General features: G+C 37.9%; 3 protein-coding genes across 8 annotated transcripts; 2 read left to right on the forward strand and 1 right to left on the reverse strand.

Annotated features, from left to right (window-relative positions):
* Positions 1-5,398: 5,398 nt before the first annotated feature.
* Positions 5,399-81,539, forward strand: PDE7A (phosphodiesterase 7A). Of its 2 annotated transcripts, XM_062568204.1 has the most exons (13): positions 5,399-5,547; positions 45,614-45,674; positions 53,599-53,682; positions 67,117-67,268; positions 68,616-68,679; positions 71,037-71,132; positions 74,117-74,217; positions 75,748-75,879; positions 76,176-76,267; positions 76,865-77,009; positions 77,927-78,023; positions 79,094-79,174; positions 80,564-81,539. In XM_062568204.1, exons 1-13 carry the CDS (start codon positions 5,410-5,412, stop codon positions 80,773-80,775), a joined length of 1,455 nt encoding a protein of 484 aa, XP_062424188.1. In that variant the 5' UTR covers positions 5,399-5,409; the 3' UTR covers positions 80,776-81,539. The 2 variants fall into 2 exon arrangements, with proteins under 2 accessions (XP_062424188.1, XP_062424187.1); XM_062568203.1 differs by lacking the exon at positions 53,599-53,682.
* A 3,105-nt stretch (positions 81,540-84,644) lies between these two features.
* MTFR1 (mitochondrial fission regulator 1) lies at positions 84,645-107,904 on the reverse strand. Of its 4 annotated transcripts, XM_062570325.1 has the most exons (9): positions 107,850-107,864; positions 105,020-105,090; positions 101,660-101,802; positions 98,877-98,975; positions 93,360-93,478; positions 90,340-90,569; positions 88,370-88,616; positions 88,034-88,196; positions 86,305-86,544 (listed from the first exon to the last, which is right to left on the reverse strand). In XM_062570325.1, the coding sequence occupies exons 3-9, from the start codon at positions 101,723-101,725 to the stop codon at positions 86,503-86,505; spliced, it is 966 nt and encodes a 321-aa protein (XP_062426309.1). In that variant the 5' UTR covers positions 101,726-101,802; positions 105,020-105,090; positions 107,850-107,864; the 3' UTR covers positions 86,305-86,502. The 4 variants fall into 4 exon arrangements, with proteins under 4 accessions (XP_062426308.1, XP_062426307.1, XP_062426305.1 ...); XM_062570324.1 differs by lacking the exons at positions 86,305-86,544; positions 105,020-105,090; positions 107,850-107,864 and adding exons at positions 84,645-86,289; positions 107,886-107,904; XM_062570323.1 differs by lacking the exons at positions 86,305-86,544; positions 105,020-105,090 and adding an exon at positions 84,645-86,289 and having other exon boundaries at positions 107,850-107,889.
* Positions 107,905-108,236: 332 nt separating this feature from the next.
* Positions 108,237-142,257, forward strand: ARMC1 (armadillo repeat containing 1). 2 transcript variants are annotated; one of them, XM_062570327.1, is made up of 7 exons: positions 108,237-108,763; positions 111,974-112,174; positions 117,112-117,203; positions 135,245-135,434; positions 139,181-139,297; positions 139,393-139,467; positions 140,047-142,257. In XM_062570327.1, the coding sequence occupies exons 2-7, from the start codon at positions 111,983-111,985 to the stop codon at positions 140,236-140,238; spliced, it is 858 nt and encodes a 285-aa protein (XP_062426311.1). In that variant the 5' UTR covers positions 108,237-108,763; positions 111,974-111,982; the 3' UTR covers positions 140,239-142,257. The 2 variants fall into 2 exon arrangements, with proteins under 2 accessions (XP_062426311.1, XP_062426310.1); XM_062570326.1 differs by lacking the exon at positions 108,237-108,763 and adding an exon at positions 109,569-109,748.
* The last annotated feature ends 146,101 nt before the right edge of the window (positions 142,258-288,358 follow it).

A 288,358-nucleotide genomic window follows, 5' to 3' on the forward strand; every position in this document is an offset into this window, starting at 1 on the left:
ATCAAACCATAAGCATGTCAGTAACAAAAAGGAATTCATTCTCTGGATGAAATAAAAAATAGTTAATTTTTAAGATATTGGCTGCATGATATTGATAAAAGTTCAACAAATAAACAGACTAGGAAACACCTTATGTTTATATAAACAGTAGTTCAAGTTTTTGGCACAGTAAATGCTACAACAATTGCGAAGTCAATTGTTGGCAAGTTATTTTAATATGGCACAGAGGTGGTATAATTTTGAAATGCAATTTTTCCAACCCCTACCTTGAGCTTTCCAACTTTGGCTCCACAACTTATCTCCCTGATCTTTCTTTTTCTTCCAAATTGCTTGAATGTTAATTTAAAATTCTGGTATCCCATACTGCATCTTCCGGGGGTAAAAAAAAAAAAATCAAATATAAGCCAGGTTGATAAAAGAAAAAAAGAACTTCTAAAACTGTGAAAATCTATTCTTTCATTTTTGTTGCCATGCTAATTAACATTACTGTAGTATTAATGTCAATGGTTTCTGTACAGTTTACCTGCATCTTGCCTGACTCATCCCACATTAGGAGAGGAATTTTCAGTATTCAAATGTCTTACAAAATTCTGAGATGAAAAAGCCACCAGGTACAGTTGCCTGCTATTCTTATGAATAAATCCCAGCAGATGCAAAATATCAGAAGAAACAGAAGAGCTTCTGGACAAGAACAAGGGAGAAAACAAACAGGAACATTTGAATAGTTGTAAGAGTATTCTGGACTGACTAGAATAAGAAAAGATACTGGGCATGACTCAAAAGCAGACAGTGATGTGAGAGAACACCATTGACTGTGAACTTGCACATAACTAGACTTTCTGTTTGGGACTGAACAGAAATTGCTTTCTCCAGCAATTTCTGTGATACACCAGACCTTATAGTGCTTTTTGCCCAGATAGTTTGAGCATGAAAAGAAAATATGTTATATCCAGAAAACACTACACATAGCCTGTATGCACAGGTCAACTACATAATACACCCAACAGGTCTGATGCTTCTTGTAAAGTCAAACTCATGTCCTGTGGACCGTACAATTCCTTTATATGAGTATATTCACTGTGCCTGGACCTCAATGTGCCAGATCTGTTGTACTTGTCCAGACCAGCTTTGCAATAAAATACAGTAAGATTAATTTACACATAAACAGTGCACATATGCAGATTATCTAAATGTTCTGAAGCTGGCACAAATACTTCAGCTGGGCTGCTAGAGGCTTGGAAGTCCTGTAGAAATATATCCTGAGTAGAAGAAAAAGACATATCCAAAGAAACGGCAGCACATACAAAAAAAAACCAACCAAACAAAAAAAACAAACAAAAAACCCCACAACAACAAAAAAAGCCCAAAACCAAAAAAACAAAACAAAACAAAAAAAAAAAAAAAAAAAAAAAAAAACAGTATACAACACTGCACCTACTCAGAGTGTAACAGAGAGGATTCTGGTCTATGTCTGGTCTACACTACAGATACAGATAAATCACCATCTAGGCCATCTAACTTTCTCAGGAAAGAAAAAAGCTACAAATTGTCTTGTTCGTATCTTGATCTTGTATCTGTACAAATACTACCTTCTTAAGTTACATGTGTGTTGCTACAGTCACTTTTTGGTTCTTATTTGTTACCTTTGGCAAACCAGCAGAATTAACATTTTAAAATCAGTTCTCCTCATTTTCTCTTCACACCAGGGCTCCATCTGATGGCCCTGACATTTTGTTTATTTAATTCCATTAATTAAACTGTATTTTTCTTCTCTAAATGCTGTTTTCGAAGTACATCCATGGTACATCTTTGAGAATTCTCATTTTCTGTATTGTACGGGAACTTGACTAAAGCATTCTCTTCTGTTCAAACTGTTCAGTTTTTCAGTGTTAGCTGGCTGTGCCCAAAAGTGACACTTCACTCAGTTAAGTTAGTCCAGCAATGTTTTGCTGAAGTAGTTGCACAATTTCATCCTCTTTTCATAATAATGCTGAAACTATGATTCTGTGATCTTCCATTTCACTGTTTTTGTAATTACTGGCCCCATTTATATTGGTGATAAAACCAGTCACCAGCAACGCTTCCTTCACTGCAGCACTGAAAATGACAGTGATGTGTAAAAGACAATCTATAAATGTGAAAGAAATCATGGAAATTTTATTAATGTTACCTACATTTCAATAGTTTCTGATATGCATACTAAAGACTACATCTGCTATGATAAACAAGCCACAACACACATGGCTTACAGATGCACTATGATAGTTTGTAGTACCCTATCATTCTTTTTAAAAGTGAAGCATCATGGTTCACATGGAAAATGACTTAATTTAAACAAAACATTGTGGATGAATTCTTTGGTGTTCCTGTATAATGATGAGAATAGATAAATCCCTCCGTGCTACAAACTCTTACCTTGCAATAGGGCAAGGTAAGTAGGCACAATAGGCAGAATGTAAAGCGCACAACAGTGTGTATTCTTTTATAGCTAACATATTTAGGCAAAAAAACATGTGATTTGGGCCATAACTGTAAGCCTTCTTCTATCCTCTGAGGGTAGGATTCTTATTAATAACTTTGTACAGGAAATTATTGCCCATGTAATGTTAAAAGCTTTGGTATTTATTAAGAATAGTAACATATGTTCTAAAAACAGAATGCTTATGAAATCAGTCACTGTCAGGAAAATCTATGAGTAATTTCTAAGAACATATTTTAAATTCCTTAAAGGTGTTTATATAATATTAACTAGATATCAAATGTAATTTGATTATTAGCAAGGGAGGGAAATAGAAATTCTGATTATGTTATTTAAGGATATACTGGTTCAGACTAAATGCTAGTATGACCTCAGAGGACCAGTTCCAACCAGTCAGATGGAAAATATGTAGAGCTGATAGGAACTGTAAACACATTATTAGTAATCTTTATTTAATAGTTTGACCTTGTGAGATCAAAATGTACACTATGTAAACTCAGCAAAAGTAAAAATAGATCTTTAATTTTATACAAAACATGACATATTGATTGTAAATGAATTTTAGGCTGACTAGAGTGCAAATGCATGCTACCTGAATACAGAAAACTATTTTGCTAGATTATTAGTAGGAAAGAACCAAAAGTAATTTTGAAAAATGATTGAGGGGAACTCCTGAGTCCACTGAAACTGACAGCATTTTGTCATTAGTTTAAACGGATCCAGGAGTTAATACAAGCAGACCAAATATGAATAAAATGTCAAAAAATGCAGAGTAAAACCTAATGTACCTTAATTAAGAAAGCCTGAGTATATTATTTTACTGTGAATTACTATATACTTACCACATATTGTGAATTATTATTACTGTATGCTTACATTATAATCTTATATGCTGTGAATGCCTGTGACATTTTTATCTGAACGAACAGGAGAAAAATAGCTTAAAAAGTTTGTAAGATGAGACAGCTGATCCACTGTCCTGCCTCATGTGTCCACGTCCTGTAGCTATCCACCATGAACTGTAGGAGAATAACTCTGCAAAAGAACAAAACAGGTTGCTCAATTGTTAATTCTGTAGCTCAAGGCAAAGCAAGCATTAGTTCACATCTATAAAACTTCCTTGTTTCTACAACTAGTTCAAACCCAACTATTCTTTCCAGAAGGGCTCTTCTAAAGCCATGTCATCACCTATAAATAAGTTATCATGTGGAATCTAAACCTTCTTGCCAGTAAGCAAGTGCTTAAAAGAACAATGTATTATGCCAAATTAAGTCATATGAATCATTTTACAAAATCTGATTTTAAGTGGGTACATACACTTCATGTATTACTCGAAGAATATAAGTGTTCCCTTACTTATCATGCTATATTTAGGATGTTTTTTATGACAGTGAAATAAAGACAGAAAAAGCAGCTTCAGGGACAGAGAAAATGAACTTTCTCTAAATTGTAGCATAGTTCTAGTTGTCCCATCTAGTGTGATGTACATAGCTATTACAGTGTATTGGACCAACGACTTCCTGAGTTATTCTAGTTCTTCCTTAAAGTCCAATTTCTGGTACTGTGTGATTCACCAAGTGACACTAAAAATGACATGATTTCATCTCTTCATGTTGGGAGGAGAAAAAAAAGCAAGCAAGCCTCCACACCCTGAGAGCCGAATTGCAAGGATTCAAATGCAAATGGGAACTCCTCCATGTATTGCTTTTTATAGATTATAATGATTTTCAAACGGGACTGTTCTTTCATAATCGATTTTTCGCACAACCTGAAGTTGGGCTTCCCAGGCGCTGCTGTGCTGCCCGGCCCCGGAAGAGAAGCGGCAGGTTCCCGCCGTGCCAGCGGCAGCACAAACCTCCGCTTCTACCTCAGGGGAGCCAGGACAACCGCCACCACAAACCCGGCTGCCCCAAACGCTGCTGCCGCTCGGGCCCTTCCGCAGCGCCGCCGCCCACCGGCCCCCGCACCGCGCCGCCATGTCCAGGCCGCGGCGCCTGCGGCCTCGCCGCCACCGGGCAGGGCCCAGCACGTGTTCACGCCGCCGGGTGACGGGCCAGGCTGGGCCGGGCCGGGCAGCGCCCGCCCTGCCCCCTCCCCTGGCGGCGCGACAGCCGCAGGGCGGCGCGGCCCAAACCGCCCCGCCGCCCGCCCGAAGGCGCGAAACGGAGCGCGCATGCGCCGCGGCGCGGCGCGCGGGGCCGCCGGGCGCCGCCGAGCCGCACTCCCGCGCGCGGCAGGCGGGGGGGGGGGGGGGGGAGCGGCGGGCGGTTACGTGATGACGCTTTGCGTGTCGCCAGTCGCGCGACCCACGCAGAGTCCGTCGCGCTTGTGCCTCCTCCTGGGCCCGTGCGCTCAGGGCTGTTCCGACCGGGGCGGGCGGGGCGGAGGCTTCCTCCGCGCTTCTCCTCCCTCCTCCTCCTCCTCCTCCTCCTCCTCCTCCTCCTCCTCCGCCTCCCGCCTCCCGCCTCCCGCCTCCTCGCGCTCCCCGTCTCCGCAGGGCCCGGCCCCTTCCCCCCGGCGGAGCGGGGCCGTGCGGCGGCGCCTCCTCCTCCTCCTCGTGCCGGACAATAGGGGCGAGCGCGGCGTGTGTCGCACCCAAAGCGGCCCCCCAGGCGCCCGCCGCGGCCTCGCATCCATGCGCGGCGCGGGGCAGCGGCGCTGACAGCGGCTCCCACCGGCGGCAGCGAGGCCGAGGCGGAGGCGGCGGCCGCGGGCTCCGGGCCGCCGCGGGCGCCGAGGGAGCGCGTCCCGCTTCCGCGCCGGCCGCCGGCGGCGCACAAAGGCGCGGGGCCCGGGGCGGCGCGGAGGCGCCGGGTTTCGCCGCCGGCTCCCGCCGCCGCGCTGCGGCGAGCCCCGCGCGGGCAGGTGCGGCGGCGGCGGCGGGCGAGGCCGCTGCCCGGCGGCGGCGGCGGCGCGAGGAGGCGTCTTCGATGGAAGTATGCTGCCAGCTGCCGGTGCTGCCCCTGGACCGGCCGGTGCCGCAGCACGTCCTCAGCCGCCGGGGGGCCATCAGCTTCAGCTCCAGCTCCGCGCTCTTCGGCTGCCCCAACCCCCGGCAGCTCTCGCAGGTAGGGCGCCGTGGGGGAGCCCGCGGCCTGGCCGCCGCCGGCTGTCACGTCGTGGCGGCGCGGCGGGGCCCCCGGCGTGGTGCTGCCGGGCGGCGCTTCCCCGCGCGGTGAGCTCGGGGGCGGGGGCGGGGGGGCTGCGCCGCGGGGCGCCGGGCTCCTGCGGGTCCTCTGGGGCGTTCAAGCTCGCGTGGTTTTCTGCCTCTCTGAGCTTTCTTGGAAGGGTCGAAGTTTCCTATGGAGTTGCCAGAAACCCTAATGACTTTGCGGAGATTACGAGCGTGCGCTGCGGTGTTTTGTTTGGGGTGTTACGCTGTTTTCTCCCTCTAAGTACTCAGACTTGGCTGCCTGGCTAGAAAGAGACAAAGATCGCTGGTTTTGCATTGGCATGGTATTGTTCCCTGCCCACATTGCACCGGCCACAGGACGAACTGTGCTGTATCTTGTTTCATCTCTTTGTGTTGGAAACGTTACAGACACGATCATTACAGGTGGTAGGATGATAGAGGCTTTTTTTTTTTTTTTTTTTTTTTTTTTGTGAATGCTGTCCCAAATCTCTGAATGTGTATTAGTATGCGTGTTAGTGTGCACGCGTGTTTTCCCAGCAAGCTGTAATAAATCTGTATTCTGGTGGAAGTGTTCTGAGGCAGGTTTGGAATTGTGGAGAAAAGCATGTTTTTGGTGGAAAGTCACCTTGGTTTTGGCTTCTTAGAATTGCTAACAACGTCTAGCTTGAGAGGTTTGTTTCAGTATCCAGAATTATTTTAGCATGTTAAGATGGTCAGTTTTGGTGGTTTTCATTTTTTTTTTTTGGCTTTGTCCTTGGTTAGATAGCAGAGAAGCTCTGTATCTGTGTATGAGTGTATGAGCATTAGTGATGTGTATGTCTGGGGAGGAAGAATCAACAAAATATTGTGTTAATGACAATTTAAGTATAGAGGAAAACCATTATTAGTAAGTAAATTAAGATGAGCGTACGTTGACACCACCCCCCCAGCATGAATGTAATACATTGTTGACAAAAACGTTGTTTTTATGACAAATCACCTTTCCAGGTAGAACTGGTGTAGGTCTTTTTGCATTTGTACCTCTGTCTGTGGTGTAGTTGGTGATGATGAATTTTCCATATTTACAAGTTGTCTTAAAAGTTCAGTCTAATTTAGCATGTTATGTCCTGTGCAAATGAGAGAAATCTCTCTCTTGTCAGAAGAGTTCATGGCCTTCTAGAAAAGGGCATAGTCAGAAGAGATACAATGACATACTATACTTAATGCTTTTTTTATGTGGTTTCCAGAGCAGGTAGCACATAAAGTGTATATGTAAGCATGTCAAATTAAATATGATTCTGACATTTAAATATTTTTTTAAACTTTAAAACTTCTCAATGTATTCCTTATTTTCTGACCAATATATTGCAGATATATTTAAGTGGATTAAAAATAGAGTTCTTGAATAACATATAAAAGGTGAGAATTGTCTGTATGGTTGACCAAGTAGTATTTCCTTTGAGTAAGCCTGAGAAAAAAGTTTATACATTAATAAAAAGGAATTAAGATTTTTAAGTGAAGAAGTCTTTGCCGATATAAACCAGGTGATTTGACTACAGTTCTGTCTTCATAGTCTTTAGATTATTATTTTTGTTTTGGAGTCTATTGCAGATAATAGAATATGCATATCTACCAGGTCTGCAGTCACAGACTGATGTAAATGATGGACTATGAAGCATCATCAGTGAGTTTAATGATTCTGTGTGATTCCTGAACTTAAATTCACCTTGGAACTGTCCTGGAAGACTCTGAGAATTCCAGTTCCTTTACTGTTCAAACAGGTCTGATTACCAGATTGTCATTTTCAGGCTTCTGCTTGGGATAGTTTTGAGCAATATGGGTGAAACTGGAGATGTATATCAACAAACTTGAGAAGCCAGTAGGTAATTTTACATTTCATGTGAATTTGGCAGTTTTTCTTCAAAATTTTAGATACTTCCTTGCTGGAAGGATAAGTCTAGAAGGATATATTATTATTGAAAACATGGCTAAGACTTGCCTGCTACATTAGATGTAGCATATAACTGTGATATTAACAACCCATATATTTAATTCTGTAGATTTATTAAGTTGAATTTTCATTTAATATTTTTGTTAAAGTTTCATTAAATGGGCTCAAAATGAGATGTATTTTTTTACAGCATAAATAAAGTAGTGCTGGAAATGACCCCAAGAATTCAGATCTGCTGCTGGCAGCCCCAGAAGGATGAGTTGTGCTTACAGCATTATTAGCAGATGTTTGCCTGATCTGTTTTTAAGTTACAGTCTTATGAGATGCACTGAGCTGACATAACTGATCAATCTGAAGGTCAAAGTCCTGACATCAGGCGCATATTCTTGCTACTTCCTTTATGCTGTCTCTGATGCTGGTCAGGTGTTCGCTGATTCAATTCACTAAAACAGCAGAAAACTAACACAGTCATGAAACTGGGTGGCTTTCTGACATCTCATTGAATAAAACAGACTTAGTGAAGATTGTCAGAACTGATTTAAATGAAAGGACAGTACTATTAGGCTTTTGAAACCATATACATAAAAACCTATAATAATGAAAATTATGCTCCCTCGCTAGACAATTTAACCGTTGTTAACGGTGCTTAACTGTTCTTGTCATTAAAAAATTCTTTCTTAATACTGAATTTAGATCTTTCTTGTGGCAGTTTACATCTGTTCCAATCTATCATCTATTACCTGCAATTTGTGATGTTTATTTTTCAAAGCGTATTTCTTTTGAATTCTGTTAATGTATATATGGGTTAAAGCCCAGTCAAATTAAAAGCTGTCATTGTGTGAGTTTAAACATTGTATTTAAATTAATTTTCTTTGATAAACACGAAATAATTTTAAATACTAGTGTTATAGGCTGTTTTTAAAGGCATTTGAATTGGTGATCATTAGAATGACTAGGACATCTCACACTTCTGAGATTGAATTTACAATCACAGCTAAGTCAACTGGATACTAAGTAGTTCCTTGGAGCATGCATTTAGGGTGTGTATTCCAGGTGTAACAAACTGACTTTTTTTTAAAAAATTAAATTGAGTTTTTGGAGGACAATTTAGGATTCTTTGCCTCATCTAGTTTTTAACTTAAATTGTTAAAGTTAGTTAAAAAAATAGAGAGTTTCTAAAGTTGTGTATGAACTTAAGTGTTCAATTTATTATTAATTTATTTTAATTAGTAAGGGTTTATAATGAAAACTGTTTTGAAGACATAGCTCTTAGCATTTTTAGATTACATGTCTTACATCACGCGTTTGGGATATTGCTTTTATGCCATATGAGCATATCAAAAATGAGTAAGAGAAAACTTGGGCTTAGCCTGTCATTTTTGACTCATTTCTATCCTTCTTCCTTTTTGTTGGTTTTGCAGACACTCTAGTGCCTCAAAAAATGGTATCAACAGTATCTGGTAGTAGATTTTCAATAAAAGGAAATGTGTAGTTTTGGCCTAACTGTCCTTAAGTATTTGAATTTGATGATGGTGAAGAAAGGTGTCTTCTAAGGATGGAATTGCATGAAGAGAGAGTGGAGCAAATAATGAAAGACTGAGTCTAAATCTCAAAAGTTCGGGCACTAAAACCAGACATTACCATGTATCAGGTAGTACCATGTCCTGCCTGCTATTTGATGACCTCCTTCAGATCCCTCATTACTGCATCTTCATTTCATGCCTTTACACAGTGTAGCTCCATGCTTTGCGACTCTGCATGTTTTTTTTTATATATATATATATATATATATATATACACACATACATACACATATCTATATATATTTATATATATATGATCACTAGACTGCAGATCATCTGTGTGGAATCCCAAACTTGACTTAAAAGAATATAGGGAAGAGGGAAAAAGTTGATTTAAGTGCTGGTGGATTCTTCAGTCAGAAGCTTGCTCTTTCCCTGAAAAACATTCCCCCAGCATCAGTCCAAGTGATATGACTCCTCTTGTCCATGTTTATTCATTACACCAGCTATGATTCAAACATGTTTTGCTCTGCATGCTAGAAGACACGGCATGTGTTTTCATGGTCTGAACTCTCAACACATGATTTATTGTAAGCGTTGATCTTTACTTTGGAAGTGTTGGCATGACCTATTTTTTTCCCTTGCAGCTGCTCATTTCTGCTCATGCACTTTCATGCCCTCTTTGTTGTGTTTTTAGATCAGCTTGTTTTTCAGCCAGTCCAACTGATTCATAGTGTAGTACCACAAATGATTGTGTCCCTTAGTAATAAGGAAACAGTGTGCTAGACCAGGAGTAATGAGCAGTGGGGGGAGAGAAGACATGCTTATGGTGGGAGCGCTACTGAATGCAGAACCTTACTTTAACTGCCTTTCTTTACATATCCACGTTTTTTTTCATAACCTTTCTTTTATACCTTTCTAATCCTCTCACCATTGTTTCTCAGTTGCTCTTTTATTAGCTTTCTCCTGCTGTTTCCCATATCTCTACTGCATGAATAATTAACAAGCTAAAATAATGAAATAATTTTCATGATGTGATTCCTAGCCTCTGGAGTTAATTCTTTGTGTTGCTGTTATGCTTGCCATTCCCTTCATCTTGTATTTATTGTGTCTGCCTGCTGAGATTGCATCTATTCATATGCAAGGCAGAGACTGGCTCTGACACAACATAGACAAGTTCTGATTGGGGATTTTATTGCAATTTTAAATGGCAGTTCATTTTAAAACATTTTCTGAATTTTATGACCAATTAACTTTTCCATACTGTTAAAAATTGTAGTGTAAAGCAATGTTGGTACTTTATTCTGCAAAAGGTCGAAGCTGTTTATTTCATGGCCTATAGTTGTAGTCATTGCCTATGTAAGATATATTTAGAATAAGAGTTTAAAGTCCTCATGAATTACAGTTTATCTTAAGTCACTGGAAGTCAGTTCTTTGCTACTACTTTGTTCAGATTGTATATTGGTATATTTTGTGGTTTTTATGAACCTCAAATTTTTGAGGATATCTTTAAAAAGAAATTGATTTGAAAAGAATGATTTTAATTGTGCTCCCTTGACTTACGAAATACTGAATTTTAACCAGAAAGCAGTTCTGCAAGAAATCAGTCAGTATATGAATATTATTCCAAGACAAATAATGATCTAATAATGTAGTCACTTAAGTATAAGATAGGTAGATAACAGGTAGTTTCATCTCCTTTATCTCTGATGTGCCTACTTGCCTGCTCTTTTATGTGTGTATATGCATGTACAGTTTGTTAGAATTGAGTGCTTTGTATGGGAGGTCTGTTTCAGCAACTTTTCTTCTTTAAAACCCTTTTTTAGGGTATTGATTTTTTTTTTAGATACTTGAGGAAAAGAAGCAGTAAGTATACAAGTTGAGTAAATTCTGAGTCAATATGGTAATATGCCCAATTATGAGATAAATTAGAACTTTTGTAAAAGATCATGTATGTTTCAGACATCTGTGTCATTCTGCTATTTTAGCATGTGAATGCTATTTGTTGGGGACATCTGCAATAGAACCCTTATTTCCTTTATTAGAATTCTTTTCTGCAAAGCCCATGGAAAAAAAAATCCTGGTAATAGTTATGATGTTACTTTGTTAGAACAGTTGTCTATTGCTCCCCCCCCCCCACACACACACACCATAGGCTTCTCTCTGTGCTCAGTCACTGTCTAGGATGGAGAATCTCCAGTTCGTGGCTGTATTTCTATGTCCTGTTAGACTCTCACATAAGAAACACCTTCTAGATAGGACAAAAATCTGTTGTATACACCTTTCTTAAAAATTCACCAAATCTGCATGCAAATTATGAATAATTTAGCAGCTCAAATTAGAAACAGTCTTTTTATAAGTAGGCAACCAAAGTAACTTGGTTGTTCTCTACCATATAAATTGTTGCTAACACATGTCAATACTTTCTGCAGGTGAATTTATACAAAGCTAGATTCCAGTAGTTGAGTGTCTTAGATATAAAGAAACGTATCTCATGATTTGAGATACACTCATTACAGGAGTAGTACAGCACTCTTGATATACCGTATTACAGGGATGTAATGTATTCTGTTAGAATATCCTTTCCTTGTAAAACTGAGGACAGATGCACTAAAAAAACTTGAAGAGTTTATCCTTAATCTCAGGAATCATACTAATAGTGCATTTGCAAATAGCTGTCTGTATGCATTTAAAGTGAAATAAAGTGTTCAATCCTATTTTAACTACTTCCACTGCTGAGAAAATTCTTTTGTACAAGCAAACTACAAATGCTTTGTGTGTGCATGTGCATGTACACATGCATATAGGGTCTTACAAGAAGCATATGGCTGGGACCAGGAGTTGAATTTAGACCTCTCAAATTTCAGTTTGGTCTTCTGCACAAAAAATCCTTGTAGTAATTGGGAAGAATCTGTGTTTCACTAGATGTGAACTTTTCCTCAGTTTCTTCTGTTTATATCATTAACAAGGAACTGCAGTGTAAATAAGCATCCAGTGTAATCCACCAAGGCAGCCTGCCAAAGACAAAATGTTTTATTATACAAATACAATTCTGAAAAAGCTGAATTTAAGGGATAGTTGAAGAATCATTTATTTATATGTTTATGTTGTAGGTGTAGTGTAGAAAACTTGTAACCAAATATTTTGATTTCTTTAAGGGTTGAAATAACTTCTGTGGCTGTTACCTTCCCTCCCCTGCCTTCTCCTTCCATACCCCAAGAATTTTTTACTCTTGCAGCAACAGTCTTAACTCCTGTCTTCCTCCCACTTTGTACACCTGTGGTATGACAATCTGATTTAGTCTTTTTCTCACTATGCTCTCATGATAGTTATAATTAAATAGATTCCAGAGTCTGCTTTTTATCACAAGATAGAAACCAAATCCTTTTTTCAGCTTTTAGCTGAAAGTGTAAAGGAGCCAAAATTTGCAGCAGGCCCTCCTTCTCTGCCTGCCTGAACACCAAAAGAACAGATAGTGGAAAGAGAATAATGAGGATAGCTGTGTATTAGCAGAAGATGTTACTATTTCTCCTTCTCTTTGGTGCAAGATGATTTGTGGAGAGACAGAGGCTGTTCCCTCCACTGGTGAGATTTTCTCTGCAGCAGATGTAGCTGGAAGCTACTTGGACTATTAAAATCATATATTTATTACATGTAAAAGACAGCTTATCTCCCACTTTAGGGCAAGGGGTCAGTTCTCTCCCAAGGCGAGAAGAAACGCAGGAAAAGATACAAGAACTTATTTCAAGACTATGAGAAAAAAGAGTATAATGGGTAGCCTGGGAGGTCAGTAGGTGAATCGGCCTCGGCACAAGGAAATTTTAGCATATTTGTATGCAGTCTTCATCTGATATGGTTCTTTTTGGTCTATAGATTAGAACAGAAATTGAGGTAAAGTGCTGGGATGCTGATAAGCAAGTGATTTCTAGAGGGGTTGAGTTATGTGTCTAGATCAGAAAAAGTTATGCTATTACAAAACTTTTTGGTTTTCGTAGTATAGTCCAGCAGTGGGTTTAATGTTCAGGGACTTCAGCTGTTATTGCAGCAATGATACTGTTCTTTGTTATTTCTTACTTTTTAGCTAATATACTCCACGTGTTGATACTGCAGTTGGAGGAGACGGTTTCATGTTTAGTCATGCACAACTTACCACTTCCTTTGTGCGTATGTGTGTGTATGAGCACAGCAATCTCTTGAAGCGTGTGTGAGGTGCAGTGTGGGTCTTGCCACTAGCTGTTTTAGCCTCTCTTCTGTAATGGTAGGAAGCCTGTAAAAAGTCAGTTTTCAGAAAGTCTGGCATACTTGATTTCCATGATTATCTGTAGATTTTTAAACTTTCGATTTCAATCATTTTAATAATTTATCTCTTTTTAGTATTGGATGAATAAAAATCCGTACAGATTCTTTAGCAGTTGCAAACGTGGTGTGAAGCTGCTAAATAGTGGATGGAAATAAATGTATAAAATTGCTTATCAAAAGAGATCTAGAGAATAACTTTATGGAGTTTTGTTCTGTTACTTCTTCTGTTGTAAAGCCTGAGATAAAGTTCCTTTAGCGATGGTGACAATAGAAATCTCTGCACTTTCCCCTGATCTTAGATAATATAAGGGCTTAGACGTGTATTTAGTCAGCCTTTCCTAGCTTGTTTTCATTTGAACAAAGAGCATTCTGACTACGTCTTAGTCCAGATAAAATGTACAATGTTTAGCCCACAAGCTGACAGAGGAAATGGTAGAATTTTATCTGTTATCTGAGCTGAAATAAGTAAGTAAGAACTTAGGCTTTTTAGCTTGAGGATCTGATAATGTCCAGATTACTTTCAGAGAATCTCATCTTCCCCAAGGTTTTTCTTCTTTCTCTTAAGAAGGATACTGGTTTTCTCCTGAATGTGAGCACCATGCTTATTTGTATTTCTTTCGCTTTAGATTATTATGATAATTTTGTGATGTAGCATAAATGAAATCAATTAGTACCTGCAAACTGCCAGTACTAAATTCCTTAAGTTTTGCTTGCAAGGAATGTGTTGAGCTTGTCATTGGCAATCTGTATTGAGCTGTAGGTGCTTTCAGGAAGAAAGGCTTCAGCTCCCCAAGAACGTGAATGGTTGAAGCTGCGGTTACCTTAATGTTTTTTGTTCCTTCACGTGATGTTGTGACATTATTTTTGCCAGTGTCCTGCAGCCCAAATTGCTGATTTGAGGCAGGAAGGAATCTTTTGTGATTTAATAGGAGGCCCTTAATTAAAAACCTTCCTGTACCACCTCTTGACACAGTAGAATTTAAGTGAAATAATCTGCTGTGTGCTGCAAGGCTAATCCATTTTCATGAGCTTTTGGGGAAAGATGATTTGAGGTGATTAGACAAAAAGTTATTATTCGTGATTGGTTGAGTAAGTAGAAAAGAGTATTATGATTAATGAAACTAAAGACTCTTTTTCTTTCTTTGGACATTACTGTATTTATACCAAGGGATAAGAAAGAGACCATATCTTAAAAGCTCTAGTTATATTGAAATCAATTTGGGAGCCAGGAGGTGAATTTTTTTTTTGTACTGAATGTGGCAGGGGGTCTGGTTTGGGGAGGGGAGGAAACAAAGATTGATTAAAGAATCTGTCACATAATGTAAGTTTCTAGTGTGGGTGCAAATATTACAGAAAATTTTATTTCTGCCACTTCTCAGAATAACATTATTAAAGGTGTTAAATACAACATTTTTTGAATTTAAAATAGCATCAAAAAACACAAGAACAATTTCTTTATTTCTGTCTTGTTTGACACTGTATGATGCTGTGCTTATGCTTGGAGAATCCTGGTTGAAGATTATTGTGTTGACTGGAGCCATAGTTTTTATTGCTATTATTATTTTAAACAGAAATTATTCTTTTGCAGAGTAGGGTTGTATGTAGTGTCTGCAGTCATAGTTCCAAGACTTTTCGTTAGATTTAAGTAGACTTTCACAGTATTGCTTCTAGCCACATATTTTTATTCATTCTCTTGTGCTTGCATTAGCACTCCTCTGACCCTACAGAAAGTCAGCAGAATACTCTTTCCTTTTTGTAGCAGTGATTTTTCTGCTGATGTAGCTCTGTAAACTGGCTCTGGGCAGGATCAGCGGAGTGCTGGTGCAAGGGGAAGGAGCAGGAACATGCAGTCGGAGACAGCATGAGCAGCAACACTGACTCAAATTGTTTCCACTGCAGCTGAAGGAATGTCCAGAACAGCTGACAATTGTGTGGAATCGTTTCACTTTCTCCCCAAACAAGAGTGGGTTGAACAGTTCTCTGTTGTTATTCAAATTAATTTATACAGTGTATTGTGCTATTTGGTGCTTTGGAGGCTGCATGTGTTGTACACGCCTTGTTTAGTATATGTTTATATTTGCATAACTTCTTCAGACAGTGTAACTTCATCTCTATTATTTAGATGAGTCCATGCTTCTGTATGTTTTTGGATAGATTTGACTTGATAAAATATTCTAAAAGGTAGGCTATATTAGCTTATGAATAAATGCTTGATATATAGTCTTCAGACTTATTATACTCTATTTCTTCTTACTCTTCCCCCCTTGTAGTTAAACATTCAGTCTTGAAATTATTATTAATAGATTTGGCAAAATATGAACCTTTTTTTTCTCATCTCTGTGACTAGAAATAATTAAAAATGGGAAGTATTTTCATGTGAAACTGAAATCTTTCCCTTCAACACCATTTAGTAAAAAGTAGCTATCCTTGTTACAGTTTATAAATTAAGTGTGTCAGAATGTGAAGGTCATTCTTGTCTTTTGTCTTTGGAGAAGTGCATAGAATATTAAAAGACTTGCTAGTGTGTGTGCATATATCTATATATGTGTGTGTATCTATCTATCTATCTATTTATAAATTAAAAGTGGTAGTTGAATGATGTGCTGGTGGATGCTGTATAAATTCAAACATGAGGAAAAAACAATGTACCATTCCATGCACTATTTGCTACTATGTTGTCTTGTCTGGATAGTCACAGGACAAAATCGTATTCTAAATATATTGATTTCTGGAAGTTCTTTTTTTTTTTTTTTTTTTGTTTTTATTTGATCTTTCTAAGCAAAAAGTATAAACTTAATAGATTGCTAACCTTTATCCTTTATAGTAAGGTTTTGGAAGCACTTGCTGAGAATAAACAATAGATAAAGACACATTAGTTTAGTGCCATTGTAAGTTAGCACTTCAGGATGATGTCAGATGAATGTTCTCTTTAGTGTGTCCCCCCCCCCCCCGCCCCCACGATTCCTAGCTGTTGTATATCTACTTTGAACCTTATAGAGCTTGCCCTGAAGAGTGTCTTAGGCCAAGGACAGTCATACCATAATAGCTGTTCTGTATGTTACTGAGTTGCCAAGTCAAACAAATTTGGATTGACTGAGTACATGTGTGCACAGTTGTTCAGCCATCCGTTTCTGCTGAATTTAGTAGAGCACACAGTATGCTGATTATGTTGATTGGCAGAATTATTTTAAATCCTTGCCTGAAGTGCATCCAGTCCCGTGGAGGTATTTGTGGGTGGGTTCGTTAAGGCACTGTGTGGAACCCAACCCTGTGCCCCGGCACAGCTAGAATGTGACAGGCAGGTCTGCCCTGCGCAGCACCACGAGAGCATTCCTGCACAGCCAGATACGGCAACTGTCAACCTATAGGCTGTAAGCTAGGCCATATTGCTGCTGCTGCTGCATTTGGTGGGTCATGATAAGAGCAGAAGCTACAGCAATAAATGTATTGACTTCTATTTTGTACATTGCTGACACTTGTGAAAAGAAAATTGATCAGTAACGAATGATTGTTTTGCAGCTGAAGTACAACATGAGGGGAAAAGTGGTGTTCGTGGACATCCTTTTTTTCAGAGGCTCTTCATATTTGCTGCAAAAGACACAATGAAAGGGTTTTGCTTGATGTGATCTTTCTCACATTTGTGAGAGCTGGAATTGATGATGACTGCATCCAAAAGCTGTGTTCTTAGTGCTTCCTGGGGTTTGTCCCACTTGGGAGAAGGTGAAGGCCACATAATTTGTGTGACGTGCTTGATGGAAGAATATTACTTCACGTCATTTTATGAGGTCATTTTGAAAGCAATACATTTTTGTTGAATGCACGCTTTGGCCTGGTTTGGTTGCTTTCTTCACATTCCTCACGTGATGGCCCAGGTACAAAAAAATACAGCCTTTCAAATCCTTTGCGGCAGACTCAGCTGTCTTTATGAGACTCAGTGCTTCCTTTTGCCCCCCCCCTTTTGATAATTAAGGGAAATGTTGAAAAAATGTGGAATATTTATTACCATAGTTTAGAATAAAGTTTTAAGTAGAACTCTGTCTGCTATTTATGAATTACATGGATTTTATTGGTGCAGGGAAAGAAAGAAGCAGCTCTGGTCAGTAGGAAGAAGCTGCGGACTTTGAAGGCTTCCACAGACACCTATTCCTTGTGTGTTGTCGTCTAGTGGTGGTTGCTCCTTGTGAAGTGGTGTTCTTTGCTGGCTATATGTCGTGCTATTACTTCTCTGCTGGAAATGAATAAAAGGATGGGTTGCAGAGACTGTAACAGCATATATGCAATGCAGAGATGCCTGCAATGGAGGTGGGTGGAAAAGGCAATAATTAGCTAGTTATGGTTTCCAGCATTCAGCTTACTTCTTGGTTGCCTTCTTAATGTGTCTGTGTCAATTTTCTCACCTCTCCACTCCCCTTTTCTCCCCCCCCCTTTTTTTTAAAAAAAATCAATCCCAGGTGTTCTACAGACTTCTGTTGTTTTACTAGTCCATAGTCTTGCTTTTTCTGGTTCAGAAGATACATTGTAAATTCATCAATGAATTTTTACTAATAAAGTTTCGGTTTAGCAAAGATAAGTGCTTTGCAGTGCTGAAGATGGATGAAGTTTGTGTAATTATAATGAGTATTTAGTGATGTGAATATGTTCCTTGGTTTTGCAACATGCAGATCTAAATATATTCATTTTACCTCACCTAAATATTTTATTTCAATTCACAGTTCTGAACTAGATTTTGTACATGCTAGCTAATTATAGTTATTTGGCTGAAATGTGCAATGATCACTGGGATTTTGAGTCTCAGTACTGTTACAAAAAATAATGTTATGATATAGTTGGGAATCAAAATACTATTAAATCTGTGCTCAAGGGATGAGAAACCCCTATGGTGACTGTAGATGAGAGAAGAGGCTCTGTGGTCTCTGCCCTATCTATGGAGACCTCTCACATCCTGGACAATCTGATTGAGAGGTGCTGTTGACACTTTCCACTCCTCTACCTTCTTTTGTCCTTTCTCAGATAAGTGAATCCCTTCACTTAGCTGTTTTGGAGATGTTTTCCTCCTTCATTCTTTCTCTATCCAGAACTTCTTGGGGGAGAGGGAAGTGTGCTTAAGGAAAAAGAATAGGTCAGCCTATGCTCTCACACTGCTAGAATAAACTATGCGCAGTCTCCAGCATAAGGCTATAGAAGACAATCAAGTAAGAAGACTATCAAGTAAATACACAGTGTTTAGGAGAACTGTGATCTGTGCCATTTGATGACAAATATGCATAGGTGAAGTACTTCCTGAGCAATGTGAGGAAGAAAAAGGTTGTTTGAATATGTAAAACTAATTGTAAAGATGGATAAAATGTATAGCAGTGCTTGTAATATTTAAAAAAAAAAAAAGTTTCTTTTTCTGGTGTAGAATTTTGAACTATTTGAGACAAGAATCCCTGTATAGTGGTATTTAAAACTATGCATATTTTGGTTTTGTCTTCTGATTCCTTGTGAGGGTTCAAAAGGTGGTCCAAAGTGCAGCCCTCTTCTGGTTTCTATTAATAGTAGTAAAGGGACAAACCAGTGAATTTTTGATCAACTAGTTTTTAGCTTTGGCTAACCATTATCTCCCTCTATCTCATGCACGCATACACATGCACTTCAAGAAATATATGCGTTTAAAAAGGTGTTACATCTGGATGGACAAGGCTTGGAATTGAGAATTTTTAACATTACTATGTTAAATTGTCCTGCAGTCATCTATTAAATCAGTTTATGGCAAGGGTGTGTTGTCTTGAAGAAAATTAAGGAGTTTTAAGTATTTGTAAGAGCAACTCTTGAAGCTTTGGGGTGCAAATTAATTCCAATTAGCCCATGGTAGAATGTGTCATTGAGGTTTTCAAAATGCTCTGTTTTATGAGGTAGATATCCCAGCATGTTTCTCAAGATGTCTCACCAAGTTAAAATCCGCATAACACCACCTGGAGGCTTCTACTTTAAATTGTCAGTCAGCTTTGTGATTTGTATCTCCAAAACCAGCTGACAACTCAAGCATTTGAACATCTGCAGGGACCACATTACATAAATGTGTTGGCACCAGTGTTAGCTCTTCCCACGCATTCGGATGAAGCTGGTATGGATGAACTGTATCTGCTTCATCGGCTTTGTCCAGTCATCTAGGTGATTTGTTTTTGGAAATGTGTCAGCTACTTAAGAACTTGTGGAACCTCACATGTTGGCAAGGAGAGTGTGGCTATAAGAAACTGAGCAGCAGAAAGAACGGAGGCTGAGGAAGTTGGTGATAAAGCTCCTTTCTGAAGGATGAGACCTGCAAAATATAATACTTTCAGTATTGTGATTCTTTTGCCAAATTTATTTCAGAGTATGCAGATTAAGTGAAAAATAACACTTTTTTTCCCCTCTGAAATGAACCACTAGGCTATTATGTTTGCTTTTTTTCCCCCCCCTTTTAAAAAACGAAGTAAAAATATTATGATGTTATGGGTAATGCTGGCTGCCTCAGTATTGCCTGGAATATAGTCATGGGTGGGTATTGAAAACCTAGGGACTAACATTCCGGAAACTTTACCTGTACTGACAAATGTAAACAAATCCAATTACAATTTGAATATTGTTATTTTTATCTCACATTTTCCAGATTCATATAAGCTGGCTAAGTTTTTTCCTTAAAAAAATTAGCTGTCTTGTAAGTGTAAATCATTCATTATAATTTTCTGATGCTGTTGATTTAAATCATTTGATTAATAAAATGCTTCATGCATCAGGACAAATAAAAATGATCTTTGTGTCTTGTTGCTTTCCTACTAGTACAATAGATGAAACATCGTAATTAAAGCTATTGGAATACACAAGTCTTTTGTTTCTAAGCTTTTATTTATATTAGTGGAGAGCACTAAAGTTAAGAGAATGCTCTCTCACTGTTCTTATTCAGCTCCTTTCTCTTCAGTTTTTATTTAAAGACTGAATTTGCAATAGCTCTTAAGACTTCTGGTTCAAATTCTCAGCAATTTTGTAACAATTACATTAACCATTTTTTATAAAATGGAAAAATAGCAAGTGCAAGTTTTATTTTAACATCTTTAAATTACAAACATTGAAAGATGTTGCCTCATAAAAATGGTGGGTACTTATTATGTTTTCAGGTGTTTTATGCTTCCTAAAATAGATTTTTATCTTGGATATTTTATTATAGCAAAGTATATTGTCTTGATAGTATTTTGATAAGGATTTATGGCATTTTGAAAGCAGTCTCTTGACAAGGGCTTACTATCAGTTTGAAGATCTGCACTTTTTGGGAAGGCAAGGAGGAATGAAAGATCCTTACTTATTAATATCTGACTATTTTTTCTTTTTGTGCTGTTTTAGCAAGTTCTTTGTATGGATTAATGAATATGGTTTCATCAACAGAGCATTCTCTTACCAGCACAATAAAGGACCTAATGGAAAGTCTTCATTAAAAGTCACACAAATCCAGAATCTGTCATTCTATGTGTCGTACGAAGCCTAAGACATCAAGGTGACATGTGAGTTAAGTTGCAGCCTGTTGGTATTCTGCAGAAGTCCAGAAAGGGATGCAATTTTTTTTTTAAGTAATTGATGGCATACCTGAGGAGGATTTTATAGATTTAGAAGGCATATAATCTAGATACTGAAGACAATTATAATTTTTTCAAAGATTTAATTGTCTTTATAGATAGTAAATTAGCCTTTTGTATCACCATATATAATAGGCATATAAACTTATTGCTATATCACCTCTGTCGTGGTTACCATTTAGATGTATCCCAGTTCTCGACTATGTGGAAAGCTTAGGATACAAATCTGTATAATACTTGACAGAAAACATTTTTTTTTCTAAATATTCATTCATTTGCCTTGGTAAGATGATGCTTTTAGTGTTGGGTACTTTTTGGTAGCTTTCCTGTTAAGAATCTCAACCCTGGATAAAAAAACCCTTCTTTTTTTTCCAGAAGACTGGATTTCCTCACTCACCTCCTTCCCTCTCCCCCCTCCCCTGAATGTTCAAGGAAATTTGAGTGTATTAATATCAGATATGGCAGGGGATTATTAGTATATCTAACTCCATCAGATCACATAAATATCACACCACCTATGTCCCTTTAACTGCAAATAATCTACCACACCTGAGTCTAAAAAAAAAAAAAAAGTCTTCCACTGATACTGAAATAGTACATGACTCATTTCCTCAATGTATGCACCTTGTCTGTATTTTTAAGGTTTCTATTAAAGAAAGTGGTTAGGAATTTAAGGAGTCTTCTGCACATGTATGCACTAAATCTGTGCATGTCAAAGCCTGCTACACATGCAGGCTGTTTCTGTGTTCGTGAGCTCGCCGAGTCTGCTGGCTCCTTGAGACCTCATCGGATAAAGTGAGCGCAGTGGCCTGAACATGCTGATTTGGTGTGTGTGATACAAAGTTGCTCTCTGAAGGATTTCCAAGTATCTAGCAGTTTGTGTTGACAAATGTCTCGGAAGGGCTAGTTACTTCTAAGCACTTTGTTCAAACTGGTGGAGTTTGTAGATGTGCTCTGCAGACGCATGCCAAAATAGAAACTGTGTGTGCGCGTGCGTGCGTGCGTGTGTGTGCCGCTTGTCGAGGGAGGCGGCGAGGCCTGGGTCCTCTTCTGGTTCCCTGTTTGTGTTCACTGAGAAGTGGAGTCCAAGCTGGTTACCTTTCTTCTAGATTAATCTGGTGGTGAGGTTTCAGCCCTTCACTGTGGTGAATTGCTACTGGGGGGCAGTTAGATCCATGGGCTTTTATTTTCTATTTCTTAGCATGCACTTGCAGTTGTGTACATTTATGTATTCAGAGATTCAGTCACTCCTTTTCTCTCAGGACCTGCCAAGATTTAGGCTACTTGTGACTTCAAAAAGTTTGCTCTTCTTATTTCAAATGAAGCTCTTATGCCTTATTATAAGCTGGAGGTGAGTTTCTCCAGGAATTTCTTTTTTTTTTTGACTCTTGGTGTCAAATTTTTTGAGTAGTTTGCAGTCCCTGATGAAAAAGACTTGTTTACAGCATTAAAGTTAAAAAACAAGAGAAACTAAATTATGTTGTTGAACAGGCCCTCTTTTTAGGGCTTGAAGAATGTTTATGTAAACTTCAAAAATTTGTAGGTTGGTTGTACTTTTGCTAGTGCAAGAAAAGGCAGGAAATGAAATCCATTGAAAGTGAAACTGAATAAACTGTTTTCAAATATATAGCATAGCCTGAAAAAAAAGACGAATACGGTGTTCTGAAAATTATTTCTGTCTCAATTTATACAAAACCCCTCCAGCACAGGTGTTTTCCATAGCTGAAGAGCAAGCAAAAGTGTTAAGAAGGGGTTCTGATATTCAGCTTTCTAACTTATTTTTAGTCTCATCTGAGGTGCAACATGGGTGGTTTCAGTTCAGTGTTTTTTGAAACAGTGTTTGTTACATTTCACCCCTTTGCATGTTCGAAATAACAAAAATGCTGCCAGTTATACAAATCATAATTCTTATTCAAGTTCTAAAGAAGGTTCTACAGAAATTTAAGATAGCTGTTTGGGGTAGGGAGGAATATCAAAGTGGTCCATCAAATGAGTTTACAATACAAAATGTCCAGGAAAAAAAAAAAAAAAAAGTAAAGTAAGTGTGGTGTGTTATTTTGGTAGAGGAGAAAAGTTAACTTAGTCTTCTAAGGGATTTGTGATAGATTTTTCAGCTCCCTCACCCCCTAAATCATATTTGTTTAATTTTGCATAAATTGTATATGGAATGATTTCCATGAAAATATAGCGGAACCTCCAGCTAATCTCACTTGCCTGTGGAAAATAGAGGTTTCTATGTTAGCTGCTTGTTGTCCCTTCAGTTTTGTGTAGGATGCATCTGCGACCTTTAAAAATTTTGCATGCAAAGAAATATTTTAGCTTCTAGATGTCTTTGTTTTTTTCTTATAAAAAATAAAATGCTCTAATATTGAAATAAAAATGCACTGTTTATGAAAACTGAAATTCATCTTGAGCATTTCACAGATATTTGCTGTTTATTAAACATAACAGTACCTTTCACTAATGCAAAAATTAACTTGACTTTCTAAACCTTGAAGAAGGTACATTCCAATTTCAAAACTGTCTTACAGTGATCAGTTCCAACATATGATACTAGAAACCTAACTGCAAAATAACTTTTTTTTGGCTCTAGTTCCTCTCTTCAGGAGCCCTGTATTGGTATGAGTAGTGTCTTACTACTACTTAGCATCTCTGGTATCAGTAAGGAGTGGAATAATATATATTGCCTTAAGGGAAGATGTGCCTTGGTGTAAGGATAAAAGGCGTGAGGTGCGACCAGAAAGGTTCCCATCTTCCTCAAGTGTGCTTTGGTGGCAATCTGTCAGTGTTATGCTTCTGCAGAACATGGGAAGCTGGAGCTAGAAAAGGGGTTCGGCTTTGTACTAGTACTTCGTTCTGTTTCTAGAATGTTAAGTGTTCTTATATTGAAACCTGCGTTGCAAAATTAGAGAATAAAAAGAAGACCTAATAATAAAAATACAAGTCAGCACCATCGCTGGGTTGTAGTACCCCACACGTGCCCAGCGTGCGTGTTGTAACAGGTGGCACAGCAATCTCGGTCAAGGTGATCCTGGAGTACTTAGGAGTCTTACAAGCCATACCCTGATGATGGCATGCATCCATTTTTCAGATAGACTGCTGGATTATTTAAATCCACCCTGTGGATTTAAAAGCATTAGACAATTATTTTTATTAAGCAAGGAAACTGAATTATAGAGCTGTTTAGTCTCATTGTGGTTATTGCTAAGGTTTTAGGAGGATCTTAAGCACTCTGCTGGGCCCTTGTGGCTATCCTGTCCAAAGCTTTGTGTAAGGTTTACAGGGTCAACAGCATTTCAGAATGAACTGTGCGCTTGATTATCTGTCCTCATCACTAAAGACAAATTGCTATATGGCTCTGATTACTGGACCATTTAAAAGTTTAGTAGGTATTGTGTATTAAACTGAGCTGTCCAGAGAAAACAACTTTGGAAAATTTCAAAACTTGTGAGTTTTTAATTAAAGACTTTATTGATTGAAAGTTTTTTTTTTTCACACAGGCAGCAAATGCAGTGTAGAAAGTTCAGTTATTCAGACAAGTATAAGTAGTTCCAGTTAAGGAGGATCAAAATCAGCACATATAACTGTTTTAATTCTTTTTCTTTCTTTCTTTTTTCTTTTTTTCTTTTCTTTTTTCTTTTTTTTTTTTTTTTTTGTATTGCATTGTACTGCTTTCCGTAAAGAGAAGTTGATTCTCACAGGTTCAGAACGATTGCTTCAAATTTATTAATTTGTTTCTGAATATAGCTTTCATGCTGATTTTATTTGTATGTCTTTACCCATATAAGAATTTATACCTCATGATACATTTTCTGTTTGTTAGTTTTTAACAAATTGATTTTGAATTATTTAATTTGCTATTGTTAGAATATGATGAATTATGTATTTATATTTTTAAATCAGCTGAAGTGACTGAGAGCTTTGAGATGAGGCTAGAGTTTGCAACTTTCCTGAGAAGCCATCTGGCTAAAGGTGTTGTGACATGATCGAATTTTCAGAGATGTTTTTGAGTAAAAAGAAAACAACTGTGACTTAACAGTTTTCTTTGCTTAAGGAGGTAATTCTAAAGAGAAGTGCCCCATTTAGGAAATAAGCATTTGAATTGTCAGTGCAATCCATATTAGCATCCTTACACCGATCCATTATGAGGTATTAATTTTGTTGATATTTTCAGGAAATCTCTGCCTCCCTTGTTACACAGAACATACTTGCTTGTGCTACCAGAGGAGTTAGAACCAGTCTTTGTCTTTTTGGTCAAAGAGGAACGGAGGATTGTGTGCACTCAAAAAGCAGTTAAGTGCTCCTCTGCAGAATAATATCTTTGCCGTACTTCCATCTCCTAGTTGCGTATTAGCACAGATATCTGTGCTACATAAAGCTTTTTCTAGATTGTGGTTGTGCATTCCTCATCTATTAAGTGCTTGAATTGAGATCTTGCAGACTTACTTGTCTTCCCTTCCCTCTGCTCCTCCCAAAAGAAGAAAAAAGCCAAGCCATGGAGTTATGCTAATGTAAGGACTATATGTAATAAAAACTGAAGAATACAGTTCTAGCGGTCTTAAACTGAGTGCCCAGAAGAAGTGATGTTTAGGCTCTAATCTCTTTTTACTGAGCTGGAATTTTGAAGCTGAATACTTGTGAAGTGCTCAGATAGTTTTTGATGAGTGATGTAGAGAAGCATCTTAGAAAATTAATTCTGCCTTCAGTCGGAGTGGTTGGCAGTATGTGAAGCCTATTGCCATTACAGGCCTTTCACTTTATTCTTCTTAAGTCAAGAGTGATGACTTAATTACATGAGTGTCATCTCCTTATGCCTAAATTGAGTTAGGAGCTCTGTGGAATAAGTCTCTAGTCTTACTCTTCATCTGCAAAAAGTTGTAAGAGAATTCAGTTAAGCTGCACTAATGTTTCTGTTTTTTATTCTCTTATTTTTTTTCCTTATAAAATTGAGGACCTCAAACGCATGGCTTATAAATAGCCGACTGTGTTGACTAATGATTTATTTCCATGAATAACTTTTAATACAGTAAAGATAAAATAATGTGGGTATTGTGGAAAATAAAATATTATTTGTCTGGGGTAAAGTGTCCAAAATGTTACTTAAAAAAATAAAACAAAACACGTGCAGTACTGATCTCTCTCAAAGCAGAATTCAGTGTTGAGAATCAATTGATCTACTGTTTTTTGGATTTGAAAAATCGTTTACTATTCACAATTTGTCAAGTGAATTAAAGACCAAGAGTGAGGCTTTTCACCAATGAATTACTGGAGAAGTTTTCTGGTGTGGAACGCCAAAGAGCTTGGACCAGGCTGGTCAGTCAGCCATGGTACGTGGCTCTCCTTTTCTCCTATGCTGTTATTTGGGGAGTATGAGGAAAAGAGGTGACAGTCTGATGAGAGTGAATTGTTTGATTGTATGTGGAAAGTTTTGTTTAGAGTTGTGAGGAGTAACTTGCAATTTTGTGTAGGAAGCAAGAGAGAAGAAGTTGGGGTAATTGATACACGTGGAGTGATATAGCATGGGAAACAAGGCTCTGCTGCCTACCTCACAATTTTTTTACTCTGCTGTGGGATCTTGAACTGCAAGCTGGGTTTCAGTTCTTCCTATGTTTTTTTTGGTAAGTCTTTGGGGCTAGGCTCGCTGAGCTTCCAGTACTGTTCCCTTCAGTAGTAATGACATCCATATTCAGTAACCATTTTAAAGCAAAGAGTGTTTTTAATGCTATTATGCTTTTGTTCGAATCTTTAATTCTGCATGTTCATCTATATTTCTATAAGGCTTAAAATTCCTTCATAAGGTGAGAAAGGCTTTAATTATATTGAAACTCATGTCTGTCTTCTGTCATCTTGGGAACAATAACTGACAGCAGATCCTCCTTCTCTCCTGAGCATGGCTGCAACGGTTCTGTACGCCTTGTGATCTGCAGGCTCCCACTTCTAACAGTATGATGAGATATTTCTCCTGGAGCCTGGAATTATGCTACAGTAGTGCAGTATTCCTTTCTTGCTCTTCCCTCGTTTCCAAATGTATTTCTTTCCAGGAGTCTCTTTATAAAATTAAATCAATACATTCATGAGGGAAATTATGATCATCTGACATACTTGACTTTCCCTTTGCTGCCTAAGTGATATAACATTGATAAAATGGTGTCTTAGTATTCTTAGTTTATTCACAAGCACAATTTTAGTACTGGGGGTAATCTCATAACTAGTTAAAATGACTTCTCAAAGAACAATGGAAGGGTTAATAAAACTGAATTTTAAGACCAAACTTGGGATCTGTTAATAAAAATTTATGTACTTTTTTTAATGTATCTGAAATATTATAATACTTCCAAATGTCCTAAATTGAACTTACTGTTCAATGTTCTTGGATAAAATGACAGGTTTTAACACTAGTTTGTATGCCAACAAAAAATATTGCAAGACAACTAAAACCAAGACTTTAATCAATAAATTCCCCTAAAGTGTCTAACTGTTGCCTTAATTAGATGTTGTTTCAAAGTGCATGGTAAGATTTTCCACTACAGCTTTTCATCACTTCCACAAGTTCAACATGCCCTATACAGATGCTTAATTTGTATGCTGGGCCCTGTGATAAAGCTATTTTTGTCGATGAGATTCCAAAATTATAGGCACTGATGTCAATGCAGATGAGGTTAGCCTAATTTGGTCAAGAGAGGGATATGTCATGCAAAATCTTCTTTACATGGGCACATAAAGGCCAGTGCCAAGACTGACAGGTGTCCAGTGGGTGGCAAGGAGCTTCAGAGATAAACGATCTTGTTGGTACTGCTAAGATTCTTGCTTCTTTAAGAAACAATACAACAATTGTGTGTCTTTTTTCTGTATCTGTGCTGGATAACTCAATAAAATAGAGATTTCACTTAATTTTACAAATGTAAATCTTCTAAATCCTATTGAAAGTTTTTTATACTCTATTCTTAAATTGAATTTCTATTTAATTTTAAACCTTGACTATGAAAGTACCATCTCATTACCTTCCAAAATGGAATATTAAATTCAAATGTATGCTGCTCTGAAATCCCTATAAAGGAGATTACTTAAAAGTGGTTTCTAATTGCAGGAGATTTTGGAATGTGGTATGAATTAAATGTAGAAAGGAAAATGTGTAATAATGTCACATTCAAGTTGAGTAATGAGGAGACTGTACAAGAATATTGTATTTTTGAGAAGGCTGTAGAAGGATATTAGTTGTAGTTTAAGAAGTCCCTCAGCTTTTTCTTCTAGTTTTCCATCTTTATTTCATGTCAATTTGTCAGCTGTGGAGTATATAAAGAAATTTATTAATCTGTTAAAGGAATGCTTATGCCCTTTTCCATACCTCTTTTAGCTTAGTCTGAGACTACATTCTTATATGGAATTTTTGCCTGAGAATTTGTCTAGATTAGTTTTCACCCATCTTTCTCTTAATACTGATTAGTCTTAAAATTAAAATTTTTTTTCTTTATGTTTGAGAAAGAGATTATTTTATGCTGCTGTCTCTGCAATAGAAGACTGAATCTTTTCAGTGTCTCACACACATGCTCCTTTTCAGTTTGATGTGCAGACATACGCCAAGACACAGTACTAATAATCTCTTTCTTACTGGTGCAGCTTTATCTTGCTAGTGGATGAGATGCTGAAATAAATGAGTAGGTTTTTGATGAAAAATTTTTGGAAGCACGAATTGCTGTCTCCCACATGCAAACAGAATATTAATGGTATGTAATAAATACATGATTTACAGAAAAGTAATAAGGTGTTCTATAAAAGATCAGTGTTGCATGAAAATACCATTATAAAACGTTAACAAGTCTTTAAAGAATTCACTGTAAAAAAGATTTCCATCTGTTAAAGGTTGGAGTAGGAGAGTTTGGGAGTGCATGAGCCAAGGATGTATGGGCAGTTTGATATACAAGGTGGGAAGCTGTCAGTAATGCACTGCAGCCTAGGAAGTGGCGTGAGGCATTGAAATGGCAGGCGTGGAACTGCGGCATTTGAAAAGTTAAGAGTTTACAGTGTGCAGCCTCAGGAGGGCTCTTCTGAGTTTTAGTCGTTCAGCTGAAATTGGTCTGCTTAACCAGTTCCATTAAAATTGGGCTCCTTAACTTTAATGGACTTAGGTTTAATTAGCTCTAGGGAAAAGTCATGAAAGGGAAAAGCATTTTTGGATATGGTGCCTGGGCAAGTTCTGAAGTATCAGCATTTAGCAGAGACAAGTGTCTGGGTGAATCTTCACTAGGAGGCTTATGCTAGCAGAAACCATAACACTGCCAGTGTATTTTTCACAAGCTTAAAATGTTAGATTTGTTTTTTTTGAGGTGAAAAGTTGAATGTAGTTGGCTAATTTATCTTCTCTTAACCTTTTTTACATTTCAGATAGTATATGTTGCTCCCTAGTTATATGATTTGCTTTTTTTGGTCATTCTTGGGAATAGCTAGTGTGATTTTTCTTGAATCTCTTTAATAATTAATGGAAATAGTCATTATAAAGCTTGCAAAGATTATTTTTCACTTGTGATGCCATTATATTATAAATAAAATGTTATATTGATCTATATTTGACAGCATATGGTAATACCAGTTTCAGTGATTGTCCTCTATATTCATTTGGATATATTAATGGAAATGATTGTATAATAGCAAAATAAAAGGAAGACTTGATTTGTTTCAGATATTCTGTTGCCTAGCTTTCCTTAATTTATTGATCTGAAACTTCCAGTTTTTGCCCTTTAAATACAATGTCTTCTGGCGCCATTTTTTAATATTCAAATAACCAGAAACAAAGATGATTTTATTACTGCCTTTTTAATGTAGATGTATTTTTGGAGCTTCAGCACATGTCTGTGTTCCTAGGGAAATACTGATTTTTTTTTCTATGAGAACCTTTAATTTTCGTTCTTTAATAAAAGATGAAATTTGTATCTAAAATCCATGTTTAATAAATGCAGTGGAGCCTGCGAAGACTCTCATAGATGTCAGTACTTGAATTCTGTGCAAACAACCCTGCAAATGCTCACTATGAAGTGAACAGAAGTGTGCACAGAGATGGATTTTGAGAGCATCTTCTGGCAGTGTTCAGAGTAGCAAATACTGGCTAGTAAGAACGAAGTCTTAGGCTTAGAGAGAAGGGAGCTCTCATAGATATGGTAGATTACCCATCCTTTGGGAACCAAATAAAAGCCATCAGTTTTTGTTGATCTGGTCCATTAATTTGTGATTCCTGTTCATGTCTGAAGGAGAGGAAGGCCAAGGAGAAAGTCAGAGTAGAGAATTGCAGCTCACATTATACCCTTCCTCTATCCATGCCCTTTAGCCTTCATCTGTTGCACTGCATTGCACTGTTCTTTGGGCTCATGGAAGAAGCAGATGTGTCAGTAGAAATTCGTGCATGTGGCTGCTGTCTGGGAAGCCCTGATGAGTCCTTTCCCACTACACTTCTAGCAATTCTGATCTCCTGCAGAGGGGAGTTAGTAGTATCTGTAAATATATACATAAGCATAAAGGTTATTGGAGAAACTGTTCTGTCAAATGGGAAAAAGAGTTTAAGTATTAAATTTAGAGAGCAAACCTCTTGAGTGCTTTTCACCTTCTATGGATAATTTATGAAAGATTATAATAAGATATAACTGCTGTGACTTAAATTCCTGCAAGTTTTTTTTATCTGGTGTTGTAATGTGTTGTCGGTTTTGTGATGTTGTTCTTTTTTGGGATTATAATGTCAGTATTTTTGATTTAGGTTTCCACTTAAATACAAGAAAGGTAGTAAGGTAGTCTTTCACAATTCAGATGATGTGCTTTCGAAACTGAACATAAATGTTTTATTACAAAGTCTAGATCATTGGCAGTTTTTTCTTGTTACATATTACTGTTCATCTGTTTTCACTTATATAGTCAGGCTAATTGCAATATGTCAGGTATGATGGAATTGAAATTACTTATCAGTTTCTTCTAGTATACAGCTCAGTATTTGTTAAGATACATTTGATAGTGAAACACAATCACTTAGAGCAGTTAAAACTTGAACTTCTTGCATCTCATCGTCAGAAGAGTCTAGTGAAAGGAGTACACACTCAGGCTCTGACTGTACTTCTGTTTTTGCAACAACTTTACTATCTTTTCCTCTTCAAAAGCATGAGCAAAGGCTCTGAAAACACGCTCCGATTTCTTGCTGTGCCACAGACCTTTTGTGAATGGGCAGATGACAGTGTCTGCAAACAGATGTAGATAGATACAAACTGGTGAAGGCCAGTCCTAGCTGAGCATCTGTGCAACTGTGCTACGGTTCTCTGCCCAAAGCCTCACTTACTCTCATGTCCTACAGACAGCTGAAAAATGAATGTTTCCTAAAGAAAATATGGGGGCTATATATGGGCAGATTGCCATTTTAATAACTTGTTAATAATCTTTTTTGCTTCTTTCAGGAAGATTTGGTAAAGGTGGAGTTTAGCTTCTCCTTACCAACATCTCTTCTCTGGAGAGAAGCAGAAATCTAAGCTCTGTGAATTGAAGAATAATATGTTTGACTTCATTAAGCTTCTGGGAAGGAAATACAGACTGGGGAACTAGAAAATGGGAGAACAGCTTAAATGAATCTTGAAATACTGTGCAAGTCTTCACTTGACTGGAGATATGACTAAACCAGAGTGCAAATTCACAAGTGGAACCTAGCCCACTAAGACTGAAAGATATTAACATGGGTATGGCTACGCTTACCACCCTCTGCTTCTCCCGGTAGATGGATATAGTTGTGCTTACTAATTGAGGACATATTTCTGATAAACTTAGATGAGCATTACTTAAAATAATCTTGGACATGGTGGTCTTTTTTGAGAGTACTAAGGTAAAGCATGTCATATCTAATGGCCCACTAAAAATAAGGCTTTTGGAAGTGTGTAGAAAAATACATTTAAATTGCAGCTACAGTGTTTTTCTACTCTTTTAAATAAGGATTTTTTTAAACCTTCTAGAAAGAATAACTCTAACAGGAGAGGTTACTGAGGTTTTGGACAAAGAAAAGAATAGAGATTATTTCCAGTAAGATATTTTAAAGTACCTTATGTTATGTATACTACACTATTATTGAAGTAACCTTTATTATTTTTAAAAGAGATTACTCATTCAAAAAGGTAAATCACTCTTGGAGTTGGAAGACAAATGCTGAAATAGTTCAGAAGACTGGTTTCAACACCCTTCCCTTATCAGCTCCTGTTTCAGAGGTCGTTTATTCACTTTTCACTTTTTTCTTCTAAGGTGAATGCCCTGCTAAAAACATAATTGAAAGTGAGCAGCCTCAGAAAACCAAGTGCCTGAAAAAATTGAGAAAGAATAGAACTTTTGTCTAAGAAAAAACTTCTCCAAGATTGAGTAAGCTAGTACTGTGAACAGATACTAATTGCAACATGTGTACAGTGGTCCATCTCCTGTACTATAGAATATCAATTCTTCAGCTAGATATGATTTTTGATAATGTCAAAGATTTTTATAGTACAAGCAGGTACAGTCATTGCCCATTTCTAGTGGGTTTTAAATCTGTAAAGATATGATTTTTGTAGAAATTCTGAAATTTTCGGCATTTGGTAAAGCAAATCCAAGATTAACTAAAATTTATTATATGAGAGGCACTAAGAGTTTATTCTAATTTGTATTGCAAAAGAAGCATTTTAGAATGATGTACTTTAAAAGTTCAACCTTATACACAGAAATTAAATGGCATTCTCATCTGCTCCTCAACTGAGATGCATACCTTTTTGCCTAATCACTTTCTCAGTGTTACACAGGGACATTTCTGTTAGCTTTCATAAATGTGACTTGGAGCAAATAAGAGGAAAGGTTAAAAACAGCCATCAGAAAAGTCTAACATTTAAGAGCATGCTTGGAAAAGATTTGTGATTTGTTTACCAAAATACAGAATATCGAGATATCCTGTTTGGAAATGATGTCTACAGTGTTCACAGGATGATTCTTGACGGTTTTCTATTGCTATTTTGAATAATCATAATGGTACAGAAATTTAAGGTTATTATCTTTCATGGAGCTACTGGAGAAAGTCCAGCAAAGGGCTACACAGATGATCCCAAGCAAATGCAAAAATTGTAGCAGAAAACTGCTTTGAATGTCTGCAATACCTCATAACATTGCTTAAATTAACTTGATTGGGTTGTTTATGTGTCTTTGTTTACAAACTGTAAGAGACACCAATTGCGCTTCTATATTTGAGCTGATGGTAAGAACAGAGAAACTAGATAATAGCTTGTATGCTATAATTTGATTGTAAGTACTAGAAATCTTGGAATTGTCAAACATGGCATCTCTACATGCACTGAAAAATGTATTTTAGGGAATCTAAATACAGAATTTATTAAGTAGTATGGCCTGTGGGTGGATTTTGTTTGCTTTTAAGGAAGAAAGGAAAAGACCCCCCCCAAAAAAAAAAAGGAAATGGAATAGCCTTATGAATGTCCATATTTTTTAGAAGAAATAGAAATAATATATGGTAACTGTTCTTTCTAGCGTGCTAGCTATTTCATTTCAGGATGGTTATATCAGCAGCCCAAGTGTCTTTGATAGGACTCCTAGAATTTGGATTGTGTTTTCAGTAATATGTTAACACAGAGGGAATTCAGGACCATCATATTTTTATGTAATCTTTCACATGAGCCTTTACCATACTTGCTATAATTTCTTTCATACACTCGTAGATGTCATTTATTTCTCTTTTATCTCAGAATTGTTAACAAAACTCTTCAAAGCAGTATTTTCTCTTGTCTGTTCTCTTCAGCTTTTCTGCTGATGTTCTCATAGAAATCTTACAAATCAGTGCACTTCTTGGACTTCTTCAATCCCCAAATTTAAAATCCCATTACTGAAAAAGTCTTTGGGTTGCCAATCCAAAGTTAAAACAAATAATATTAAGAGGCAATTCTTTTCTGTGTGCTAGTTTTAAATTATTGTATTAGACAATATCTTTAAAAAAGTTCTCAATGAGAAGAAATTAATAAGCTAGACCACTTACTGATGATGTAAGAACAAAGGGTTTTTACTTTCTTTTGTAAGATAATACTGTGTTTTGATTGTAAGAGTGGAAGAAGGAATCACAGAATGGTTGATTTTGGAAGGGACCTCTGGAGATCATCTAGTCCAACCTCTCTGCTCAAGCAGGATCACCTAAAGCATGTTGCACAGGATTGTGTCCAGGCAGGTTTTGAGTATCTCCAGAGAAGGAGACCCTACCATCTCTGGGGGCAACCTGTTCCAGGGCTCTGTCGCCCTCACGATAAAGAAGATTTTCCTCATATTCAGGTGGAACTTGCTGTGTTTCACTTTGTGCCCGTTGCCTCTTGTTCTGTCACTGGGCAGCACTGCAAAGAGTCTGGCCGTATCCCATCCTCTTGACACCCTCCCTTAAGGTATTTGTAGACATTGATAAGATCCCCTCTCAGTCTTCTCTTCTCCAGGTTAAGCAGGCCCCGCTCTTGCAGCCTTTCCTCATAGGGCAGATGCTCCAGTCCCCTAATCATCTTTGTAGCCCTACGCTGGACTCTCTCCAGTAGCTCCATGTCTCTCTTGTACTGAGGAGCCCATAACTGGACGCAGAACTCCAGATGAGGCCTCATGAGGGCTGAATAGAGGGGCAGGATCACCTCCCTCAACCTCTCCGCTGGCAACGCTGTTCCTAATGTACCCCAGGATACCATTGGCCTTCTTGGCCATAAGAGCACACTGGTGTTTCATGGTTGACTTGTCCAGCAGGACTCCCAGATCCTTCTCCCCAGAGCTGCTTTCCAGCAGGTCAGCCCCCAGCCTGTACTGGTGTATGGGGTTACTGCTCCCTCAGTGCAGGGCCCTGTGCTTGCCCTTGTTGAACCTCAGGAGGTTCCTCTCTGCCCAGCTCTCCAGCGTGTTCAGGACAGGCAGCACAACGTTCTGGTGTATCAGTCACTCCTCCTAGTTTTATATCATTGGCAAACTTGCTGAGGAGGCACTCTGTCCCTTCATTTGGGCCACTGATGAATAAGCTGAACAAGACTGGACCCAGGACTGACCCTTGGGGAATACTGCTAGCTACAGGCCTCCAACTAGACTCCACACCACTGATGACGACCCTCTGAGCTCTGCCACTCAGCCAGTTCTCAGTCCACCTCACTGCCCACTTGTCTAACCCACAATTCCTGAGCTTGCCTAAGAGAACGTTATGGGAGACAGTGTCGAAAGCCTTGCTGGAGTCAAGATATACAACGTCCACAGCTCTTCCCTCATCTACTCAGTCAGTCATGCCATCATAGAAGGCTATCAGATTGGTTAAGCTTGATCTTCCCTTGGTGAATCCATGCTGACTACTTCTTATCACCTTCTTTTCCTCCACATGCTTAGAGATGATATTTAGCGTGAGCTGTTCCATCACCTTTCCAAGAATCAAGGTGAGGCTGACTGGCCTGTGGTTCCCTGGGTCTTCCTTCTTACCCTTTTTGAAGACAGGAGTGACATTGACTTTCTTCCAGTCCTCAGGCACCTCTCCAGTTCTCTGTGACCTTTCCAGGATGGCAGAGAATGGCTAGCAGTAACCCACAAGCTCCCTCAGGACTCATGGGTGCATCCCATCAGGGCCCATGGATTTGTGTCAAGTTTGCCCAGAAGATCTCAAGTCCTATCCTTCTCAATCAAAGGAAAGTCTTCCTTCCTCCAGACTTTCTCTCTTGTCTCCAGGATGTGGGATTCCTGAGGGCTGTCCTTAGCAGTAAAGACTGAAGCAAAGAAGGCATTCAGTAACTCTGCTTTCTCTGTATCCTTTGTCAGCAGGGCACCACCCCATTCAGCAGCATGGCCACATTTTCCGTAGTCTTCCTTTTCTCACTGAAGTATTTGAAGAAGCTGCTCTTCTTGTCCTTGACATCCCTTGTCAGATTATATTCCAAATGGGCCTTAGCCCTCCTCTTCACGTCCCTGTGTACTCTGACAGTGTTTCTATATTCCTCGCAGTGGCCTGTCCCCTCTTCCACATTCTGTGTACTTTCTTCTTCTGTTGGAGTTTTGCCAGGAGCTCCTTACTCATCCATACAGGTCTCCTGCCTCCTTTGTGTGAATTCTTACTCATAGGAATGCATCAATCTTGAGCTTGGAGGAAATGATGCTTGAATGTTAACCAGTTCTCTTGGACCCCCTCTCCCCTTCCTTCTAGGGCCCTAACTCATAGGATTTCTCCAAGTAGTTCCCTGAAGAGGCCAAAGTTTGCTCTCCTGAAGTCCAGGATTGCAGTCCTACTTATTGCCCTGCTTCCTTCACTCAGGATCCTGAACTTCACTGGTCACTCAACCAAGGCTGTCCCTAACCTTCACACCTCCAGCCAGTCCTTCTTTGTTGGTTAGTACAAGGTCTGGCAGCACACCTCTCTTTGTTGGCTCCTCCACCACCAGCTGTGTCAAAAAGTTATCATCACTTGCTCTGCAGGAACCTCCTGGACTGCTTGTGCCTAAGTGTTGTTTTTCCAGCAGAGCCTCACTCTGTGCCCCAGGGATAAGACTACATACTCACTCCATGGACATCTTTATACATTTTGTGACAGGAAAACAGAAGATTGATCAGGAATTAAAAACAGTGGCAACAGGGGGGAGTGTGTCCTACCAAAGAATCTAAGGCTGTGTCTGTGTTAGTATTTTGAACTGGAGTTGGTTCAGTTTTGAACCAACTCACTTCATTGTCCCTATTTATCATACCCACTGGCTTGATTTTTAGAGTGGTTTTGGTATGTGCAAACTAGGCTCCTTTCAAAGGAAACTAAACCATTCCACTCCTTGTATGCATCAAATGTCCTATAACCCTTCATAGCGACATAGGGATTTGACCAGTTATTGGTTGTTTTGGCAGCTTCAATACCTCGTGGCAGAGTCTTGTTCAGGAAGCTGAAGTAAGTTTAGCTTTAAATAAAAATCCTAAACATCATATAACGTAGATGCAAGAACATCAGCACAGCTGTGTTTTGATCTGTTCCAGTTGTTCCAAATGGCTAATGTAGATATAGCCTGATGCCATTTATTGATTAAAAAAAAATAAGTTACCAGCTGGTAATGACTAATTGTCAGGGGTTCTTACCCTCATCAAGTGTTTGGAGATGGTAGTGTTTTCATATCTACTTCCATGACAGCTTATATTTTGGTGCAACTTGAATACAGACCTTTAAATAAGTGCTGCATTATTAGGTGAGGTGCCTTAAGGTGCATTTTGAATGTTCTTGCCTATGTTTTTGGTCTGACTGATTCTAAAGGGCAAGGACGGTGAGGGAACAGAAGATACAGCTTGGGAGTGTACTGGTGCTGTAGTTAGCTTCATCTGGTGCTGAGATTATGATTATACTTCAAAAGCCCAAACAAATATTTTATAGTATGCCTAATAACAAAAAGAACCCAATCCATATTGGTCTTTTCCTTTTTTTGTTCAGGAAAAGTCCACTCAAGTGTCTCTCCCCCTTTCCTATGAATAAGAGGGAACTCATTTCTCAGTGCTGAAGTTGCTCCTTTGCTAAATCTGCTAATATTTGGATGTTGTGGTCATGCTTGAATTTGCAATACAATCTTGTTACAATAAAAATTAATTTCTCAACAACAGAATATTATTACCATTTTTTTTTCAATGACTCAACTTCATCATCTTTAACTCCTTGATATCTGACTCTCTGTTTCTTGGAGTCCTTTATTACCTCTGTATTTATTTATGTATATATTTATTAGCTCTGTTTTTTTTCCCAAACTATTTGAGATTTCTATTTACTTCTGAAGTTAACATTTTAAACCATCTTAATCACAAGCTGCACCAAATACATAGGACTGTTTGGCTGAATCATCAGCACTCTTAGAGGAAATTAGTCTACTTTCTAAACCTTGAAAAATGATGGGGCAAAGCTGTGGACAGGTTCAAACATTTGAGCAGTAAAATGAAGAACATGCTGGTTCAGGCATAAGTAAGATTATATATAGCTAAAAAGGTAGTGTAAGGGATTTGGTATTTAGTGGACGTAAGAAATTCGAGAACCGTGATTATTTTTCATGATTGCATGTAGTCAGTGCATTAACTCAATGGTGTTCTTTATAGTAATGTGCTATAAAGGCAATCTTGAAACCTTGAAGTTGAGTTTGTAATAGCTGCTTCACCAGGTGGCAGAGATAAAGGAATTTGTGAATATCTGCTACACTGAAATGTGTTGGAAAAGGTGCTCCGTAAAATTTAAAGGGAAGACAGAATCCTGAATTATCTTAGCTTTTTGAGTACTGGTATTTTTATAAGTACTTCATATAATATTTTGCTGATCTTGTAGTCTAGCTGGTCTTGCCATATTAAAGTATATTACCAAGAAAAAAAGAAATCGAGCTTGTTTTTTTCATTTTCCTCTAGAATTTCTATAGGATTTAGCAAAGTCCTCTGGTTGTAAATCCTTCCTGTTCAGTAAGTACTTGGCAGGGCGACATACAGGGCAGTGCGAAGGACTGGGGCTGTCGGGTGACGGTAGCGCCCCGGCAGCTGCCTGCCCCGCGGCCGGTGCCCCGCTGCCGTCCCCGCGCTGGTTATTTGTCGGGCGCTGAACGGCTCCGGCAGCTTTCGGTACTGGCGAGGCTCAGCGAAGAGATTGCACTGCAGCTCGTCTGGGTGATCCGATGGGAATCGCCCTGATCTGGTGTTTAGCTCTGATCCTTATCGAATGGATTACTTCCAAGGTAGGCCGTTTTATTACTGTGTTTTGACTAAATGACTTTATAAGTAGCCTGAGAGAAAACAAACCATTAAGAACTTCTCTTTGCAAGTGCTTAATTTGCTTTTCCTTCTTTCTTATTATTTTTTTTAACTCTGATGTGTTTTGGAAATATTTACAACTTAACACTGTGTTTCTTAAGTGTTCATACCTGACTTTGTATCCACAATTTAGGAGGATTTTTTTCTTTCCTTGAAGTGTGAAGACTGTTAGGAGACTGGGAAAAGTGAGCCGAACTGTCTTCTGCAGGACAGCGGTTTTGTTTGCCTTCTTTCCCAATAAATCTTCAATTTTGTGGCACATTAAAGGCTTTGTGAAAATAAGGGGAAACAATTTTAAGCAAAGTGAGAATACTGCAGATCAGAGCGTGGGTTTCCTGGGCAGGATATCCTTTTTTGTATTGTTGCTTTCAGGATTGCAGGAGTGGAAATACCAGTTTTGTTTGCTTAGGTGAAATACCAGCTACTTCTCTTACTTTGTAGCCTTTTGATTTCAGGCGCTTTCATGCTAAGGAAAATGCGTGCTCATGTTAGACAAAATTAGGAGTTCTTGCTCTGTCAGTCTGAGGACAGTAAGGACTCACATAATGTATATTATGGTAGTAAACGCAGGTGACATTGCAGTCTGGAGAGGGACCATTCTCTTTGCAGAGTAGCCCACTGCCGAAGTTGGAGTTAATACTAAAAGGCATAATGACTTTGTGTAGGATCGTGAGGGAAAGCTGAAATCATTGGAAAGAATCAGGGAAACTGAAAAAAAAAAAATCAGAGTTCAAGTACTTATTTTTTTTAACTTATATACAGAATTTTAACATTTTTGTACAATTAATAAGAGCGTGAACAGACATGAATTTAAAATTGTTGTGAAAACAAGCTTTGCCAGGTATCTGTGCCCATACTCTTCAGTCAATACCAATACCAAAGTCCCAAAATTGCTAAAAGCAAAAAAGGTCAGACTTGCTAGTAACCTTCATCACATCAAGAAAAAGACCAGAATATGTTAATAAATGTTCAGTTGCAACTGGAGGCAGATCCTCACTAGCAAAGTTTTACAACTGATGTGCTAGCCTGGTATGTCATCTGCATTTTACTAGAATAGTTTTTTTAAACTTTACACAGAAAGCCAACTTATGAATTATGTCTGTAATTTAGTTTGTAAAAATTTGTAAATGGGGGAAAATTGGCAGTTCCATGCAGCTGACATAGTACAATAAAGCTTAAAAATCCTTGTTATTCATTGTTGTGTTTTTAAGTACACGAGGGACTGTTTCTTTTGAAGAATTGTTTTTTGTTGCCTTTATCCAGTCATCTCACTTTACTTTTGCTTTTGTGTCCTGCTTGCGTCCTGACTTAATTTCTAAAGATAATGCTATTATTTTTTCAGTCTTCACTTTTTTCTCATTATACTATACTTTCTTTTTGGATCAGTTTGCAAGCTTTCGTTTTGTATATTTTTGGTCAGTCTTGAAGTTTTTATGGTAATAAAACTTTGGGTAAATCTTCTGATGCTGCATGCTAGACTTAGAGGTGTACAAGAGAAAATAGTGATACCAGCTTTTAAAAATGATAGATAGATAGATATAACTACTGTCATTCAAACTATACCTAAGTTTATCAATGATTGTTTTCCATCTCAAGGGACTGATGATATGAAACAGCTTTATACAGAAGAAAATATTAAAATTAGGATACTCAAAAATTTTATATGGACACACAGCAAGCTAATCTTAGTGCTGAATTGCATTGCAAATTCCAGAAATTAAATACATTTTTTTATCTCTAGTTTGATAAACTTTCATAATGATTGATTTGAACTTCAGTGAAATATTTATAAAGTAAGACTTTTTTGCAGTGGCTTTCATCAGTTTAATGACAGTTTAAACGCTCTAAAGGGGCATTTTCTAGTACTTTACTGGAAAAAAAAATCTAGTTTTATCTTACGGAATGCTGAGGATCTTATGTTAACATGGGATTCCTAATTACTGAAATAATTCTAGGAATCATGGTAAATGACAGTCTCGCTTTTGAAATACAGTAATAGAGAAATCCAGTCTAATTAGTGTCTTATTCTAAGGGCTTATACTCAACTGATAATCTGTTTTATACAGTCTTAAATTGTATTCAGGTGTATGATGCAGAATAGTCAGAAAATTGCAGTTGCTGTAACAACTTATCCAAACTTGGTCTCATTTTTGCCTTCTGCGAACAGGTGGTGGCAAATAACTTAGAAAATCAAATAAGTAAAAATATCTGACTAGTTGTATTTCTGTCCTGTGATAACTTTCTTTTTTTTCTCTAGTATCTGAAGAAAAAACAGAATTACACTCCGCCAAAAAGCGTAGATTGTTTAATCCTAATGGGAAGCATTGAATTTTGAAGGCTGGCTGCTGTATTCATTTTTTTTCTGCTGTTGCGGGATGAAACCAGGAGTTGCTTTGCTTGACAGTCTTAGTGCTGGCTAGCTGACATTTGTCAAAATTAACTGCGGAACAGTAGTGCCGGTGCTCTGCTCCGGACTGGGTTAGGAAGTCGTTGTGATAAAACTGGTATCAAAGGAAACTTTTCTGTTTGGTCTGAACAGCAGCAGGTGCTCTGTTTCCAAGTGTTATGGGGTATATGCTGCACTGCCTAGTATCGCTGAAGTGGCTTCCTTCTGAAGACTTATCTGTGTGTCATTTTTACTGCATGGCCTTTAATTTCCTGATGAAAAGATTATTCAAGAAAGTACTGATTTTACATTTGTGTTAGTAGATATTCGCTTTGACAATTTGTGGGGAATGCTTTTATCATTGTAGTTCTTAAAGCATTAATGGATCTTCCACTTTATTCTGAACTTCCTCTATTCCTGTTCCATAAAGATATAATAAAACATGGGAGAATGTTCTTCCTGTGTCGTTTGGAAGAATAAATGCCGCTCTGCTTTGAAGCTGAGATTTAAGATGCGGTTTTCAAAGTGGAAGTTCTGTGCACCCAATTCTTTTTGACATCTGTCTTCAAAAGAGCAAAACAGCCCACACAGTTCAGAATTTTGTATTTGTGTTTGGAAAGGCCTGGAGGGGGTAAAAGCCTTACCAAATCATTTGAGGAATTTGTTGAATCACTTTGAGGATAACAGATACTTAGGATCAAGTTATCCTTGTGCTTGAAAGGGAAATCTACATGAACACATTAAAACCGAGCCCTGCTTGAGCACAAGTAATTCTCTCTGCCTGGTGCAGTGAGGCTTATTTGTCTGAGATTTGCATGGAGAGTCAAGGGCTTCAGCGTGCTCTTACAGTCAATAGACACAAAGCTTGAGGTAGACCAAAAAGGTGATAGAGCTCTAGAAATCCCATTTTACTCTAAGGGAATTCACACATTATTAATGAAATGGAGGAAGGTTGGTGAAGAGTAAAGGTAATTCTGGTAGAATAATTTGACAAAGATTTGAATTTAAGGATTGACTTTCTATAAATGTAATAGGAGTTAGAATTTCCTGGTTGAGAGCTGAGACCAACTAATTCTCATAGCCACTCAGCCCAACTCAGAGTGTTCATGTGCTTTTTGAAGGGCCATAAGTCAGATTTTGTCCTTCAAGTTTTTAGCCAGAGGTTTCTAAAAGTTAATAAAGCATATGCTACAGTCATTTTGACTGTGTAAGTAAGGTAAATGTTTAGTATTTAGTCCTCATATCTAAGTATAGGCTACAGAGAGTCTGACTCTCCTCATTAAAGGGAGGACTCATTTTTGATGATCATCAAGTGTAGAATCCTGGTGATTAAATTCTGTGAACTGTTACATACTTTACAGAAAATTTGTTTTCAAGACCTGTTTGCTGCATGGGCTGGTTCACATATCAGAAGATCAGAATCAAAAGTTAAATCTGAACAGCATATCTTAAAGAATTACAATCAGAATAGATTAAATGGCTTTTTTTCTTTCTGTGACCTGGTGCATTTTTCTGGAATAGCGTAGGGTAGTATAATGTAAATGTGCTGACAGTATAATTTAAAGCAGTAAAATTGGTGGTGTACTTCAACCTGCAGTACATCATCTGGTATAGTCTGTTACCTGTTGAGAACCTGATGGCTGGATTAGCAGTGTTATTTTATTTATCTTGTATCACAGATTGCTAAAAACTCAGAACCATTAGCTTCCACCTTGATCTCTATCTGCCCCCCCAGTACTGCTAATATTAGCTGAAATTGTCCTATTGCCTTTAAAGTTTCAAAGTTTTATTAGTGAGGCTTACATAATAAATTATCTCTCTTTTTCCTTAGGAAACCAAGCTTTGCAAGGTGCTTTTAAAAGATTATATTGGTCAAACATTCTTATGAGATCTTTTAGAAGCCTTGCAGAACTAAATGTTGTATAAATGAGTGGATTACGTTTTTAAAAATATGCTAATATGTTTGATATCATACATGGATTTATTATTTTAGCTAGCAAATAATATTTTAAAACTAACAAATCAGAAAGGATTTCTTTTTCAATTGATTTTCACATATTGTTTTCCTTCTCGGAAACTACTGTTCCAGTTGGGGATGGTTCTTCTATCTGCATGTGTGCTGAGCTTTGTCCTGTATTAGGTTACAGAACTGCACCGGCCATGTCCAGAAATCTATGTGATAGACAGGTGCACACTGCAAGTTAGCACTAAATTACATTACTGATTGTCCATAGTGAGTGATATGAAGTGTATGAGGCTGCTGAAGGTACATTCAGTTGAAACGCACTGAAATGCAAAGGTAGGCTACAGGAAGAAATTTGAAAATGTTAGTGGGAAATCAGCATCGTTCTGTGACTGAGGAGTTGTATTACCAACTTTCTCACTGGGACAGGCACGTTGCTCTGAGAAATGCTGTACAAACATATTTCAAGGGAAGGATTATTTGCATGGTTTATGATCTTCCAAGGAGAAACAGAACAAAAGTGAAGACAGCATGAAAGTGCTGTACAAGAAGTTCTTCCTTACAATCTTTACAACAGCTAGTATAATTGGACCCATTTGGAGTTAGATCTTTGGTCATTTCTATAATTAAAATTCAGACTTACCTTTGGAAAAACTTCTCTGACTTCAAGCGTGAGGTTTTTTTCTTGTTTTAACATGAAAAATGCTAAAACAATTACGTGTAACTTCTGGGCTTGGAGTCTAACGCATTGTCAGTTGTGCAGATCGTACTGATAGAGGTTATTAATCTCTAGTCTTGTGTGTATGCATTCAGTTTACTTTATAGATAGGTGCATATAAGTAAATCCCCCCCTCCCCGACCGATTTATTCCTTTCTCTCTTTTACTTCCTCTTAGAATTCTTCTCAATAGCCAACATCTATTTTTCTGTGTTGTTTCCTGCTGTGGTTTGGTTCCCCGTGGTCTCATCTCTTGCACTTGCACATTTCCAGGCTGTCACGTGTCCCTTGGGTTCCTGCTTTGCAGAGGGAAAAATGGGTGACCGCATTCCCCTCCAGGGTGGCTTTGGTTTGCCGTTCTTACAGGTAGAATAACCAGCCATGTGGCCCTCTGTGGTGTCCCTGTCCTTGATGTAAACAAACGAATTAGACAAGAAAAAGTCACAACAGTTTTTACAAAAATTTCTTGTTTCTTTGAAGAGCAAATGTGGGCTGGTAAAATTGAAGTCACGTTGTGAAGCTGATCCTTCGATGCCAAGGTTAAGAAATAGATAGAGAAAATACAGCAAAGGAAAGACAAAAAAGATATCTAGCTGAGATCTATGTTGTGCAAGCTTTGAAGACTATGAATTGAAATTAATGTTAGAGATAATGAAGGAAGAGTAAAATTAATCAAATAAATGTATTTTTTCTTACCAGCAATGCAGATCATCTTGTGTTTTCATTTTATGCTGACGGAAGGAGATGTGGAGTAGAAAGCAAGAGGTCGTAGTGTTTTTGCAAGAGGAAAATAAATTGTATTGTGGTTTTTCATACAGCCTTATGACGCATGAGGCCAGTGTTGTGTAACTGAGAGAACATCTCCTGTTTTTAGCTATTACAGGACCAGTTTACCATGCTCATGGGAAACTTCTTGAATTAGAACTGTTACACATTACCTTAAAATATATGGAACTATAAGGAATATTATGTGTAGATAAGAAATACATCCTACTCGGGAGTCTGTGTCCTGCACAGATATTTTGATAAATCTTTAAGACTTCTATTGTCAGATGTGAAATGCTTCTTGCTCTCTTGTTTTCAATTACCTGTACATATTACGGCCAGCTTTAATGGTGCCTTGATTTGCCTACAGAAAGTGCTGGGTGGAATGGAATTGCATGTACCAGCCAAGTCCCGCCTTTGCAGAATATACACTGAATTCCTAGGACAGCAGTTAAGGTGTCATTCAAGCTCTTTTACTTCTTTTCAAAGCTATTTCAGCTTTGAAAGAAGAGAATACCCAAGGGTAAAAATAAGTAAATCAATTAGGAACTACAAGTATTTAAGAATTACATTCTAGGAAGTCATAAGGAGCATATTTTTGCATCTGCTTAATCTTGTTTTGTGTTGTTTGGGAAATGATTGAGGAGCACCTGAAAAGAAATTGTCTGTGGGTATTATTTCCGCACTCAATACTACTACACCTGTTTCTCATAATTTCTTTACTCTCAGTTCCTGTCCTTCCTTTGTCACTCCTGTAACATTCAGTAAGCGGAATATGCCCTGAACATAAGAGACCTTATGAAAACCTGGCCTTATGAAAGGCAGTGGCTAATTTCCTACTGTTTTCAATATAATAATTATTTGTCATTATGGGAAACATGGAGTACATATTTGAAGGATGCACCATCAATTTTCAAAATTAATTTTGATAGTTAAATTGGAAATGAACAATTGATACTATACTCTGTTTTAGCTTAATTTAAAAATGAACTGGTTTCAACTTGCATAAAATACTCACTTTCTGTTTGTTTGTTGTTTTTTGTAGAGACGTGGAGCAATTTCCTATGACAGCTCCGATCAGACTGCGTTGTACATTCGTATGCTAGGTAAGCGTACCAGTTTCTATATTGTAAAGTTCTAACATTTGTGACTGTTTTAGAATTATTTTTTATTATATTTAAATATTTATATGTTGTACTCTTAGACATATCTTTGTTTTTCCCCTGGATAATATTTTGATTAGATTCTTTAGAAGTTTTTATTTCTTTTTGTGTTGATTTTGAGGTATTCTGGTTTGTTTGACTTCTTTTTTGTTGACCATTGCATCTGATATCTTTCTCATACACACACATACACGCACACATATATATATAATATAAATCTATTATTCTAGTAATTAATCTTGTAATTAGTTTCCCCAGTGACTCTAATTTAGAATGAGACTCATTATGAGAAAAGGCTTGTATTTGAGTAAGAACTTATTTTTACCTTAACAAAATATATTGTCACTGTTTAATGTATATTGACAATATCATGGCATTTGTTTCTATTGCAGTGCTGTTCATCGTTTATTCATGATGTATCTTTGTTTGTATTATAGAACTTTTTATCACCTCTGCTTGATATTATTCTAGTTAAAACTGTATAGCTTAGAGAATATTTCTGTGTGAGAATTACCATGCATGTTGAAAAATATCAGTACTGAAATGATGAAATGCTCAAGGTATTCTTAAAATAATAATATGGTTTAAAATTATACTTCTCTTATTAATTCTCAACGATAACTTGAGAAGGGAAAGGCAGCCTGACAGAGTCAGTATTTAGCAGGTAGTGGAATGTTTCCACAGTAGTAGTTAGGTAAAAAGTAAGTCTGATTAAAGTGGAAAGGACAGTATTGGGAGCAGCAGTCATCAGAGACTCTCTACAGTCCTGAGTGCACAGAGGAAGGAGCCAAGGTTAGTGTTTGGGAAGAGGCAGGTGCAGAGCTCCTGCAGGTCTAGCTGCTGGGCTAAGCAGGTACTGCTCCTCTTCTGGAGGCTGCTGTTGGCACGGGTAGTGTGAAGGACTGTGCAAATGCTCTAAGTCTGTTTCACTGCAAAATCATAGTACTTAGTTTAAGCCACCGTCAGCTGTGAATTTGTGTTGAAATGAACTATGAATGATTGCATGTCCCACGCAGCTCAGAGAACATAAATAACTAGCAATCATAAATTTTTAACTTGCTCCAACCAGATCAGCATGAATACATCTTTCTGGGGCCATTTTTTTCCCCCGATTTCATTGTATAGTGTGTGTATTGGGAAGAGTGCCCAGAAATTCATAGCTAATGTTCTACGAATTCGTGGTCATAAGCTATACGTATAAGTATGTATACATGTAGATATATAGACAAAGCTATATATGTAGGCATACACATGTGCATGTAAATATATATGTGCATATGTATATGTGTGTGTATATATATGTATACACACACACACACACATATATATATATATAAAAATTTGACTTAGCCTCTTACATTTTTATTTTTCGATTCTTTGTTCTTTTAAGTTTGTGAAGTTAATACTGTAGGAATGACTATCCACTGAAGAATTTTTGATATGAGAATGTAATTACTTTAGAGACTTGTTAACTGGAGATGGATGGAAAATGCTGGTTTCCAAATGTTTATTGAAAAAAGGTGCTAATTTGATTGTTTTTCTGGTTAGGAGTGGGTTCATTTTGTTTTCAAGTCAAAATAACTCTTTTACAATCATCCTTTTTGCAGGATAAACAGTAGAATTTTCCAAAATATGATTGGTTCTTCTGCTCTAGTCATAAGAGTAAGAAAGCAAATTCAGGTCTAAGGTAGTTTGTTTCCTTGATTTTTGTGATTCTCGTTTTTTATGTAAGTTTATTTTGTGTTATAAGTAGGAAACCTCCCCAATTTTCTGCTTCACAATAATAGAAATCGAGCACTTCTTATCTCTCAACAAGGGAAATATGTATTAAGTTCCTAAAAAGCTTTAATATGTTTGAATTAAAGGTACTGTATGTTTTATCAGGTACTGTAAGTATAGTTTTTATCACTTTAAAGCTAAACTGTTAATAGTAAAAGGTCAGCTTGTAAGAAGATAATTGTTAGTATGTGGGGAGAAGAATCTTAATTTCTGTTTCTTTTGCTAATTTGGGAGTTTAAATTAGTTGTTTCATGAAGTAGGTTATTTCTTGATTTTTGCTGAAAAGTTTTGCAGTAATGCTCAAGTAAATTTAAAGGAAAGCAAAGCATGACTTCCTGTGGTTCTTTGTATATATATATATATATGTAATCGAACTGAGGAAAAAAAAATATTTGGTTTGAAATCTTTCTTTGTTAACCGTTCTAATAGGCAGAACTGGAATATATTCAGAAAATGTGTATGCAAACATATAGAGTAAATTGAATCTTCTCTTGTTCTCTGATTAACTTACGAGGTTATGTGATTTGAACTTGTTGTGAACAGCATAACTTGCTGGTATTCTTGTTTAATAACGCTAGCAGTTCAGAGATAGTAAGTCTTCATAAGAGTTGACGTTTTCTAGCTTCTGCTGGAGGGAGGAGGGCACAAACAAACAAACAAAAAAATGCTCATTAGATGTTTGAATTAATCGTAAATACATGTTATTCTCTCACTTGTTAGCGATCACTTTGTATTCCAAATGTTAACTGCACTATGCTGTACAAGTCAGCAGCTATTTACTTTCTTTAATTGTGATTGCATTTATAAATGGATTGTAAAAAAGACCGTCCTGAAAGCTGAACAGTTGGATGAATAATTATGCAGAAGAGTTCTTATCCAAGTAGACTCAAAAGCACATATATTTGATTAGAAATTGTTTGGGTGAGAACTTTGAAATGTTGCGTTTCCCATAGAGTACTCTCCTGTAGTACACTTCAGCAGTGTAAGCTGTGGGAAATCTTCAGCTGTAACTTAATGGAAATCTAGGCTCAGTCCTTTTACTTGATCGGTCATTATTCCAAACAGACCAAAGCTAAACTGTGCCTGGAAAAGGTGTACAATTTAGCAGATCAAAAATGTAAGACTGAGGTTACCTAGGACACCTCCGTCTGGCTCTGTTTAGTTGCACTGGCTGGAGAGTTGCTTACTTCACAGTTTTGCAGGCTGTTCAGGTGGGAATCCAGTGGCAGCTCGTTGACACCAAGTAAATAGAAATTACTGTAGCATGGCAGGGTTTACGGGTTCAACTTAAAAGATCAGATTTTAGAGGCATACAAAGTAAGCAACAAACTCTTAGCTGCCTTTATCAGTGTCAATATAAGCAAACAGTGTTGACTCTAATGACTCCTCTCTCATACCCCATTCCTAAAACATATCCTCAGCCACTCCTAAATGAATGACTTACTGTTTTAAAATATAGATACAGATGCAGCATTGTAGAATTTTTCTTGCAAGATCTTGGAAGCAATAATATATCTGCATCTCCTCAATCAGCTGCTACTCTCAGCAACTAGGAGGAATTCTCCAGATATCTTATAAGTTACCTTTGTGGAATTGTAACTCTTTCTTCCTTTTCTCTCTGCTTTTCTGATTTTTTTTCCTTTGTGTTGCCTGAAAGTTTTGCTGCTGGCATGGGCTGGAAAAAGTGGGGCACTGCCTGCCTGCATTGGTGAGTGTGCGCTTAACTAAAATGTGAGCGTTGCACTCTGTTTGTAAACATCTTGATCAGAATAGAAATTTGAGTAGAAACCAGTGGAGGCAAACAAATGTGTAATACAGGTACCCACTCTTCTCTGGTACAGTTACTGTGTTGTATTCCTTTTGCTTTAATTCCAGTATACTCAGCTCACCTGTCATCTGTTTCTCCAACAAGCTTAGTCTGAACTTAACCTATGAAGCTAGTTATTCTTTCTGGAAATCCTGCTCTTTGCGACTTCGTGGCTTTGCCTTAAGCGTGGGTGGTTTACCTTGAGGCGACTGTGGCAGTTGCTGCTCCCAGCTGCCCGTCGTGGCTGCCGCCTTCTTCCCGTTTCAGGCCGGGAAATTAGGGTAGCCTGAAATCCGTGCTGCGTAACCCTCCCGTGCAGCCATGCAAACTGTGGCACTGCCCAGCTGCCAGCCACGCATCAGAGCTGCCCTTGCAGCACGGGCAGGCTCCGGAGAGAGGCAGAGCAGCTCAGCCAGCTGTCTGCAGGTAAGTTTTGCTAAAGCCCGGGTTGTTTTTTCAGCTTGCGGTCGTACCCGTGAACCTCCGTCGTGCAGCCCTGCTGACATTACTCGTTCAGCCTTCCGATGAGTTCCTCTCTGTCACCCCTGTCCGCGAACGGCAAGCCGTCCTGGTCGCAGGGGACCGGGCCAGGAAAACTTATAGCTGACTCCAGAGCCAACAGAGGTTTTGTCACATCTGTGTGCAAAATCAGAGCTTGAAGTGAAGGCTTCACCTTTTCTGTTCTGCTGACCAGAGCGCAATTTCTTTTTATCTTTCTCTTCTTAGTTCTTTGGATTCACTGAAACTCTCCAAGAGAATAAAATTAATTTTGGGAAGTCCCGTATAATTAAGATGGTGGATTTGAATTTGTTCCCTTAAGAAAATACAGGCACTATTTCAAGGAATCCAGTTTGATTTTTAGGAGAAATGTTTCCTTTTTTCCAACATGACTGAGTTGTAAACTTCAAACTAAGTGGTTAAATAAGAGACATTTAAGATAAAAACTGTGAAGCAGGTAATTGCCTTCTTAGGTCAAATCTGCTAGTTTGTTTAGGTGTATCAACTTTCTGTTCCACCAAAGGAAGTATTACATGTAAGCAAACAGAGCGACCTAATCATTTCAAAGGAATCTCCAACCCCTTTGAGATCTTAAAAAGGGCCTAAATAAATAAAAGTTTTTCATAACTTCTCTCCAGGCATTAAATTTAATTATCTTTTCACTTACTAAAACAATAATTTGACCCCAATGCTATTTTGAGAAATTACATAATAGTACCCTTTTATTTGATAAAAGTAATTTTGAATCTGAAGTCTTTTATGCCTTTCTTTTTAAAGTGGGATGACAAACATGTTTCTTTCGTAAGATTAAATTCTGTCACTCACCAGGCACAGGGTTACAAAACCTTGTGCAGGATTTCTCAAGCAAATTAGTGTGAATATGTTACGTTCTGTGCAAAAGCGATAGAGTGGATGCATCTGGCATATATTGATATTTGCAGATTTAATCAGCTGGACAGTGGATGCATACTGATGGCCTGATATTTCTGCTTTGGACTTAACTACACACGTGCAGTAGATTTATTCTCACTATGCTACTGTGTAGCGCATGACTTCAGTATGTGCAAATGTGCAGTCAGTTTGGTGCTATTCCTCTTTATGCTTCTGTACCTGTTAGAAATCCCAGCCATGATGTATGGAGTTTTCCAATTCCACCTGAATAGATTTTTTTCCACTTTTTTTTTTTTTTTTTTTTTTTTTTGTCAGAAATCTGGAGCAGTGCAGTAGTCGTACACCACAATAACAGAGATGGGTCTTCTGCCTTCCTTTGGGGCCAATAGGAATTTCTGCTTTTGTTTACTGAGACAAATTCCAGTGGAAGAATTATCTTTTTTCCAGAATTCCAGAATAATTCCAAGTGTATTCTAAAATGCTGCCTATTGTTAAGAACTCAGTTCTTAAAGAAAAATAAATTTCATTTTCTACCACAATCAAGAAAAGACTATTTAGTTTAACAACTAATGAAAATATTTTGCTTTCCTTTGCTGAGAACTTTTTACTTCATACATATGCAAATAAGTCATTTAATTTTACCTGCATCTTTCTATTACCACCTTTTTTTTCCATTATCTACTGTCTGCATTTTTAGTATGTCATTTCCTGTTTAACTGTTCCTGTAAACATGTATTTTTTATAATTCCTGTCAAGTGCAGTTTATGTAGTTGTACTACATTTCACTTATAGTCAAGTCAAGTCAAAATCCACTACATTGTGGACATTTCAAGAGAAATAAGCACATTGTCTTTCTGCCTGCACTATTACACTAGGCCCTTAGGAAATTAAAAAGCAGAATAAAATTTTCTGGATATCACTTGTCAGATAAACGAGTCTTGTTTTTGTTGTTCAGGTATATTTTCTGAACTGTCTCCTTTATTTTCCTAGCTTTTTCTATTCTTGACATTATTGCTCACCAAACCATGGTTGTAGGTTGATTTACAAAAGTTGTATCATCTTTGCTGTCAAAAATTAAACAAATAACTAAAAAGCTAAATACTCAACTAAACTCCCTTTATCTATTTATTTATTTATTTATTTATTTATTTTCCTCGGTTCAGCTGGTGAACTGAAAGCTCTATCAGTAACACAAGCTGTAGTTACGACTAATTTGGCAGATAAATATAAGTTAAGAGTGGTGGATAAGGCAAAGTTGCGTTTTCCTATGGGGAAACTAATACTTTCATACACAGCTACTAATGCAGTTACCTCCCATTTCCCCAAATTTCCTCCCTCTTCCTTTTTAGTCATTATTTTGTAAATAATATTCACCCGTTGTCTTTCTGCCGAAGCAGAACAGTTCTACAAATTGCTGCCTCTGTATTGTCTATAGAAAAGACAAGCCTCCAGCACTCTGCTCATAGCAATGCCCGAGAGCTTTACAATTTGATACATTGTCAGTGATCAGAAAAGGTTATAGATAATAATTGGGTTACTTACCCTGGCAGCTCTGTTAAGTTTTTCAAAAACAAAAGGAGCAACTGAAAACCGCATGCACTTGGTATGTTTTTACTGGTATGAAATGTTCTGATATACAGGGAACCCTGAGTCTATTTATCTTTTGTGGTACTTTCAGTGTGCCTCACAAGATAACATTCATATGAAGTGTGTCACCATAGAAATGTCTGTGTTTATAGATATCTATCTCTAAAAACATATGTGTTAAGTGTTAAAAGTATTTTTTTTTTTTTTGCAAAAAGTTGTATCTTCAGCTCTTCTTCTGACTGGAGTATTCTGCTCTTTGTTTTGGTGATACGCTTTAGCGTTACAAATTAACAAGTTGGAGAAGAAAATAAAAAAACTAACATACTAGAATAGTTTCTGGAAAAGAAATAATTGTATTTTTCTTTTCTCACAAGTTCAGTCTCTGTTCCTTACATTAAATTCTTAGTTTTGATTCATACTAAAATAACTGTGTTTGATGAGTATAATAGAAATTTCACAGATAGAAACAAGAATATTTTCACATGTTAAATTTGACTTTGTTAGAGTTTGGGGGGTTGGGAATACTGTGCATTTGATCCTCAAGGATTTGCCTAAATTTGTAATCACTAAAGGATTTCAAGCAAAAGCTTTTAATCAAAGTGAACTACTTATATTAATGTATATAAATAACTAATGAAAGAACACTGATCAGCTTTCAGTTGGTAAAAGGCATAAGTAGAAATCAGCTAGCATGGTAAAAGATTCAGGTTGAAGCTAATTGCAGTGAAAAATAGTGTTATAAAATTTTAATACTGAGTTTTGGTGTTTTAATAGGCTCTTGTGTAATATTCAAACAGCTGAGCACAAGTAAGTAAATGCTAGTGGGAAATGTTTTATTTTGTAATATAAAGCCATATTATAACTAGCTTATTTGCTAAGAGTTACCATTTCTAGAAGCCAAATCTTTTTTGAATGACAACTGTTAGTGTTTTATGTGTGTTATTGAGGAACAAATCAACTTTAATGTTCTTGTTTGCTGTCATATTCAGGTGCATTTTTACCATACTGGTGTAGCAAGCTGTTCCTAATTTCATCTGAATGCTTATCACATGCTTTTGACAACCTATGCTTAGGCAGGAGAGATTTTGATTAAAAAAAAAGCATGCAATTGCATGTTTAGCGAGTCTTCAAACTTTGTTTTGAATTTCACCTCCTTTAAAACAAAAAAGCACTGAAGTAGGCCTATTGTTTGAATAACCCTACTCCATTAAGTACATGAATCTTTACCCCTCCAGGCTATGTTCATTTGCATTTTATCTCTGCCACTCTTCCACACTTGTATTTCACTCTTGACCCTGTTTCTAGGAGATGTGCGAGTAAGAAGTCGGGCAGGATTTGAAACAGAGAGAAGAGGTTCTCATCCATACATTGATTTCCGTATTTTTCACTGTAAGTATTTAAAAGCAGATAAATGACAAATAAACAAGGGCTTCCAGTAATTTTAACTACCGAGCCTCTAAAAATAAAGTTAGCTGCTTATGCAGCAAGACCATATTTGTACTTCTTAGGAAAATCTTCCATGCTACTTAATTACCCCAAAATACAGTAGTAAAACCATCACTGCTAAATTTTTATTTCTAAAAATAGAGTTTAAACTCTCATTTATAGAATTTAGACCTGACTTCCTATGGAAATGAAGACTATTCTATATAGAACTACTGATGTGTGTGCTGAGTACTTACTTGGAAGACACAATCAGTTGAGAATAGTACTTTCCTGCTTTTATAGAGCAGCAGAAGGACCTGCTGCAAGATGATGTTTGAAGAGAATTGAAGTAGATTTCAGTATTCTTGACCAGTTAATAATCACTCAAGTTTATGTTTACTCAAACGTGTAGTTAAGCCTTAAACTTTTCAGAGGTAGATAAATCTAAAATAAAGATTAAAGTGTTATAAAGAAGAAAGTAGATTTTAAATTTTATTAATTATGTGCTTTAGGAAACACTTTCTCAGAGAAGCGTTACAATAAGAATTTTTTGGATAATTTCACCTTTTTTCAGTACATCTATATTGTTATAACTAAATATGCTAGTACTACTCGTAATATAAATGTTGCAGTAACCACCACACCTGAATAAACAACAAAAGCGCAAGTATTTAAATCTTATTTTAATGAGACCATTAAAATTTGTGTATTGAGTGTCATCTTAACATATCTATACCAACATTACTTGTATCAGTACAGTTCTGAATATTCTGAACGGAGAGATGTAGAAAGAAGATTTCATGGTAACAAGTGTGGTTGTCGTAAATACATTACGAATAAAAATGAGTGGCAGAAACTATGATAATTAATATTCTGATCTTAACTGAAGTTATTCATTTTTAAAGTAGATCATGATTTAAATGTAAAATTTAAACTCTTCGTTTCTTCAAAAGGTTAGTTTCATAAAATAGGTGAGAAAACAAAGTTTGAAGAGTATGATATACTGAATTCTTCAATAAAGAGGCTAAGGATTCTATCTCAACAGTCCTTTCAACAGCTTGTAATTCTATTGAGTATAGTAAAGTACTCTTTAAAAAACAGCATACAATTTATGAATTATATAGGAAAAATTGACAAGCTTATGTGTTTGACAAACTAATATCATGCTGATGTAGGAAAATAGGTATCAAATGAATTGTATGTATTAGAAAGCAGTCATGTATGATATTTATTGCCATTGTCAAATGAACTGTATTTTTTGTGGTGCTCATCATGTTCTTTCTATTCTGATGGTTGTCCAGCAGGCAAATCATAACTAATAAGGAAAAGGATTTCTCACACCCTTTCTTCTTGCCTCTACTTGTTCAGGCATGGGCATCAGCTTTTAGCAGCATCAACTGCGGTTACTGATGACAACAAAGAATGTTGCCAGGAAGCCCAAAAATTCTTTGGCTAAAACTTTTTTTCTTAAGTCAGCTGCTGTTGCAGTTTTCAGAGTGGCCATGTTATAGCCATATTTTCTGTACCTCAGGATTGTAGCCATTTGCAGTGTTGCTCTCTGACTTCAGACCGCTGCTACTTGTAGAGAGTTTCTTTCTTAGTAAATATTTACTTATAAGAAATAAGAATCCCACCCGGCATCAGAAGCCATAAATGTAACATTATCTATTCATTTGCAGAAATAGTAAAAAAAAAAAAAAAAAAACCCAAGAAACAAACATAACCCCATACTGAAACCAATAAAATCTTTTTTTCTCTCTACAATGCTAATTTAATGCTGGTTGGAGATTCCTTAGTTGTTTTAAACAGCAGAGTTTTAGTACTTTACTGTCAGGCAGGAGGGAGAGAGAAATTGTGGGACTCATATTTGACCTCATTCTTAGGATCCTTATTTTTGTCCTTTGGTAACTCCAGAAGGATTTTGCACATAAAACTAAATGCCTGATAAACGTTCACCTGTATGACCAATAGATGGCTTGTGAGCAGTCTGCCAGCTTCCCATTTCTTTGCTTGGAGCAAAACCTGGACAGAAAGGGTCTCTTCTGCAGCTGAAGCACCTGAATGCTTTCTTTTTTTTCCATGACTGCTGAATACTGAACATCAGTTACGCATGGATATGCCTCTTTCAGGGTGTTTATAAAGTTTCACTGTAACTTTCTTCTGCCGTTGAACAACTTTATTCTGTAATTCTAAGTATTTTGCAATGATCATTGCTTACTTATTTCCAAATCATTAATATGTGTTAAATACACTGGTTATTGTTCACAGTGTTGGCGCATTATTGCCATTTTGTGTTTTGCCTAGCCAGTTTGTTGTTTTGCCATATTTTCTTTTTCTCTCAATGACATATTTGAAGAACTTCAAAGTCTTTTCAGGAAGTCCAGCTACTAACTGTTGACCAGTTCTCTTATTCTAGTATTTCATTGATAGACAAAGAATCCAATGGTTTATTGATAGGTTTGAAGAGTAATTAATTTTAAAGACATTATTTTCAGAAAGCTACTTTTTTTTGTGAAACAATCACTGACGTTTCTCAATTTTGTCTTTATTTGCAACTTCAACTACTATAGCCAATTACCAAAGTAAAGTTTGTTAACATTTTGTTCTTACACTTCTGTTTCTTCATAAGGATTGAAAGCTCAATGTCTGTATTTTTCCTCCCGTTTCTGCATCTTCATTCCAGAATTCCGTAAATGGCACATGAATATTCACGTTCCTAAATTAGTTAGAAGTATTCCCAGACATAACTCCTTTTTAGGAAATTCAATTTTAAAATGATTATTGGAAAAAAGTCTCTTTCTTATTAGAGATAGTTGTATGAGAGTCAAATATGAGGATTATTAAATTAAAAATTTGTCTGATAATCAGACTAAGTTTGGGTTGTAATTTTCCTTTTACCTTACCCACTATTCCAGAAGCCACATTTTGATATGTCATTGCAGGAACTAACCAGAAGAAATAGCTCAATAAACAGATTTTGTTTGAATAGGACTACATGCTGCTGAATGGGGAAAAATAGGATTGTATTCTTCATGTTGGTTGGTAGATGGTTAACATTGGGACATCAATTAGTGGTTATCTGTTACTGTAGACTATAGATTATTTCTGTTTTGGTCCAGAGGAAAAAGCTTAATTTGCTAGCTAAAAGCCACCATTTGTGGAGAGGAGAGAGCAGCCACATAACTCTCCTCCTCAGAAGCTACCTCTTACTTTTAATATAACTGCATGTTTGTAAACAGACTGCACTTGACCTAATTATGTTCAATTTTTTTTTCTTTTTTACATTACTTAAAGATAATAATTCAGTCTGGAATCTTTTGATAGATTATATTGATAAGATACTAATGCAAAACAAAATCTTTGCAGAAGGATTGGCAAATAATAACGTATAAATGTTCTCTGTTTTCAGAAACAGCAAACTGGAAATAAAATTTTAGGATTTGGTTTCTTGCTGTTGAGAGGTTATCAGTAATGTCTGTTGTTGTTATATATGTGCTTAACCCCTCCCACTCCAAATCTCCTGTTGATTAGGTTTGTGAAAATTTTCTAGCATGCAAAACTGAAAAAATACATAAGGTACCCCAACCACTCAGTTTCACCTAAAAAAAAAAATCAGCTGAAATGCCCAGTGATATCTGGGTTACAGCAGTTTATTACAAGAGGAAATGAAGCCAGAAGATCCTGAAAAGAAGAATTAAAATAAAGAATGGCAAAAAGAATTTGGGGAAATGTCTAGTGCAGATGCAACTGAAATGAATACTCTTAAACTTGTTGTATGTTAGGGAAAGATTGTTGGATACAGCCTGGAAGAACTGTATAAAAACACATACTTAAGTCTTGTGGAGAGGAAGCACTTTGTCTTCTGGCCTTTCCTGTTGTGCCTGCATCAGAATAGATAAGATCTTGTCAAAAGGCTTTTAAAATTCTCTGGTACTGCTGTTGTCTGAACATACTTCTGCTGGATGGTGGTAATGTTGCCAACACGTGTGGCTCTACTTTCTGCTTTATAGCAGAATATGTCACATCTGTGAGTTAAAGCGTGTTAGCAATAAGAAGAGTTTTTTTGAGTTAATCAGTGCAGGAATTACTCGAATTTGAGTCAAATTGGCACTAGCAAATTGAGAACTACATACCGGAGAGAAAATAATCTGATAGGAACCTCATTGAGGTAGGTTTTTTTTCTTCATCTCCTTAGTTATGTATGGAGGAGCCTTTTTAGAGAAAGGAAGGAAAGGAAAGTTGAGTTGAGGTGGCTTTTCATTGGTGACAGATAAATCTTATTTCTCTTAGAAACAACAATACAAACATATGAAGAAACTGCAGAGTTTACTTCTGGTGTAAAACTTTCAGACTGCTTGCTTGGAAATTCCAGTTTACAGAACATTTTATCTACTACTCTGAGATCTGGCAGCCTCTGCTGTTCACAATGTGATTTTGAACTTTCTCGTTCTTAGCGCACAGATCATTGAAAAAGACTGGCCTTGGGCAGTGAAGTTAGTCTTCATTAAGATGAAAGGCCAGAAGTCAAATAAGAAAGAAGGAGGGTTCATTTCAAGTCCAAGTTCATTGCCTTAAACAATTTGAGATATCTTTGTGTAACAGCACCCAACTGTGCTTTTGAATATGCTCTCTAGAGGCTGGGATAAAATGAGCGTAGTCCGGATGAAGCTGGATGCACTGTTTTGTTTCAGTAAAACAGAAGAATGACGTAGCAAAATCTTTGTAAGGGTAACTGTTTTTCCTGTTCAGCATTCTATTGTAAATAAAGCTGAATTTTGTGATGAATAAAATCATGCAAGAAGACTTTTGTGTGATCAGAGGTTGAATGAAGCATTCATTTCCCTCCTAAGATTCCAGTACTTAGGAGTGAAATGCTTGTACTCAGGAGATTTCTCTAACGGCTGCCTTTCTGTGAAGGGTGCATTTTGAATTTGTCATCTAATTATTCATAATCTGGATTATTAAAATAATTTTCCTCCTCCATAGGAGAGGAATTTTGACTTTTGTTTAATGCAGTGGATGCAGTCATACGTGAGGAAGTCACAAAAGCCTGTTCACAGAAAATGTTATAAATAGAGCTCTGGCCAAAAAAAAATAAAAAAATAAAAAAAACACAGCTAAGTTAAACTTGAAGCAAAAATATTCCTGAACTTCATTAAGGAAGATTTCAGGGCAAAAGCTTCCAATTAAGAATACAGGACAAGTATTGTATGTTTTTGTCTCTCTCTCTCTCTCTCTCTCTCTCTTTTTTTTTTTTTTTTTTTTTTTTTTTGCTTACCTAGATGGCATTTTTTTTCCCCTACAAACTTCTTTTCAAGTTTCTGCAAAATAGCATGTGTGATTTGGAGTCTTGTACTAGTACAGTTTGGTGGTTTCTGGCTGAGGTGACTTTGACTGTGCAAGAGGACATAGCCACAGAATCACAGAATGGTTGATTTTGGAAGGGACCTCTGGAGATCATCTAGTCCAACCTCTCTGCTCAAGCAGGATCACCTAAAGCATGTTGCACAGGATCGTGTCCAGGCAGGTTTTGAGTATCTCCAGAGAAGGAGACCCTACCATCTCTGGGGGCAACCTGTTCCAGGGCTCTGTCGCCCTCACGATAAAGAAGATTTTCCTCATATTCAGGTGGAACTTGCTGTGTTTCACTTTGTGCCCGTTGCCTCTTGTTCTGTCACTGGGCAGCACTGCAAAGAGTCTGGCCGCATCCCATCCTCTTGACACCCTCCCTTAAGGTATTTGTAGACATTGATAAGATCCCCTCTCAGTCTTCTCTTCTCCAGGTTAAGCAGGCCCCGCTCTTGCAGCCTTTCCTCATAGGGCAGATGCTCCAGTCCCCTAATCATCTTTGTAGCCCTACGCTGGACTCTCTCCAGTAGCTCCATGTCTCTCTTGTACTGAGGAGCCCATAACTGGACGCAGAACTCCAGATGAGGCCTCATGAGGGCTGAATAGAGGGGCAGGATCACCTCCCTCAACCTCTCCGCTGGCAACGCTGTTCCTAATGTACCCCAGGATACCATTGGCCTTCTTGGCCATAAGAGCACACTGGTGTTTCATGGTTGACTTGTCCAGCAGGACTCCCAGATCCTTCTCCCCAGAGCTGCTTTCCAGCAGGTCAGCCCCCAGCCTGTACTGGTGTATGGGGTTACTGCTCCCTCGGTGCAGGGCCCTGTGCTTGCCCTTGTTGAACCTCAGGAGGTTCCTCTCTGCCCAGCTCTCCAGCGTGTTCAGGACAGGCAGCACAACGTTCTGGTGTATCAGTCACTCCTCCTAGTTTTATATCGTCGGCAAACTTGCTGAGGAGGCACTCTGTCCCTTCACCCTGCTCAGCAGGGTCACCTACAGCATGTTAGACAGGGTTGCATCCAGGCGGGCCTTGAGTATCTCTAGAGAAGGAGACTCCACAACTTTGAGCAACCTGTTCCTTCTGTGCTCTGTCCGGATGAAGTAAAGAAGTAAAGAAGTTTTTCCTCGTATTCAGGTGAAACTTGCTGTGTTTCAGTTTGTACTCTTTGCCTCTTGTCCTGTCACTTGGCATCACTGAAAAGAGTCCAGCCCCATACTCTTGACACCCTCCCTGAAGATATTTGTAGACATTGATAAGATGCCCTCTCAGTCTTCTCTTCTCTAAGCTAAACAGGCCCCGCTCTTGCAGCCTTTCCTCATAGGGCAGATGCTCCAGTCCCCTAATCATCTTTGTAGCCCTACATTGGACTCTCATAACCACATTCTAGCTTTTTCATTTCTTCTGAACCTCTCAACTGTGTTCTTCCTGAAAGTGGTTTATTTTATAAATTTTTTATGGTTGACATCGCGTTGGCATAAAATATGTGAGCATTTTTTTTTCATCTCTGTTCATGGTTAGACTTTTCTACTGATAGTTGTACAGCCCTTTAAAGGATCTTCTACTTTGTCTGTCAACCATAGTTTGTTACCCTTCAGTTCTTCCATTTCTTGGGGGGTAGGGGATGAATGGTCAAAATGGATTACTTGATGATTTTGTAATTCCATCATCATAGGACTGGAGAATTTCAGAACACCAAAGAACTGTATTTTCTTGGAAGATGTTATGGAAAAAAATCTAGTGATGGTCTGCAATTTTCCCCTTGCTTTGGGAAAGGAGTTGCTGAACTATTATGTATCATATGTGCTTGACTGTTCTTTGAGAACATCCATATCTTGACTGAAAATGGAGAGACTTCGGGATAACCCATTTTTTGTGATAAAAATACATGTATTCTGATGTTATTCCTCTAAATATTTTGCTTCAGTTGTTTTTTAGTTCAGACTGTGCTCTGGTGAACTACAGATGTGCCTTGCCCAGTCAGTGGAGTCGTGTCAAAGAAAGCACAAAACTAAAGGGTGGCTAGGGTTATGATTCATAAATTGGCAGGAAAAGAGCATATCTTATAAATACTATTTCCTAGTCTTATAATAATTGCAAAATGTTCTGCAGTTCAGTACAGGAGATTCATTTTTCCACTTGCTTAATTTTGTGTCCTTCCTCAGGAAATGTTTACAGAGAGATCTAGAGGAGTTAAAATTCAAATGAATTACAAGGATAGAGACCTTTAGATACTTTTTTTTTCAGTGTTTTCTTTACATTTTTGATGATGTGTTATTTAAGGATTTTAGTAGCATAAAATGACATAGGAGAATTGGCATTTAATTCCTACTGAAGTAGTGTAATCCCTGCACACTGAATGATTTCTCTCAATTTAGCTGTGCTATAGGCAGAGGGATGGACCACAGGACTTCCAGATGTCTCTTCTGACCTAGATTATTCCACTCTTCTGTGGTTCTATAAATAGCTACTGTGATATCTCACTCTGTAAGATCCTTTAGGAAGGGAATTGTCTTTGGTGGTCGTGATTCCCAGCAGTGGCCTTCAATCAGGGAAGATGTGTAGGTACCACCACAGTACCACTAGTAGTTAAGTGTTAACAACTAGTGTTAATTTTCATGAAACTTAACAATATTTTTTGGCTGATTCCAATCAGACAGAAGATACTTCAAAGCCCTATTTATTTCACCACTCTGTAATCCATGGTGTCATTTTCAGTGCTTATTATTAAAAAGGGTGTGTATGAATGTGTGTGTATAAATACATTTTTATGATACTTTGAAAATAGAGTCCGCCTTCATAATTTTTTCTTCTAAGAAGAATTGGGGTTATAGCATCTTATATCCAGGCTCCAGATAGAGTGATTCTAAACAAGAGAGGAAGTATAATAGGGTAATTTAAACAAACTAGTAGTCTTTATTTATAACTTTCAAATCCTTACTGACCTTGTATTTTCCAAATAAAGCTTTAGGGCATTCAGTATTAGTATTCAGTCGTATCTGAAACCACTTTAAAATGCAAATCACAAAAGCAAATAACTTCTAAAGAAGAGCTAAATAACAAGACTCTTTTTTAAATATGCATTTATTAATATAATATGTTTCATAATGGGTTTTTGGGAATAGAGGTGAAATTAGAATGCTTATGGGTCCCTCTAGTGGTGTGAAATGGGAGAATAATACATTTCTTCATAAATATAAAATGATTTGTGTACTGGAAGGCCTTAGAAGTACAGTTCTAGTATTGAATATTTCTTTCAAATCTATGTATTTAAAGGTGATGGGAACTTTCTGATATTACTCCAAGTTTGGTGATAATATCTGCTATGTGAAAATGATAACAAAAAAACAGCTAAGCAAACATGTAGTTGGCTTATTATGGAAAGTTTGCAAGAAATTGCTTCTATAAAGAGAAAAAAGATTCCCTCTTGTTCATTTTTCTTACTGTTTTAGAAGAGAAGCAACTCCTCTGGTGGACCTGTGCGCATTAAACTTCAGTTCTCAGTTCAAATATACAATAATAAAGGCCCATCCTCTCAAATATTCTTCTGTTCCTTTTTCTGTTAATGGCAGTCATATCTAAGATCCTAGGCTAGCACTTTTTATTCATAATAGTAGTAAAGTCAAATAATTTCTATCATAGATAATTTCTTATTTATCTTTTTGATCTGTAACAGAGAAGAAATACAAGGTAAAGTTCTTATCCTGGATATCCTTGTTTTGAGGAGGAACCCATCTGAGGCTGAGGGTCTTGCTGTGTTTTAAAAGAAAGTTGAAATGTTTCACTAGGGTTTAAGATTTTTTTATAATACCCCCCCAACTTGTCATTCTTTCATTCATTATCATTCCTTACTATTCAAAAGATGAAAACAAATCTGAAAATAATATTTTATGCTTTCATAGGCAATGATTTTGACTTTTCCCTAGGTTTTGTATTTTTATTTGAGCATGAGAAAAACAGATATTTAATATCCCTGTGCAGTGCAACAAAATTGCTTTCCTTTAGCTTTTCATGACATGCAATACACTTAATAAAAGACTGGAGGCGGGATAAAGAGATTAAAATAGAATTGAAATCTGTTGCCTTAAGACAATTTCAGTTGCTTTATATCCTTAGTGTACGCATAACATTAATTAAAATACCTGAGATTTATAAACAGAACAATTCATTTTTCTTTATTTTAGAGAGACATTTTTTGTCTCATACTAGCATCTTATTTAAATAAAAATAATTTGAAAGTTAAAAATATGTTGGATTCCAACTTTAAGTAGGGAGCAAAGAGTTAAGAAAGGAAGAAGTCCTAGTAGTGTTGCTACTGATGAGGCACAAAGATCTACAGTTTGTCTTCTGGTTCCTTGTGTCTCAGCCACTTCCAAATCTTGTAGCTTCCTTCTTAACATTTTCAACATCCATTATTTGCTTTCATTTCAGTTCTTAAGGGTGTAAAATGTCATACGTATTTGTTTATTTTCTCTTTCTAGATTGTCCATAGAGTGCCCTTGACATTTGAGCATATAGTCAATATTGCACACTATAAAGGTGTTTAGCACATTGAAAACTCCAAATAAAATGAAGGACGTTGGGGGAAAGTATTTTTATGAAGCATATTTTGTTTTAGCAACCGTAAAGCAGTCTTTACCTTCATCTTGCCATTATAAATATGTAATTGAACCTTGTTTTTTATAAGGTCTCTGAAATTAGGAACAAGTTTCATGAGTCATGATAGAGGAGGTTAGGTTGACAACTTCTTATTAATCATGTATTTAAAAGGAATAAGTTTACTGCTTGTGCCGGGAGGTTTTCATTGCACACACTGCCTCATTGAGTTTACCAGTCCTTCCCATGAACTTGGCTTTGCTGGTCTGCCAGAATTTGGTTTTGGTATCCTTTATGCTAATTCTCCCTCTGAGGAAAACCGTAGGCATGGACACTGTCAGTGTTTTGGCAGCCTACGAACCTCTTTCTCTGAAAGCTAGCTATTTTCTTTCTCAGCCTCCTTTTTAAATTAATTGCCTGTCAAACCTCCACATCTGACTCACCTATCTTGAGCTGTCTTTAGCAAATATTTATATGTTGAAGAGAATAATTTCCTTCAGGATTGGTGTAATCTGCCTGAATAAGGTGTTCTGCAATTGCAGGATCTGGCAGGGCTGTATGAACATCTCTTTTCTCATTTGGAAGTTATGCTAATCATTGCAGATCTACATGACAAAACAGTTTGGCCAAGCTGTTATTATTTACACTCAAACTTGGGATATACATGTGGAATAAAAAGCAGTGGGCAGCATTGCTGGACAGCATTGCTGCCCAGAAAGCTGGAATGAAGTAGGCTTTGTTCTTGCTTGTTTGTATTACACCAGCTGCAACAGTACTTTTTTTAACATGGAGGAGGAAAAATAGGATTACTATGTAAGGGTAGTAGTTTCTGAACTACACAAATTGATGATTTATAGAATTAAAAGAAATTTAAGATGAATGTCTCATAATTTTTTTATGACATAAAGCAGGACTGTACTGCCCAGTGATCACACTTTCTTTGTTGTGGGCTTAGGTGACAAAATCTGTTGTTTTGCTTGTATTACCTCTAGTAAAGGTTTGTAAAAGACTGCTTATGATCAAGAAAAATTGTTTTTATGTCCAAAAGAGTGCTAATTTCTCCTACTAATGTGGTTTGTTTTGATGAGACTTAGAATCTGGATTTTGTATTTGAACTTGGGGACTTCTTAGGTGGGTATCTTCTATTATTTAATTTCAAGCCTTCAGTTCTGAAATTTAGATTTAAAGGGATTGGGTAGAAATTGGGGGGACAGGGCAGATTCTTAGCTGAAACCTTCCTTCTAATAGCAGGAGCAGGTATATTGCATTTCTTTTTTCTTCCTGTGTTCTGTGGGATTGTCTGTGTCTTAAACTGTAAACTACTGATAGCAAATTTGATTAGAAATACATAGAGTAACGCAGCATGACAGAACCTGTTTAGTTGCCTACTGGATGTGAGAATGTTGTTTTATAAGCAAACTTTTATCATGTGGTCCACCTGTTTGCATAACTGTGATATATATGTATTGCTATCAGTCTCTTCAGAAGAAATGTCCTTGACCTTAACTGCAATGACTTGGAAAAAAAATACAGTTGAAGTTGTCTATGTTACCTCTTTGAAATGGTTGGGAACTTTGATGTCTTGGTAAACAGCCTAATGTGTTTCAGGCACGTCTGAAAGATTATTCCAATTTTGGTAATATAAGTACTATTAATGCAGACTGTTAATGAGGAATGTCACTGCATTTTATTTGATGTTGTATGTTACCATAGTTGATCTCAATTCTATTCAAAGACATTTTGTTAGTGTAGACAGGAACTAAATGTATTAATGAGAAGGTGTAAAGCAGTAAGTACATGGAAGCTTTTGCCAGAGTAAGAAATTTTAATTGATAAAGTTTCATCTTAGCTAATGTGGAACCAAACTGCTCTTACGGGAAGTCACTGAAGTTCTTAATTCAGGTTGTTATTAAGCTATTTACTGAGTGGACAACTCTGGAATAACAGGTCCATTGAGCTTTTCTTGTGCTTATCTTTGATACATTTGGAAGGGTCAGATCCAGGGCACTGGGCTAAGGCTTAGAGCTAGAAGGGCACCTTACGGGCTCTGTCCCTTGTTCTGCCTCTGTTGTCGGAGTTATGGCAAGTTTTAAAGGGTTAAAAACTTCATCCATTCCATTTTTTTTTCTTTCTTTCTTTTTTCTTTTCTTTTTTCTTTTTTTTTTTTTTGGTAAAGGGGGAGGGTGAAAGTGCAATTTAGTTTGTTTGGCAAAGAAGCTGCTTAATTGAAATTTTAAATTCTTTATGCTGTTTCTTTTTTTTTAAAAAAAATAATAATTACTTTTTTTGGATTAGAAGTTCTATTTCCAACAGACCAGAGCCTACTTGGGTAAAGTAATTGCTGGTATGTAAAAACTAGTTGGCTTTTTAGATTAAGTGGCTTAATAATTGAGGGCCATACCTTCAGATGTAAAATAACTGCTTCAAACACAGGTTTTAATTTTAAAAATCAGTCTATTTCATCTGTTTCTAATACCTCTTGTTCTCGGAGGGTGAGAGCTTCGTATTTGTATTACAAAGCTGGGCTCATGCTGGTTTTGAGGGTATATATTTTTGGATAAAAGCATGGTTGCATCGATTTCCATAAATGTAGATAATGTCTTAACTCAGTCTTTATTAATGTGACACTATTTGGGCAGAATGAGGAAATATCCAGTTTATTAACTGTTCATTATATAAAATCGCTGCTGGGAGTATAACAAGTGAAACTAATATAATAAGCTAGTATCAGTCTCTTGAATGGAGAAACTGGTTAACTTATTAAGGGTGCAGTAAAATATTTGGACTGTTCTTTGAGAACAGGCTAAAAGCTTTCTGTACCGATTTCACTGTACTGAGAAAGGGAATTGTGTGTGCTGTGAAAGCAGATGCAGTGCTTGTTTTGCAGAGGGGAGCTTCCAAGGAAAACTATCTGCAAAATCCACAAAATCACTTGAAGGTTTTTAAACTTTGCTAGTGCTTTTTAAAAATCTGTATACAAGTTATTTGTGGATGCTGAAAACATTTTTATAACTCCTGTATGTCCATTTGTTGATACTCTGTTGCTTGTGTATATATCTTATGTGATTAGCCAGGAACATGGATTGGACATGTGTACATGAGAGCATTTTTCCAAAAAGAACTTGTTTGCAATACTGTGTTATACAACTTCCATTATAATTCTGTCTTAGCAATAACAGTGTTCCCTAGAATTATATCTTTTAGTTATAATTTATGTATTTGTTTTTCTTCACAGGAAACTTAAGTAGAAAACTTTTGTTTATAAGCCATGGCTCAGTACATATTATTAAGAAAGATCTCTGTATTTGGTGCTGAAAGATTGGATTCACCAATATTGGTATTGGTAAAAATAAATAAATAAAAAGTTACAGTGCCTTTATTTTACCAAACTTCTTTAAATATTCTTTCTGAATAGAAGTATTTCAAAAAGCTGTTCATTTTCTTGTTTTTTCTAGCAAATTCTGAAATTGAGGTGTCTGTGTCTGCAAGAAACGTCAGAAGGTTGCTTAGTTTCCAGCGATACCTGAGATCTTCCCGTTTTTTCCGTGGTATCACTGTTTCAAATTCTTCAAACATTTTAGACGATGATTACAATGGACAAGCAAAGGTTGGTTACTTGATTTTTCTTTCCTAAAGTATGTATGTGTGTATATACATACATATGCATATATGTATACATATACACACAAACACACACACATATGTATATAACAAATATAAAAAACATATATATGAAATAAGCCTAATCTTAAAGTGATTTCTGACAAATTCCTTCCCTTCCCCTCAGGGTTATTGGGAAAATCTTTAGACTGTATGTGGCTAGCATCTTCTAGAAAAGAAAAGTATGATAGCTGTAGTATACCTGTGCTACAGTGAAGTTTTTGATATAGCACCATACTGAGAAGATAGGCAGAATAAAAGAATTGTTAGTTGACTAAGAGGCTAGCTAGGTACATGGAGACCGAGGATGGATAGTGCTGCAGTGAGATCAGCAGGGAATTGTTCACAGGATCCTGAAGACTGTTTCTTCACTCTAGTGAAACTATAAAGAGGGCAAGTATTTATTATAGAACATGCTGACAAGTATTTCTGATAGAGGTAGGGGAAGCAAAGATTGTCACTGTTAATCACTGGTGAGACCTAGAATATTGTTTGTGGTTCTTGTTCACCCAGCTTGCAGAAAGTTCATGTGGAGCAACTGTGAAGAAGTGCTAGTTGGACAAGGTGGAGAGTGAAAAGCCTGTTTCTCAAGAAGAAATTAAAAGCTTGTCTTATGTGTGTAGTAAAACATGTAGATTTATTGCTTTTGTATAAGCAAAACAAGAAAGAGAAATTAAGATAAAGGGCAACACATAAACTGGCCATTAATTAATTGAAAAGGTTAGAAAGTAAAAGATTTGGAACAGATGCGGAGCGTTGGGGCAGGGGTGCGCTAGAAGACATCTTACTGGGTTTAGTGATCTATGCATTTGTTAAAGATTGATGATTATATGAAATGTCAGAGTGTGGGCCTCTGAGAGGTCTTTCCACTTTTTTTTTCTTTGCTAAGTTTGAACACAGTAGAGTTATTATGTTATACTCTTTCCATTTTTCCTAACTTAAAAGAATTAAGTAAAATGTAATTGAAAATAATTGCAATTCAGTGTACAATTACTAAATCAGCATAATTGAAAAGAATTATATCTTTCTTCTTTTAAGAAATTGGCTAAATGATGAAAGGAAAATCTTCATTGAATAGTACTATCAAGACACTTCTTGCATTTCAGTTTGTAAAACTAATTTTTTATTTAAAAACCCTAAAATTTGAAACTAAATTGTAGCTTGAAAACTTTCAGACAAGCTTAATGATTATTTTAAGACTTGCATCTCTCTCTGAAATCTTTAATACTCCTCTGGGCTAGGGGAATATGTAAATATATTAAGAAAAAGGTTACAGCTTTTTGTTTTCTTTCAGTGTATGCTGGAGAAGGTTGGAAATTGGAATTTTGATATTTTTCTTTTCGATAGACTGACAAACGGTGAGTTTACTTTTGCTATTTCAGATGTGTTATATTTCTTTTAGCATAATGTAAGTTATCTCTTGCTCTTGTGTTGTGGTATGTGATTGCTTGCTTACTAAAAAGTATAAATTTCATCAGGTAGTATGTTTTGATTTAACAGTCTTTAAATTCTGGTTTGCGTGTCTACTCTGTTAAAATACCATTGCTGTTGGTACTGATAATAATCTTTAACTGTAGAACAGGCTCATCTTATTCTTTGTAGGTTGTTGTTCTCTCTTTTTTTTAATTATAAGTAGTAATTTGATGTAAGTTAACAAATAAATTTGCTCATTTAAGTCTTTTTTTTTTTTAATGATAGAATGCTGTTAATGTATCTGGCTGTGTCCAGAAAGTCACTTATACTGAACAGTTCTTTTTCGGGGAAGTGTAATATTGGGTAGAATAGTTGTACTACAGCACAATACAATGAAAAGGCAGAATAGTATAAATGCATTGTAATTCTGAAAATTTATAGAATGTCTAGAGATTCCGGAGCTGGGCAGACAGAAGGTGCTCTACGTGTAGCTTGCCCAAAGTATAAGAAGGAAGACAAGATTATGATTATTTTTATGCACCTGTTAGAAACAGTGGTAGGAACTACAGAAGGAGATGGTAAAAATAAGTTAAAGTGTGATTACATTATGAATGGCAGATAGAAAATAGGAATAGAACAGAAATAGAAAACAGATCTGTAAACGTTCTGGAAAGTAGAAAGGCTGCTGTGGAAATTGTGTGAATTTTTATATTACAGCATGTGGCACTGGAAGCTGAGTTTTGACGAATGGAAGAGAGAGGCAGGGGGGTCAGCTGCCAAGGAGGCGTTGGAGAGCCGGCCCGGAGAGCTCTCGGAGCCCGAAAGCAGCCGCTGAGGGTTTCGATCAGTGGAACGGAGCTGGTAGCAGAGATGCAGTTAGAGCGTTTAAAGTTAGCGGAAGGAAACAGAAATGTTCAGAAATGATAACATAGCCTCAGAGGATAGTTGTCTTCCCTGTTTTGGTGAAGGGATGCTCGGCTTAATCTAGTATAAAACTAATGTCCTCGCAGTTTGATTTGATGCAGCAAATGGTTGTATAAAATGAGGACAGTAAAGATTTTTACAAGTAGAATGATAAAAGGTAGGTAGGTAGGTAATTTAGGTAGGTAATTTATAATCTTTAGACTAGTTAAAACTGAATGAAGAAGGCTGTAGGGGCAAGCTAATGTGTGTAAGAATGGCTTATTTCAGATTGTTTAGCATTTCAAAATAAGCTGAAATCATCCTGTTTGTACAAAGCTTTCACTACCTATTTAGCATTAATTTTTCCAAATATGTTTCATTTACTGTCAGTACAGCTTTTCTTGTAGAAGACTTTCTACACCATCATCTTTGCATCCTAACAGTCGTCTTAGGAGGACATTTAAAACAGATAGTTTTGTTCTTAAAATTTTTTAAGGGGAGAATGCTGCGTATAGAACTGCGTGATGAGCTGCCCTGTATAAGCCTGTAAGAAAGAAGCTACTGACTAAATGTTTGAATAATTGTTTATTTTAGTGCGAGGAAGTGGCATGCACATGCAAATACTTCAAGCCTGACAATAAGCTAAATTTAGCAGAAATTTTTTTCTTTGTGTACCTCAGTTTCTGTCTGTGGTAGGTGCTTTCCATTCTGTTAAATGAAGACTGTCACAGTAAATGTACCAAAACTGAGTAATCTGTCACTACACGTTGTTTGCAGTGTATTTCATTTGCAAGCTATTTCTTCCTGCCTCTTGCAATGTCATAACAAGTAAAAATGTAAGTGGTTGTAATATTAAAGCTACCAGTAGGCAAAATATAGTGTAATCTTGTAACAGTACTAAATTCATAGAAAAATGTATTTTTTTTCCATCAATTTCCAGGTGAAATAAGGAATAGTGTAGCAAAATGCATGAAATGAGATGAAATTATGAGATAGCATATGTACAGTATACATTAACTGACAGTATTTGTTAGCTTTTTTCTTTACCTGATTATTTTTTTTCTTAAGCTGTATGTCTGTTCATAAAAATTATGATGTGATATACCAAAAAGCTGAATATTGTTTCTAACAGGTTTGCGTGTTGAAAACTGGCATTTTTAATTTTGAGTAACATTTTCCTCTTATTGGTCAGTGCACAATACCAATGATGACTAGAGGAGACAGTTAATGGAATTATGATATATGATAAAATTTAATATTTGTCATAAAATGGTGTAGAAAAGTTTGCTTGTATAACTTTTGTGGCAAATCTGTTTGAAATATCTTTTTTTTTTTTTTTTTTTGACAAGTCACTGATTTCATGACTTCCAATGAATTAGTATTTTCATCTTATTTTTAGGAAACAGTCTAGTCAGCTTAACCTTCCATCTGTTTAATCTTCATGGACTAATTGAACACTTCCAGTTAGATACGATGAAACTTCGTAGATTTTTGGGTAAATACAGATTTTTATTATAGTGAATATTGCTGTTTATCCACATTTTAAGTTATTAACTTAAGTACTGGTTAGAGTTTAGCAACAAGGTTTGAAAAGTACTAATCCAGTCCAGTCTGTGCAGTGATTAAAGTGTATTGATTGGGACAAAATCTCTTAAGAGTTTCTATGAGTATAGAAATTCCATATTAAATCCAAAAAAGTATTAACAACTTTAGTAGTTTCTTAGCAGATACTGTATTATATTTATATAAATCTAAATAATCAATAATGTATGTGAATTCCTTCGCATGTCTTTTAGGGGGGAATGCATAGCCCTTTCTTTGTTTTGATTTTTCAGTTCTGTTTTAATCTTCATTTTGGAAAGGTTAAAAATACAGTTCCCTGACTATACTGATCATGTCATATTTAACCATGCCAATATAATGCTGTATCTTCCTTGTTCAAACTCTTGTACAAATATTCATTATACTATAGGCATACTTTATAGTTGGAGGAAGAGACTATTTTTCTAGAATGCTTGGGCCTGTAGCAGTGAAATGCTTTTATGGAAAAAAAATGTAAATACAATGTAGAATATTCAAACCAAGTGGTACTGTTGCTTGACAGCTGAAAGAAATGTCTGTCTGTATCCAGATATCACAGACACCAATGGGATGCTTCCTTCATTCTGTTCTCCTGTGACTGTACCTTTTATTTCATTCTGTGGTGTGAGGGGCTAATTCTTAACAGAGCCAGGAGAAACAAGCTTTTTGTTCCTAGTAGCAGGCTTTCACAGTTGCAGAGAAAAAATATTTCTGTGATTATAAAGCCTGTTATTTAACAGAGGAGAAATGATGTTCAGAAGGCTTTTCTCCTCTTTCAAATGAAAGGACCCTTCTCTGTTTTCACTATTGAGTTCTTTCTGCTTTAGAAACTATTGGTTTCTCTGACATGTGCTTCATGTTGTTCTAAAGTAGACTCAATTACTTCTAATTTCAAAAATGCAGAACAGTTGACTTGACCGATATATTGGAAGGTGAAAAAAGGTGGTTATAGAAATGCGATCTTAGGCTGCTCAGGTTGTAACTGAGTGTGTTTTGCTTTGTCTTCTTATCTCCTGGTTAATTGAGATTCAGCAAAAGAGAGGACTTGAGTTGAAAGACCAATTAGGAATAATTGGATTAGTTTGCTAATTATCACTCTAAGCAAGTATGGCTACTTAAAGCTGTAAGCCACTAAAATAAGATCAGACTTCAGTGGAAGATGGCAAAACCTTATTCTACAATTGGAATTGGCCATCTTTCCCTTTTTGTCAGAGCCTTCTACTTAATAGCAGTACAGAAACATTTCTTAACTCTATCTCTACATATCTGTCCATTTAAGAAATCTCTCTTCCAAATGCAACTTCTCAGCATGAACTTAAATCATTCTTTTCTTTTGATACTTTTTATACCCTGGTTCAAAGTAATCTGAAGACCAAATACAGAAGACTAGGATAGCTCAAATGGTTCTTATAGCCACATGAAGTTCACTTCTAATTTGAGAACTTACTGGAATCTTTTCTTCTTCTTCTTCTTCTTCTTCTTCTTCTTCTTCTTCTTCTTCTTCTTCTTCTTTTTTTTTTTTTTTTTTTTTTTTTTTTCCCAGTAAGGGAGGAAATCTGGTTTTAGTCCTCAATGGGATCTCAACATTTTATTTTAATATATTTTTATATTCATAAAAAGTTTACATATGTGCATATATATGTATGTATGCACACATATGTTTTAAAATGTATGTGTGTATGTGTCAGTGTGTACATACATATATATAAATATGTATGTGTGTCTTTGTGATTTTGAAGGTTGCTTGGAAATCTCCTGTCTCTTCCTTCTGTATATTTCCAACTTCTTTTTCCAGACTCAAACAGGAGAGAGAAAATATATAAGGTACCAGATTAGTGTAAACATAGGGTTTCATTAGTTAATATTTTGACTTTTCAGGAGCTCTGAATCTTCACAGATATCATGGCAATAATGCTGTAACATTAGAGTCACAGGAATCAATTGCATGGAGGGTACTGGCTTGTAAACTGGATTGGAAAAGAAGTTGTGGGTATGTTTAACTGAGTGGGACTGATGGACTGTAATCAGTCAGGAAAGTGTTCTTTTAAGGTTTGCTCTGAAAAGCTAATGTGTTACATCAGGCAAAACTCTCCAATTTAGAATATATTTTGGTTGCTGTGCTTCAGATCTTTTTCCCCTCCTTCATTTTAAATATTATAGATCTTTTACCCTGTGCACTGCACTCTAGTTAATGTGGATACCCTTTAAGACATTTAACCTATAATACTGACAGACAGTCAGGAGGATGGGGGATAGAGGAGGAAAGGAAGGAACCATTTAAATAGAGAAGATATATCTAGAAGGGGTTAGATAGACCACCATCTAAAAGAAGTTCTTTTTTAAATTGCATATAGGCCTAAGTTTGCTTGAGTACAAGTATCAGAAGATGCCCAAACTGTGTAGAGGTGGCCTCCCCTGAGCACTCTCCTGAAGGGGAAAGAAAAGCACTTCATATGACAGTAAAGCAGTGCCTACTTCCTCTGGCCCTGTCTGTTTTCAAGGCAGCCAGCATGATATGAAGTCATCCTGATGTTCTGGTAAATAGTATCATCTTCATTTTGTATTCCAGGTTGCCTCAACATTCAGACAGGCTAGATTATCAAAGGGAATCTTTCCTGGGAAGTTCTCAAAGTCGAAGTATCTCAAATTATGTGTTGATTTCAAGTTGTATAATTTTTGCTCTGAGATGGTTTTACATAAAGTTGATTTCTTTTAAAAAACACTGTTTTTTCACATAAAAACCTTTTATACCAAGATGTCAAGTTTATCAACTTGACATTTTTATGTGTGCATAACTTGTGATATTGCATAATGTTTCTGTGCCTAAAAAGGACGTATAAAATGCAATTGAAAAAATGCTATTTTATTTAAATTCGGCTATTTGTTATTTTCCTGCAGTTATGGTTCAAGAAGATTATCACAGTCAAAACCCTTATCATAATGCAGTTCATGCTGCTGATGTGACTCAGGCCATGCACTGTTATTTGAAAGAACCTAAGGTAAGGGAGCATTGACAGTTTTACATTGCATGTAAACATAGAAATATATGTATTTATTTTTATGTGTATACATATATGGTTTGTGTGTGCACATATATCTATCTATCCATATCTGTATCTATACACACACACACACGCACACACACACACAGCCACCCACTTTTTACAAAAAAGGGATAAGAAAAACCGCAACTTGCAGACTACTGAAACAGAGGGAAAGACTGCCATGCTACTGAGGCTGTGATTTCACACTTGACAGGAAACTTTTTTCTTTCACCTGCTCTGTGCTAGTGATGTCTTTTTTGTTACTTTGTGGTGAACCAGACTAGGGAATTGATTAAGACTGCAGCTATTTAACATACCACTGTGCTCAAAGAAATTTCTGTGGAATTGCATCCTAGGTCAGAGCTAGCAATAATAAATCTGTAATTCCTGCGTTTAGTTTTTTGGGAGTTTTCTCCAGAAGCTACTGTTTATCTTGCTTTTTCATCTTTGGTGTTAATGGATAGTATGCTTGTGCCAAAAGTACAATGTAGCAAAACATCAAGAGTTTTCTTTCTCCTTCCGTCCCTCTTTTCTTCCCTTCCTTCCTCCCATATGGTTTGGAAGCTCAGAGTATTTTTGATTAATATTCATGAAGAAAGTTTTGTAATACTTCAGACGTGATATAGACTATATTTTTAGTAGCACGTACAGCTCAAATGGTTCTGTTACATTAAGTGCAGTACAAGCATGTGAGAGATGACTGGCAGCAAGTGTGACAAGGAGTTTAGTATAGGCTGATGTGCTTGCAGGCTATTGCATTTCACCGAGATGGGAACGTTGTGCAGGCAGGTCTGTCCTCTTTCAGTTTTAGCAATGAGGTCTAGCTTGTGTTGAGTTGTAGCTCAAAAACGTCTTAACCATAAGGTAGTAACAGGAAGAACAGCTAAGAATAGTGAAAATAAGTCCATGCAGTTGCATACGTAATTAATCAAAGTACACATTTCTTGAAAATATGAGCTGTTAATTTAGGCAGATTTTCCCTTCTTCAGTTCCTTTCCTAGTAGGCTTAGAAAGAAGATTGTGAATAAGAGTAGAAAGCAATTCTGAGCAGTTCTTGAGGTTTCTTCCTTTTAAAATGAAAGGTTTTTGTGTTGTTTAAACTACATTCATTGTATTTAAGGTAGAATCTTCACATACATAGAGAGACTTCAGTAAATGAGATGGATAGCTTATTTTAAGAATTCATTGTTTTGCGGACTCTTCCTATAAAGAGCATTTCATCACCAGCCAGAAACTAGCATCTTCTGTGACTGAATCTTCTCATTCTTAAAGAATAATGCTTAAGCTAGTGTTGAAATGTTTGTAACTTTCGGGGAAATATTTAAGAGAGTCAGTGGAATATTAATCTTATGTCATTAAACTTTTCTCTGACTTTCTGTTGGCTTTTAATTAGTGAAAAAGAAAAACAAAACTAAGACACCTGGGCACTTTTTCTAGGAGTATACTTATATTGCTAACAGAATTACTTTTATTATTATCTTACAGCTTTCCAAATCTTTAACTCCATGGGATATTCTGCTCAGCTTAATTGCAGCTGCCACACATGATTTGGATCATCCAGGCGTTAACCAACCTTTCCTAATTAAAACAAACCATTACTTAGCAACTTTATATAAGGTAAGGAGGAAATTAATTGCTTTGTTAGAACTAGGTCTGAGCCTGAGAACTATAGAAAAAGAATATAAATTGCAATATCCTTATCTAGTTGTAGGTTTGAAACTAGAGATTGTTTCCATGCTACTGGGATAGAATCTGTGCAGACTGATAAAGTATTCAAGATTTTTGAGTTTTAACACATCTTTTTTTCAGAAACTGTGTGGTACAGCTCTTAGTTTATAGCTATTCAGTTGCCTTAAAAAAAAAAAAAAAAAAAAGCCATTGATTGATACCTGTACTACTATTTTCATTTGCAGAATACCTCAGTATTAGAGAACCATCACTGGAGATCAGCAGTAGGGTTGTTGAGAGAATCTGGCTTATTTGCACATATGTCATTAGAAAACAGGTATGTTTATATAGAATTATATAGATTAATTTAAGACCCAAGTTAGCTGAGAGCTTTGCAAAACAACTTAAATTATTGCATGGCAATTCATAATCTACATTTTGTATTCAGATCTATTTTAAGAATTCTTGAATATCTTGTTGCTAGAGTACTTCATGGTGCAATATGATATTTGGAAAATAGCATTTACTGTGAGCACATTGCAGATATGTATTCATATAGTCAACCACCTGTTTAGATTGAAGTTGGCAGCCTTTTCTGTCACCTCAATGTAATTTAAAATATAGTCTTTTCACCTACTTTAACTATAAATAAACAGTAAACAATGCATTTGTTTTTTTTTTTTAAAAAAAAAAAAAAAGAGAAATCCTCTTTTAGTCTCCCTGAGAGCTGCCTATGAAATGTCTCAGTATTTCAGTAAACATTGTAGGGCTTTTTCAAAGAAAACTCGGAAAAAATCCTCTGAGAATGCTCATCAGAAAGTTATTATGACTTGCATTGGTATAATACTGAATATGATATAACTATTGTAAATCTGATGCTGGTTATTTTTCTTAATGGTCCTGCTTTTGGAATGTTTGGTATCACTAATTTCAGGCAGCTGATGGAAAGTCAGATAGGTGATCTCATTCTTGCCACAGACATCAGTCAGCAAAATGAGTATCTGTCCATGTTTCGATCACATTTGGATAGAGGAGACCTATGTTTAGAGGATGCAAACCATCGTCACTTCATTTTACAGGTGATTTTTTAGTAATACTTTTGAAAACATCATTTTAGCTTCAAAAATAATTTACTTAGAATGCTAAATACTTCTCTCAGGCTATCTTCAGCTTTCAAAGTGAAGTAAAAATGTCTTTAGCTTTTTTGTTTTGTTAGAAGAAGGGTTGTGCCCTCTGCTTCTGTCCCTCCTCCCCTTCCAGCCCTTGTCCCAAGTGGTGTCATGTGTTGGTTAGCTTGATAACTTAGCGCTACTAAACCAAGGAGGGATTTCTTTCCAAGACAAGGGAGAGTAGTTCTGATGCCTCCAGTGTAGTCTCAGAACTGTGAAATGCTTCATCAGATCATATTCAGCAGCAAAAGTACTGCTAGTACTCAAAGTTTGTTGCTGTGCAACAGAGAGGTTTAGTAACTTTTAAAAACAAAAGCCTTGAGAAAATCTGCAAAAGTTCACAGAAATTTTTAGTATTAGGTTCATTGTACTGACTGTAAAAGAAAATGAACAAACAAGTCAGAAGTTCTGTCTCGTTCAAACCATTGCTGAAAAAGGAGAGGACTGACTGGAGAGTTACAAACACAAAATACTGTTTGCTTACTTTTGCTTTCTTTGACATTTCCTTTTCTGAGTTTATTATTGTCTTCTAAGTTAGTGAATAAAATCAATGAATCACTGACTTCATGAATACAGTGCCCCTGAAATTTTTTTGATTGTATTTCCAAATTACTCAGAGCTGATAATGAGATCTGATAGTTCCCTGAGCTATTTTTTAAAATACAATATAGAACATAATTTTAGAGGAAAGCACAAACGGTAGGTAGATAGGTTTGTTATTCACAAATGTTAAGTAATCTTCTGTCAGAAAATAAATAAATAAAGATGTTTGTTTTGGCTGGAAAGGAGAAAGTCAGGTGACCTAACACCATATGTTAACTTACTAGATGGCTTTGAAGTGTGCTGATATTTGTAATCCCTGTCGGACTTGGGAGCTGAGTAAGCAGTGGAGTGAAAAGGTAACAGAGGAATTCTTCCATCAAGGCAAGTAAGAGTAGAAGTACTCTGATCTGTTAATAGATATGTATATACATTGTGAAAAGAGCAATCATGAGTCAGAACTGCTTGCAATTAAAGGGATTTATATTTAGGATGAATAGAGATTTACAAGACAGCATGTAGGATTTTTTTTCATTGGTTATATTTCTTGCAAAATGTTGATAGTACTAACACCTGATGAAGAATCTGCTTAAAATCTGAATCTAGAATGGCTGGTTCAATAGATCCTTCAGCCTGAAAGGTGTTTCAGATGAACAGTTACGTTAACTTTACACATACCTAGTGGGTTTCAGTAAATTATGAAACACACTCTTGCAAAGACTTCATAATCTTGTTCCTTCATCTGTTCAAGAAAAAAAAATTGTAACATTTTTAAGTAATTTTTTTAAGAACAGAATTTAAAGGAGAACTTACTTGCAGAGTTGTAACTTAATGTTGAATTAGGAAAGTATAGGATGATCAGGTAGTTAGTTGGAAAGTTGTGCCATGAACTGCATATTAATCATTGTATCTTTGTTAATTATATGTCACTGATTTGAGAAACTATGCATTAATTTGTGCATAGGTATGATAACTGGAGAACATGGACTATTTGGTGCTGATCATGTGAAGTTTTGTATTCAATATCAATGATGTGCAGGCAGAGCAACAAATAAACACCTTCAATGAGAAATTTTTGATTTTTTTATCATTTTTTTTTTTTTTTGCAAAGGGGGAAATCTTAGAGTGCTGTAGAAATCAGAAATTAGGAGTTTTTGTAAGGAAGGGTGTTAATCCTCTGGAAGCGTATGATTGATGTTGATTATTGCTTATCTCATGAGAAACGCACAGAACTGTTAGTCTCATGACAGACCTGTGTGTTTTCTTGGGAGATGAAGGTAAATCATTACCTCCTGCTAGATACCAGCCTTGGTATGTAACCTGCTCTCCAAACTGTCCGTGAAGAAACCGGTATTAGATAACCCACTTCTGTTAGTGTGTGATAATTCCCTTTGGGCTTACGAAGCTTTTGGACTTAGTGACCTAACAGTTCTACTAAACTTCTGTTCCTTCAGGAGACATTGAAAAGAAGTATCACTTGGGCGTGAGTCCACTGTGTGACCGGCAGACAGAAACTATTGCCAACATCCAGATTGGTAACTGCAGTTAAATTTATTTTAGTAGATTTCTTTCAGGATGCAATTTGAAAATTTGGAAGAAAAGTGTTTTACATACGTTTCCTAGCAGTTGTAACTGGTCCCTATGTGTTTTGGCAGCAGTTCTTTGCAAAGAACAATTTTTCTTTCTTTGCTGTAACTTCTTCCCCTTGAATTCAGTGTTTATGAAAGATGCTCCATTGACAGTTGTGGGGTCTGAAGTCTCTTGCAGAGCAGGTACAGCATGGGAATCAAATATCTAAGTTTTCTGTGCTGCGGCTCAGTGCTTTACTAATCTGGACCAACCCTGCTGGGGAGAAGAGGCTGTTCGTTCCCTTTGCTCTTTTCAGTCTCTGGGGCCTTTTGTAATGAAGTTGCCAAAAAAGGATTCCAGATGATTTAGCTTTCTGGAACACTACTATTCATTTTAAATGCAGCCTTAAAAAGGGTGCGGGACAGAGGTTTGATGCAGAACCATGAATACCCGTTATATTATCTTTTGTTTTTTGGTAACTTGAGTTGGATTTATACTAGCAAAGGGTTGACTATTATTTTCTATAGTTATTTTTAAAATAAAGTTGGTTTTGTATATAGATTAAATGGGACTGAGTTAAAAAAATATAGTAAGGAAAATAAACTCCCACATAACATGAATTAGTGCTTCAAATTAATTTCAACAGATCAGATTTTGTTTTCATCAGCGGCATTTTTAATTTAGAAGCTGTTAATCATACACTTTTGTAACTGACAGATTAAAGCAAACAAGTTTTGATAATTTTGATACCATTGAATTTGGTTCATAGAAATAGAATTTATAAATAGGCATACCCACACACACGTGTACACACAAACTCTTATATAAAAGGCTCTTTACATATTGGTGCTCTGTAGCCTTTTTCTTTAAAAGGGACTAACTTGTCTGATTGTATTATCAGTGTTTTTAATGAGCTTAATATTGTGAAATCATCTGTATTTTTTTGCCTGTGTAATATAGTTCAGCTTATCTGTGGCATAATTTGTTATGAAATCTTTTTCTTTTAGACATTTAGGTTTTCTAGACTAGTTTGGCTTTGTTTCTGGTGTTTAGATTCTTTTTATTTCCCCCCCCCCGATGTTCTCCAGTATTTCCTTTCATTTGGTTATTGTTCTCAAACAAAGAAGGTTAATTTATAAACCAATATAATGCCATCCTTTTTACTGACCAGTAAAATCTTCTATATTTTGAGCGATTATTTTATAAAGGTGCTCTAAATAGTGAAATGAGTTGTTCAGTGCAAGCTGGAGAATTGTCTGTGTTGTTTAATTATTGTTACTAGCTTCTATTTAAACTAGTCTGAGTTTTTCTCTCTCTCTCCCCCCCCCCCAACTTGGCTTTGTTTGTTTTTAAAGGTTTTATGACCTTCTTAGTGGAGCCTCTGTTTGCGGAGTGGGCCCGGTTCTCAAACACCAGGCTGTCGCAGACCATGCTTGGGCACCTGGGACTGAATAAGGCCAGCTGGAAGGGAGCGCAGCGAGAGCAGTCCAGCGGCGGCGGCGATGCTGATGCTGCTTTCGGGGAAATGGACTCCGACATATTACCTCAGGAACCTCGACTGTCCTGACCTCAACCTCCATGACAAAACTGCCTCTTCTCTTGGTATCTGCACAGTCGGATTAAAGGCGAAGATACTTGCCTGCCCAAGGTTTTGGTAAAATGGTAAAATGATGCCAGCATTATTTATTTCCGAGTTTTCCTTTGACAGACCGTTTGAACCTGAAATTTTTTTTAACTGCAAGATCTGAACACAGAGCAATATGCATACGCCTCAGTTGGTTTTTGTTTGGAGCCTTGAATATGCAAAGCACAGCAGTGACTGAGCCTTGAAGGAACAGTACGAAAATTTCATTGCACCACTTTTTTTCTTTTTTCTTGTGTGTGTGAAGTTTGAAATATGGTCTTCAAATCTAAGACTTGAGATGGATTGTTCCACTTTCTTGGAATTGAGCAAGACTCGCATAAATGTTTTCAAAGCATACCTTCCACTCAGTCCCTGTTTTAATACGGAAATGTGAAGTGCCCATCCTCTGCTGCCTCTGGCAAGACTTGATGTTTACAAATGTACTCTGAAACTATTGGTTCTAGACTTCACCTTTGTGCATGGCTGTGAAGGAACCACTAACCTGGATTTTTTTGTTTGTTTGTTTTTTTGAAAAAGATCAAATCTGAGACTGCAGCTCTTGTTTCTTTGGATGCCAGAAAAGCCTCCCATTTGCCATAATTTTGTTTGTGCACTGGGAACTGAGCATTCATCATAGAGCACAACCAAGCTTTACTCCAGTGCTATATGGGAATGCAATTTTTTAAAAGCAGAAAACACTTCTGAATTTGGGAAGGGAAGGGGGGGAGGGGGGGGAAGCGTCTGAACTGCGTTGCGATTCTGCAGTGAAAACATTGCATGTTGTTTTCACTATTGTACACTTGAACTGCACATGCAAGAAAAAGGTGGAATGTCTAAACACCATAATCAGCTCAGGGTATTTGCCAATCTGAAATAAAGTGGGATGGGAAGCGTGTCCTTCAGAACAAGGGTACAAATGCCCCTTTCGCTGCAGTGTGTATGTATGTGTGGGTGTGTGAGTATGTCTGGGGTTGGGGAGGGAGGGAGGGAGGGTGCTGGGAAGGGTTTGAACGGCAACTTTTTTTTTTTATTTATTCTTTTAGAATGTGACAATTTCATGAACAGCCACATCGGGGAGGAAACTGTAACAAATTGCTACAGATGCCTTAAACTATGCACAAAGCTAAGTGACCAAATTTGTTTTTGATTTGAAAAAAAAATAAAAAAGTGCATTGTTTACTTATTCCTCCCTCTACTGAAACATTACCCATTAATGGGTTTTTGATGGGAAAAGGAGAAATGTTTTTTAGGACAAAATTAAAGGACTAATTTTAAACTTAAAACATTCCATTTTTGTAATTTCTTTTACGTTGTTTTAAGTACAGTAAGCACAACTGTAATCTAGTTTGAGAAACTGGTGCTTTCTTTTAGTTCATTTGTATTTCCCTGTTATTATTGTAAACGACTGTTTATTAATTCTGTTTACAGTTTGTTGCAACAGCCATTTTGGGAGAGAGCTTCAGTGTAAAGCCATTTGTAAAGGCTTTGCCATGTTCATTTTAATATGTGCCTGTTGCTGTTAACTTTTAATTAATAAAAAAATCTTTTCACATTATGCTCCTGTACATTTAAGTTACAATTGAGTCTAGCATTATGGAAAGGTATTAAGGTTACACTCAGCTTCCTCTGTAAAACTTAGCCCATTTTTGGATTTGGAAATACTAGTCCTCATATGCCAAAACTTGCCACCTCTTCGAGCTTGGCCTTTTACTGTTTTAAAAACAAATTCTGATTTACCCGTTTGTCTAAAATTGTTTATTCTTCCATGTTCCCTGAAGTAATAAAGTACTCAAAGTGGCCATGTTTAAAGAAATAAATTTACAATTAAACCACTTATTGAACTTGTGTGAAGTTCCTTCCTTTGCTGTCAGTGCAGGTTCTTGTTATTGTCTCACTTCAGTAGAGAGGATCAAGTGTTAATATGAGCTTGGGTTAGAGCTTGCAGTAACAGAAAAGCCTATTTAAAGGCAGCCTGTTAAAAAGGGTGGCAATTGCCAACGTTCATTGGAACTTGCAAATCAAAGCTGCTGTGCATTTGTGTAACTTATTACAGAGAGACTGCAGCTAAGTTCCCTTCCAGTCTAAGCTCTATAGAGGAGTAGGGCTAAGTGTGGAAAAGTATTGATGTCTCTGATGTTTTTGAATAAAACATATACCAGGGCTGCAACTATTTTTAAAAGCAACCGTTAAAATCAGTATCTGATGTTGTCTTCTGCAATTCACATTCTTTGAAATGTGACTTAAAGACAGGACCTCAACATAAATACAAATTTTCTATTCACTGCAGGCAATTTATATGCATATTTTAATGTAAATTCATTATTTTAAAAATAATGGAAATATAAATAAATACATTGCAATTTTGCTATGTATGTATAAGAAACGCGTGATTCTCTAATATTATGTAACACTCTTGTGAACATTTCATAAGGGTGGCCTATTCTGATGGGAACCAGTACAGTTTGTCAAAAGGCTGAAAGAAAACAAATAATTTTGTTTTATGCCAGCTTTCCTAGGACGGGGCTTCTGTCTTATAGCATCACACCATCAGATTTAGAAAGACTGGTTCTAATCCTCTCATTAGAGTATGTGGAAGATTCTGACACTTGACTGACTTTCAAGAAAAAAAGTTTTTTTTTTTTTTTTTTAAGTAAGTGCTGTCTAGAAATTCCCTTCAAAAATTCATATTGCATTTAAGATCTCATAGCTGCAGGAATGTTGAATTGGTTCAGGTGAAAGCTAAGAGCATGCATATGCCAGGAGCACACCTAATGCATTACAACTGCTGACAGCTGGTCAGTCCATGCAGCTCCAGAAATGTGTTATGGGATGGTATCAGGTCCATAAATTGCTTTAATCTACAAATCTGCTCCCACTGACTCATGCCATTCACTAACATAGGCATAGCCTAAGGTCTGTATCTCTCTGTACAAGGTACTTGTCCAGTGTGAATGTCCTTAGTTTGAATACTTCTGCTTGAGCTGTTTTTCCGTGGGCAGTGGCATTGTATACATAAAAACAAAGTTTAAGTAAAAAGATACAAATTAGGGTATAGAAAGATCTAAAATAAAGCATTTGATGACTGCTTTGTGATTTTATTTTTAGTACAGTTGATTTTGTTGACCATAGTTTTATGCCACTTGTAAGGTTTGTCACATGCATTTATGTTTCTCTACACATGCATTTATGTGTCTCTCTTTGCTGCACCTCACAGCAATGTTTCAGGTAATCAAAACTTAAATGGTTTTAGGGCGGGGGGTTTCCCATGTTTTAGCCTATTTTTAATGCATAAGATCAGTAATTATAAAAGTGAGGATACCACTTAACTGCACTAATTTACATTGTTCTATGTGTCACAGTTCAGCTGCAATAACCAGAAACATCTTGGAAAAAAAGATGCCCGTTGCACAGACTTCAGCAGAGGTTGCCTGTGCAACAGGCTGCCAGTTGTCCCGACACCCTGGCTGGTGCTGTTATGCCCTACACCCAGGTTCTGGCAGGGGAGGCACAGAGTGCTAAACATTAAAGGAGAACATTCCTGTCAAGTTTGTGGGGATGCATAAACTTCTCCCTGTCTCCTAATCACTCAGTTTCACTAAAATTAAAAACTTTTTTTTTTTTTTTTTTTTTTTTTTTTAATGGGACTAATTTTGCTGTTATTTATACTGCAGAGCAAGGTAAGTAGTGCATCTAGTCCAGGCCTGCTGGAGATGTAAGTTGTCAATATATTGATTTATAGTCACTGTACTAGAATGCAAGCTACACTTTATTGCGGCGCTATAACTTGTAGAAAACTACAAATCATGCACAAATATTTAAACTGCTTTTAATTTTATATAGTGGCAATAGAGCATTAAATACAAAACTTGAAACCAAAAGCAACTTTCAAAAAGGTGTTTTAAAGGCATTTAAAATAACATGCTGAAGACTTAATGGTCAACCAGTAAAACTGAGGGTAGAACATTTTGCAAGGAAGGCTTTTTGTGTACATATCAACACCATTTCAAGTTTTACACCAAAAAACATCCTCCTTGATCGTGCAATCTACGTTCCAGTTATAAGCAGCAAAGCTTTAGTCCTCTTCAGTAATCTAAATGGAACTTTTCAGGTGTTTCTATTTAAAAAGTGCTACATTCTTCTGTTGTCTAGATAACAGGAGCTCTAAGAGGCACTTGTACTTGTTCCAGTAGTCAGATAAACTTGGAACGTTAAATAGCCAGACTCAGCTTTTTTAAGTTCACCTACAGTCAGAGAAAACTTCATTTAACTATGCCGCTAAGTTATAGCTTTCTAGGTTTCTTAGCAGTGTTTTTCGGCCTGAATTTTATTTTTGTTTGAGCCTCCTCTACAGCTGTGGATAGAGGCTGGGACTCAGCTAGTTGATTAATCAACTAGCTCTGTACAGCTCTGGCAGCAAATAGCTGCCGTGGGAAATGCCCATGGGGACTTCCCCTGAAAAACAGATTATGTGCAACAGCTTATAGCATCTCTTCCCTGCAAATAGTACCACAAGGGTTCGTGCAGTTCCCCAGACATCTGGGGTTAAAAAGGTGTCCACAAATCTCTCTTAGCTGCAGCAACATATTTTTAGCAGCTTGCACCCTCCAGTAGTTTTTTCATCATCTACACCACTTCTACACTTGTTAACACATACTCTGACATGAATTATTTTACTCTATGTTGCTATCTACTGATTTTTCAAATTCATTGGACTGCCTTTTCGCAGAGGCTCCCACAAGCATGATTTACTCACCTTTTGTGCATTGTTTGTTGGACACCAGATGATACAAGTAGATCTTACTCCCTTCTTCCTTGCAAGCTCATTAAAAAAAAAAAAAAAAATGCTACTTACAATGTCATGTACCAGGTGACCTCTGAGGAAGATTTAAATTTTTGCTTTGTTTCTGTATGAAGCAGAATATATTCAATTTTTCTTTGGGCCAAAAAATTGCTAAAGCTATGTTTAAAAGAATGACTTTGACATGAAAAATTTAGTATGAAACTAAATATCATAGTGCAAGTTATAGTGAAAGCTCAAATGACTCATGTTAACTTAAGGATGTATCACTTTCATTATTACCATGTATACAAATTATATTAAGGCAGTCAGTTATGCGCAAGAATGTCATATAGGTAACTTAGTGTTAATGAACTAAAAGCACAAGTCTGAGCAGAAAGCCAGGTTTGAATACAAAATTAACACCTGAGTTTAACAGTCAAATCTATCCCTTTTAAGTCGCATACAAACATGCATCTCAAACTTAACATGTTTAGTGCCTCAATTCTACATTTTATGTTATTTTTTTCCTGCATTGTAGGAGACCACTCAGTATTAGTGCTATTTGCAACACTCAGTCAAAACAAGTTTACAGTCTTTCATGTAGTGATCTTGATACGTTAAGATTTTTCAATTAAAGTCTTCATTTTTCCTGTTGACTTCAGCATGTGTGGTCCAAACTGAGAAGAAAACCAGAATCACATTAAGATTGCTTTCAACAGGGACATCTAGTTGAACTATTACCCATCCATGTTGTAAGTGAAAACAGAACTCAAACAGAGATAGTTTCTTTTATCATCTTGCTTCTTCGGATGTGGACTTTGCCTGCTTCGCCGCCACAAGATAAGGGGAAACTTCTGTCAGTGATCAAGTGAAGTTACTCAGGTCGGCAGCTAACTGTCTCCTGGAACAGCTCTGACTAGACACATTTCACTCTAGCACAGCAAAATAAGTAAAGATAGTATCTTTAGAAGCTGACAACCAATTGTTCCAGTAGGCACTTCTTGACAATATTTTTTTTGTGTGTTCTGCTTTTTTGTGCAATTCCTTATAAAACTATGCAGGATATCATACAAGAACTGCTCTAGCAAAGAGATTACTTACTGATAAATAACTAATGATAGATGTTTATTAGATAACTCATTACAGATAAACAGCCTGTCATTTAACAAATGAAAACATTCACTTTTCTTAGCTGATGAAGCTTGATGTTCCTTGCTCTCACAAGAGCCAGCTCTCGTGAAACTTGTGAAACATTTTGAAAATTTTAAGTTTCCAAATGGAAAGTCATCAAAAACCCACATATGAATAAAGCTTTTTATTTTATTTTATTTTTTGGTGGCCTCAGCTGCTTGAAACAAGTGATTGATTCTTTGGAAATTTCTAGCCTTTTAGTTACGAATAAAAGTCTGACAGTTACAGGAATACACATTAAAAGGCCTAAAACAGAAGGCAACTAAGCCAACATTAATAAGCTCAAATTTTCAGAAGTCCTGAGATTTGTGGCTTGGCAATCTTATTTTCCTCAAAACTCAGTACAGAATACAGTCAGTTCTTTCAGTTAAATCTCTTTAAATTCTGGGGTTTTACTTGCATTTTTCCAAATGAACAAAGGGAAAATAATTCTGTATTTTTCCTTTCCATTTCTGCAGCTGAAGGCTTCAAGAATTGCTTACTAACAAAACTGACTTATATTTCATTAAAAAATATTATTAGACTGTTTTATAAACAGGTGTTTATTGCTAGAACTTGCACCTTGAATATTAAGTGCTTAAAAAGCCTTTACTGTGGTTTCAAATCAATCTGAATAAACTAAAGCCCTTAATTTGTACTATGTCTGGAGTAGATATTATAAATAACTTTATTTTAACATTCTCACACTGTAAAGAAACTTCTAATACACTCTGTGTTTCCAATCATTAGAAAAAAAACCTGCATATAACAATATCTAGCAGGTACATTGAACAATATGCTTTTAGTACTGCCAGAAATGGCTGATACATTTCAAGATCTTGCTCCAACTTCTGCCTTTAATTGCACATGGAATATCTGAACATCTAAGTTACTAATAGCAAGCAGCTCCAGGAATTTCTCAGTTCTGATTCATCTCTGGTATGAGCTTTTAGGAACCAAGTTTTCAGCATTCCACATGCTCCTTAAAAGAAGTAATTTTCTTTTTTCTTTTTTTTTTTTTACTTTAAAAGTCTAATAGTGTTTGTTACATCTCATCCCAAAGCAGCACAAAATCTCAAGATGTGAGTCCAAAAACAAAATGGATGATTGCCACAATTCCTGGCGAATTGGCTATACTTAATGGGTTTTGTGCACAAACACTCTAGGTATTTTATGTTTTGGCAGATTTTTGTTGGCTCTCACAACCAGTATCATTTAGTCCAAGCATGTGTTCAGAACCACAATACTCACCAGCACTACTTCTGTCTTTGTTTCAGACTTTGGAATTGCTTTTTCAGTTTCACTTTGGCTGTCACTTCGATATCTATAAGCAAATTTCTTTTTGAGAGCTTCTGCTATTAATGCTGCAGGATCTGTAGGGTTAGCTACTTTAGATTTTGTACCTTCCGATGATCTGGAAAAGTAAATGAGAAGCTTTAACATAGTTCAAGACAAAGCTTTAAAAGTTGTGAACACTTTTGAATTTCCATTTGTCCGTCAAATGTTACATCAGCATCAGTCTTAACCTGAAATAATTTTCCACAAATCAAAAATAAATCTTTAAACTCATTATCTTTAATGTCTTACCTTTTCACTGAGCGTAGTTTCACACTGTTCATATCTTTGAGGATTTCTAGCATGTTTGGTATTTCAGGCTTCTTTGGCCCATTTTCTATGAGAGACTGCCCACAGTTTGTTTTTTTGTTTTTCCGTTCTTTAATGAGCTCAATTGCAGACATACCCTGTTGTAGACTTGTGGGAGGGAGAGGGGGAGGTGGAGGAGGTGGCGGTGGTGGTGGCAGCGACGGCACAACAGGGACAGCAGTTAACCCACCTACAAATAAAACATGCATTTCATGTTAACTTTAGTTGTAATTCCCCTTTAAACCTCAACAAATGCTCAGGTAATATCTTCATTTTTCTACCTCCCCCTACACCTCTCCATTTCAGGTTATTACGTAACTTGCTTATTCCTAAGCCACCTAAATAAATTTTCCTCCAAATGTGAAAACTGCTGAGTTTCTGATTCAAGTTCTAGGTGCAGTCATATCTTTACTGCAAGTCTATGAAATAGGACGGATGTTGCAGTCTTTTTTAATTATGTTCGCCTTTTCCTGCTGTCTGTATTTCACTCTCTTCTGAAAGGCAGCGTTATTTGACTTCCTTTCAGTACCTATGTGAGTAGTAGCTCTGCTAAGTAAGCAGCGATTCTTCCCAGTTATCCTGAGAAATTAAGACCTTACCATACAAGAGTCTTAAACTACAGAGCTCAGCTAGTGCTGAAATTCAAGTTTATTGCAGCTCTCTGAGGTAGTGATGTTTTTAGGCCAGCTAATCATCTATCTGAACAGATAAATTCTCAAGATAGTCTTGATTTTAAGTTTCCTGCATTCTTTGGGTAAAAATTAGAAGTTATAAACATAATAGTGGTAATAATTCAACAAATAAATTAATAAATCTCTTCTCAAATCCTTCTCTGAAGAAATGAGCAAAACCAATCCAAACTGGACTGCTAAGGTAGAGTCTACTGTGTGCATACCTACAGAGTCATTACCATATTCTACCAGAAGAGGGAGATAAAGATGATAAAATCAAGCCAAAGGCAAAATTCAAGCTTCCTAGACCATATTCTACCAGAAGAGGGAGATAAAGATGATAAAATCAAGCCAAAGGCAAAATTCAAGCTTCCTAGTAAAGAGGATAAGGGAAGGTGATGTAGAGTAGTTTATTAGTTACTCGGCAAAAAAAAAAAAAAAAAAAAAAAAAAAAAAAATCACAATAATTACAACTCAAGACTAAAACCAAGTGACCCTTTAAACTATTTCAGGGTTTTGAATTTGAACAGTTATGGAAAAATAAAGTAACTACTATTATCAGTTCACACAAATACTAAACTAGAACGTCTTCTGCAGAATCAGATTATGTTCTAATGCATAAAGATAGGCAAAACAATGCATTTTCTAAACGAACTCAGAAATAAGTGAAAACTGACAGGCTATCTGCAATGCTTTAGAGACGGCAGATCTAGAACTGGATGGAGGCAGCAGGTGAGGGCAAGAGGAAAAAGAAACTTGGGAAAGAAAATTACTGCTGGGAATAGTGCATCACTTTTGGTTCCATCTGAACAATGGCGCTCATCCCAGGGATGATTCCAGTAAACAACGCATCTCCTTTTCTGCTAGGTATTTCATAAGCTTGAGATGTACACTCATGAGATTTGCTCTGAGCGGAAAGCTCTTCTTCGTAACTCTTTACTTATCTACAGATTCAGAATTCCAGCAACCTTTCACACAAACACAAAGACTTCTGGAATACTAGAAAATATAGCATGCCTTCTGTCTTCAAGAAACATTCTGCATCTCTCCATTAATATATTAAGGCTGACCACCACACTAACCACAACAACACGGAAGAAGTTTCCACACTAACCACAACAATATGGGAGAAGTTTTCCAATTCCAGATTTTGCAGTATCTCACAAAAATTAGTATATTATTAGTTGTAAAAAGGGCAAACCTCTTAACTATTTTGTGTTAAGAGTATAGCAATTTTATTACCTGCTGTCAGATTCTGCTGCTCTTGAAAGATTACAATTTTGGCTATTTGTGCTCTTAAAGTGGCTAGTTCATTTTCTAGAGCACTGATCTTCTGCAGAGCTTCTTCATTTGCAGTCACTGTGCTCCTTGATACTGGTTCTTCTTGTAATGAGTTTGGTAAGTACACTTGTCTTCCAGAATGGTGTGGTTCACCTGAAAGAGGCTGGGCTGTTTTTGACCAAGCTTCCGATCTATAACAGAAATATCACAAGACTGCTTTTATTAAAGGCTTTCTAATAGACACTAAACAGAACTAAATCTACAATATACAGGAACAAGGAATTAAAGCTGGAGACTTGACTTCATAATGTAAATTGTTTTTTCACAAATCACTTCTATGAAAACATTATACAGCTTACAATAAACACGTTTCAAATTCTTTCTGTCTGCATCACTATCTGATGATACTTCTCCTTCCCTGGAGACAGAAGACAACTTTTTAAACCTTTCTGTGTTAATGTCTCTCAATTACAACCTGTGAGGAGAGGAAGGAATAGCAAGGACATCCTTATGATCATTAGAAGTAGTGTTACAGCTTATTTTGCAGGTGTTGGAATTCTACTGCATTTTTTCTTCAAAATATAACATTTCTTGTCCTGAGGGACATGAGTTTGCAAATTTTTACAAGTTAGTAACACTAAGGGTTTGTTTAATTCTAGATTTTAGAAGGACAGAGAAATACAATCACCCGTTGCCCCCCAATTTCTATTCCTCTGCTTGTATCTGTAATTATATTTTTGTTGCAATTAAGACTTTTAAAAAAATCTTGCCCAAATGGCACTATTTTTCTCCATGGGTCTCATTTATAGTTGGTTCCTTTTAAGAGGAAGGAAAAGTTTCTTGGTTCCACAGCATATTTTGCACAATTTTTTGTCTTCTGAAGCAGCTTCTATGGCGCTAAACTGTTTCACACGCTCCATGCCCTCAAAAGTGCTGAAACGGAAGCTGAACAGTATTCAGCAACAGTGTGACAGTATTCAGCTTCCACAGAAAACAAAAAGGGAATGATGTGAAGTTTTCTATTGCAGCAAATAAAACTACAGAGACAAATTTCATAAAATAAGGAGTCCATGAGATTCTCTTTTTTACCCAAGAGCAAGAAAATGCAACTCTGTCACCTTCCTTTATTACCCACCAAAGCTCAAACTATGTCAAACACATGCAGCACTACCAAGCATCTACAGTCAAATAAGCAGGAACAAAAGGTTATATTCACCAAAGACACCATCATTTTTGAATACAATTTATCTAAAGTAGAACTGATAATGGCTAATGACAACCTATTATCATAAACATGAATACATTATAACTGTAAATTATGACCATTTACTCTCACCTTATTTCCAAAACTTCTCAAGCAGGTCAGGACTGCACTGTTTATTCAAACATGAGAATAAGAACTGCGACTAGTGATATGACTTCAAGATGCCTATAAAATGGCTCCAGACTATATAGCTCAAGAGTGCTATCGCTTGGGACAAGCGTGTTAAGCTGTCCTTGATGGGCATCGCATTAGATCTGCAGTGGTGCTAGGCTTAAAACAAAAGCCAAGATTTAAGGCTAGGGCAAGCTCTGTGTTCCGGCCACCTCACTAGTGTTTGATACACATTTGAATCTTTCACAACACTGATATAAAACATCAGAATAACTTGGAATAATTTGATTAAGCAGATCTGAGTATTACCAAAAGTGTTAAGCAGGATCATATTTTCTTTTGCTAAGTAATTCTTCTACAGTGTTCCACTATAAGCAGTCTTAAAGTCATCATGTATCTGCAGGATTATTTTAGTTCCATCCCACATCAATCTGTCTCCCCCCCACCCCCCGCCTTCATATGCAGGCATCTCAGCAAAAATACTAGTCCTCTATCTTTTTATAGAAGGTCCTCTGAAGCCACAGAAAACTATCCTATAGTAGTGGCCAGTAAATTACCTCTGTATTAAATCTATTTTACAAATAAATTTACAAATAGTGTCTCTTCAAACAAGTTATTTATTTCTGCAACTGCCCTTTGAGTTAGTAAAATTAATGTTGCAATGCTAGAATGCATGTCGTGCAAAGCTTCAGGGTAGCAAGTTACATTGCTTAATTAAACCATTAATAACGTATTTTGTGCTTTTACATTAAGAACAATATCCTCCAGTAATCTCTGAAGCCAACACTCTGTGCCTTTCTCCGGAAGGTCAGTTTGTTTATAAGAAAAATTTCCTCTGCACTACAGAACTGTATCCAGCTAGTTTGTTTCTAGCTAGTCTGAGCAGCAGTTTGCATAGGCTGGAACAATACAGAGCTTCATCACTTCAGCCAACCTGGCTCAGGCAGTTACAGAGCTATGTAGCACTCTCTACCCAACACAACAGTACCTGTCCCATAATTCTGACAGGTATATAATATTATATATAATATCTGACAGATAATTCTTACACCCTTCCCTGCCAGTTTTCCTTATGAAGATTAAAGACATACAAAGTCATAATGTTATAAGACTCTTTGCTAGTCTGCAAAGCCTTAACCACAAGGCTGAAAAACAACATGCCAATTATTGGATTGTCAGAATTACCATCGCCAGTAATTAGCAAACCCTACAAAATACCAACTCATGCTAATTAAACCCTCTGAAGAACTGGAGAAGGATCAGTGTTAGCAAAGGTGCCATACTACCCTAGACATTCCTGTGGGGATAAGGTTGAAGGACACTGTAACACTCCCAAATATTTGCAGCAAGTAAGTAAATAAAAGCATGATCTTCTGTATCTGTTCTCAAAGTGTAGTCTTTCTTTCACAGTCCTGTTCGGCTGACCTCTACCACCTCCTTTCCAGTACCTGCCTTCTGGTACTGGAAAGGTGATATCTGGTGTCTCCTCTGTCTTTTCTCCAAGCATTCAAGTGCTCTTATTCAGTGTTATGTGCTGTATCTTCCTGTTGGAAAAAAGCTAGGTTCTTTCTCAGTTCATAACCTCAAATAGATTTAAGGAGCATACCTGAGCCTTGTAGAGACTTCACCTTCCTCTTGAGCAACCCATCTCACATCTGCAAAGGAGGCCACTGCATCTTCTCTAAGTTGATTAGGATGGTTTCCTTCTGTGGCATGAGAAGCAAGCTGAATTTTAAAGATAAGATTGAAGGTTTTAGAGTCACTTTTCCCAACTCATTTTAGTTATTTTACCTAGCAGAATAGACTAATATTTTTAATGAGGCTGGATGCAACTATCATACAGACATGCATGAAACACACTTTCAGACTGAGCACACTTGTTACTGTCTTGTGCTTGGTCTAGAACCTATTTCAGGGACAAGTTTTTGCCCTTTTTCACTCTAGTCTGCTGCACATTTCACAGAAGTTATTTTTGTTTTTAAGGTGCATGGCTGGCTACCTACACTAACTACCATGAAGCTACTGAACACTGTAAATCCAGCACAAACTGTTACATTAAAGACAAGCAAATGTCAACATTCATAAGAAGTCAGCTATATTAACTGAAATAATATATTTTGTTTTATGGTACTCATGAATAATAGTAAAAAAAAAAGAAAAAAGACGATCTTTAGGACTACTAATACTTGAAGTCTTATAATCTGATTTAGTACATTATTTTCAGATTGAAGTTCTGTTGAAATGTGTTTCTCTTCACATATAACTTCCAGAATTTCTGCACAAGAATAAAACTATGTCCATTAGAAGAAGAAAATAAATAAATTAAAAATCACTTTTGCTAGCTCAGTAATCACAAGAACTTTAAGTGATGGGTAGGATGCAACTCTAAGGGAATATACTGTTCATTAACAATCTCATTTACTACATGCTGAAAAAATTAATCATTTTTCAACATGTCCTGCCACTAGCTTTTAAGTTATTTGTAGCCAAAGGTGAACAAGGCTCCAGAAATCGAACTTCTCTTACATTTACAATTAAGCAACCTAAATGCAGGTTTTAAAAATTGCTTAAACCATCAATACGTGCTCTATAACCTATACAAAATGGTTTCAAAAATACTTTGAAACATTGGCTGCTTCTCCAAGTCAGAGAAGGGCATGTGTTCTCAGTCACTGGACTGATGATTACTCTGGTCACAGTATCTTAGCAAATAACAGCTACTGAATTATCTTTCGGTAATTTCTTCTGCTCAGTCTGTTGCCCTGACTTACTTATCTCCAGTGCAACTAAGCCACCTCTCTTCCTTCTATTGCATGTACATCTACATGTCAAATTTGCACATGAATTGTGCAAACAAAAAAACTGTTGCTATCTGCTGCTAGTAGGGGCAGCTAGTGATACCATATACTGGCCTATTAAGATGGCTTTGATCCATTCTGCTAGCACTTGGACCAATTCCAAGGCAACTGACTTCTGTAAGATGAAAGTATAATGTAGCAGCAACTACAAAAGGTTAGCATTAAGCTAAATTTGCAGCCAAGCTAGCACAATACAACTGCAGTACAAAATCGTTTCTGAAGAGCATTCATACGTATTTTAGCTGTAGTCTTTGCTACGTGAATACTAGGAAGATAGAAGTTGTGGGTTTGTTTTTTTTCTTTTTTTTTTCCCCAGGAGTTTTTATAAACAGCTTTGGAAATTGAGATTAGTCATCTTCACCTCACACACTCACAACTTCGGTGTGAGCCTTTATCACAGCTCCCAGGAGTGTATATTGGCACCAGAAGATCATTTGGAAACAACAGGGTTTTTTCCAGGTAGCATCAGCACAGATGGTAATATGTTTATCACATTAGCAGTTGTGCCTAATACCGTAGCAGCCTGCCTCTCTTTAAAACAGTCTAGAGAATATTATATTGCATGTTAAAATTTTCATTGTTTGATATTTCCTTTTTTCTTTTTAAAAATCAAAAAATAATTAATGACCACAGCATTGATATTAATGCTAATACTGATAAAAAATATATCACATTACCTATTTCTTGAAGATGACATAGATTTTCTCAATGATAATGGAGAGAAAATGGGAACTATCACCATAAAAAAAATGAAGATATATTTAAATAAAAGTATTACCTATATTTGCATCAAAAATAACTTTGTAAGAGAACAGTAAAGAATGCATTTACCATTGCAAAGTTTTCTGCATTGTGAATTAAATAGCTTTAAATCCAAAATTTAGTAGCAAGCCTTCTGTTATGTGGTGACGCATGTTTCCTCTTACTTTTTAAATTCATATTTATATGTAAACAGAATTTGCTTGTTGCCAATATACAGATGTTTCTTTTGTCTAACTATCCCTACAAACCAGAATGCCTTCCACAGTAGATTTAGAATTCCAAGATGAGCCAAGATTTTACTTGATTTAAAAGAAGAAAAAAAAAGCCTATCTAAACATCTTTGCTTGCCTGTAGAATGCTGTTTAAACAACCCTGCTGACTACACTATTCCTCCAGCCTTTCCTGGCTGTAGGACATTTGGACAGCTGCTCTGCCAGCAACTGAAACGGTGAATGGAGTGCTGAAACCTGGGAAGAAATCAGGCTTTAAAGCGATTTTTGCCATAAGAGACTCAATCCTATTAAACAGTTCATTGCATGAGTTCAAGCAGTGAAAGCAGCTTGCTTTCCCCTTCCTCTGAAAACTATGTAGTTTTCGCCTCACCTTTAACGGGCTTTTTTTTTGTCTATTTTAGCTTATATATGCTCATGTATAAACAAACACACACGCCTGTAGATGTCACATCCATTATTCCAAGAACTTCCAGAGAAGAAACTATAAACACTATATTGTTTTGGGTGCTGTCAAAGCAGAACCCCTACTTTTTGTTTTCTCCAGGACTTGGAATGTAGAACACATTTCTGTAAGTGTAAAGATAGAATAAAACTCTTAATTTCAAGTTACTGGCACACTTAGGCATTAAATATTTGGAAATACTTCTTCAGTAAGACAAAGTTGCTATGATTTTTCAAGCTATCCTAGTAAACTCTGATGTTTCCTACATTCAGACCAATTCCTTCGGAGACTCTCGCATTCCATTTTAGGGCTTTGCATCAACAAGCAGAAGAGGCACAGGACTATAACTGCGATGTCGCAGCTGGAGCACACCAGATTAGCAACATGGAAGGAGGAAGGCCCCTACCTTATAACAGTGTTGTAAGTTTAGTTGAATATAACCTGTCCATAGCCATAAATTCAACTTTTTTTTCTCCTAAAGACCATAGATAAGCCTAAAAATATGACATAAAAGGGAAATTTATGAACCATTTTCATGTGTTCATGCCATATAGAATATTTAAGATAAGCTCTGTTGTTGCTTACTGAATGTATTAGCAGCATTTATTAATCCATTTAAATATTGACTGTGGCAAAATCCTCAGAGACAGATATTAGGACAATCTGCAGACCATAAAAAAATCAGAATGTCTTGCTATTACTCCATTTTTAGACTATCAGAATAAAAAGCATGCTAGAAGAAAAGCAAGAATGAACATAACAGATTCTGTTGATAACTTATCTATTTATCATAAACAAAATGAAAACCTGGAGAAAGTTGGTTGTTCTTAGATGGAAGTTAGAAACACTGATGATATACATGCACCCTCAGATGAGGCAAGTAAGTTTTGGGTTGGTTTTTAAACAAAGTGACTTACAGCAAGGTTCAGTGCATGGTCCTTTCATACTATAGCTAAAGCTGGCAAGAAAGAAAAAGGAAGAGACAGCTATAGGAAAGTGTCAGTTGCAACAGTATAAAAACAGTCAAGCTTGGTACTGAACTTCACTACAGAATCTTAACACTGAGACAGAGACATAAAAAGCAGATACCAGCACCACACTTATGTTCAGCAGTTCATAAATTAAAATAGTTTGACGTCTGCATAAATCATAAAAGCTTTAATGTGTTTAAAGTCTCAATTTTGTAATATTTCAATTTTAATCAACTATGACAGTTGTACTTCTATTTTTAGAATCTCTTCCTTTCACCTAATAGAAGATCATTACACTTACTGTGTGTAAAATCTAAGCAAAGCTGACAGTGCCTGTAGGAGGAAAAAAGGTAAGTATTCTATTTGTTCTAACACAGAATTCAGATGAACATACATACTTTTTTTATGTTAACATTAAAAAAATCAGGAAAGGGTTTCTCAAATGTATCATACAGCTCTTTGCAAGAACAAAAAACAGCAGTATTTTCTTCTGCATACTATGTATTAAGAGAGGGTATTACTTGCCTAATTATTTGCAAATGAACATCTTGCTTTGTATGGCCTTTACCGTAGGGAAATCGGACACCTCATAGGAGGACCTTACTTCCTTTCAAATCCAAGGCAAATGGAGCTGTACTCTTAGTAGAACTACCATTAAGTATACATCCAAAAGTTGAAGTCCAGCATGACATTTTGTTCTCCCTTCCACCCAAACAAATGCCCCCACCACCATTTATACATTTAAGTTTCACAAAGTCACTACCAGTGAAAGATGCTTGGTTGCCTACAGTCTCAATCTAATTATCTAAGCGAGGTAAAGCTTTAGCATGGGTTTTTACTACCATAAAGAAAGGCTTCTACAGTAATTTCAACTATCTGATTTTGCACTGCAATCTCAAATCCAAATAATGTTTATACATTTTGCAAAGGCTAAAGAAATACATTGGAACGCTGAAAATTTTACCTATGTAGAAAATTAACTTGTCTTAAGTGTGGATGGAGAAATGATTCCCACCATCTGACTTTATGTTCTTCTCCCTTGCTTAACCCAAGAAGTACTCCTCTCAGCTTGAATTTCAAATACTAAATTTCTCAATTTCCATATCCCCCATCCCCAGCATACAGAGAACTGAAGATGGCATGTGTAACAGTTTCCACTTTACCATCTGTTCCTGAAAGACTTGTTAGAAAGAACAAGGGCTTTTTCCTCCTCCTTAAGTCTTTACTCTCACTCTTTACCCTCCCACTACATGCAGTCAAAGTTAGAAGCAAACAGGTTGGAAAGCTGCACAGAATTTATATTCCCCTTTCACCTACACAGTGCTAGCCTTGTACTTGAAAAAAGCAAACAGGGAACTCATGTTATCTTTTAAATAATTTTTGCTTTGAGATAAAGTTGTTTATTTTCCCAAACATTTTTAAGTAACACTGTTCATCTTTACATGCCCCTTAAGCCTATTTTTTAAGTAGTTTTTAAAAATAAATTTCAGATGTTTCACTCTTAAGTGCAGGATTCTTTTCCTAGTATAACTTTTTAATACTGTACTATGTCATTTTAGAAGTTCATTTCTTTAGAATAAAATCTTGTTTCAAGTTTTGTTACATGTGTGGTAGCAACACTGATTTGGGTATCAGGCAGTATAGAAGCTGAAGAATCCAGATGTGGAAAAAAATCTGAATCGGAAAGTAGTAAACTGATTTTTCTTATGTGTCAAATTTATCATATTCTGCTTTTAAGAACCCTCCAGTCAATCTTTTTAAAGGTACTGTCAACTTGCTTAAAGTCTTTTGATGCAAAACCAATTCTCATTAATCAGTGTTGTGAAACATGTATTCCAAATTGTTGAGAATATCTACCTGAAACTGGACTCTTGGACACTGGATAAGAGAGAGGTTAGTACCAATTTTTCTTACAATACTTCGAGACGAACCGTAAGGCTTGCTTGACCAAAGTACCTAGATGGAAAGGAAAAAAAAAATAGTCACCTGTTAGGCTATTTACTTTATACTCTGCAGGATTAGTTTTTCCTTATCCTTCCAAACTACACTTGAGCTAAAGCGATGCATGATTTAATTTTTTTTTTTTTTTTTTTTTTTTCAGTGGGGATTAGATGTGCCTTCTTTTGTTGTACTTAAAGACAGGAATGTTTGCTCTACAGTTACACGGAATGAGACTGTAGTTCTGGCTCATTTCCTTGTATTCTCCTAGAATAGAAGACCAAAGAAGAGAGAGGTATAAGCAGGAAAGACTTGAGTAGAGAGAAAGGCAATAGGAATGATACATGAAAGCATAAAGAACGATAAGAAGACTACTGCACTATTAACAGAGTATGTGGTTAACAAATGGTTAGAACATTGATAACTTATAAAATGTGGACAGTGTTTGCTTATGGCTGTAAATTGAACCTACTACTCAGATCTTAGTTTTTAACAGCTCATAACTTCAAGGAAACTCAACATCCTGTTAGAAGGCTGTCCAACAAAGAAAAGCTAGAGCAAGTCCAAGCTATTAATACTAAAATAACACTTACAGGCAATAGCAGTATTTCTTGTGTGATGAGTGTAATGCAGCTGTGGGCATTTCACAACACATAACTGAATAACATTTTGATACAGTAAGCACAGATCACTATTCTTGTATTTTGATAGCTCTGTTAAGAATGGTATTTATCCCCAGATTATATTAGCTCAGCAACTTCATGTGAACATCTTGTCTGGCTGTATACTCAGGGATCTTTCCTTCCTCTGACTTTAATGGAATATATAAATTTTGACAAAATAAATGTGCATTATGCATATTCTACATCGGATTCCCGCATCTGAGCTGCAACTTTGCCAGTCCCCCACTCAGACTCAGTTTGTCTATTATATGAACCTTACATCCTCTCATGATTAACATGCAACTAACTTTTAAAGCATATTCAAATTTCAGGAATCTGAAGTATTCTGTTGATACTACATTAAGGATTACTCAAAGACCTCACATTTATGACTATTATGTTATTGTTTGTCTATATGTCTGAACAAAAAGTATGTAAATTAGGAATCCACAAGAAAGAATCACTGGCAAACAGTACTACAGTAATACAATCTCATTATTTACAATTGTTGAAAATACTCTCTATTGGAAAGTGATGTTGCATTGGAAAAAAATAGTATTACACAAGGGAAGGCTTGGTAAGTTACATACCTACTTTCACAACAGACAGACAGACAGAAGAGCCCAGACTACAGGTTGCTTGACCAACATAAGTACAGTATACTTCAAACAATTGGTTAAAGTTGTTTACAGATTGTTCACATGATAGGAAAAGATGTTGTTAGGAGCCAGATCCCCAAAAATGTTTGGCACCCAAAAGCCATTGAGGTTTTTCAACAAATGGTGGTTTGGTAGACCAAAATTTTTAACGATTTACTTTTGTTAATTCAAGATATGCCTTGAGAGTATTTTCAGAAAACTGCATGCAAGCTGTGCCAGAAAGTATGAAAATAAAGTCAGCCCATTGCTCAGCTATGCTAGTAAGTCTCAGCAGTGCTCTACTCATGCTCACACAACTTCTTGTTGAGTTGAAGCACTGGCAGAGCAAGTCTGTAAAATATTACTTAGTCATACCCTGTTATTGCATCAATGCTTTGCTCTTCTCCAGAACAGCTGATACTCAGAAAAGTAATTGCATTATCACAAGCCTGATACAAGTAGAGAATTGGGGGGGGGGCAGAGGGAAGGGGAAAAAGAAATTAAAACCTGGGTTTTACCTCCTATTTAGATTGTAAGATGATGCTGAAAATGACCAGGCCAACACCCATATTAGTCTAGCATATTTTGATACTTGAAGTTTTCTAATTTGTAGTGAATGGAACCTCAGGGCTGAGTTCTAATAAAATCCTAAAATATTTTGATTCTTATTGGTCATTGTAACTTATGAAGTATGTTAGTTTTGCTGTCTCTAAATGCCTGAGAATAATAAAAGCTTCTACCACTATCATCAGAATCAGAACCATTTTTTCCTCAGCAGTTTAAGCACTGCAAGTAGCTGCTAAGCAACTCCACATTATTAAAACATTAGAGTATACTGACATTTTATACAGATTACTGCACTGAGGCCAATACTTCTGCTCAAAATAGCTCTGTAAAGTACTCAGTGACATAACAGTTGGTTTGCAGCAGATCTTCCTCTCTCTTTCTCTCGGTCTGCCAAGCACTGACAGAAAACATATACACCGTCCTACAGGAGCAGAGCTATGCACGTACTTTCCTCTGTTTCCCCAATAAAGAATACAGCTGTGTTGCTCTCAGAAAAAAGTAAATGTTGCACAAATTATCATCATCTCAGTTTCATAGGGCTTTTCATAACTTCAAGACAAGAGCAAAGAAGTGAGAATGCTTAAGAGTTAATGTCACTGTCAAAAGTCAGTTGAAAATTTTATTTTTCCCATCACGAGAACACTGTTTACACTGCAACTATACAGATACTTCAGTGTCCAAGCAGAAAATGTCACTTTTTCAGTATTTCAGAATGATACCAGTATCAAGTATTCAAAGTGTTCTGCCAGAACAGACGAGCACAAACTAGAATGTATGAAGTGCTTTCCATACCTGACTTCCTGAAAAAAAAATGAAGCAAATCTGAAAAACTTACTGAGTCCATGTTTAATCCAACTTGTTCAAAAACCATCCTAATTAAGCGCTTAACCCAGCAAATCATCTGGAATGGAAAAAGCCTTTTCAAACTTGGATTTAAGCCTTCCAGACCTACAGGGCTGCAGAGGTTCCATAGTCCTTCTGAAATGAGAAATGTAAACATTTTAGAAGCCTGTCCTGAAACATATACCAGAGTAAATTGGTACATGCATTCCAAAAATAAGCTTTAGAAACAGTTACAGGAAAAAAGACACTTTCAGAGACAACAGTTCCTAGTCCTGCAATGCACAGACGTTCAGTAGCCATTTATTCAGTACAAGCTATAGAGTTTTTTAGTAGTGTCATTTTTAAGAATCAAAGCTGTTGCAAAATTAATGATGAAAGTGCTATGGCTGTAACTGTTAATTTGAACTTGAACGGATGATGGTCTTCAACAAGTGTAAGTAAGCAAGCAAAGAACACTATGGAATGCCTGCAACTGGGGTCTAACACTAACGGGTCATACTCTCATCTAAAACTCTTTTGTATACAGCAAACAACTACAGAAAGAAGATCATCTCTCTTCGTCCATATTCTCCTACAACTCTGTTTCCTTCATTTTCTCACAACTGAGGAGAGAAAGGAAATGTGGAAAAATAATTAATGCAAGAAAAAACAGGAAACAGCACAGATGTGGGACCTGAAGCTATTCAAGCAATTTATGAAGTTGGACAGATTTCAGATTGTGTATTTATATTTACTTAAATCAAGATGTTTTTATTGCTTCTCTAGTGAAAACTTTTTTTTTATGCTTTACAACAGTCATAACTTGAATGTCATTAAGACAAAAACAGGCTTGCAAAAACAGAAAGGAAGCAATATATTTAGGTTTATATTTGTTTTGTGTATCAGACTAGAAACAAAACTGTGTGGAACCAGCCTGAATAACAAATTTGTAGCATGAACGACAGTGTTGCAAAACCACTACATAATGACCACTAAAGCAATGTAACAGCAAGAACCTGATACTTCGAAGTTTGAAAGTCAGGAGATGGAAAAGTTCTGCAGTATGAAAGTGTTCACAAGCATTACAGTTAAACCATGACTGTTTCCATCACAAGTATGTATTTTTTTAAATAGTTTAACAATTCTTTAGGTAATAACCTAATTCTGACAAAAACTTAGCAAGAACAGCTCAACTTCACAAATACCTTTTTTGGACAGTTTATTTTTAAGTTGCTATTAGTTTCTCACCACCACATGAAGACATACCTAATAGGATTTTTTTTTTGTTTCCTGAAGAAACTAGGATACTAACCTATGAGCTATAGTTAGGCCACTGAGAAGAAAAGTTATTAAAATAAATAAATAAAAGCAAATCCACCTTCATGAGATTAGAACGGAAACTGCATTATCCTGAGGGGAAGAAAAAAATCAGCAGGAAAAATAATGAGCTACCTATCAAACAACCATTAACAAAAGGTGCAGTCATATATAATAAATAAAAAGCTCTCTAAGTCATGGAGTACCAAAAGCTAGAAAGATCTATTAGGCAAACATTATCATTTACTTGCTCTTCTTTTAGGCATCCACTATTCTTCCCTTAAACATGCTACTGGACTGGATGGATCTTTAACCACATTCCACCTGATCAGTTTTTAGAAAAGGAAGACTATAATGCTTTTCATACGCCCCAAATTAAATTTGACATCATATCTGGCACTGTAGAGCTATACTGACATAAGAAATGAAAGAAATACTATTTTAAAAGGGAAAACCTGTTTGAAGAAGTGTGCTGCATGTAATATATACTGCCTTACTGCAAAATTCAGACTTGTTGAACAGATAGTATAGAAATCAATGACAAGAAGAATGGAAGAAGTGTAAAGACATTCAAACAAAAGAAGAGAGAAGTAGAAAAGGTATTTCTGAGTAATTGATAGGACAGGTCTGTCTCATAATGGAAAGTGATGGGAGTATAAAGAGATGACAGTCTGTATCTTAACGTATTGCTCTTTCAACAGATTACCAATTCACAGTGCCCAAAATGTAGTCAGACTAAACTTTTTTGTAGTCTGTTTTGTTTTAGAAAGTGGAAGAAAAATGGGTCAATTATTTTCATTCTGATCAACTGGATGGACTGAGGTTTTAAAGACAGAAGATAGTGAAGAAGGAAATAGAGAGTGATAGAAATTCCTCTGAGGAAAGCAGAACAAGTCTAGAAAGTTACTGTGTGCTCAAGAAACTGAGCAGTAAAGAGGTAAAGGAATGATACAAAACCTGATAAGATAACCTATGAAAGGCACAAAAGCAGATGCAGAAGAAAGGTAGGAAGTAAAGTAATATTAGAACAATAGAATCATATGAATATGAAATAGTAATTAAAAGGCTAATGTACAAAATGGGTTCCAGATAAAACAGATTGTAAAACAAAACATCCAAAAAGCCAATCCATAAATGTATTAGAACTAAGCAGAAGATAAGAGATATAACTAACAGGGAAGAAAAGAAAATAATGATTGAGGCGGTTGTTAGAACAGGTTATAGAAAACTCTGGTAAGTTACAGGCATGCAAGACGACAATCTAATGAAATCCACCTTGAGCAGCTCAAAAACTAGCCAAAACAACTTCTGAGATATTACTGATTAATTTTAGAAACTTTCAAAGTATCAGTGAGATCCAGAAGACCCAAGAATAAGAAAAGGAGCATGACTGCAGCAAGAATAGTCCAAAATACTTATCCTGTTTCAAAACATTTTGGTGAGCTTTTATAGTTACAGGTTTCAAGATTCCAGTGACTGAACACAAAAGAGCATTCATTCTGCAGAACGATTACTTAAATAAGTTTCTGAAAAAGCAATGGTTATAATCTGAACTGTAAATAATCCTCTTAAAACCTTAAAGTACCTAAAACTGCAGTCATCAATTCCTGGCTCTTGTCAATGAATAGCTGTCTGCTCTTGTTGAAGAAAACACAAAAGTCTCTTCATAACAGCACAGAGTACCAATCAGTTCCTGGACATCAGCATAGCAATAAGGAAAACCACCATGTTTCAATAACCTCTAGCTAAGCTGTCATCTAAACAGAGATCTAAAAGGAGAAGATGTCTAAGTATATCACCCTGAGGTTTTTATGAGGCCTATTAGATTTCCAGAATTATCCCCAGATAAACTTGAAACTCATTTCTCCCAGACTCTATTGCACTATACTTTTCTTCATAAATCTCAATTATTTCACAATCATTCTATCTGCCAAGAACACAAAGGGTTCATTCCAAATGAAACTGCTGGACAGCAAGAATGAAAACATTAACACATTTTTCTCTAATGCTCTGTGTAGATGCCAGAATTGGAATTAAACACTTGTTATTTACTAACCTGGAATAAGATCTTATTTCAAAAATTGATGCTTGCTTTATTTATCATTTATCTTCTTGCTTGTACCTAAACTAAAAATAACAGTGGTTTCATTCCCATGAATGCTTCTGCAAGTCAATTATCACAATAAAATTCTGCAAGTGATACTAATGTTACTATAAAATACAATACTTCCGCTGTGCTTAACAAAACTATGGAAGTGATAAGCAGTAGTCATAGGCAAGATTCACAAAAGAGGTTAGAAGAGTAATAGTACAAAGAATCACATCTCACTGCCTAAAGCAGTTGGGGGGTAGGAATTTCATTATGTAACTCTGTTTACCCAGAAATTAACAATGCTCGGTAATTTTCTCTCTGCTTTGGAAATGTGCAGAAATTCTCTGTTTCAGAAATTAAGATGTCTGCATTTTTGAGTGCAGGGATTCTCACTCACTTCAGCTTCCTTGAACTCTCTTCTGCCCCCATTTTCCATAACGACCTTTGCAGGTGTCATTCAATACTTTCCTATCAGATATCAATTCACAAAGCTGAGAGATAATATCAGTTACAAATTATAAAACGTTAATAAAACAAATAGAAAGGCTTCAGACAGTATACACAAAGTATAATAATAAGTAAATACGGAATGGAACCCTTAGGCTGTCAGGTGAGTGCTACATATGAAAGAAGAGAAGAAAAAAGAAAGAGATGCATCTGCCTACAAACTGGCATCCTTTTACGTGTTTTTGTGAAATCTCTTTCAAATTATGAGCTCTGTCTTAAAAAGAAGCATAATATTCATATTTTTCTTACAAAAAGAAGTTTTTTCTCATTTATGTAAAACTCACAGCAAAATAAGAGAAAATGATTTATGGGCTTGATGTAAATGAGCCTTACACAAAAAATAAACAAATGAACAAAATCTGAAAAATGACAGCTCTAGTCTCTAAACTGAAAAGATATGTATAAGTCTAGTAGGTGCAAAGCTTTCAAAGACGTATGGTTTTAAAGGGATACTAAACACTTCAAAAATTATGTACAAAAAAGTAGGTTTCCTTACTTCAGCAGGCAACTAGGGCATTCCTGTCTGCATAGTCTTTAGCATTTTCCCAAGCTCATCTAATGAAATTATATTCATAAGGAAATATATTAAAGAATTAATAAGGAAATATAAAAGCCAACAGAAAATTATCACAGCAGCAGCAAACTAGGCAGGCAGGAAGAATCTTTTGATAAAGGACTATCCCTCTCCCAAATCAACACTAAGCATTTATAAACATGACTATTTGGCAAAGATCACACAATCACTATATAGAAGCTTGCTTTTTGGCTTGGAAACCATGAATTCTTAAGTGCCCTATTCCTTTCAGGCACAGTTGTCCAGAAAGATACACTAAGACAGATAAAAGCCAGTGAATACTACAGAAACAACCAGGGGTATATATAAGCTAATTTCAGTATGAAATCTAATGCAAGACTTGAAAATAATACATATTATCAATGTAAGTTATTAATGCTTTCTTAAAAATATAAGCTAGTCACATATGCCACCAAGTATGAAAGTGACATATCTTGCCAACCAATCATTGAGAGGAAAAAAAAATTCCCCATTTGAGCATTAGTTTAAATTAGATCAAAAGCCTTTGATCAATGGAGATTACATCATTTACATCTACCTGGTATAATATGATGTTGTACAGAAGTAAGTGAACTGCTTCAGCATTTCTAAACCATACAGCTGGGTAGGTCGCCGGCATATTATACTGGCCAAACATACTCATACACCCACACCTTCCTGACGAAGTTCCCTAATCACTCCTGTTTGTGAATTCCAGGCCACCTCATATGCCTTTTGAGAAACAACAGGATGTGATTTTTTTAAACAAAAAAGCATTTCTTAAAAAAATTCAAAACATTCTCTACTTTCCCCCTAAAATCTTAGTAGTGACTTTGAGTTCCTACATGAAGCAACAGGATTCCAACTAGTGACCACTATGAAAAAATTGTTTTGATTCAGTAAGTCATCAGGAAGTTTTAGAGATGATGTGGGGAAAACTCTGTTCCCTGTTTCCTTATTCACCTAGGCAAAGTGTGTATCAGAAGACAGAATTATTTCCTTTCAATTTATTCTTTATAAATCTTGTCTTCACAGTACCTGCAAGGGCAGCACGTAAATGAAGTCTTGCTGACTCTACCAGACAGAGATCAATGCGCTGCAGCAGATGTCAGTATTCAGTCTAACTCTGTTTACACTTGGTATTTGGAAACTTAACTGTTTGTTTAACCAAATAAAAACCACTATCCAATGAGCAAGCCACGGGTGCTAGAGGAGAACACCAGCAATATCAGCACAGGAATACAAACCAGGCCTCTGATGTTTACAGAAAAGGAACCATACTTCATACGATTAAGCTCCTTTTCTATGTGCTACCTCCTTTAAACCCTCCTTAAAAAGCAAGCAAACAAACTTCTCTGGAACTTCCCAGCGTTAGCTCCAGATTATTCTCCCCTCGCATGATCTCCTCTGAGCCATAACACGAGAGGGTTTCCGTTTCAGTCGGGCTGCTTTCACCAGCGACACCTTCGTGCCGGGGCGCCGCTGGCCGCGCCACTCGCGGCGCGGCGGCCGGCTCAGCCACGGCCCAGGGCCTGCGGCCGCCAGCGCGGCCCTGCCCAGGCCGCCAGCGCCGCCGCCTCCCCTGGGCGCCCGGGCAGAAGGGCGGCGGCAGGGCGCTGAGCCCCCGAGCCCGCGTGGCGCCCTCCGCTCCCTCCCTGCCCGCCGGGACCAGTCGCCCCCCGCAGCGCCATCCCGCCCGCCCGCTCGCCTCGCCCGCCCGCTCGCCTCGCCCACCGTGCAGCCGCGGCCGCCGCCGCCTCGCTCCCTCACCCGCTTCTCCTCCCGCCCTCGCGACCCCCCGCCGGCGGCCAATCCGCAGCCGCCCCAGCGCCACGCCGGGCCAATAGGCGCCGCGCCTGCGGGAGGCGGGTTCTCCGGAAGCGGCGATTCGGCGACCTACCCGGCAGGCACCGGGCCCGGAGGACAGGGGCGAAGCCGCGCGCCCGCCGAGGGCGGCCAGAGGGCGTCTGCCTCACGTGACCGCCCCCCGCCGCCAGGCGGGGCTCGGCGGAGCCCTATTGGTCGCTCCGCTGGGCTCGCGGCGATGGCGTAAGAACGGGAATCCCGGCGCCGGCCGCGAGGCAGTGACGTCCGCGGGACCGGCGGCCATTGCGCGGCGGCCATTGCGCAGTCTCCAGGCGCGGCGCGGCGCGGCGGGAGGAGCGGGAGTAGCGATAAGCCGTGGCCGCCGGGAGTAGAGGGGCGGCCGGCCGCGGGCAGCGCAAACGCTCGGCGGATTTCGTAGAGCTGCTCCAGGGCGCCAGCTGTATTTAGCCGTGCGGCCTCTCTGGCGAGGGCAGTGACGCGAAGGGAGTTGTGGCACAGGAACGAACAAACCGACAAAAAGCGCGGGTCAGGCGTTGACGGGGCCGTAACTGAGGCAGAGAGGCTGAAGTTCGAAGTGTGGGCATCAGCTGCAGCGCTGCTGATGGCTCTGTCGGTAGCATGGGCTGCTGCTCTTTAAAAGGTGTAAGAAGAGGCATAAAAAATAATGTGTATGTGAAGACACGTATTTCTGCAAAACTGACTGAAAACATCAGAGAAGCATGTGTTAAAATAGCTGGGTTTCAAACAGCTCAAGATGGGCTGCAGAGGCATAGCTGTTCTCAGAGCATGGAAAAACTCTGCATTTAAAAGTTATTTATAAGGTAATCCAAATTTTTTTTTTAAGTTAGTAACAGAATAAAAATAGTGCAAACCTTTCAAAACTCAAAAGTGTCAGCTTGACTGGAGCAGAAGAAGAATCTTTTATATTAAAATAAATATATTTGTCGTGCTCTTGCGGGTAACGAGACTAACTGTTTTCTGTAAACCCGAAAAGCACTCAGGTCTCAAAGTGTTGGTAGTTACTGCATCTCCAAGGGAGGATGACTTTTTTATGTTAGGTTCACATTAAATTTTTCATGTCACTTTTGTAGCGGAGCCTGTTTATGAAAAGGCTTTTTTTTTTTTTTTTTTTTTTAATGCCTAATTTGCAGACCTGAACAAGAATCAAGTGCCACCTTCGTTCTGTAGCGTCACTCCCTCTCCCAGAGGGTGCCAAAAGGGGAAGGCTGCTGCTGCGGCCCAGGATGAGGTCTGGCTGCGCTCAGGGTCACATGCAGGATGAGGGCTGAGGCTGGAGGTGCCCTGGGCCCTTCCACCCTGGGCTGCTGGCACGGCTTAAACCTGCGCGGCCCGGCTTTGGGCAAAGGCAGCCCCTGCATTCGTAGCGCTGTGGCTGCCCGGGCGCTGCTCGTCCTGCCGAGGCTAACCGCGGGCGCAGGACGCGTTTTCAGGGCGAACCCCGGCGCCTTCCCCGGGCCGCCTCACCGCCGACAAGGGCCCAGCGCGGACTTCAACTCCCGGCTTGCAGAGCGGCGGCGGGCGGCAACCAATCGCGCCGCGTCGCGAGCAACACGCGCCGCGAGTGGCTGAGAGGCCCTCCTCTGCCTCTGCCAATCGGCTCTCGCAGCGGCTGGGGGGTGCCGGGGTCGGAGCGGGCCCTGGCGGGCTTGCGTGCGGCGAGGTTTCCGCGGCCGCCCGTCGCCCTCGCCCGGCCTTCGTCCGCGCAGGGCTGCGGGGAGGCCCCGCGGGCCATGGGGGCCTGAGGCGGAGCCGCGCCGCGCCGCCCGGGGGCGCCTTCCTGCTACGGTACGGGGGCGGCGGGAACGGAGGCAAGGGCGGAATGGCCCGGCTCGGTCCGGCCGTGAGGGGCGGGCGGCGGGGCCGGGCCAGGCCGCAGCGGCTTGGGGGCTCCCCGTCAGGCCCCGCCTGGCCTCCCTAAGCGGGGCCCGGAGCGCCCATCAGCAGGTCCCGTGGGGGGTCGTGTCTGCGCCGCGGACAGCGTCCTCACGCCTCGGCCGTGGGTGTCCCAGGCGACGGTTTGGAGCACGTCTGGGCATCCGCGTGGGTTCCCAAGACCTAAGGAAAGTCGCTGAGCAGCCCTGATTGCAGAGAGGAAAGGGAGCCTGATACAGCGACCAGCAGTTTCTTTGTTAAGCCTTTATATCAAAACTGCAAGGAGGAGCTTAACGCTGGTATCCGGGTGCCTTCTTGATTAGGACCCACAAATTCTAGATAACTTAGTACATTAAAAAAAACCAGCTAAATTAGTATTTAATTAAAAATGTCGACGTTATCACACTTCATGGAATTGTTTACTGTAGATGTTGGAAAGATAGGTTATGAAGATAGGTTAGATAGGAAGATAGGTTATGGGTTGTGACCTGGGGAGAGAGGGAGAAGAGTTTGGTGGGGAAATGAGGCTGATCTAATGGGATGGTGGGGGGAAGAAATTGGATGAAATGTGGCTTCATGCTATTCCTGGAGATCAGGAGAAGAATGGCAAAGGATGGACAGGATGGAGAGAGGTATATGAAGCATTTGCAGCTCAGGATGCAGAACTGGAGGACAGAGGCTTTAGTTAGCTTCAGCTATGCAACTGACTTGATGTTAGATTTTGAAAAAGATGCTTAACCTCCCTTCTTCTTTTGTCAACTATGAAATGTAAATAATAATATTTAACTCTACGGGAACATTTCTGAAATTGAGAATTGTTTACTCTGAAAATATGAAGTACTAATTATTGGATGAAGCGGTAGCTGCCTGTTGATCTCCTTAGAACTTGTAACAGTCAAGAAAAATAACCTGGAGATTAATCGTTAGCATGTCCTTTTCACATTTGCACTCTTGTGAAAAAAACACCAGGGACATAGATATTAGTAGCATTTTTCTTTTCTGTGTGAAAATGTCAAACCTACAAAGATATCGTAATAAACATTCATGAACTAATAGTTTAATGCTTTTGATGACTGTGATTAGTTTGTCTTGGTGAAAGGCCTGCCTTCAGTAGGACAACAATATAATATTTGTACAACTTTTTTTTTTGTTTTAGTCAAGAAATGATGTTATAAAGAACACAATCAATATTTTTATTTATTTTAATTTTATGTTGTGGAAAAATGAGAGAAGACAAGCTAACAGTATACCTATATTCATACTTCTGTGCCTTTTAAAAAATATTACTTGCGTCAGTTGGTATGAGCAATACCAGGACGCCAGTTAACATTTATGGTTTTAGAGGCATGATCAGTCTTTTGAACCAAACTAAGTCTTCACACTGAAATGTCATACCTTCTTGCTTGAGCAGATTTATGGTTCTGTTGCCTGTTAAGTAGTTACTTCTCATTAAACAACTCTGAAATGTTATACTAGCAAGCTAATCTCACTTGAAACTGATAGTTACTTGGACTCTGGTTGGAGGGTTGGAGGTGTTCTAGTGTTCTTTTTTTTTTTTTTTTTTTCCCCCGATGGCCCTAGTGAGAAGTTATGAAAAAACTTTTAAACCCTTTTTACATTTGAGTGGATTTTGCATTACATTAGTTGTTCAGTATTTAGTTCTAGATTAGAACCTCACATTCCCTATACTTGATGCAACAATCTTTAGCTTGCTTTTCTGGTTCAGTTTTGTGTGAAGTTGAGATTACAGCTAAAGGCACTGTGAAAATATATATTGTGATTTTTGCACATGTTTATACAGAATAGTATTTATAAACTTGAAAGTTGCCTATTTATGAGAAAATTATTTATTTCCCAGAAATCTTTGTCAGTAGTATTTAAATACATATTTATATATACTCTTGTAAAAGCTGACTGATCTAAAACTATGTATAGGAAACAAGTCAAAATATTAGTAATCAAACCTATCTGGTCTCTGCATAGGAAGTTTAGATTTCCAATTTAAAATTTTTTTTAATATCCACATCCTATTCCATGTATTTTTATATTTATAACAAGTCAATGCATCTGTATTGCAGTCTAATCTGTGACATAATTGATGTTAAATATTGTAGTATTAATACATTTTTTTTCAACAGGTATTTTATATGCATGGTGTAGAAAAAATGAATTCCACTATGAGTGAGGAGCCTGATGCACTGTCTGTAGTTAACCAACTGCGAGATCTAGCAGCTGATCCATTGAATAGACGAGCCATTGTTCAGGATCAAGGATGTTTGCCAGGTCTTATTCTGTTTTTGGACCACCCTAACCCTCCAGTTGTTCATTCAGCTTTACTAGTAAGTATTCTGGACATAAACTTCGTATGTCAGTCAGATGCTTTGCTTTGTAACTTTTTGTTACTATTACCTTTAAGCAGGTAAAAGTTAAAACATGATTTTATGTTAAATTGATATTCACTATGCAGTTTTGTAAAAACATATGTTTCAAAAATTAATTAGCAACAAAACATTATTCTAGGGGAATTCTTAGCTGTTGGAAGAGATTAATTTACTTTGCATTTTTGCCCTAATACAGTCATTTCACTTTTTACATGAAGGGAGATAAGCACCCTTAAATGGTTTTCTTAAAATCACAGCTATGGGGCATGGTAAATGTACACAGTCATTTGACATTGATATACTGAAAAAAAATCATAGAATTGTAGCCTACTTTTGGTTGTAATGGGCAACCAGAGGTCTAGTCCGATCACCTGTTTAGAGCAGGTCTAATCAGGTCACTGGTCAGGGCTGAGTCCAGTGGCGTCTTGAACAACTTGAAGGCTGGAGAGTCCGTAATCTGTCTGGGCAACCTGTTCCAGTATTTGATCACCCTCATGATATAAAAAGAATTTCTATTAATAATGTAATCTAGCTTGTTCCAACTTCTGCATGGTGCCTCTTGTTTTAAGTCCTGAATACTAAAGCCATAATTACTCATCCTGAATCCAAATACTAAATGGAAAAAATATATCTTGTTTAGAAACAGGGCAAGTAAAAATCAAGATTTTCTTGAAAATCTGATTCCCTTATAAAATGTCAGGTTATTACTTTTACTTATTTGATGCTCTTTTCTCCATTTCTATGTCAATATCAATTTCTCAGTGTTGTTAAACTAAAGAATAAGCAAGGAGCTTTGTCTTTTATAAATAAATTTACATTACTCTTCATATACATAAGACTCATCAGTATAATAATTCTGTTTTTTTGTTGTTGTTGTTGTTTTACTTTCACAATAAGGATGACTTTGCTGCAGTTTCTCTGATGTTCTTTTTCGTTCAGGGAATGAGATTTTATAATCCAGGATACCTATTCCTTCTAAATTGTCTTCAGGTTAGCCATGCCATAATATTTTTCCAGACACCAAGGTTTTGAAAATTGTTTTTGTTATACTGAAAGAATTCTGAGCAGAGATCTTTGGAACATGTCACATTCTGTTCCTTTCCCATGCAGCTTCTTTAGATTTTGTTATTAAAAGAGCATCTTGTCTGGTTTTCATACTCTCTTTTTCTTTTTTTACTTCTTTGGGCTGCTCTCTCCCTCCATGAGACTTGATGATTGTTCTGTGATCATGTTATAAAAGTGAACCCCATATAAAAAGATCGACTTTGGATAAATGAGAGCTAATCTAGTTTGCAATGAGACTTCACGGTTCTGGATATTATGTAAGGAAGGGTGGTAAGAACACCCTTCTTTTTGGGAGAGAATGGTAGGCAGGTTTGTGTTGCTCCTTTTAGTGACAACCGATGTTTAGACTAGATTAAGAGTCAGGATTTAGAAGAGACCATGCTGTATCCCAAGATCCCAGTCTGATGCAGAAACTGATTGGTTTTGCATAAATGCATCAGTTTACTGTGAAAACACATTTTTGTCTTGCACCTAAGCTTGTCTTCCTGAGTTTTTGAACCGCTCAGGTTCTGTGTTTTTAATATCCTTGCTAACAGCTGTCTGCTTTTTATTCTCTTTTTTGGGTATTTTCCATTCTGAAAGACGTGTGTGTGTGCGTGGGCTTATATGGCATTTTGTTTTGCTTTTTTACTTCTAGCCATCTCATTGTTCAAAAAAGTGCTCCCACTTGAATGGGAATCATTAAAGTCAAATGAGCTTCCATTAAGAAGTTTGTACCAAATAAAAGGATGTAAAGTACTGTCTTTAAATTATTTTGTGTAGCATTCTGTGGTTCCTGTATACAGAAAATTTATGAATTCAGCTAATTCGTCCGAAGTCCCTATTTAACTCTTTTGATTTGTTGTAGAGTCCTTCGGGGGGGGGGGGGGGGGAGGGGTATCTTCCTCCCCACCTCCAGTTTCTGGTCTTTTCCTCTATCTGATCAAAAAGTGACATATTTACTTCCCTGGTTTTGATTCTAGGAATCCTTTTATGGTACACTTAAAATGTTAAAAGGCTTTGAATATTTAAAATGGAAAAATTAGAACTAATCAGATCAGTTTTTTCTTAAACTTAGACAAAGATTTTCAAAAATAGGACCCTAAAATTAGGAAACTACATTAACATTTGAGTTATGAGACATCAAAGATGACGTTTGTCATTAAAATTCACGGCAGTATGTTTATATTCAAGCATGGAGAGGCTGTTCTCAGTTATAATGTCAATTATGATTATCCTTGTGAACTTAAAGATAATGTAGATAGGTAGATTTGCTAAATAGAGAGTGAGACAAAATCTGTGGTAGTTATCTTTATGTCTTCAGTAGACTTCAATTCATAAGTGTAAATGATCTGACTTCCGAAGAAGGGCAGATAAATTTTCTGAAGCTCACATGGGGAAAAAAATAAGGCCTTCTGGTGCCCAGCAGTCCTGAAAAGTCAGGTCACTTTGGTTGTTCTGAAAATCTTGTGTTTGGTCCTATTTTAGTGGAAACTATGTTTGTGTGTAAAGGATTTATGAGCAATAGATGGAAGGGAAAGTCTACTTTCTCACTCAATTTTCTGCTTAGATTTTTTTTCCCGTTGTCCAAAAAATTACATTGTTGTTAAACTGCCAGATTAGAGACTAATAGAAATAAGACAAATGTCTTTGCTCGTTGAGAATTTTCTCAATGTGGAAGTAACTAGTTCAGTGCTATCATTCACATATCTGCCTGTAGTTGGAAATTATTTAAGAAAATAAATACATATAAGACTTTATAAACTAGAATGATTGATACCGATCCTCATTAGGAAATAGCAACAATCATAACTGGACTTTGTGTTGTTGTGTCAGACAGCAGCCAGACTTTCTCAAAGGGCAGTCAAATAGTTTTGAATTTTACCTAAAATGTACTGTAGGTGGTTTAGAAAGAAAAACAGGTCAGTAGTTCTCTATCTTTGAAGGGATTAAGGGACACATCATTCTTAAGGGAGGCAGTGAACAACATACCTATCATGACATTATTTAGAATGAGTGCACTTCTAAACCTTATTACCACAAAACTAATTATATAACACATTGTATTTGTGTGTTGCAGTATTTTGTGAGTGCAGTTCTTGTACCTACATGAATAAAATTGTAATTAAAGCATAATGCAAAAAATGCTTTTGGGTGTTCCATCTAAGAAAAGGCAAAGATTTTCAAAATTTGTCTGCACTGTGAATAAGAGATGTGGCTCATGAAAAGAAATTTTATCTGGAAGAGTGTTATGCTAGGAAGGAGGATCATCTGAGTACACAGTTGCTAATGGGTCAGCAGTGCTAAGTTCTGCAGAAAAGTCTGCCTTGAAAGACAGACAGAACACTGATTAACAAATAACTGTAAATTTCCAGTGAAGCAGCACTAACCTCTCTGCTTTGTTTTGTTTGAGAGAGAGATTAAAATGTTAAAGTGCTTCTGAAGATATGCTTCTTTCACTATCTTGGTAATCTTTCTGAGTCACGACTTTTTGTAATATGGTGTTTCCTAGGTAATTACATTTTAAATAGAATATGCTTTTGCCTCTGAAGTTTAGGAATTGTGAAGAATGAGGTAGATATTTCACTTTGCAGCTTTTTGAGAAAAAGATTAGAAAAAAGCCATGTGAGAAAAGATATTTTAAATGTTTCAGTTTCCCAGTTACAAGATTTCTTTTTCTTAACCTTTCCACCATCCTCCCACCTTGATGTGGTATTCCTGATATAATCCAGGAGTTTATAACTTCAGGAAGTACTGAGCTCATCCCTTGTATTATCAGATACGGATTTTCTTTCCATGTGATCTGTGTTCCATGATAGAATATACTCAGAATAATCAGTGCAGTGCTGCTTTAACCTTTCCTTAAAAGCCCAAGAATATCATTATTGCAATTACAGGAGATGGGAAAGACAGTTTCGATTTAAATATGTAAACCAGACACCCTTAATGGTGTCCATGCTTTTCCTAATAGCAAGAAAATCTCTAATGACAGGTACTGAGTTTTCTGAACAAAGTCTTAAGCCTGTAACTTGAGATTGCTTATATTCTTTTCACTTTCAATTGGGTGATAAATAATTCAAGTGTTATAGGTATTTTAAACATTATAAACTTCTTTCACTTCTTAATCACTCTAGTATTTCAGTCAGTCTTTAATAGTTGTGGCAAACCTCTGTTTCTGTGGACAGTAGAAATATCTGGGTGTGTGCTTCTAGTCATAGAAGAGTCTGTAGAATTGTTGGATCTTATGATAGAAGAATAGTATATAAAGAATTATTTTAGATTAGAGAAATGCTGATTGGAAGGGACTTCTGGAGGTCATGTAGTGCAGTTGCCTGCTGAAAGTGGGACTGTTGCCAACACTAGATTGAGTCAGCTTTGTCTTGTTGAGCCTTGAAAACTTTCAAAGATGGATTCTGCAGTCTTGTTAGGTCATCTGTTCTAGTGCTGCACTACTCTCATAGCGGAAAAAGCTTTTTCCTAATGTCTGACCTGTACTTTGCAAGATGCAATTTGTGGCTCTTCTCCCGTGTTACATTATCTCCTGCTGTTAAGGAAAGTTTGGCTTTGTCATCTCTGTAAAGGCTCTTCAGGTAGTTGTAGGCAGCTGTTAAATTGTCCCTGAGCCAGTCTAAACCAACGCAGTCTCTCAACTTTTTCTCACAGGTTAGTTATCCTAAACTTTCTGTGTATTTGTGTGTATTTATGAAAATAAAACAATCTTTTAATGTTTACAGTAGGTAGCAGTGCTTTTTATCTTTTTACTAGAACTGACATCCTGAAAGTTTTGCAGATATGTGTTATAACATGTTGGAAATACTGTTAAATTGCTATGCTTCTCTTTTTTCTTTTAGGCTCTCCGCTATTTGGCAGAGTGCCGTGCCAACAGAGAAAAGATGAAAAGTGAGTTGGGTATGATGCTCAGCTTACAGAATGTAATACAAAAGTAAGTTCGTGGTGATGCAAAGTAAAACATAGTGTGCTGATGCAAAGTAAAATTTCATCTATGTATTCATATAGTGAATTTCTATTACTGCATTCCATTCTTCCATGTCAGCGTTATATGACTGCAAGCAATGAATAGTTTCCATTTGATATAATGTAGCAGAGTAATTAGACGCAAGTATACAATAAATATTAATTTGAAAGAAATTTGTCTAGCAACAGAAGTTTCTTGCCCTTGTTACGAATAATTTTTTCTTTTGCCTTTAGCTTCTCTTGTATTTCTCCATTATTGTATCAGGGTGCTTTCTACTAGTACATTAAATGGAATTGATCAGTCTGTCACATTTGGACTGTTCTCTGAATCCCTCCCTTGGGGGAGAAAATCATATGCTCATCTAATGTTTGTTCTGCTACATCCAGCTTGAGTATGCTGTTCTGTGTTTAAGAGGCCTGCCGTGCGGGTAGAGCAGAATTAGTAAGGTTTGTAGTGGTCTCTAATTTCTACGTGTGTACAGCATGTCAGCTGGATTATGTCTCTTAGAATTAGATACTGTTGTTTTTTGTTCGATATCACCAAACAGTGAGTCTTCTGAATGCTGGGAGGTGTGTGGATATCCGCACACTAGAGAGGATCTATCAATGACAAACATGTCAACATGTCAAAACAGGTATTGCATGTTGGTGGTTTCTCCTAGAGAAAACATGTACCTGAGGACAGACGTGGTCAGTTCCTTCACCCCACTACCAGTGTGTGGGTTGTGTAGGTTTTTTTGTTTCTTTGTTTTGTTTCTTGTTCTTTTAAAAAAAGCTTCGGCACTGTTGAACAGAAGGTTTGAACATAAAAAAATTAGAGGGCAAATATTCGTGGTTGGTTTACAAATGCTATATGCTGCATGATTGAAGACAGAAATTAAAACTCTGTTTACCTTTACATGCTTCATTAGGTCCACTACAACTAATAAGATTGTGTACTGGCATGAAATTTAGCTATATGCTTAAATATCGTTATCCATCAGTTATGCAAACTCAAGGATTTAGAACAAATGTCTTGGATCAGAAGTTAAACTAATTAACTAAAATTCAAAAGTGAACAGTTCTGACAAACTTTGAGTACTGTAATAATGTATTTTTTTTGAATGACAGGGTTTTTTTAATAGGTTGTGTGGAAGAAAGGGAATTAATAAACCTTAGAGTATTCAGCTTTTCTTTCTTTTTATTTGTAAAGGAATGATAGCTCCTTTAAGTTTCAAGTGGGCATGTGAAAGGAAGTGTCAAAGTTTTCATGAAACTGTAGTTTTCCAAATTGTAAGCTGTATTTGTACCCCTCCTTTCAGACCTTGAGTGAAGGTCTGAAATAATTATTATTTAACCTAAAATTAATCTAGCCAAAAGCATTTAAAAGCTCAAATATTCAGTCTGGAAATATAAGATGAAGTATGCACAAGCGTAGTTAAAATATACCAAAGTCTTTGCTTACTCTTTTAATAGTAAAAGTAGTAAATGTTTAGGTAATATCAGAAGCATTTGTTTCAGAAGAAGTTGCTTTTGTTGTAGATTACATGCACTAGAAGTTTGTTAGAATAGACACATTTGTGTTATCCAGAAGAATATTTTTAAGGGGAATGGTAGATTCATTATCAGCCTCAGTAGTTTACAAATATTACTCAGGAAACAATCATAATTACAGCTTTGTTTAAAGAACTTTAATAAAGGGTTCTTAGGTAAACAGCTTCTTTTCCGTGCTTCAATTTTAAGGGCAAGAAGAGTGTGGAGTTCAGAAACATGCAGAAAAGGAGGGATAGGTCAGTAGAAATGTTGCTGTGTTTCCTCCCTTCTCTCCCCCCCCCATCTTCAGAAGCTCTTGGACAAGATTAAAAACATGCATTTGATTTGTATTTTTGCTTCATTTGGAAAGTGTGATAACATGAAAACTTAAATACACAGCATCTTTAAGCACAAGACTCATGTGCTTGTCAGGATTTTAGTCTTTAATGTTGACAGAAAATGCTGAAACTAAGTTTTGTATTGCCTGGAGAAATGTGGAGAAAGATGCTAGAAAAATGCCAAGAAGACATATTTTTGTCACAAAGCAGTGTTTTTCTTAGAAAGTCTGCAGAGGAAAAAAACAAGGCCATGTATCTTCTGCAAAATGGAGGCTCTACCTTTTAATGTGATTTGAATTTCCCAGAAAAAATAGTAGTCTGTTGATGTGAAACTAAACAGTAAGTAATAAATGCAAAGGTAACTGCTTTAGTGTTAATGATTTCATTCAGTTTGTTCCAGCGTACTTTCCAGTATCTGCATATCTAGCTCATCTAATACCTACTGATTATTTCCACAATTTAATTCAATTTTTAGAGGAAAATTTTTGTGATGTATTATAAAAATATGCACAGTTCATCAGATGGGATATGAACTGAGATCAGTGTTCTGCTTTCCCGTTTAACACACAGTTCTTTTGCATGAGACTGAAGCCAGCATGAGAGTTGTAGTCTGACTTTTTACTGTTGACAAGTTAGTCAGTTCGCATGGTCTGCATCTTGCCTCTAAAGGATTCTGTAACTTTTCATGATTTGCTTTCTCTGGTTCCACTCTTACTTTCCCTGATCAATATATATGATCAAATATAGCAAATTGTATTGTCATTGATAAAATGATGTCATGCCTTTAAGCAGTGAAATGAAACTCATACACACAGAGGCTAGCCGCAACCTGGATAGTTGTCATATTTTTTAGACCTAAGTTGATGTTCAGCAGTGAAGAACCAGTACACATAGTGCTTATGAAGTCAAAAGTTTATTTAGATAAACTGAAAACAGTTTTCTTCTGTTTTCATTTGTGTTCATCCTGAAAGTTGAGGGATTTTTCTCATCATCTTAAGTTTCTTACATTAAGCTTAAAGTTTGTATTAGAAACCTCAAGTTCATAGGAGACTAATTTCTTGACAGATCTTTATAACTAATCTACCACTGACCAGTTTAAGTGATCCTGAAAGCATTTTTAAATTATTGATACCATCAGTTGGAAAATAGTTGGATTGGTTTGCTACTTATGCCTGACTTCTTGTAGTACATGGGAACCTCAGGCAGAGGCCGAGAACATTTTTTTGCAAATAATACACAATCAATGGAAGAAAAATTTCAGTCTCATTTAAAAGAACACACTATCTAAGAAAGTGGTTATTATAATAGTAAGGAAGCACTACTCCCTTCAGAAGACTGCAGAGGATGAGGTTTAAAATTAACTGCCACTTAGTAATCAAGTGATAAACAGTAAATTTGTATTTGTATTCTGTCACAAAAAAATGAGTAGAATAATAAGTATTTAAGAGACATCCAAATTTGTTAACTTTAATTCTTCTTGTAGGTCCTTTCATGTCTCATTTCATGAATTACCAGCCCCCTCATATTCTCTGTTTGGCTTCACATTTGCTTATAATAAATATTATAGTTCAGTTGTGAAAATAATGCTAGTTGATGCTGCTTTTCACCTGTGGAACCAAGGATAAATTTTAGGTTCATGGTGACTGTGATTTTCAACGTATGTAACTAGTAGTCTTTTGCTAGCAGAAGAGTAGCACATTTTTGATTTAGAGGGTGGAGCTTACCAGTGTTGGAGCAGAAATATGAAATGTCAGCTTTAAGGAATATGGAATGGGAATGTGAAGATACCTTTTGGGGGTGCTCATGGAGAGGAGGTTCAACCAGACTTGATTCAGAATATGTAAGACTTTCTGGGATGCTTCATATGAAATATTTTATTCACTTCAGCATTTTGTAGGATATCTGAGAAGCTGTTTAGGTTTCATGGAATATTTTGAAACATTTTTTGAATATAAGCGTTTATCTTGCCTTCTTCTGTACTTCTTGAATCTCTCTGTGGTAGAGCGGATTTCTTCCATGTTCATCCCTTTGTTTATTATTTTTAAAGTGGGACTTGATGCATCTTTATATTCAGTGTAATAAGCTAGGAGTAATAAGTATATTGTAGTGAAATCAGTCCGTTATAAATCCGTAGCTGCATGTTCCCAAACTTTTACTCTGTCTTACTTCCATTGGTATGTTGCAGCATGTGAGGTCAGGAAGGCTCTGAGTCCCAGATCTATGAGGTGTTATCTTAATCAGCTCCTAACTAAGCTACAGGAATGAAATAAACTATTTTAACTGTTAAATCAAGCATTAAGCATAGAATGCAAACTTAAATGGAGATACTTCTTTTTTTTTTCTTTGAGTAATAATGTTTTGTGATCCTTATTCCAAGCTATCTTGAAATGCCTAAAAACATGATTGCTATCACTAGAATTTTTCCATTGATTGTGATTGAATATCTGTTTGCTTCCATCTGTTTGTGTAAATAGATAAAAAGGAGAGGAGAAATTGAGGATCACTGTAGGACAGTGATCAGTGTATTTCAGCAGTCATTTAATGTTAAAAACTGATTTAGATGCTGGCTCTAAGAATTGTGTGGAGTACTTAATGTGTCCGTATGGGCTTTATAAAATGTTATTAGCAGCTTCTAGAATTAAAATTAATTAGGATTTATAGCCTACAAGGAAATACACCAATTTGTGTTCGAAGTGAAAGTGACTCTTCATGGACAGGAAAGGTCAAAGTTCACATTTTTTCATAATCTTTATGAGCATCATAATGGCACTCTTTAAATATAACTAACATATATTAAAACAAAAACCTGAGGAATCAATATACTAAATAGCTCTTATTATGGAATGGCAAATTACTGAGAGTAAAATATCAATTACTTAGCTAAAAGAGCTTTTCAAGATAGTCTTCCTTTGCCAGGGTGTCAGATTTAACAAGCTGAACTAAATCCAGTGCATTAATCAGCTCTTCCAATTTATTACTTGCCTAAGAAGATTAGGGTAATTAATGCATTTAATTAGAGGCCCTTACAGATCTGGTAAAATACATGCAGTCTGTAATTGCTGACTTCTTACTCAATTTGAATTTTGGGTAGTCTTAATTACTTTATAGTTTTTGAAAAATTAATTATTTGTTGAAACTGAGAAAGTTTAGCTTTATGGTGTCAGAAAAATGTCAAAGTACTTCAGGTAATATTTGCAGAAACTAAAGTAGTAGGAATGAAGTATCACAATAGCTTTTAGCATTTTTGTGGTGTGACGTATTTCTGACCGTTTGTGAGAAAGGAAGAATGGTTGGGAGAAAAGGGGTAAAAGACCGTGTATTAATTATCAAGAAAGCAAACGGAATATTTGAAGGGAAACTGGATCATGGAAGGGTTGTTGCCATATCATAACTAGCTGCAAGATAATACTTTGTGTAGAAATTACAGGCAAAAAATTAGAAAAACTGTTCCTATCCACTGTATTTATACATATGTACAATTGATTGGAATACTTAAATTTTCACGTGGAAAGAGGGGAGTAGCTTTTTACAGATGTTCAAGGTTTTATTTTTCTGTTCACAATTAATTTAGTAATATTATAATTTTTGTAATCATTGGTATGTTCTTTTTAACATTAAAATTGAGAAATGACTGAGGATTGGTGGTGGAAGGCCTGACTCCGTTGGTTTTGGACTCTTATCATGCTTCTGAATCTGTTTAAAAAAGTTGTTTTCTCTGAAAAGCATGGGTATCCTCCATCTTAAATATTTGTGTGAGCAGTATATTCTAGAAATGTGGATTTCAGAAATTATTTATAAGTTATAATCACTATAATCAATAAGAACAATACCTGTGCGTGTGTCTGTTTATTCCGTGTTATCTTTCCTAGCCTGAACGTCAAGCTTCTTGGTTTGTCTTACCCACTTCTTATAGGTAAGTGTCTTGCCCACTTAATTTTGTCTCTTACAAGGTAAATGCTTCTAGAAAATCACTCTCTCTTGGTTGTTGATATATCTCTCTGGACTGTGGGGCTGAAGTCTATTCAGTGCTGTAAGAGTGCCTCTTAATAGTAGATGGTCACAGGAGGAAAATGCAGTGTCAATCTGCAATCTGTCTTATTTAGCATTAATTGGGTTGATCTCCCTTCCTCTCCAGTTTCCGTAAGGAATCTCTTTTTATTGTGTATGTTCTTAATCTTACATGTTTCAGATGTGGATTGGTAAAGGCTGTTTTTTTTGAAGTCATTTCTGAAGAAGTATTCTGTCTGTCAAAAACGTCATGAAATATTAGGGAGTACAGGCAACATGAGTTTGGTTTGTTCTTTAGATATACCATATTTATTTGTTCTAAATGGCTGAATGTGCCTTCTGTCTGCTGCTGCTTCCTGGTCATTTGGAGGAGGTGTGCGTGTGCATGTACGCGTACTGTGGGGGAAGAGGAGGAGGAGGAGGATGGGTTCAATGCCGTAGGCTATCTAGACCACTTACCACATGTATGCGGTAAATTCTCTCTTCTTTTTGCTTGGGGGGTCGTGACAAATTAATGAACTTTGCACAGTTAAGCAGTTAGTCTGAAAAATGTTACAAGGCCTTTTTTAATTGCTGTAGTGTATTTAGCACATGAAGGACGTAGGAAGCCAAGATCTCAACGCAGAGATGTGGGCACAGAGGCAAATGGTAACAATAAATAAAATGCACAAAACAGTAGGTAACCAAGTGATATAAAAATCTATTTGTATGGTATCAGTATGGAATTTTAGTTGTGAGCTGGTAGACTTGCTTGAAAAATCTTAATGATATTTGTGAGATTTTAATAAAATAAGACAGTCTGGAAAGTTGAGTTTCAGTTTTAAGAGCAATCCAAGACACACCCTTGTTAGGTTTGAAATGTTGGCAATTTAATAATCTAAATGTTGAAGTGTTACTGTGGATTTATATTTTGCATAGATTAATGTAGGTCATCAGTCATTTAAATAACCTCATCCACTATTTTGAGAGTGTGGTTTTTTTTTCTGTTTATTTGTTTTTCCCTATGGAGCATTATATGGAAGTGTGACAGAATGAAAGGATCCACAACTTGTGGAGATATGCTCAGTCATTTTGCTTTTGATACTCTGTTTCATCTTGGGGTATCTCTATAGTCAGAGGTATTACAAGATCATTGTTTATTCTTGTACAGAATTTGTTTGTACAGTGAACTCTGTGCAGTCCACTGACTATACTCTGTCAGTCTAGGTGATTGTCAGCCCGTGAGTTCAGCACTTTTATGTTTGTATTATTATTTTTTATTCTGTCATGTTTATTTTCTGTAATTTCTATTATGATATTTTTGACTGCAGTCACTGATACAGTTTGGTTTCAATTTCTACTCCTCAGACTGCTACTTTTATTGCAAAATGTTCCACTTGATATCTGACATTGGTTTATGGGTTGCTGCTTTTGCTGCTTTTTGTCATCTGACATTTGCCTCAATTTATTTCAGGTGCTGTTAGTGCATAGACTAATGCTGTTTGTACCCTAATACAATACATTTGCACACTAATGAAATGATGGATTGATTACTTTTGTTATCAGTTTCTGTGAAGCAGTTGCAGTAAATGCTCAACTTTCTTGGTATGTCTGTAACATTACAGTCATTGTGTTGTAAGAGTTTCTCTTTTGTCCCTTTGGTAGAAATATTTCATTTTATTTGTATCTATTGAATTCCAATTTGACTAACTGACAAATTGTGAAGTAACAGAGTTTATCATTGAATTATTGTCTTTATCAGTCTTTATCTTATTACATAACGTAAGATTTAGTCTAGCTATAAACCTTTAAAAGTCATGGCCTCTAGCTGGCTTATGATGACTGGCTTAATATATGATAAAAGGTAATGCTAGTTTCATGCCCTGTTACCTAGCCGCAGAGGTGTCTAACTTTTACAATAGTGATTAATATACAGTATCTGAAAAGCCATATGTTACCAAATTGTAGGCTCCTGAACTTGGAAAGGAATGTTCAGTACCAGTTACTGAGTAAATGGACATTAATCTGGTGTTGGCTTTTTGGCAGAAAAGCCTGCAATCATTATAATTGCTTTGAGTGCTTTGCCATTGGGTTTAAATATGAAGTAATCAATTGGGAAGTTGGAAAATGAACTAGTAGCTTTCCATTGTAGGCAAGAAATGTTGTGAAGCATTTATTGCAGAATGAAACAGTGAATTTTGAAACACTGCAAAAAGCATATTAAGTATAGAATAGTTTAATAAAAATAAATATTTGGAAGACTCTGTACTCAGTGTATTTGCCAGTTTCTTCTTTATTTAGAAACTGACTGGACCAGGGATTTGCATATTTTAGGAAGTCTGTAAGTGTTAACTTTTTTTTTAAGTTGTTCTTTAATTCCTGTTTTTCTGCAGACTTAAATTTATATTAATATTTATATTATTATATTAAAACAAATTTCTGCTTTTGAAAAACATCTTTTTTGATATAAAAATATGAAGTGATGTACAGGCAGAGTGGCCCAAAAATTCTGCTATGTTAAAGTGAACAGAATGTAACCTCAATTGGCATTTATCTAATTGCTGACTGAACGGTAAGAAAAAAAATTACTATCATATTGAATTTAGTGCATCAAGACCCACCTGAAATGGAATGCTGAAAGCAAGCAGTTTGCTTCTTTATAACCTGTTTTCCCTTTTTGTGGTGGGCCTCTGTACTGAGATGGGAAGGAGAAGATTTTATGTGAATTGGCAGAAGAGTCAGGGATAGTAATGGGAACACAGGGTGCCTTTAACACTCAATAAACCTTGCAGTCAGCTGATGTCGAAAGCATTTTAGAAATACAACGACCTTCTCTGGTTGCTATTCAGTTTATAAGAAGAAATGCTGAGCTTGGTTCTTCTATGATATGCTGACTCTTTCTGACAGCTTGCTAAAATAGAGAACAAAGAAGAAGGCTCAAGATGCCTTTTTTTCCTTTTTTTTAGACATGAAAGGTGCAGGTGGACAGTATTTTAGAAGTCATTTCTATTTCTATGAAAAGGAAGCAGCTAGACACTTAGCACTGAGAGGCTTCTCACATCTGCATTTACCTTACAGTGAGCATGTCCAAAGGTGGTACCTTTCTACCTCTTTTGACCTTACTGAGCATGCAAAAAAGATGACAGATTTTTGTTAAACCGTAAGTGCCCAGATTACTTTTTTGTCAAATGCTGTTCAAGCAAGGAAAGTAGTGCGGTGCTAGTGTGTTTAGAATTTGCAGAGTGGGTGTTACAGGTCATAGGTGTTATAAGGGAAATTCTTCAAAAAAATAGTTATGAAACATTTTTCATAAGCAGTTTCTGAATGAAACAATTTTATTCTAGAACAACTAAGGTATTCTAAGCAAAGATGTTACTCTGAATTAGAGCTATTTTTGTTCAGGAGTGTATTTCTGTATTTAGTTGTTCTACAATACGTATTACAGAATAACTTACTCTGCAAGGTTTCTGTCAAATTATTACATATTACTTCTTACATGGAAAACTTGGAACAAATTAAAAAGGTTAACCTATTCTGGAATAAATAGTATTTGATTGTCAAGTACACATCAATATTAAAAAAATTATTTTTCTTTAAATATTGGCACATGCTTCATCCTATTTGGTATGAGTGGCTAGCAATAAAGTTGCTAATTCTGGTTTGATTAAAAAAAATCATTGCTAACAAATAGTTCAAGGATATGAAAACAAGCTGTCTAAATATTATTGCTTGCAAAACTGCCTACTTCAAATCTTTGCTGAATCAATCAATATTATCAATATTGGCAAAATACATCGACTATAAAACTTCTATATAGATAAGCCTGTAGAGACTAAACCTGCATATTTTGCTCTGCTGCGGGTTGGGTGTTGTAGTTTACCTCTATCAGTGTTAACACTTAGAAGTAGATTATCTTAAGGGAAACTATCTCTGTAAGCTTGCAAATTGTTTTTCATACTCACCACTAACTTTTAGGAGAAATAAACAGGTGAAAGTTGCTACTCAAGACTGAAATAAACTGTTTCCTTAAAGACATACAAGGTTTTTCCTGATGATAGTGATCAACTTCATCATATATTATGATATACGCAATGGTATTATACTGATAATATAGTGGTATTCAGTTTCCCTAAAGATGTTAGGATCAAGTTAAAATATAGAACCTAATTCAAGTGCTACCTGCACTCTTACCTGCTTGCTACTGCTTTATGGCCAGGAAAAATTGCTTTTGTGATTCTAGTATTCAGTATCTTGCACAGCAAAGGACTGAAGCAAGTTGTTACCCTTCTGGTTGTTATTAACCCTAATGAGATTTGATGAAGCTAAATAATGATCATGATTTCTGCCATATAAATACATTAAGTGGTTACTGTTCATTAGCAGGCAAGATGTTGGAACTAGCTCCTGTGAAACTCAACATGGAGTTTGTCTGTTACGTGGAATCTTGTCTAGCAAATGCTACTGAAGCCTGTGAGTTTAGTTGAGTAACAGGGCTTCGTGGTGTTTGTGTGTGTGGTGGTTTCTTTCTTTATTTTTTTTTCTTTGATATAGAGAATATGTCCATATGGTAGGTACCAAGCTGTGGAAGATCAAAAGTTGATCTTCCATTTAGCATATAAATAGCAAGAGTTAAACAAAATTGGATGAATAGCTGTGATAAGCATATGGCATATGTTCAAATCTGTTATCCCATTCTTGAGAATTTATTCCTTTCTAGTGATCACAGGACAATAGAATGAATCAGTGAAACACACTTAGCACTAGATAATTATTTTTTCTTGAATGTCTAAGACCATATCACAAGCACTAGCTTGACATAAGTTAATGATTTTTTTCCTGTGATTTTACTTAGATTTACAATATGTGTTTTATACTTGATGATTTTTGCTTTTTAGTAGCCTTGAAAATATCCCCACATTTATATTAGTTTTCTTTAAATTTCTAAGGTTATTAGGCACTAGTACTTAATATTTATGTTACTGAGCAGCTACTAATTAGTGGCAGCGCAAAATCTAATTATTGCTCAGAATTTCAGCAAAGTATTTGTTTTGCAAAAATTCAACTTCTTGAAGTCAGATTTCCTCTTTCTTTCTTCAAACTTTTCTTAATTTAGTATCTCCCAGCCAAATTATTAATATTAATAACATGAGTAAAGACTGGAGGACGTGCCAAAGGGTTGGCATCTTGCAAATCTGGAAAACCTTTCTGTAAAGTCTAGCTGGTCTTGTCTTGTTTGTATGGTACACTAACCTTGGAGTAAAGAAAGTTAGCATGTAGCAAATGGTTGATTGACGCCATTAAAGTGCAGTCACATAACAGGTACTACATTTGGCCTTTATGTACATTGAAAAATGATTCGGCTACTTGATTTTTGGATGTAGAGGTTCATAGTGCTACAGCTTGGCATGTCATTTTAAATTCGCACAATCCTATGTGTTCTGCTGCTTTTTGCATATTCTATATCCATGAATTCTCTTTCCTATGATTAACCTACTGTTAGACTGATGTGTTGTTTCTGGCCAAAGTCAAGATCCTGCCATCTATATACCTGAGATCATTTAGACTTATTCCTTTTAAAAAAGCAAGTGATGATCCTTTTTTTCAGCCACTATAAAATATTATCTAGTCTTTCACTGGTTGTTTTGGGACTAGAGAAAACTGAGGAAATGATGTAAAGTAGGGGGTAGCATGGGAATAGAACATTACTGGGACTATGAGGAAAGCATGCGCTAAAGTGATGCTCTTTTTTTTTGTGGTGCATGATTTGCCCCTTTTGTGAAATGAGTCAGGAGAATAGCCACATGCTTCTGAGGCAGACATATCATGAGATGAAGTAAAAGCTCATGAGAAAGAGCATCATTTTTGGAGATGAGCAAGAATTTTGCCCTGGCACTGAAGAAAAACAGCCAGATCAGATAACTGTCTTGAAACAGATTGCTTTTTCTGTAATACCAAGCTCTTTCTTAAGACTTGTCATTCATGTTCAAAATTTTTGTCAAAATCATGTCAGTCATTGGGACTCCATCTAGAGTCAAGGATTGGCAATCTTTTTTTCCCTTACAGAATATAGCAAAATTTTTGCAGCTTACTGTTCTTTTTAGTTATTTATAGAGACAAATTCTATCTTTGAAGATAGGAAGAATGAACTTCAAAAGAAATTGGTTACCTGGAAACAAATACATCAAAGGCTTTGAAGTTATAGTTGATATGAATAGCAATTTGTTAAGGTTTCTTTTAAATCATAATTCAATCAAATGATAAAGCTCTACCAAGTATATGCTTTAGCTTTTCTAATACAGCCACGTTTGCTCAACAGTGTTTTTAGATAGAATTCATGCCAATCCGTTAAGTTCTTGCTTGTGCTTTCAGTGCCGCAAAGGATGCTGCATTTATTGCAATGAATGAGGCTCATTACAGAATGAAATGATGGTTGGAAATACCACCATCTTAAGAGTTTTAGGCAAAAATATTAACACCGTCTTCTGAGGAGTATTTGAGTGTGTAAAATCTGGTTGGGATCAAACAGAAATACTTAGTTTTATGCGGCCATGTATGTTCCCAAACTTCCTGGAAAGGTGCTTGAGGTCATTCTAGGAATGGAATCCCTCAGATTGGTGTTCTGAAGAAAAATTATTGTATTCAATCCTTTGATATTCTAGTCTATTACTAATTTTTGTAAGATTTTCATATGATAAGATGTTTTTACTAGACACTGGACATGCAAGAGTAGGACACTAGCTTAGAATTCAGTGTTGAACTCTTTTCAAATAAATGAGCCTTCACTTAGGTAAGGAAGATAATTCTATTTTATTTGTTAGACTTGAGAAATGTTGTGTGCTTTTAAAATCTGTGCTTTAAGATCCTATTTTTTCGTTAGTGGGTAAGCTCCTTGAGATATCAATGCAGGAAACTTTACTTAATCTGACTTTAAAAGGTAGAGGACAATTTCCTTAGAGTTTTGTGGATGAGAATCTTCACTTCAATGATGTCATCTCCACAGTGCTGTTCTTTGTTATTTTTTTCTCTGTGTTGCTTTCTCAAACATTCCTGAGGAAGAGCATGGTTAGAAGCCATACAATGAATGTCCAAATGCGTATATTTTTTATAGATTAACAGAGACACTGTATGTGAGCATGCTAAATGTATTAGGTCTGTATGGGAGATCTGCAAGTGTAATGTTCTCATGTTCTGGTACCCTGCCTAGAGCTGCTTGGATCATAAGAGAATTTCTGGGAGCGAGCTATTCTGTGATAGAAAGAGTCTTGCTGGGGTTTCTCAGATTGGGCAGGGAATGAGCAGTAGTTTTTTGTCATGTGTCTAGATGTGAAGCAGTCGCTGACCCCCCTCCCCACCTTCTGAACTGGCAGCTGAGAGTGGTCGGTTGGTCAGTCGGTCTCTCCATCTGTGTCTTATTCCTGAGGAGCCTTGGGGGAAAGGTCCATTGGTATGACGCTGCAATTGGTCCCTAGGTTGCAAGCTGAGTACTTTTGAGTTGCATCAGATCTGGTTAAGAGATGAGCTCTTTCACAAGTTTACATTTTTCTTATCTACATTGTCTACATTGACATTTTAATCTGTGTTGTGAAATGACTTGAGATTGAAATGTTTCCTTGGGTATTCCTATGTGATCTTTTTGGTTGTATATTAAATACACAGTACAATTACTGAATTAATCTACAACTTCTACAACTTTTTTTTGTAATTTTACTTAAAGGAGAAAACTTAAAGCAACGGTTTCCTAAATAAATATTGAACCAATAAACTGCGAATTTATAACATTTTGTAAGAAGTATCTCTATTATTAAAAGGTGTAGTAAGTTCAGTAGCTTTTTTTCTGACTATTGCTAGTAAAACCAGCCTATAAAGTAAGGTGAAATACAGATTTGAAGGTTTGAAATAAAAACTGACAAATCTTGTTTAATGACTTTGAGAAGAAAGCTTCCACTTTTCTATCCATCCATGCCTTTAGTTCGTGATATCTTAACATAAAACGCTTAAGGAGTGAGCATTAAACAGTAGAATCTAAATATGGGAGCAATTGGAACATTTCCTCAAGTTTCTGAGGAAAAATTGAAATAAAATTACACCGCTGCATATATTTCAGACATTCTAGATTTTCAAGTGTATTAGAGTTACGTAAACTGGTATGCAAAACTTCGGAAAACAATACATAAGTGAAATAGTTGGCGGGAGAGTTAAGTACATTTTTGAATTACTTACGTGAAAATCCAATTTCTGAAATAAACTATGATCTGTTTTGGTTGTATGGCAGGTTATATTTGCTGTTTCATATAAAAGTTAGTAACTGAATACGCTCAGCAGTACTTCTTCACTAGTAGGTAAAAATATATATCCTCACTTAATATATTCACTTAATCATTTCTCAATTTCTAATCATATATTCAATGGGTAAAGTTATTATCTTTTTCTCCTTATTGTGCATGGTGGATAAACTGAGCAAGTACAACCAAAAGCAACTTGATTATAGAATTGAGACTGAGCTTCATATCTGGAGTTAAACAACATAGATCTCCTTTTGATAGAATCTGGGATGTCATTGAATCTGTGATGGACAAAGATGTCCTCTTTAATTTGAGAACCTCCTGCTGCTAGCTTATAAACTCAGTAGAAACACACTATAATGCAATTTCATTACTGTATTTGTTATCTTTCTGTTTAGCTAATATGTCATTAGCGTGTAATGTATGCTACAAAGGAAATATATTTATTTTCCCGTGCTTTGTGCACAGGGTCTGGTGTACTTTGAGCTGGGTTATGGTTGCATCTGTTGCCAGAGGGGGTGCGTAGGTGGTTGTGTACTCCCCCCACACCTATAAAATATCATGTATAAAAATGTGTTTTATCTATGTATATGTAAAGTATGCACATACAATTTTTTTTTAAATCGAGGGTTTTTTTGCATATTCACATGCTATATGTATATATAATATGTGTATGTGTATATTTGTATATATTTTATGAGCGTGTGTGTATGTGTGTGTATATATACACACACACACACACACATATATACATATATATATATATAAAAATGTATTTGTACCCTGTATTTGTTCAAAGGGAAAATCCATTCATTTAATATGTCTTCATCAGCCTTTGTGCTTTTTCTTAAGAAACGCACCTTTGTTATTTTACATTAGATAAAGATCTAGGTTAGATACTACAAAAACTGTCAGGGCTCCTCTGTTAACAGTGATGATGCTGTGTGTGTACTTGGATAACACGCTCTTTGTACTGCCATAATGCTGCATGCTGCTCACGCTTTCTTTCCAGACATAGGCATGCCTGTCCACACAATATTCTACTTTGGGGTTGTGGCCAGTAATTTTCCTGTCCTTTAAGTTTAAGTTTTAGCTAAAACTTCTTAAAATGTCTTGCAATGTTAGTAAAACCTTTGCAACACTTATGCCATGTTTATAAAGTTATTGGCATATAAAATGAGAACTATTTCTTGCATCCTTTTCTGACAGATGCAGCACATGTCACTTGGATTCTGCGTCCGTATTACTGGTAGAGCCAGGCCTTGTCGAAACGTAATGGAAGCACAGGCAGCAGTCTAGAATGACAGGAATTCAAAAAGACAGTGAAAATTAAAGATTTGAGTTTCTGATAGGTATCTTCTGGATCTTGCTGAAGTAGTATAAGATGTTACCAATTCGTAAGGTATTACTAATCAGAGATTACCATTTTCCTGGCTGAGTGGTAGAACACCAGTCAATCCACAGTGACCCTGTAGACTTGCCTTCACTGGTGAGTAAAATACTACACTCATGTTTGAATGTGGGTGGATGAAAGACAAGCAGTTCTTTTCTGCTGGTGGCAGGACATGTCAGACAGCTAGGAACGGTATCTGATGCTATTAGAGCATAGTTCATTAGAGGGCCTCTGTCAGTGCTTTCAAAATCCTAGTCTCTTAAAGTTGCATTTTTTTTATTTCAGTCAACAAAAGCACAACCCGAGTGTTATCTTTATTTTTTTAGAACTTCCTCTATTTTATTATGTAATGATTCTACATGTAGTTTAATTGTTTTTATCTTTACCAATACAGTATATCAAGGAACAGTCAGTGTTGAACATCCCTTTGATTTTACAATAGACAGGGTTTATTATTATTGTTTATAATCCAGATACTATTTTCTTAGAGTCATTAGGATCTTTTGTATAGCTGCTATATGAATTTCTTTCATGAAAGAGCAACAGATTGTTGCAAAACTTGTATTCTCTCATTTTACAGTATATTTGTAGAAGGCTTTGTATGGGACTGTGTGTGCACATGGAGGATCTTTTCTTTTTTTTTTTTTTTTTTTTTTTGTGTGTGTGTGTGTGTGGTTGTAGGTTGTTTTCTAAACCCAGTTGCTGATAGTATTGCATTATTGCAAAGTAAAATTTTGGCTTATACCTTTATTGGGGGTTATGTTGCAATCTGGTAGTCTTAGTATCATGTCAGTTGTTGTTTTCCTTATGGTCCAGTGTCTTAGTTTCATGCTGTTTCAGTTATTATTATTCCCTTATAAAGGGAATCTCTTGAGCAATATAAGATTAAAATCATGTGGTTTTCCCTTTTATTTATTTTATACATATTTTTATGTAGAAGGGGTTACTAGTAGTTTTGTCCGTAACTTAACAACGGTAGTATAAAAATCTGGTATTTGGAAAAATATTAGAGTTCAGAGTAGCTTGTTTAGCTGTGTGTATATATGTGCATTTATTTATATATATATTTTTATATGTGCATTTATTTTAGGAATAACTTAGAATACTATTATCAAGAGCATATATAGATTTATGCTTTCAAATGAGCATATTTTTGGATAGTTGGAAGATTAATGATTTAAGATCAATGGTACTATGCCAGCTATGATTTTGGGAGCACTCAACATATGTGAAATTCACTGTTGGTTTTCACATGCTTAACTACTTTGCTGGGTTTGGTCTTTGTTTGCTTATTATATTTAGATAATATCTTAAAATACATCAGTTTTTAAATGATAGCATTCTATAAGAAGTCACTTTTTCCTTTCCAAAAGGATGCTGTCCAAAACAGAGCTGCAGGAAAAATAAGGAGGGTAAAAAAGACTACCTGGGAGAACTACAGCTTGAGAACTCCTAAGATACTTGCATCAGTGTTCTTTTCTGGCCATATGTTAGGATGGATAAAGTGTTTAATGTATGGTAGTTAAGGAAGTTAAATGGAAAAAAAAATAGCAAAATTACTTTTTAGTTTGCAGACACTAAATAGTAAAGCACCAATGCTGTGTATCGTTATTTTAAGATTAATTGAAAATTATTGCTATAGTAATTTTGCATTTAAAAACATGAGCTTTTAAATCATTGGCATAATTAAAACAGTGCTGTTTTGGGCAATGGATTTATATTAGTACCTTATTATAATCAGTTTTGATTAAGCATAAAGCATAAGAAATAAATATATCTTGTCTACTATCTATATTTTTTATTCACCTTTAAAAATGTTACCATATAGCTTTAACCACAAGTTTTAGTCTAATTGGAAATATCCTTTTGGATTCTTTAATAAAATCTGCGATCCTGCTTTGATGTTGATACTAGGTAACTTCAAAGAAGAAAGCTGAAAGATTACAGTTCTACAGAGGAATTTTATTATCTGAATGACAGAGGTGGAATATGGCATTTTTATCCAAAAAGCTATGGGAGATCTTTTAAAAAAGAAATCTAGACATGACTAAATTAAAAATGGTGTACTGAGCATCTAATGCTGCATTTGCTTTGCAGTTGTCAAATAGTTACTGCAGCTTGTGGACTTGCTTAAGATGATATTTGAATTAAAACAGATCAAGTGAATAATTGAAGTATGGAAAAGAGAATACTCCTTCAAAACTTTTTTGATAAAGGGTTTAGCTGTGGTTTTGGGTCTGTAATTGGTATGATGCCTTCTGTGGAACAAAAATAAAAATGACTGAGTTCTGCAGAATTAAAATAAGTGATAGAACAGAAGCTCATGGGTACAAACCTAGCCCAAAGACTCTAGTTTCAGCTTTTTTTTGCTATATATTGACTATAATTCTATTTCTCTTATAACAATGGAGTATTTCAGTTACTGAGATGTAACTGGAGTTTGGAGTACTAATGTAAAAATAAATCCTTAAAAATCTTAATGCCCTTTTTCTTTAAGGACTACTACACCAGGAGAGACTAAACTTTTAGCTTCTGAAGTGTATGACATCCTTCAGTCTTCCAACATGTCAGACATGGACAATATGAATGAGATGAACTATCGTCGACGGAAAGCACAGTTTTTCTTGGGCAGCACAAATAAACGTGCCAAGACAGTGGTTTTACATATAGATGGCCTTGATGATTCGGTAAGGAAATCTTATATGCTTCTGTAAATAAGGCACGCTGTATTGAAATGTATTTTGCAGACACAAGTAATGTGTTTAGACTGCTTGTGTAGTGTTGTCAGTTGTCAGCAACTTCTGTGAATCATATTTTAAATCACGATATAAATATAAAATCTTGCATAAGTTAACCTTACGCAGAATATCTAAAGAAGATATTTTAAGGCAATTTTCTTGATGACTGATATTATTCTATAAACCATTCTGCTCCCACCTGTCCCAATTTTCTTTCCTTTTTTCAAGAAAGAGTGGAATAAACAGGGTACCTTCAGCAGTTTCACTTAATGATATTGTGTAGTTACATCGGTGTGTTGAAGTAAAAACACAGTTTCCTTTTAGTTGTAAGAGATTTCAGACACTTTTTAAATTATTTTTCTAAATTATAAATGCTATGAGGGGTTTGGGGGAGTTTTTGTTTGTTTGTTTTGCAGGGTTTTTTTGTTTTTACTATATCTTTTCATTATCTGTGAGATCTTTTCTCACAGTGACCAGAATGGCATTTGAGTTAACGAGGTCTCACTGAGTCTTTAAGTAATGTCAGAATAACTTCTACAGATTTATCTACCATACCCCTGTAGATAACACCTAGGGCCATGTTTGCCTTTTTATGACTGCCAAACAGCATGGAGACTGTTTAAGCATGTTATCCACAAGTGCCCTCCAGACTTTGTGTCTTCAGTTTTGTACCCATTTTAAATGATCAAACCTGATCCTTTGCTTTGTTGCTTTACATTTTGCCAAGTAAGCATGTCAACAAACCCAGTCTATCAACAATAAACCTGTCATCCTGCATAGTTAATTCCTTTAGAAATAGCATACTGCTCTAGCTCACTTTATGCAAAGTAAATATTTTTTTTATAGTTCTGTCCTTCCACCATTTGCTCTGTGTAGAAAGACAGCACTTTGTCAACATCACTAACTTTTATACTCTGATTTTTTTTTAATGCAGTCTAATTGGTTGTCTCCCATTATGACATTTAGACTGTAGTTAGTTTACTTGTTCACAGGTCTGTCAGAGCAAGAAACTTCATTCACTTTTACTTGACCAGTTTAGAGACACTGACAATAGTCTCATTTTATCCTAAAAGCACTTTTTTTGCATTTCTTGGAAAATGGAACTTGCCTGGATCCATGGAATTTCTCTTGTGTTGAGGCAAGTATTCACTGCTATTTGGAAAAAGGTGTAGGATATTTAGATATTCAGATACAGGGAGCAGAACTGCAGACTTCTGTAGTTGCCTAGAGCACACCAGCATGTTTTCTTAGCTCACTGTTGAAGAAAAGAAAAATCTAACTGTGTGCTGGCTGGAGACAGCTAGTGTACATAGCTGTGTATTTCATCAGATGATTAAAGAAAAGCTGGCGATATTCCAGGTGCCTACTATTACCCAGCAGCTAAGCATCCATATAATGGTGTTTTAAATGTCAGGATAAGTTGGGTCCAGGGGAATGATGAAGGCCGGAATAATAAAAGTGGGTTACTATTGTGCAACAGCGTATTCCCAACTAGCAAAGAAGGCACAATAAGCATATGTGGCAATGTGAAATACTATGCTTTCAGTTTACCTACACTTTCCTCATCTAGATTTGAAACTAAAAGCTGTTCTTGGGAAGATTGCAAATACTAAAAGTGTTTATGAATTTTGAGAGCTTAACTAATAGATATTGATCATTCCAGGAAAGGAACGGGAAGCTTGGTTGTTAAGTGCATAGCAGGATGTTTTTATTTTAAAAGATGTAGTTACCAAATTTGGTTATAAGCTTAAAAAAGGGAGAGGAGGAATCAAAAGAAAATAAACAAGGCAGCACTTAAGGAGTCTGACTATGGCTTCCCCTTAATTAAAATTTCTAGTCTCTATTTCAGTAGGATTTGGTAGGACACAGTAATCAGTGTTCAGTAATCCAGCTCAGTTGGAAGCCACAGCCTTTACTGATACTTACCTTCCTGAAAAGCTGATCAAATGCTGAGTTGGAGGAAGGAGAGGAGGGACTTCTGTTTATAATAATTCTCTTGCTGCTCTGTCAGCTCAGAATGAGAGGGTAATTCTGAAGAGCGAGAAAAGCCATTGCTCAGATTATTTGGAAACAGGAAGAAAGTTAGTCCTATATCACAGGTTCACCAGCCTCTTATGTAAAAAGTGTGTGCAAGAAAATAACCTTTTAAATTTCACTTGTCCTACCCTGTGTCCATGGTTCAGAAGTACTATTCAGAAAAATATTTCCCTATGTTCCCTAGGGTTTGTACTTAACTGCCACAATTAGCTATATTTTGCAAAAGATATTTGTACAGCTAGACTGGAGACTGCTGAGCTTCCAGCATTTTAAGGATTTTGTATGCACCTTGGTTAAGTTTTGTCTTTGAGACATAATTCACCAGTTACTGATTATTGTAAGTCTGATATCAAATTAGTATAATCTTTACTTATGAAAATGGAAGCACCTGTGCCTTGACCTGGGATCTTGGAGTGAAGAGCCAGAATCTGTCACAGAATTGCTATACACCTATGTAATCACAAATTCTTTAGGCTAATAAGCTACAAATGTGTTGCTTTTCGTGTCTGGAATTCATTTTGACTTTCATTTATGCAAGGCAGCCTATCATCTTTATATCAGATATTTCTTATATGTATAAGAAATGTAGCCCATCTGACAATATTACTTTTTTTAACTGTCAAAAATGTTGATTGTTTCAATACATAAACATACATAAATTGTTTCAATACATATGTTAAATGGCTAACAACAAACTGCTTCAGTTAGTTGTTCCAGGAACTGAGATTTATCTTTTGTGCATGAAGCAGTCTTTGTCCCAAGTACTGACCAGAAATTATTTGATAACTAGCATAAATATATGCTTTGAAATAACTTATTATTGAAAACTTTGCAGAAACTTGCAATAAAAGTTAAATGAAATATTTAGTTATTTTGAACATTATTTTTGAATGCTAAGACTTGTCAAATTTTCTGGTACAATGCCCTTCTTCCTCCCCCCTCCTTTCTGTGCGAGCAGTCTCTACAACTATATTTTATTCCTTTTTGTTATAACCATTTTATCATGCAAATATTAAAAGGAAAAATAGTCTAAGGTAATATAGAACATATGTAACTAGTACAGGTCAATGTAATGTTACTGCATGGTAGGTGATGTTACTTGCTTTAAACATAATATTCTGTAGTTTGTCAGCCAAACATTTTCCCCTAGAAATAAGAGCTAAGCTTATGTTGTGAAGTGATGTCCGTGAGCAGCCACAGATGAAGTAGCTGAAGATATGGCAGCTGCTTTAATGCATTCAGTCAGTAGGAATACAAGGGGTCTGATAAATAGCAACTTAAACACTAACTATTCATCAATGAGCACTTCAGTCAATCAGAACTTAACCACAGGGAACTGTTTAGCTGATCATACGGAGAAAAACATTCTTTACTGTTCAGCACTTTTCTGTTTGTTTACAGTTGATTCCATCCATGTTTGACTTCTAAAATGTAAGCACTTTTAAAAAAAATCTTCTGTAGCAACAGAGTTTAATATTTGTTCACAAAAATAAATGTAACTTGTCCTAGTTTCGCTTTTACAAAATTGCTGTTGAGTAACCGTCTGTGTTCAGACAGGCAGGAATTCCTTACCATTAATTGTTACCGTTTTCACACGGTGCCTTGTTAGTACTTGAGTTGTGTGTGCTTGCTTTCTTTTTTTTTTTTTTTTTTTTTAGTCTCGAAGGAATCTTTGTGAAGAAGCCTTGTTGAAAATTAAAGGAGTCATTAGTTTTACTTTTCAAATGGCTGTTCAAAGATGTGTGGTCCGAATTCGCTCAGACTTAAAAGCAGAGGTAGGTGCTAAATAACTCTCCAGATCTCGCATCTATTGTAGTTCTGTCACACTAAGCTTTTATGTTTTTTCTGTGTGTTCTTCCCCTTGTTGTAGGCTTTGGCAACAGCAATAGCATCAACTAAAGTTATGAAGGCACAGCAAGTTGTGAAAAGTGAAAGTGGAGAGGAGGTATGATACGCATCTTTATAAGTAATGATTGGTTTAGGATGATGGGATCTTTAATATCAGCACCACTGTGTCTATAACATCTGATTCTAATTTGGAGTACTACATATCTGCATTTAAGGAAGGCAAAGAATATCCTATGTAGGGACATATATCCATAGAGCAATTTTACAAAACTTAGCGTTGAACTATTTAAAAGAAGGGTAAAAATAGTATAATTGTTTCTTTCCTTGATGTTAGATTCTCCTGATCTGGAGAGGATTGCCCCCCCCCCCTTTTTCTTTTTTTTGGCAAGGGTTGCTGAAGTGCTTCTATTTCATATCTATGGTGAAAAAGCGGTTTTTTCATTTATATTAATAATTTTTTCTTTTTCCATGTTTTTCCAAGCTTTTCTTGTGTATCTTCTAAATGTAATAGACTCTGGATATATAATAGGGCCCTTCTAGATACTAAGTTTATGCATGCAGGGGTGAGAAAACTTGGAACATGCATACCTATCATTCTGAACATATATGTGTGTGTAATTTTCACTTATTCTTTGCAGTTACAACATCTGACATCTTAATCTGTTGCATTTATCAGATGCTGGTTCCGTTCCAAGATACTCCAGTAGAAGTAGAGCAGAATACAGATTTACCTGAGTATTTACCAGAAGATGAAAGTCCTACCAAGGAACAGGATAAAGCTGTCTCTCGTGTCGGGTCACACCCGGAAGGTGCAGCAAGCTGGCTTAGCACGGCAGCAAACTTTTTATCCAGATCTTTCTACTGGTGACTTGTATTTGGTGTTAAAAGACTGTGTGAACCAACAGGGGGGCCAGTTTTCCATTGATGTGGTGAACTGCCAAGTGCAATTTGCAATAAATTACCACAAAAATTTTAGGTTACGCAAATGTATGCTGCATTTTACATTTTATTGGACATTTAGCCTGATAGGGCAGGGGTCAAAGAACAGAGGCCTCCAGTCAAGTTGTCTTTTCCTCTATTTTTCATGTAGATTTTATTGCTTCACTTTTTTAAAATGGGTCCACATACCAAACATTTATGCGTACAGAGCTTTAAGTTCACATGAAACACATGCTAGGGAAAATGCATTTAACTCAAATCTCAGGGCCTCTGTGAAAGTTCTTAATAGGTGTAGTTGTGCATTGCTCAAAATGCCTTTTTTATTTCTGCATCACTTTGGACTAATGCTACTTCATTTAATTTTCTAGACATTGACTCCAGAGAAAAATATATTCTGCCTCTTTTTTGCCTTTATTTTTGCCAACCATGTTCACAAATTGGGCATGACATGTTCCCTTTTTGCTATTAAAATAGAATCACTACAGACTTGAAATTTATAACCCTTTTATGCATATTGAAATTTTTTCCAGCCTGCCCTTAACCACTGGAGTATTAAGAAATAAGGGATTGAACAAGCAGAAATATGTATGCATATGTTGTACAGTAAATAAACTAGAACATATTTGTAATGATAGGTGTGACTGACTCATGTATATAAGTAAAAAAAAAAAAACCACTGACTGCTACTTAAGCTAATGAAGAAGACTGTAGCAAAAAAGCTGTAGTCTAATGTAGTGATGGCGGATTGCAGAGACTGGGGAATGTAGGCCTTATTCAGTAAAGAAATGATGTTTACTGTTAGCAAATGATAACTGCAGCTCTATAAACTTGAAGAATAAAGCAGAACTGAATGCCTCTTGCCACAGTGCCACTGTCTAAATTTTGACTTTAACCCTTTTTATTTTTTTTACCTAACAGAAATCTGATATGTAGTTATTATTCCCTCCTTAATGTCTTTCATGAGACTCCCATGAAAGCCAATCAGCTTAAATAAGCTTAAAAACGTATGCAAACAATTGGCTTTACCCTGTTACTTACAGACACTGTAGGTTTAAAGATATTGGGGTAATTTTTGTGACCAGAAACAATGCTAAAAGCAAAACTTCCGTAGGTAGAGGATAATGTATATCTGAGATGTTAGCAAGGACCATATGTCTATGAGGATCCTAGGTACAGTACAGTGCTTAAACTGCAGTGGCACTGCTTTGTTGCACCAGAGAAATACAGCTGAAAATTTTATTAATATTATAAACTTCATTATACAATGCTTTTTTGTGTTGTAATGTATTTACTATAAGACTAACTATATTTACCGCCTGGAGACCTAGACAAAAGTTTAATACATCAAGGTTATTCCCCTGCCTATGCAGAAGGAATTAAAAAAAACATTCACAGGCTGTTCTAATATTACAGTATACAATGCAGAAGAGTGATAATGTAAAATAACAATGCAGATCAGAGTTCATGCACTCAAGTTAATTGTCAGTCGAGGACAAAAAAAGAAACAAAGCTTGTTGTCAGATTAGATGTTCCATTTTTTTTAAATATGTATAGTTTATTTTTGATTCAGGTTTACACGCACAGATTGAAAATACAGGCTTTTCAGGGCATGTATTGCTTTAAATATGTAATACTACTCATTGCTGTCTAGAATGTTACCATACCAAATGTGTTTGAGAAGCCCTCTGTTCTATAACCATGAATGCAGAGTTTATTTTTCTGCATTAACATCTGTTTGCATTTGCATTACTGCACATCTATTTACTAAAAGACTACACCCTCTGGATATTAATGGTTCAACACCAGTAGGTATGACAGTTTGTTTGTGCATTCAGTCTGTAGGTGTGCTTTTTTGACAGTATTGCAGCTCTTGTAGAACAGTTCAAGGCATCTGTAAAAGTTTTTGAAATATATTGTAAAATAATAAAGGGTAATATTACTAAACAAACCATATGGCTCCTGTTCAATTTTTTATATAGTCTGACATTCTGTTTAGTTTTTTGTGGTGTTAAAATTACATCATCTTTATCTTGAGTTTAGTGAAGAAGAATGCAAACTCTGAAGCGTTGTCAGACCTTTGCTGTATTTCCTGCATATCACATCGGGGTTTGTGTGTTTTCAGAACTTGCTTGCATTTTAAAGTATTTGTAAAGAGTAGTTAACTAGAGGTTGCTTTAGGACATATCTCAAATTCATTTTATATATGTGTCTATGTATATATGTACAAAGACATTAATTTCTTTATGACTGATACTCTGCAGTGTATATTTCAATAGGGAAAATAAATGCATCAGCATTCTTAGAGATATCTCTAATTTTGGAAGAGCAAAAACAGGGCAGTCATTAATTTTATGCTCATACTTTTTTGGAGTCTGTATAAAGGATAAGAAAGTCCTACTTTAAGGAGGTGAACCAAACAATCTATTGTAAAATTAGAGGCTTCAGAAAAGAAGCTGCATGAAAAGTCAGAGCACAAGTATCATATTGCAGCAGGTGCAAAGTGCTGGTTGCCAAGGAAGCTGCCACCTGCATCAGGGTTTAAGTTCCTGAATTGTCCTAGGGTTATAGCCAATGTAAAGCATAATAATCACTGCCATGTATCTTCATAATAAGAATAAATGCTTATGGGATAGGTAGAGGCAAAATCGAGACTTGTAACTGTGACTGTAAATAGCTGTCATAATACTGAGGAATGCTTACAGTGCTGTGAAATACAATATAGTCTACCTTTCTCACTCCAAAAACACCTATGGCTCGCTGTGTACAAAAATAGCTCATGTTGCTTATTTTTGCCATAGGCCTTGTAAGCTGATGGGGAGACTATCGTGTGGGGCTAATTCAAAAGAAAACACTGAATACCTAGGTAGATGCAAACTGGCAGGTGTGAAGTACTCCTGTAACTGCCTGCACTGTAAAATAAAATGTGGGTGCTCCTTTTTGCCTGTGAATAGCTTTCCAGCTGTCAACCAGCTGAGTTTACAAACCTACCTAATAAAAATTAGCAGCAGTAGTCTTTGCTATGTTCCTTTTGCAGAGGGCTGCATTGTGTAGCCTTTCCTGTTTCTTCAACTGTATTTAAGTATTTTGCACTCCTAAAATGTAAATAAAACTGTTTGTTAAAATTAAGGTTTAAAAATAAATGAAGATGAGGATAAGAATAACCTCTCAACCCCTCTTGTAGATTCTGCTTGTAGTTCTTCCGAAAGTGGAGAGCATGTTATTTGGCCAGAGGGTGTCAGAAGTGGGATTACTAGAGACTTCTTCAGGGAGGTACAGCATCTGGTTAGCCCGAAGGGTGAGACTTGCGGTTAAAATTTCTGTCTAAACTTAATATAAAGCTGTTTACATGGAGCAAGCAATGCTCTGTTTGCTTAGCCTGCTTTACATGCTGGTTTATAGTAGAGTTGGAATAAAAAGCTGATTTAAGTTCTCAGTACTTTGCACATGTGCATGAATATTGGTTGAAAGTGGAGAGCAAGGTGTAGCTTTGTAAATTGATAAATATGCCGTATTAGAATTTGCTTTTTTTTATATATATATATATATATATATATATATATATATATATATATGTGCAGGTGCAAGTAGCACTAGGCTTGTCAATGACTGGAGAAGTTATATTATTCCATGGGGGAAGCTCTAAGATCCACTAAAACAAAATTGTCTAGAGATACAAAAACATCTCAGGAGAGATGCACACTTTTACGACGTTTCTTGGGCCAATTGTCACGGTAGAAGTTGTTTTCATTGCGTTAGTATCTGAAGGCTGCTGTCTGGATCAAGTTCCCAGCAGCTCAATCTTTTCCCTGGCATGAAGACTACATGGAACTTTCTACCTAAATAACTTAGAGCAGCACCCTTGTGCTTGACACTTGCTGAGGGCTTGCAGTTCACATTGGTGGCACGGTTAGTGCTTGTGCTGACCAGCATTTCTAGAAAGCTGAATAAAATCAGACCTAGAACTGAGTTCACTACATAAAAAGCACTTTTATACCATCTGCAGATGGTGAAAAGTAAGATTAGTGTCTAAAAGAGTCTTTTAGATACTGAGTATAAGGAAGTTAATACTGTACAACCACCACTAGGACAGAGTCAGTGACTTCAACTGTCACTTTCTTTTCAGAGCACCAAGTTAAGTGTAAATACTATGACTAAGGGAGCAGTGATGCCCTGAAGTAATGCTATTTTATAGCTGCTTTTACTCGAGGTCCTTCAGGAATATGGGCATGCTGGCACGTCACTATGTTTCCTCTTAAAAGGGGATGGTAAGCTACCACGTGAGCGCATGGTGAGCTAGCATGGGGCCGCTGGCACACTGTATTCACACCAAACTTACCCCACAGAAACATGAATGTCCACAACATTGGACAAATGTTACGTCTTTTCAAAGACGTTCGTATGCTGTCATCATTTTAAAGAGTGTGGAACTGAATCTATTTCTGCAAAATTGTGCAGGAATCCTAGGAAGTGCAAAAACTTATGAGCTCTCTCTGATTTTTAGTTAGTGTCTAGTTACAGAAATAAACCAAACTGCCTCCCCTATTAAGAGAGACTTTCACATTGTCTGAGCTCCTCTAGCTAGGAACAGGAAAGAAAGATGTGTTACAGGCAACTTTTTTTACTGAATTATATGTGGAATTGCATCATGAGCCAGGCATGCTTGAAATCTGATTTTCTTCCCAACATAGCCCTTACTCTTGTGTTGAAATTCCAGGTGAGGAAAAGCTGTTGGTAACAAATGCCCTTTCTACATGACTTCTGTCCGTCCCCCCCTCCCCCCCCAAAATAATGATTTTGCTACCTTTGCATATATTAGAGTATATTGTAAAAGTTTTGCATGTGATTTGTTTCAGCAGCGCTAAGCGCAGTACGTCCCCAAGGCATTTGCCGTTTTCAGGTATGTTAAAACGCCTCCCTCGCAAGGGTGTTTGTGCCCTTTACAGCAGTTCGTGTGATTAGTTGTTTTCGATCCCTAAACCCTGCTCTCAGAAGGGAGTGATCCCCTTGTACCTCACTGTATAGCTTCTGTGAACATGATTTTTCTTTTTAGCTACTTTTCGAGACCATGTTTTAATTGTCCTCCAAGCTCTTCCCCTCTGCCCGTATCACAGGTTGAAAACAGCAGCGCAGTAAGATGTCACCTTTGTTGTGTGATCTTTTGGTCGTGTTTCGTTCGCTGGGGACAAATTCAGGGTGTGTTGGTGTGTATTGAACTGTAAAGCTGAGGCAGAAAACCCAGAATGGAGAATGCTTTTTGGGAGGAGGGACAGAGGGGAAGGGAAGGAAAGAAAGCTGGTTCCACTATAAACAGGCTCTACGCTTGCAAAAGGCTGCTTCTTTTTGCCAGAGGAACAGCACCAATTTAAACTTACATGACACTAAGAGTGATACTTAATTTGTATTATTGTAGGATTAATCTTTTCTGAATAAAAACTTAAACTATCGTAATAGATTTTTGATTATAAAACCTGTATTGTTGATGTGAAATCCCCATGTTTAATATTGACAAAGTCATTCACATTCATTATCTCGGCATAAAACTAAGAGCTTTACATTGCCCTTGGTTTTCACGGCTTTACCTCTTTTACTGCAACAAATGCATGCTGTAATGTTTTAGCAAACAGCCGTTAGTGTTTATACATTGTAATTCAGTGGGATGTAGTAAATGGCATATTTTAAAGAGTCTATTTCTTTGCATATAAAATACCTGTAAAGCCTCCTGAAGGTGAATAGTGGCTACTACTTAACTCTCAATTGTTGGCTACATTACTGAAATGATGAAGATAAATCACTGACCCTAATAGGGAAATAGCAGCCATTTAACATAGTTGAGCATTAACTCTGTCATTTACACTGCTGAAGCAATATTATTATAGGAAATGTAGCTGCTTGTGTTTCTCCATATATGTAGATGTTCTGCTGCATAAAATGTATTGCTGTTTGGAACAGTAAATTACACCTGCTATAAGGCTTTGGTTGGTATATAAATGAAGTTATATCTGAACCCTTCAACAGAATAAACGAAGTAAATTAAGACTGGTTTTGAAATCTTTCATTGTAGTAGTTTCAATAATGAAAATGCTTTGGGCCAACCTGCAAAATTTGGTTCTAATAAAAATCAGAGGAGAAAATATAGTGCTTCTGTATAGGACCTTCTCTCTGAAAACAGCTTCTTGAAGCATGACTTTGCATTGCTTGCTACCAAATAGAGGTGCGCGTTACCCGTTCCCACGCTAGGACCCTGTAAAATAAAGCTGGCAATGGCTAGTCCTTCACCTGGAGTCTCAGACGTCTGAACTTCCTTAAGACTGTATATACAGTTTATACTCGTGTGTCTGGGATAAATGAACCGAGTATGTGATATTTTGCGCCATTTTCCTTTTTCTTCAGCCTGAAATTGCACCACCCTCAGTACAATGAACCTTGCTCTGATACCACCAGTGCTACAGCTAAGCAGGTACCTTTCAATTAAGGGACTGTAAATTATGAAAAGGCAGTTGAAATCATTAGGGGGAAACCACCAAAGAATAGCTTTAGGAATTATAAAAATTGTAAAATATAGAAAAGATTTTTTTTAAAAAAAAAAAAACTGTATTAAGATAGTGTTTAAAATACAGAAGATAAAACATAAGGAAGCATGATGCTGACCTCTTTGTAAGAGTGGATTGCCATCTAAGTACTATAAAAGACCTAGACTTGATTGCTAGTTGTGGGAAAAAAAAGCCACTTCATGTGTCAATATGTTGTCTGCATCATTTAAATTAACTGGTGTAGAAAGAAGAGAGGAAAAAGCATAGTGCCACGAAATGAAATGAAAGCCTGTGTGTAACAGAGAGCCGCTCTGCTGTCCATGTCCTCGCGCTGTTAGCAGCAGAGCGCAGCAGGGGCCGTAAGGCAAAAGGGAAGCTGTGGCCGGGCGATTGCGGAGGAGGGAATGTACTCTTTGCTCGTGTGGGATGGTCATTAAGTGAAAAGCAGTGGGCCCTGCAGGTGCCATTTCCATTAGCTGTACGGCTATTAGTACTTTAATATTTCGATAATGATAGCTCATAAAGACCCAAAGCCTGAAACTGGGCTTTTCTCTTTAGAAGCCCCTCTTAACGAATCAAAGTCCTAGAGCTCCAAGAACTGTGTTTCTAGTACAAGATCAGTGTCAGACTACTCTGGCTGCTCAGAAATAAGGTCGTCTTTGTATTTGGCTTATTGCAAGAAACACAAAGGGAGGGTAGAGAGGGAGCCTTTAAACAAATTCTGCATCTGGAGAGCTGTAAGAAAGCTCAAGTCTGGCCTTCACCTGTGTCCTGTGTGCCCAAAGGTTCACATTTAATTCTGAGTGAACACCTAGGTTTCAGTGAGGATGAAAACACCGAAACTCGAAGGCCCCTGCTTGAATCTGAGCCTTGAGCGAGTTTGCTGTACAGTGCACGGGCCTCCGAAACGGTTTCTCAAAAGCAGTTGAGCAGGCAGATTTCTTCATTTAGCTCAGCAGGAGCAGCAGCAAAAGCTGTAACTAACACACTCCTGCAGCTAAGAACCCCTAAATGGGAGAAAACGGGTACCCAAGAAACTTGCAGTATCTGGTCCCAGCGACTCGTGCCCATCACTAGTACCCACCTACTCCTCGACTGAAATGGCAGCTGGCATCAGCTACTCAACCAATCCAATTTACTTTCAATCACACCATTACTACAACCTCCCTCCTCCATCTGTGTAAACATATGTCTTTGTTAAACACCACCATTTGTACAGGATAAAAATTGTCAATGCTGACAAAAATGCCCCCACATAATGCTGTTGTGATTGCAATGTTGTCCTTAAGCTGATTTTAAAGTAGAAGTCTGTTAGCTGATCCACATCTTCCAGTGCTATTAATGGGACACTTACTCTGGTAGAAATGAATAACTTTCATCCTGTAAAAATGCTGTATGCAGTTTGCCTGTAGATAGTATGAAGTCTCCCTTTTCTATGATTCAAGTCTTACGAGCCTTATATTAATTGTTAGTAGCACTTTGCAGTGCCACAACAATACCCCAAAGCAATCACTCTGTCATGACTGTTTTTAATACATATTATCTTGGCAAGAACTTCCCACTGTAATCTTCTAGGCTGGCCTGTGAATCTGCCCAGGGAAGGAGTTGCAGCTCCAGTAGCCCTTTGGTTATTAGAAGCTGCTCCTTGCACTGACTTTTCTTCAGAAATGACAGTGATTTGCCTCTGCACTCCAGTTTTCCCTTTTCCCTTTTCTGTCGTACAGCGCAGTACAGCTATGGCAGAACCCCAGTTTACCCAGAGGCCTTCTCTCAAAAACTGCGCTTTATAAAGCAAATAAAGCAAATGAAGGTACCTATAAAAAAACATGCTGAGACGCTAACATGAAAAACTGAAACCCCAATCTCTCCCCTGCCATTACATCCCATGGGCGTCGGTGCCCTCGTCTGCCTTTGCTGGCTCGCCTGGCAGCTCCCGGGGGCTTCGTAGGCTGTGCAATGCCCCTGTGACCCCTCTGCGGTCCCTCAGGGAAACCCTTGGATACTGAGCTCTGAGTTTGCAGCTCCGAGCTCCAGGCTGTTTCCTTGCTGCAAAATTGCTGCTTACTTATCACATTGCAGGAGTGGGAAACAGGTTTTGGTTTCTGGACCGGAGCTGCTCACTTGTCGTGACCTTAACTCCAACGACCGGTGTATAAGGCAGGGTAAGACTGAGCTGTCGATAGTTAGAAGATAGTCCGCTTTGCAGAACAGAATAAATGCAAGAGAAAACGTGCTCACTGTATGCCTCGACTTCTCCTGATCTCGCTCCAGCGTTGATGGGCACAGACCAGTGTGAAATCCCTAGCGAGTAAGCAGGCATTTTCTTCTGTGCTTTCTATAGTGCATACTTTGTTCCTTTCCTCTGCTCTTCTTACTACACTATTTTTCTCTTTTAAACTCTTGCCCTTCCATTCATTCAGTCCTCATACTACTAAACATAAAATTGTAGTTAACAAAGTCCCATCAAAACCATGAACTGGGCTTAGATTCCCTGAGGATTTAAAACCAATCATTTTGTTGCTCATTCATTTTCTCCAGCCATTTGTATATACTAGAATACAATTGCAAGCACTTTTCTCATCACCTCTGCCGCTCTGAGGATTAGGAATTCTTTTTTTTTTTTAATGAAAATGTAAACTTTGCAGAAGTACTTCTCTTACAAGTTAGGGCTTTGCAAAAAGCATATCTCCAAAACCTATACTAAAATTACAACAGCTTTCCACCTTTCCTGGTGCTTTGCTAATCCGCTCACTTCCTCACTGGCCCCTGCTTCGTCCTGGCTGCCTTCCTGCTGCTTTGCGTGAGCTTCTCCCTTTCCCTGGCTCAGCGGTTCCACGAAGCCCTCAGTGTCCTCTGTCGTTTTTTTCGCCTGGCATGCTGCTTTGCTTGTCGTAACTCTGCATCTTGATTTCCAACGAGGCCGAAGCAGGGTAACAGGCAGAGAATTCCTCTCCGCTCTTCTGGGATTTGGTGAATTGAGGTGCTTGAATCAAATCCGAGGTAAAGACTGAGCAGAAAAGATCTAAAAACTGAGCTGAGGAGGGGTCTGCTAGGGACTCTCATCCCACACACCTTACAAAAACACCGAACGTTGTTTCTGAGGTGTGAGGATTATGGAGAGCGGATGTATTATGTCCTCTCCTGGATGGTTCCCGTATAAACTAAAATGTGGCGTTTCAGGAAATACTTTTATTCTGTGTCTCAAGCAGGGACGCACTGACCCTGTGTTACTGACGTAGGTGGCTACCAGCGTGACGGGCCAGTGCTGTGAGTAAGGGTTTGTACTTTGCATTACTCTCCATCCAGACGGCTGCAGTAGTTGCTGATCTTGCCGTATTCCCAAGCTGCTCCTTCGCGGTCTGTGACTGTTGACATTTTATGAACTTTACTGTCCTGGGCTGATCCTGGAGTCCTGGTGAAGGAGGGAAACTCTGCCCTGGTCGGGGGGGGGGGATGGGGGGAAGGGGCGATTTCTGCTTCTGCTTCCGCGTGGGCCTGGCGCACGTGGGCCTCCGGTTCAGCCGTGCCTCCGGCCGCCCTCCCGCCACGCGCGCGGGCGGGCTGCGGGGCGGGACGCGGGCGCGGGCGCGCGCGGCGGGACGGGGCGTGGGGGCAGCGCGGCGGGGCGGCACGTGGGCGTGGGCGGGGCGGGACGGGTGCGGGGGGTGCGTGGGAGGGCCGTGGGCGCGCGCGGGGCGGCGCGGGCGGCGGCGGCGGCTGCAGCCCCGCGGCAGGACACGAGATGGCAGCATAGAAATACCGGTGCGAGGCCCCGCGGCGGCGGCGGCGGCGGCGCTTCCTTCCCCTGCGCCGGAGAGGGCGGGTGCCGGGGTCGCGTCTTTGGGAAGCGTTAGACGGTTTCCCCCATCTTTGGCGCGAGGTGGTAGATTGCGCTCCAAACTTTAGCGCCCCCTTTTTATTATAATTATTATTTTTTTTTAATAGCTCCTTTTGCTTGTCTACTAAATTTCGGTGCGGTTGTGAGAGGCTGTTGTACTTTCTTTGTTCTTCTCTCTTGGCTCTCTGTTCTCTCACTTAAAAAAAAGTTTATCCATCTTCCTGTGGAAGGAGATTTTTGTCTCTAACTAGACATAACTGTGTGTTTATTTTTACAATTACTTTGTTCATAACTGCATCTACAGTTTTACAGTCAAACTTAATGACCCTTGAAATGGAATTGATAGTGGAGATTGTATATTCATGTGGAAATATCTGTATATTTATGCTCCACATACCATCTGCTTGGGTGACAGAAGTCCTGATCCGATCTACCTGACAGCAATGCAAACACAGGCTAACCCAATGGACGGTTCAGTTTTATTCTAGATGCAGAAGATCCTAGCGTGGTTGAAATCAGAGTTTAGCTCAGGTTCTTTGCAAATATCTGCCCTCTTCTAGGTCATGTTTCTGTTACGGAGAGAGGGGTATCCCTCGGGCTGCAGCCCCCAGAGCCGTACCTGTGTGCAGGACCCCGCCAGCGCCTGGGAGCCTGCAGTTTTAGTCCGTATAAACGCGCACTCATAGAGGCTGGTGGTCTGCTCTCAGCCCCACACCCTGCGCCTCCAGGTCTTTGCCCAGCACATCTGGAGTGTCCTGCCCCTGGTTGCCTTTAAAATACAGGAACATGTGCAGTGCTCCCCTGCTTCACTGATCCTGCTGTTCCTGCTGGTGATACGTATTGGAAAGGCATCCACGTAAGTGAGGAATTACTGGGAGGCGCAGAAAAAGTGTTTCCAAAAGACTGGTCAGGGTTTAGTCTGTGTGTGGTTACTCTTAGTTTGGACCATATCATGACCTGGTGAGCACTGGGAGAGGTGAAGGCTGCCTGGCTCCTGCCCCTTGCCCAAGCTGTGCTGGGGTGAGTGGGGCGCAGGCCTGAATAGTGGCTCTGCACTTTTTAACTACACTGGATAAGTAAAGTTTTGACCCTGGTTAATGTAGCCAAAATTTGAGATCCAAGTTGCACTGTACTGTGCGCTTCAGAAAGTGCTACTTTTCCATAACTTTGCACTCAGCCTCCAGAAAATGGAGGAATTCATCAAATTAGGGCAAACTAGCCCCACTGTTAGAGATGGACAATGTAGAAGACAGATAATATGATATTTTAATTTAGGACCCAGAAAAGATGCAATGATCTTTTTTGATAGTGTCATGTATGTATTTTATTCCAAAAGACAGCATGCAGAAGCAAATATTTTTTTTCCTCTCAAAGGCCTTATCTAAAATGGCTTACTGAAATGATAAGTGCATGTGGATGTGTCTGTATAAGAGAGAGAAATGGTGTGGGGATTTGATCAAGGAGCTTTTCTTGTTATCTGGAGTTTTCCTGATAGCCAGCAAACTGTTCCTAGATTTTGTTCTTGCAATTCAACAACCATATCCTATGCAGTCCATTAAAAAGTTAATTTTCACTAAACTGCTACAGTAGTAAATATTTTAATATTCTAGCAGTGTTTTCTAGCAGTTTAATATTCTAACTATACATGGGATGTGATGTTAGGCAGTGTTTCCATCATGGGACTTTCCAGACAAAAGTCAGCTTGGTGTGTGGGCAGAGCAGCTGACCAAGAAGACCTGCCACATAGTAATTTTCAGAATGCCTTTTTCTTATTTTCCACCCTGGCCTACTGTCAGACTCACTGGCCTTCGCTGTAATTGCAGCCGAACCTACTGGTGAATGTGTGCAGTGGGACCAAATACCCTCACTTCTTTGAAAAGGGTCTGGCATATATTACTAGCATGGATTGCTCAAAACTAGCATTCCCATCATTAAAATTAAAAATAAGAGTAGAATAATGCCATATAAAAGTAAAGGAAGATACCAATATTCCATACACAGAGAAGCAATAAATGAAAGTTGTGGGTGTTACTGACTATGCTACCAAATATTTTGATACCAATTAAAGTGTAGTACCGCTAGAGATGTTTTCATCACAATATGAGACAGAAGCACAAATACTGACTCAGAGAATGACAGTGGGGATATGAGCTTGTGCCACAACAGATGTATAACAGAAGAGAGACATGTATAGCAGAGTGATTCAGAAAAAGCAGGCATAGGATTGTGTGCTATAGAGATGATGGAAGTTGAATTTTCTCATGTAGGAACAGAAAAAAGAGGTCTTCTCCTGGTAGTCAGGCTGAAAAGAGGATGCAGTCACAGCCTTAACAATATACAAAATGGCAAGGACTACTGGCAAGTCTAGAAGGCTATGATCCAGTGACTTAGGGTGAGTTTCACAGCATAATATTTATGTTTTTGTTTAGTTTTCCACAGTTAGCCTGTAGATTGAACATAGTAGTGTGCTACCTCCCAGATACTTGGCTGAAAGAAGTATATTCTTGGCTATTTTGTTCAAAATGGGAGCTTCAGTTTGATATTCAGAATTGGAAAATCTCTTCCTAAGAATTATGTCCATATTTGTAAGGACATCATCAAAAGGAAACGAAAGAGCTCAGAGTTCAAGCCCTTTTGGCTTTGAATGGACAGGATGCCAGGGTACACTGAAATGGAAAATACATGCTCACGTAGTCTCTATGTTGTATTCATAGTGTATGTCTGACAGATCAATACACAGACTGTGGTCTGGTTCTTGGTTTATGCCTCATGTATTATAGCACTATTGCTATCTTACTAGCGAGATGAAGAAGCAACAGTGGGAACTGAGAACACGAGCAAACAACTGAACACAAGCATTCAGTGCATCCAGAAGCAAAATGAGCATTTTTTCATTAATATTTTAGCAAAACTGGATTCTTTCCCCAAATCAAATAACACCGTAAAATATCACAGATTCAACATCTGCTGGATCTTCATTAGTTTAAGTGTTATGGTTCAATTTCATGAAATTTTATCAGCAACACTTAAAATTGAAGTAAAGAGAGTGTTTTCTCTACAAATACTGGGGCTTTTGTACAATAGGAACTAGGGCCCGTTTGCTGAAACTCTTTGCAATGTTACTTTAGGATTAACTCTTACTGCTTCTCTCTCTAGATAGAAAAGCTGATTATTGTCAGATAGCAGTAATTTGGTTGGTGAAACCAGGGTTTAGTTCCTTGCAGTACCTGTGTGACTCAGGAGGGGCATTTAGCCTATCTGCACTTCAGTCTCACCTGGGTAAAAGAGTAACTGTAGTGTTTTCATCCTGCCCATGGATGCCAATGGCACTGTTCAGGTCTGGATGCAGCTGCAGTGGGAGTTGGATGGCTCAGTGGATCCTCTACCGTGTGAACTGATGTATACACACCAGACTGGGGAATGTTAATAGGAGGATTAACACCCTAACAGCACGATTCCCATTAAGTCTACACATAATAAAATGCACAGATACTTGTACAGCTATGCAGAAGTATAAATTGCTCAGACTTGTGTCTGAGAACTCGTTAAAAGGTTATACCCTTCTCTTCCTCAAATCTCCTCTAACTGGCTCAGACCAGCCTTAATGTCCGTTTGTCACTAGGGATGATGAGAGACACTAGAGATTTCTGGTAACCAGTCTCTTTTAGAGACTAGAACACTAGAGACTTTTTCTATGGTAAATGTGCTTTCATTTATTACTCTAAATAGCTATTTAGTGTCTAGAAAGGGAGAAATGAGTTGTGATCTTGCGCCAAGGAGCACAGATCCCAGTGATGTGATTGTGTGCTCTTCAGGTTATGAGCTGAAAGAAAGAAAGAGGCATCAGGAAGGTCACATAAGCTATTCAAGTCAGACAGATATGTAGCAGTTGCTCTCTGCTTGTTTTGTCCCTCCTAGTACCAGAAATTCCAGAAATGGAGTTGTAAGGAAGTTTAGTGAGCCTGGGTAAAACAGGTGGGCTGAGGTCTTGAGAGGTCTTTCCAAACAAAGCTGTCACTGGAAGGTGACGTGGGTGGTCAAGGAGCTATGACTTGATTGCTGAGAGTGTCAAAGTTACTGGAGCAGAGTACTCAAATAATGCCAAAGGCGGCAGTGTTAGGCAGCGTATCTGTCAAATCCAGTATTATTAAATTTAGGAAGGTCTGCCTAACTTGATATACAGGTAGTAATTCTTTAGAGAAATGTGGGTCATTTGTTGGCAATCTTTTTAAACCTGTTAATTTCACTAATAGGATTAACTCTTTTGTCATGGTTTCCTCTTATTTGGAATAGCCTGTAAGGTGCAAGGGTACTACCTACGGAGTATTAAAGGAAATGCAAGGGAAAAAACGTCAATTATTGCTGAAAATGGAACAGGAAGTCCAACCTTATTCAGCACTACTTCATGCAGTAGTGCAACATAAAGAAAAGTCAATAAGAAACAAAAGTTGATGCTTTAATGCATTTCTCTGTACACAGAAATCTATTTGCAAATCTTCAACCAATAAAACACAAAACCATCTTAAAATAATTTGGAAACAGAGAGAGTCTGGAACTGACTTTGGCATTTGCCTGCTGTCCTATTCCTTGCTTCTGATCCCACTGCAAGAGAACTTGTTTTTCACTGCCTAGCTTGAAATGCCACACAAGTGAGTTTACTATTTTTTATCAATACATCACCCAGGGCCTGAAGACTTTCTCTCTGTTTTTTCTCCTTTCAGAGTCCTGACAAATGCAGTTAAGTTTACTGTGCACAGCTAGACATTCCTCAGATGGGGACAGTATTTTATGAAACCCTCCATATAGCAAGCAGTACTGAACTGTCAGTAGGTGGTGTGCCAGCATGAGACTGTGTAAGGCATAACACACACAGATGAAGCCCTTCAGGTGAGCTACAGAGCAAAAGTGATCCTGAGATTGTAGAAACTCTGTCATACCCTTGCAAAGGCATAATTAGAATTAATGTCCAGGTTAATAGTGCAGTGTAGAGACGCATGCTCTATGCATGGGCACATGTGGTTTCTAGCGTAAAAATCCAGACCTGATCTGTATATTAAAGGCTTTTATGCAGTGTTCGCAGATCTAGTAGGCATGTCTCTAATAGGTGGAGCATTGGACCACTTGGTTGAAGAGTCCTGTGTATGTGTCATAATCACATAAGTTAAATTCAGCTTGCTGCTTGTAGAGCTGTCAGCCTGAATGCTCCTGAAATTAAGCTTTCACAGTTTGCCATCTGGGTCCTGTATGAAGGCAAAAATGTTTCCCATCTCTAGTACCACATATGAAGAGACAAAAAATTGAAGCTTTCTATACACCTGCCAAACCCACATCTTGGTACCAATTATGGTTGAGAGTTTTCTTGGGAAAATATCCATGTAACAAAATGAATCTTTCCGATGGAGTATAGGATGCATTTTATTTAGAGTTTTCCTGTTACATTTGGTTGGAATTGCATGCTTATCTTGTTAATCACAGGTAAAAGTCTTGATCTCTTTGTTCTTGTTCAGGCAAGAGTAAGTACATACAGTATATAAGAATAATTGATGACTTGAGTGGTCTGAAAGGCTAACGGGTCTTTCATTTGTGCCTGAATGTCTAGTATCTTTAGTGTTTAGATCTCCAACATTAAGGTACTATCATCACGGAGATTTAATTTGAGCTGGTTTGGACCACAGGGGTGATTTTGAGCAACCTTAGAGGATGAGGTTGAAGGGTGACTTTTGTGAAAGTAATGACTAGGACATGGTAAAATAGTAGTGTTCTATGTGTGTTCTAGTGTTTTAAAAAGATTAGATGATTGACATGAGTTTTGTCCAAAACATGAGTGTTTTCTGCCCTTAGTTTTAATTTCTATTTCACTTGGCAGTCTTTGGAAGGTTCCTTTTTCCTTTTGTATGTGTGCAGTAATGAAATGTCTTTTGAATTCTGAAATGCCTTTTGATAACTTTGTGCCTAGCTGAAAGAAATTCTCAGCATATAAGGGTGTCATTAACATGACTACAAAAAGTAGCTAGGTGTGAGTGTGACCACAATCATTGGAGACCATTAATGTTACAGATTCCTATTTCTAAATTAGTAGCATAGATTTTGCTCAGAGGGTGAAGTGACCTGCCGTGCTCCACTGCAAGCTTTCTTAGTGCCTCAACACAAACCTTACAAATTGGAAGGCCCATATCTTGACATGAATGGATGAAAGCCAGCTAATGGGTGGTTAAAACCAGCCAAATGTTTTTTTAATGGTTATGATGTTTTCTCTTGTGTAGATGAGCAGAAGTCATTTTTCTGGATGCCAATACAGAACTCTCTCCTGTTCTAACAGTGGGCCCATTTTCCACTGTTGACATCAGAGCCCTTCTAAAGGCTGGTACCTCTTGCTTCATGGAAGTGTCTAAAGATACTGAAAACAAACTTGTTGGTGTGGTGTTTGACACTTTGCAATCAAATATAGAAGATATTTTGACAATTCTGCAAGTGCCTTCTTGGTATTTTTTATTGAAGTGGCTGTACCGGAACTATAGCTCTAATAATCAGTGATACCAGCAAGTGCAGTTTCATTAGAGGAGCTACAGCTCTAGAGGTCTCCAGCACATCACTGATGGTTCATACAGACATATTTGCATCTAGTGGGAGACATGTAATTGTTTAGCTGGGTATTTGTGTCTTTGCTGGTGATAGTATATTAACAAGCACTTGTCAATTTATTCACAGGAGCCTGTTTTCATTAAAAAGGAGAGAAAAAGCAACTCAGGTTTTATTTGCTTAAACTATAGCAGCAAATTAACATATAATCAGAAATAGGAATCAGTTTGTAAATGATTTCTTACTTTAAACATTAATGGCAATATTGTTAGATAATTGTATTTTTAGTTATTTGACTAATTATTGATTTATTGACTCTAACATGTAAAACTAGTGCTAACAAACCATGGATTTTGGAAGTGTTTACTTTCAGGGTCAGTATAATGTCTATTTGTACAAACAGCAATGCCAAACTGAAATATCTAGACTGCCTTAAACTTGAGTAACACTGATGAAAACAGGACTTTAATCTCAACTGATTTCTTTAACTTTTATCTCTGCAGCACATTCTTAAAATTAAAAGATTAGGAGAAATGGCAATTTGGCTTTGCACATACATTTATTTTTCAGGAATTAGTAGGATTCTTTTTAAATATCTTATTCCACTCATTTCTGTGTTTCTTCTGGAATCCTTGTGAAGGTAATAGAGAACCCTGTAGTCCATCTATTTTCTCTGGTGGAATATTTCACTGGTGTTATTATCACAACTATTTTGCTACGTTCAATGAAATTAACATTGATACCATTTGTTGAAATCATATGGAGACTGCAAATGCACTCTGCCTTATTACCAAATGAGTACAGCGTGCCCTTCAATAATTCTCTAAACTCTCAAATGCCTTGGAAATAATATGCTGGAATGTTACCGAACTGTGACTGAAGCACCATTTGTGCTAAGTGTGACAGTGCACAAATGATATTCCACAATAAATTTCAAACTACATTAATCTTTCATGGAGGTTTATTGACTGGGAAGATGCCTCAGGTACAAAATAAAGACACTGTGGCCCCACTTCAAATTATTTCTGAGCATTTTCTCTGTATCACTCTATTAGAAATATATACATTAATTTCGTGTTATATACTTAAACTTTACCAATGGGAAATTAAAATATGTAATATTTTATGTTATTTCTACAACCAAATTAGCAAAAACTTTACATCTGAATTTTCTGTAGTGAAATCCTTCTTGATGTGGCATCATTAAATATGTATTGGTAGGCAGCATGATATACTTATTTTTGTTCCTTGTGGATGACCATGTAGCTTTGCAGTTTGTGGCTTTGCTTCCCTTTGCCATCTTGAGTTACAACCATTCCTGATACTCAGAAAAGGGACCATCTCTGATGGGAGATATTTTCTCATTCTCTGCATACAGAGAAGAAGAAATCATGCTACCTAAATGGAAATTTAAGGTCCTGCAGTTTTGGAAGTGGAAGGAGTGGCTTCTGGTGGTAGGAATATGGGACTGGGAGCTGGGTTATTCTATTTTCAAGGCCTGCTCTTTTGCTTACTCGTATTTTGATGTTTGTGCATGTCCTCTCATGTTTTGCTTCGCTCCGCTATGAAGTGGAGAAACAAGGGCATTGCCCCCCGTGTCATACAAATGTTTGAGAATTATTTACTGAATATTTACAAGGTTCTCGTAGTCAAACTTTCAGAAAAATGGCTTTCAATGTCCAATCTTGACATCAAGAGCCAAATTACTGGGGAAAATATCGATCAAAGCAGCATGATCAAGATCAGTCAGTAAAATGTGTCACCACTGTTTGTCAAGGGTGCAGTTCTCTCAAAAGTCAAAACTCCATCTGAACTTGTGTTAGTGTCTTCAGAGGCCAGAATTCACCTTCTGTGGCTGTGATTTTGCTGGGAACATGGAGAATAAATGCAGCTTCTGATGTCAGCACTTGCCCTCCAACACGTTTGGTGCAGCAGTCTCTTGCTCAGCTGATCAGCACCTAAGTAGGAAAAATGCCCCCTGTGGATTGGTGGAATTCAATGACACTTTTGAACAAAAATTGTTTACTTTTTCATTTATTAGTGTGGAAATTACCTTCTTTGGCTGTGATGAGCCAACCTTCTAACATCACTTCAGAGATTAATTACTTAAGGCCAGAAGAGGCTGCTGCGACCATCTCTTCTGCCTTCTTGCATAACATAAACCTTTGGACTTTAAGTAAATAACTCACACTTGAAGGCCAATGCATGCTCACAGAAGACACCCAGTCGTGATTTTATTGCTAAAGTCCACCACAACACTTGGCAAATATTCCAGTGGGAGCTATCTATTAACTAGGTTGTGATCTTTTCAGTGTGTGCCACCTTAATTGTTTTATTGTTTGAATTTTTAAATCAAAATGCCTAATCAAAGAGCTTCCACTGCACCACAGACAAGGAGGAAACTTTTTCAAAATAATCTTTCTCCTCCAGGAGGCTTCATATTTTCCTGTTAAAACAATGATTACCTTTGAACAACAGGAACTGAGAACTAGAACCAATCCCCTTCTTGATGGATCCTTTCCTTCTGGACAGCACAGTCAAGTTCCTGTTTTTTCTTTGGTGCTGTGAACCTTGCTCAGAGGCATGTAGAAGGACAGGAAGGCACAGTTTCAGCAAAGACAGGCAACAACATCCCATCCTTGTATGTAACCTGCTCTGTGGGGTGTTCCCAAGGGAAATAGGAGCCATGGGTTTAATTCCCTTAGTCTAAAGCAGAGTTTGGATTCAGGGTCTCATCTTCTGGGTATGGGAACCTACCACCATGCTGTTATGCAGAGAGAGGCTGCACCATTTGGTGCACCATTTGGCTGCACCAAATATTCTGTTAAAAGAATATTTAGAGTCCTGAATCCTATCTGAGCAGGTGTTGCTATGAAACTTTGCATCAAGCTCCTGTGTAGACTTATTTGTGTCTAGCATTTCTGACTGGCTGGCTGTAGGCAGCTCCACATTTGGTGTTCAGGAAGCCTGCAGGTCTGTGGAAAGAAGACAACATTTAATAAGCTGAGTCACATTCTCTATGGACTAAATAGGGAGCCTTGAGCCTTATGTAGGTAGTCTGAATCATCAGGTTGGGACCAGGCATTTATATTTTAGGTGTTGTAACACTTAATTTTAAGTGACTAATAGTAGGTGGTCTGAAGCCCATTTTGCTTTTCAAATGCCAGCCGACTGCCGGTGTTGCATGAGTAATCATTTTGGAATATCTGCTAGTGCAACACAACTCTGGGAGCCAGAAGAAGGAAATCACAAGGGAAAAAAAACCCCGCAAGAGAATATGACGTTTTGGAGCTATATGGAGATATGCCTGTGCAGCTGCTCTTAATGCAGCTAGGTCACTGTTTCTGTAAGGGCTTTTGCTCACCTATGTGTCTCAGTCATGGTATTTTATTGATAAGGACTAAGCTGACACTCTGTAGTGTCAGCTGTATTTGCTGTGACAAAGATTAATAAGCTAGTGGGTGATGAGTAAATATTTAACAATATTTCTTCATGCTTTGCTTTACATGCAAAATAAATATATTGGCGGAATATTTATCTTCCCTAGGTCTGGCAGCTCCCTTGAGTCTTTCACTTTTGACTTTTAGCAGATATGTTCATATGCTGTATCTAAAAGAATGGTGAGGCAATCTTTATCTTTTGCATATAACAAACATTGTGTTTCATCTCTCTTTGAGAAAACCCCTTTCTGAGGTTTAAACTAAATGTGTTTCATCTGCATTTTCATTATGACTCTACTAATGCTGCACTTCCAAATTATTCTAACCCTTGGGAGCCTATTTTGAGTGTGATTTTTCAAGGACTTTCAAATTCCATTCTGTCCATAGTAAGATTTCTTGATGAGACAAATGGACTTCCTTTAAAATTTCAAAATAGTATGATACTTTTCTCTTAATCCAACTTTTGTATGCTGTAGTCCATTAAATACATTACATTGCTGAAATCTGTGTTTTCAAGTGAACCTCAGTGTCCCTTACTGAACTTGACTATCTGTCTTCAGGAACAGTTTGCCAAACAAAGTTTTGAACATGACTTGAAAAAGGCCTTATAAGAAGTTGTTCTGACTTCCATAGAAATTATTTTTCAGGATTATATTTGTCCTTGCTGAATATTGGACTTTAATCTTCAACTGTTGCACCTGCTGCATTTCTTCTCCTGAGTTATCTTCTGCAAAATCCCATTGGTGGCAGTCTACTGATTCCCCATAGCGAGTCTAGTAGTTGCTGAGGCTGCAAGGACCAAGAAGAACAAAGATTTACTTATAGTGCACCAAAAGGCATTATAAGGAATTGTAAATAAATTTCACCATCATGGGGAAGTGGTGAAAGATACAGTAAATTAACTTCAACCTAAGAATAACCTAAAAAATCTGAAAAAAATAACAAATATTTAGTCAAGGAGAATTAGTTGCCAATAGTCTCCCTGCCATGCCTACAAATAATTGAAATTCTAGCTAACATTTTACTTTGAGAGCAGAGAATCCAGGCTATGGAAGTGATAGGGACAGAGTACAATTTTCTCACAGATGAAACTACGAGAAACTCAAATTTAAGAACAAAATACATTATATTTTTTGGCATTATCAGGGAATTAAACACTTCCTCTTCACAATGAGGAAAAGGTTGTATCAGAAGGGCTGCTATGCTGATACCATGGCTACATAGTCTCTTACATTTTAACAAAAGATTTATCTAATATTTATAGTGCTGAAAAAGATTTTACTGATATGTTATGCCTTTAGCAGGTATGAACTGCTAGAGTCAACAGCTCACAACTTTGTGAGTGGTGGTGTTTTTTCCCCCAAAAGTGTTACAAAAGAAGACCTTTGACAGTAATCTAACTGGAAAATCTAACTAATAAAGTTTCGAATTAATGATTTTTTTTGTCTTTCTTTCCATTCAAATGTAACAGATCTCAGTCTGTATTTATATCCTTACTGGCCCACAAATTTAAGATTATATACATTAGGAATCTGTTAATTAGCTAATTTATAGAAAAAGCAATTTGAAAATGTAACATTGAACATCTGGCGACAGCAAACAAGATGCCAACAAATCTCATTCTGTGCTTGATCTATATGAACAACATGTCCATTGTGGAAGAGAGGCTTCCAATTTTTCAGAAAGGAAACAGTAATTTGAGAGGTTTGACGGTTCACACTAGACTACCATTTTTCATCAGATAATCTTTTATCCCTAATCTTTCTTACTTGTTTCATCAGCAGATGAAAAAAGCTGCTGTCCTCAGGAGTTTAATAGTATGGTGTAACTAGTTAATAACAACTTCTCAACAGCACTGCAACTTTTATTACATGGCAGAATCATCCTGTTAAGTTGTAACCATTCTTATTGCTTACTTCTAGCTCTTTATTTCTTAAAGACATGAATTATCCTGCATAATCCTGTCAGGGTCATGTCAAGAAGGAAAGGGTGAATATGTGGTGCTATATCAGTATTCTTTCAGATATTTCCTTTTTCTCTGCTCTGCTCACATCTTAATAAATATGAGCAGTGTGTGCTTACACTGCAGCAAAGCGTGGGCTTGACACGCAGACAATCTTTGAGCTGTTCACATGGATGGTCCTACATAGCAATGCATCACATATCTAAATAGTCTGAAGGTCTCCTGATCTGAATGCTGGTTAGGCGGCAGCAGTACATTTTACAAAGCACAGAATACCCTCCAAATTACTCACAACACTCCAGCTGCCTCTCCAAGCATCGCCCATATATACATAGTGTCTAGTAAACCCTTATCCCAATAAAAATAATACAGTTCTACTTTGAGTTACAAACATGTAGCCTTCAGAAAGGACTATATGTGAATAACCTGGGCACAGTGGAGGCTTGGACTCTGGTTAGAGGAGTGCATTCAGAGTGTGTTGTGTTTTGATTTTCATATCATACTTTTTCTGAAATAGATTAATTGCAGAAAATTCCAGACTAATGAGGAAAGTGCAGCTGAGTGGGAACCAGGAGACCCTGCTCTCTTAGTCCTCTTCTTTTACTTTGACCTATTCCTAAGAAGTAAAGGTTTTCCTTCTCTATTTTTGACTATTTTTTTTTTCTTTTTCTTTTTTTTTTTTTCCCCCAAGGGGAACAAAGCAAAATGATTGGTGCTCAAAGTCTCTTGGAAAGAAGGCAAAATATCACAGAGAAATTCTTTACACTAAAGAAGGTTGAGAACAAAGCCTTTGAACAAAAGACTTAAATTCCAGCTGTCATTTCCACCCACTACTAAATCTACCAAAGACGGAACATTTATCCCACTGAGCTGAATGCTCTGATATCTGACTGTGGTGCTATTGATCACTGCAGAGCATAGGCCTGACTTTTTAGCTTTCTGAAACTGTTAACATAGATTTAAGTGCAACAGAGGATGCATGAAGCTATGAATGTTTTATTGGAATGCTCTGGATCATCTCTCAGCAGGTGAGTTCAGTGCCATCATTTAGAAGATTAACCTTCCATCTCTAGAACAGTAATTACGACGGGAACTGCCTTATTAGGTAAAACTTATTAGATAAATTGGAACTCTATCATATGAGTTATCAATATAAACTTATTCAGTAAAGCTGACCTCATGTCTCCTAGGCTTGCATGGAAAATCCTTAGTCGTCTCTGTCCTTTTGTGCTTAGGAATCAGTGGGCTAATGAAGAATTAGTGAGTATCCATGTGACTTAAGGAGCATGTTAAGAATGTGTCCATTTTGCAAATGTATAACCTTTCCATACTCCATACAGTCTTCGGAGTTTCACTTCAACAGTCAGGCCCAGTAAGAGAGAGCATGTGTCCCTTCTCCTTGCTAGGAAGGATTTGCTAAGTAATCACTCCTCTGTGGCAGCTTCTTCCAAGAAACTTATATTATTTTTTCAGCACTGGTTTCAGCTTCCAGGCTTTTCATCAAGCATTGGTGAACTGAACAGGCATGGCTTTTACTCTCTAGAGGAGAAAACTAAGTGAAAGGATGGTTAAAATCCAGGTTTTAAAAACTGATTAAGATCCAGTTTTTAAAAAACAACGGTGGTTTTTCACTTGTGCCTCTTCTGTTCTTTGATCTACTTGATTCTACTTATAATCAGTTTTCAGAGAAATACGGTTTAGCTATACCACCAGTTAAAACAACATGAATCTTGGAGTGTTCAAGCCATCTGAAGCCTAAGCCTGTGGTGTCTGAGGATGTAAAACAAGATATCACTGTTGAAAATAGAGGCCAGTAAGACTTGCACCAGGGAACGTGGAAAGCCTTTGCCAAAACCAAGAACACAGAATCCCCAGTTCCCATTCTACAGATCTAGCCATAAAATTGCATTTTCTTATTGTCTTCATAGGATAGCTGCAACTATTTTTTCTCTTTTTCTATTGCAGGATAAAACATATATTTCCTGGGTCAGTAATATAGATGAGTTATAAGAAGCTGACTTTGTAAAGCATCAAAGGTTAGCATGATGTTTTAGAGGCAGGTTAGCAAGGTGGCTGTTTTGAGGGATTCTTAGTTTAAATCAGATATGTGCTGCACACTTGATTTTGGCGCAAGTCAACCCTTAAAAGGGAGAGAAGAGGATGAGGGGACAGTTTCTCCAAAGTAAAAAACTACTTTAAATAAAGCAACTTCAATTCTAAAAAACAATTGATAGAGAGGAGCCCTGAGCCAGGCTGCTTAGAGGGCTGCTATAGGAGAAGGGCTCTCCCATTGCTTTGTGTCCCAGAGCAACTTCTGTTGAAGAGTAGGAAATGAAAAAATAATAGAGTAAAAGAAGACCACTGAGTGAGGTGGCTCCACTGCTCCTCTTGCCTTCTTCCACACTCTCTGAGCTCCTTTGCCTTCTTTTGTGCAAGAAAGGAGATAGTGGGGAATGTCTCCACCTCAGGTGAGATGTCTGTGGCTTGGAGACCTTCAAAGGCTAAGAATGGAGTTGGGGTCTGGAGAGTGCTAGATAGGGGGACAGATAGATCTGCTGTTTATGAGAGATGTCTCCCATACTCCTCTGCCCAGCATTCCTCGGACGCCCTCAGGGTGTTTGTATGTGTGTGTTTGCATGTGTGTGGGTTGTGGGTGTGTGTGCACATCCGTAATATTTTCCAAAAAATAGTGCGTTGGAAGGTCAAATGATGGGTCTGACTGGCCACATAGCTGTAAAATATTAATGAAGTGCAAGTGCCAAAAACTGAAGCTTTTCTGTTTAGTTACACTTTTCAGTAACCAACCTGCACCATCTGCATATAAGAAATGTTTTTAAAATAAATACATTCTCCCCAAGCCTCCATCTTTTCAAAGCAAAATATAATAGTTGTTACTGTCAGCCCCTTTCCTGAGTGTTTTCATGTGAATATCCTTTATCTTTTACCTTCGCAGAGATTTGGTTGATGAACTGAATACATATAAAGTGCACATTATACCAAACCTCACATTTGAGCTGTTTTTTGGTGGGAAAACTTTTTATGATAAGATTTCTTAGAAGACACATTTTCAGAGGATCAGTGTGGGACTGGGGACTGCTTGTCAGGGGATGGGAGAGGCAGCAAGACTGGGATAGAGATCAAAACCATGAATGGGAGAAGGTGATGGTGTGTGGGGGGAGCAGGAGCAGGAGGACTTGAGAAAAGACTTAGGTAGTGCAATGGCTCGGATCCATATAATGAATCTGTTTCCCCTTTGAGAAAAAGGAGCTGGCCCAATAGTGGAAAGAGGGTCTACACGCAAAGCTGTAAACCAGGTATCTTTGCATCTGATGAAGGGACTTGTAGGTGCTTTTCATCCTATGGGCTTGCTTGCTCCAATTTCATTTCATCAGCTCTGGCGTGAATAAAGCATGAGCATGTTCCTATAAACTTTCAAGAAACAATCAATATCCTTCTGCTTCTGACAGTGTCTAGCTCTTCCTGAAGTCACAGTAAGTCTTACAGCTCTGACAACTCTCAAATTGTGGCATTTGGTTATTAGTCTCTTCGCTGGGAGGAAAGGGTCAAGCAGATGTTACAGATCTAGCTCTGTGTGTTATTACAGGAACCCTTTGATAGCTTCACTTGTTATCAGAATACTCTTGCAAGAAAGCAAAGTGCTAATGTTCCTGCTTTATAGGAAAAGATTTGAGACACACAATCATTAAGTGAGTTGCTGAAGGTCATGCATAAAATGTGTTTACAGAGGTATTTATGTATTTAAATTCTACTGAACTTACTTATCCATTGATACAGAATACCAAAGTATTAGCAGAGCTGACAACCAAGCGCAGTGCTACCTGACCCTGGAGCTTCTGGTGTGATTATGCTATGATGACTGTGGTAACCTTGTCTGCCTCTTTAGCATCTTCGATCTACAGAGTCCAAAATATAGTAATGTAAGTTTTGTAAATAACAGTAGGAATGTTTGAAGAATCTTTCACAAATGTTCCTTCTCTTAAGAAATGCCAGATATGTCTGTGGTTTATGGGTTGAAGCTATTTCTCTAGTCTCTTGTTGGATTTGTGCTAGCATAAATGCCTTTTATAGGGCAGTGAACTGAAAAACTAGAGACATAACAAGTTATAGACCAGTCAAGCACTAGACTTCTCCCTGTAATTAATTTGTGAGATGTGAGAATTGCTGTTTGTGTAGGAAGATGTGTGACAGCCTCTGTGTACCATGTGTCTAGTCAAACTTGTCCATGCTTGGTTTCTCTGGATATCAGAACATCTGAAAGTTTTTCTTGGTACACAGTCCTGTTGCATGATTGTATCTCTCTGCCTCATCAACTCTTTATCTCTTTTCAAATCTCATCTTAAAACATATCTTTTCTCCTTTGCCTATGTCTCTTAATTTCTCTCTCCCTCGGTCACTGGGCTTATGACTGAATGGTGTAATTTATTCACCGTGCAATGTCTTTATGACGCTGTTTTCTGTAATTTATATCAGATACAAGACAGTGGCCAGTGTTATTTAATTCCATAAAGGGCTTTAGGATGTCATTTGTATAAAAAATACTTATGAAATAAAGTCATGAGTCTGCAAAAGGCTTCTTCATGTAAATAGTTATATTAAAATTGATAGTGCTGCTCACGTGAAGAAGAAGTTTCCAGGTTGGACCCTAATATTTTATATCTGGATACTTAAGCCTACAAAGCAGATCCTCTTCTCAAATTCCTCTCTGAAATTTCATTTTGCTAACAGCTAGTCAACTTATAGCTGATTGTGATTCCAGGAAAAAGCTGTTTTTTGATTCTGTTGGGCAATATTTACCACATCCAACTTCAGATGTCACAGGAGGGTGTGTAAATTAGAGCTTGGTCACTGTGGAGTCAGCAGCCTTCAGAAGGCATTTAAAGCACAGAAGTTAGAAGTCTGCTTTTCCTCACACACCTTAGAGGAGGATTTCCCTCATGTCTGATCTCCTTGCCATCTATGAGTAGACACTGTCTGGGTGCTTACTAACTCTTAGGCAGGTCTGGCTTGGTTTTGGAAGCTCTTCCTGTTCCCTAATTAAAAAATTGCTGCATGACAATTTGTAGTTACTATGTTTAATGTTAGATAAATCTACGTTAGAGGATAACTTTATTTCTTGTTAGATGCCTAGTGGGTGTTGAGCAGACCAGAATTTTAGGAAAAAAATAATTAGAATTCAAATTAAATAGAGGAATGTATGACTTCTCTCTGAGTGTCCTTTTGCTGTTAGACCAATCTCAGCTGTGTTAAAATATTTCCTGCCAGCATGTTTCTTCTCCTAGAGTATCTCCAGTTCACTAATCTCAAATTATGACACATATCCCTGAATATGAAAGCTTTTGGCTGAGCCTGAATAACCTTTCTGGTAAGACAGATGTTCACTCTTTGGATATGTAATAGAAAACCCATCCAGTGTCTCATCAGCACAAAACTGATGATGTTATCCAACTTCAGGTGCTTTGTCTCCTACAAAAACTTTTATATCTATTACCTGGAAAATGGAATGATTATTTCAAATTGGATTCGAGACGCTGATGGAAGCTAGGCCCTAATTCACTGACATCACCAAATCTTTCTACTTATTATCTCCCTTTCAGGAGAGAAGGGGAAGAAAAGGAAGAAAAAGGAAACCCATCTGTTGAGTTCCCCCCCCCCTTTTTTTTAACCAGTCTTTTCCTTAAGGGTTCCCTTGTCCTAGAACACCCATCCACAAAGCAGCTCTTTGGCTTGACCCTTCCTTTCTTGTTGTCTTACAGGTGACTTCTGCTGCCTCAGGAAATCTTAATCACAATCTTCTTGTTCTAGCCAAAATCCATCAGTGTGCTTTATGGATTCAGGACAGGAGAAGTAGGAAAAAAAATTGGCAGCTCAGAATAGTAGATCAGGTATTGTGTAGACTTCCCATTTCCCTGACCAATGAGCCAGAGATTTTGTAAACCAGCTTTTGGGAATGACATTGAGTAATTCATTCAGTAACTGACCTGCTGTCTGAAATTGTGAGCGTAAGGTTTTTTTCCATAGCTTCTTATTTTAAGATGGCCAAGAAAAGAAAAAAAAAATTAATTTTAAGGTTATCCTCAAAATTGGTTGGCAAAAGGCTGAGGGAATATTATAATGGCCTGTTAAAATGGGAACTCTTATTGTTAGAGCATCAGTAAAATCGCTGGGCTCAGAAGGATGTTTTAGGTGGGTGGACATTGATGCAGTCTGTGGTAGGCTAGAGACAAGAATTATGTCCAGCCATGACATGTATGTCTTCTTTAGCTAACTTTTCATGAATTCTCCTTTCATTTTCTTCATCCTCAAGTCTGCAAACTGTGCCTCTAAAAAGTTTCCTTTATAGAAGTATGAATGTATGATTAAATTGGCCAATTTGTCATGGTTAGCTTGTGGGTTTTTTTTAGAGCTTGTGCCTTTCTGGATTTATGCATATAAAATTTAAAATAAATGGAAGACTCCTGTCAACCTTAGTGTTTTTACAAAAAAACTCGTGGTAATTTGGATAGATATAATTCAGGATTGGAAGTCCTGAGGTTCATTCTCATCAAGGACAATATTTTTCATGATTTTTATTTATTCCCTGAGGATATATTAAAATGTAATAATAGGGAGACTTTTATGATAGATGTAATTTAGTTGCAATGAAAAGATTGCAGTTTCATAATCCCTTGAATATGGAAGCTGAGTGAAAAGCCAGTTTTTAACAATCCAGGTACCTGTCAGGTGATTCATTTTATATTCATTTTGGAAATGGAATATTTTGCTTCCCTGGGGAAAAAAAAAAACTTTGTTTTGAGCAATTCTGTGTGTCTTTCTCCCAACACAATCATGTTCAAGTATCCCTTAAAATTGCTCACTGAGGCAAGGGAAAAAAGAAAAAATGTTTCAATTAGGAGATAAAAATTGCAATCATGGAAAAGACTAATGTTTATGGTAAATACTGTATTATCTGTTGTATTCCAACTTCTTTTCAGGAGATAAGGAGACTAGTTGCAATATGAGTCTATAATTTGATATAAACAATGAGACATTCAAATGCACAAAGGAGACAAAAAGCAGCTGTTTTTTTCCTGGGGCAGATGAGGAGAAGGCAGCCTGCAACAGAGCAACTGGTCTTGATTCTGTACACAGACGTCCTCAAGTGAGATATTGGAAATATATGTGGTAGCAGTATCAACGCTGAGCCGCATGAGTTCAGGAAGAGTGCAGCTAGGCAGCTTACTGTAAATGAGTGCTAATAAGACTAATATACCACATGTCACCCACACCGTTTTATCGCTGTCTACTGTTCCACGGAGAGCAGCACAGAGAAAGGCGAAGTGGAGGAGAACAAAAGGTGGGAGGGACATAGTGAAGAAAAGGGGGTTACTGCTGTAATCATCTTTTCACTGAACTGTGAATTTTAACAGATTCTCTTTAGTTTAGATTGTTATTTTGTCCACGAAGTATCTGTACAAGATAATGACGATGGCTAAGAGAATATTGCAGTAGAGCTGAATTCTCGTGGACTTCACAAACGGGTCTCTTGTCCAATATGCTTCAACCTATATGATCACAGCTTAGTCATATTGCCACATTGTTTTTAATGGTACATTTAATTTTATGAATAAACTGGTTTCTGAATTGCTAACCAGTTGTCTGATTAGCTGCCACAGATACCATTTAATCTGAGTGCTCAGTTAAAGCATAACTACTGCTTTTATGATATTATCAATGCCTTTGTCATGTCCATCCAACTGCCATATATGCAAGCTATGGTCATATGAAAAAATTCTTTTAGAAATCATTAAAGAAAAATATGGGTATTGTGAATAAAACCAATGCTTATCTTAGTTTTTGTAAATAATAAGTTACTTTAGAATTTCATGACTCGTTAAATTTCAGTGCAAAATGTGACAAACTAAAGTACAGGAATGGATCACATCTCTTTTGTGCTTTCTGTTCAAATATCTACTCTTACTTACTTGAGAAATTATGGGTATATTTTTCAGGGTAAGTTTTCCAGCCCCCAAGAAGGGCTTATTTTAGTATTTGTGGGTGCAGTTTGAAAACACAGATTTAGCTTGCATGCAAAATGAACTACTGGAACAAATTTAGATGCTGATTTCCTTGAGGTCTGCAATTTGTTTCATGAAAGCAAACATTATGACCACCAATCATGCCTGTAAAGGGAATGCTGATCACCTGAAAATGTGCTGGAATACTTGCGACCTTGTGAAGTAAGTCTTATCACCCCTATTTTATAGGTAGAGACACAGAAAAATGAAGTTTTATTGTGCAGTAGGAATGTGGGCAAAAGACATTTACAGAAAGATGATGAGCAGGTACAGATGCCTATGATGTGAATGATTTATAGCTGATGAAAAGGGAGAGTATTATTCAGTTAGATGTGCAAAATCTGCTGGGGAATAAATACTTTCTGATCTCTTTGTATGCTGTTAGCAGTTTTGTCATAGTTTAGAATTAAGGAACACTGGATTAGACCAGGACCAGAGAACCAAGCAGCAGCCATGTGCTATAATACATATTACGAGGCAGGGTGGATACAGCCTTGGTGATGGCAGGGCAGTTCTGCAGGAGGACAGGTCTCCCTGTCACAGGATGCGAACGGTGCTGTGAACCAGCAAGAGTTAATGTGGAGAACATCCTCTCTCCCATCTCTGGGTTAAATCTGTGCCTGTGGGCTATTGCATTTCTCAGTTTCTCATATGCACCTCTGGTCTTGCTTGCTTAAGGTTAAAATACTGTTAACACATGGCAGCAAACAATATATATTCTTTAGGTTGTATAGTTGCAGCAGAGGTGTTCGATTTTTGCACAGCATAAAATGGTTAAAGAAGATGTTTTGCCCATTTATGGTTAGTGCTTTTTGTACTTGCTTTATATGGTTACCTGAGTTATTTTCCATCTGTTTCCTCACATCACTTTCAACTGGCTTAAGCCCACTGTCTGAATGTGGCACCTTCCACGATGCATTGTAATTAACCACAGGCAACTATTCAACATATTAGAGATGAAAGCAACATAGCGTGTTTTCTCTGGCTTCATGACATGTGAAGGCCAAAAGAACAGCTTTCTTCTCTCCAAAGCTTCTCTACCACTCTTCAGTGTGTGACTGGAATAATTTTAGATGGCCTTGTATGTATACAGATATACCTAAGATGCATTGCAATAGTATAGCTTGGGCCCTATAACCAACCTTTCCACACTGAAAAGGGGGGGAATGTTGGCAACTGGTTAATATGTAGCGGAACAAATTAAATGCCTTTGACAGTAATTGCCTGAAGAAAATTCAGAAGATGAGATAGCAACAACACAGCGCACACAAAATAACTAGATTAAGAGCACAATAGCCATATGTCAACATTATATTAAGAAAACAGTGCTTAAAATGGTGAGGTCAGAACCTTTGCCAAGAACCTGACATGTGGTTGCCAAATGTGTTTTGTATTAGAAAGTAGTGTACGGAAAAAAGTGCAGAAAAGAGCTTCCCCTTCCAGACCTTGTGGTTTGAAATCTCAGTGTGTCCAACTGAGATTGATTACTGCAATTGATGAGGAGTATTAATAGGGGAGGGAAATGTTAAAAATGAAAAACAATTCTTTTTCCATTTCTCAGTCTACTTAGAACTAAATGATGCTAATAAAACAAGCCATAGTTGGATAACAAAGTAATTTTTCCCCATGTAAATCTTGACTCTTAAAAGGTTTGTATTGCATTATGGTCTCCCCCTCTCTGCAACTAACATGAGTAATAAACTGTGGTGGCTTGAATTAAAAATGAAGCTCATTTTTAGGTCGTGCATTTCTGACAAGAGTGAGCTTGCAATAGCACTTAGCAATAGCACTTTATAAATTACAAACTAGAAATACCTTCTCTGAAGTAGGCTCATTTCTTTAATTTTTCATAATGGAAGATATATTATACAATAGGAATCATGGTCCAACTTTTCAAACCTTTCCTCCAAAATAGAACATTTAATTTTTGCATGTTCAGTACGATCGGCCTTTATATATGCAAACGAAATATTTAGGCTTTGCATGCAAATAGAAAACACTGTTATATTGCTTTAACACAGCATTGTTCCATACTGTAAAACACTATATTTATATTGCATAACCTCAGTACTTGAATTTTTGGCATTTAGATGTTTTCCATTTTAAAGATAAAGATTCTTAAATCATTTTGACCCTTAAATGATTTATTGGTCTATAAACCCTTCCATTCAGGTTAATGAAGATTTTTGTCTAAACATTTGCACAGAAGTTCTCTTGCTGAGAGCTAAGGAGGGGTTTTAGTTTCTGGTCTCCTCCCATTTCAGCTAAACATATGGTGAATTCTCTATTTAGTCAAAAATAGTCATCTCTAGGAAGTGTTAGTATAGCAATCACTACCGCAATATCGCTTTCAGAACAAAGGTATAGACGTCTAGTTTTAGTATTACATGTTGTTATATATAGCTGGTCCTTTAACATCTCTAGAGTTTTGGTACATTGGTTTATTGTATTGGCTATCAGTATCCAATAAAATTATTCTTCGTGTAAAGTGATAACTGATGCGAAGAGTCTATTAATGAGCATCTTTGTTTTGGGGACTCTCTGGTATATGCCTATCCTAACATGTCATTTGCATCCTTTGCTAAAAATTGGCAGCCTCCCTAAGATGCCATAGTGCCATAGTTACATATTTTATGTAGTTTATTCTGGCTCAGCAAACCTCCCCCCCCCCCCAAAAAAAAAATAAATAAATAAAAAGTTAAAAAAAGTTTCAGTGAGTGTAAGGTTCCTTGGTACAGATTTAGCCAGATCTACTTTAGGTCCTTTAAAGGTAAAACTGTCAGCAAAATATCACACCCCAACTGACACAGATATACCAGTGTGAATTTTTATATGTAGGCCAACTCTTGCTCTACTGTATCTTAAATGAATCATAGGCTGCAGTCCAATTCCCTTAACAAAAAATAATTGGCAGAAGCCTCTACTGCCAGATTTGGCAGAACAAGGGCTGTACAGGCACGCAGACTGAATTAGACTCATTTTCGGAGATGCTCCTTCAGAACAAGGTTACCCTGTGTAAGCAATGCATCGTTAGGAAGTGTGCCCTGCTGTGGCCCATTTTATATCCTCCCTGTCGATAGGAAACTTAACTCTGTGTGCCGCTGGACTGCTCTCATGAGCACTGTGTGCCGTGACATGGCAAGGCTAGATCTTGCTCCGCACACCTCCAGTGCTCCCGGCAGCTGCAGCCAGTGGCAGATCCTCCGAGCGTGGAGGTAATCATGAGTTTTGCCCACTTTGTGGCACAAGACACAAAACCTACGTAACTTTAAACCCAGCACTTTGTATTCTTTTTTTCCCCTCACCTACTGTTTTTTAAGGCGTTTGTTTTATGTCAGTCTTTTGTAACAATGACACCTAAAATTGTACTCTATCTCCCCCCAACAAAAAAAAAGAAACGACCATCTACTTCCCTGATTTTTAGATCCGAGGCTTTACAGAGAAGTAGATAGAGGGTTTGTTAGGATTAAAACTTGGCATCATTGTAATGTATGAGAAAACATTTTTGTCATTGGTTAAATTATCATTTACTCAATTTCATCAATCTTATTAAATGCTACTTTGGAACAGCCTGTTGCTTAAATGAACATACCTCCCCATGAATATGTTGTTTTGATTCTATGATTTTTTTTCTGTTAAAGCTGTTTATGAGCTGAAGGAAGCAAAAGACTAATGGAAAAAATTAGCAATTGATATCTCTAGTTCTGACTGGATACTGCTACACATTTAATATTTAGCTGTTTTTAGTTTTATAAATAATCTTGTTATCTATTCAGTACTAAAATGGTAAATATTCTCTTTCTGGCTAAGGCTCAATAAAAGTAGCAGAGAACATAATGTTTAATGGTCACTGCTTTTTTAAAAAGATTTTCTTCTGAAATGTCTTTGAAATACATAGGTGACAACCTGGTTTAATAGAGGCTCATTGTAATTAGTGACACACACTTATAAGGAAGGAATCTAAATGTTCAAATTCAAGCCAGCTTAGGGCTTTCTTGTGTTTAAAATCTATCTATTAGATTAGGTGGAAGGGTCGTAAAGCATTCTGTGAAATCAGGCGCTGATATATCACTCTTGAAGGGTGTTAATTTGGGTCTCCAGTTCTGATTTGTTTGGAAGAACATATTAATTGCTTGTTAGACAGAATTAAACTATTTTGTGCTGAAAAAAAGATAAAAAGGAATAGCTGAACATAAAAAGCTGGATCTCAGCAGAGCATTAATTCTGATTACAGCAGCTTGTTTTGCAAAAGGCAGAACAGGATGATTCTGTCTTTTTGGATCATCTCTGAGAGACAAAGGCTGTTACTGCTGAGAGATGAAAAACTGGGAGAATTTTATTCCCTGCCAAAAATATTCTTAAGGTCATGGTATTATGTGGTCTGCCTCAGCATCTCTACTGGCTCACAACTCAGCAGTCAGGAAAACGATTGCAGAAAAGCTATTTCACTTGAAAGCAAAAGTGCTCAGTTCTGTTACAGCTGCAGAGATATGTCTGTGCCTGGGGTTCGATCCTGCACGTCCTGAGCCAGGCAGAGGCCCATTAAAGTTAATGGAGCTCCACTTGGGCATCAGGACGTACAAGGAGGAAGCCAAGAGCAAGGTGATAACCTACCTGGGAATCCAGGTATAGAGGTTGCCTAAAAAAAGAGATTCTGCCCTGGCAGTTTCTATTTTACAAAATCAGGCGTTTTGTGTGGATATGTAGGTTCATGCTGTGTGTGCGGCAGGATTGCAGAGAAGTCAATGATTGCATAGACAACAAAGAGAAGGGTAACTGGTCTGCAGCTCTCCTAAAAGTCTTCTTATTAGAGAAATAAAGTTCCTGACTGAATTCTTTAGAAGCACGCAGAATGTGCTCGAAACCTCATAGGACATAACAGCTATGTCCTGACAGTAGAATTCTAAAGATTGGTTAAAAAATCACATAGCAAGGCTGTCTGTCTATTAAATTGCCTGTCATGTTCTCCCAAGGGCTGCCATTTCTGCTATGTATTACTCAAATTTGTATATGCATAAGGGTTTAAGCTGGAGGAAGGACCTATCTGTTCCTGTGAGCCTGTCCTTGCGCCTAATCCTGTTTGAACAGAAGTTCCCAGCGTGATTAGTCCAGTGAGGAGCTGCAAGATTCAAAGTAAATCTTATGAAATACAGTATTTTATTAAGGTGGACCATATGAGGTGATTTTCGTTATTCACTGTGATGTTAGTTGATTTCTAGTGTATTGCATCGTGTTACACTTCTTTCTTTTGACAGTATCATGTAAAGAAAAAGCAAGCAGATGTGTATATCTACCAGTAAATTTATCAAATATCATGTTTTGGCTTAATTGTTGAATTAACTGTGAGAATCATACTCTGCTGTTTCAATTTTTGGAAGATTTTCTGTTTGCTTGGTGATTATTCTGTGTAAGGTCATGTTTTGGTTTTCCTTTTGTACAGTTAGGATCCCTAGCTCTTTAAACATGTTTTCTTTAAAGCTGGAAGGGTTTTAATCACTTTTCCTTGATAATGTCAGTTTGGAGTCTGGGAATCTACTTGGGAATTTTAGGGATTCAGTGTTCATTTTCAGTAGACTACAGAATTTGAGTATCATGGATATCTCTTCCAAATCCCAGGTATGCATGTGTAGATTCATAATCTACTTTTTTCCAATGGTCTTACTGTATCTTCACTCTCTGCCTTGTTTACCTCAGTGTCTTGCAAAGAGTCTTAGTGTCTCAGAACACAGCAGGAGACTTCCTTTCACGTTTCCTTTTGTATGCCCTGATCCTAGAGACCCAGACCTTGAGCTTCACTGCTAACGGATGCATGCTCTGTTCTTTGCTCTGTACCTCTTTGGCTGCCTCCCAAACCTTTAGTTCTGTCTGCCTGTCACAGTTTTGTCCTATCCTAACCTATGGGCTCTCTCGGCCAGGAGCTGTCACCACACCTTGACAGCACTGGGGCCAGTCACTGGACCTTGGCTGTGAGTCCATGCACTCTACCAAATGCAAAAGCCCATGCATCTCCTTTATCAGGCCTGATCTTACCCCCAGATAATGCTACTTTTTTTTCTTATTTTTTTTTTCATTTTCTTTTTTATGTTTGTAAGGCATTTGAGGTATTTAATGGATGAATAGGGGAAGTTTACATTGTGGAGTAGGAATGATGTGTTTTTTTTCATGAGGGCTGGCTAATAATTTACCTCACCAGTTTTAGATCAAATTGGAAATGGCTGCCTCAAGCACGAATGCTGGAATTTCCTTGTTGAAGGAACTGAAGCAAGTTTTGGCTTTTTCTGAATTTCTCTAACTTTATTTGTGAGATAAAGGTCATCCAATTTTTCGGATTCACTTGTCTAAACTTGTTTTGTCCATCTGTTTTTGTCCTGGCACGCACAACAGTAAATCTTTCATGTAAGTGCCGTTTCACTGCTCTTCCATAACAGTAAGGATGAACATTCAGGAACATTATTGGTCTCTAAATAAAGTAGAAGTGTTCTCATTCTCTCTAAACAGGAAAATATATCCTTTAGCAAGCAGATAGGGGTGTGAAGTCCACAGCAAAGTAATGATGTGATGTTTGTCAGTAATCATGATAAAATATGACTTCAGTTTTAAGGTGATTCCTGAGATACAGTGTAACAACAGGGATGTAAATAACTCAAAGTATTTTAACTTCAGTATTTGTTCTTTTTATCTGTTTTTTGTTTCTGAGGGACTCATTCATCGCCAGCTTCATATCTGGGCCGCAGTTCAGTGAGTTTGTATTTCAGCACTTCGCAGCAAAACAAATTGCTTAAGCTTTTATATATTTATAAAATACGTATAAATTATAAATGTTATATACTCTTACATTATAAAAAACTGCTAGTCCCTGTTATTGTCATCCCCAGTGAGTGGCTGGAAAAAGGTGTAAAATTTATAAAGTGTCCATTCAAGCTGTTTTGGAGTCAGATTCTGATCTATATTTAGGTTTGATAAATCAAAGAAGAGTATCAGGGAGGTAAGACTGTCAGGGGCTTAAATGCCGTTTAACAGAAAGCTGAAAACAAGTATGCCTTAAATTGTTAGAAACTAGTGACGGCAGACGAGCAAGGAACAAAGCGCGAGCCACGGCAGGACCGAACGCCTCCGGGGCGGCTGCTTCCCGGCCGCATGCGGTTCTGCGTGCACCCGCGGTGCGGAAAGGCGCTGCCCCGCGGAGCCGCGGCCGCGGGAGCAGGCGGCGCGACGCTCAGCTCGGCTGTGCCGGCGGAGCCCCGATGGCGCCGCGGGCGAGGAGCTGCCGCGGAGGGACCGGCCCCGCAGAGCTCCAGCGCGGGCAGCGGCACGAGGCAGGGCAGGGGCTGAGCGGAGCTGGTGGTGGCTGCCCGAAAGTGGCATTTAGCTGAGTTAACAGCTACTTACAGGTATTTGATTTTCCATTTTCCGTTAGCCGCTTCTGTTACGGCGGTTGGGTGGGAATGGGAGATGTTGGGAGCTGTCCCTACAGAAGACTCTGGCGTGTGTCACGGGGAAGCCGATGTTGAACCATGCAGCGGTTCGCAGCAGCAGGGGCGGTCTGTCGGCACGCACCTGCTAAGTGAAGCAGATCTCTGGGCAGCTCCTTGGCTGTGGGCGGTTTCTGAGCCGCTTGCTGGTGTGACGGCTTGGTCTTGGTGGTCTGGGGGGCTCTAACACCAAGCTACTTGTATAGGCTAGGTGTGCTTCGGGGAGAGGGTCTGGTACTGCAAGATAACCCGGAGAACAAAACACCCGCCTGGCCAAGAGTCGGAAAATCAACAGCGAAAATGTGTCTTAGCCTTGGGAACGGTTGACCACAGTTTCCCCTGCTAGTACTTGGTTGAAGGAGGTCTTTGCAGAGTAAGTGTGGAGAAAGAATAAATGATCTGTTTCTGTTCTGTCACTTAATGCTTAGTAGTAGCAAGTTCCTTCAAACATAAACCCCTTTATAGAAATTTCAGTTGGTTTGGAAAGGCATTGCTCTTTTTAAAATAAATAATTTTATTGTTGAATAACTGCTATTGCTCATCAGCATTTGAACTGATGCGAAGGAAATTGCCCCTGTCTAGGATGCCTCTGTGACTTATTATCCTTAGGAAACCAGTTTAGTAAGAACCAAAAGGAGCACTTCAAGAACATAATGTTAAGGTGAAACTGGAGTAAACACAAGCAAAAACAAGTTAATGCGTCAAAATTATTTGTGTAATGCAGCAACAACAGTTTTACATAATTTCCACAAGAGAAAACATGACCTGTGTATTTTCCCTTTCCATGTCGGTTAGCTTTCCTCATGCTTCACAAAATGCCTTTAGCATCACCTAGAATTATTATGATAATGGAAGTTTATCTTGGCGAAGGGCAGGTCAGAGTCAGAAAAAAGTCCAGAATCTGAAACTGCCCACCCCTCAGATTTACAAAATAGAAAACATCCTTTTCTCTGACTGCTGGACTGCAGTTCATGCCACTTCTTCATGCAACACACAGAGTGTTTGAAGCAGTAGGTGTTTTTTTTACAAGCTGTGCTGGCCAGAATAGATGCTCCTATAGTCACACTGGGATATAATGGACTGGATTTTTTTGACGTTGTTAAAACAACTTTTTCTGCTTCAGCAGGGCAGAATGGTCCTGAAGCTGGTGTGAGCAACCAGATTGAGAATTAACCAATATTGCAGATAACAAAGTCAATTTGGTCCTTCCCATTGCTTTCACTGAGTGAAAAGACTCTGGTGAGTCTTGGCTATGAGGCCAGTGTTAGTTAATCTGTGTGGACATTGCTACTGTATATCCAGTTTTTCTTGAACATCTCATCAATTTTCACCTAGATGGTAGGAAGATGGTCCTTCACCATTTGCTTAGAGTTTCAGTTGACTGATGCCTGCTCAGGCTAATGGCTGTGCCTGGCTGCTGCATGTGCACAGATGAACACCAAAGGGACAGTGAACCTCAAGTGTCATGTTTTTAAATGGCCTGAATTTGCATAGCAGATTTTATATAATCTGTTTGCATTGCCTCTCCTGTACATGTGCTTACATAAGAATTGGGAGCAGAAATATGGTAGTCCTAGCTATAGGCACTGATTCACATAGTGTTATCTTTTCATTGTCACTGGGAAAATTTTACTGTATGCTGCTCTTAGGACTACCTTCAAACAGTGATCCCAGCAACAGAGTTTTGCCTATGCAGACCCTTTTGGTTTGGTTTGTTTAGGCCTTGTCATGCCCATCGCTTGTTACACAGCAAGATGAGTTTTATGGATATTGCATTGGAAAGAATCCCCAAAGTAAAATAAAGCAAAAGTGATACTGCCTCTCGTTCGGCTTATAATGAAACACAGTGCTCAAGCCCCACCTTGTAAGTACTTTGAATTGAATCCTCAGCTGGTGTAAATTGTTTCCACTCCACAGAGGAGCTGCATTTCTGTGTGCCAGGATTCCCAGTGGCTTCAAAGGGACTTCTTCACACTGAGCATTTGCAAAATTTGCAAAATCAAACTCACAGCAAATGAATCTGACTTGACTGTGTTTCTGAATCTAGATAGATCTTGCCATGAACAAGAAAACAAATTTTATTTGAACTGTGTCCCTCTTGTAATTTTTTCTTTGCAATCCTCAATATGTTTTTGTATTCAGAGACTGGAGAGGCCTTCTGTAGCTATGCTAACACATGTCAGTTCCCCTGGGTTAGAATAAAAAGCTGTTTAGCCTGGTAAAATTCCTCGCAGCTGTTAACCAAAGATTGTGTTGGATGAGGGGCATGCCCCATATGTCAGAAGGTGCTGAGTTCACATGTTGATAGCGTTTCACATTTTAATTTTGCTTTCAAAAACCACAGATAACAAAGATGAGACTGCAAGTTTCCCATGGCAGAATGATTGCAGATAAAAGCAAACTATGATTGATTTTAGTTTGACAGCTGAGTATTATTTTGCCTACCTGCAGAGGAGCACATAGATGTTCACTAGAGAAGTGTGTGAGCTGCCTCATCCTTCACCTTGTAAAGCCATTTTGGTGATAGTCCTGAAAAGATATGTACATGCTCAGCTTTCAATATGAGGGCTGTGATTAAAAGCAGCATTATCTCTTTCTGAATAAAGCTGACTATGTACACTTGGATATGAACACATTTGAACACCAACAAGCTACAACAGCTCTATAGGACCTGGCCCATCTTCTGCATATTGTAACTGATAATGTGTGAGTTCTCTCCACCTACTTATGAAGTAAAATATACTTTTAAAACTGTTTTAATTAAATTTGAGTTGCATTATTTCTCAGGGCTGTTTCACACCACTTGCATGGCTTTACAAAAGTTTAAACAGTCTTTTTCCAGCATACCAATGTATATTATATTTTTTTCTTTAATTGATGAGCTTTCCTCCCCTTGTTCCTTTTACAAGTAGTTCAGAGGATTACATGCCTATTAGGAATGACAACAGCAAATCTGAACTAGTGATTTATACCACTTAGAGTTCATAAAACCTCAAAGATTTTTAATTATTTTAATTATTAACAAGAAATAAAAGTGTGAAGTCATCCAATATATTGGAAGCAGAAGTTCTGGAAGTTGTGCAGATGTGACATTGAAACAAGTACTTGGATATCTACAGCACAGAAACGCCCAACAAAATGGTTCATTTTAAACTTCTCAAACTTCCAGTAAAGCATCAGCTTTCAATGAAGGAAGCTACGTATGTTCTTATCCTAAACTGACTAATATCTCAAGGCTCTCTCCTTAGCCCTCCTGATGGTAAATGAGAACTCGGGTGGAATATTCCACTGATTAGGGTATCAAGTGAGTTTTCAAAATGGTCTTGTAAAATTATATATGCAGTATCTAAAATCAAATACGTCATTGTAAATGCAGCAGAGTGCTATAAATCCTTTGCTGGTAATTCCCTTAGACCTAATCTCCAATAGTAAGAATGGTAGTGATGGCTGCCATTTCTGCACAAGGAAGAACAATTAAAAAAGACTCATGCAAAAGGGGGAAAAGCAGGTCATTTTATCTTCCTCTAACTTCGTTTCCAGGTCTAAGAAGATGTAGTAGTTCTTAGTTTATGTAGTTTAATGTAATTTATGTATCTAAGTGTGATCTCATGAAGTTGTTTGCATGAATCCTATGAGCAAAATTAAGAGGTTTTATTTCTGTTCTTCTTTTTCCTAATCACAAAATTATGTCCAATAAAAAAGAAACAAGATTTTAATTATTTAGGAGCAGTGCTTAGAATGGCAATACACACAAAGTTTATAGGCCAAAGTTTTCAAGTATTCTGCCTAATTTTAAATTCCAGATTTAGCTCCTCCATAAAAAAGCCACTAGTTCTTTTGGCATTGATAGGAAATGCAGGTACTCAGTGGTTTTAAGCCAATCTGTGTCTGTGCAAATATGAAATACATCCAGGTATGAATCTGGTCACTTAATTATTTCCCAGTCCTATTTCAAATGTCCAAGATTGTATCCCCAAAGATTCCTGCTGAGCTCAAACTTTGGAGCACCAAAGGCTACTTTGGGGTTAATGTTTCCCCAAAGTTTACAGGTCTCCTGTGCATGCACAGAACAATCTTGTTCCTTGCACGCGGTCAGAGCGGCTCAGTCCCTAGTACCTCAGTGTAGCAAGAATCCAGAAAGAGACAGGAGAAAACAACTTCTCCTTCCTCTCCTGCTTTAATCCACGGGCTAGAGACTACATGTAACGTAGGAGACCTGGGTTTGATTGCTACCTGAAGGGCATCAGATCTGCTGAGCCCTCATCCCTGAAGTGAGCCCTGTGCCCCCCTGCCAGAACAGAGCCTTTTCTTGTGGTGGATGAAAAACAGTCTTTCTACTGAAACTGTGCTACTGTGTAGAAATCAGACTCAAAATTCATTGTGCCCAAGAGCACATGCATGAATGATCGTAATTCTACAGTCAAGTAAATAAGGCACCCTCTGGGAGAGCAGGAGTCCTATTTTTGTCCTTATTCGAGGGCTCTTTCTGTGTATTATGAAATGACAGTTTAATGTAAAACGCAGAAATGACTGTCAGAGAGCAGAGCAGAGCTGAGGTCTCCACCCATCTAAGCGTCACCACAAGACCAGCGAGTAGTCCTTCTTGTTGTCTGCTTGTTCTGGTTCAGAAAGTATCAAATTATTTTCAGTCCAGTGGAGCAGCTTCTGCAGGCAGGGTGAAGGCTGTCCCTCATTCCTTCGCTCATGGAAACCCTAAAGTTGAGTGTTGGAGGCAGAGCAGAGAAGAGGAGGAAATGCTGGTTTTAATCCCCTCAGGCAGAGCAAAGGAGTGACTCTGACTGTCCCGTAGTACCTTGAGGGAGAGGTGTAAGGCCAAGCTACTGCATAAGGATGAGTAGTATTTTAAAAAAGAGACATTACCCCTAGAGGGCTCCTCCAGCAATGAGGGCTGTGCTTTCCTCTGGTAGCAAAGCCAGTCTGATAGCTGCTCTCTCCTGGTCACCACTCTCTCACCTGGCCATTACCACTCCTTTGCTGGTACTGCACGGCTTGTCTCACCACTATGAGCTGACCCAAAGAAGTAAACCAACAGGAAAGTGCTAAACTGCCAAAAACATTAGGTTTTTTTGCTGGCTTGAAAACTGTCTGGGGAGGAATGGGAAGCTAGTAGTTAGCTTGGTTCACCTGTGTCATCTAATCCCTCCCTGCCCCTCCTCATACACCACAGAGGGAGCCTGGGCACATGACATACAAGGGTCTAGTTTCTACCCTTGGGGGACCAGGTGCCAACTGAAATGCTAAGAAGCACATCAGTGCAGGGCTTAACCCCCTTTTGGGGATCAAAGATGTAAGTCTGTGTTTGAAAACTTTGGTCCAATCTTTCTCAGGTCCTACTGGAATTGTAGATTTCTGGTTCTGCTTTTAAAATGAGTGCTCACGTCTGTATGATACATGAGCTATGAAATTTTTCTCTAAATTTGTTTTATTACTTTTATATATGGTCTAAACTGCCAAACATTTTATAGTCTCCATATTAAATTCACGAAAGGTACAGGCACTTGGAATTTAAGCAGATTATATTACATTCCCTACATGGACATGAAGTTACCAGTGTACAAGTGAAAGTTGTTACTTCTGTACAGTCTGTACCCTCAATCTTTTAGCGTGGTAAGAAGAAAAGACAGGATACATTACTGGAGGGGAAAGGGGAAAAGACAATTTTATATGAGTTACAATGAAGGATTCATTAATGACTTAAGCATAAATATAAGAGCCGTGAATTGCTGAATTCCTACCCTGAATTTAATGATACGGCTTTTGACAACTTGCTGAGAGACAGATTTTTACCAATTCCACCAGTTCTTTTACTTAATTATTGTCTCCTCATTTAGATGCCTCATTGCACCTCTAAGCTGAGCACATAAATGGTGAAGCATCGTATTTCGTGCCTGCAATGTTGCACCTGCAGTTACTCATTAGGATGCAGATGGGAGTCATGTTCTCTGTTTTAAGAAGTATTGTAAAGGAGCGTTCAAGATTGATTCCTTAAAAGAGAAAGGCTAAGTTTGTACACATGCCAATGTTAATGTAGTACTCTCTGTAGGTTTTAGTGCAAATCTATCATATTGCTATTAAAAATAATTAGAATTCAAATGTTATACATTAGAACTTTCCTTAGACTATGGTTGTAATACATAAGGCCCTGGTTCAAACTCTTTATAGGGAAATAAAACCAGCTAAGGTGCTACTAAGGCAACATAATATAAAGTAAAAAAGAAATAAGAGTCAATACAGGACTTAAACAACATGCTAATATAGCACGTATGCTAAAAGCCCTGGAAACTGGAAGGAACGATGGGTCAGATGGGCTAACAAAATTAGCCCATTTTGGTGGATGTTGCTAAGTTTGGCCCAATATGTTTCTGCAGATTAACTGTTTGGTTACAGTCTGTTGTGCAAGTCCTTGCTCATGGCCAGGTATTTTGTTCTATAAAGCAAAAAAAGCCACAATATACACAGGTGTGTTTGGCATTATTGCTGTATATTGTCTTATGAATTGTCTAGTCACAATTAATGTACAATTCAAAAATTTCACATTCAAAAACATTCAAAAACGCTGTATGAAATGTGTAGCCCTATGCACTAATCATGAATGTATTTGAAGAGCTTCTCACTCACTTGAAGACTGGCAAATTTAGTGTTTCTTTTATTACTATATTTCATTTCTAATTCTTTACCGAAGCATGTGAAAGTATTTCAGCTTTTCAAAGGTGACAAGGATTTTTCCTCAAGTCTTTTTAGATAAAGGCATAATAAGGAGATGATAGCAGTTTTCACAGACAAATTTCACAGTCACTTAGGAAAACCAGCATTAGTCACAAAGAAAACAAAAACTTTTGTAAAATAAAGTAAATAGAATACAAGACATTAAGGGTAGAGATGGGTTTTAGGGTGAAGATGGGGGAGCCCAGATGCCTAGGTTCCCTTCTAAACCCTTCTAATTGATTAGTAATTCTTCTCCATTTCTTGTTTCTGTTACACTAAAATCTTCCCTGTGCTCAGATGCTTTGTAGGGAAGTTGGCTACAAAAGACTTACTGGGGAGATTCCCTCCCTAAAGTGACACCACCCGTATTTGTTCAGATAAAGCTGAGAATATCCAGAAACCTCCAGGTCTGATTTTGAGATGCTTAGGCCCTTCTAGCTGAGCCATCTTACCTTGTTTTGTGCATCTGTGCAATAGCACGTTAATTCCAGTTAAATGTCTTCACCATTTCTCTGAATTAGCTGCACCAGTACAATGCTCATGTAGTAAAGGCTCTGTAAAATGCTATGACTTTAATAAAGCTGATGTATAACTGTGACCATGAGCTCTGAAATGTCATCTTGCAAGGTGCTGAGTTAGCTGGGACTTCTGCTGCAAGATGTTTTTTCTTTGGAAAACATAGATTTTTTTGAAAATGAATTGGCACCTGCTGTGGGATTGAAAAATGTTGTTTAAGCAGTTTTCTGAAGTCCATGGTGGAAGATGTAATGAAAGAGAGAGGGGAAGGGGACACTCACGATTTTAAGCTCACAGGCTGCGGTTACTGTCCTTGACCCCAACCCCGAGACCTTAGATCCGTGTTCCTCCTGTGCCACCTCCTTCAGGGCAGGGACTGGCCCACAGGTCTCCTTCGGGGAGCACCCTGATAGCCAGGCAATAGGGCAGCCCCCAATGTCTTTGTGTCGTGGCCTCGGACTGAAGCTGTTTTACATTAGCATTAAACGTTAACCAGCCGAGGGTTTTGCTGCAGCTCTCTTGTGCTGCAGCTCTGCACCACGAGCAAGTCCATACCGTCAGTCCCTCAGAGCTCCTCTGCTTTAGAAAAGTAACTCACTTTGGGTCAAAGAGAAACTAAAACTGTTCACAGCATATGAGAATGTTCTTCCAGTTTGTTTAATGCTGAGTGGATTTAGCTTCTCCTTCAAGTCAATAGCAACTGAAGAGTTCAACAGCTGTGAGGACTAGCCTTGGCCCTGCTAAGCCTTACCTAAAAGAGGTCTCTTTATTCACACAAGTCCCACCGACTTTGATGGAATTGCTCACATGTGTAAGAGTCTGCAGGATCAGCAACCCTTAACTAACAAGGGAGTGATGTAAAACTGACTGGCATCCACAAATAAACACACCACCACAGACCCTGGTGCGCGGCTCTGCTCCTTTTTGGACACGCTATCCTATCTTCATCGAGGCAAACTCTTCCTGTTCTCTTCGCATCACGCAGATGGGATCAAAAAGCTGCCGAATTTCTTTTTCATGATGGGAGTCCATCACAGGAGCATTACTATTAGTCTTTGCTAGCCATCAATGTCTGGAAATTTCACAGTCAAGTTGCTAGTGGTTGTATTGAAAGGGTTTGTGTGTGGGTGGTTGAAAATATGGTGCTTGGCCTCTGGTGCCAAACTCTCAGGCAATATCAGCTGTCTTTATACAAGTGATGAGGCAGAATATGTTACTTTAAGTTTAATATTCAGAACTTTGTCTGTCTTGCCGTCAGAAAGCCGTACATGTGGAGGGGATTGCTAATAGCAGAGAGTACATAATTAATTACCCCAGCACAGAAGAAGACATCATGTAGTTTGCACTGGGAAAGGTGGTGTGAAGTAGTTCTTTCATTTCTCCCATTTAAATTAGTCTCTTCAGATGCCTTTTCTTTGTATGGCAGCAATTGGTTGTTGTATCAGTAGTGCCTTAATGTTAGACTCTGTGGATGTACAGTTGATTTCCCTATGTTTTATTATGTGCACACAGATAGTCAGATGCTTTTTTTCCCCCCACAGTTAGTAGAAACTTTCCTATTTGTTTCTCACTTGTATTATACAGCATTATTAAAACATGAGAGAACTGAAACTACCTAATTCTATTCCTTTTTTTTGCTAGTACTTCTTTTGTTATTATGAAATTAAGTCATCTGTAACCTAAACACTGTGAAAAGAGGAAGAAGACTTGAAAACGATAGAAGGAAAAGAAGAAAGGAAATCTGAAAGAAAATAAAGTGGGAAAGGCCTTGAAATCAATTGAGTGTAGCAAGAGAAGGCTAAGAACAAAGATGTGGTATGAAATATGTGTATAGGCACTGGTCATGGTAAAAGTGAATATTGGGGAGAGATGGCGGATCAGAGGGAAGGTCAGGTCTTTTGAAAAATATCGCCTTTCCATCAATGTATATCTTTAGTGGTGTGCATTTTATGTTTTCCTTTTCTTTTATAGCGCTTGTAGAATGTGATGGCAGCATCCTCCAAAGGATGTTCAAAACATGGCTGTCAGAGCAATCTCTTTTGGGCCGCCAACCTTAGGTATAGGAATGGGGTAAAATGGTGATTGCTTGTTGCTTTACACACGAAAGGCTCCTGTTATATTCCTGTCTGCCTCTGAATGTTTCTCTGTACTAATTTTTAGCTGAGAACGCTCCTCTCCCCCTTCTCTCCCACATGCTTGTTTGCAGGCACATGTTTTGCAATAATGGCTCTTAAGCTGCTTAAACAAACAAAACAAGCAATTTCCTTCATCTTTCCTTAACTATTTTAGTTCACTTTTATGAAGTGGCAATAAAATTCGCTAACAACCATGGAAATGTCCCTTCAGGATTTAATGCTAGCCCACAAAAAAGTTTAGCAGTGGGTAATTTAGAAAAAGGATAATATATATGTGTTTAAAGATAAGCTGTTCTTTATTTCTCTCTGCAGCAAACCATATTGCTGATTAACCACTGCTTTCATAAACTACAAGTGGGCCATTTAAGCTGTTTCACTGCTGGTTAATGTACTGTATTGCGCTCGCTCTTTCTACAGTACCTAGCTAGTGTTTTGTTTTTATTAGAAATTCACCTATCCTTGTCTACCGAGGAGAAAAGAAATTACACTACAGAGCCCTGCAGCCCATAAAATGGCAGATTCCTAAATAAGACTCGCCTGAAACTGAAACCTCTGTCTGCCTGCACCGTAATGAAATGCATGACTACAGGAGATAATAATAATTGCAGCAATAGCTCGTTACAGCTCCCAGATGATTTGGTGCTGTCAGGAGTGCACTGTCCTCTGACATCCCAGGAGGCGAGCAGCATCACTGACTGCAGGCCCTGATTGGTGCAGTGAAATATTGCTGGCAAAAATTAAAAGGTCTCGGTGTCAAAATAATTCATGATATGCATATCTTCCATTCTGATGAAACGGCTGATATCCGGATTAGCAAGATAATAAAACTGATCAGGCTACAGTTAAACAATTTAAGTTGGAGAGCTGTTCATTTTGTAGGTGTCACTTGTCAGATCAAGGGGTCACAGCGGGATGAAAGGCTCTCCCCGGTAACCTTCCCATGATTTGGGTCTCGAATGTTCTTCATGATTTGTCCAAAGTTTTCATCACTGCACTGCCGAACAGCATTACCGCAGCCTGCTGTATTCTGACATTCAAATCCTGGGAATGACAGGTTATTAGGAGAAGAGAACTGGCTGTACATACATTAAGCCCCATATCTTTGACCTGTAATTTGAACTGATAGTGATATTGTAATTGAGTGAGTAAAAAAAGGAATTTTTTATTAAAACACAGCACGATGAAGAAAACGTTTATTTGCAGGAGATTTATGGGTTCGTAAAATAAGCTTTTTTGATGAGGATTTATTTTACTGGGTTTGAAATGCTGAGCTGTGTGCTCACTACTTATTTTATGGAACAGTTTTTTAAAATAACACAGCTTCCCTTATATTTTCAGCCCGTTCGTCAGTACCCGAGTCTGTGCAGATGGAGAGATATTTGTTTCGTATGGGAGTTCATGTATTTGAATAGTTCAAGGATTATTCCAATAAAACGGACCTAGAAAAATATTGTACCCACTTAACGCTTACTGCTTCAGAGACCCCAGTGTCCTTTCTTGACACCTTTTTGCAGGCTATTATACAAGGGACCTCCCGTCATTTGGTTGCAGGGAGTGGGGCAGAGCCCCAGTTATCAGGGTGTTTGACTCCTTTGTGTGGTGGCCTTGCACACTTGAGCAACTCATTTAATGGCAGGTATTCTCCTGTTCTCCCACACACGCCTTCCCCCAAATAATGCTCCTGTCAGGTCCCGAGCAATATGGGGTAGGTGAAGAGCGGCACGAGGACTCGTGATTTCTCCAAGCCCAGGATGCTTCGGAGCAGAGGCTCGAACAGAGCCAGCTTCCGTGGTAGATTTGCCGCCAGCTGAACAACTGCCTCTGAACCCAATAAATTAATTAGTGTTACAAACAATTCACTACTTCCAGAGAAACTGGACTTCCAATACTTGTATGGCATAGGCTAAAACATCTGCCTTTGCTGATTGTTATTGTTTGCGGCCATTATTTTTGGTTGAACAGCACAGTGATGACTATTTGGCATAGGTAAAGCACTTAAATCACCTATCGATAACAGGAATCAGGCTGTGCATCTGCTCGGTGCAGAGCTCTACATGTGCGTGAAAAATCCTGCTCTCTTGAAAGAAGAGTTTTAATCTCTATTTCAGTGTGAACAGGTCCTTGCACAGATTCAGGCAGAGGCTTTTAATTTTTTTTTTTTTGGATGCTTGGGAAAATGGAGAGAAAAAGAAATGGTCCGGAAATGGACAAGAAACAAGTCAGGGAGATTCTTAAAACCTGATCACAAAGGAAAATGGTGATTTTAAACGTCATGTGTTGGTGCCATATTTTGCTTCTGAACTGTTCATAAAGGTGCGACAAAGTGCAGAACAAGAATCATTATCAACAAGTATTTTTATTTCCCAGTAACCATATTGTGTTTGTAATGTCTGAATGCTTGGTCATATTGTGTATGCTAATAGGGTATATTTGATTCTTGTGGGTTTATTTTATGTCTACTTTCACAGGAAAGATTATTGATCACTGAGAAATGATGGATTTACTGCATTTACAGGATGTCTCCTGTAAATGGAGTTGTTGCAGCAGATCTTATTCACACTTACTTCAAATTAGTTGTCCAATCCTGCAGACTTTTACAACATTTCTGTTTGAGAATCATTCTCCTGGCTTCAGTTAACATTCAGTTATTAGAGTAGCTTCAAAAGAAAATACGTAGTGGAAGACTTTACATAATTTCCCCCCTCACCCAGCATAACTGCCTCTTCTTTTGCTTGCAATTACATCACAGTTGTCAAGTGAATACTGATACTTATATAATTAAAGAATTGGTCTTTCAAAAGTTGTATCATTCAAGTAATATTTTTTTACAATACTATTAAAAAAAAATCCAGAATGTAAATTTTGTGACCCATCTTTCAGAGGGATTCTTGCATGCTTGGCTTTATACTTGTATCGAGTACAACAGAAATTTGTCGGCTTACTATCATGAGTAAAGTTAAATAAGTAAGTATATATTTGCAGGACTAAATACATAGACTCTCCCTGATGCAGTCTTCCTGGACTACTGTGGAATGAGATTTTAGTCCAGGAAGACATTGGTCTTTAGCCATAAATCCTTTCGAGGTTTTGGAGCAACATAGAGTTTAGGCCTTGTAAATGGTATTGCTTTGTGCTGTGCCATTAGCATATATGCATGGTTTGCTTTTATGATGTTTGCTCTCATTTAATTACTGATGCATCAAGATGATCTTCCCAATTCAATTAAATTAAAATTAATAGTTATTTTGATTTTTTTTCCAAGATATCTGAAGATTTCAAGATGTTGCCCTTAGTAGGCACCAAATATAGTCATCAACCAAACAGAAAGAACATGTGCTTGATGAATGCCTGTGTAGTCAGATGGCCTTTCTTACTCTTTAGTTTAAAATTTTGAACTGGTGGGTATTAGCACAGAGTATGGTTATCTGCTACATAAATTAGATTAGCCTAGAATGGTCTGTAATGAAGCTCAAGGGTATTTTCTCCTACTCTTTCTCCCACATGCAGAAATCATCATTGGTAGGTTCTTGCCATTTACTGGTGTGGGAGGTTTTGGTGGAGAAAGTCAGAGATAATTATTGTGATTGTCTTTCTGATTATGGTGCAAATGCATTAGCATTATTTCATTCTCTTAGGTTTTTTTTCCTTACTGAAAATGAGGAGACAAAGAACTCACGTATGTCTCCATATAACACAATTATGTTTAAAAATATATGTCACATCATATTTCTGTGATTTTTTTACTTTCATATGGATGATCTGCTGGATGGCCTTCTATAGCTTTAAGCATCAGCAGTAAAATAGAAAGACAAATTGCAGCTGAAAAAAAAGGCTGTTGGAATTCATCAAATTTGTACAGCAGTCCATGGGATGTTTTGCCTGTTAGCTTATCACCGATTTGCACAGAAATTCAAGTGTGTTTGTGATGAAGGCAGGGTGAAGAGAGAGGCTAAGAGACTTTGTAGTATTTCTGTTAAAAAAATCCTATACGCTGAATTTCATTGCTTAAATTCCAACTAAATCCAAACTGTTTGATTTCATTAAGCACATGATTGATTCAATTTTATTTCTCATATAGAGTATGAAAGATAGGTGCCAACTTATTTTGAAAACAATAGATACTCAGTAAATTTTATATATAATAGTTATTGGTTGGGAATAGATGTTTATATTTGACTCTACTTTGATATACAATTCAATCAGCATGTAATTAAGATAGTTTCTTTTTGCCCTTTAATTATCTTTTCTATATCACAAGCATGTGTGTGAGTACACACATATCTACTATATAGATGTAACAAAATAGGAAAGAGAGTGGGAGATTAGTTGATCCCATATATAAATAGATATGAATACATTACTTTCATATCAGCTGTAAATTTGGGGGTACCTAAGAAATGACTCAATATCTAAGCTTGTTGATTCTCTTACAGGTTTTACATCTTTACTCCTTTTTAATTTTTCATTAGACTATGATAATAGCCACAGGAAAAAATGATTTGGTTTGTGATCTATTTCATTACGTTCTCATTGTAAGGGGAGAATCTAAAGTGGGAGAGCATCACTAATTTTTCGGCACAGTAATTTATTCTGCAGTATTTAAGTGTTGTAATTTTCACACTGAGGCACATGCTGCCACATCTATCGTCCCCTGGACCAGTCTCTGTCTTGCTCTTTCCTTTTCATCTGTTTTGTTTTTGCATTTTTTTCATAAATTCGACAGATGGCCTCTTGATGAATCCTTGATAATACTGTCATGTAAAGCAGCTAAGACTAGAAATCATCTCACAACAATTTTTCATTGCAAAGAGAAAATTGAAGGGAGACAAACATCGCTAAGTCCATAACAACAGCAACAAAATATCCACTTCATGTAAATAAAGAGGACAAGCTTTCCTCATAATGCTCAAATACTAATGCCAGTATCCTTTAAAGCCCTTAGATTTTTTTTATGCTACATTTAATTCATCTTTCAAGCCTTGAGTTTGTTTAGTATTTTGTTGGTTTCATATTCAGAAACGTTTTCCAGGCTCTTAATGCGTTCTCCCTCCTCCTTAGTCCCCCTCCTTTTAGGTCTTTATAATTGTGGATCAGGTGAAGTTTGCTTCCCCTCATTTCAAGGTCATGCACCACTAGGACCATTTTCCTGACTCAGAGGGCACGTAATTTCACAGCCGTGTACTCCTCATTAATCCACTCTGAGTGGGTGCTCAGGAAGTTCCAGATCACAGATTTGTTTTTGTCTTGTTCTCTGACTCAGTGCCTCACAAAAGGATTAGATTAACCCCTTTTGATTGTATTTATATCTTACTGCATCGTGATAGAAATAAAGTGATTTCTTCTTCTCCCCACGTAACCTTCTCGTTCCTTCTGCCTCTGCAGTGGGGACCCAGGACATTTCTTTTCCAATAAGCTTCGGTTAGTGGCAGACAGAGAGAATTACTAGTGTATTTTCTCTTCCCTTTCTTAATGCAGTTTAATGCATGAATCTCTTTCTTCTTGGTTGCAGAAACTTGTTTATTAACTTTGAATGGTTTCTGTTTCACTGGAAACTGCTGCAGTCCACTGGCTCTGCACTTGGTCTCATCTGGACCTGAATTGTCCTGCTTCCAAACAAACAAAAAACCCCCAAAACACTGGAAGGGCTCCATCCTTTCAGCCTGGATGAGGCACCCCAGTCAACAGCAAGAGCCAGGCCCCTTCTCTCAGGGACTCCTCTTCCCCCTCCACATGTTGCTCAGCCTCTACTTTGCACTGGCTGCTGGAAATGGTCCCTATCTGCTTGTTCAGGTCGGGGCTGGCTGGTGGGTCTCTGCCACATGCGTGCCCCCAGGAGCCGGGAAGCCTGGCCTGCTGGGTGGCTCAGGGTGTCACTGCACATCCTTGTGCCTCAGTGGCCCTGTGACAAAATGTAAAGCACCTGAGGGCTGTGAGAAGTACTTTAAAATGGAGTGTGACCGCTATATTTAGCAGTTGAAGGCAGCAAAGTTTGGCATTTAAAGCAGCTCACTGTGAGGCCCTGAGGCACCTTAGCACAGTTACCTAATATTTGTCCTTCTTACTTCTACCTGTCATAGGGGGCAAAGTTTGTTCAGGTATATAAAGCAGTTTTTGAATATTTTGGATAGGATTCAATCTGAGATTAAAACACATACATGTGGGTATGAGCCAGGTGTCTCAGGTACGTACAGCCATTACCGTGGGGTTATTCAGCTGACTGGCTGTTTTGGGCAGCTCAGTCTTGGCTATATCTCCATCAATGTAATGGGAGTTTAGGCAGCTGGTGTACCTGTATAGACCTAAATTTAGGTGCGTTAATCTCAATATGAGTCCACCCTTACTGTCCGCATCATTAAGCCTATCTTTTGGAGAGAGAAAAATATATAGGCTTAGTTTGAGATCTCTCTTATTATTTATTATTCCTACTAATTGTATTTGTCATGGAGATGTCCATCACTCAGTCTGGAATGGAGCCTTCAGCTCTGATTACTGGGAAAAATTAAAGTGGAAAGTGATCCCAGATACACCGAGGTTATCACTGAAATGGATTAGGCAGATTCAAGTTGGCCCCTGCAGTAACACGATGGTGGCAGCAACCAGGGGAACTCCAAAGTTTCAGGAAGGAAGATAGGAGAGGAAGGGTGCTTAAAGGGTTTGGCCAACTGGGAAGAAAAAAGCAGGCAAGGAGGTGGTAGGGCTCAAACTGAAAAGCAATGCAGAAAAGGGTAATAAAAGACAGAGAGAATCAAAACAGATCTGCATTCATGGGGCAGATAAAACCAAATAGCCTGGAAGTTAATGAGTACTGTTCGTCAACTAACTGGTGGGAACAGGCCATGTACAAGTTCCTAGTTGGCCCCAGTTAAGCCACTCTGTGGGAAAGTTAAATCAGAGTACTTTATTTTGCAATTGTGATGTGCTAAATATATACATGCAATTGGTCCTTGTGGTAGCCAGGGAGGGATAATGTTTTACATCCTGAGGGTAAATTCCTCTATAATTGCATGTCCAAATCTGCAAAAAATAAAATTGAAACAAGCGAGATTCCAACTGAGTATAAGGAAAAACTTTTTTTTCCCTGGGAGAACAGAGAAACATTGGAAGAGAGTGCCAAGAGAGGATGTGCCATCTCTGTGCTTGGAGGTTTTCAAGATTTGATAAGATAAAGCCTTGAGCAACATAGTCTGATTTCATAGCTGTGCCTGCTTTAAGCAGGAGGATCCTTTGAATTATGTGAATTACACCATGATTCCTGATGGATGGAGAGGAATCTCTGAATCCAAGGTGGCACTGTCAAAAGCATGACCTCAGTTGGATGCCACTTTTTGCTTTTACCCTCAGGAGAATCTCTGTCTCAGTACTGATCCTGCAGGATGATCAGTACTGCAAGCAGTACTCCTGCAGGAACCACTGCAAGCTTTATCCCTATGTGCAGCCTAGAAATGTTGGGCCGGGGCCAGGACTAGCTGCACTTCTGGAGACTCCGCAACTGCTGCAAACTGTTCTGGATAAAGAACGAAAGAGGATATTTATCTGGATATAAAGCTGTGAAATTTTCAGACTATTTTTCAGTGTCTTCTCTGAGTTTTGTTGAGGGAAAAGTGTCAGATGATACTGAGAAGAAGACTTGCTCCCAAATGGGCTCTGTATTGTGCTGAGTACCATTTACCCTGATGAAGTGGCTGTACGCTTCTCTCCATGGGATAGGATAATTTTGGACTACCTGTGGGATGTGCAAATTTGCAAAAAAAAAAAAAAAAAAAAAAAAAAGTAGAGTCACTTGTTTTGTAGAAGGGACACTACTATGCTGCAGTTATTCTGCAGCTGAGCTGACTGCAGTGCATGCAGATAAATCCTAGCTGGCCTGGAAGCTCCCAGTGGCATAGAGGAAAGAGCTGCATGCAGGCTATAAAGGCTTCCTGAGCAGCTCAGAAAGCACTGGGGCATTTAATCCCACTGATTTCTATGCCACAGGAGCTATCGGATTCATGAGACCCATCCAGTTAATATAGTTCTCTCTGCCCAAACTGCACAGTAGAGTATAGACATACCCCAAAATACTGTTCTTTTAAAATGTGATTTGACAGGCTTCTCTTTGCTATAGGAATAGTCTTTCAGCCTTTCCATCCTGATCAGAAGTCCCAGTTTCTTTCTTTGGAATCAGAGTGAAAAAGCCACAACATGTTCATGTCCTACTTTTAAATAATGTAATAAGAAAAAGGAGCAGAGCAAAACTGTGCAGAGTAGCTGGTCTTCTCCCTTCCGTGAGGCAGCCACTTAGAGCACTGAAATTTGCTTGGAGACACTGATATGGTATTGTTGCTTAAGTCTGCGTTTCTGGGTGCTTTTAATGCTACAGTATTCAAAAAGGTATTTTCCAAAACACAGAGATTGCTTTTCCAATGTCATGAAGTACCAGGGACTGTAGGTGCGTAGTGCCTAGGTAGGTAGATAGATAGCCACACCTGTGACTCCTGTGGTTTCCCAAGCCATCATGCCAGTATTTTAGACATGGGAGGAAGGTATGAGATGTTCCCAGGGAATTTTTTCAATTATTTTGGCCCAAGCACCAATGATATGCAGAGATTTGCAGATATATTGGGACGAAGGCAAGAAGAAACCCAAAGTGACTGGTGCAAAAGTAACCATTTAAATGTAACTTAGGTACTGTTTCTGTAGTGAATATGATTAGTGTTAATCAGCAGTTTTACTGAGTTAGGCTGTATATTTCCACTGGACAGGGCTCATCTTTTACCAGGCAATGTACAAACAAGACTCCCAAGGTGACACTGGCACCATTTCCCATTACAGAACCTAAAACCAAATTTGGGACTCCAAATGTTTGCTGTTATGCTGCCCATATTTCCAATGCCCTTAAATATCTTTTAAATATCTGGTAATTTCTTGTCCTGGCCCTTTCTTAAACCTGAATCCTCAACTGGGTTCATGGAAGAGCTATCCCCTACTCACCTCATCTGTGATGCTTGATCCACCAGATACGCTGTGAGAGAGATACCAAACAGGAGAGAGACAGTCAGACAGAGGGATGCTGGTCTAGTGGCTAATCTTTCATGTAGGAAAGCCATTTTGAAGTCACCAACTATACTGAATATACAATTAATTAGATGTTGTGAAGAAAACCAGTGGGCGAATCTGGAAGTAAGTGCCACTTTGGAATCACCTCTGATCATACAGCATAAAATACATAAAGCTCCTTATATAAGGGTTTTCTGTTAGAGGAGAGCTGGGTTCAACTCTGTGGTTCAAACCACAGAGGGAGAGATCTTTGCCAGCCTGAGGGATATACTTGCACTAGATTAGAGCTTTAATAGCCCTGGTGTGTAAGAGAGGCAGTAGCATCCATTCAGTGTGCTGACACTTGAGAGTTGCCTTTCAGAAGTTTCACACTCTTCTCATGTGCAAGGGACACCTGGGTCCAAAGTTCATAATAGCACAGATAATATTGTTATGGTGCCTAAAGCTCTTTTATCGATTTAGTCCATGCAGCTGAAATCCATCCACTCTGCTCTGATCAGTGAAACTATTATTAAAGGTGGAGGTTTCTTTAACATCTAGCTGAAGTTTGGAGGTTGCTAGCCAGGTAAGAATGTATACTGGTTAGTAACTGGAGATTAACAACTGAGCCAAGGAAACAATCATCATTCAGAGAACTCCTAATTTACAAAAAGTTGTACCATGGAGAGAGTTCTCCAGTTAGTGGAGAAGCTGCCTCAATTCTTTTTTTTGGTATATGGGATGATGCTTGCCTTTTGCTAGGCCTCAATAAATAGGAGAGATACAAGAGTGCCATGCCCCAAAATGTCATTTCTACTATTAATTTTCATGAACTCCTCCCCCTTAAAATGTAGATTAAATGAAGTCAGTTAATATTTTATTCTACATAGTCCTTTAAACTTTTCTTCTGTATTTGCTTTGAAAGCATTTGATTCCTATGGCATTTGCTCCCAAGCTCTTATACTACTAACAGGAAGAAATGGAGACTTTTACGGGCATCAGCTGCATTTTTGAGGAAAAAAAAAAGTTTTGGACAAATCCTGTTTCCCTCTTGAATAGAAAAAAAATAAAAACAGTGCTGCTTGGAGGGACTGGGAGGGGGAGTGAAACGTTTTCTGCTTTGCAGGCACACAGGGGATCACTCTCTTCCTGCCGTAGGAATGGGTTGTAGGCAAGGCTGCAGGGTAAATCTCAGCCACTGCTCAGATCTAGTGCTTTTTCACCAGTGCTGTGAGCACAAATGGCACAGGGAGCTCGTGGATGCTGCTCTCTGGTCATAGCCAAACACGGCGGGTGGCACAGCCACCTTTTGGAATCCTGAAAAGTTCTTCTCCTTCCCCTTTTTCTTTTTAAGCAATTATACCCTGCTAATGGAATTTCATGATTTTAAATAATTTACATTTCCATCTGGTTTGAAGAACACCAGGTGGAGAGATTGCAGATTAGGATGAGTCTAAGTGGAAGGAAATGTTTGTTTAAAATATTAAAGCTAAAAACAAACATTTATGTGAACCACATTTTTGCTGTCCATTGTGCTGTGTTCTCATATCTTCTGTACCATCACTTTATATGTGCAAATAGTATTTTGCTTTTCATTGGCAATATTTCATATGTTGCTTATCATTATGAGCTGGGGAGAGGAGGGAAAGAGAGCCCATGCATGGATGAAGGAATCAGGGACTGAAGGATTTCTTCTGCGTGTTCCTTTCATCACTACTTTTGTTCCTCTATGCTCTTCTACAAGCCTTGGTAATTTGCTTACTTAAAGGTAGAAACAAATTTGAAACTAGGTTACACAAAGGTGATTTTAAGGGAAAACCTCAACTCCCAAAGTTTGATGAGAGTTTGTTAGGGTAAAGGCTGAAGGTTTGCTGTTGCACAGTCCACACCACCCACGAGTATGTTAACCTTCCTCCTCTCCTACTTCTCTCAGAGCTGAGCCAGCTGGTATGCTTTCATTTAAAATGAAGGATACTGAGCTGTGGCTTGTGAAACTGCTTCGATACTTGTTCCTTGCATCTTGGCCTGTGTCAGGTCCATGATGGACTCTCCCATGCACAATAGAAAGCTATATCCATCAGTCCAAAAACAAACTCATGGTGAGGAACTACTCTAACAAACAGCAGTGTTCCCAAACCTGCTTTCCATATAATTTGAAGTATTCCATTTTATAAACAACATCTGATAGTCATTTAACCCACTTCCCCTAAGCTAAAATTCTTGTACTTTAATTCTGTGCAAATTTTTCATTTTGAGTAGAAACTGCAAAGTCATTCTGGTGTGTGACAGCTTTAACATGACATTATTCAGAATCACACCTTCATTGTAATGATGATATGTAAGGTTAAAGCTCACATTTACTACACAAAACTCTAAGCACAGGATTATGGAAATGCTGAGTGAAAAGCATCAGTAACACAGAGCTAAAGTTGCCTAAAGAAAGCCATATTTAGACCACATAAATTAAATGTGAACCAATGTTGCTTATGCTTGCAAATAATACATGGTTCAGAGATGTCAATGGCTCAGAGAAAACTACATCCATCAGTCTGTGATTTGAGTTTCATCTATTTTCTGTGTGTAAAGCCACTGCTCCTGCTACCCCAAAGCTCCCTCCACAGATTATAATACTGCTTTTTGCTATACACATATGGCCACATATTCACCATTCACTGTTCCACTAGGGATGAGAACTCTTTACTACCTCTATCACATTTGAAAAAAATCAGAAACAAAACAGTAGCTTTTTGTCTGCCTGCTGTGAACAGATTGGCTGCAAACCCCAACACTCCAAGACTCCACCAGATAGCTGAAGAGTGAGATAGACATTGAAAGTTATGATATCCCTTGGAAAATCCCAAGTGTAATTTATACAGTTAAAGTGGTGGATATAAATTGAACTATGATCCAAAGGACTGAAGGCTATATTTATTATGCATGAAATATCAAAACTTAAGTTTTTTTAATGAGGATTTGGTTCCAAAAGCAGCTGATCTGAAAGTCTCTTGAACAATAAAATTGGCCTGTATTAGGAAAAATGAATATTTGTATAGGTTGAAATTGTCTGAAGAATATTGGCATGGATTTATCAAAAGAGAGGATATAGTGAACAGCTTTTAATTTTGTTAGAGGGCTGACAGTTATAAAGAAAGTGGGTGATGCTTCTTCAGACTTAAAGATTTACTATTTGAAGAAGATTCATTCTCCAAGATCAAAAAGTAAGACGCTGCTCATAAAAGATTCAGTAAAATAGTTTGGTAAGTGAAAGATAGAGGAAGGTGAACGGTTATTTTTTGTGTTAGAAGGTAATAGGAGAGGGGTGTATTCTAAGAATTAGTGTTAAGTCATTCTCTAGACGGATGGTTCTGCTTAAGGAACACCAGTACAATACAAAAAATTGCCACATACAATAAGATGGAAGCTCTTCCCGATACCAAAAGGATAACAAGATTTTAAGTTGGAAGCAAGAAAGAATTGAAAGCAGTTTTGGTCATTTAGTATACTACAGCACTGACAGTCTAGTGAGGGTTTATGCTTTCAGGGAGCAGCAGACGACAACCACAGATCAGGAGAAGAAAATGATTTTGGTAAGAATCAAAAAGCATTAGTCCTCATATCTTGAAAAACATCACAATCCAACATCCATAGGTTGTTCTGAAGTGTTATTTGGATGTTGCCTGTTACGGTCAGGTCTAGATTTTCTTTTAGCTGTTTTATTCCCTGTACTAATGACTCTGCCTCTTGTTTGTGAAGTGTTATGGGGGTTATCTTTAAAATGCTGTTCGTTTTTCTCCATGATTTTCGTAAACAGATCTTACCATACTTCATTAATAGTAATCTCTTGCGTGGTCTTTGCAATTGGAGGCATAGCTGAGAGCTCTTCATCTGTACACATGAAAGAACTTGCACTCTGTATATTTGCATCTTAAGTTTCTCCAGTACGGGAATGTGCAGTAGGTGACTTTAAATGACTTTCTTCTTGTTTCCATCCCATTTGGGAAAAAATAGTAATTTCACAAAAATATTCTCTAAACAATATCATTAAAGGTAAGTAAACTAATAACACATAGTTATAAGTGTTTGCTGGTTTGTGTCAGCTTCTGGTAATACAATGAATAATTCATATCAAACTAGTAGAATGTAACATTTACATAAAATAATACTTTGCAAATTTATGGTAAGTACTAATTACTTGCCTTATTTGCCATGACTATGATATTAAATATTCATAAAAATGTGATTATTTCTTTGATTTGGCAGGCATTTAGATTTCTCTACAGCTTTTCACACTGCTAATTTTAATCCAGTAAATTATCTGGAAGAAAACAGTATGCAGCCTAAAAACTGCTCAAAATTCACTCCAGCATTGAGCACATTATGGACGTAATGATCCATTACAACCAAACTTCAAGAAGGTCTTGCAAGAAAACTGAGAATTAAACAAAGAAATATGGAGACTATCATCATTATTTATCAGATATATTTATTAGTAGTTTAGAAGTTTATATTCAGTGAGAAACTTTTAAATAATTAGATCTACTCCTATACATTTTGTCTTCTGTGAAGTCAAGTTTTCTCAAATTCTTTCTGTGTTGAAATCTGTTGCTCATCTTTATTTTTGGTGAATTTATACTTTAACTGGTTAAAGAATCTGAATTCTGTCTTCTGAATGAAACAGAAATAGATTTAATTTAACTGTCACTTAGAAAATACTTTATTTGTGCATGCAGAAATGTACAGTTACCAGGAATTATGTGTATAGAGCATTAATGCTACTTTGCACTTAAGAGTGTGTGAGTATAGGTGTGTGTGCATATATTGATTTCAAGATTTCAGAATTGCTTAGATAATTAAATCTTCATATCTATTTGTGAATATTGAGTGCCTATTACTATCTCTTTGTGTAATATGTATGCATGAAAATATATGAAATTTTAATTAATATGAGTACAAAATCTAAGAATATGTACTACATAGATGTTGTATTTGTATCCTAAAATAGAGGAATCACTCAGAAATGCATAGAGGTTTTCAGACCTCTATGCTTAGATTATTTCCTTGCATTGTTTGCATCCTTCTTTGCTGTTTCTAGCAGCAGAGGAATAAATGTTCATCTCAGGTGATGAGAACACAATCACAATACAATACACAAATCACAATACAATACAAATCTCAATATAAATGCAATCACCAGAAGGTAGCACTTGCATAAGAAAGAATTGTGTGCGTGTAAAGATTTAAATATTTAATGCAAGAAAACTTATATAAATACAATTAATGTAATATGTGAGTGTTAGGAATCCCACTGTATCTGTCCAATTATCGGTCTTGATGTCAACCTCTATAATCAGCAAAGACTGTACTTCTTGGTTTTTTAATATGCAAAATTTGTCACTAAAGATAGTGTGTTGTCAAGCACATATATTCTCAGCTACCTGTAATTCCCAGCAGCTCGATAGTAGCCCTGAGGTATCTCACTGAGGTGTGCCTCCATCCCTGGACACCTGTGCAATTAAAACTTTGTTGCTCACAAGTTAAGCATATGTGGAACTTTCTAAGGTGCACAAGCCCTTTGCAAGCTTTGATTAAAAGTTAAACTGATGACCATCACTAGCCATATATAAAAATACAGAGTTCCTGTATCACCGCTTAAAATAAACATTTGGAAAAGATTTTGAAATATTAGTCTGCTTCTTTGCTGCACAAACAAGGAATGTGCAATGGAATGTAACTTTGTCAAGTCTAAACACAAGAAAGGAATTTTTGCCTTTAGTCTTATGCAGCTCAGTCCTGCGTAGGGCTTGCAGGATTTCAGCATGCCAGGTAGGATACTGGAGCAACATTCAGTATCTGCAATCATCATCATCTTAGTAATGCTGTGAACTTAGGATATACTAGATCTCCCTGGGCATTTTCCCCATGGCAGAATGGTGGGGGAGAGCTGGGACCCGTGGCATTTGCTCCATAATAACACTGAGTGCCCGTGGGAAGGTCCAGTGCTCTGGACTCCTTCCACACTGGTGGCCATGGCTCTGTAACCCACCCAGGAACAACTCTCTCTGATATTCCCATGGTTACATGCTGCCTCTTTCTCTAGGAGAAGAAAATTTTAAAGGGCAGAGGCATCTAATGAAATTTTCTTTATCCACTTGATTTTGAGGCATGTTTTGTAAAGATGACTTTAGTCCCTAGCTGAATCAACGTAACAACAAGTTGATAATTCAAACCTTTTTTAAAAAAATTAAAAAATCAACATTGCACACTCCAGGACTAGGGGAACGTGCAGTTCAAGGGAAACATTCTGTATTTATTCTGATGCTCATACAGTGAATCCAAGATGCTGCATGCTATTTTCCTGTTTGTTTGCTCCTTTCTAAGTTGCACATCTAAGTGGAGTTCCTGACCTTAAAAAAATGTGAGACAATAGCCTTATTTCCCTGTTTTAGAGAAAAAAGCCATCTGAAAGCTTGCTCTAATACGTTATTCATGTACAAATTTTAGCACCTTGTCACCTCTGAACACACCATTCCTTCTGAAGTTGAACTCTTCCTGAAATATCTTTTGTAAGTAAAATGAAATCCTTTGTTTTCATAGTTTTGACATTGTGAAACAGGGACAAGTGAAGCAGCATCTTAAAATCCCCAGTGCAGCTCTAATGGAACCTCTTCCAATTGCTTTGTACTAGTCTCGGAAGTGAAAGCGAGTTCATTTAAAAATATGTATTTCCCTGATGTCAAAAATGAGAAGCTATTGATTTGTATTTGCTTTAGCCAAGAAAACAAATGAAGGGAAAAGAAACTCTGTGTTGCAATCCTGCGAGCTATGCAGAAGAGACTGCATGCTCAAAGTCAAAGGGAAGCCAGAGGAAAATGACATACAGGAGGTCAAAGCAGTTCATATGGCTCATCAGCAGCTGTTTGTACCATATGACAGATCTAAAGGCAACTTCAGAGCAGTCTGTACAATATGTGGAGCTTACTGGAGATCTAGAAGCTGCTGCTATAATGTCATTTCCCATAAAAAAAAGTTGGTGAAGTTGGCATGATATTTTATGGACTGCAGCGCCAACGATAGCCTTAATTCATGATCCTAATCCTGACAAAAATGAGACAGGAAGAAATGGAACTGGAGGTTCACTTTGAAGTAAGTTCTATGAGAGTGCAATCTCTGGCATCAGTTTTGTGCTATTTGGTGCTAGGTCTGTACCATAGCCAGTTTTGCTTTGCTTCTTCCGTACAAACAAAACAAAACAAAACAAAAAAACCCAAGTGATGAAAAGAAATTGCCCTGTGTTACTGCCTTGACTTGCACTTATCTGAAGGCCACTCAGGTTCAGACAGCTGGAGTCGCACAAGAAATAAGTCTGATTGCAACCTAAGATTTGCTGGTAATGGTGAGAAGAATGTGGGAGGAAAAGCAAGACAAAATTACGACCACTAGCCAGTAGGTGGGGCTTGTAGATGTCACAGTGTAACAAAATCACTAAAATGTTTTCAAAGTGATTCTATACATTTATTAGCCAGCTATTTTTGATACCTTTGTCACAGCACGCTCATAGGGAGAAAAAAAAGAGGAATTTGAGAATGAGATCAAGAATGCTGATTTTTTTTAAATTAATTCTCAGAAGGATGAACTATATGTTGTTTAAAACTGTTGGTTCTTAGCAAACAAAAGCAGAATAGTCTCTTCTTGCCTAAATGCCATTCTGCAAATATGTATAAAATTCCATTTCATTATCTGAATTGAATCATTAATCCTTGATCCTGGAAACATATTCACACAACTTTTAGTCACCTGAATAATGTCACTGGTTTAAGTAGGATCACTGAAGTACAATAGGTTTCCTGTGCATGATTTGTTCTCAGTACCTACGATCTTGACCTGCATAAACTCCCTTGTCTGACCGTAGAGGCTGATATTTTTATGCATAGTTTGTGAGGTAGATAGCTCATATAATTCTGAGAGTAAACGCTCTGTATAAATGGTTAATTTATTTCAACGTGCATTACCGCTACATCTCGAGACACATACCAGAGCCCATCTTGTGCTGTCCTGCTGGAAAGACAATCTGCCACAAGTCTGGACTTTGAGGGATCATTTTGAGAAGTGTTGGAATTGCTATATGCAGAAATAGATGTGTTGCAAACTTCAATCACTGTAGGAAACCTGCTAGAAAATGTGGCTGCTCAGTTAATGAATCTGGAGAGTCAGATGGGCATATTGAAAGAAAACTGGAATGCACAGAAACTGAATTTCCACCTGAGGAGCTCAGCATGACATTTTCCAAGATTCATGAAACATTATTTAAATGACTTATTTTTAACTTTTGCTCTAGTAAGACTCCACCCTCCACTCCTTTACCTGAGATAACTTTGCCCAGGGAGACAGAGTGAAACCAAAGGAATATAGCACCGTTCAGCCATGCCTTTTTTGGTGAGGATGGAAGTCATAGGAGCCTCCATTCCAGAACTAATTCCTTGGAGCCATTATTATTCTGATTTAGGGAAGAGACAAATTTGTAACTGCAGTAGGCTCCTACTTCCAAGACTGACCAGCACTATCCTTAGCATGGAGACCCTCTGACTTCATCCAGGTGCATGAGTATAGGCGACGATGTAGACAGGACTCCAGCTAACACAGTTTTCCTCTGCACCCTGAGGACCTGTGCAAGTAAAAAAATCTCTTTTGGTTTCTCTTAGGTTCAGTTGCTTTAGCTACAGCTAAAGAAACTGCTCTTGAAAGTTTGGGCTTGTAGCCTATGTCATTAAGAGCAGTATTGGAGCGGTACATTGCCTTTTTTCTTGTTCTTGCACTATTCACATGAAATTCCTCCAAAGATAAATGTGGATCAGCATTTTCAGATACATGAAAATAATTGCTTGCCACAATTTCTGCCATTGTCTAATAAAAATATTTAAAATTGAGAAAGATTTCTGCCATACTGACTAAAAAGACTTTATTCAATAGTCTTTATAGTGACAATCAGGAAAATAATACAAATATTAGTCTTTGTCCATAAGACTTCTTTTAGATTGATGAATGCAAAGAAGACAGACTTTAGCTGAGTGAGGTTAACACTCTTCTGTGTTTGCTTTAAACAATTAAACACACAGTGGAAATGGACTCTGAACATATCTATTTATAAATAAAAACAAATATAATGCAATTTTTTTCAGCAACAGCCAAATAGATATGAAAAGCCTTTACTGATTGACAGAAAACATTGCAGAAATGTCATGTAACATGTAGGTGAGTAGGATTTTAGAACTAATCTGTATTTTTCTGCCTAGTTTGGTGGAACAAAATTAAGTCTGAATCAGAATGAACATAGATACTAAGAACGTGAAATAATTATTTGTACTCAGAAAATTAAGTGTATTTTATTAGGAGAAAAAGGTTTTTTAGTGGAAAATGTAAAAGGGGATGGGGCTTCGTCTGTATAAATTAAGATCCTTCTTGACATTATTTCGATAGCTCTGCTAGTGTAGGATTGCACTGGCAAATATCTGCACAGTAATAAAAGTCCTTTCTAGCTTCTACCAGAAGAAGCTCTAGCATATTCATCTGCCTTTTTTCTGGACATCTTAAGTTACATGGAAAAGGTAATAATGTAGGCCATTTGAGCGACTGGAGGACTTTGCTGATAAAGACGTAGAGTGCCTATTCTGCTGCAGAGGTCTTTATACTCTGGAATTGATGGCTGATTACAAAGCAGCCTGAAGATCTAATTACAATTGGCAACTAGGAGATGAGGAAAGACTGCAGACAATTTTCCTCTATTTTTATACACAGTCCTTGTGGCATTCACATTGCTTTCAATAAGCATGCTTCTGGCAAAAACTGTCAATGATGGTAATCGTCTGGATGGCTGGGTTCGGAGAGGCTACAAGACTGACCTTTGCTATTGTAATCATCACCGTCATCAGCACGGGGACGCACGCCACCCCAAAGCTAGAACAAGTGGTTTAACTAGACGGTAATTGCAGATTGCTAATGATGATGCCATTGATGATGCATTTTTGTTTGTGTTAATTGAAAATACATTATGCTGGGCTTATCTCTATGATTGTGAATGATTAACACCAAAAGGAGGAGGAAATGTGTGGTTGAAGTAAGAAAACTGAACATTTCATGTATGACATTCTGCTACATCTACCCCACCTGGTACATAATCAAAATACATAACACCCTTCTACTTGAAAAGAAGGGCATAAAATTCAAAGTGTGATTAAAAAAATAGGTTAAAATCCTTCAGTTAAACAGTAGGTTCTTAAGAATTATGGAAGTGTCTTGTACTAGCCAGTGGGGATGATTACAGTTGTGTGAAAATAATTACAGCTCAACAAAAAAAGAACGTCACGGATGCTGAGTAGAGCCAAAACACAGGTTCAGACACATAGAGGAGATGTGTGACTGTGAAAGAGAGATAGTGTAACTGGAAGGAGAGTATTGATCAAAGATATGTAGAAATCTCTAGAAAAGTACCGATAGGAAGAGATGGGAACTCAGCATCTATCCTCAATACTCAAAGCCTGTGTGCCAGAAAGACAGAAATGAGTTGTAGGTAATAGCACGAAACAACCACTGGTCAGGATGGTGGCTGGAGTTGAAATTGCTAGTGAGTTGCTTTCATATACAAAATGAAAGTATAATCATAAGATGTTTTGACATTTATTTGGATATTTATTTTTGAAATTTGCTAAAGAAAGGAGCAGCGAAATTGAGATGGAGGGGGAAAGGGGACAAGAAAAGCACTGTTGGAACAGCAGCATCTCAAATGATGGGCAAACACTGTGAGCCCATGTGCCAGAGCTGGGTGCCAGAAAGCTGCAAGGCTCCTCCTGGTAGCAACATCCTCAAGTGGATGATGAGACACATGAGCTGAGGCATTCCGCACCTTTTTTAGGCTCTATTTATAAGATAAGTACTGGAGCTGTGGTAGCCCTCACTGTACTTAATGCTAGTAGACCTGGAGGTGGAAATTGAAAATTCATCAGTTCAGGGACCATTTTCGGCCAAAGTTGTAATAATATCTGATTAGGTACTTTATTTTCAATGAACATAAAGAATCATATCACTTCTCATGTTTTCAATCTCTATCAAAGTTTAAGATACATGTTGTGGACCTCACAGTCTTGTTTATCTCCAGAGAGATGTCACTAAGCATTGAGAAAGTTAGTTTCAGATCCTCAGAACTGTTTCTTCCATCTTTTCATTCTTTCTGGAAATTTGAAAGTATGAATAAAAATGACTTATACTATACAGCTCTTAGATGAGGAGTTCTCATCGCTGCTGGACCTGAATGATGAGTAAAATGGTTCAAAGAAAACAGATTTTTTAATGAAAACAACAGCTTTAAGCCTTGAATGAGAAACGTTCTAAATAGTAAAAAGAGTGGTTGGAAGAGTTTTCTGCATGTGGGAGCCAAAGTGCTGGTATCTTTGCTGAATCAGGTGAAAGTCCAGGTGAATGCTCTACTTACTCTCTTTTGGATTTGTTCACCACAGTTTTTTTTTAACCTCTTAGATGCAAGTGCGGCAGAGGTTGCCAAGCCTCATACCCAAAAGTCAGGCTAGTGTTTCTTACTTCCTGCTTCTAGCTTTTGATTTGTCTACCTTTTAATCTTCAGATTCAGGGAAATAGAGTTAACACTAAGCCAAACACGTGTACATTTTTCTGTTACATTGTGTTATGCAATGTAAAAATATCAAGCGCACACACAAATATTTGTCTATGACAAAGTATGTGGTAATTACTCTTGCATTACTCTTGCACCTTTAATAAATATCTCCTAAAAATTAAATGTGATGAAATCAATAGGTTTCTACAGAAAAGTTGTACTGAAAGCCTATAGAATGTAATCAGAAATTAAATCTCTTCTATAAAACACTACATGTTAAAATTTCTTTGTTACTACTGTTACAAGGCCAACAAATGCAGTCTCACTGAAGAGGACCCTATTCAAACAGTGTCATTTCTAGAAGGTTAATGATTCACTTCAGAGGCTTGCCATTAAATTGTAGTTGTCATTAATGGCAAGATAAAATAGGGGTAAAGTCATGAACGTGGTTGGCTGTGTTGCAAAGGAAAAGTGTGAGTTTGTGGAGAAAAGTGCCTACAATGTTCTTACGGTTTAGTTTAGTTTAAAGATTTTGTGATTTCTCACAAGTGAAAGTCTTCATCATCTAGCAACATTTCAGCAGCCTTTGTGAAATACTTGGTTGCATTTTGGTTCTGTATGCCTAAGGTCCCGTTGCAAAACAAGTGCCATTACAAATGATGATAACTTTGCTGACAAGTCTAGGGAGCTCAGAGATGTCTGTGGACATGGTGAATGCAAGCAATGCAAATGCCTTCCTTGGAGCCTTCTCCTGGAACAGCGCTGAACTGTGTTGGGGAGGGACTGCACCTTAGCTCACTTTGTACCTCTTTGGATAAATAAAGGACTTTTGTTAATAAAACTTCTTTCAAGAGCAGTAAATTCACATAAAAATAAGCGGGCCACATTAGTTTCTGCTTTAACTCTGCCACCTTGTTCAGCTTGCAGCAGATTTGAGTTTGCTCCAATTTCTTTAAATCTCAAATCTGCAAGATGAATTTCAATTATACCCAAATCAGTTCTGGCAGCGCCTCCAGTTACAGCATATATTTCAGTGCGAGCTCAGCCTCACTGCAGGTAGGATGCTGATTGTTCCTCCTTTGATATTTAAGTGCCTTGTGGGGCCTAGCGGGACAGTTACTAAAAATTGTCTCATACATTATGACAGTTTCCGAGGTGAAATTAAATGTGTATGGTCAGATATTAATACTCATTTTTTTGGCCAAACCTCTGTAAATATTCCTCAGATGACACTATACTGGAGGTCATCTTTATGTGGCAGGTAAAAATAGAAGTAGTGGCAGCAGATAAAAAGAAAAGGCCGATACGCCGTCCTCCATATATTTATTTATTTGTGTTAATATCTTGTTGCTGAGTCATACAAAACTTTTCTAGAGAAACTAGTGACATACTCTGAGCCCTCTTTCTCTCCTTCCCCCAGCTCAAGCTCTTCTCTAAGAACTGGAGCCAACCTTCACCCCGCAAACTGATGCTGCTTTTCCCTTTTCTCCATGAAAATGGTTATTAAGACCACTTAATAACTCATGGTACCTGAACCCAATGGATCCCTGAGCCCTTCACAAACGTAACAGTGATGAGCTCAAGGGTACAATACCACACTGGGAACACCTTCAAAAGCCTTTGTTTGGTTTCCCCGCACGGCAGTGTCCAAAATTTGGCAGTCACTTGCTGTTCTCCTTAAAGGGAATGTAAATTGTTGCAAAATACTTCACCTGCCTTTTGTAATGTTGTTTGGTAAATATTTACTGTTCACGGGGCCACTACATAAAATGAATAAGTCCCTGTAAAATATTCAGTACACATTCCATGTTAATGAGGCCTTAAAACTTATGAGTATAGGAGAAAAGCAAGGTAGTGCACTTAGTTGGACCATTGATTAAATTAAGCCATGAAATTACTGCCTATTATGAAAAATGCATGCTCATTTTACTGTTATCTCCCCTCCTATGTGCTTGTGCTTGTGTATTACATCTGTATGTTGTCTTGTCATAAACCTAGCTTGTAAACTCTCGGTGGAGGAACCTGTCTTTGTTCTGGCGCGTGTACACAGCCCCAGACACGACGGCGGTCCCTGTTCTTGACAGGAGCCTCTTTGTACTAAGGTGATGTAAACTATCAATAATGCATTTCTCAGAAATGACCCTACAACGCCATAAAACTCTCCTGCCTTTCTCACTGAAATGCTCAACTGCATTTTCTATTGGAAGATGCGTGCTTATATCCCCCTGGCTCCTTGGAACCGTCGGATTTATCATACCAGATCATTCGATTGTTTTGCCAGTTCCGGTCCCACCAGGGCTAATAAGTGATACTTTAGAAGATGGCAAATACCTCCCATAGTGCAGTTAGGTAATTATGCAGTGCTATACATGGGAAATAGTTCTTTTGTATGAGATGCCAATGATATTGGGAGACACTGAAATAGTAATAAGTTTTTTTGTTTGTCTAAAAAAAATCTGTTGAAAGCATGTATGTATAAGTGCATAGCAGAAGGGTAAAACATACATTCAGGTCCTTATTGCAGTGTTGCCCAAGGGGCCCTGGAAACAGAAGTGCGTTCCTAACATTTTGTATTTGGTGAGTTTTATTCTTTGCAATATTTTTGAGTATTCAGCCAACACTTCAGTATTCTCTACCTTCCTTTGGGTGTTTGGGAAGGAACAATCTTCTCAAGCAGCTGTTCATTGTGATGCCGCCAAGGTCCTTCTCTGCATTTCGAGCTCTAGAATTCAGCGCTACCAATAATTTATGTATGTATATCTTCACAAATGTCAAAAAATAAACCCTTAAAAATCTGAACCTGGCCTCCAAAGGTTTAAATATTTCAAAATAACATTCAAATGGCTTTCCATTGTCCTAAATTCCTTAGTATTTTCCAAAAGTACAGGTTTATTCATTAAACATATGTATTTGAAAAATATACAGTCATATGACTTTTGCTGGGAATTAAACAGATATTTGTTGGCAATGAAAAAAACACACTCTGCACCAAGAATTTAAGCAAACTAGAATATTCCAGTCTGAATATCAGTAGTGACATCCCCTGCTAAACAATAGACTACTTTGAGTGATGATCACAATTTAACTAAAAAGGTGTTAAATTATTTCTCTACAAAATAGTGAAAAGGTAGAAAGTGCCGGTCATCCAGATGATTCAGATCCTGCTTCAGATGATCTAAATTTAAGGACTAATCTAGTCCTCTTGCTGCATGTGCCTACCTATTTCACTTCTGTATGGTATTTGCCACTGTGTTATGCACTTGTGAGAATTTGCAAGCGATGTAGAAACTATGGTACAATGCTTTGATTTCCCAGATTGTCTAATTTCTCAACTGACGTTTCTTTTTTTTTTCATAAAAAGATTCTAATTTTGGTTTAAAAATCTTTTTGTCGTAGTGTTTGGCTAATCTAGACTGGTAGCCGTATAAAAAGCTATATCCAAATACTTTATTACCAGCTGTATTGATAGTGCAGCAGCCACATTAGTTCCAGAGACTTGAAAGAAGTTCTGGTGTTATTAAGCGTTGTTTTATGATTTAATGCATACATAGCAAACTCTCTGCCTTTGCCTGCTTTTAAATGCTCACTTTCTCAGGGTGAATGGTGCGAGCTTGAATTCCAGGCGACTGGGCAAAAGAGGAAGGGGAGAGGAGAGTGGCGCTGGCTGTCTCGCAGCCCAGAAGATCCCGCCTGGCCCTGCTGAGCCCAGGTGCCACCGGAGGGCTGTTCTTCATCGGCATACGGCGCAGGTCCCGTGTTCCCACGGCGCTGCTTGACATAGTCTGGGACATCAAGTTCACCGGCTACGCAAGACCCATAAAATATCTTTCTGATTTTCTTCAATAAGCGCAAGCTAGAGGTTAATAATGTGGGGATGTTGGATTCCCTGCTGTTTTAAATAATTTCATGGGGAACCTAATGCAATAGGACACTAGTTAGAAAGGTTATTACCCTCATCAAACTACCGCACTTCTTTCCTATTATTTGCTACCAATTTCTTGGCCTTATATCTCCTCTCCCTTCATTTACTGCAAATGATTCTTCAAAACGACATTCTGTGGTTGGGTGGAGACAGTACTGAAGAAAACTTAATCCCTAATCAGTGTCCTGTCAATGCCGGTAATTGCATGAATCTTTCTTCCTTCCCCATGCTTGCCAGAGCTGGTATGTAAGGGAGGACTTGGCTATTCATTGCACTGATACCACTCAAACAGTGTTTCCTGCTACAGGCTGAGGGTGCTCTTACAGCCTCTTTTTGAAAGATTTGGCTGGGAAACCCTAACTCAACTATCAGCTTTAAGCTATGGGTATTTAGGAGGATGATCAAACACATCCCCCAAACAAGCAGTCCTCTTGCCATATGACTTGGTTCAGTTCTCTCTTCTTTACTTTTAGTTTCACAAGTTTTTTTCAGAGTATTTTGACTGTAATTTAGCACCTTGTTTCTCTTTCTTTCCTTAAATGAAAGTTCTGTCTGACTTGATTTCTCTTTTATATTGTATTTTTTATCCTTAGGGCTTTTCCTTCTCTCTCCTCTCTACCTTCTATGATTACTCCTGCTCATCTTCTCTCTCCTTCGTTTCTTCATTGTCCATTCTAAAAATATAAGATTTTGTAGCCCTGTTGGCTTTTTAATACAGATTGTGGGAATATTTTGGTGTGGTTGATAATGGAAAAATGAGTTTAAAATAGTGCTCACCTTGGACTGCAGGGCCTTGACTTAGACATTTTGCCAAAGAGAAAATAGTTTTATCTAGTAAAAATCCAGGCTGCAGTTCATACGTAATCAGTGAAGAAAATTCCTTGACATTTTGGGGTATTTATACTGCTTGGATTGTAATGAATTCACTGAATTAATTTCTATGAGAGCAACTGTTTTTTTTTTTTTTTTTTTTTTTTTTACAAGACCTTTCTTAAAAGAAATATATTTTTTAAAAAGCAAAATGAAAACTGAACAAAGTAATTCTGCTGTTTTGAAGGGGTTTTCCTCCAATTACAACAGAATTACAGAATACATTTTTTTCTCATTCTGTTTTCTCTTCTTCCTTTTTAGATGCAAATGAGTAAAGGGGAAGAATATAAGGACATATACAGAAAATATATAAAGACATATAAAGAAAAAAAACTCAAAAATACGTAAAAAAACAGTAAGAGTATTTTCATAATTATTTTTTAAAACAAAAAGCATTATTTTCTGAAGTGACAGAGGAAAAATTATTTTGCAGGGTTTTTTTTAAATTGCCATTTTCACTATAAAAAGCATGTATTTTCACTATAAAAAACATATTTGTTCTGAACTATACTGTAAGCTGTCGGTACTCAGGACATTGCCATGGTTAAGCATAAAAGAAAACAATTGCCCGAATGTGAGAGCTTTGATTTAAAGCTTTCATCAGCCTGATATGTATTATAGACTGGCTACCTTGAGCATCTGGAGTAAGTCCCTGAGAGCAGTACTTCATTTTGTGAGATGTGGTTACATTGACCTACAGAAAAAATTTAAATGGAAAATTGTTTCAGTTTAGTAGAATTCTGTAAAACAGATTTGAATGGATGCATATTTCCTGACAATAAAATGCTGTCTTCCTTTGAGCTTGGGGCAAGCATTCAGATCTTAAAAACCTGGGGCATAAATGCATCCTTTTGTATTTCTCAAGGCTTACATAGATTTTCTATGCCAAACCTCAATTAAATGAATTTTACTTCTATTATTCAGACCAGCTCAAAACATGCATAATATATAATATTTATATATGTGTGTATGTGTATATATATGTATATATATATATGATGTTTATGAAGAGAAACAAATACTTCAAGGAGACTTCTGATTTGCAGATCTATTTGTCCTGTTTTACCGCGTATTTATAAAGCTGGGAAAATACATTGCAGCTGAAGCGCATAAGACCACCATGATCTGAGTGTGATCCTGAAACCTGATTACAATTAAATGGCTTGAAATTATTATGAGCTTCTCATTGGAGAGGGCAGGTAGGAGGGGGGCCAATATAAACAACCATTCCCAAGTGATATTAGTGATGGAAAAGTGGGTGAAACTCCCCCAGAACATTCAGCCGAAAGGTACTCATTTACATGTGTGTTAATCAGCAGCTCCTGCAGTAAGGTTCAAATTCATACATGCAGGTAAAATACTTAAAGATGGAGATTTGAGGTTTTTCATGTGCTGAGACACATTGTTACCTATGAACCATATTTTAAAATGCATTCTGAGATTTGAGCTAATAATGTGAATGACATTCAGTGAGATTGCCAAATGCTGGTAATTTACTTTCATTTTCACATTAATGTGGGCCCACCTGTGATGAATTGGAAACTAAATAAGCACATCAGTTTTAATTAGATATTTCAGAGACTGGATCTAGTTAAACAGCAGCATTCATTCTTATCTATTAAATAGTCAGAGAGACTACTGCATTCTTCACAGTAAGTTCTTTCTCCTTCCAATTCACCTTTGCATTCTTTTCATCTCTTTCCTTACTGAAATGTTTCAGAGAGGATGAGCTAAGCCAGCGGAATCATGCAGGGTTAATATAGTTATCACAGAACTGACTGATATAAATGGTTTCTTGAGTTATAGAGAAATTAAGAAGCCTCCAGATACTGTTTCATCCTCCAACAGAAGAAAAAGAAAAAAACAAACTAGCGTTTGGAATAAGCTCACAGTTTAGGTTTTCACAAAGGGGGAATGACTTTCTATTGGCAGTCACGGACTTGCAGCAGGCACCTTTGAAATTCAGGGTCAGTTAAGCCTGTGACAATTTGGGCACCAGCTGGAGCAGTTCCCACGTCTGGGGGAAGCAGAGTGGCGAGAGCGATGGGAATGGTCAGTGCTGGGTTGGAAGAAGTCAGACTGACAGCCTGGGAGATGCTCCTTGGGCAGGCACCCACAACAAAATCTGCCTCGTGCCATCGTGTACCTGAATCAGTTTTTCTACTGGAGAGTCATCAGTAAAGTTGAAAGGCAGTTTTATACTGCTGAATGCTTAGTGTTTCTGTTGAGGCTACCAACAAGCAGTTGTTTTCCTTTTTGTGCCAGTACACAGTCATTCACTGAAATAACAACAATTCGCATTCACATCCCCCCCCCGGCTTAGAGGAATTGATATCCTTTTGATACTCATGTAAATTCAGAGATTATCCTTGCTCCTCCACCTTGCTTCTACCTTTCCTCCCAGGGTTTTTCAGTCTGACCTTCCTTTCCAAGACAGATTTAAACAGATCTGTTCTGAGCTGCTGCCGTATTGAACAGAAAGATTTCAAAACAGCCTTGGAAGAAAGAAGAGGCACCAGTGTGAATTTTAATCTATTTTTTTTAATTCTTGTATAGCATCTTGATAGATTGAATGACAGCTTTAAAAAAATTCGGTGTAATTATATTTCTCTCTGTGTGTAATATTAATTTGCATAACTATTTCTAGAGATATTAATTAATGATTAACAGACATAGCAGATGTAGGTGTAACCTAACACAAATGATTTTTGAACTAGAGCCTTCATCATACCTCTAGCATTCATATTTGGTTTTCCTCAGAGCAGTGAGAAACTTGGAACTGCTTTCAGGAGAGCAGTTGATACTAGTGAAAGCTGATGTTTTGACTTAAAACTAGCTTTGTTTCTTTAATGCTTCTGAATCTATTTTTCTGATTAGTATTTCTGAGGGAAGGGTAAACAAGTTCATAAATTCGGAGGATGAGAGACCATGAGAAACAGCTTGTGAGAAATAGCTTTATTTGGAGCCAGGCACAACACACGTGAATACCTTGAAAATGTTTGCCCAAGTCGTGGCTTGTTGCACAGATGTTTCGATCTCCTAGCTAACACGTATGTTCTGTGCATTTCACAAGTAACTGTGTTGTTCAGGTATAGTTCAGGAAACAGCACTGAGGGCCTGAAGGGAACTTCACGTCTAATCCAGATTTCAAGCAGGTTCATTTAAGAATATACATACTTTTAAACAAAAATATATATATATTTTTAATTTAAGCATAATGGTCCAGAATTGACTCTAGTCTCTGAGCAAAACCCATGATGTTTTCTTAGTATGTACCTGCTCTAAAGTGATCTAGGAGGGCATGAATAAGAGAAAGATTTCCATAAGGAGATCATCACAGATTTTCCTTCCCTGAACCCTTGCTGGAAGTGGAAAGCAGTCCTCTAAATAGTCTTAACCTACGGAAAATAAAACTGTGCTGACAGCTTCACAAGAGCAAATACATTGCTTTAAGCAAACTCCGTAGTATTTAAACAGACAAACATATTTTGATGAAAGTGGTTAATGTAGGAGCTATAGAGGAACAGAGAAGATGTACTGAATGAAGACAGAGCTATAGTGTGGAAAATATATTTTAGCAAATACCAGGTCATGCTTTTTTAAAAAAAAAAAAAAAAAAAAAGTGAGGGCTGTTTTTGAACAGTCTTGCTGCTTCCAGGTCAGATAAGGGTTAGTAAGAGCATCAGGCTGATGCTGAATTCTGAAGACTCTGTGGACAGGGATGTGGGGTCCTCTCTAGTTGAGGTGATATAGTGCAGTTTTGTTGGAGATCAGGCTCAGATGTGAAAAGGAAACTATTTGCTAATTCTTGGTTTTAAGAAGTACACGGCACAATAGCTGCTCTCTACGTCTCATACGTGTTTTTCTGCTTCTGGTCTTTTACAGGCATGCTGCTGCAGTCAAGAAGCAGCTGTTTTGTAATGACCTTGCACTCATGTCCTCAAATGTTGTGATGTTACTTCCAGATCTTGGCTATTATTTAGTTGTTTTCCCCCAGCCTACCTAAATGGAGGATGGTACCTGACCTGCCTCTCTGCTGTTTTTAAAGAAGACAGGTTTACTGTTTAGTACCCTCATTTAAACATTTTTTTTTTCTAACACAAAGAAGTTATTAAGTACCTATTGCTAGACCCCACTTGATAAATTTTACACTTGCTTTCCCATCGAAAGCAAATGTTCCTACTTGTGCTTCATTGATGGTGTTTTTTAATAAAAGGGGGGAATGAGGTAGACCTAACTTCTTCACCCTGCAGAAGAATAACTTGGGAAGTGTCTAATCTGACCCTTTCCTCCCAATATGCTCCACCAAGTTTTAGAAACCTGTGTATCCCAGCTCTAGATAAAAAGTTTAGAGAGAATTAATGCTGAAGCAAAACATCCTTCTGATTTAAGCAGTCCACATATGGAGGTGTATCAATTTCTAGATTGTCCGAGTTGCCTGGTCAGTCCTTCGTGAAAGGTGACTTTCCGTAAAAGCTGTGATGCTCCTTTAATCTGGAGCAGCGTACAGACGTCGCACAACGAGAGGGACGGTGCTCTGGGAGCAGCAGCCTCCCGAGGGTGGTCTGAGCCGCTTTGCCTGCGGCTTGCTTGTGCATCCTGGCGGCGGCTATGCAGGCAGCCTGACCCCACAGCAAGAAGTCGCTGAGAAATTAAAATTTTTCCTTCTCTTCCTCTTTTCCCACGATTGAAGTGGGGAGGGGAAGGCAGGAATAATATTCACCTGCCCAAGAGAGGGAATACAACTGGAGCTGAGTCTAGAAAGTGCCTTGAATCCTGCGCAGAGCTACTTCAGGAAATGCGGGAGAATAAGGCACTAGCGTGTGTAAATACTAAGACATTTCATCTGAATCATAAAATACCCACCGATGTTCAGGAACGTTTCCAGGATAGAGCTTGTTTAAAACACGGGAAAGGGAAAAACGGGTTAAATTTTCTAGGCAGATATTGACTCATCATATCATAACAAAACCTGCTAGAGCTGGTTAATGATGTGTCTGATACTTCAGCAAGTGACATAATGTTGAAATTTGGAATCAAAGCTGTCAGGAAATTGCTCCTTGCTCACACACAAGATATTCATGATGAAAACCTGTTGTAATCTCACTCTCCTGAGCCATTATGCTAAAGGGGCAAGGAGAAGTATTGCCTGGTGACATTTCTTTCTGATCCTTCTTGAAGTGCTGCAGCTTTTCAGAGAAGTTTCTAGGCATGGTTTTCTCTGATGATTACTGATATGATACGGCAGTCCTTCAAAGGAGCAGAACGCATCAGGCTGCAGCTTTGGGGCTTATTTATGCAATCAGCTAAAATGATTTTTTTCCAGCTAAATAGCTCAACATACAAATAGTAAACTTGAGGCATAGTCCTTTCCACGGTGCACTCCCAGTTTTTCCCTCTTTTTATGGTAGTAGCCATGCTCTCTGAAGCTGTGGTTCCCCCCTCCCCAGGTTACTGCTTTGAGGCAGAGTAGGGTAACACCAGAAAAGAAACTTATGGGATGTCTACTCCAGAAACTAAAATAGTGAATAAGTTACTACTTTTCAATGTTTGCTGGTTAAATCTACTAATGACCCATTAGCAGTGCCACAAAAGGGAGTTCATATGCAAATTGCAGTGTAAATAACAGCAAAAACTGTGCTAAGACTTTTAAAGCCAAGTGCATGTTTAAGTTGTTTTCTCTGCATGATGTGAAGCTAGGTAGGTGTGCAAGTTCAGCTTTGAGACTGACTCCCTTCTAGCCTTATTCAAATCAGCTAAGCAGTCTATCTTTTATTTTCCTTTCCTCTTGCTCCAAGATCAGTTTAATGGATTAACACAGTGGGAAAATGCCTAGTGTCTTGGGATGGAGTCTACTCTGGTTTAAGGGCTGAATTAAAGGTGCTGATATATTTATGATAGAAGATTGAGATGAATTAATTTGTTCCTGTTCATATTCCTCTGATGGACTTTGCCATGACTAAATCAGGGATATATCTAGTCCGCTCATGAATCATCTCCTGAGATGTCATTCCTGTCTGGCTTCTGGGCTGAGACTTCAGTGTCCTGCAGGCACGGCAGCACCTTGGACCCAGGTTTCCTGCAGCACGTGCGAGTGATCTGGCCACTAAACTCACGGGTAATCACTGTCATAATTAGCATAGGGCTGGACTTTTTAAAGATTCAAGCAGAGTTCAGGTGGGATGACTGTGTAAACCTGGGTCACCTGGTCAAGGGTCCAGGTACCTGGTAGCATGCACTTTTGGGGATTAAATTTGAAGTGTCCAAGGACTCTCGGGCTTAGCATCAAGGTGCCTAATAAATGTAAACATCTAGAAACTGAGGCAAGTTGCCCCACCCCAACCCCCCAACATGAACTGAACTGCTGCAATGAAAATCTCAGCTGATATTAAAATAACCTTTAGGGTTGCAAAGGAGTTTTTAAATCATGCTCCCACTGCCGTGGTTTGTCTGAACCGGGAGGCAGGCATTCACAGGCCACTGAGGCACGCAGAAAGGCATCAGGGCTTCCAGGAGGAAGATGGCCAGAGCCTTCTCGCTTTCATTCTTGGCTGTGGCACTTACTCCAGCTGTTTGCACGCTCCCAAGCAATGGTCACGCAATCCCACAGCCTTACCCGCTCAGTGTGGGCCTGGATCTGACCTTGCCGCAGCCATTGCTGAATGCATTAATACCAGGAGTATATCAGCACTGTGTTTAAAATGTCGCAGTCTCTTAATCCAGTTCTACATGCATCTAACTCACAAATTTATTGTGAAAATTAATGCTTTTTTTTGGAAGAAGAAAATGATATTATGTCTGCAGCATTTATTTATAGTAGTTGCCAAATGGTGCTTTGGGGATTCTCCTTTTTTAAATCAGCTAACGAGGGAGCAAATCCTCTATCAAAACTGTAAAACAGCTTCATGGTTCTTCTATAAACATTTTGGTGGCACTACAAATCAATGTAATATCAGCTTTCTGGGGCCAGCTGGGCTCAGTTCATTGCACATACAGCTTGCTCTCTTTGTGAAGGTGATACTCCAAGAAAATCCAACTTGCTCAACACGTCATATCTGTCTTCGTTTTTAAAAGGAGGAAAACCAGCTTGGTTGGAGTTTGTAGGGGACATCTCTTACATCACTCCTTTCTTTCTAAGCTACCCCTATTTCTTTTTCTTTTTATTAAGAGTTGCATGGCAGGGAGGCACCAAGGGCAGCAGCAAAAGCTGTGACTATAAATGTGTGAGTGAGAGGATCCCATCACAGCCCGGCACTGGAAAGGGAAGCTGGTTCCAAGAGACTTTTCTGCTGGGTGTCGTTTCCTGCCTGTTTCCAGAGGCGGCTGCTGCTGCCTGTGAATTGCTTTTGGAGCCTTGGTTTGGATGTTCAACCCAACCACGTAGTTATGGGCTGCTGCTGACAGGCAGCCTGGTCTTTTCTGCTCCCTGAGAGAGGTTATTGGCCAATCTGCTTGCTGAACTGACCTGCACTGCAGACATGGGATGTCTAGATCTAATACAAGGCATAAGCAGGGCTGCCCTTTTCAGAGCTTACTTGCCTTAGCACCACATTAAAGGCTAATACCAAACTCCACCCCGTGACTCCTTGTTTCCTCTGTTCATTGCCCAGGTGAAGGTCCCTGCCCACAGCCATCCTCATGGTGGTCCCAGCCTGCCGGCCAGATGGCTCAGCCACGAAGCAGCTGCTGAACCGCCCTGGCACCCCGGGGAATCCTGGTGTCAGCCTGGGTTTTCCTCGGTGCATCCTGCTGCTGCTTCCAGAGGTTCAGCAGCTGCTTCAGCAGCAGCTGAGCTGTCTGGTTAGCAGCGATGGGGCAGCCAGCTGTGGCTGAGGAAGTCTGCAGCTGCCCCAAACTCCTGGCTGCTGGTGGAGTGGTGAGCCATAGCCCCAGGTCCCCCTGGGGATCCAGCCCACAGCATTCCTGAAAAAGAGGCTGCTCCTTGCAGTCCTGCGTGCTGGCTGTGGCTTGGGCTCGTTGCTGCAATACGGATGCAATGGTGGCAGGCTGGTGGGAAATATACTGGTCTACCAGCATGCTTGTCACCACAGCCTTACAGAAGCCAGGAGTAGCATGCTGGTGAGAGAGTACTTCTCCAAGAAGAGACTGAAGGACTTTTTAATTCACTAAATGCCTCGCTGAGATCCTTAGAACAACTTCAGATGTATAAACTCACTACTTCAGTGAATTTGCCTACTGAGTAAATATGGTACAGTTAGCTTCTCCCTCGTGTGCTATAATATACGGCACAGTGCCATGTTGACAGCAAATGTAGCATATAAGGGTTAAGCAGATCTTAAACAAGACCAGAAAGAACACCAGTTTTCATTCAAATTAGTCAGATGAGTACTGTAAGATTCCTGTATCTGTGGGTGAAAAGTCTCCTGTGAAAGAGGATGTATGTTATTTTCTGGCTATCTTAAATGTCAGAATGAATTTTAGTGCAAAGTCTTTTATATCAAAAATAAATGCCTGTTCTCTCAGCAGAAGTATATCATACTTTAGTGCCTATTGCTCTCAGGTTTTCAATTAGAACTTTGAATCACATTCCTGATTAGTAACAAGCAATCAATCATAATTAATTAGTTAAAATGTTCAACCGTTAAAATCATTACCATTAATTAAAATAATTATCTCTATTTTGGCTGCACTTCATTGCCATTTCAGGGAAATGTGTTGCTTAACTCTACCTTTTGCACTCAGTATGGGACTGTGGTGACTAAAATGCATATTAGAGGTGAGGAAATGACTTTCAAAAAACTGGATTTTGTAACACAGTAAGCTTTAAATAGATGTGAATAAATCAAGTACTTACATTTTTAGTAAAATTATTTCTTCTTAGCTTAAGAATCTATCTAATAACTGAAGAGATGTAGTATCAAAAGAGTTAGTTTTTTTTCTGAAGAATTTGTGCTTCATAAATATATGCTTCATAAAGCTCTCCATAAATAAAATAAATCATTGACATTTTTGCTGTAATATCTCCATCTATGAATAGAGACCTTTTATGTCAAGTTGTTTTCTGGTGAAAGCAAAAGTTGATCAAACATAAAGGGAAAAGAAAAGTTATACTTCTACTAAAAAAATATATTTGATTCAGGAGAGGGTGGATGTATAGAGTCACATCGAAGAAAAGGAATTAGGCTTCAAGAGTAGAACATAGACCCACCAGGCATGAAATCCCAAACTGTCCTTACTGTAATTTTCCACTGATTAAGTCAAATATCCCAAACCCTGTTGTTCTCCCTGAAGGCCAATAACTCTTGTGTTTGTTGTCAGCCAGGAGACTGTGGTGATTTAGGAATTTAATCCATGCATGTGTTTGTGTCACTAGAGAGATCACTAGTCACTTTGTCACCAGATTACAGAATTTTCCCAGTTTCATGAAAGGCATTTGTATTTCTAAAGAATTTAAGTGATATTGTCTTTCAGACAGAAAAAAACCAGACAAGCTTTGAAAAGAAAGTCCAAACCTGCTTAGATGCCCTGGAGTACTTTAGAAAGAGGAGGTTAATAATAAAAATGAGCACATGCTGCTGTGAAGGTTTTGTTCTGAAATTTGCAACCTGAGCAGTAGGATATGTAGGAAGATAAAATCTCTCAAAAATCTGGTCTTTCAGTATTTTGTAGAGAAAAAATGAAACTTTTCTAATTAAAGTATAGGTAGATTAAACAATGGTTTTTGGGGTGGAGGGGGAGAGAGGGAGGATTGCCTGTCTCTTGAACAACTGTTTGAAACAGAGCTGTCTGTTTCGGATGTCATGAAAAAGAGCTAAGAAAAGGGTTATTTCAACGTGGCTAGATAAGAGCAAAACATTTCTCACTCAGAGGATGGTGAATTTATAAACTACAGCACTTCAGTACCTTAGCAAGCACCCAGCCCCTGAGCACAGTCTCTGAAATATTCACAGGTAACAGTGTGAGACCTGTAGGAGCTGTGTGAGGTAGATGGAGAGCTCAAAGGTCAGCAGAGGAGGAAGTTTCTTCTTTACCACCAATTCTCCTGGCTGTAAACTGGTTGCAAAGCTTGTTTGCATTGCACTGTGTGTAATCCCAAGCAGCGCTGGAGGGTTTCTTCCATTTTGGGTACCACATAATTCTTTGAGCACAAGGTTAAGGGCAATAATATGACTCCCTGCATGGAATCACAGGATGGCTGAGGTTGGCAGGGACCTTTGGAGATAATCTAGCACCACTCCCTGCTCAGAGCAGAGTCTGCTAGAGCAGGTTGTCCAGGACAATATCTCCAGTCAGGTTTTGAATATCTGCAAGGATGGGTACCTTTCTGGGCAACCTGTTCTACTCTTCCATCATTTCTAAAGTAAAAAAAGTTTTTTATATTTATGTGAAATTTCTTGTATTTCAATTTGTGCCCCTTGTCTCTCTGGTCCTTTCACAGGATTCCACTGAGAAGAGTCTGGCTCCATCTTCCCCCCAGCAGGGTGGTGGTGGGGGGGAGAAATAATTATTTCTCCTATTAGCCCTGTTGTTTCCCCTTGTTATTCATCCATGCTTCAGCTGGGAAGATTTCCTGTATGGTCAGCACACACTTGGGTCACTTTGGTCTGAAATATGGCCTTAACTCCTGGAACTGTGATTCAAGTAATTGTTCATTGCAAGACTTCTATATGCCCATCTGGAACCTTGTGATATGTAGCTGTTTCTTTAATCTGTGTAATATCACCTTGTAGGTTTGACACTCTGATGTATGGATGACAGGCAGAAAAGTGCCCTTTGAAAAATACGTTTTATATGGAAGGTGGATGATGTCTACCTAAGGCACGTGAATTGGAATAAGGGCATTGGAGTTCTGTTCCCTGTCACAAATTTTTTGTATGACCTGAGATGTCTCATTAGCAACCGACCAAAAGTCTGCTGGGAGTCTTTTCATTTGCCTTAATGGGCTTTGAATTAGGTGCTTAACTTTCTCAAACTCACTGACCAATTTATATAAAGGAGATTGTGCTATTTGCCTATCTCATTGGGCTGTCACAAAGTGAAATACACTACTACAAAGTTTTTTTGGGATCACTGAGTAGAGAGTGCTATTCAAGTGCAAAGCATTATATAAACCTTTAGAAGCAGCAATAAAAATGTTAACATTCCCTTGAAAAACTATGATTTGTTTTCACATTTATATTTCTAAAAAGACTTATCATTTCATGTTTCTCCAAGGAGTACAGCATCCTCTGACGTATGCAGAGTGCAGTCTAGAAACATGTCTAAGTGGCTCGTTTCATCAGACAGTGTGAAGGAAGAGATCACTTTTACCATATTATATTTAAAATTTTGTGAATTTGAACTTTCTGACACTAAAGGAGCAGGGGGCATTCACGATGTGTTGTGAGAACATGACTTGAGTGATGCACCTTGACATGATATCACAAAAGGAATAGAAAAAAGTTTCATACTTTTATGTTATTTTTAAGAAATAGTCTATTAAATTGTAGGTTCTGAGTTAAGAGTATAGTTAGAGTTAAGCTGATACAAAACTTTCCCTTTCCAGATTATCTGAAAAGAAAAAAAATGAATGGTTCAGTTTGTATTTGGCTAGCTATGATGTAGCAAAACAAATATTAATTAAAAGATTATTGTAAATAAAGCTTTAAATGTGATGGATTTCACCCCCCAGCTTTTTTTTTCATGCTTGTAATAGGATAACTAGGATAGAAACATTCAGAATTATCTTGCTGTGTGTATTTGCTTCTGGTTTTGTCTGGGGCTAGGAGCAGTTATAAAATGAAACAGGATATTTTTATGCATTTCCAAGCTGGCTAAAACCAAATGTACCTCCTTTAGGCACAAGTCTGACATCATTTGTAGACTAAATAAATGCTATTCAACATCTGAATATTAATTCTTATTAAAAATTAGGTACAGCCTTTTTTTAAAAAAAAGAAAAAAAGGAAAAAACCCTATTTATTCTGCTTTAACTTTTAATAATAGAACCCTCTGTTAATACCTTTGTGGTTCAGGGGCATTGCTAGCTTCACCTGTTAGCCTGTGTGCCTTCGGTATCTTAAATACCAGCATTATAAATTGTGCCATTGCCAGAAAGCATTATGGTTTTGTAAGCCTGCTTATAAAGGACCTGGTATGTTGACAGTAATGAAGAAAGCTACTTGAAGAATGCAAGAACTTGCTAATCAGTTTGTTAATTGAGTATATGAGCTTCACATAATACAAAGGCAAACTGTGAAGGTGACAACGACACCCAGACTTCATCTGTTGAAGTTGGAATTAACGATGAACAAAATCAAGATCCCTTTGTGGTTGATTCTTGTCCAGCTGCAGCCAACTATAAAAGACCCATCAAAGAAATCAACTCATTAGTTGGTAATTCTGTACAACTTCAAAAAGAAATTCTTAACCCCTCATCAATCTTTTTCTGGCAACCCCTTAAAAGCTGCGTTAAAACAAAACAAAAAACATTATTTGCTTCATCAATTCAAAGAAATGGCCTGCAGGAGCATGGTACAAACTGCAGCTTTTAAAAACGGATCTATCCATAGGTAGAACAGTCAAACTACAAATATACTGTGACATGCAAAATTTCCCCCAGTCACCCATGTCACACAGTGTCAATAGCCTGTCTGTTTTGCAGAAAAACTCCCCCTACATTTAAATAATTTTAATATTGTAACAAAAACTGACAAAAACCAGTGAATTCAGAAATAAGGCTGCCACTGTGTCCTTATTGCACTGTCATTTCCTCTGTAACTCTCCCCACTGGGGAAGGTTGCCAAACCAAGGGTGAATTAAAGATTATGGCTGTATTAAATTGGAAAATAACATGCTTTCGGGGCCTGATCTCTTGGGATAGGAACAGTTGACCCTGTTGTCTCTTTGCCGTTGTATGTACTTTCCACTTCACTTATCTCGGTGGAGTTAGTACGATAAAGGAATGCTGGACATCTAGCTTTTATTTTTAAGGTTTGATTTTACAAGATGCTATGCAACTCTCTGAAGATATTGTACTTGCCTGACAAAAATGCCTATTAAAGCTGTCAGAACTTCTATCTTGCAGTCTTTTAAAAAATCTAAAAGATAATTAGGTATGTGAGTGAAAAATTAGTTTCCTAGGAAGATTTATGCACAGTCTCATGTATGATGTGCACATATATAGATATAGTAATTGAGTTTTTTAAAGAGATTTCTATCATTTTTATTTTAATCCTCTGTATGTTAAGTTGTGTGTGCTGTATTAAGGCACACACCATCTTAAGAGAAAGCACAAGTTGAAGAAAATTAAATACTTACAGGAAAATATTGCAAGAAAGCTATTTTGATCAGTAGTCACTTATGTATTGAAAAATGGGTAGTATTTTTAAGTACTTATGAAGTACTTAAATAAGTACTTAAGTACTTATTTTATTTGTCTCCTTTTCTTGTCTTGTCTTTTTTTGTCCACCAAATCAGTATTCAGCAGTAGTTACTATACCACATTTTAAAAATTTAGATGGTAGAATGTGAATGTTTAGGGGCTTTCTGTTTTTGAAAGACAGATTGACACAGCTGAACATGAGAACTATAAAATACCTCCCCTGTATTCTCTGGAGTGACTCCAATGTTGTTTAGATGAGAACTGACGAAAGACGGAAGCAAGAAATTCAGCAGATTACTTGCAGTTTTAGTTCTAAATTCAGAGGCCATCTTACGTCTAAGTTTTGATGGTCAAAACCTTTATTTTTTCAGTGACCATTGCAGGTGAGGGAAATATTTTGTGGGAGGTGGGAAGAAGGGGCATTTCTCCATTCTTTTGTAGAAGCCAAGATATGAGTAGACCTTTTCTCCTCCCTTCTTGCTAGCTGCTAAGGCATGGCCAGGCCTCTGCACAGTGGAGTGTGCACGAGCTCTGCTGAAGAGCCAGCACTGCCATTACCTTCTACCCAGGGTGCTCAGAAAACAGAATAATTACCTGAAAAAAATCAGTTTTGCGCGACTTTTACTCCTGCTGTTAAATCCTGCTTTTAGTAAACCTTATGCAAACCTGCAGCACTTCTGAAATGTGGCTACACTGCTCTTGGATATGTGCTTGATGAAGACTGTTTCGTCTTTCAGTCTAGGGCAAAAATCTGTCTCTGAGTTTAAAAATTCAGTAATACACTTGACTGAAATCTTTAGTTGTGGTTGGGATGGTCTTCTTAAGAGAATAATGCTAATTCTTGTTTTGTGACTAGTTCCGGTTTACATGAATATATTCGCTGAACAGAGCAGGCAAGCATGGTTACTACTCCTTATTGCCACGTCTGAAACTTTTGAAATAAGATATTTCTTGTTTATCTTTCGGGACAAACATTGGCGTTAAAACCTAGAGTGTTTTTGAGTTTCATGAAGATTTTCACTCATGTCTGGTGCTTTCTGAGGGCTCTAACATCAGAGAGAGTGGTGAGCTGAATGTAGTGCTTTCATCCCAAGTGCCTTTTTTACCGTTTGACCGGTTCTGGTTTCTTTTTCCATGAGGCCTTCAGCAAGAAAGATCCTCAAACACAAAAGAGAAGTGGCGATATCGAGAGATGAGTGGAAAGTAATTCAAACGGGAAGAAAATAGGTGGGTGGGCACGTGTCGGTGTGAGCGGAACATTTTGTACAGCAATGTGTTCTCTCTTGCTGAATTCACAATTCACGAGCACGTCCTATAATTAACGCGTTGCCATTACCGATAAGTGCTACGAGGTGGGACCAGGGGGAGCTGGCAAAGCCGTCGTCACTCACGCAAAGGCTGCTCCAGTCGAGCCGACTCCTGCAACGCAGCAAAGCTGATCGGAACCGGAGAAACGATGCCAGAAGTTGGTTATTCTGGGGGGGAGCCTTTCTCTCCCGCAGCCCCGCGGTTTCGCCTGGCTTTCGCTCAAGCGGGGCCGGCATGTGCTGTCTCTTAGCAACTGCAAGCAGCCTGCTCCGACGGTGCCGGAGCCGGAGCCGGAGCCGCGGCGGCGATGCCCGGCCGGGACGGGCCGCACGGCACCGCCGCGGCAGCCTTGCGGGAGCCCTTTCCAGCCCCTCCAAAATCTCTGCTCCTCCCTCAGCTCACCCAGGTACGGATCGCCCCCACGCTTGCGGCCGGTCGGCGCGCTCTCTTTATCCCACACTGCGGAAAGACAGGAGAAGGCAAATTAAAAAGACGGTCTGCACTGTAACAGCAACTCTAACGCGAATTTAACCCATTGCAAAACACATGTGCATGGCTGTTGGGAGTCCATGTGTTTTGGTTATTATTCCGCTTTCCAGAAAAAGGCTCCAGTTCCAAAATAATCCAAAGGCGCTGGAAACAACCTCTGCTTATCAGGAAAATAGGCTTTTTTAGACTGGGCTCTGGAGATATTCAAAGCCCACCTGGATGCAACCCTGTCTAACATGCTCTAGGTGACCCTGCTTGAGCAGGGGGGTTGGACTAAATGATCTCCAGAGGTGCCTTCCACCCTCAACCCTTCTGTGATCCTGTGAGTTTGATCTCTTCACTGTGGTGCACAGCCCCTGGCAATGGCCAGAACTGTGCAGCTCTGAGGATGAAACAACATCGTCCTGATTCAACTGGCTGCTCCTACCAGATGAAAAGATTCTCTTCCAGGTGTTACAGCAGCTAAAGCATATTAACTCATTATTTGTTAAACAAATATTATGTGTTAAACAAACACATTTGTAAATGTTACATGTATTATAAACTTTCCTATTTGCAGAAGTATTTTGCTTTTATTTTTCTTTAGTTGTGGCTGTGTTTGTTAGGTTTGGTTGATTGGTTTTGGTTTTTTTCTGCGCTTTTTTTTTTTGGCCTCTCTGATAACTGCAGAATTCCTCTACATTTGCTGGTGCTTTGGGGGTTTTATTAATTTTGTTTGACTTTTACCTTCTACAAAAAAAATTTTTTTTTAATGTTAGATTGAGCCTAACAGCTCCCTGTGGGAGCTGCTAGGCTACATAGGGAGCAGGTTTAGCTCAGTTTGTTAGAGCCTGATGCTGCTAATGCCAAGGTCATGGGTTCAATCCCCACATGGGGGCTATGCTGAGGTTTGGACTGGATGACCTCCAGAGGTCCCTTCCAACCTTACCATTCTATGACTCTATCTCAGACCAGTGAACTCAAAAGGTAGGGCCAGGTCCTGGTCCTTGTTTGTGCTTGGTCTTCATTGTGCTACTCAGTATCAGCCACCAAAAGATGAATGCAGTCGCTCTCATTTAAATGTATTTCTGTAGTTTAACTTTCCAATCTTGAGTAGTTTTCTCATCTTTTGATGGTGGAGCAATTTAGGTATGTTCTATTTTGCTGTGCAACGTCTTAGAGAGTATTTGAATGCTTTTGCATATGGCATATTGAATGCCATTTCAGTGGTGAAGCCATTCATAAAAACATTTCCCCTTTTTTTTTTTTTTTTTTTTTTTTTTTTTTAGAAAGTACAGGTCTGTGAGAAAATAAGTCTTTGTTCCGTGCTGTGACTCAATGCTAACAAGATCTAGAAATTATATAGTCTCAAGGGAGTACCCCAAAGCATCTGTTTTGATCTACAATATCTCTACTATTTCAAGTTCCTAAACAGGTAAAAATTTTGACTGAGATTATTGCAGTGATCTAGAGCTGACTTTTGAGTTGTAGTTTCCCCTAGGTTATGCTTACTATCCTACTTTATTTCTGAAAACCCAAATAAGAATATTTTCTGGCATCAGCCAACAAAATCTCATTTGTGCTCCCACTGGACCTCTTTACATTTTCATGTGGAAGCTGTGGAAGCTGAAAGGGCTCCCAAAAGCTCCTGTGTTCTGTCTGCCCATTGGTAACTCACTGATAACTATTTTGAAAACAGAATCTCATTTCTCTGTAGAACGTAGCCCATGTTTAATAGCGCTTGCTACTACAAGGAGATTCCAGATAGGCAGGAGCCAAACAAATGAGATGGGTTTGAAGAAATCTATTTATACCAATGAGAGGGGAAAAAAAGCTGGTAATTCATACAGCCTCGAGTGAGTCACAGAGGTTTTCCTTTGCGGGCAGGATGAAGCTAACAGATGTTCTGCTGCATTCCATTCGCCTGAGTCAACAGGCCCATTCTAATAGTTTGCTGATTATCTTACATTTTGTCAATATTGTGGTATGATTTCAGTGTTTGTTTTGTTATTACTCAGATTGACAATGTTTTATTTTGTGAGCTCTGATGAGATAACACTTAGCGTATGATGCTAAAAACGGCTTATTATGAATTGCCATTTTAGCAGATTGTTTTGTAGTAGCTGCAACCCTACTCTAGATATTTAATAGTTCTTTTAATGTTTTTCTCTTGTGACACTCCCCTCCCATGAAAACAACTTTTTTTTCCTGTTATCAGTGATTTAAGTCGTTGTCCCGATCACAAACAGCTGGCTGTTATTCTTCAGGAGTAAACCATATTTACATATTTACGTAGAACCACTGTCCTCTCAAGGCCTAATTCCTCCCAGCGCCCCAGCAATCACACCTGAAGCACCCTGACATGGAAGCACGAAGGGTGATGTGGGTCTCTGGCCTGCCGTCGCTGCGCTCTTTAGTGGCCAGGGCTGGGGGACGCTGGAGAAGGGCCGAACGCTGAGGTCTGAGCGTGGGACAGCGTGATCCCACCTAGTCGTCGTCCGACAGCACGGCACCGATTTTGTAGTTCTCATGAGTTAGGGTGTCTTCTGTAGCGCATATCAGCAACAGGTCTATGTATGCCTTAAGGAGATGTGAAGTATGTAATACATTTAAGAAAATCAGCTGTAGGTTGTCTGGGGAAAATGTAACAAACCATACTGTACAAACATGCAAGGATGTATGCAATGCAGAGATAACCCTCGAAAAAGTGCATTTGGGTTTTTATTGCTACCAGTGGAAATCTCAACCACGACTTGGAGGTCAGATTTACAGTGGCCCCAAACAGATAATTAATAAAATCATGGCTCTGAATCTTATTATATTATATTATATATTCAGCTCTAACTTGTTTCATCTAGCTTTTCTCTGTAGACATACCCTATTCGAAACATATGAAAAAGTTCCAAAAATAAATGACATGTCTCTAATAAATAAATGATTTTCTGGGAGCAACAAGAATATTTTTCTTGTTCTTTCAGCTACTGTTTTGCAAGTGTTAGTAATTTTCATAACAGTTCAGAATTCCCATACCCATCTGTGGTGATTTCCCTTAGACACCCATATATTCACTTTCTGAAGTTTCTTATTTATTTTTAAGTCTGCTAGTAGAACTACTCAATTCATCTGATGTGCATAAAGCATACTACTTTGTCAAACCATTTTTAAACTTCAGCAACGAGTGCAGTAGCATTACTAATAGTCATCTGCCTTGCTCTGCCATTTCAAACTGCCCACTTTGTTTAGCTAAGATTTTCCAGTATCTTCTATCACTCTAGTCATTTGCAAATTTATGTTACTCTTTTCGCTTTTCATGCTTGCCAGGGCAAAATATGTAATAATACTCTGTAATTAAATCTTCCTCAACTTACTTTATTGCAGTACATCTTCCCCATATATTTTTGTCTTCCCACTGTCCATCAGATGATGGAACTGACAGAAAGGAAAGATACTGCCTGAGCTGCACAAATGCCTGAATGCAAATTAATCTGAAATTAATCTGAAAAAAACCCTACACATTAATCTAATATTTAATGAAGCTCTCAAATTTTAGGATGTTAAACCTAGTTTGGCTGAGATTGAATAGATTTGTGGCTATTTAGGTTCTGCAGTGCTAGTAACTTTGATTAGGAAATGAGAAGGTTTTTTTATCTTAAAACAGCATAGCATGGGAATTTGTGTATTATGCTGAATCTTCAGTAACACAGCAAATACAGTGGCATCAAACTTTTCACCTTAGCTGTGGTAAAAACTGTTGCAAGAAGAAAGATCAATTTCCTTTTTTTATTATTTTTTTTTTATTTTTTAGCTATGGAGGAAGCAGTTTTCATCATTCCACTCTTGATCTTGTAGTATCCACAAGTGATGTTAAACTAGAATAACTTCCCAAAGGAAAGAACTATGTGTCACATACAGGAAAGAAGATTTCTAAAATTTTGCAGACATGGATGATGAGAGTCTAGATACAACTTCTGGCTTCTGTTGAAAATGAAAATGAATGCCTTTTAACATGTATTACCAAGAAGATTATAGGGAGTGTGACAAGGAACATTAGAGGCTTTCCCCCCTTAATTTCTAATACTTATACTTTAAAGTATGGCATATGTAGCTGGAATTTGGTTCAGGTCTCAGAAAACTCCTTATGAACTTCACAAAAAAATTACAACTAAAAAAATAGTCTCATGGAAAGCCCCATTCATTTCCTTTATTAACTACAAAAGGTACTAATTGGCAATTACTCAAAAATCTACAGTGAGTATTTCAGGAATTTTCATGAAAGCAAATTAATTAAAAGATAACCTTAAATTATGAATCATTAAATCATTTCACTTTCAGTTGCCACAACCTTTCCTTATTCCTTTTCTCTCTTCCTCTGTTAAAGCCCCCTGGCTCTCTAATTTTACATATGAATTTTGATGCTTTTCAGAAAAGGTCTTACTCTTCTAGGGTTTGGGGAGTTGTGTTTCAAACTGCAAGTTGTTATTAATATTTATTTCATCATGCGGAGCCAGTGACATTAAGACTGTGGGCTTGACCTCTGTATCGTGGTTCCTGTTTTGTAAATCTGGACTGCTAATACTAAATCCTTCCAAAAAATGTGCTCTTCCAGTCCTCATGCAAGAAATATGTCAGCACATCTGACCCAGCCTGATTTTTGTCAGACTGTGAGAGATGTAAAGGAGGACTTTATTTTATCAGCTAGTGGCTGGTGCAACGGGTCTCCTTGAGAAGTGGCAACACAGCTGACTGAGCAGAAACTGAAGGAACATCAACCTTTTCTTGTAAACTGGAGAGATAAGAGGAGTGATATCTATGAGGAGGTTTCCAACAAAGATATTTTGCATTTCATTATGTTCATGATGTGAGATAGCACCTTCAGAGGAGAGGGAAACCCACCCCTGAAAATATTAACTCCCTTATTACGAAGCTGGAAATCCCTTCCTGCATGTGGAGTTCAGAGTGTCAGTATGGAAATTTCTTTTTTTGTGGTATCATGTGGTTAATTCAACAGAGGTCACTGGCTTTCCTTGTCCTGTTGATAGAAATCAACTTGTGCAGGTGTATCTCTACTCTGAATAAACACCCAGCCAAGCTGATCTGAACAATACTGATTAGTCACTGAGAGTGATAGGTATAATACTGAAATAAACTTCCCATCTGAGCTAGGGGAAATTGGATCAGAAAGCTAAAAATCTACATATGTAATATCAACATCCCGCAGCAAGTTACCGCTACGCTGAGTAAACATATTCATTCGAGTAAAGTGAGGGGTGACATTAAAAGATCAGGTGGTCATTAATCCTTAGCTCATCGCTGTTAAACCTCTGTGTCTCTTTAACTCACCCCCATTCCGGATATAGATGTTTTCCTGTTCAAAGATTTCAGCAAACAGAATTAAACCCATAGATACACAGAAGTTAGGGAGTAAATGGAAGGTGGGCAACAGGAAGGTCACTGTCACAGTCATGTCTGCTGATCTGGGAGATAGATATCTGCAACACGCCAGATAAATGCTTGTGTCCCACTAAGTGACAGCTTAACATTTCCATGATGCTGTAGGTATGTGCAGCATTTTACAGGTGATCATGGTGGGGCCAAACTATCACATGCGTTCTGAGTCCTGCTCCTTTTAATACATTTTAAAGCTCCTTATGTGTATGTGCACAGGTGGTAGATCCAGCCCATTTTTTTCTGGGAGGTCACTGCTGCATATACAGTACATGCACAACTTCAGCAATGTGAAAAATAGGACATTGAATACAGGATGCCTTGGCATTGCGCAGATGTGCAGTAACAGCATCACACTGAGCAAATGTTCTGCAACATGTACCCTCATTGCACCAAGTCCAAGTGCTGTGTTTTGGGATATTAGTCTCTGTAAAGAGCAGCCTTTTAAGAAGGTTTTGAAAGAAGTGACATCTCCGACCATCTCTTCTGGCACAGCAGGGAAGCATATGGGAAAAAAATGTTAAAAGAGAGAAGATAAAGATTACAATGAGGCAGCAGTATGATAAGGAAGATGTAGCAGGAAACTTAGATGAGACTCAGAGTAAGGGTATTTCCCAATAGAAAGGAAGGAAATGAAAATCAATTTTTCAAATGGAGTGGGATTAGTTTGTGAAAGGTTTAAGTTACATACTTGCTTTTGATGGCAAAGTCTGCATTAAATGACTGAGGAGGTCTATTCCAGTCTTATGTTTCATGATCAAGTGTTCATTTTTCTGCTTTAAATGTTGTTTTGTGATTGGAGAATGGTAAGTATAGTACCACAGATATAAGCAGAGTAGTGTAGTACTATAGATATAAGAGATTAGAGGGGGAAACCTGACTGTGAGCAATCTCTTTATAATTAGAGAAATAAAAGCAGAATTGGAAACAGGTAAATTCAAACGATAGCAGAATGTAAGGAAATATATTGGCTTTTGAGCCAGCCAGCAGCTCCCTGTCCTATATGTTTGCAGTATATTACTAAATGGAAGTGTAAGTTTGAGGACCATTGAACAGTGTTCCTCTCCCCAATGAATCACAATTACAGTAACACCTGGATTAATAAATTTGTGCTGATTCACTAGGGAAATTCACCTTGTTTAATAGCCCTCAAATTTCTAAATAAAGTTGTTTATCTGTGGCAGGATGAACTACTTCGTCCCAGGCTGGGCTGCAGAGCCTGTAGAAACATTGCTTCAAGATCATTTGAATGTCTTTTCCTGTAAAACTATTACGGGTACAGTGTAGTGTTTTTATAGGCTGATCATATTCCTCTAGTTTCAGTACTGAAAGTAACCTTGTGAGGTTTTCAGCATGATTCTGATGTGGTAGGATTGCGATTTTGAACAAAATATACTTGACGTACAGAAGTGTGAGAGTTACAGTTGCTAGACCGTCTCTGAAGGATTACCGAACATCTAACCTATGTCTTATAAATGCAGGGCCTGGCTTGGACTGCTGAGGAATATTTCAGTGATGTGTGTGTTATCTCGATATTTGACCATCTTTTGCCTTCTGTGCCTGAGTTTCATTGTTTCCAGAAAGGTTAATTTCCAAGGCTTTGCCAAGGCTTCATAATCCTTTCTTGCTCCTTTTCAATATTAAGGCAAATATTGTCAAGTGTTGGATTATTTCTTATAGAAATGCAGTCTTAAATCCTTAGGTGAGAGAAGCTTGGAGCTAGATTTTCACAACTTCCGCCAGTTTGTGGGTTGGATCCTAATCTCAATAGGTGACCTAAGCAACAACGCATATAGCACAGAAGATCCTATATCCTCTATCACCTCTGTTGGAGGAGGATGCAGCTGTACAGACCTCCATCTGCCACCTCTCCGAGCTCAGCCTTGTGCGTCAGGCAGTGCAAAAAGCAGGGGGCAGCGTTACTGTCCCATTAGTTCTCATTCTTGGGATTTGGCACAGATTTTATTGTGCTGCCACCATCTCTGATCCTTAAGTCAGCTATGGTGAAAGCAAAACTGTGCAGAGTAAAACCACTTCTATATACTCAGGCAGTGTAAATATGAGCAAATGACATTACAAGAAACCCCATAAAGGTTCAGGCCTACTGCGGGAAGGACTTTCCTCTGACCACAGCTGAAACTGTCAGTGTCAGAAATCTGATGAGCTGCACGAGCAGCAGAATCCGTCCTGAGCAGTTAACCAGCAAGTTCAGATTTGTTCTTGAAGCTTATAGCTGAGTTAAGTGTGTTTTTATGATTACTGTTGATGTTCCACTTTCCAGCCTTTTCTACCTGTTTTGGACATATGTGGTTCTGAATCCCTACAAGATTCCTTTGTATTATGGTTTAAATGGTACCCACCTAACATTATTTATGCAGTAAATTCCCTGCTTATTCTGCACAAATAAGACATGTCAAGAATAAACAGGCTTTGCGTCAGTGATAAATGGCACTCTACAGCATCTAAGAACATGTATCATTGGGGGCTGCTGATTATTCAGGTGACATAAGGTAGTGAGAGTGATTAACGTTGTGCTGCTCAAATTCATCAGTGAATAAAAGCATTACATTACTGTGTTTCAGGCTGAAACAAGCTACTAAATCAGACTCCTCCAAGACAGCAAACATTCACCTTTCTTAAGTACTAAATAAACCTCAAATCTTCAGGTTAGAAGAAATCAGACAGATGAAGAAATCAGCCTGCAATGTTGAAAGGTGTTAGGTTTTTAAAGATCTCTGAATTTCACTGAGTTTTATGGCTGCTCATTAGCATGAAGGAGGGGGAAATAGCCTGTATTTTTGGAGACAACTTTGTGAAAATGGTATTTGTAGAGGAGATTCTGTACCTTCTAGTTAGCTTTTAAAAATTAGAAAGTTGGTAAAAAAAGAAGGGCTGAAAGGTGCAGAAATAAAATGCCTGTTATTTTTCAAGTATTTTGGACAAATCAGTCAATTCATATCAAGCATTAAAAATGTGAGACCAGAAAAACTATGTGGAGTATGTGTGAAGAGCATGAAGTAGCCTGCTCTACCACTGCATATTTTCACTTCTGCACTAGCAAAAATATCAACAGGAGTTTAACTGGCTGAGGTGGTTTAACAGAGTTGCACTCCAAATTCCAGACTTGCAAGAAGGGCAGTGACAATTAACCCACTGTATTCATCTGAAAGCTCAGCAACTTTCCTTAATATAGTAAAGTTTATTTTGTACATGTTACATTCTACTTCTATCAGACAGACTGTTTCAGGAAAATAAAAATAGGAGATTATGATAAACTGGACTATTACCATGACAGTCATGGACTATGGTATCATGAAATGCTATATGGCAATTTCCTGACAGGGTTGTTGGAGAAATGCTTTTCCTTGCAATCGATTTCTTACGTTGAAAAACTACATTACCGCTCGGAGTAGGAAATAGCCATGGATTTCTGATGGATTTAAGGCCTACTGCTATGTGAACAGTCCAACGCAAAAAATGTTCTGTGTGTTTCAAAAAGACAGAAACTCTCTTTTCCAGACTTAAAAGGATTATGCACAGGTTGCTCTGGGAGAGCTCAGAAGAGCAACTGTCACATTCCTGACATCTTAAAGAAGACATCTGAGACCATTCTAGAAATTCCTGAAACATGGATGTTTGTTTTCCTCTCCCTAAGAAATCTGAGAATTTGGCATGTTTTACAGATACATATACGCTTTACTAATGAAAAAATTCAGAATTTATAAAATCTTTCTGAACAAGCTTTTCTGTAGCATATGTGGCATATACAGAACGCAAAACAATGATGTTATGAAAGTTTTATTGACACACATTTGGGCTGACCTACATATAATCATTGTGTCTTTGTTTCATGCTGTCTAGGATCCTAAAGAGCCGGCAGTGAACCCTTTATGCCACATCACCTAAGCAGTTGGTAGAAAGCATGAGCTTTAGCAGAAAATTGATAAATCTATCTCACTAGACCTAAGGTTTAAGGAGAGTAAAGAAGAACTAACTGCTTCCCCAAACCAAGTTGATATTTGGCTTTTTTTTCTTACCTCAGAACAACAACTGTTGCCAAAATATATAGCTTAGAGTTAGAAAGCTTCCTCGTCCCATCCAAGCCAAGTGGAAAATAGGGGATGTCTTCATCTTGTTTAGAAAGACTGAAATAAAGCAACAGTCTGTAGAGAGAACAAATCTTTCTAAGAAGAAGAATGGATAAGCCTGGGATGGATTACGTGTGGGAAATGTGATAGCTACATCTCTGGAAGCTGTTAGGAACAGGTTAGATAAATGTCTCTCGGAAACAGTTTTTCCTATAGCTAATGCTTACTAAAAGCTTACTCTAGTTTTTACACATGCAGCACGGAGATGCCTGATCTCTGGAGCCCCTTCTCAGACTGAGCGAGCTCCACATTTGCCAAGTGCAATTTGGGATTGCCAGCTGCAGTGCAGTGCCTATGCAGCAGGTCTTACAAATTCAGGTCCAGCACTGCTACCGCTTCGAGGACTGAAGCTCCTGTCCTCATACGCTGTGAAACAGCATGTGGATATGCTAGCATTATACAATGTGTAAACATGGTTTATCAGGCACAGGAGAGGCTTGAGCATGGGTTTTCCATGTCCCAGGTGACTAGTCTAATCATTGGAATAGACAAATAGCTGCCTTTTGTATGATATACATAGTTATTCACACAAAACAGCTTAATTAAGGATTACTACTCCATTATTACCAGCAGGTAATAATAGGGCACTAACAGTCAGATGAATTTTCTAAACATTGAGTCCTTGTCACAGTCACTTATGCTGAACAGAAATTCCACCCTGAACCTAAGCAGCCACCCTGACAAAAGGGTTTTTTAATGTAAAAATTGAGACAAGTATGGGTGCCAATGTCTTAAAATGTTCTGACAATTTTATTCTTTGAAAAATTCCGTGCCTCTTCCGTACATCAAATTTCTGTGTTGATTAGCTCCTATCCATTTGCTACTGTTGTATTTCTATCTCTCCAGAAGGCAAGCTGGCAAGGTTTTCCCCTTCTGGTAAATAATGATCACATCCTGACTTTCATGACATAGAAATGTAACTCCACATTTGGGATGGCAAGAACCTTGCTTACCAAGCTGATAGCTACATGTTACAGGGTAACAGATTTTCAAATGAAGTCTTTGCACCTATCCTTCGTATTTTAAGTGAAAGGGAAGAAAACCCCACATAATTAACCCTCCTCCCCAAGAAAATAAGATTTTTGAGCCATTGTCAGACTTTCTACTAACCTGCAGTGTGTTTAGCTTTGTCTTTAGGATTGCTTGGTTTTGATTTATAAATACTCTTGCTCTGTTTACTTCTTTTTATCTACTTTCCCAGATATAGATTATAGAGATACTGACTGGGCAACTGTTGGCAAGATAAGGTATGGTAGTTCTCTTTTCCAAAGTATGAGTCTTGTCCTCATCCAGTGCTGGCATACCTCTCTGACTTGCAAAGAACAAAAACAAAAACAAAAACCTGCTTCTGTCGCTATTCCTTAATTGGACATTATCCAAATTTCATCAGGCTCCTAGTTTTGCCCAAATTATGTTTGTCTGGTCCTGCCACCAATAATCTGATCTAAACCATCAGGTAATTTTGTCCACCTATGCCTGCTAAAGGAGCCTGGGATCTGCTTTTGGCTCTGCTCCCACTGAAAATTTCCATTCAATTCAATGGCAGCTGGATGAGACCATTAGTTTGCAAATCAAGCAAGGACTTTAAAGAGTGATAGCTCTTCCTAAGCACCTCAGAGATATTTGGGAAATATGTCTGCTGATTATTTTTTTGTGCTAGGATGGATGAAATTTTAGTTAGACTAGGAGCAGCCCAGTTAGCTTTCAGAGAAGCCAGGAACAGCAGTCCAAATGCAAAGGACGCAGCTCTAGCCTGCTATTAATTAATATGCAAACGAGTTGTGTCATGAGAAGTTATTCCTATAAATAACCTGTACAAAAAGAGTGTCAATGCATAAGAGATGCTAATGATTTTTAGTTAGGCTAAGATCAGACTCGCTAGTCTGCACAAACATAAGAAAAGGAAATAAGAGCTGTTGGATGATGTGCTTGTATCCCATCGGCAGACTGTGCACGCAGGAGCCAGAACAAGCCTGGGTGAACAAGCTCTCTGCTGCGGCTAACAGATAACCTGAGTCACAACAGCAGCGTCTTTCCTTTAACTGCTCTGTGAAGTACGTAGGAGCAAATCACTTTCTGTTGCTGAGCCCAAAAGTTTTCAAGGCACTTTTTTTTTTTTAACTTTCTCTTTTTTCCCTTTCCTCCCTTCCTGACAGACTAAAGCACCCATCGGCGCTCTAATGAAAGGCAGACTGCGTTCCCTGTCATGTCAAGAACGCTGCATCGGGAAAGTCGACATGATTTCATGGCTAATGATTCACTCGCTAATATCAATGTGGGCTGCGGTGAGGATAACCAAGTTGAGCTGTCTTAGATCAAATGATTCAATTAGGCCAGCTGTCCCTATTTGTCATGGCTCAACTCGCTTTCAAATTACCTTTCCAAAGTGTGTACGTGCCTTAGCACAGAACTTAACAGCTCAACTGTTTTACAGAAAAGGGATATTTAGGCATGATGATAAGGGGAAAGAAAGACATCCCTATTCATCTGCACTGAATGCTTTTCCGCAGCAGTTACAGTATGTATTTGCCAGGCTAAACTTTAAACATCACCGTCAAGTGTGAACCACGCGACTCTCCTGATGACAGTGCTCTTTTACATTTCTAGATTATCCTTGGGCAGATTAATAAAAAAAATAAGTGAAAAGCAGACCTAAAGGGTACGTGTGTGTGTGTGCATGCACAAGCACAGCTGACACAGAGAGGAGCAGACGGTTCAGAGAGACCAGTAAGAAAAACGCATAGTCCCTTATATGTATCCTTGGGGCTTAAAATAAATCAAAGTCAGTAACGGCCAATGGCCAGCCACACGATGACCAGCTTTTCTGAAATGTGCTGGTTATCTTGGTTAAACGGCTCAAAGTTGCCTGCCTGAGACCCACCACGTGCTCCCAGGGTGCTAGCCGGCCCTCGGCGCTGCGGTGGTGCGCGCTTCGCCGCGGCTGCGGAGATGGACGGGAGCTGGTGGCTGGCAGTGTCAGCGTGCAGAGCGAGGACCAAACAGGCATGGAAATTCAATTACCCTTGGTGGTGGTCCCTGCAGTGCAGGACGGGGAAGCTTTTGCTGCCGAGGCTGAAGCTCCGCTCTGGCTCCAGAGAAGAGGCAGTGGCTACGCTTTCACCTGTAGGCATCAATTCACTTTGTAGTGTTGCAGAGGTGATAAATGAATGGAGGAACTACCTGGATGTACATGAAACAGATGAAAGTTATTGCAAATATCACACAATCACAGCTGCTAATAAAGTCTCACATATTTCCTGTTGTTGCAATTGGCTGATAATTTAGGCCTTCTCACTTTAAGTTTTTTTAATAAGATTCCAGTGGTGTCTGAAGATTTCTTCCCTGCTGCTTGTATAGCATATTTTGCACTATATAAATTTATTTTGCCTAAGCTCTCTTTGGCAACCATACCGAGTTGGAAAATAGCAGTAGTATTTGCTCGAAAAATAAGACACTCTTTCCCTGTTCTGGATTGAATATCTTGTAATTTTGTGATCATGCTGTCAAGCAAAACCTAACGTTGGCTTTGATAAAATGCTAGATTAGGGAAGTGTTTTACATTTATCTGAGAGGAATAGTTAAAACCAGAACAGGTTGAAGTTCGGTTCTGAAAATTTGTGAAGGACTGTCTTTTTCCTATCCATGTCTTTCACTGAAAACAGAAAAATCAGTTAAAGAAGTGCATTGAAAAAATTAAAAATTAGAACATTTTGTGCAGTTCCATTTAAGATATGTTCATCTTCCAGTGGATTACGCTCATATACAGTGAGCTAGGAAGTCCTTTGAGCAGATTGGCGGGAGACATTGGGCAGGCAATGAAAATGCTTATTGGATGGTAATAAGCAAAGAAACAACAAATCCTCATTTGAATTGTATGGCCCAGAACAGCTCTCTGGACCCTTTTGTTTGGAGTCACAGTTAGGGTTACCAAATGCTGTGATTAGTGTCCTGATTGACGCACAGCAAGTTAGAGGTTTGTGAAACCTCCAGAAATGGTACTGGAATGTATTTTTGACAGGCTGTATGGATCTAAAACTTTGTTATATTCAGTTTTCTATTTTTATGCTGAAAACTGTGGAAATTTTCCAGCTTTAAACTGATATGACTCTGCAGGGTTATGAGGGAGTACTGCTCTTCTGTCCCTTCCCTCACTATGCCAACCTTGGACATGCTACTAGTTTTCACTCAAGCCCTAACAGTACTTGTCTGCAGTCCTGCAAACTTTCTTTTCCTCATTCCAGTTGTTTTATTTCAGTGGGAAAAGGAGGATCAACACAGCTTGTTCTCTGCAATCTAGGAGACTTCTGACTTTTTGTATCACAGTCTTAAAGCAAGGAGCAACTTTGTATAAGGACAACATGTAAGAATAAATCCTTAGCTTGGGCGTCCACCTTCATACAGCCTGAATAGCCATGTACACACGGCTAGTTTCATTCTGTTTTTCTTCTCTGTCTCATTTTCACTCCTGCAATGCTCCTTTCCAAGGATAATAGAAAGATCAGTATGATGTTGTTGCTTCCACTTCATCTTGAGGAAAATTTACTGTCATGATACCACCATCAGCTATAAGGTTTTTCTTTGCAGTGCTGCAGACACGCATGCAAGCTCTGCACCTCAAACCCTACTTGTGCTCAGCAGAAAAGGCAGCCTTTCCTCAGAGAAAGCCAGCTATCTGCAGTGAGATCTACCTTCATGTCCTCTGCAGCCTCAGCCTTTGCTTTCACACAGTAAAGGTCTAAAATGCCTTAACTGTCCTTCTGTCTCCTGCTTCTTTGAGATACATGCGTACATACTTGTAAAAATAATAAGCTTTATATATTGCATGGATCATATATGTGCACTACTAAAGAGAGTCCAAGATGTAATCATACCATATTAGTTGAATGCAAAATATTAACTCTTAAGAAGTAGAATGTAGTTTGCCTGCTGTCTGAATTAATAAACACAGGTAAACAGATTTACTAGCCTTATGCCTGCTTTTTATGTTTGTTAATTAATTCAGTTCATCAAAAACACAATGCATTTTGCAACTTGTACTCTCGAGCTGTGACTGAAAAGACATACTAGTGGATGGTAAGACTGTCGAGCTGAAAAAGATGAAAAGATTTGATGTGGGTTTTAGTAAAATACCCTTTCAAAGATGAACTGTGTTAAAACCCGGTTGATTACAATCAGGAAACATTGCCAGATCAAACCAATGCGTTAGGCTTTTCATTCTTTTCTGGCTACTATGTTTTCTTCTTTCTCACTCTTGACAAACAAATCTTGTCAATAAAGTAGAACCCAAGAGAAACAACATTTTCCTTCCTGAGATTTCAAAATGCAAAGAGACTGCTAAATAGATATGTGACTATATTAAAAATTTTCCTTGAGCTTTGCCTTGAAAAATGCCTTGTATAGTATCGATGCTTACGTTTCAGCCTCCTTCCATTTTCTCTTTCCATAGTTCGGAGGGGGGGGGGGACATTTCTAGCCTACAGTCTCTGCTCACTTGGAATAATGTTTGTTTGCATGAGTAAACCAGCTAAAGCGGCTATCACTGAAGTCATAACTGGAGGATGAAACCAGTTGGGACTATTCCCATGTGAAGTGAGTCAGGCTGCTGATTCAGGCCTATGTGTGAATTTTCTATGTGTCCCAAAGTTATTTTTCCAGTTACATTTGATAAAATGTTCTTCTAGAGACAGCAGGCAACAAAAGCTTGGGAATTCGAAGCTCAGGGGGACTTGATGTCATTTTAGCGTTTTGCTTTCATCTTTTCCTCCATGTTTCCTTCCTGCAGTATGACTGGAAAGGAAAGTCCTTGGTGAACTTTATAATTCTAGGTTTTTGTCAGTTTGTCAATTTTGTTCTATTTTTATCCAAATATATGGTGCATGTAATTTATTTTTAATTTGAACATCCCCCTTGTGCATAGTTTTATCATGACAACAAGGAACTGTGAGCTGTTAATGGCGTTCATTTTGCAGTATGTATCTTAGCTTCCCCCTCTGCAACAAAGCAGAGCTGGAGAGTATAAATACAGAAAGAATATGAAAACTGTAAGGATACTTAGTGTGTAAAAAGAACCAACTAATGTGTGTCAGCTCAGCCGGATGCCCAAGGCTAAATCTCTTGATGTGAGATGGTGATTCAGCTGTCAAGGTGCCTGAGTGGACTTGTGGTCATCATAATGATTGGCTATGGTTGCTTTATTTATTTATTTTTTTTAAAGAAAGGCAATAAACAGGAAAGGTCAAAGTTATTCAAATGAGCCAACAGCCCATTTTGGTGAAAATATAGCAGGGCTCGTTAACTCAATTCACATCTTTTGTGTCAGTTTTCTAACATACCATACATCTGGAAAAATGCAGTGATTTGTAAAAGACATAATGTGCCTCTTTCCCCTAAAGGTTTTGTTTACAGTATGTAATAAAATATGATATAGTTTTTCATGGAGATGGGATCTGATAATTTGTTTAGATATAATATGAAAGTATCAGTCTGTGAAATGAACAACATAAAAAGTAAGCAAATGTTTAAGATGTGTCAACTAACAAAATGGCAAGTTTCAAAACATGCATTCAAGTGAGAACCAAAGGCTTCAACAACAATTTCCCTTCCTCTTAAAATCAGTCTCTTCAGTGCCTAACATTTTGATGGTGATTGCCATTAGTAAGGTTTTAGTGTGACAAAGACCTTCCAACTCTGTGCAAAACTTACCTCTAAAAAGCTGAAATTCCAAATAATGAACATAAAAGTCAGATTTTGAAGTATCACAAAGTAATCACAAAGTATTGACTCTTCAAGAGCATATACATACTGAGATAGACCAAAGAGCACCATCTGGCTTAATATGCTGATGTAAGCTTTAAGATACTGTAAGACTGTGTCTTAATATAGAAATAGCATTTAACTCTTCGTTTTAGCCTATATAGACTTTCCTTTTTAATTCTTTGTTGCCCTGTGCAGGCTTGAACTGTGTGGTATTAGCCTTTAATTGTGGAATATTTAGCATGTGTGTCAGAAGTTTGTGATTTAACCCCCACGTTCTCCTTTTAGCTTATGCAGGTGCTGTTAGTCTTTAAAAGCAACTGTTGGAATATGCTTTTGCAAACTGTCAGGAATCAAATGACATTTGTGAAAAGCACGTTTTTCTTCTCTGCTCACAAGTTGGAGGCAAATGCATTTGAGAAGTGGTCAGAAGCTAGGCATACGTGAGTCGAGCTGTATTTGTGTGAAGGCACTGCATTGGCCCAATTGCAACTGCTTCCCTTTGTATACCTTGCAAGCTAAGCAAATTAATGCTGTTGTCTTGTAAATACTTCTCCTTAGAAAAAGTAGATTCACCTTACAGTGAGCTCCTTTGCTTTACAGTCACAGTGGCTTATTTCAAAGTCCTCGGAGTTCTGTCCTATACACAATTGTGATGTTTCTGAAAGTAAGGCATCCGTTTCAGACGATGCTAATTTTACTCAAGTTTAGGTTCCTTGTATCATACGTAACTTTCGGATTAGTTTCTCTCGCGTCCCTGTATGTTCAGCGGAGAGAAAAAAAGAGGACGATTCAAAGTGGGAACCTAGATTTGGCTAATTTACACACCCAAATTACTACTGTCAGTGAGAAAGTGTGAATAGCTACCCTTCACAGTCCTGAGTCATCTCACTGGGAGCCAGAAAGCCCGATGCAGAGACACATCCCTCTCCTTGTCCAACACCAAGCAAATCCTGCTTGTATTTGTGAAAGTTGTGAGTGGCGCTTTCATGGTTTGTCATCTGGATGGCTTGACAAGAACTGAAAATTGCTATGAGTAGAATGAATCAACTCTAGTGTGGAGTCGGGAAAGCTCATGAGATTTCTTCCAGCTGCAGAGTTCATGGCAGGCTCCCCACTGCAGAAAACCCCACCAAGATGGCTACTGCGCAGTGGACTACCTGCCAAGGGCGGTGGGCAGAGGTGTGGGGACATAAAGGATAACAAAGAAAGTATCTTAAACCAGCACATCTTAAAGCTGGACACAAGCTGTTCCATACAGTTAAGTGGATACAACTAGAGTAAACCAGTTGCATCAGCGTAAAGTCTCTGTAGTAACTACACATCTCAGTGTAGCTGTGACGTGGTTTAGGGAATTGAAAAACAGAGTCTGTATCAGCTTTCACTTAGCTAGAGTAAAAATTGTTTCACCTTAAAAAAAGAAGCTTGGGTAGAGGAGAAGGGCTAAAAAGGCAGATTTTTCCAGTGAAAGACGCAAGTAAGCTACATGCTGAAGGCCTCATCCATTCCATGACTACCCAATCACATTGAAACTGCAGCTTGCAAGTATTAGAGAGCTCGAGGCAATGCCAGCAGTGAATGCTGTGACTGCAAGGGGTTAACAGACAATTTATGTAAAGTCTTAGTATTCCACAAAATGAAATGTGCATGTGAAATAGAAAAAAAAAAAAAAAGGAAAAGATTATATTTGTCAGCTGTGCTACCATATGTTGCTCTGGCGGAAGCACAGCAAAATGGTGACAATTTCTATTTTATTGAATGAGGATCTGTGTTGATTTCCATTATTTGAGAGCTTCTCTGGACAAACAGAGGTATCTTCATTACCACATAAAACTGTGCTCACCGGTAATCTAGACTATTCACCTCTACAGGGTGACATGGGATTGCAGTCTCCTTGAAAATAAAATATCAGAGAATCAGTTCAGTCCATCTGCATGTTTTAATGGATTTAGCCCTTGGAGGGCATGGGGGAATAGTCCTGTGAAAAGATAAGTGGCAGATACAGGAAATATAGACAAATTTGAAGCTCTTTAAAATCTGAGGAGAACTTATCTCATCAGCATGATTAAAACAAGTGTGTGTAAAGGCTTTGGTGGTTGTGAACTACCCTCAGCCATCTGGTCATGCTGGGAGGCAGGGCTTCATGGTTTAGGTGCAGAGCTGCATAGATATAACTGAAGTGCTCTCAGACAGAGGCTGATATGTTTTCTTAGGTCCACTGTGTCATGTGGACTCACCTGCTGGGATCTTTGCAGAGTGAGGAGTATCTGTACCATTCCCTTTTTCATCGCAGAGAGATGTCCTAGAAGACGCTGTTCTCTTTATCCTGGGATCACATTTTTCTCTCTAGACCTTTCTCAGCCTGCCCGGACCCCAAAATGTGAACTACAGTGAGCTGGGTACTGCGTACAGCCCAATAACCAGGGCTTCCCTTGCCTCTGTGTGGACTGGGGGTGCACAGCATCTCTGTGGACCATCTGTTGAATGCAAGACAAGGGAAAACAGTTTCTAGACGTGAATGGACGGAGTCCAGGCTGGCCTGGCTACTGACTGACCAATTTACATTGCTAGAGCAGGAGCTCAGCCCTTAGCGTCCCACCCCCTCGCCAGTGTCTATATTTTCTTGTATACCCAGATGGGAAAGGGATTTGATTGTACAGCCCCAGTATTCAGTTCCGTAATGGATTGGCAGGTAGGACAATTATTTGCTAGATACTGACAGCTATTTGCTAACAGATATGTTAATAGAGCATTTGGTTGGGAGAGGCAAATTTCTGTTTCAAATTCAGGCAGTTCCATTCCTTAAAAGAGAATAAAGTGTATTGATTTGCTACCCTTCCATTTTGCAACAGACAATTTTTGGATTGCAAATTCACTCACACTTCCATTACTGTGATTCCAGGCACCAGATCAATACAACTGCATGATACTGCAGCTGTTATGAACCACATTTTGGAAGAAACAGAAAAGTAAAAATCTAGATTGTTTGCAGTTAGTTGAATAGGGATGTGTTGTGTTTGTCCAAGGAGGCTCGCTCACATCAATTGATTAAGACTATTTAAGCTACCTTGCAATTTTTCTGGTTCTAATCTGTTTTTTTAACTCATGTCCTAACATGTTGCTTAGTGTTTCCGGGAACATTCTTCCTTACACGGTTAACAACATTTTGGTAGCAGCTACCAAAATCTGCTTCCAAAAGATGCTGGGATGCCTAATTAGACAATGTTTGGGAATTGCTTTTAGTGTGCTTTACCCAAAAGGTGCCGCACAAGTAATGCTTACTATTATGATAAAAAAAGTTCTTATGTCTTAAGTAGGCAGCTGTTCTTTAGCCATAGTTTGACATGTTAATTCATCTTAGCTGTACAGGAAGATACCTTGTACTAAGCAATTATGGAACAAGCTTCCAAAGAAGAAGTTTTTTTCTAAATTCTGTTATTGAGTTTTGTGGACTAACTAGGGTCAGGAAGGTCTGGGTAGTTCTGTAGTGCTAGGCTGAAATATGTGGGCTAGGTAGAAATGCAGAGTAGGATGGCTCCCTGCAACCTGCAAAGCTCTGCCACTTCCAACACTTGAGCTTGCTCACTGAGACCTGTCGTAGGTGTCTTTATACGGCACTCTTATCTTTCAAGAGAGGAGTGAATTGACAGTTGAAAGGAATGTGGAGTTCTCCATGAGTAGAGAGTAAATTCATAGATAAGATTTATGTTTCAATGAAACAACAGTGTTGGCACAGGAATGAGTATAAACTGGACAAATTTAGGGCGGATACTGGGGGTTGGATTTCTGATCCAAGAAATGCCTTCCAGTGCTACATTTCTACACAGATGTGGAGCAATGGGTTTTGTATATTACATAGGAATTACATAAGAGGTTTACTTTGATCATTTTTATGTAGAATTGTAAGTTGAACTGCACCTTTAAGGCTTTATTCAGGGTGAGATGAATAACAAATACCTATGCTTTTCAGTTCTACTAATGACTGCAAAATCATTATTTTTCTAAAATATTTTGTAAAGCATTTATCAAGTATTATTTTTATAAAGCAATCTTCCTTCATTGCAGATAACAACATTGTTTTTCATTCCAACAGAAGTCACACATGTGACCTTCTAAAGGCCTTTTTTTAGCACCATTTGATTTCTGCTATTTCTTTTTAAAATAGTGGACTTGGAAAACCATAAATGAGGCAAAGAGAATCATATTTTTCAGTGTTTCTGTCCTAGTTTTTTTTTTTTTTTTTTTCAGTCCTAGTATTTCCTTTCTGACTGCTGTTGTACATTAAAGCAAAGTTCTAAATGAAAGGTTCATATTATGCTTATGTTTTGGAAAAACTAATTACTTTGTCCTGAAATGGAAAAATCTGGACTAATTCATAAAATTTAGTAGCTGGCACTATTAGTAGCTATTTCTCAGACAATACTTTCCAGGAGCTTTTAAAAAGCTAGGAAGCTGGCTTTGTTTTTAATCATTCTCTTTGATCTTAAAGTGAAACCTAGACAAATAACTAGTCTTTTACCAAAGTAACTGTGCTGATCTGTAAACTAGATATTCTCTTAAGCTACGTATGTTAGTTAAAATATTTTTAGAGTTAGAGTTTCATTTAGGAAGGTGATATATGACAGAGACTTGTGTTTCTCCATACATCGTAGTGCGTGCACTCACTATTGATTGCAAGTCTGTGTCGTAACTGCTGACTATGAAGCAGAATAAATTAACCATTTATTTAAAAAACATGTTTTACATAGATTTTATGTTTTGACTGTCATTTACATGTCATACATTTCTTACTTTGGTGTATACATACTAAAATAAAGTTGAAACTTTGTCAGCATATGTGTATACCTAACTTCCAATAATCTATTTAAATAATTTATGGTGAGTAAAACTCTAACAGCACATTTTTCAAGTAAGTTAGATGGCTATGGGAGAAATCACTAGATCATTGCTTTGAAAGAAAATGGAAAACCTGTGCTTTGGACAGTTGTGCTTTTTTGGCAATTAAAATTTCAATGTATTCAGTTTTTTTTTTGAAATTATTAAATAGCTGAATCAAAATTAAGAAACTGTTTGAGACTTTAAAATTTAAGAAAAGTAATTTTAGGAAAGTTTATACTTTCTCCCCTTCTTTTATGAATAAATAAATAGGTTTGTGGAGCTATGACCTATTATCTTGAAGGACTAAATGAACAAAACTTGTAAATATACTTTCTAACTACAACTCATTGATCCTTTTTATGATAAATCTTATATTTTGAAATGTAAAATAATATTCATTTTTTTATTCAGTATACTTAAAATAATTTTAATGCACATCACTGCAATGTTAATTTTCTGCATTAGTTCAGAAGTCAGCAAAATTCATTAACAGAATTTTGATATCTACCCGAAAGCAATCTGTCACGAATGTAAGTAAAGTCTAAATCATAGAAAAGATGTTTTAACATTTTGTTTTATAATAAATAAAAAAATCAGAGTATATGTATATCAAAATCTAAAATTGTTTAATCATGTGTAGTATATTCTTCCCAAAAGAAATGCAAAAGTTATTGTAAAAGCTATTTTTAGAGCATATTTATTTCCAGCTAATGGTTGCCAAATGATGAGTCAGCTTTTCTGGAAAAAGAAATTGGGAGAGGCAGCTTCCGTCACAGTTCCCTTATTGCATCTGGAATGGAGTTCCCACGTGTTAGCATTTTTCTGCTCTAAGCAAAAATTTGTGAAACTAATGAAGGAAAATGTCTCATCCCCCTGTTAGTGTCTCACCCCTGTGTCAGCACACACAAGAAAAGATCCTGTTGTTTTCATGTGTTTTGTTAGGTGGCATGATAGAGGTCTGGAAGCTTCAGCCCCTTCTCTTCTTATGGCCTCTTTGGCAGCCAATCTGAAAGCACATCTGAAAGCCCCTCATGGCATTTGCGTCAGATTTTGGGGAGGGAAATTGCTTGGAAATGTCCCCTAAAATCCCCCTGGCTTAAAAGAATTTTATTAATGCTGCAAAGTAGATTTTTAAATGTCAGAATTAAGGCTGCCTGGCAAGATCTAGTACCTTCAAGATCATGCATTAGTATAGCATCTTTTATTATATGCACTACTTTTTTCCCTTGGTTTCACCTCATTCCTAGGATAGATCTGCTTTCAATCCTGTGACACAGAAAGTAATTTGGAATTTTTGAAATTTGGAAAGTAAGTGATGTGGATTTTTGATAGCATGAGGGCATTTGCATTGTTCAAGTATAGAGAAGGCCTGAGAAGAGCTTTGATAAAAACTAGCTTTACAGTAATAGAACTGATGAATGTAAAATCATGTATATTGCAAAAAGTAATAGGAATTATACATTTCTATATTCAGATCAAATTGTAGCAGATTAATGACAATTTCTCTTTGATATATGATATTGATATACTATTATAACAAAAGAAAATAGTGAGACACATAAATAATTGTAATAAAAAGGACAGAAACATAGCAAAGCTATATAAAAATATAAATGTATCTCACAATGCATCTTACCATAAAGGTAATTGATGCATCATTATTACAAAAAAAAAAAAAATCTAAGAAATTAATAGGAAGTTTTGGGATAAAGGAGGAAAATGATTAGGTGTTTGCAAACTTCTATCTGACAAGAGAAGGGATGGATGCCTGGGGTTGTTTAGTGAAGATGAATGGAAGAAAAAAATGTTAAATATATGCAAGTCCTGAATGGTTAAGAGAAGGTGAACCAGACATTCACATTTGCCTTTCTTCGCAAGAGAAATAGAGATATTTGACAATCTGAAAGGTGATGCATTTAAATGTGTCATAAAGGAATTTCCTGCATCACTCATGTGATATGTCTTCGTGCAGGGTGTTATTAAAGTTCAGGATAGTAAGTGTAATAATTTAAGACCTAAGATGATTCATATTTATAGATATGAACATCCATAGTTTTGTTAAATATATAAGCATTTTTATGAGAGAAAAAACCCCGCATACTTGAGGGCACAAACTAGCCCTAGCACCAGCTCTGATGGAATGTGAAAAATAAATTTCTTTAAAATGATATGTTCCTAATTTGTTCACTGAAAAGTGCTCCATTTCTTTTTCTGAAGCTCTTCCTGTATCCTTCTTCTGAAGAATTTGTCAGGTGTATATTGGATGTGTTTAATCCGGACTTGGATCCAATTCCAATACTCTTGCAGAATCACATGTGGAAAGAGAATTCAAAATGGAACTGAGTCCAGTTATATGACAGCAAAGGCTGCCTGAGCCTACAGAAGCATTAACTGATTCCTGTATAAGTTGCCTCTTTAAGCTCTAACTTTATTTTGTGAGTTAGAGATGGCTTCTCCCAAGCTTAAGAATTAATGTAAAATGAATCTGCAGGTACTCCGGATACAGTTTTTGAGAATTTACCTAGTACTGACTCACTGAGTTGAAGTGAGTAAGGGTAATCTCCTACAAGGGACATCAGAATATCTGAAACAAAGGTGTAAAAGATACCTAAAGACTGCAGCTGGTTGGGCTCAGGTAGGATCCAGTGTAGACTGGCAAGTTTATATTTTGCCTGTGTATCTACAGATGAGATACCTGTAATACTGTATTTGGCTCCTGTTTTAACCAAACCAAATAGCTTTGGTACTGTAGAGCTGCTAAACTGGCTGCATGGGTAGATTAGGCAAGCAGCTTGTTGGGAGCCCTAGAGCCTGGAAAGACATCAGAATACCTTCAGGAAGATGTTGGTCTCTGGAGGAAGCTGCTGCTGAGGCCTCTTAAATAATCAGTTTATATAAGGAAAAGCAGACATTTTTGCTGAAGTTATTTTAGGAAGCTTTTCTCTTGTATGTATGAAATGTCTTTCCTTCTGTTATAACATGTGTATATGGTTCAACACTTGTTTGTATAATTCCCTGTACATATTTCGCCTGTAGTGTTTTATGTTAGACTTAAGAATAAACTTGTTTTGTCATTTTCCGCTCACCTTCTGTCTGCTATTTATAACTGTATGGAACAGTAATTAAGGAAGGAATGGAACAGTCTAATGTGATTGCCCTTGAAACTATAATGTAAAGAGAAATAAGAAAAATGACTCAGTTTGTGGGCAAAAATAAAAATTTTGGAGTCAGATTTTTCATCTAATTTTCCTTCACAAGTGATGAAATTGAAATCTTTCATTTCACTCTTTAAAATGTAGAGTATTAAAGGGTAAAACCTAATGTACAGAGAAGGGGTTTCTATCAAAGCAGTTATTGCTCCTTTTTTGAGCCATGTACCATTTGACAGTGTTACACGAAACATACAAATAATTTACGGGAAAATGCAATAGTGTTTTATCATGAGAAAAGTACTGCATGTGTAACACAATGCCAAAATGACAGGGGAAAATCCTACATGGTGATTTCATACATCGGACTTATCTGGAATGGACTACAACAAAATCCCAGGAGTGGGAACATGAGAAGAATATTTACATTTCCACTGTAATAAAGCTATTAGATGACTACTTTTATTTTTTTGATAATGCCCACATTCACAGGGTGGTTATGATACACTGGGGCTGCCAGTGCATAAACAATATATCATTACAGACTATGAAAGAAAGATTTCAAATATCTATTTCAAAGCTGTTTTATTCTGTTCAGGTTCTTTACCACACCCAGTGCCACGGTATCCGAGTTTTCCCCTAAAGCACTGAATAACGTGAGTAGAATCTGTCACATGTGGTTTGTTCTTGTAGGAGAAATATAAGGCTAGGTCAAAATGTTCTTCAACTTTCGTTGTTAGACATGCTCTGTAAATATGAGCTAATATACATGTCAGTTTTTGGATTGTTCTTGGACATTCTGCTTTGCTTCGGTCTCTCTAAGTTTTTCTCCAGTTTGGCACCTATGACATTGATGAATAGCAAATGTCTGACATTCAGAAGGTTGTTTTGAATCACAGTATTGGATCAAATGTGTGGTTGCCTTGGACGATCAAAACCGAAAGAAATGACAAATCCAAAATTACTTCTTTTGGCATATTAAAGAACTGCAAGCATCCACTTATTGATTCGTGTTAACACTTTAATTTGTACACTTCGGGAGCAAGGAAGGTTTTGTGAAGATTATGTATACACAGAATTCTGGGTTCTGAAAACCTGATTACAACACAGATGAATAACTACAAGAAAAATTAAGACTTAATCCATCCCAGTAAAACTGTAGCCTTGAAGGCTGGTACAGCTCTGAAAATAAGTTGTCTGTGTAGGTATGTACCAAGAAGGCATGGGAATTTGCTCAGTTTGGTGACTTTTCATCAGTGTGTACTACTTACGGCTTACATTTGGAAATCACAGTATTTTTGAGTGTCAGGGTCTAGTCTCTCTCAGCTGTCATTATTGGCTAATGATAATATTTGATAATCATGTTGGAATCGTATGGATTTTGACAAACTTTAACTGTTGGCTTTGTTATGGCAACATAGCTACTACTACAGCCAATTGATGTGTGAATTTGCCCAGCAACTTCTCACTTTATGATTCAGTCAAGTTCAGACTCTACCTCCTAGTACTAACAGAACAAGCATTTTGATGGCATACTGAAATCTCTGTAACTGTCATACATTATATTCTTAGAGCCTCCCAGATTGCTAACTGCCTCATCAGATTCTTTAACTTTTGAATACTGTGTTGTAGACAGTTATACCACTTCTTTCTTCTTATGTCTTTATACAGATATCTTGTGCCAGTATGAGTTTGTATGCCTAGCACTTTCTGTGCCCTTTCTACTTTTGTGTTCATTTTATGAAGAAAACTTAGGTTTTTTCTTTTCCTACTTGGAGGTCAATCTTAATTTTGTATGTGTTTAGAATGATGATAATGTATTTAGCTCCAGAATCTATTTTGAAATTTACTTTGACTGGTTATTTCCATTTTTACAAAACCAATCTGTTATAGAATCTTGCTTTGATCAACAGACCCAACAAAGACCTCTGTTTTGGTATCAACATCATCCGAGCTTTGCCTTGTTGTGGTGCACTCATGAATATGTTTCCTTTTTATGTGTCTTTGCAACTTGTGCTGAGATTGACACACTTTGGCAAAATTTTATTGGAGATATGAGACATCCCCCCCCCCGACTCTGCATGCTTTTGTGTCTTGTTATGATTGCCTCCATATGGTGAACAAAGAACTTGAAACTCAGCCCAGTAATGTATAGTACTGGCTACCTAAATGTGTTCAGCCTAGTTAGATCAAAACTTATGGAGACTCAGTGATGGTGTAACATTGGAGGTTATTTTAGTCAAGCTAAGAGGTAGCTTGCAAAAGAGAACTGTTGAGATCTCAGGCAATGGTTTGACAGCTCAGTCATCAGGTTCTTTTACATTTACTACAGTTGAATGATATCTCTTCAGTACCCTGGGAGCACATGATTGTTCCTAAAGGATTAAATGAATGGGAGAACTGCAGAAATTCAAGGATTTAAGTGGGCAGACTAAGGGCTGGTACAATAAGTAAATGAGAGATCTTCAGTTGGGTATTTTTGCTAGTTTATGATTTCATTTACACAAACAGATAAGTCTTACCCTCACCACTGAATGAATTTCTGCTTCTGACTAATGTGGACTAAGCATGATAAAGAGTTAGAGAGTTTGGTACATCTCCTCTTCCTGTTTTGTGACTGTTGAGCCTTTTTCTACTTGTATAACTGAATATCTTCTCTGAAATAAGCTCACCGTAGTTCAAAAAAATACACTTAGATAAATTTTTTCCCCAAAGCTCAAGTCTAGTGAAAAAGCCTTCACAAAAGCATGTGACTAATACATTTCTACTGGAAAAGAGAAATAGACTACTATGCCTTGGGATTACAACTGTTACAAGTTTGCTGCGGCCAGAGACACAGGAGAAAAAGTAACGAGAAAATAGCTGGAAATGAAAGTAAAAGTGCTTGATTAAATTTCATTATAACACAAGCTAGAGGAAGTGTCTGACCGGCTGAGTGGGATGAGATTTCAAGCCAAATAAAAATGTCTGAAATTTTCTAATAAGGTAAATTGTAGAAGTGAATAATCCTACAGTATTTTCTGCTAGAGGTAGGATGTATAATGATGAGTAATAAATACCGACTTGCTGAAAAGGGGAAAGGAATTTATTTATTTTAAATTTTGACAATAAAAATATACCGTTTTGTTCATTTCGTTTAAATAGTAATTGAAAACTTTTTCCTGTAATCAATGGATGCTAGTAATTTATGCAGATGACATTGTATTAACACATGACAAAACCCAACTACTCAGTTATTTGTGTTGTTGCTGTACGATCTTTTCCTTCCCATGTTTTCTGTTGTCATGTTGAGATAATGCATTCTTTAGAGCAGGGACCTGATTTTTGTACTGGTCTGTAATGTAGTACAGGGTCAAAAATGGGCCAGAAACATCTCTTACTTTCTTTTTTCTTGTTGTAGACTCCTTCAGATCCTTTAAGTAGGCTTACACTCCAAGCTCAGTAAAAATCCTACACCAAAAGAGAGGACTGGATCCTCTTCAACGAAACTCACTAGAGCACTTTCTGTGAGAGGATATCTCAGTAAAGGCCATCTGTTCAGCAGTGCTCAGCATGACAAAGAGAAAATAAGAAATTTAAAATTTACTGAACATAATGGGCTCTTTATTCATATGGGCTGATGCATTTCAAAGAAATACAACAGACACTGAGACATAATTTTTATCTCAGTGATTTAAGACTGGAAAATCTACTTCTCTGTATGAAAGAAATTTTTGTTTTGCAGCCTCTTCAACGCCAAATTTTGATTGCATCCCATGATAGGCCAGAATTGTATCTTATCAGATATCAGATATTTGGTGATGCTGGATTTTCTCAATCTTTGGTCATGCTAAACTTTGTAATGGCTGGAGCTGGATAAGTTGGATATCTTAACATGAGATCAATCCCTACCCTTTTCCACTGGGACCTTTGCATTTCCTGACTCTTTATTACAAACATTTGCTTTATCTCCATAAATTTAAATATAAGAACAATCCTTTTATAGAGGTTCAAAAGATGCTCTTGACTTGCTGGCATATAGCTGTTGCAGAAGCCTCCAGGGATTACAAGGGGCTTTGATACCTTTTTGTATTGTCATATTCTAAACCATGAGTAGCTAAGACTTCAAGAATCAAAAAGAACGTTTCATTTAAATATAATACAAGCAGTAATCATTGTCAAATAAATGCAGTTATTATAACATGCTGTCTAAATGCTTTATAATTATGTTAATATCTATTCTAGAGTCTCTATCACAAAAACTGATACTTGATTATACTGTATTGATATTTATGAAATATATGGTAAATATTCAGTTAAATATATGTTAATAACATATCATAGTCTCTTAAAATAACCAGGACAGTGTTTTTATTAAAACCCCCCAAATTCTACCTTATTTCTCCATATATTGCATTAAATCTGCCCTCTGTATTTTATGCTTCTCACATGCATAAGTAAAATGAATTTCTTTGCATCTGACCAATGCATAAACCACAGGGAGATGTTTTTAATGGGATTCATTGTGATTAGGAGTTGTGGAATAGCCCCATAGTCATAGCAATGTTAGAATGCCACAACTATTTGATAGGAGACATTTCAATCTGTCATCATCTTGTGTGCCCTGACCCTGATAATACACCCCATTCAACCTGAGGCACAAACAGAAATAGTGAGGTATGGTTGTATTTTTTTTTCTTTTAGCACAGCACCAGTCACAGCTTTTATGGGTTCCTGAGAGAAGAAAAAGGATTTTTATTTCCTGTGCTGTTCTTCTGCTATCTGTTTTAAAAGAGATTTTGTTTCCAAAACACAATAAACAAGTAGAAGGGGGGGAAAATCCTTCCTTAGGTAACCTCAGAACAGAAGAACTTTGTGCATTATGCAGCTCAGGCCATGCCAAAATGCAATTTGGAGGGTGTCCAGCACTTCATTGGAAAGTAATGGTTTTCACTGAACTGAGTTATGACCAGCTGTTTACAGACAGTCTGTGACATACTGATAGAGCAGAACACCGTATGTTGCTTTCCAAATCAAATGATACAAGAAGTGTGACAGAGTGGAGAAACATCTGTCATTAGCAATTTTCAGCACGCTTCACTAATTCTGGACAAAATACGAGTAATGAACTTACCGCAGGAAACTTCAAATACTACCACTGCTGAAACAAGGATATAAACAGCTAGTGCTCCTAATGGTGTCTAATTTAATTCATTTGCAGTAAGAAACAAACAAAGTGGGTTATTTGTTTTTGATCATGGGGTAGTAAATAGTAATACTGATCACAAACATTCATTTTAATCAAAGAAAAAGGGATTGTGGAACTCAACTTTCCTCAAGTTCAGACAGAAGGTAATTATCAGGTGTTTTTTTTTCTTTGTCTTTTTCAAAAAAATATCACTGGTTGTGTTTTGTTTTATTTTGTTTTTAAACAAGGTTGTTTCAGATTAGGCCAGGGAGGGGTTGTTACAGCTTTTGAGATATCCTCCTTCTCTGCCTGGTTCCACTCCCTCGCCTCTCCCCAGGACACATCCTCCTCCAGAATTCCTCAGCGAGCAAAATCTCAAGTTCTCTGGGCACTATCGCTCACCAGTGGGTCTGAGAAAATGGCAAAAGTAGTGCAGTGCTGCTTTTTACTCCATTTTCCTGTTAAGTCACTGTTGGTGTTGTTCAAACTCTTACAATTCCCATTGTATTTTTTTTAAAGTTTTGCTTTAATGCATGCGTGGCACCTGTATGTTATATGCTTTAGTCTTTTCTGGTTGAATTCTCTATTTCAATGATATCTGGAGCCCAACCACTGTAATTTTATAGTGATTTTCACTTCATGTCTCTGAAATCAGCTGAGTTGTTATGCCATTCTCATTCAGAGGCTTTGGTCTCCCCTTACCACTGATACACAGCAAAATCCTGAAACAGTTAGGTTTAAGTGGCAGTTCACAGGGGAAAAAGGGGGGAAATGAAAGGACAGGTTGTTACTCTTTATATGAACTTTCAACTAATGTTCACACAAAGCTATAATATGAAATGCAGAGGATAGATTTAGTCCAAACCATTGGTGTTCCACCTATGGGACTTCCCTTGGAATGAATCCCAGACCAAGAGAGTGAAAGCCATTCCGAACTGATGACTGTAAAATGAGTGTAGGAGGTCTTTGAGTAGCTGCGTAATTGCAAAATTATTCATGATAAAAAACACTAATCTGGAATTCCCAGTTTCTTGTAAAATTTCCTGAGGTGCCACATGAAAACTGTGCAACTCGCTAACACCTTGGATGCACCAAACTGATCCGAGCACAATATGCTGAAGAAGAAGAAGAGATGTATGGAAATACTTTATTATGAGGAGAGGTTATGACAGAAATATTCTCTCTTTTTAGTGTAGAAAAGGATAAATACTTTACGGGAAGCACTTCAAGAATTGCAAATGTGAAGTTCCTCTAATTTTTGAAGACATCTACACAGGAGAGCAAAGCAAAGGGAAATACAGGTACCTCTGAAACCTGTCATTATGTTTGTGATCTAGATAATAAAGTAAGCAGACCCAAGCAATTCGCTAACACTAACGCTATTCTTTACATAAACAGTAAATGTTTAGATTTTCCTGTTCACTGACTAACAGCACACATATCATAAACACTAAGCTGTTATAGTACGTTTCGTGTGTTGATTCACTTTAACAGTTGTTAGTGTGAAGACAGGAAAAGAAAAGTGGGTGTAATGAGACCATGTGCAGTATGCTGTGAAAACAGAGGCCCTTATTTGGCATAATGGGTTGCACCATAAGGGCCATAAAATTGTGCATGTGTTAGTATCATTTTAATTATTACGGGTGCCACATGTTAAGCAGAATAGCGGAACTACTAAAACAGCTTCAAAATCCTTACTGCTGATCGCTGCATTTAATCACAAATAGGAACATTTGGAGATAGGTCACCATAAAACCCTTCTGTTGTCAAATGAGCTCAAATCTGATTTTTGTAATTATGTTTTTATACCACAGATCCTGTTGAATAACTATAGGGAATAAAATTTTAATAAGTACTGATTAAATGCAGGTACATCTTGCTTCCTAAGAATATTTATGAATGTTCTTCACCACTTACATCAAGGTACCATCACTGCTTCTGTTTTGGTCAGTGCTGATCATTCAACCTTAATGCAAATAAGCTGAATAACTTTATGTGCCATGAAATATTGTTTTTTTTCAGTGAAGCATAAAAACACTGGATTTCAATTATTCATTCGATTTCCTAGAGCTGTGTACAGTACTCTAATCCTCTAGTACCAAGGCATTTTCATTATAACACTACATGTCACATGCAGTAGAATATTATAATTAACCTTCCTAAGGCAGAGTTTTGGTGTGAGGAATGACAACTTGTATTGTTCTGGCTTCTTTTCTGCTATAATAATGTGTTCCTAGGTTCACATCAGTAACAGAAAGATAGTGTTCTTCATTAGTATCAAAACAAAAATTGTAACTGTATCAAATTTTCAGTAAAAGAGATTTGAAACCTCAGGGATATCAAAGGTGCTAAACTGATAATTTTGCATTTAAATATATATACTTCCATTTTATGTAAAGATTAATAAACAAAGATTTATATTGGGAGGAATGACACAAGTAAAAAGTAGAAATAAAATACATAAAATTCTTCATAGGTGGTAGGCTGGATGTTCAGCTCTACTAATGACAGGGGCATTGTATTTGACTATATTCTTCTAAAATCAGTCCAAACAAGATTTAAATTAGAATATATGTATCCATGGATATCTCTCCATATACTTGTTCATACTTTGGTTTCCTTTCTCAGGATCGATGAAAACTTAATACAGGCCTGACTCCTCTGCTTTTTATATTATAAATATTGTCATGAAAAAGAATGTTAATAACAATTAAATACTGTAACTTCTAAGAGAGAAAATGTGTTTTGTGAGAAATTTCCAGTGGATCTGTGGCCTAACATGCAGTTCAGAACATGCTCCAGTGCTATTGTACATGCGTGGGCTTTGAGAGACCATCAGCTGGAAATAAATAGATACACAGTGCCTCCTGGAAAGAGACCGATGTAATTTGTAAAATGATCATTAGAAGAGGATTTCTTAGCTAATTCTGATGCAAACTTTTCTGCATCGTTCACAACGGTATGGTAAAGTGAGTCTCCCTTAACCCACCTGGTAGTCCAAGAAACTTGTCTTTTCTCACAAGAAAATAATAAAAATCTTGTTGACTTGCAGAACCTTTTCAAAATGTGAATGACTGAGATCTCAAGATGTTCTGACAAATTAACAAAATAAGTCTGCCTTTGTGGATGTTTATCCCCTGCTTCCCTTTGATTGCTGCTCAGAAGTTTTGGGAACGGTGGTAGGCATGCAACACTAGAAAATAATGGGCTCCTCTGGATCCGAACTGCCTACTCATTTACATGTTGTGTGCTAATGTGAACCAGTAGAAACATTTATACCCAACTGGGTGAAAACACAGACAGTGATGAAGGAAAGGGGCTGGCCCCATTCTGATCTCAAACTAGTTTATGCTCCAGCATGACTCCACTGGAGCTCGTATAATTTGTACTGGTCTCCAAGAGGGCAGAATGGACCCCTTGTTGCACGGTGGCTCAGTGCTGGAAGAGTGCTCGGTCTCTACGTCTAATGAAATTGTCTCTCACTAATGAAAAATCCTCATCTGACAGTGTCACCCTCCTTTGAAAACACAGGCAGCTAAAATCAAACGCTTGGCTTCAGTACTTCTATTGCACTTCTGAATCCCATGTAGCTCTGGTCATGATCTTATTTCACGCTGTAAGGCGTGCTTAGTGTTGGACGGAATTATGTCCTTGCAAGGGAAAAATGATAATAAAGGAGTGTGAAGAATCCTCAGTTGATTAACTGTCTTGTAGAGAAGGAGAAAAAATAAAATAAAAAGAGCATTTCATCTGCAGTGTTTGTTCCCGGCTAATTCTGTGAATTGATTTTGCTCTGCAATTGCAAATATAAGAATCTCTTAGTAATAAGAATCTATTACTAAGAACCTTTTAGTTATAAGAGAATAAAGAAGGAGAAATCAATACCAGTGGTGGATGTTACAGAACAGCAAGACATTATCTTACGCTGTAACACTGCTATGTCTATAGCAGCCTATAAATTACTCATTTGAGCTCCATGTAGGAAGTTATCTGGAACACGCAGGCCCAGACTGATGGGTTTGGGAATAAGATGCTCTCAGTCAAGAAGGCAGAAGTTATATGAGTTCTGTGCCTGATATATGGCATGGTAGCTCCTTCTTCCTTCTATGCATCATCGTATGGCATTTGCTTTCTGCTGCCTTTAGATGATATATTTTAGAAGTTTGGTTCTATACTACTGCTGCCTCTGCTATAGAGCTCTGTTCATCCCCATGTTGTCATCTACCAAAAAAAAAAAAAAAAATCAAATCAAGAAATTAGTCGCAAGCAACTTTTTGAAAAATATCAGTGCATCACATCACATTTTAACAATTTCATTTTAAATAGAGAGCCATAACATTAAAAATTAAAATGATTGCCTATATTACCATCCAGAAGCATCTCAGAAATCCTGTTACTCTTTCCTGTTGATAATGAAGATCCTGGCACTCCTCTCATTAATAGCAGGGCTGATTTTGCAGTGATTGTAGCTTTCGGGAACTACTAGAAAACTTATGATAATGGTGGCTTATACAGATGGGCTCAAACTCACATCCTTGATTTTGGGCTAAACCGAGTCCACTTGTGAACTTGATTGTTCCAGTGAGAGGAAGAATATCTTAAAAAATATGTTGCTATAAATCAGTCTTCATCAAAGGTGCCTAAAGTTTGAGTGTTTGCATTGTATACACTTTCTGTTATTACTTCTCCATCACTGACACCTTGCAGGCAGCTGAAATTTTTCTGCTGAAATAGTTACATTTGCTGAAATTTACAGTCACTAGAGCAGAAGTACTGGTGGCAACTTCTCTGTCACCTCCAAGTCTGTGACGAATGTGTGAGTAAAGTGTACATAAATGAAAATAGGTTTGCTATGTAGATCTTATTTCATAGAAAAGACAACTGAAAAAAATAGATCAACATCAGTCCTCATTTAATTTGCTTCTGCAAAGCATCTGTTGAACTCATCTTCATTTCTAAGCTGACCATAGAAACCTCATTTCAGAGTGGTGGCTGGCCAAAACTAGTAGTGCTGGTACTCTGTCTCCTGCGAAGCTATTTCAAGGATGTTAAGGAAGACGATAAACTATATATTCTATAAAACACGAAGGAGAATTTTTGCAGCTCTCAATGTTTTCCAACCTTTGGTGCCCTACAGAATAACCAAACTGTATGGACATAAATTGTGAAAAATGACAACAACATATCTGTTAGCTGACTGAGTGTCAGCAAATGCGAAGGGAAATTTATTTGCTGCATCATGAGAAGTGCTCTTGACATTCCAGCTGGGTCACTCTTTTGGCAGAGTTACTAATGTGGAATGTTGTTTGGAATTGTACCACAATAATCATGAATTGTGGGAATCTCAGTAAATTTCAGATCACCAAGTTTTGACAGTGACTTCTGTAATGGACATAGGGAAAACACAGTGCGTTCCTGTGAATGAATTTTTGAGCTCTAGAAAGGGTAAATCCTTTCTATATCCCTGTTACAAGATTTTAATGTAAACCAAAGTTGAAACTCACAAATCTATTGTCCTCGCCTATCTATTAACTTTTCATATTCAGATTTTTGCAAAATGAGAAAGGACCCTTATCACGCTGTGAAATATGTTTATTTTTCTTAGCTGTCCAGCTTATTGTGTCCTTCACATTCTAGGGATAACTTGACGTGTCAGTGCCTTTTGTGAAGTATGGTAAGTCTTGATAAAAAACAAGTTTTTAATTTTGGACACAGCCAACATATATACTTTAGCCTCCAGATCTGAGCTGCCTCTCTCAGGTGCCTCCTCTACTGCATTAGCCTAGACTTGATACTTTGAGAATGTAGAGATCAGCTAAAGCTCGCGTGTTGCAATGCTTGAGCTCATTAGCCCTACTTGACACACAGTGGTCTGTAGCAATGGTCTTCGCTCATTTTTCAGATACAGGAGAAACTGCCATTGTTTTGCATGCTGTGCATTTTTGGATGGTAATTAAAAGGATTCTTTAAACTTTTCTCATCTGTATCATGCACAAAGGTTCTTCTGCAGGACTCTACCCTTCTGAGCCAAGTGTTGCCTATATAATTTTATATAGAATCTTTATGTTCCTCTCAATCTTATTATAATTGATCTGGCTGAGCTCTCTGCTTGCTTAGACAAGATATTCTTTCCTCTATGTTTTTGTTTTACAAAGAAAGTCTATCAATCACTTTATTAAAGACATTAAAGACTTTCCCTTCATATAATAGTCTAGCTTTTATGAATCACACTTTCCCAGTTGTTTTATTGATGATAATCTAGCTTTTATGAATCACACTTTCCCAGTTGTTTTATTGATGATAGTCATGACAAAGAAGTTTCTCTAAGAAGCAGCATAGCTGCATGATGGTACTCCCATGCACATCAAAATATCTCAATGAACATTTAAAAGATTCGGCAGACAGGCAGATGTGATAGAACAGTTTTGTTACTATCCATATATGCTACAGTAGAACCCAAAGACCACCGCAAGATGGAAATTCTGTTCCCTGGAATGCTGTTAAAAGGGGTAGAGAGATGCTGTTCTTCCTCAGAGAGCTTGCTATTTGATTTAAAGAAGGATGTCCCAAGAACAGGGCTGTGCCTTACTAGCCTAATAGTAATAAATAGAAAAATCTTAGAGTTATCCTCAGACTATTAGTGCTGATTGCTTAAAATGTTTTACACTAAGGCAATACATGGAATTTTAAAGAATTGCATGTCAACAGATCATAGCCCTCTTTGCTCCCATTTTATATATTTATCATCCTAGAAAAACACAGTGATATTTCACTAGCTATTCTTTTTGTACTATTTATTTCTTTATCTTAACAGCTGAAAAGGTGGAAAAAAAGCAGGAATAGGTAAATTGAAATGGCACCTGTGCTGAAGCAGCTGAAGCTGGGATAACCCAAGAGAATAATTCATGTGGTGAAACCGGAGCAGATGTCAAAAGAGACAGCTTATCTAGTTTGTCTGGATGACAATTCTTTAGTACGTATTGATGGGGCAGGATTGTCAGATAGCCTGTTTGTGAAGTTCAGTGTTGCCCATCCTCATCATTCTTTATGGGGAGGTGACATTTTGTCGCAAGCAATTGTGGAGTGAAATTGTTGTGAACTATTTAAAGAAAACTGAAACTGTCCTACCCTGTGGGGTTCTTTGCAAATATCAGAAGTCCATTGAGGTCAACTGCCATTTTGACTTTTTAAAATTAAATCCACACACTGTGTGCAGGTTTATTCTATTCACGTTTACTAGGATTCAGATAAGGAGGATTCAAATGATGACGGTGACAAGGAAGAGGAGATCCATTCTACACATAGGGTTTGTGTAAACTAAATTATTTTGAATGTAAGTTACAGCTGCTACATCTAGGATGAGATGATCGATCAGGATGCAGCTCGTCTTACAATGCATCCTGGAAATCATTATAGGAAAGGAAAACATGATGAATCAGAAGAATTTGAGATATTTGCTCAGAAGAGCAAAATTCTGCCTGGCTGATTGTGGCTTGTAATCATACTTGAATGGAGAAATGAGGTAGAAAGCCCAGAAGGAATCATGAATAGGAGGAGAGAGCAGAATCCAATAGTTAGAGACAGAAGAATCCTAGTCCTGCAAGAGATAAGTATTTCAAAAGAAAGAGGAGAAACATGAAGTTAGTAGTAGTGTTTATGGCCTTTAGGAAAGTAGGTGAAGGAGGAAGGGAGATAGGGGGAGAACATTGTGATCATCAAACAGAAACGATCATAGTATAAAGAGGAGAGAGATCTGAGGCACTGGAAGTGTTTCAGTGGGACAGCTATTGAAAAAAGTAATAGAAGATTTAATCAGATGAGAAAACAAATTCAATTTCAAGAAAAAGAATGGATGAGAGATGGGTGGGTGAATATGACCATGTGAAGTTAGATTAACATTGAAATTTCAAATTGTGAAAACAGGGTTTTACAGACCTTCCTTTCTTCTTCTTTCAGTGGGTCTCTTCTTCTGCTCCTTAGTTTGCTACAAAAGAGCTAAGGAGAATCTTCATCCCTAATATCATTGGGACTCACAAAAACTGAGAGGTAATTTCATTCACTTGAATAAGGTAACAACAATCTTTGAGCTGAATATTTCACCTTTCAAAGTTTACTGAGGCAAGGAATTTGTTTTGTTATATTCAAATAATACTGACTGAAAAAGCCCTCAGAAATTAAACTTAACATTAGTAGGAGATCTCTGAAACACAAGTGTTTTAACTACTGGTGTTTTGTGGCAGCCATGACATATGGAGCAGGCACCAAGAAGATGGAACTGAAGATTCATTAGTATCATCTTGAATTTTGAGCATTGCACTCTAAGTTATATCAATGTATGCACGCTTATGCTTACATACATGATGAAACAGCCATGTATTTTTAAAAGGTGATATATTTTTATTTACACTTAATTTTGCACTTTCCAGAATTTTTCTGTCTTTTCAAATTGCCTTATGGTGTGTTGCTTGACTCCTGTTCTCTGTAAGTGTGAAAAGTCAGGAGGAGAGTTCACAGTAGGTTGATGGCCTGGAGATTAAAAGTCTGTCTAAGGACATTTCAAAGTTGTAAAGGTATTATTCTCACATGTACGTATTTCTCGGTGGGTGTGAACAACAGCTACTCATCAAGCTGTGTAGTGTGAAATAGTTTCCTGTGAAATGATGTGCAGACATATGCAGAAAGCCACACGTACAGCACATGCTCAGACTCCATCCCTGACTTACGATCAGTGGAATTCTTGCAGATAACTGAGTTAGGAAGGACCAGTGGGGCATCCTATATTTTAATTACTCACACAACTATGTGGATTTTGCATGTTTACTGGAATAAAACTATGATCCCATCCTGATGCTTTGAAATTAACATATTGGAAATGACCTTGGCTTCTCAGTAGTAGTTTACTATTACTAGGCCGATTACAGGCTGAGACTATCCTGTGTGCACGGTTATTCTCTACACATGCCATTGTATGTCAATGCCTGGGATCAGTTTTTCCCATATTCTGAAATAATCTTTATTCTACTAAATGCTAAAAAATGTTCTTAGTCTACTTAATTTTGTCAATTAAATTAACCAAAAGAAAGTAAATTCTTTTGGGCGATTTTCAAAACCTGCGTAATAATTTGATATCTGGCTATTACAGAGAGGAATATAGAATATAGTAGAAATGCTACTACTAATAATTTACTTTTAACTATTAAAGGCAGTGAATAGGGCACTGGATCATGTGGACCCAAGTCTTTTGAGAAAACCTGCTCAGTCACAGAAGCCCAGTGTGCCTGTGACCAGAATGAAGGACATTTTTACATGCACAAGAGCCCTTCCTACCCTACTGCTGTACACCAGCACAGCCACACCTTTCTGACGGGCCAGAAACTCATGTGGCACATGCCAGAGATGACAATAGGAAATGAAAAGGCCATATGGAGCTCTTGCTGTCTGCCAGTCATTGCAATAGCTGGCAACTGGGACAGGAGAATTATTGGATAGGGCCTCATGCACTGGGGGCCAGAGAGTAATGCAAAACCTGAATAAGATTTCTGGCAAAATTTGAATCATTTCCCTCTTTTTGTTACTTTGCTCAGTTGTAATGTATTTATTATGCTAATGATTATGCTATAACATAATCATTATGCTAATGATTAAGGACATACTGAATTTTACTCTGGAAGTAGAACTCAGATTTGCTACAACTGCTGGAATGACAATTGAGAGGTCTTTGGAACAGTTTTTGGTGAGTATTTGCTAACATATTCAGATATTTCAGACACGTTGAAGTCAGGTGTCTGATCTCAGGTGTGTAGGCTCCCTCTGAAGTCATTCAAGAGAGGTAGACAACTCCAGAAGATTATTCATCCTATTTTAAGTGTCTAGATAGATGGGATAAGCCATAGTCTAGCAGGTTTCATCTCATCCTAAATTAGTTGTCCCACACAGATAAGATGAAATGTGCCCTGGAGAAGCTGAATTATCTCCACTGACTATCAAGAGAGTCTGCAGTGTTTGCTTAGATATGGACATTTGTATTTTACATCTAATGTCAAATGAGATTAATCCGATTCCTGGCAAATATTTTCTGATTAGGACTTTGTGGAATGTATCAACATTGTGAGCTCTTCTGTGATAATTCTTGGTAATTATTTATAAATGATAAATTCAGAAATGAAATTTAGGAACTAATGACATTTAAGTGGAAAAAAAGTATTGCATTAGTAATTTGTGCATTAGACTTAAGGTACCCACTGGCACATACGACAGATTAGATCTTTTTATAACATTGCTTTATTTTATGCTGAACATCCAAACAATCTGTGTTTTTGTTTCCTAGCATTGATCTCTCCTCTCACTGTGCTGTGGCACTGCCAGATTTCTCAGTTCTTTTGGGCTAGCAGTTAACTCATCTTTCCCTGTTTCAGAATTATTTTTCACTGAGATTTTCTGCATGTTCTCTCCTTCCTTGCTTCTGTCCATTTTGATATCTGGTCCGCTACCTTTCACTACTAGAAGAATAAAATAAAACAGATTCATAATGACTGTCTTGAATGCTAAGGAGTTTAAACATAACTTATCAGTGAGCATGCTACATATCCTTCTATAAATATACAATAAACAATTTAATGAAAAGCAAATATCAGTGCTTTCGCTATTTCCTCAAGGATCTGTGAGGTCTTTCTTGCAGTTCTTACATGAGAAGACTTTGTATGTACAACAAATGACTTCTGAGTGTTTTGGTCATGCAGTAGTGCTGTGAGTCTGGTTACTACACTTACCTTGTATGTCTCGGTTTCCACTCTTTAATGACATTTTAGAAAAATGGAACAGGCAGTACAAAACACATAAACTCCTAAAAGGTACACTCTGAATGTATGCATGGAGAAAATCCTTTTTGCATAAATGTTCATGAAGAAGTTAGCCAAAAACATTCAGAGACTTCAAATTTTTTGCAAAAAAAATACACATGTAAGGCCTACAGTCTCTTCACTTTTTTCATGAATGCATATTGCTGTTTCTGGGTTGATTAATGGGGACAAAAGGAAAAGCGAATGGTTGGTATACACAAAAATCCCTTCAACTCATGGCGATAACTTCCAGTTTGCTGGAACTATTTATGCCTCTGAAGCAGTTTCTGCAGTTTATCTTGAAATTCGTATTGAAGCAGTTTCAGCTGTGAGTTTTAGCTCAGTAACTTTGTTGGTACTTTTTTGGTGTTTTAACTGAATATGGAGGATAGACCTCAGTGAATGTGAAAATATATCCTGCATGCACTGACATCTGAAGACAAATGCAACCTTGAGATCCTTCAGGTCAAGGAAATATTGCTTCCAGGACCCCATAGCCCCTGTTCAACCCGGCAGAGCTGTGCAGGAAGAGACTGATGGTCTGTCTTCCTCTGTGTTTTCTGCCAGACAGTTTCTGGTGTAGGGCAAATGACGAAGAATGTATGGTAAGGACAGGCATGTAGTGTTATTTTCCTGATATTTTCTCCTAGTTTCCAGTGATTTGTAGCTCAGGGACTTGCAAGTGTCTGAAATGGTAACTTCACATTTAATAATCTTGGCTGGATTCTAACCCTGTATTTGTCTAATTGGACACTTGGGTAGTTATAGGATCTGTAGGATTCTGAGTCACCTCTCATTGCCCTTCTCTATGTTGCCTTATAGATTTCCACAGAGTTGCCACAAAACAAATGATAAGCAAAAGATTTGGCCCTCCACAAGGCTGGTTTGCCTTCCTGCTCAGAACAAAACAATGAACTTAAGTACTGTTACAAGAATAAATCATTCTATGTAGGTTTTCTGTATTGGTGAGAAAGTACTCCCACACATCAGCAGAAGTCATATTGTGGTATAAAGTGATCAGATCTAAAAGTTTTTGTTTGAAGTTGCCATTCCAATCTGAATCTTCCCTGGACTCTAAGGATGGGCTTCCTAATTAACTGCAGCTCTTGAAAAGGAGGTACATGGAAGCTTTTGACTTTGTTAACAGCACCTATCAGTAAGAAGATGGTTTGAGGTTTCTTAGCAGAGTTGGCAAAATTCAGTTTTCTGCTGGTGCCAGCTTCAGGGAATGAAGATATGTGAGAAGGCTCTAGAGTGTCCCAGGTGGGACTGGTGGCAGAGGAGCAAAAAGTCAGCTGGTTGGGGGTGCCCAGGTAGGGCTGGGAAATGCTGGCAACATTTGGAGTTTGTTGCATAGCAGCTTAGAGCTGTTTGTTTGCTAAGGGCCTGCCTTTCACTTGCAGCATTGCAACACGTCAGCTGACTGCTGTGGCCGTGCTTTCCACAGCCTTCATCACAGTATTTTCCCCTTGTTCTCATGACCTTGCAGGCGCAGATCCAGCCTGGTCCTTGTGGCAGGTTCTTACAGAAAGCAATTGCCACCGACATGAGATTTACCTTTTCTCCCCCCCTCCTTTTCTACCCCTGAGCTTATATTAGGGAACCTTACAATAATACCCATAAAAGTTAACAATCAACCACTATCCCCTGACCGAAGCGTTCTCATTCAGCACTAACAGCTTCATAAGCAGGAAGAATCAATAAGGAGTACTTGCTTGATGTTGTAGGAACAATCAAATATATTTATGATGAGAAAGCACTGGAGAGGGGAGAAAAGGGGAGGGAATGACTTGTGCTACACTGGAGTCCATGACCAGGGGAGGATGGTTACCTGGACCCCCATCACTTCTCTTCCCTGCTGGCCCCTGTGGAGAATTTTTCATTTCGTTTATTTCCTTCCCTTCCTTTTCATTTCTACCTACCCCGTCTCTCTCATTTTTAGAGCTATCAGCTATCTGTTGTCAGCTAAAGTTATCAGCTTTAGAGCTATATGCTATCAGCTAAGGACCTACTAATAAATCTTTCTGCATGTGAACCTACGTGAACATACCTTGTGCAACAAACTCTGTGAGCGGTGGACATATTGTTGGAAAGAACAGATTAAAAATGTGAACCTGAAGGACTCAAAACACAGAAGGCAAATAAAGTGATGCTCAAAGTTTTTTTTTTTGTTTTTTTTTTTTTTTTTTTCATATTGCTTGATTTAAAACCAACAGTATTTCTCTTCCTTTTATGAGAAGAGTTAGATTTATGACACTAAAGCTCTGGGAGCTGGCAATACTAAGTATTAGGTATTGAATTGAAACTTCCTCGAGACAGAAGCTAAAGGCAGTGCAAGACAGTTTAGGCTAATAAGTCCCATCTAACATATATTAAATCACTACCACATACTTATAAATATTTCTGAGCAGCTGAAAATTGTCCAGAGCATCCAGTTCCTACAAAAACTGTTCAAAAACTTGTTAACCTTAAGGATATGAATTGTTAAATTGACATGTTCACTACAACGAAAAGAACTGTGAGGTGTACCAGATTTATGCAGCTATTAACTATCCTGTATTATATAAACAATGGAAATCGTTTCTCGTTCATCACTGCTGTGCATAGTAAGCTGAACACTGATTGTCATTTGTATTGCTGCTTTTGCTTATCTGTCTTAGTAGATACATTCATTGCCTTTGAGAGCCTTTTCCTTCAAGAAATTGGACAGGTTGAGTTAATTTGAAAAGCTGTGCTTCGGTGTATTATCGATCCCTTTCTCTTTCTTTTTTTCCCCCTTTTTTTGGAACATGTGAAAATAAACATTTTCCTAATTCTCACTTGTTCCCATAAACACTTCCAACCATGAGCAACTACTACCTTCATAGTTATTTGTACTGTTACTGTTGATTTGAGTTTATTTTAACTCAGTGTACTTTGTCTATAGGAAGCACAAATAATTTCATTCCAAGCTAATTTTCTGAGTGCTGCGCTGTGCCACAGTTACTTGCCAGAAGTTCTACCCCAAGCTCTAACCTTGCATCTTAACCTATGGAGATCAGCCTCTGTGTAGAATAAACTGGAAAGTGGAGCATACACTGTCAAGAGTTTCTATGTTTAACTGCACTACTCTGACAGCAAGGAACTATTCATTGTAAATAAGATTGGCAGACTGTGATCCTGAAACAAAAATAGTCATTTTTATTCAGCCATAACCTGGCTTAAGCCAGGGAAGATCCAAGCCAAAGAGTAAAGACCAGAGTTCTTACATGACATTCAATAACCTCCAAGTGAATAGCCCCTATCCACACTGGCTGGTGGCACATTGTCAGAGAAATGAATTAGACCCCAAGCAAGGCAACTGTGTTTCAGAGTAAGGCTCTTGCTAGAAACATCCCAAGAGGAATACTTAGTAATCTGGCTAATGTAAAAGAACTTTCTCTAATACACATTGTTTTTGTATTTTTAAGGTATATTAAGGTATTAAAAGTTGTTAAATATTTATTGATTAAGCAAAAAGAAAGCACCCATGCAGTCTTGTGTCAGTCCCTCTATTTTACACATTTGTTTGCTGATGTGCAGAATTTCCCTAAAGGAAAATAGAAAGAGAAAAAAAAGGTAAAAACAGCCCATTTGGTGAAATTATCATTAAAAATGAATGTCATTATCTGTGATCAGGCGCTGTTTTCATAAAAAAATGAATCCCAGAGGTGTTCATCATGACGCATGTGTTCTCATAATAGTCTCGCAATGGGGGCTATGTGTCCACAGTGTGATAGATTTCCTTCTCCGGAAAAGAACTTTTTTAAATTTTCTTTTCTTGCTTCCTATTCAGCCCTCTTTTTCCTTCAAGCATTAGCAGTGAGTAACAAGGCCTGAGTGTCCTTTGCCTTTCTCCTAACTATAATAAATTTGGCGAAGATAGCCATAAGGCATAAGCAAGTTGCTCTATTAGAGACATTATTTTCATTTGTCCCCCAGTGACCCAAGAAAGAAATGAATCTTTACTACAAGTGAGGGGACAGAGTATTCCTCTTTCCAGCAACTTGTGAGGTAGCTCTGAAGACTCATAAAAAGACACAGAGTAATTTAGGTAGGAAATGATTTGCAAAGGTCATCTAGTCCAAGCAGCTAATCAATCTCAGGTACCTTGTCCAGGCAAGTTTTGAGTATCTCATTCCTCAGCTTCTTTGGGCAATTTCTTCCCATGTTTGACTTCTCTTGTGGCAAACATCTTTTTCCTGATATCCGTTTGGAATTTCCCTTGTCGCAACTTGTGTCCATTGCCTCTTGTTGGTCACTATGGAGTGCTAAGAACTGACCTCCAGGCTGAGCAAGCCCAGGTCCTTGTACACCACGTGCTCCAGGCCCGCTACCCTCTGGACTCTCTCCAGTACGCCCATGTCTCCTTGCAGGGGGGAGCCGAAACATGATCCCCAGGGCTCCAGATGTGGTCTCACCAGAGGTGACCAGAGGGGAAGGATCACCTCTCTTGATGTGCTGGCAACCCTCTCACTAGCATAGCCCCGTACATGGCTGACCTTCTCTGCCTGGGCACACTGCTGACTCATGTTCAACCATTTTTGCGCTTGTTTCATCTTGCAAAATATGTAACTGATTTCCACATTTGGAGATGGTAACATATTCAGTTCCCTTCTACTGTTTATTTTCACAGTAAAGTACAAGAAAAGACTAAAACAGCATAAACAAAGGTATTCACAAAAATTGTACATATGTCTTCATTCATGCCACAGATACTACAGTAAATTTGTTGTTTAGTTTTTTATTGCTAAAACTTTTCTTCTGATAGGCTGATACAAGGAACCACTTATTTCCTATTCAGAGCGTTTAAGACCTGGTTTCAGCTGTATTCAATAAAAAATTGTTGTATGTGTGTAAGATCCATCAAATTATCAAACAACTATAAGCTTTTATGCATGCAACTTTTGCTGCTTGGGACTGGGATCATGTAGCATCATGTAGGTTTTCTTCATATTTCTGCCACTAATCACTGTTAGGTTTTGAATGAATCATTTAGAGATAACTGTCCTGATATCTCTTTCTAGTGCTTACTACATAGTAAGTAAAAGAATTTCTCAGAAGTAGTTTACTTAATTGAAAGTTTCTGTGGAACATCTTAGACCATGGGCTCATCTGCAGCTTTCTCTTCTGTGCCTGGCTCCTGAAAATAAAATACATAAAAAAGATAAGGTGAGAAAAGAGAACAGAAAATAAAATGTAGTAGTAATTACCTGTCTTCCAAAAAGCACATTGAAATCATGGGTGCCAGGTTCTACTTGGACAAGAACAATGTTATTCTAGTTTTATTACTCTTACAATGTATACTTCATTAATGAATTTCTAATCAATCGATTTCTAGATACATATGTGTGTCTTACTGTATGTAAATAGCTGTGCCAGAAAAAAATGGGGATCCACTATCTGTAGAGAACAGAAAATTAGGCCCTGAAGAAAATCAGGTCATCATTATGGAATTAAATTAAGTCTATTGATTAAACCTTTATATTGTCATTGGGCTGCTTTGGAGACAGGAAGTCCTTTAGATATATTGTAGTAGTGAAGGGAAGTATATCTAAGGAAAAGAGAACTGTCTGTCCTTTCCAGGATAACCGCAATACACACATTTCCGTAATTAATAATAACAAAAAAGTACAGTAATTATAAACCAAGAGAATTTTTTTCTATGGGGTTTGGGGAATACAAATTTCAAGAGCAAAATATGATTGACTTTTCTGGTTTCTGTTGCAGATCTTGTGCTAATTCCACCAATCTCTCCCTTGCCAACACCACAACCATTTGGCAGACTAGAAGTTATACTCATACTTCATATACATTACCGTGTGCTGAGTCCATGAATGGCACCCTGAGTAGACTCTTCTGAGCCTGTCTTCTTCTCTCCCTACACTCAGTCTTCTCTTTCCAATACTGTTGCATGCATCTCCTCCTCTCCATTTCCCTATTTTCACAGGGAAAGCTGAAAAATTAAACTGTATGTTAAATATTTATTGTTCTGTTTAGGATTGGAAGGGAGAAAAATGCTTGTACCCGAGCATGTCTTTCTAACAGTCCTTCTAGTCCTTAAAGGTAAAAGCTGCTCCTTTTCTGGATGGTTTGTGCCTATAGTTTAGGTGATGATTAAAATATGTTGCTTGTAAAATGAGCAGTTCTGTGTCATCTGCTGGCTAAAGCATGCATTTGCCTTACGACTTTGCTACTGTAGCTGACTTATAGATTCCTTTGCTATTACAGTCCTGGATCTTGAGTAGAGAACTCCGAACTAATCTGCTTGGTACGGCCATACTTCCACAAGAGCTAAGGATTAGGCTGGAAGATGCAGGTCTGTTTTTTCACCAATGGAAAATTTGAATCCAGGTCTTCAGAAGTGCAAGGTTACTTTTAAGCAACAATAGCAGTTAGCACCTTGGTTACATCATTTTTTTGTTTAGCCGTGTGTTGGTCTGTGTCAACACAGATTGACAAAGACATAGAATTTTACAGGACAGCGTGAAAATTCATTTACAAATTTTACTGCCGTCCATCATTGCCTGGATTCAAAGTCCAGAGACCTTCCATTGTTGTGAATAGCAATTGGGAGCAATTGCTGGCTATGGTCAACGTAGAGGTTGCCGTCTTCCACCGACAGGTGTTTTTCCTAATTGCTTCCATTAGTTTCCCTTTATTGCAGGGCTTCATTGCCCAATGAATGTAGTGCTTCAACAAATACCAGACCAGGTCTATCAGCTTTAGTGTGCAGCACGATAATCAATGTACGCTCATCAAGCACCACCTTAGTAAAATGCTCTGGCTAAACGTACAGTACTTATTACCCAGTAAAATAATTACATTAAAACCAATATTTTAAAGTGAAAATTCTATTGGTGCAAAATCTGGGGCAAATACCAGTTGGCAAAGTATTTGCCAACTCTTGTTAATATGCTGACAGGAGAAGTCTTGATTCCAATGGGAAGTAAAGCAAAAAACTGACAAGCTCATTGCACCATAAATCTTGACTTCATTCTAAACTGAATCTTTTTGCTCATCAGATCTTCTCCCTTGGATTCAGTCGTAGGTACTTCAGCAAAAAGAACATTTTGACTTCCCCTTCTTCTCCCTGTCTCTTAACTACTAGAACAGGTGTCAGCAAAAACTGAGTTCTTTCCTACATCTTACCTTCTCCATTCTCTGAATTTTGTGGCACTGCCCAAAGGTAAATGAAGATAGAATATACCTTCCATTGTGGTGATATTCAAACCAGAAAGAATATAGCTTGATTTTTCAGATCTTAGGCTATATTTGCAGAAATGGTATTTTAAAATGACAACAAATGCCCAATGTCTTCTTACTTATGAATTGAAGTAATTAAATTGAGACTTAAAGAAGACAAAAAATCCAGAGAACCACAGGATGACATTTTAGAGTTCTTCTCTAGAACAGAAGTGTAGTTTAACAATTAAATAAATCCATAGCAGGAATGATTTTTTCCAGAAGTTCCTTTCTTCCATAGTATTACTTTAAAAATATTCTAGGGCCAACTCTCCATTAAAATTGAAGACTTTTGTTGACTGATTCCATTATACCTTCAAAGGTAGATGTTGTCTTTGTGCAAAAACAATGGCGTGTGTTTCTGAAATTGCTCTCTACTATTGTCTTTTTGCATTCATTCTTCTCCCATGTTTCTTTCTCACCATGGTAACACAGAAGACAATAATAATGTGCAACACTTATCAGTAGAAAGATTCTGAAAGTAGATAGAGGTGTAAAATGCAAGAAATGTAGAAACATGTGGCTAGAGCTACTCAGTAGATCTCTAACTACTGTGAGCTTTAACCACCTTTTCTGCTCTGTTTGCCTTTGGATCATTTTCCAAAAAAGGCCAGATCTCATTGATGTATCCATTTTTTATTTTACTCTCCTGCCTTCCCTTTGTTGATTTCTCAAAATGGAAAACACTTCCTCAAATTTTCTTGCTTGTTGAATATTTTAGAGCTACCTCTGAGAGGAGAGGCTCGTGCCGCTGCTAGCCTGAACTCAAAGGCAGAAAACAATGAAGCTGAAGCCTATGAAAGCTTGTAATGAAAATATTACCAAGGAACCAATCAGCAGCACAACAATGAAAACAATAGCTAGTCTCTGCTTCACAGGCAAAGCAAAATTTCTCTGGATCAAGTTCATCTGGTCCTTACACTGGTTTCTGGCAAACTCTGAGGAGATCATTCATTGGCATAGTTGTGGCTCTTGTGCCCAGACCCAACTCATTGCTGGGAGAATTCTCTGCACCAAGAACAACCAGAAATTAGCTTTTTCAATCAATGTCATTTTGTCTCTTTGCTTTAGATGCCAAATAACAGAATGAAAGACCCTTCAGACTGCTCATTTGTTTCAGCCAGAGTACATACAAGTGCCCAGAAATCTTTATCGACCGATGTCCTTCCCTGCTACCTGATGTAAACAGGATGTCTCATTCATTGCGCTATTACTGCACCTGTACATTTTTGACCATGTTGCTTGTACCTCAGCAACTCACAACTGTGTTGGCCAAATTGCTTAGCCAAGTGAAAGGCCAAATTGGTCTGGAGGACTCATAAAACATTGTTCATGACTATATTCTCCTGGTAACTGCAGTGAATTCAAATAATCCCTATTTTCTATTGGTCTCTCAGAAAGAATGCAATTATAAGTATAATTGTATGAATTTGTACCATTGCTTTATGCACATACACATGGACACACACCGACATACACACACATATACACCCCTTTGGTTTTGGGCATGTTTCCAGCATAACAATATGTGTCACTGAAGTTTGGATCTGTTTGCTTAATCCTACCTTCTGGCACAGTCGCCTGTGAGTCACAGCCACAGGTATCTATGGGACGGATGGATCCTTCACAGTGCAAACCCTTGCTTCAGACTTACTGTCCCTCAAACCACCTGGCAGAGACAAGGGTTTTCTGGAAAAAAATGATTAGAATTAGTGCTAAAAACCTTATTTTTGGAGACTGTGGGGTTAGTACACATTTTGGAGGATAATTTTGGTTAAATGTTTCACTGTGACATTTTCAGTCCAGAGAATTTCTGATTTTGGTACCAAAACAACTGTTCAAAAATCAAACTTCAATTCATCTAGTGAAATCGATTATTCACAGAATTTTATTGCATAGTGAAGTTACCTAGCTGCATTTGGGCCCAGTGCTTACAAGTTCAGCTGCCCTTGCTCACACATTCTTTCAGTCTTTACTTGTTCATTTCCCCAGGTCTGGGTTCCTTAAAAGCAATATATTTTGAGAACAGAGTTCTTTATTCCAAAGAGTTGAAACAGCAACCAAAGCCAAACAAGGGCTAGGCATACTACACCGTTCTTCACAGTTCAAAAGAAAGAGGGATTTGTCACATTAAGAGACCCTTTGTGGGAGTTGCTGATTTGCATGGGTGTAGACCAGGTAAATATAAAGTGCTTTGGGGTAGCATTAAGAGGAGGAAATGATGCTGGTTTGAAGTCAATGGACTACCTGTTGGGAGAGGGTGAGTGACACCTCCTCCCACCACTGGCAGTCTAGTTGGCATGGCTATGAATTTGCCCTTTTCATGCCAAAAGCCATGATCTCATATTTGTTAGGTATTGGAAGCAGTCAAAGTCAAAAACACTCCTACAGTTTTGAGGACGCGAGGATATTATTCCACTGCTACGCTACAGCTAGTTATGCTGTGCTGCTCTCACTTACTACCTCCTGTGCTGCCACCTGCCAGACCCAGCCCGCCTCATCCGAGCGCCGTCTGGCATTGCTGGAGCGTGAGGGGCACGGCCTCCCCGTGAAGGTGGAGTATGTTGGCACCGCAGGCCAACAACCCTTCATTCTTCAATATGGCTGGCGCCCAGGGTCAGCACAGGAGAAGTTTTTTTTCTGGTCCAAGTATCTCAAACAAAAGCCAATTATTGCACATATGACCAATCTGACAGTGCTCCTGAAAGCGACTCTGTGACTGTCTGACAGATACGTACAAATCCTGGATGCACTGCTGGACAGAGAAATATCACATTCACTTAGCAGTTCAAGACTTTAGATGCTGAACCTTACTTATGGTGTAAATTGAATGTAGTTTTATTGGAATTGTGGAGCTGCTTGTATGAGGTCTGCATTTATCCCCTTGCTTCCAGTCTTTATGGCTGATAACAAACATTCAGTCCAACAGATTTGTGTTTATTTGTCCTTTTCTAGGACAAATCTGCAAACCTCCCTGCATGGACAGGGTTTAGATGACAGAGTACAGTGATGGCAGGGCTCAAGCATGCATTTTGGGAGAAGAGCAATGAAGGCAACAGTGTGGCAGCTTGTGGCGTTATGGTATGTAGCCCATACCACTGCAGAAAGGCAGATTGGCTGGCCCAAACACCATCTCTTCTGCTGAGGTGAGTAACCATCGGCTCACTGGAGTGGGGACCTATGGGCTGTGTCCACTCCTCCATTAGTCCCTACCACTTGCTACTGTGGCCATGGTCCAGATGGACACTGCCTTGTGCAGGCTGGAGATGAGGCTTTGTTCCTGCTGTCAGTATAGTGAAGCCCATTTTTCTAAGGAAGCAGCTTTCAGATTTTTGGGCTTGTGCCAGCTTCTGATAATCCAGAAAATCCTGAAGTATGTTGTTTAAAAATAATGCTCATTTCATATTACTGCCCCGGCTCCAAATGCTGTCATAGAAGTAAGGAATAAGCATTTTATTTGACAGAGATTTTTGTAGTTTCACTTGTGGTTTTTGTTTTAAATATATTAGTTTATTATAATGTAAAGTCATCTGCCCAGGGGGATGTAGGATGCTCTTGGACTATAACCAAGTATTGGCTTGTAGCCCTCTAAACCAGGGTGCTAAGAAATAAATCCTAAAAAGAGATGGATGAACTGTTTATACTGAAAATGTCTTCAACAGATTTCACCCTTTTTTTATTAAGGTTTCCCTCAAAACAGTGGATGTTTTCTAGATTTGTTCAGCACATGAAAAACTTCATGTTGAAATATTAAAAGTTATTTGTTTAACTCCAAATTATTTGCAATGCCTTTTCTGTCTTTGGGGCCACCATGCCCTTTAAATTATGTTGTATTATGCCTTCTCTCTGATAAGATGAGAAAAACAGTCACAAAAACAGACTAATTATGACTAGTTTCTCTTAGGTATTAGCTTAACATTAGTACTCTTATATATAAGGGTACCACCAAAGAACATATGTACAGAAAACATATTAAAAGTCTATCACAGAACAACTAAACTCAGTGTTTGGCAAAGAGCACATTCTTTTCCTCCAAAATAATATTAAAGGAGAGCTTTTTCACATTGCAGCCACACACATTTTAATGGTCGTTTTACTAACCCGTTGATACTGATTGTTTGAGGTCTTACAGAAAACTAGTTAAAAAGACCCCAAAAGACATAAGGATTTAAAGAATGCATAGTATCAAGTTTTCCTTCCATTGGTGTTTTTACAGGGCAATGGACTGTTCTGGTCTAAGATCATGATATTAGATGTGATAATTATGAATTCTTGTAAGTTCCTTTGCAAAATTTGTTAGACTTCTTTAGCATGTTCTGTGGATTCTGATGACTTTTCTTTATTGACAAGTGAAATATAGGTTTGTTTAATGCTGTTATGTTATTGATGATTAATTTGCATTTCTGTAACATCTGAAGACCAAAGACGATATGGGGTCATCATGCTAGTCTATTTACAAGCATAAAAAAGCCAGTGAGCACTTTTTTTTTTAACGTTACAGAGTTTATAGTCTTAGAGCGCTTCTTCAACTGATGATATTTAAGGCAATCCTCTCATATTCAGCCAACTATCAGGCTGGGAGAAAAAGACAGAGGAAAGTGAAAGAGACACAATATGCAGGCAAGACTGATGGACACAGAGTAACTCAAGCTAGGCCTATGTAATATGAGCTATTCAGATCTATATTTGATACATTTCACTTTGATTGTACTCTGTACAAACTGAAAATTGACACAGGAATAGTTAAAAGAATTAACTTTAACCTTGATCACACTGTAAAATAATAAAAATTACAGTTTCAGGAGCACTTGTTTTTTTTAGAACTATCAGAAGGAGTTTGCACTTTGGGATTTGGAAGTACAATCATAGACTATTGCATTGAAAGTGCTGATATTGCCTCAAAAATTCAGAGATTTCAGCAAAGAACATCATTATCCTCTTCTCATTGGCACTCATTATGCTTGGGGAAAAACTTCACTCTAAATCCAGAAATCTGCCATGTTATTCTCCTTCAAATTCCTCCTTAAAATTAGTTTATAACAGTGTCAACAGAAGACTGCTAATTGACAATGACCGAGCAGAGGGAGACAGAAGCCTACTTTTTAAAAAGGGAAAAGATTTTTTTTTTATTTTTTCATTTCCTCCTGTTTTATCCCTCACTTATCCACATCTATTTGTTTCCATCATCTGTTGTGTCTCTTAAACATTCCAGGGTGTGAACTATCTGAGGCAAGAAGCCATTTCTTATTATCTATGCAGGTAAATAATAAAAAATTGGTGTTTCTCTTCAGACAATAAAACATGTTGTGAACTTGAGGAGACTACTACTCGTGTGTGAATATGTCACATTATACAGTTATTTAGGCAGATCTAGAAACTCTGTAATGAGACTACCACAAGTTTATATCTGTTGAGTTACGAATGCCACCAAACAAGGCCACCTTTATAGTGGGTTGTCCGAAAAAAGAAAAGAAAAAGAGAAAAGGAAGGACTGTCATATTCTGATGATGCTAACTGTAACTGCATAAGGTAATCTATATCTTCATGTCTGGCTGCCTCAAGAAGACTCTATAACTTTGTGCTTGACTAGCTCGAAGATCTTGAAATTCAGGCTGGCAATCGAAAAGAATTTGATTGCAAGTTTTGTCTCTTGAGATTTTATAAAGAGGCACTAAATTCATATAATGAAGTAAGTAAATAAGTGAACTAGATAATTATGGAAATAAAAGAATCCTTAGCTAAAACAGACTTCTGAGGGATTTGACAGATTACAGGCTGCTAGCACTGTCATAATCACTGCTAAAATCTGTAATCTCATTAACATCAAAGAACTGGAACCAAACAAGAACAAAACTGAAAAATGTTTCAGAAAAGATATTTTTATTATAGCCATCAGCATGATGTGAAGTATAAGAAGGACTGACAGAGAGCAAGAACGTTTCAGAAGTAGGTGCTGAAATGAAAGCTGTGATGAAACACATCCTGCCCTCCCTTCCAGCACTTAAAATTGAAGATCCCACTTTTACTCCAAACTCATGTTTTGTCAAGCGCTCTGTCAATGAATCAGAATGATGCATAACCGTAACAATAAAATTAGAGAAGACAGAATGGTCATAGTGTTCTACATTGTTAAAAATCCTGAATTTGTGTCCAAGATTTTTGATATCAATCAACTATTTTGGTACATTCATGATGTTTATGTGAAAATTTCCTAAAAGGCTACAGGTACAAATTTGTGTACTTGTATTTGTATCAGACGCAGCAGGAGCTGGTGAGCTTAGCTAGGTGGTTTGCTTTGATTATAGTTGATTTTGCTGACAGAATTGCAAGGTTTTTGATGAAGATAACATTATTGAACAGTTTTATGGCCTTTTGTCAACACTACTGTTTTTAAAAAGATTTTGAAGACTCACTATTTATGCAGATAAGTGAAAATGGGGTACTTTTCTATCTGATGGAAGCAGTCCTGATGCACAGACTCAAGTGAAATCCTAAATGTGGCAAGTAAAACATAGCCATTCTTTTTGCATTGCAACACTATATACGTTACAAACAGCACCTCATCAAAAACCACAGTTTTTGCCATGGTTTCACCAGGAAGGTGAGCAGATACTCCTCTGCCAATGCCAAGTGAAAAATAAATTCAAAATAAGGAATAAACTACAAATAAAGAAATAAAATCCTGTTACCCACTCCACAAGATGGATTTTAAGCCTTTGAGTTATTTTCGTCCTTCGGACATTTTTAACCATCTAGCCCAGAGTCAGTATGTGCAAGCCACGGCTTAGTGCTAAAGCTGTGCCTGTCATTCTGTGCTAGCTTCAGTTTCTGTGATCATTTTACAGTACAGCCCTTTTTAGATATGGTTATGATATCTGATTAAGTAATCGAGGGTAAAAAGGGCTGGATAATGGTTGAAGGTCAGTTGTTGGATTGTTTGGAGTCTTTCTTCATTTGAAAGCATATATACATTTATAGATACTAGCTATATCTTTCAAATACAACAACTGACCTGTTCACAGCAGCTAGCTGATTTTCAAAGAATCTAACCACTCCCTTAGACTGTAAATCTGATTATGTAACATTTGATTGGGAAATGAAATCAGAATGATGCCTGAGATGTTGTGGAAGAAAATAGAAGTCCAAGCCTATGATCCTCCAGTATTTGCTCAAGCTGGAAAACATCTGATTAGGGATAAAAATAAAGAAAAGAGATTTTCCTTGGTAAGAGAAATATAGAACAGAGGTAAAATAACTCATTTCAGATAAACGTCATTCTTCAGATTAAAACTGAGGTAGTCTCAGAAAGGTCATAGCTAAGAAATGCATGTTTCATAGTCAAAATAGAAATACAACAGCAAGGTTATTGCAAACAAGCCGTAAGCATAGTCATACGTTAGCTTATGACTGCTATCTCAGAGATGTAGACTTTCAAATTATTTTATCTATCCAGACTATTTAAGTCAAGGTCGTGTGAAGATGGAACAGATAGGGGGAGAACAGGGTTTCATGGGACAATCCTAGAAAAGCCTAGCTAGGGCCTTTGAGCAATTCTTCCAAAGGACCTTTTGGGGTCTAGTACCAAACAGAAACACTTCGGAGGCAATGTAATCTGCAGGTAAGTTCATGGGAACTCATGAAGTTCATCATTAGCTGATTATCAAAATCTACTCTCAAATTTAAAAGAATAAGGGTGTTTGGCAGACTGCTCTGTAGCCAAATTGAGACTAGCAAGCGATCTGGTATGTGTAGTGTCCTGGCTTAAAAATAATTAAAATAAACATAGTCCAAAGTTTTTGTCTCCCTGAAATGTGAGAACTGCTGATGCTACCAGACCTGCCTTGTTGCTGCTTTTCTGACAGCCTTACATTTACGGCTATCTGCAGAATACATGCATGTGTACAGGTGTCTAACTTAAGAGAATACAGAACAAAAACAGGTTTCTTGGTCTCTGCTGGTTCATAACCGGATTGATCCTTCAACCAGTGAAGAGAGGAGACCTGAAGCCCAACACCAGGATGTTCGTTCCAAATAACATGGTGTGATAAGCTCTTCCAACCCCAATACCACGTGATGCTTGAGGCTGGATGTGGCTTTGCTTTGCATTGCTGGGGTTGATAACAAGTGCTCATGCCACTAAGGAAGCCTCTGTCTCACTAGTGACCCACAGCAAGACCAATGTTATTCTGTCTTCTTCCAGCCTGTCTGGACCACATATCTATGCTTCTGAGTCAGTTACAGCAGCTGAGCTTATGAGCCCTGTCTTTTTACTCAAGCAGCGGTGGGTTTATGTTTTATAATCCATCACTGCTGGGTTCAGTCCCTGTAGTTGGGGTGCTGTTTTACCAGAGCAGCATCTTCTGGTAGGACAGATGGGCAATATCAGCAATGGCTCTTTGGAAACAAAAACATTTTTGAGCAGAGGCCAGTATGTCCACAATCATGGTCAAGCAGTCAGTCTATCCTGGGTACTGTTCCTTTAGACTGACATAAAGAGAGAGAGGAAGAAGAAAAATCATTCATGAACTAAGTGGGATCCGTATTTGGATATGTTAAAAGCAAAGTCTGTGTTTTTAGAAGTGGGACTGGGCATTCTTCAGACAGCATTCTACCATTTTGACACACCATGTGGACCCTGATGTAAAAAAAAAAAAAATAATAATGCATATGTGTGGTAATAATCTGCACATGACTGGTTGCTGTAATGTGCCCTGCTGTACTGCCAGCAGGGAAGTGAGTGATTGCTTCTCGCCCACACAATGGACGCTGGCTTTGCCTCGCATGGTTTTTCAGCAGGAGAGCAAATAAGGAGGGGTGAAGGGGACGGAAGGAATGAAAAGCGCCGTCTGACCCCAACCTCAAAACCCTTGAGGCTTGACTAAGTAGGCAGTGAGAAGTTTTTTTCTTTCTTTTTTTTTTCTTTTTCTTTTTTTTTTTTTAAGCAGGCTACTGCTCCCAAGGAACTTGCTGAGAGAGAGGCAGAAGGAAAGCTGCCCACCTTTTGCTTTGACCTCTGTGTCTTTTAGCATAAGCGGTGAGACATATGTCGCAGGAGCTGAGCACATCAGGAAAGTTTTTACTTGTTTCGCTAGTCTGGTCTTGATATTCAAATGAATCTGTCAGGAACAAGAGTGTGGCGCTTCAGTTCTTGCTCGGGCCTGATGACATTGATTTGTGAGCATACTGCTTGACTACGGGATGTGTGACAGATAAATTTTATCAAAATTAAGGCACAATTAAACATTTCATCTTCCTAATTACTGGCTGTAGATTCAGCCTGATGACCATGTGCTGTAAGAAATCAGCGACCATTACACATTTTAATGGAGCACAGCTGTCTTACAGCTTGGTAATATTTGCACAGTGCCACAGAACTGTAATTTATGATAAAAAGAAAAAATGTGTATTGGCTCTTTTTTGCCAAAATAGATTAAGGATTCATATACTTTAATGAGATTTGGACCTAGCCTTGGATTATCGTTATAAATGATTTATGTGCATGTTGGTGGACTCCTGTAGTTTTGAGTTGATTTGTGTTTGGGTCGACCAATATGTAATTCAGTATTTCCTTGTGTGCCAGTATTTGCATTCTTTCCTCTCTCTCTTTCAGTTCTGTTTTTCCACCATAACTTAGAAAGAAGGGCGAGTAGGAAGGTTAAGACCACATCAAGGCGTATTTTCCAGCAGGCTCTCTCAGAGCAAAATCCTTCTCTGAAATCTCTCCTCTTCTCCTTCCCTCTGCACCCCAAGCTTGGAGAGGAGAGGATGGGAAGCGAGGGGCAGATGCAATGGGGAATACAGGCCTCGGGCAGCTTCACCTTTGCAGTCTGGAAGCTGGGAAACCAGACATTATTTGAGCCCCTGCTCAGTGAGAGAGCCGCTTGAACACCGGCGTGTCTCAAGGCAGAGTATCAGACCCTTCCTCCTAGCTGTTTAAAGTATGACCTATAAAAGGTATAGACAGACTGTTTGCTCTCCCAGTTGATATTTTTCCCCCTTCAATCAGTTTTTCCAGAAAAGGAGCTCCTTCTCTAAGAGAAGGAGCATTGCAATGTGTACCCAAGTGATTATTTCCAAAACCACTTTTTTTTCCCTTTGTTAGGTTGGTTTCTGAGATCATTTAGAAAACGTGTGGAGTAAGAGGAAAGATAAAGATAAGATTAGGTGTCATATATGAATAAATATATATATATATCTGTCTGTCTATATAGATACAGATATATATGTTTACTATATATGTTTGTATTTGTACACGCTGTACTTTTACATTAAATTTGGTGGACCAAATTTGTACTGAGTGTAACTACCTAGATTTCAGAAGAGTCATGTTTGAGTCCAGAGTTTGGCCCCATATGTTGCAAAGCTCTGAGATCCATATGTGCAGAAGAAAATAAAAACTAAATTCTAATTTTCATAATAAAAAAAAAATCCTGTCCAAGCTTGATTTACTTCAGTGTTCATATGCTGGAATGTTTCATACTGTACCAGGTTGCATATGCTTGCACACTAATTCTCAATTGCCGTATGCAGTTTGTGACAACCATCTGCTAAGACCTCCCTTAGAGTTCTTTCTCCCACTCAGCCCAGCTGAAATAAAAATATGGGCAGAAACAAGTTCTGCAGGGAGATGAAAAAGTTAATAGGGGACTTGGAGTTAGACTGCATATCTGATTGGAATTCAATTGCTCCTACAACTTATGCCCTACTTATGAAATATTTCTGAAGTGTAAAACATTAATTATAACAGAAAACTGCAAAATAAAGCCATACTTCCTTTGGATGTGCTAGAAAGGCAATAATAAAATATGTACGCACAGCGCACATGTGTTAGCTAGCTCTCACTAACAATTCTAAAACAGCAGCTTAGACTGACTGTGTATAGCACCTTATCACATTAAAGCACCCTACAGCAGGAGGGGGATGAGTGGTGAGAAAAAGCGAGTGTGAGAGAGAAGGGGCTGAAAAATCTGCTCTCGGTTTCATCGCCAGAGAAGTAATTCCTTTAAAGCTTGTCTCAGGAGAAACTCTGAGAGCCGGATGTCTGCTGCTCTGGTGCGAGTGAGAAGGGTAATGTGGATGGAGGAAACAGGTGAACACAAAATGAGCAGTGTTAGAAGAGGGAACTGTAGGGTAAGAACATACTCATGGTCTGTTACCCTGGAATATCTGGTTACCTCTCTCCTACCTCATCGTGCAGTAACGGGTTAATTTCCCCATCACATGAGCATTTCTGAAACACAGAAAACAGGTGTGGAAGAGAGTTGGAAAGGTTTAGCAGTCAGGCGCCTGCCCCTGAGTAGGAGTTACATCAAAGCCTTTGAAGGTAGGTATCAGTGATGACAAGTCAATGTTTGGCTAATTTGTTCTTTAAAACCTCTCCAATGCAAATTCCATCAGATTTTCTCTAAAATCCAGTCTTTTTCCATTGCTACAGTTGAAGTCCCCAGGCTTTCTGTCTGAGCTTCAGTTGTCATGGAAAATGGTGGTGGTGATGGCTTTCCTTACTGCTGCTCTGGAACATATTAGCTGAGGTCTTCATAGTGTGGAGGAGAGCTAAAGATTACTCCAGGTGTCCTCTGAACAACAAATCGGTATATATATGTCAGTATGATGTTCATTTAGTTCGTAACAGTATGACATGTTTGTTCCATGTTTGGCTTTTGAAAACAGACTAGTGCCCTGAAAAAAAAATGAAAACAGAATTACACATTTTGTCTCAAATCAAGTGATTTGCAGAAGTTTGTGGTGATGACTTTACTTTGGCAGGTTTTCAGTGTAACTATGAGAGAAAAATCAGGCCCAGTAATGAGGCATAACTGTTCAGACATTGAAGGGAGAGAAGGGAGATATTACTACCCTATGGTTACAAGAAGTAGTTTTGAAAAGGAGGAATTATTTTAGACCCAATGAAACGTGACTTTAGAACCGATGAACATGATAAACTCATGTTGTGGGGTTTAAGTTTTGTTGTTAAATTTTTTAAAGGCATCAAGGTATTTGGTAAACTCAATATTCCTAGCTTAGACAGTCTCAGGTGATATTTTGCGTTTTAAAGGCTCGGTAAGTCATAAGAGATTTGCCCAAGAAATTGTAAGGCAGCACATATATAAACCTTGAAGCTGAAATGTGTTTGAACTATTTTAAGAGCTTCTGAAAGGCTGGCATATTAAATTATATATCAATCTGTCCCCCATTGGTTATTATCCTAACAGCTGCTGTAAGTGTAGCCTATCAGTTTTAAATATAGGAACAGCAGTAAATAGTGCATTATGATATTCCAGATGGAACACTTAAAATAAATTGAAATATCCATGTATTTGAGAGTTTTCTACAGCGCTACTATTATGTCATCATTTTCTGTAGGTAGTGTAACAATCTTTTATCCCTACAGCGTTAAAAAGTTTGAGGATGCGGATGTGTGGAGAGCTGTTGACAACTAAATATTCAGGCTTCCAGCATGACCTTTTGGCTGCAGAAAATATTTGAGGTGGTGATGCTGAAGAGTGGAGAGAAATGAGTGCACCATTCTCTTAGATCCGTTTTCTCTTGTTCTGGTTCTTTCTTCTCATGCCAACATTTGGAAATCTCTGTGAGGCTGTGGCACCAC

This window comes from Rhea pennata, chromosome 2, assembly GCF_028389875.1.
Source record: "Rhea pennata isolate bPtePen1 chromosome 2, bPtePen1.pri, whole genome shotgun sequence".
Lineage (NCBI taxonomy): Eukaryota > Metazoa > Chordata > Aves > Rheiformes > Rheidae > Rhea > Rhea pennata.

Coding starts and splice junctions, on each gene's coding strand:
- PDE7A (XM_062568204.1), top strand. CDS start 5,410: ATGGAAGTATGCTGCCAGCTGCCGGTGCTGCCCCTGGACCGGCCGGTG. Junction 67,269..68,615: donor ATTACAATGGACAAGCAAAG/GTTGGTTACTTG, acceptor GTTTTCTTTCAG/TGTATGCTGGAGAAGGTTGG. Junction 77,010..77,926: donor ATCGTCACTTCATTTTACAG/GTGATTTTTTAG, acceptor TTAACTTACTAG/ATGGCTTTGAAGTGTGCTGA.
- MTFR1 (XM_062570324.1), bottom strand. CDS start 101,725: ATGATTTGCTGGGTTAAGCGCTTAATTAGGATGGTTTTTGAACAAGTT. Junction 90,570..93,359: donor GAAGTCTCTACAAGGCTCAG/GTATGCTCCTTA, acceptor TTTCTGTTATAG/ATCGGAAGCTTGGTCAAAAA. Junction 86,290..88,033: donor CAAAGACAGAAGTAGTGCTG/GTGAGTATTGTG, acceptor TTTTCTTCTCAG/TTTGGACCACACATGCTGAA.
- ARMC1 (XM_062570327.1), top strand. CDS start 111,983: ATGCATGGTGTAGAAAAAATGAATTCCACTATGAGTGAGGAGCCTGAT. Junction 112,175..117,111: donor TTGTTCATTCAGCTTTACTA/GTAAGTATTCTG, acceptor TTTTTCTTTTAG/GCTCTCCGCTATTTGGCAGA. Junction 139,468..140,046: donor AAAGTGAAAGTGGAGAGGAG/GTATGATACGCA, acceptor TGCATTTATCAG/ATGCTGGTTCCGTTCCAAGA.